The 261,029-nt window shown below is 48.3% G+C and overlaps 4 protein-coding genes, 8 long non-coding RNA genes and 1 pseudogene across 25 annotated transcripts, besides 44 other annotated features; 5 read left to right on the top strand and 8 right to left on the bottom strand.

Annotated features, from left to right (window-relative positions):
• Positions 14,804–15,399: an enhancer, noted in NCBI's record as "H3K27ac-H3K4me1 hESC enhancer chr1:53874144-53874739 (GRCh37/hg19 assembly coordinates)". NCBI's record gives its function as "activates a minimal SCP1, AML or CMV promoter by ChIP-STARR-seq in primed H9 embryonic stem cells {active_cell/tissue: H9 hESC(primed)}" and the evidence as "EXISTENCE:reporter gene assay evidence [ECO:0000049][PMID:30033119]".
• Positions 25,518–26,392: an enhancer, noted in NCBI's record as "H3K27ac-H3K4me1 hESC enhancer chr1:53863151-53864025 (GRCh37/hg19 assembly coordinates)". NCBI's record gives its function as "activates a minimal SCP1, AML or CMV promoter by ChIP-STARR-seq in naive H9 embryonic stem cells {active_cell/tissue: H9 hESC(naive)}" and the evidence as "EXISTENCE:reporter gene assay evidence [ECO:0000049][PMID:30033119]".
• Positions 26,393–27,268: an enhancer, noted in NCBI's record as "H3K27ac-H3K4me1 hESC enhancer chr1:53862275-53863150 (GRCh37/hg19 assembly coordinates)". NCBI's record gives its function as "activates a minimal SCP1, AML or CMV promoter by ChIP-STARR-seq in primed H9 embryonic stem cells {active_cell/tissue: H9 hESC(primed)}" and the evidence as "EXISTENCE:reporter gene assay evidence [ECO:0000049][PMID:30033119]".
• Positions 29,731–30,414: an enhancer, noted in NCBI's record as "H3K27ac-H3K4me1 hESC enhancer chr1:53859129-53859812 (GRCh37/hg19 assembly coordinates)". NCBI's record gives its function as "activates a minimal SCP1, AML or CMV promoter by ChIP-STARR-seq in primed H9 embryonic stem cells {active_cell/tissue: H9 hESC(primed)}" and the evidence as "EXISTENCE:reporter gene assay evidence [ECO:0000049][PMID:30033119]".
• Positions 29,731–30,974: a biological region, named in NCBI's record as "hESC enhancers GRCh37_chr1:53858569-53859069 and GRCh37_chr1:53859129-53859812".
• Positions 30,200–30,494: an enhancer, noted in NCBI's record as "tiled region #1525; HepG2 Activating DNase unmatched - State 12:CtcfO, and K562 Activating non-DNase unmatched - State 12:CtcfO". NCBI's record gives its function as "activates a minimal TATA promoter and a strong SV40 promoter by Sharpr-MPRA in HepG2 and K562 cells {active_cell/tissue: HepG2 | K562}" and the evidence as "EXISTENCE:reporter gene assay evidence [ECO:0000049][PMID:27701403]".
• Positions 30,252–30,361: an enhancer, noted in NCBI's record as "active region_1049". NCBI's record gives its function as "activates an Ori minimal core promoter by ATAC-STARR-seq in GM12878 lymphoblastoid cells {active_cell/tissue: GM12878}" and the evidence as "EXISTENCE:reporter gene assay evidence [ECO:0000049][PMID:35858748]".
• Positions 30,286–30,515: a silencer, noted in NCBI's record as "fragment chr1:53859028-53859257 (GRCh37/hg19 assembly coordinates)". NCBI's record gives its function as "represses an EF-1alpha promoter that drives an FKBP-Casp9 reporter gene in an ReSE screen in K562 erythroleukemia cells {active_cell/tissue: K562}" and the evidence as "EXISTENCE:reporter gene assay evidence [ECO:0000049][PMID:32094911]".
• Positions 30,432–30,491: an enhancer, noted in NCBI's record as "active region_1048". NCBI's record gives its function as "activates an Ori minimal core promoter by ATAC-STARR-seq in GM12878 lymphoblastoid cells {active_cell/tissue: GM12878}" and the evidence as "EXISTENCE:reporter gene assay evidence [ECO:0000049][PMID:35858748]".
• Positions 30,474–30,974: an enhancer, noted in NCBI's record as "H3K4me1 hESC enhancer chr1:53858569-53859069 (GRCh37/hg19 assembly coordinates)". NCBI's record gives its function as "activates a minimal SCP1, AML or CMV promoter by ChIP-STARR-seq in primed H9 embryonic stem cells {active_cell/tissue: H9 hESC(primed)}" and the evidence as "EXISTENCE:reporter gene assay evidence [ECO:0000049][PMID:30033119]".
• On the top strand, positions 55,722–60,017 carry LINC02812 (long intergenic non-protein coding RNA 2812). The gene is made up of 2 exons (XR_001738058.2): positions 55,722–55,865; positions 56,594–60,017. It is a non-coding gene; the product is annotated as a long intergenic non-protein coding RNA 2812 (long non-coding RNA).
• Positions 71,885–72,740: an enhancer, noted in NCBI's record as "NANOG-H3K4me1 hESC enhancer chr1:53816803-53817658 (GRCh37/hg19 assembly coordinates)". NCBI's record gives its function as "activates a minimal SCP1, AML or CMV promoter by ChIP-STARR-seq in naive H9 embryonic stem cells {active_cell/tissue: H9 hESC(naive)}" and the evidence as "EXISTENCE:reporter gene assay evidence [ECO:0000049][PMID:30033119]".
• Positions 77,641–91,641, top strand: LOC105378731 (uncharacterized). Of its 3 annotated transcripts, none has more exons than XR_007066092.1 (5): positions 77,641–77,712; positions 80,886–81,016; positions 83,098–83,145; positions 90,697–91,352; positions 91,550–91,641. It is a non-coding gene; the product is annotated as an uncharacterized LOC105378731 (long non-coding RNA). The 3 variants fall into 3 exon arrangements; XR_007066093.1 differs by lacking the exon at positions 91,550–91,641 and having other exon boundaries at positions 90,697–91,018; positions 91,189–91,370; XR_001738057.2 differs by lacking the exon at positions 91,550–91,641 and having other exon boundaries at positions 90,697–91,370.
• Positions 77,976–78,205: an enhancer, noted in NCBI's record as "active region_1047". NCBI's record gives its function as "activates an Ori minimal core promoter by ATAC-STARR-seq in GM12878 lymphoblastoid cells {active_cell/tissue: GM12878}" and the evidence as "EXISTENCE:reporter gene assay evidence [ECO:0000049][PMID:35858748]".
• Positions 83,813–84,314: an enhancer, noted in NCBI's record as "H3K4me1 hESC enhancer chr1:53805229-53805730 (GRCh37/hg19 assembly coordinates)". NCBI's record gives its function as "activates a minimal SCP1, AML or CMV promoter by ChIP-STARR-seq in primed H9 embryonic stem cells {active_cell/tissue: H9 hESC(primed)}" and the evidence as "EXISTENCE:reporter gene assay evidence [ECO:0000049][PMID:30033119]".
• On the bottom strand, positions 87,362–95,638 carry LRP8-DT (LRP8 divergent transcript). Its single transcript, NR_131923.1, has 3 exons — positions 95,496–95,638; positions 92,620–92,703; positions 87,362–87,701 (listed from the first exon to the last, which is right to left on the bottom strand). It is a non-coding gene; the product is annotated as an LRP8 divergent transcript (long non-coding RNA).
• Positions 95,365–95,594: an enhancer, noted in NCBI's record as "active region_1046". NCBI's record gives its function as "activates an Ori minimal core promoter by ATAC-STARR-seq in GM12878 lymphoblastoid cells {active_cell/tissue: GM12878}" and the evidence as "EXISTENCE:reporter gene assay evidence [ECO:0000049][PMID:35858748]".
• Positions 95,665–95,864: a silencer, noted in NCBI's record as "silent region_909". NCBI's record gives its function as "represses an Ori minimal core promoter by ATAC-STARR-seq in GM12878 lymphoblastoid cells {active_cell/tissue: GM12878}" and the evidence as "EXISTENCE:reporter gene assay evidence [ECO:0000049][PMID:35858748]".
• Positions 95,801–181,507, top strand: LRP8 (LDL receptor related protein 8). 4 transcript variants are annotated; one of them, NM_004631.5, is made up of 19 exons: positions 95,801–96,082; positions 96,879–96,998; positions 134,182–134,304; positions 143,156–143,284; positions 146,793–147,179; positions 148,118–148,240; positions 152,525–152,644; positions 152,718–152,843; positions 157,224–157,398; positions 159,475–159,702; positions 161,307–161,425; positions 161,664–161,803; positions 163,266–163,407; positions 165,400–165,552; positions 166,407–166,631; positions 168,686–168,754; positions 173,009–173,181; positions 174,315–174,491; positions 176,815–181,507. In NM_004631.5, exons 1-19 carry the CDS (start codon positions 95,959–95,961, stop codon positions 176,851–176,853), a joined length of 2,892 nt encoding a protein of 963 aa, NP_004622.2. In that variant the 5' UTR covers positions 95,801–95,958; the 3' UTR covers positions 176,854–181,507. The 4 variants fall into 4 exon arrangements, with proteins under 4 accessions (NP_004622.2, NP_001018064.1, NP_150643.2 ...); NM_001018054.3 differs by lacking the exon at positions 174,315–174,491; NM_033300.4 differs by lacking the exons at positions 146,793–147,179; positions 148,118–148,240.
• Positions 95,935–96,084: a silencer, noted in NCBI's record as "silent region_908". NCBI's record gives its function as "represses an Ori minimal core promoter by ATAC-STARR-seq in GM12878 lymphoblastoid cells {active_cell/tissue: GM12878}" and the evidence as "EXISTENCE:reporter gene assay evidence [ECO:0000049][PMID:35858748]".
• Positions 96,135–96,304: a silencer, noted in NCBI's record as "silent region_907". NCBI's record gives its function as "represses an Ori minimal core promoter by ATAC-STARR-seq in GM12878 lymphoblastoid cells {active_cell/tissue: GM12878}" and the evidence as "EXISTENCE:reporter gene assay evidence [ECO:0000049][PMID:35858748]".
• Positions 96,645–96,754: an enhancer, noted in NCBI's record as "active region_1045". NCBI's record gives its function as "activates an Ori minimal core promoter by ATAC-STARR-seq in GM12878 lymphoblastoid cells {active_cell/tissue: GM12878}" and the evidence as "EXISTENCE:reporter gene assay evidence [ECO:0000049][PMID:35858748]".
• Positions 96,820–97,114: a silencer, noted in NCBI's record as "tiled region #13758; HepG2 Repressive non-DNase unmatched - State 1:Tss, and K562 Repressive non-DNase unmatched - State 1:Tss". NCBI's record gives its function as "represses a minimal TATA promoter and a strong SV40 promoter by Sharpr-MPRA in HepG2 and K562 cells {active_cell/tissue: HepG2 | K562}" and the evidence as "EXISTENCE:reporter gene assay evidence [ECO:0000049][PMID:27701403]".
• Positions 97,135–97,194: a silencer, noted in NCBI's record as "silent region_906". NCBI's record gives its function as "represses an Ori minimal core promoter by ATAC-STARR-seq in GM12878 lymphoblastoid cells {active_cell/tissue: GM12878}" and the evidence as "EXISTENCE:reporter gene assay evidence [ECO:0000049][PMID:35858748]".
• Positions 97,455–97,734: a silencer, noted in NCBI's record as "silent region_905". NCBI's record gives its function as "represses an Ori minimal core promoter by ATAC-STARR-seq in GM12878 lymphoblastoid cells {active_cell/tissue: GM12878}" and the evidence as "EXISTENCE:reporter gene assay evidence [ECO:0000049][PMID:35858748]".
• Positions 97,833–98,588: an enhancer, noted in NCBI's record as "H3K27ac-H3K4me1 hESC enhancer chr1:53790955-53791710 (GRCh37/hg19 assembly coordinates)". NCBI's record gives its function as "activates a minimal SCP1, AML or CMV promoter by ChIP-STARR-seq in primed H9 embryonic stem cells {active_cell/tissue: H9 hESC(primed)}" and the evidence as "EXISTENCE:reporter gene assay evidence [ECO:0000049][PMID:30033119]".
• Positions 103,593–104,278: an enhancer, noted in NCBI's record as "H3K4me1 hESC enhancer chr1:53785265-53785950 (GRCh37/hg19 assembly coordinates)". NCBI's record gives its function as "activates a minimal SCP1, AML or CMV promoter by ChIP-STARR-seq in primed H9 embryonic stem cells {active_cell/tissue: H9 hESC(primed)}" and the evidence as "EXISTENCE:reporter gene assay evidence [ECO:0000049][PMID:30033119]".
• Positions 104,279–104,964: an enhancer, noted in NCBI's record as "H3K4me1 hESC enhancer chr1:53784579-53785264 (GRCh37/hg19 assembly coordinates)". NCBI's record gives its function as "activates a minimal SCP1, AML or CMV promoter by ChIP-STARR-seq in primed H9 embryonic stem cells {active_cell/tissue: H9 hESC(primed)}" and the evidence as "EXISTENCE:reporter gene assay evidence [ECO:0000049][PMID:30033119]".
• Positions 111,461–111,960: an enhancer, noted in NCBI's record as "H3K4me1 hESC enhancer chr1:53777583-53778082 (GRCh37/hg19 assembly coordinates)". NCBI's record gives its function as "activates a minimal SCP1, AML or CMV promoter by ChIP-STARR-seq in naive H9 embryonic stem cells {active_cell/tissue: H9 hESC(naive)}" and the evidence as "EXISTENCE:reporter gene assay evidence [ECO:0000049][PMID:30033119]".
• Positions 113,571–114,070: an enhancer, noted in NCBI's record as "H3K4me1 hESC enhancer chr1:53775473-53775972 (GRCh37/hg19 assembly coordinates)". NCBI's record gives its function as "activates a minimal SCP1, AML or CMV promoter by ChIP-STARR-seq in primed H9 embryonic stem cells {active_cell/tissue: H9 hESC(primed)}" and the evidence as "EXISTENCE:reporter gene assay evidence [ECO:0000049][PMID:30033119]".
• Positions 114,071–114,572: an enhancer, noted in NCBI's record as "H3K4me1 hESC enhancer chr1:53774971-53775472 (GRCh37/hg19 assembly coordinates)". NCBI's record gives its function as "activates a minimal SCP1, AML or CMV promoter by ChIP-STARR-seq in primed H9 embryonic stem cells {active_cell/tissue: H9 hESC(primed)}" and the evidence as "EXISTENCE:reporter gene assay evidence [ECO:0000049][PMID:30033119]".
• On the bottom strand, positions 114,415–133,359 carry LOC105378726 (uncharacterized). Its single transcript, XR_007066090.1, has 6 exons — positions 133,266–133,359; positions 132,849–132,958; positions 123,221–132,739; positions 120,893–120,984; positions 115,959–116,079; positions 114,415–114,473 (listed from the first exon to the last, which is right to left on the bottom strand). It is a non-coding gene; the product is annotated as an uncharacterized LOC105378726 (long non-coding RNA).
• Positions 115,287–116,104: an enhancer, noted in NCBI's record as "H3K4me1 hESC enhancer chr1:53773439-53774256 (GRCh37/hg19 assembly coordinates)". NCBI's record gives its function as "activates a minimal SCP1, AML or CMV promoter by ChIP-STARR-seq in primed H9 embryonic stem cells {active_cell/tissue: H9 hESC(primed)}" and the evidence as "EXISTENCE:reporter gene assay evidence [ECO:0000049][PMID:30033119]".
• Positions 128,238–128,778: an enhancer, noted in NCBI's record as "H3K4me1 hESC enhancer chr1:53760765-53761305 (GRCh37/hg19 assembly coordinates)". NCBI's record gives its function as "activates a minimal SCP1, AML or CMV promoter by ChIP-STARR-seq in primed H9 embryonic stem cells {active_cell/tissue: H9 hESC(primed)}" and the evidence as "EXISTENCE:reporter gene assay evidence [ECO:0000049][PMID:30033119]".
• Positions 128,779–129,320: an enhancer, noted in NCBI's record as "H3K4me1 hESC enhancer chr1:53760223-53760764 (GRCh37/hg19 assembly coordinates)". NCBI's record gives its function as "activates a minimal SCP1, AML or CMV promoter by ChIP-STARR-seq in naive H9 embryonic stem cells {active_cell/tissue: H9 hESC(naive)}" and the evidence as "EXISTENCE:reporter gene assay evidence [ECO:0000049][PMID:30033119]".
• Positions 145,424–145,483: an enhancer, noted in NCBI's record as "active region_1044". NCBI's record gives its function as "activates an Ori minimal core promoter by ATAC-STARR-seq in GM12878 lymphoblastoid cells {active_cell/tissue: GM12878}" and the evidence as "EXISTENCE:reporter gene assay evidence [ECO:0000049][PMID:35858748]".
• Positions 152,395–152,895: an enhancer, noted in NCBI's record as "H3K4me1 hESC enhancer chr1:53736648-53737148 (GRCh37/hg19 assembly coordinates)". NCBI's record gives its function as "activates a minimal SCP1, AML or CMV promoter by ChIP-STARR-seq in primed H9 embryonic stem cells {active_cell/tissue: H9 hESC(primed)}" and the evidence as "EXISTENCE:reporter gene assay evidence [ECO:0000049][PMID:30033119]".
• Positions 153,031–172,979, bottom strand: LOC105378728 (uncharacterized). Of its 3 annotated transcripts, XR_947355.3 has the most exons (6): positions 169,144–172,979; positions 168,616–168,774; positions 167,390–167,743; positions 157,858–158,119; positions 156,714–156,775; positions 153,031–155,946 (listed from the first exon to the last, which is right to left on the bottom strand). It is a non-coding gene; the product is annotated as an uncharacterized LOC105378728 (long non-coding RNA). The 3 variants fall into 3 exon arrangements; XR_007066091.1 differs by lacking the exon at positions 156,714–156,775; XR_947358.3 differs by lacking the exons at positions 153,031–155,946; positions 156,714–156,775; positions 169,144–172,979 and having other exon boundaries at positions 157,992–158,119; positions 167,390–167,520; positions 167,687–167,743; positions 168,616–168,697.
• Positions 169,577–169,794: a silencer, noted in NCBI's record as "fragment chr1:53719749-53719966 (GRCh37/hg19 assembly coordinates)". NCBI's record gives its function as "represses an EF-1alpha promoter that drives an FKBP-Casp9 reporter gene in an ReSE screen in K562 erythroleukemia cells {active_cell/tissue: K562}" and the evidence as "EXISTENCE:reporter gene assay evidence [ECO:0000049][PMID:32094911]".
• Positions 169,984–170,087: a silencer, noted in NCBI's record as "fragment chr1:53719456-53719559 (GRCh37/hg19 assembly coordinates)". NCBI's record gives its function as "represses an EF-1alpha promoter that drives an FKBP-Casp9 reporter gene in an ReSE screen in phorbol 12-myristate 13-acetate-treated (for megakaryocytic differentiation) K562 erythroleukemia cells {active_cell/tissue: K562(+PMA)}" and the evidence as "EXISTENCE:reporter gene assay evidence [ECO:0000049][PMID:32094911]".
• Positions 181,088–185,261, bottom strand: MAGOH-DT (MAGOH divergent transcript). Its single transcript, NR_038953.1, has 3 exons — positions 184,526–185,261; positions 181,926–182,024; positions 181,088–181,433 (listed from the first exon to the last, which is right to left on the bottom strand). It is a non-coding gene; the product is annotated as an MAGOH divergent transcript (long non-coding RNA).
• Positions 185,059–185,700: an enhancer, noted in NCBI's record as "H3K27ac hESC enhancer chr1:53703843-53704484 (GRCh37/hg19 assembly coordinates)". NCBI's record gives its function as "activates a minimal SCP1, AML or CMV promoter by ChIP-STARR-seq in naive H9 embryonic stem cells {active_cell/tissue: H9 hESC(naive)}" and the evidence as "EXISTENCE:reporter gene assay evidence [ECO:0000049][PMID:30033119]".
• Positions 185,342–185,471: an enhancer, noted in NCBI's record as "active region_1043". NCBI's record gives its function as "activates an Ori minimal core promoter by ATAC-STARR-seq in GM12878 lymphoblastoid cells {active_cell/tissue: GM12878}" and the evidence as "EXISTENCE:reporter gene assay evidence [ECO:0000049][PMID:35858748]".
• Positions 185,353–196,971, top strand: MAGOH (mago homolog, exon junction complex subunit). The gene is made up of 5 exons (NM_002370.4): positions 185,353–185,510; positions 188,236–188,294; positions 190,219–190,329; positions 194,917–194,999; positions 196,727–196,971. Exons 1-5 carry the CDS (start codon positions 185,423–185,425, stop codon positions 196,824–196,826), a joined length of 441 nt encoding a protein of 146 aa, NP_002361.1. The 5' UTR covers positions 185,353–185,422; the 3' UTR covers positions 196,827–196,971.
• Positions 185,512–185,571: an enhancer, noted in NCBI's record as "active region_1042". NCBI's record gives its function as "activates an Ori minimal core promoter by ATAC-STARR-seq in GM12878 lymphoblastoid cells {active_cell/tissue: GM12878}" and the evidence as "EXISTENCE:reporter gene assay evidence [ECO:0000049][PMID:35858748]".
• Positions 196,972–199,612: 2,641 nt separating the features above from the next.
• Positions 199,613–203,511, bottom strand: CZIB-DT (CZIB divergent transcript). The gene has a single exon (NR_185918.1). It is a non-coding gene; the product is annotated as a CZIB divergent transcript (long non-coding RNA).
• Positions 202,906–202,965: a silencer, noted in NCBI's record as "silent region_904". NCBI's record gives its function as "represses an Ori minimal core promoter by ATAC-STARR-seq in GM12878 lymphoblastoid cells {active_cell/tissue: GM12878}" and the evidence as "EXISTENCE:reporter gene assay evidence [ECO:0000049][PMID:35858748]".
• Positions 203,096–203,465: a silencer, noted in NCBI's record as "silent region_903". NCBI's record gives its function as "represses an Ori minimal core promoter by ATAC-STARR-seq in GM12878 lymphoblastoid cells {active_cell/tissue: GM12878}" and the evidence as "EXISTENCE:reporter gene assay evidence [ECO:0000049][PMID:35858748]".
• Positions 203,096–203,836: a biological region, named in NCBI's record as "H3K27ac hESC enhancer GRCh37_chr1:53685707-53686208".
• CZIB (CXXC motif containing zinc binding protein) lies at positions 203,237–209,772 on the top strand. 4 transcript variants are annotated; one of them, NM_017887.3, is made up of 8 exons: positions 203,237–203,301; positions 203,527–203,610; positions 204,948–205,004; positions 205,376–205,457; positions 205,668–205,699; positions 207,012–207,089; positions 207,815–207,880; positions 209,135–209,772. In NM_017887.3, the coding sequence occupies exons 1-8, from the start codon at positions 203,296–203,298 to the stop codon at positions 209,210–209,212; spliced, it is 483 nt and encodes a 160-aa protein (NP_060357.1). In that variant the 5' UTR covers positions 203,237–203,295; the 3' UTR covers positions 209,213–209,772. The 4 variants fall into 4 exon arrangements, 3 of the variants coding, with proteins under 3 accessions (NP_060357.1, NP_001291688.1, NP_001291689.1); NM_001304759.2 differs by lacking the exon at positions 204,948–205,004; NM_001304760.2 differs by lacking the exons at positions 203,527–203,610; positions 204,948–205,004.
• Positions 203,335–203,836: an enhancer, noted in NCBI's record as "H3K27ac hESC enhancer chr1:53685707-53686208 (GRCh37/hg19 assembly coordinates)". NCBI's record gives its function as "activates a minimal SCP1, AML or CMV promoter by ChIP-STARR-seq in naive H9 embryonic stem cells {active_cell/tissue: H9 hESC(naive)}" and the evidence as "EXISTENCE:reporter gene assay evidence [ECO:0000049][PMID:30033119]".
• Positions 209,674–227,047, bottom strand: CPT2 (carnitine palmitoyltransferase 2). Of its 2 annotated transcripts, none has more exons than NM_000098.3 (5): positions 226,776–227,047; positions 223,072–223,152; positions 221,442–221,548; positions 212,552–213,856; positions 209,674–210,607 (listed from the first exon to the last, which is right to left on the bottom strand). In NM_000098.3, the coding sequence occupies exons 1-5, from the start codon at positions 226,925–226,927 to the stop codon at positions 210,276–210,278; spliced, it is 1,977 nt and encodes a 658-aa protein (NP_000089.1). In that variant the 5' UTR covers positions 226,928–227,047; the 3' UTR covers positions 209,674–210,275. The 2 variants fall into 2 exon arrangements, with proteins under 2 accessions (NP_000089.1, NP_001317518.1); NM_001330589.2 differs by having other exon boundaries at positions 212,621–213,856.
• Positions 217,528–217,728: a silencer, noted in NCBI's record as "peak232 fragment used in MPRA reporter construct". NCBI's record gives its function as "represses an SCP1 promoter by STARR-seq MPRAs in K562 erythroleukemia cells {active_cell/tissue: K562}" and the evidence as "EXISTENCE:reporter gene assay evidence [ECO:0000049][PMID:32103011]".
• Positions 226,704–227,063: a silencer, noted in NCBI's record as "silent region_902". NCBI's record gives its function as "represses an Ori minimal core promoter by ATAC-STARR-seq in GM12878 lymphoblastoid cells {active_cell/tissue: GM12878}" and the evidence as "EXISTENCE:reporter gene assay evidence [ECO:0000049][PMID:35858748]".
• LOC105378724 (uncharacterized) lies at positions 232,443–243,428 on the bottom strand. 3 transcript variants are annotated; one of them, XR_947347.2, is made up of 3 exons: positions 243,305–243,428; positions 232,675–232,820; positions 232,443–232,579 (listed from the first exon to the last, which is right to left on the bottom strand). It is a non-coding gene; the product is annotated as an uncharacterized LOC105378724 (long non-coding RNA). The 3 variants fall into 3 exon arrangements; XR_947346.2 differs by lacking the exon at positions 243,305–243,428 and adding an exon at positions 241,244–241,329; XR_947348.2 differs by lacking the exon at positions 243,305–243,428 and adding an exon at positions 233,263–233,346.
• Positions 237,000–237,576, bottom strand: CPT2P1 (carnitine palmitoyltransferase 2 pseudogene 1; annotated as a pseudogene).
• Positions 241,738–241,787: an enhancer, noted in NCBI's record as "active region_1041". NCBI's record gives its function as "activates an Ori minimal core promoter by ATAC-STARR-seq in GM12878 lymphoblastoid cells {active_cell/tissue: GM12878}" and the evidence as "EXISTENCE:reporter gene assay evidence [ECO:0000049][PMID:35858748]".
• Positions 243,429–261,029: the final 17,601 nt, after the last annotated feature.

Raw genomic sequence — 261,029 nt, 5'->3', positions numbered from 1 at the left:
AGCAATAATAGTGATTGGCCATATCAGCTGTTTTAACATCAGAATTTCAGATTAGACTTTTAAAATCCTCAAGGCTAGGAAGCCAAGCCAGGGATTTGCCATTAGACTGTGCTTGTGGTACCTGTGTGAATTGGGTGCATTCCTCTTTCTTTGAGGTTCCAAAATAACTTGAGTTTCATAGGCCTGTCAGAAAGTGACATTTTTTACTTAACACAGGTTAGAAACCTTATGAAACCTCATAGACAAGGTACCAGGCCAGTCTTTCCAAGGGGCTTATTATCAGCTCTATAAAGTCAACCTTTGTTTCTCAAAGCAATCTGATCTTACTGGAAAATATGACACTCTGGTCAAAGCCTTAGTAAAATAACCAACCTCTAATGTGCCTGTTACAAAAGAAAACAGATTCATATTGAACTTACACAAATAACTATATTGCCATAAAATAAGAATACTCACATATAGTTTCCAAATTCTGGAGAAATCAGAGAGAAAGATAAATGCTTCAAATCTGCTCACAAAGGTATACTTTACCTGATTGTTGTAAGCTATAAATAGCTCAAAAGAAAAAAAGTTTTCTTGACTCTGGAAAACAAAACATAAAAAGAATCAATAACCAAAAAAAAAAAAAAAAAAAGAACCCAAAATCTCTTTTTGTTTTAAACAAAGAAGTCATAAAAACTATTTCAGTTCTTTATTAGTTTAGTTCTATTTAATGAATTCTTATTCCACTTGATGTTGAGTTAGCAATCTTTTTTTTTTCTTTTTTTTGAGATGGAGTCTTGCTCTGTCACCCAGGGTGGAGTGCAGTGGCACGAGCTCAGCTCACTGCAGCTTCTGCCTCCTGGGTTCAAGAGATTCTCCTGCCTCAGCCTCCCTAGTAGCTGGGATTACAGGCGTCCACCACCACACCTGGCTAATTTTTGTATTTTTAGTAGAGACAGGATTTCACCATGCTGGCCACGTTGCTCTTGAACTCTTGACCTCAGGTGATCCACCCTCCTCAGCCTCCCAAAGCACTGGGATTACAGGTGTGAGCCACCACACCTGGCCTGAGCTAGCAATCGTCATGATCATATCAACCTTTTAATTAGAGGCTTGGAAGTTTTTACCTGGTTCAATAGTATAATCACTAAAGTTGTCAGAAACCTGTATTCAAGAGTACTTGTGAAAGTCTTTTCCATTAATTCCTTGAAGAAGAAGCAAATTTTGGACCATAGCCAACTATAAACCAGTTTTTGAGAAGAGTCAAATTAAAACAATAATTGTCTAGATGACAAAAGTCTAGAATAGCCATGGTTAAAGATATAATTGACAAGGAAATTTGGTTATTTTTGTGGTGTTTAACATAATAATCATAATTATTACTGATAACATATACTAAGACATATAAGAATTTTAGGAGTCTCATACAATTTTGGAACATATATTAAAACACATTTATACAAATATAACCCAAATAAAGTTAAACACTATTTCTTATTTGACAATGCGTCCCATATGATTTTAACATATGAAACAAGTCTAATATGTCTCTCTTAGACTTTCAGGGGCCCTAATATCCAAAAAGTTAGTTTGAGGTCAAAAAGATTGAATTTAGAATATGGAATTTTGATTTTGGAAAGTTAGTCAAATACCAAAGATTTAAAACACTTGTTCAAAATAGGATCATGGGTCACTGGAAAATGATAGTTATTCATTTAGCCAAAGTGATAATTCAGAGATTTCAAAAAGCAAAAACTTTTACTCTTTAATAGAGAGGAGACTCAGTTTCCCAAGCAATCATGAGACCTAATAAAGACACCATGAGGCAAACTGAATCTGTCTTTTCTCTCTCCCCTTTATATCTTTTTTTGCAGTTTACTCGAAGGTAAACAAAAATATTTTTCTATCTCTTATTAATACTACACAAAAATCTTGTTCAAAAGAGAAGACCAAATTCTACCTTTGTATCAGCGTGTTACTAATACTAAAGCCAGCCTTAATAAACCTTGTAAACAAGTCTATCCAATCTCAATCAGTTTTGACCACAAGGTAAGGTTTCCATAAACCTTTTACAACCTCTTACAATTTTCCCATTTTCTCTCTTTCCCCAACTTTCTATATCCGTTCTTTTTATTCCTTCAATTTAAAACAACTTTTTAAAACCTCAAAACTAGACAAAATTACTTTTCCTTTAACAAAAACTACATTCTCATGGCTTTTTATAATCTTTTAAAACAAAAACACAGCTCTTTTCTTCTGTGTCCTCAGCAGAATTGCCCTTAATGCCTCATTCACAGTAACCCATGCATTTCTAGCCTGCACCTCTAAATTCTTCCAGCCTTTACCCATTATTCACTTCCAAAGCCACTTTCACATCTTCAGGTATTTGTTATAGTGACAGCCCCTCTCTGGTACCAATTTCCTGTTTTAGTCTGTTTTGCGCTACTTTAACACAAATACAACAGACTGGGTGATGTATAAACAGTAGAGGTTTATTTGGCTCACAGTTCTGGAGGCTGGGGAGTCCAAGAGCATGGTGGTGCTGTCTGACAGAAGCCTTCATACTGTGTCACTCCATTGAGGAAGGTGGAAGGGCAAGAGAGGGCCAAATTTGCTTTTATAACAAATCCACTCTTGGAATAAAAAACCCACTATAGCAATAATGACATTAATCCATGAGGGCTCTGCCCTCATGACCTAATCACCTCTTAAAGATCCCACCCCTCAACACCGTTGCATTGAGGATTAAGTTTCCAATGCCTAAGCTTTGGGTGACACATTCAAACCATTGCAGGAAGTGATTATTTAATGGACATGAAGTATTTTTCCAGGGTGATAAAAATAGTTTTGAAAGTAGAGAGAGGTAGTGGTGGAAAAACATTCTAAATCTACTAAGTGCTGCTTAATTGTCCACTTTAAAATAGTTACTTGTATGTCACATGAATTTCACCTCCATAAAAATAATCATGAGACACTTTTTCATAGTAGCCCTAAAATAGAAACAACTCAAATGTCTATCAACTAATGAATGGATAAAAATGTTGCTTATCTATACAATGGAATATTTTTGCCATAAAAAGGAATAAATTACTATTTGCCCTAAAAAGAAATAAAGTACATGCTACAACATGGATGACTCTTGAAATCATTAAGTGAAAGAAGCTAAACATAAAAAGCCATATATTGTATGATTCCATTTATATGAAATGTCCAAATTAGGCAACCCATAGAAACTGAAAGTACATTGGTACCAGGGGCTGGAGTGGTGGGTGAAGGTGGGAGGGTGGAATGGGGAGTAACTGCTAATGGATAAAGGGTTTCTTTTGGGTGTGATGAAAGTGTTCTGGAATTAGTGGTGATGGCGCACAATTTTGTGAATATACTAAAAACCACTGAATTGCTCACTTTAAAAGAATGAATTTCGTGGTATATGAATTCTGTTTCAACAAATCTATTATAAAACATTATGGGACTATGAAATGCACCCAAAATATTTCTTTCTAAAAGTAAATCCCTTACCTCAAGCTTCAAATATCAAGTTAAGACCACAGCTGCAGAAGTAAACATTAAATTTCATACAAACAAGTTGAAAACAACATACCATGTTGTAAAGAGTGGAAATTGCCTCTAAGGAATCAATGCTATCTTAGTCTCCCAGTGAAGCAGGGATCACTGATTTTGGAAAATCACAATGTGAAAAGTTGAGCTACCACTAATTTTTCTCTTTATTGTAAAGGAGGAAAGAGGAAATATGTGTATAGCACACAAGAAAATCTCAATTAACCAAAACGTTCAGTAATTGGTGGTTTTATTCAATTAACTGCAAGCTAACTAGAAAAACCCTTTGGGTTCCAATTCTTCATGAATTTTTGTCTGTATGTTTGATTATTTCTTTTTTATAACAAATGTGCTGACTCTGATTACTAATTCAGAGATCTGCAAAGCCTTATGGCCATCAGTTATAAAAATCAGTGCTTGTTATATAGCACCATAGGCACAGAAGGTACAGGGCTTTTGGATGGATGTACACTAACCTTAGACATAAGTGGATAAGGATGTGAGTATGTGCATATGTTTATTCCCCAGTGTTAATTTGTAATCTTGTCATTTGCCTCTTTGATAAAACATAGAGTGATGAAAAAAAAAAAGTCTGGTTACTTTGAGATTATTTATTGAGTATCTACTATATTACCTCTACAGTAATAGAGGTATTACTTCTTACTTCTGTTATACTAGACACTTTCACGTTATCTTATTGTTTTCTTTTTTTGTGTTCCAGTAGGTTGTATTTAAAAAATCAGTGCTTTCATGTAAACTATATGTGGTCCTGTGATACCATGGTGATTCAAAATAGTAGGCTATATCTGTGGAAATTATATTCCTAAATTATATTTGTATATGTCAGTGTATCTATCGTTCTGCCATAAAGAAATAAAACATGTTTTTAGAAAATTCTAGTAAAATTTAGTATTCTGGAAAGTTATTTTGTAGGTTGAAAGAACCCTGCCCCTTCACAAGGCTGGGAATTCACATACACATAATTGTTAGGCTTCAGACATGAATCGGAGCTGCTGACAGGGTGATTGTTGGTTAGTGAGAGGGGAGATGGAAATCTGGCAAAGAACCCCAGTCCTTCCTTCGCCAATAGCTTGTGTGCTCTGGCAGTGGTTGCAGCTTACTCCCTGAGATGAGGATTTGTCACTGTAATCAATGTCTTCGACCTCAAGGTCTCCCTAGCACTCCTTCACCAGGAATATAAAGGTGGTTTTTGTCATGCTAAATCAGTACCATTCGTTTTATCTGTGTTGTGTTTTGGAACTTTTGCTCTTTTAAATCATTACCTACGTTTGATCAGTTTTGTTACTATTTATAGCAGCCACTTACTGTGCCAGATATTGTGCTAAGTACTTTATATACAATGTATGGTTTATTACAACCATCTTATGAAGTTGGTATTTGTATAAGTTAGGGGGTGTGTGTGTGTGTGTGTGTGTGGCTGTAAGCAACAGAAAACCCAATACTCAACAGGTTAAACCATAAAGACATTCATTCTTAACAAGAAACCTGGAGATGGATAGACCAAGTTTGGTTCAATAGATCAGCGTTGTCCCCAGGGACCCGGGCTCTTTCAGGCCTTTGGCTCTGCTGTCTTTAGTGTGTCCGTGATGTTTCTTCTCGTGTTCATAAGACAACTGCCGCAGCACCAGACATCATGTCTCAACGGCGGCATCCAGAGTGGGAAGCAAGGGGGCAAAGGCAAACGGGCTTTCTTTTTTTCTTTCTTTCTTTCTTTTTTTTTTTTAGATGGAGTCTCGCTCTGTTGCCCAGGCTGGAGTGCAGTGGTGTGATCTTGGCTCACTGCAACCTCCCTTCTGAGGTCCAAGCCATTCTCCTGCCTCAGCCTCCCACCACAGGTGCGCACCACCTGTGATTGCAGGTGTGCACCACTACACCCAGCTAATTTTTGTATTTTTAGTAGAGATGGGGTTTCACCATGCTGGCCAGGGTGGTCTCGAACTCCTAACCTCAAGTGATCCATCCGCCTAGGTCTCCCAAAGTGCTGGGATTTCAGGCATGAACCACTGCACCCGGCCCAAATGGGCTTTCTCTTCATGTATCTCTCTTATCAGAGAGGAAAATCTTTCTCAGAAGCTTCTAGCATATTTCCCCTTCAGTCTCATTGCGTGGAATTTGATGACAAGCCTTCCCATAGGTGCTGAACAAAACTAAGATCTGTTGTCACTCATTGAAGGAGATGGAAATGGCTATTAGGTAGGCAACCAGGGTCTGTCTTGCATTATTTTCCCTATTTTACAGGTGAGGAAACTGAGGCTTAGAGAGATTAGTAAGGTCAAACTGGAAGGACAAAACCAAGATTTAAAACAGATCCGTCTGCCTCCAAAGCAGTTTGCTGTCACATTACTTGCTTTAGCCTGGAACTTGCTATAAGGCAGAGTTACTATTAATCACATCAAAAGGAATTTATTACTGAAAGTGTCAGAAAAACTGCTTTTTAACAGTGATTAATACATAATTAGGTCTCAAAGCTAGGAGTCTTTGGACAATGATGGATTCATGAATAACAGGAAACTAGGTGAGAAAAAACACAAAGACAAAGAAGTATCTTAAAAGAAAGTAAATGTTTATAATCTTTTTTGGCAGGCATCTGCAGTCTTTTAATTCTGCCCTTTCTGCCCCCGCTCCCCGCACTTGACTTTCCAGAAATGGCCAATTTCTTTCAAATGCTGTATACTGGAAAAATCCAAAGGACTCATCAGATGAACACATTTCAAAGAGCCACTACCAATTTTTTTTCTTAAGCAAAGCATCAAGCCTCTGATTTGCCGCTGATAAATTCTCTGTAAGTAGCATTATAATTAAGCACACACAAACCATTCTGTGTTTCCAAGAATACAATTGGGCTGGCACTGAATCGGTGATAGCGTGCAGGCACCGGGTGGGAGGGGTCCATTGCATCTCAACTACCATGTACCGTCTTTGTGCCGAGACCAATCCGTCTCTCTCCTTGACACCCTCTGAATCACAGGCCATTGCCCATTCACCCCATGTCTGTCACGGAGCTCTTTTATGGGGCACCTTCACTGAGCCTTGAGACTGTGGCCGTCCTGCTTCTAGGCTCTGGTCAGAGAAAATGCCAGGAAAGCAAAGTGCAACATGACTTCCTCTCTCAGCATGACTTCCTCCCACCTCCTACCAGGCTGGTGGAAAAAAAACCAATGGTGTGAAAGCAAAACTGGGAAAAGAGAGAGGCAGCTCGGGGTGGGGGTGGCAGGGGTGGCAGGAAAGGGCTGAGCGGTCAGTCAGGCTTCCAAACCTGGTTTCACTGCCCTGGCTTACAAGGCTTTGACAAGGTACCTTACCCTGACATGCCTCAGTTTCCTCCTATGTAAATGGGGAACCACAACACCAACCTTGAAGACTAATTGTGAGAATAAGCAATAATTTATGTAAAACACATGGGATATCATAAATGCTCAATATATTATAGCACTTATTATTACCAGCCTCTTAGTAAAAAGTTGACAGTCTGTTAGCACGAAACATTTAGCATGTGTTATTGTTGTGGTTGTTCTTGGATATCTACAGGATATAGTTGCTTTAAGTTTTAATGCATCAAAAAAATCCATAACCCATTTTTGGAAATTCAGCACACAGGAAAGTGAAAAGTAAGTAGCCTGGGAGTGTTGTGTGTATAGAAGTCAACAGTGGCAACCCTATCTCCCCCTGGCTTCTATGCAAACAGTTTCTTTTACAAATGTGTTTTTGGTATGCAAATCACTCTATGCAGATTTCTGTGTGTGCAAAATACAGCATAGAAAAATGGCCTTCTTGCCAAGGAAGACAGGAGATGTTGGCTGCCGTCAAATGAAATAGCAGCAAATTTTAGATTTCTTTTCCTACTGCTCTTTCTAACAATGTATGGGGTGAGCATATTTTTGGCACGTTATACTCAACTATTTTGGCTTTAGATTGTGTGTTCTTGTGATAAAAGTGTGGTTATTGAAGCATGTAACTACTTTTTGAAGCCGTAATCATGTTTAGTGGTGTTTAATTTAGAATTTCACAACAGCGTGCTACCTCAGGTTAGTTCTAAACTCACAGATGGCTTTGCATGTAAGGTTAGGCTGCTAGTGTCTGTGTACTTCCTGCTTTTCTGTAAAGACTCCAGCTTATTAAAGGATTTAATGTCATATTTTGGAACATGTTTTCTCCCTAATTAATGTATGGCTTAGTAAGTGAAAAGAATACATTTAATATTAAAATCCTCCTTTTCTTTTGGTGCACATTGAAAGCTGGCACATAATTCACAAGGAAATATTTTACCATCCAGGCAGAATAAGAATACATCTCTTTTAGGGTATTCCTTGCCATTTCCAATGCCTTTTCCCATTGGTTCTTCTGTGAGCTAATGGAAGGAAGTGAGATACAAACTTTGTCTAAGGTCACTTGTCATAGAAGGCCTGTCGACATCCAGGCCTGGGTTTTTGTTTTCCTCAATCATATGCAAGAAACACAGCACCTGTAAACCAGTGGCCCGAAACCGTGCTTTCTCTCTCTCCTCTTCTTTTTCCCTTTCCACCCAAGCATTTTTTGCTTGTTTTGGGTGTTTCGAACTTGCCAAATGAGCCACTCCTTAATTTTACAAAATCAACGTTTAATTTGAAGGCATTTTTCAAAACAAAGTACACGGCCTGAGAGAGAGTGCCAAGTGCGGCTTACCCTTATCGGACATCACCGATCGCTGGAGAGAGGGTGGAGGAGAGTGTCTCCTCTCGCTCGTTATCTGTTTACTCACTCATGCTGACCTGCATTCATTCACTCGATCCACACCCTGCTTCATAGGTGTCAGACACTGCTCCAGGCCAGGAACACAAGAAGGAAAGTAGACCCAACCATGGAGGAGTTGGCTGTCTCCTGGGAGGCAGATGTGTAGACAAGGCACACTGGCATTGACGCCACAACAGAAGTATGTACCAGGTGTGAAGGGGTGCAAAGGTGGGGTGGTTAACGCCACCACACTTGTAGTCAGGAGACGCTCTGTGGAGGAGTTTCATGTGAGCAGGTGTTCTCCAGATGGGCAGTCATAGGTGGGAAAGGAGCACTGGAGGCTGCGGAGCAGTGAGCACACGGGCACGGTAGCCTGAACCCACACACCATGGGGAGCTTTTTCAGTGGAGAAATTTCTTTGGGCTAAGAACAGAGGTGGGGGAAAGTGTGGGAAATATTCCCAACATGTCCCCGTTTTTATTTCCACTCACTACCCATGGTAGGTCACCCTATGACTGGTCCAAATTATTGCCACATCCGATAACTGGTCTTCTTGCCTCCAGCTTCTTCCTCTCTGACACAGAAGAACATTCCCAAGACCCCTGTGTTGCATTCCCCTCCTGCAGGGGAGCCACTGTGGGCAAAATTAAGTGCCTCACCCCAGAGGCTATGAGGCCTGTCATGGTGTGGTCCCTCCTGGCCACTGGCATGGGTCACTTCCCACGCACTGCCTAAACCTCACACAGCCTTTCAGGTGCCCGGCCCCTCCCCTCCTCTGTCCATGTCCATCCCACTGGCCAGCCCATCTGCCCCTCACTTGATCTTCACTTCAGCCCTTCAGGATTCCACCTGGGCCCCCTTTGTCTGGCTGGGATGGGTTCCATCCCCGTCTGCCAACAGCTATCAGGGAATAAACGAAGGCTTTAGAGTCCCAAGATGTGGGTTCCAATCCTGGCTCAGGCTTTAGACAAGTTTTTGAAACTTAGTTCCCAACAGTGGAAGATGACTGCCTCCCTTGCACAGTTGTCCTAGGATGAGCAGAGCATATTCACATCAGTCTTCAGATGTTGCAGTTGTTATGGTTACTATAATTTAGCCTCTGTGTGAAATTCAGGTCATGGTAACTACCTTTCTAAGGTATGAGGATCATGTATACTGATGGGCATGAAATATTTGTAAACAAAAAGCCCTTGGATAAAGTTTATTATTATTTGTATCTCTATCAGCATATTCATTCATTCATATTTTTTTTAATCCATCCATTCACTCATTTAACATTTACTAAATTCCCAAAAGCTGCTACATGTTAAGCTCAGCAGGGAGGTTAGAAAGATGAGTTTGAGTTTGAAATACCTCAAAAGAGCTCATAGCCTCATGGGGGAATCAGACAGGGAGGCAGTCAAGTCTCAACCCAGGAGCGGAACCCTGCAAAAAGTTGGGAGCTGTGGGATATGGGGGAACCAAGGGCTTAGGGATGAGTTCCAGAAGAACAGCCCTGTACTTGGATCTGGAAGGATGGGGAGGGAAGGGCATGACAGCTGGAGGGAACTGTATTGGTCAGTCAATATGGGCCAGAGGGGTGAGACGGCTTTTGGGAGTCAGGAAACTGCAGCATCAGACTGAGGATCCAAGCTTCTGGGGCTGTGGGTTAGGGGGAAGGAGAGTGGACGTGGGGCGGGATGCACCTGGGAGGCGGTGGCAGGTCAGGAAGGTAGACTGGGCCTGAGGGTGAAGGTTCCAGGTGCCTGTGTGCTCAGGAGGTGGGAGGACCCTGCAGCTCCAGCCAGGCTGCAATCCCTTTGAAGGCAGAGAGGTTCTGAGTCATCTTTCTACTCCCACAACGCTCACAGCACCCTCACCACAGTGCAGTCTGGAGAATCCAGAGGGGAGACATGTGATGGGCAGTTCTGAAGATGAGTAAGCAGAGCCATCCCCAGCTGCCACCCCGGGCTTTGCCTCACTGTACCCCATCACCCACCCCTCATGCCACCAAGGGGTGCAGTGGCCTGTTTTTGCCAGGGAGCTGTACCATCCATATGACAATAATACAAGTCAACAGGATGCTACAGAATTTGACTTTTGGTAAATTTTGCTGCAATGCACTTAGCTACAAAGAAGGGCAGTCCATCTACCAAAATGCTTTTGAAGTGTTCAGGAAATGACTCACTGTAAAGTTTAGGCTTTGAAAACACCTCTGTGGGACAAGGCCGACAAGTGTGTAGGTGTTAAAAGAAACACTAAGTTATTGACTAGAAAATGGGCAATAGGGTATGTGAGGATAAACTGTCAGAGGCTGGGGGTTAATGACCTTTTCTCTTCTTGCATGTGGAGAAATAAGCACTTGGAACAGAAAGGAGCTCTACCCAACTACCCGGAATGCAGGCGGGCCTGGGACTATGTGACTACCACCCTCTAAGTGAGGTTTTGAAAATAAACACTTGAAAGTCTGCCCAGATTGTTGTAATCTTATTAATCTAACAAAGAGACTCAGTGGCTGCCTTAACCAGGGGTTCAGTGTTTACCATGTAATTTGTAACAAGCTGATAAACACACCCTGGCCCCACTTGAAGAAAAATCTCCTGCTCCCTGCAAGGAAAGCAGTTGGCAGAAAAACAGTAATCGAGGATTAGAAACCAAAAAGACCATGCCTTAGGTTCCAGGCCACCTCCCCTGCCCCCTGGACTGCCAGCCCCCTGCCATCTCCAAGTTCAGAGGTGTTGTGTGTGGCTTCTCCTGGTCTCGCTCTCCTAAGATCTGTCAGATGCTCTGGCCCTTCCCAGTGGCCGGACTGTCCATGGACAAGGAGCTCCCTGTGTGGGATTTCTGCCTTGGGGTCTTTCTGCAGGGTCTGGGGCCATTCTCCATTCTGTGGGGGAATTTAGGCCTGTCTTCTGAGCTGACCCTTCTCGCTGGTCTGAGGGCATTCCAGAGGGCAGTGGTATTGGACAGCAGTGTTGAGCATGGCTCTTCTTGGAGCTCTTGGTTGCATTCCACAGGGCAGCCTCTGGTGATGCAGCAGAAACGGGATTTATTGGAAGAGCAGCGGGCAGGAGCCAGGGCGGTTATGCCAAGTTAGCACAGGGACAGTCTACTGATCCCCCACACTGGTCAGCCACCCTTCCCCATGCGGCCACCAGCCCTGCAAGGCATCTCCAAGAAGGGTCCCGGCACCTTTGTCTCGCTCCCTCAGGATCAAAGTCCTAAGCCTCCCCCAGGCCCACCTTCTGCCTCCTTCATGCAGGGTAAGCCCTGCCTCCCACAGGGACCCCCACAGAGGGAAAGACATTTGGATGCTGGGTAAGTTAAGAGATGAAAAATGCCCACTTCACTCCTCTGAATCACCATGCCTAACATTTACTGACTGCTTTGCCATCCTTTAAATGGTATAACTCATTGAGTCCTCACAACAGGCCGAGAAGAAATGGCTGTTTTTACAGATGAGAAACTGCGGCACAGAGAAACTGAGTAACAAGCCCAAGGTCACACGGCTGGGAAATGGCAGAGCTGTGAGCCAAGCTTCACCTTGGGGTTTGAACAGAGGTCCATCTGTTGCCTACAGAGGCTCTGGAAGCTGCTTGTAAACCTGACCTAAATGGGGCTGCCCTTATCTCCAGGTCATCTGTGTCTCTGCTGCTAACTCTTGCCCTGCTTGCGTGCCCTGTTTTGGCTTGAGTCTAGGCCCACTGACTCCCTGACCCATCTCCACCATCCAGGATCTTACTTGCTCCCAGTCACAGCCCTGGCCCTCTCACCCCCTATGTCTGGGCAGGGTCCCTCTTGTATTTCACCCTGGTTCTTGAGAGTGTGTGGCCCACATCAGAAACACACAGAATGCCAAATGCCATGGTTCATTCTAAGTGATACATTCTTCCACGGTAACTGCCCTATCAGGGCGTGCTTCAGGATTTGAGTCACTCAGTGAAAAAGCATACTAACCTTTACAGACCTAAGGTTTGTAGTTTTTTTTTTTTTTTAAAGTGTCATCAATCAGTGATTGTAACATGTACAACAACAGAATTGGACATGTAGGGGTGTTTACTGATTTAAAAAGATTGCCATGCGTGGAATCTGGCACACAGTGGGCACCTGATCGATATTTGCTGCATTAAGGAATGAGAGTCAGGGGCCTGCGACGCCGGTGGTTGCAGCATTTATTGAAGGATTTACGTTCTTTTTTGCTCATGTTATGAACAAAGCCTCATTTTCAGGTTTTTTTTTAAGTCCTTTCATTAATTTATTTCTCCTTTTCTTACCTCCTTTTAGATTATTGATTACCTCCACTTTTTTGTGTGCATGGCCAGATGGCAGAGATGCTGTTACAGAGCGGAGCATCTGCCTGGGGCATGTTTCTGCACAAAAGCAGCATTCTACCAGCGACTGGAAGGTTGTTTAGGGGGCCACCTCTCCCAAGGGTCTAAACCCCATAAAAGCAGTTTCCTGAAAACTTCTCTAAGGTTGCCTCTAATGCTGGAAGTTCCTTGAGGGTAGCTACATGTGCTGGCCCCAAGCCCACCAGCCAGCCTAGGAAAGGACTTTTTTGCTTAGCCTTCATTTTAGTGACACTCCTCCCTGCTCTCCCCCACCAGCCACACACACACACACGCAGCGTGAGAGAATTCTTCATGTTCCACGCCATTACTGAAATCTAAATGTGACTATTTAGACTCAAAATCGACCAGGCGGGAACCGTGTTAGTCAGTTTGTCTTATTCTGCAGAGCCCATATCCCACTGTGAATTCTCAGCAAGACATCATAATTATCCATAATTAGATAAAGTCTGAACATTAAACCCGTCCTTCTAAAAACAAAAACTGGTGGTTTGCAACACACTAGATCTTCTGCAGTCCAAAGTTGCGGCTGGAAGGAAGCTGGCAAACTCCTTAAATGCAATGGTGAATAAAGTTTTTGAAATGACAATGGGCCAATACTTTAAAAATAAATCTGTTTCGAATGAAAAGTAATTTAGGATTTAAGACTCCAGTAGTGATGCAAAAAGGAAGGGAAAGGCCTCAAGACACCTTTTGCTAAGTCGGAGCGATTGAATTCATTCCCACCAGCTTGATCCTTTCCTGAAGGCAGCCAGGGAGTGCGTCCAGTCACCCTCAAACATCTCATCAATCTCCTGCCACAAAAATGAATCAGCATTGCACACAGACCCTCATCCTACAGCCCCTCAGCAAAAGCACCTGCCAGGCTGGGTTAGAAAGGAGTGACACGGCCGGCCACAGATGGAAGTCCCCAAGCTGCAGCACTAGGGGGCCAGCGGGAGGAGCGGAGCAGCCCCCACCGTGAGTGCCTCGTCTCCTCCGGGACCTGTCGGTCTCACATTCCCTCCAGCATAGATCTGTCATATCCTGTTGTCAGCGGCAGAGTGGGTGGGCAGATGTGTGCATGGCCAAACAGCAGAGATGCTGTCACAGAGCGGAGCATCTGCCTGGGGCATGTTTCTGCACAAAAGCAGCATTCTACCAGCGACTGGAAGGTTGTTTAGGGGGCCACCTCTCCCAAGGGTCTAAACCCCATAAAAGCAGTTTCCTGAAAACTTCTCTGAGGTTGCCTCTCATGCTGGAAGTTCCTTGAGGGTAGCTACATGTGCTGGCCCCAAGCCCAACCAGCCTAACACCTGGTACATCAGGGCTGAGTTACGCATCTGGTGCCTGCATTGAAACCTCTGTGGCCCAACTGCAGCAGTGTTTTTCTGCCCCGACAGGACTTATGAGAGTCTCCTGGGGTCCCTGCGTCTCCCTGTTCGGCAAACACAGATCTAGGGTCAGACAGTTGTGGGTTCAGATTCCAGCACGGCCACTCAGGCAAGCTCCCTAGCCTCTCCCCAGCCTGGTGAGAAGGGCAGCGCTCACCTTTAGAGGTGATTATGCAGCACAGAAGCAGCACATGGGAGCACCAGACATGGCAGCCAGCACGCTCCAGGTGTCCTCCTTACTAGATTCTGTTTGTTGGCAGGATCTTTAAAAAGACCAGCCATGTGGCATTTCAGAGACTACAGAGATCAGAAACAGAGACAAGTCACTAGGGAGAGGGGCCTTCCCCGACTCCCAAATGCACGGGGATTTCTCCTTTAGGTGAGCTCTCCAGCGGCCTTCAAACTCCCAGCTGGGACCTGCAGCAGAGCCTATGCCCCATCTTGGGGTTACCTAGTCCACTCCTGGGGTCACCTAGCCTCCTCGTGGGGTCCCCTAGTCCCCTCATAGGGTCACGTAGCCCTCTCGTGGGGTCCTCTAGCCCCCTTGTGGGGTCTCCTAGCCCCCTGTGTGGAGTCCCATAGCCCCCTGCATGGGGTACCCTAGCTCCCTCAGGGGATTCCCTAGCCCCCTCATGAGGTCCCCTAGCTCCCTCGTGGGGTCCCTTAGCCCTCTCATGAGGTCCCCTAGCTCCCTCAGGGGATTCCCTAGCCCCCTGTTTGGGGTCCCCTAGCTCCCTCATGGGGTCACCTAGCCCCCTCATGAGGTCCCCTAGCTCCCTCGTGGGGTCCTTTAGCCCCCTCGTGGGGTTCCCTAGCTCCCTCAGGGGATTCCCTAGCCCCCTCATGAGGTCCCCTAGCTCCCTCGTGGGGTCCCTTAGCCCCCTCATGAGGTCCCCTAGCTCCCTCAGGGTATTCCCTAGCCCCCTGTTTGGGGTCCCCTAGCTTCCTCATGGGCTCACCTAGCCCCCTCATGAGGTCCCCTAGCTCCCTCATGGGGTCCCTTAGCCCCCTCGTGGGGTTCCCTAGCTCCCTCGTGGGGTCCCCTAGCTCCCTCGTGGGGCCACCTAGCCCCCTCGTGGGGTCCCCTAGCCCCCTCATGGGGTCACCTAGCCCCCTTGTGGGGTCCCCTAGCTCCCCCATGGGGTCGCCTAGCTCCCTCGTGGGGTCACCTAGCCCCCTTGTGGGGTCCCTTAGCCCCCTCATGGGGTCCACTAGCTCCCTCGTGGGGTACCCTGGCCCCCTTTTGGGGTCACCTAGCTCCCTAGTGGGGTCCCTTAGCCCCCTCATAGGGTCACCTAGCTCTCAGCAGCACATCAGCCTTGCCCGGGAAGGCAGGTGGGTAGTGCAGGCCAGGGACCTTGCCTCACAGGCCCACTGTTCCACAGTTCCCTGTACAGGGCCCATGCTTAGAGCAGCTCTTTTAGGGTCAGGCTACTGTTGACTGGGAAGCCCCAAAAAGATTGGGCCTGAGTCATCCTGGCACCATAGTTACTGTCTGGAGACTTAAGGGATGAGTCTCATTTGTGACTTTCTTCAGATTCTGCAAAATTTATAGCCTGTGAGTCTGTCCTGCCTCCCACCCTCCTTTCCTCATGGGCCCAGACTCCGCCCCGACACTGCCCCAGTTTTGCCTCTCACCCACCCAGCAAACCCTACCCAGGGACAGTCTGATGGCCTCACCTTCTCCATGCCTACCCAGGCTACTGAGTGCCACTGGGTTCTCAGCACTGCCAGACTGTTCAGAACTGTCATCTCCCTGTTCCACCCAACCTCCATTCAACCCTCACTCCCCTCTCAAACCCCTGCCCACTCCCCTCAGCAAGTGACTTTGGCCCTCACTCCATGGGGACTACAGAGATGCATTCCTCCTCCCCACCTTGCTCTCCCAGCTTCTCTTCTGCACCTACACCATCTCTATCTCCCTCTGTCTTAGTCTGCTTCCATTTCTATGAAGGAATAGTCAAGGCTGGGTGATTTATAAAGAAAAGAGGTTTATTTAACTCATGGTTCCTCAAACTGTACAAGAAGCATGGTGCCAGCATCTGCTTCTGGTGAGAGCTTCAGGGAGCTTCCACTCACAGCAGAAGGTGAAGGGAGCAGGTATCACCTGGTTAGAGAGAAGGAAACAGAGAAGGGATCTTTTAAACAACCAGACCTCCAGGTAAACTCATACAGCGAGCACTCATTCATTACAGCAAGGACACTGCAAAGCGATTCAAGAGGGATCCACTCCGATAACCCAAACTCCTGCCGCCAGGCCCCACCTCCAATACTGGGCATCAAATTTCCACAGGAGATTTGGAGGGGACGGATTTCCAAACTATATCACCTTTCCTGCCAGGCACTGGCAGGGGGTCCAGCCTCAGTCTCCCCATCCTCATCCTCTCTAGCCTTCCCTGGGGAATCTCTACCACTGCTCAGCTGTTTCTCCGCTGTGTTCCCAGGCTAAGCTGCTGGCACCACAAACCACCTTCCTGTGCCGATTTGAGACCTGGGAGTCATCCTTGGTTCCCCCTCCCTCCCCACAGGCTGTCTATTCCCTCTTCTGCACAGGATTCCTTCTCTCTTCCCATGGCCATCCTCACCTTGGTTCAGGCACCCTGCCCCCAGCCTGGCCTCCTCCCCCAGTCCTCCCTCTAGGCTGGATTGCATATCTGTCCAAGGTCAGACAATCATCCTTACCCAAGACCCTCAGGACTCCCCTAGCCTCCTGAGTGGGGTCTGCCCCTGACTTTAGCAGTACACCCATGGCCCTCTGTCATCTGGTCTCCATGACCACTCTGACTTAGGTCCTCCCCACTCTCACCCCTCCAGCTTCCCTCGGCCCTCTCCTAATTCTCTGCCATGAAACATGCAGGTTCCTCTGCCTGGAAGACCTTCCTCCCCTCCAAGCCCCCTCTTCAGCTGACCCACTCCTCTCCATCCTTCCAGACCCGGCTCATGCATCAGCACCTCCTGGGGCTATCCCCAGCCTCTAGGGTTAAGGTTATATAGCCCCTGACAATTCTTCTGTCTAGCCTGGATCACAAGGTGCTATTGTCATCTGTTTACACATCTGTCTTCCACATAGCCAGAGTGTTCCTCCAAGTCAGGAGCTGTGCCCCATTCACCTCTGGGTCCCCTAAGCCTGGCACTTGGTGAGTGGTCAGTGGCTAACTTGTGATGGAACTCAGGCTGTAAGATGTATATCCAATGTCCATACCTCTGGCCTGGCCAGTAAAATAACGTTTCCTGCTCATGCAGAAGGACTGTCTCCAGCTTCATCTTGTCTCCAACTCTGATGGCAGGAGCGTGGACTGCAGGGTCAGATAGTCCCAGGTTCAGGCCCTGACTTGGCCAATTATTAGTGATGGATTTTGGGCAAGACACTCAACCTCTCTGAGCCTTAGTTTCCCCATGTGTAAAATGGAGATGGTAATGCCTACCTCATAAGGTTCTGGTATAAATTAAATGACATGATGCAATGGGACCTGGTAGAGGCCCTGCATGTAGTAGACACATAAAAGTGGGAGCTATCACTCAGGTGGGCTTTTTAGTAACATACAGTAAATTAAATAGAATAGGGCTGGATTACATTAGCTACAGAAACAAGCCAGGTGCAATGGAGTGAGCCCCAAGATAAAAACAAAAAGACCTCAGTCCCACCTCTGTCACCAAACTAATGTCCTCACTGGGGTCCTCACTTTTTAAAAAAGGGATGGGCCAGGCACGGTGGCTCACACCTATAATCCCAACACTTTGGGAGGCCAAGGCAGGAAGATTGCGTGAGCCCAAGAGTTCGAGACCAACCTGGGCAATGTAGTGAGACGCACCTATAGTCCCCAGCTACTCAGGAAGCTGAAGCAGGAGGATCACTTGAGGCTGGGAGGTCTAGGCTGCAGTAAGTCATGATCGTGCCACTGAACTCCAGCCTGGGTGACAGAGAGAGACCCTGTCTCAAATTTTAAAAAAGGGGACAGCTTGGTTAAAATGGTAACCAGGTTAACTCCCAGTCACAAGTCCTCTGATTCTAAGATTCGTTGACTCTACAATTTCATAAACTGCCATATGTAGCCTGAGGCACGACTAAGGTCATTAAGGAGAAATGCTCAGAAAACCTAATTCTATTGAAGGGCAAAAGACTAGCATTAGAAGGCCAGGTTAGGCGATAAGTCCTTACCTGCAACTATTTCCTTCCACAGGAGAATGTGGCTTTCCTCCTGAAGCGTTCAGAGGTAGTAATGCTTAACACAGCTGTTTTGTGAGTCCCAACAATGCTTAACCTTCCCGTAATCACCGTGAATGGCTGGCAAGAGCTTATGCCTGAGAAATGCAGCCTTCTAGACAAAATTTTCAGGGAAATGGAGGCTTTAGACATCACAGTGTTTTCAAATACCATTATTACTGCTCTATAAATATCCCACGCCCACAGTGTATCAGGTGCCACATGGGAAATATTGGATTCAGTTGGAGATTTTCTTAAAAGACACATAACAGTACCATATGCCAGTCATCTTGTATAATATTTATGTACATGCTGCAGAAGCAAAGATTAGCTATGTCAACATGTATAGAAAAATCCCACAAAACAGAGTCCGTGGGATGTGTATTATCTGTACTTATGATCAAAAGCATTTGCTGACTTTCTTCACTACAAGAGCTATTTCACCCATAAACTACAGAAAGGTTAGAGGAGCAGGAATGAATAGAGTAATAACCAGGTGGAAATCATCAGCGATCCCTGCAATCTCCTACTAGTTTAGAGGCTCTGCAGGTGAAGAAAGCAGTTCCAGAACTGTGAACAGCAATTAACCCTTCCATTTACTTTGAATGAATGATATTTAAACACACTTTACTCCTTTTCAACGGTCCTCACCAGCACACCAAAGGGGACATTGCTTGGAGAAAAAATATTTTCTTGGAGACATGCAAGAGGAAAAATTATTTCCACTAGTATGATCCTAAGTGCAAAATTGTTCATGAGCACTGTGCAAGTAACCAGCCAGTTGCTTTAGGTAGATGGGTGGTATGAACTGAATTACGTCCTCCCCACTCATATGTTGAAGCCCTCACTCCCAACGTGATGGTATTTGGAGACGGGGCCTTTGGGAAGTTCTCAGAATTAGATGAGGTCCTTAGCGTAAGGCCCTCACAGTGAGATTGGCGCCCTTATGAGAAGAGACACCAGAGCTCTCTTTCGCTCGCTCTCTCTCACTCTCTCGCTCTGCCAGTGAGGACACAGCAAGAAGGTGGCGGTCCACAATCCATAAGAAAGCCCTCAGCAGAACTCAACCATGCTGGCACCCTGATCTCAAACTCTCAGCCTCCTGAAATGCAAGAAAATAAATGTCTGTTGTTTAAGCCACCCAGTCTATGCTATTTTGTTATGACAGTCTGATCTAATACAATGAGGTTCTTTCCCTCTGAGCTTTCATTGTAGATTGTGACAAGATCAAAATTCAAGATCACATTAAGCAAACAGACACACTAGAGTGGCCGAATCTTGGTAGAGTTTGTAGCTAAGAACTGAAAGGACATGTGACTATCTCTTAGGGCATTAATCCTGAGCTAAAAATATGAAATTGTCCTATTATTTGGAGAACTGAGCTGTACTAAACAGACTAATGCCAGCAAATGGTTTGAAATCCAGTAGCAATATTGTGGAGCCCAGGCAGGTGGAGTGGGGAGAGAAAGAACAACTTAGTTTATTGTGAATTGCATTTCTCTTTACTGTGCAGTTTTATTTTTAATTGCAAAGTGTCTGGTTGAGCAGTTATTACTGAAATTTATTTTTGTAATAAAAGCTCTTCGTTAAATCACAGTTTTATGAACAGTGACTTAAACCAGATTTTGCTGTAATAAATAAGATATTGAAGTGCTTTTAAAATTTGAAAAAGCTCTCTGTGGCTCACCCCAAATGTTAATGTAAATGTTAGGCAGAAATAACAGTGACCTAACGGGATTGTACAAGAACTTGCCAGGTGCTTGTGCTGAGCATGCTGAGGGCTCGTCTGGCCTTACTGGCCTGGTGTTCTGGATTTAATTTGATCCCCAAATAGCTGTGTGGCCTGGGACAGGTCCCTTTCCCTCTCTGGGCTTTAGTTTCCTCATGTGTTAAAAGAAAGCAAAACCAAAAAAGACAAGAAGGCTGAATCTTTCTGCTCTGACATGCTTCTCAGGAATATGGCTCCACTCAAAAGAAGGCAGCTCTGAAAGGTGAACTCCCAGACTGGGCAGAAAATGAAGGGTTAGGGGCAGAAGTGAAGCATGAAAATCCCTTGCCCAGGTGTGGAAGGCCCAGTGTGTCACACTGACACAGGATTCTTCCAGCTGGAAACCTCTGTGGTCAGTGGCACCTCTGCTGGGCTTCACTGGGCTCTGGGCTGGCTGCTGGACTCCCTCCACCCATTCGGTCCAGTGGGCCCCGCTCAGCTCCAGCTACTGACCCAGACCCCACACCCCCGGCTCTGTGCTCTGCCCACAACTGGTCCCAGCTTGCCACCTTGAACAGCTTCCGCCTTGGGGCCAGCATCTAGGCAAGGGGGATACAGTAGTGCCCGAAAACTCTCAGACGTCAGCAACACGGAGTCCCAAGGGATATGGCTTTTACCTGGAGAGTCCGGAGGCCTGAACCCCCAAGAGCTGTTACAGTTCTCTCTCCTTCCCACCCCTGCAGTGCAGTGAATGGTATGGGGGGTTGTTACGAGGGGCATGTAACAGGGGGTATGTTATGGCTCATTTGTGTTACAGCTTGCTTGTTCCTGCCATCTGCATGCTTTGGCAAACAATGGCATGTCACAGCTTATTCAGTCCCTTTGCCCCATTCTGGCCCAGGGCTCCTGGGCTGGCCTGGCCCAGCTGCTGCTTCCATCATGTGGGGAAGCCACCCCAAGCCAGCAGAGTGTTACAGCTCATTTCCCACCCCCGTTCAGTGGGTCCTGGGTTTCTGTCCCATGTCCAAGAAGAGTGAGGGTTATGTAGACAACTAGAGAGTGAGCAAGGTGGAGAAGAGTTTTATTGAGTGACAGAACAGTTCTCAACACTGGAGGGGACCTGAAGTGGGTAGCCCCTACCTGAAGGTGGGTAGTCCCAAGGTGTGGCTGAGTCGGGAGTTTTAATGGGCTCAGAATAGGGGGAGAGCCTCCTGATTGATCCATGGGTGGGCCTGGAAGAAGCACCATTGGATTGACTAAAAGGCATCAAGGAAGTTCTCACTCTGGGTTGTGGACTCTGCCTGGAACTGACAGCCTAGTTTTCAGGCTTTAAGCTGTCTTTGTCTTGAAGGTCAGGTTTCACCGGGGACCCATCCTGTCTGCCTAGGAACCCATCTGTTTCTGGCTGCTATCAACATGATTACCCTTCGTAGAGGCCCAGCTCCAGCCCCCACGTGGTGCTTGTGGCCAGGCATGTCCAAGGGCGTACATGGGAAAGTCCAGGCACAGGCGGAAGGCCCCAGGCCAAGGTACCCACAAGGGAGCCTCACATAGGAGTGGCCTGGGGAAGCAGGACGTTCAGAGGTGCCTCTGCAATGGGAGACTGGGTAAGAACCATGCTCCTGCAAAGGCTGGGCAGGTGCCAGGTGGGGGCTCATGGTTTAGTGTGCTGACTCCCGTCCACCCCATCCTTGAGCCAGCTCCTGGCAGCCAGTGCTGCCAGCCCAAAGGTGCAGGCAGAGGAGTCTCCAGTTGCCTTCCCACCCATCAGGGCTTGGGGTAGATTAGTTTGCTGGGCTGTCATAACGAAATCCCACCATTAAGACTGCGGCTTAAACAACAGACATTATTTTCTCACAATTCTGAAGGCTGGAAGTCTGAGATCAAGGTGTTGGCAGGGTTGGTTTCTTCTGTGGCCCCTCTCCTGGGCTCATACATGACTGTCTTCTTCCCGTGTCTACACATGGGCTTCCCCCTGGGCGTGCCTGTGTCCACATTTCCTCTTTTTATAAAGACACCAGTCATATTGGATTAGGGCCCCTCCTAATAACCTCATTTTAATTTAATTACCTCTTTAAAGACTTTGTCTCTATGTATAGTCACATTCTGAGCTACTGGGTGTTAGGATTTCAACATGTGAGTTTTAGGTGGCCCAGATAAGCCCCTCACAGGGGGCTGTGGATGCACTGATGGGACGTTGAATTCATTTTCTAGGGGGTGCCATAAGAAATCACCACAGACTGGGAGGCTTTCAACAACAGAAATGGATGTTCTCATAGTTCTGGAGGCTGCAAGCCTGAAATCAAGGTGCTGTCAGGGCCACACTCTCGGAAGACTCTAGAAGAGGTTCCTTCCTTGCCTCTTCTAGCTTTTGTCAGTGGCTGGCAGTCCTCAGCATTCCTGGGCTGTAGGCACATGGCTCTTAGTCCCTGCCTCTGTCTTCAAGATGGTGTTCTCCCCTGTCTGTGTACCCCGCACCTTCACGCAGTGTCTTCCTCTGTGTCGTGTCTAAACTTCCCTCTTATTACAAGGTCCACCCTATTCCAGTGTGACCTCACTTAACTTCATTACCTCTGCAAAGACCCGACTCCCAAATAAAGTCACATTCACGGTCACTGGGGGTTGGGACCTCAGCATATCCTTTGGGGGGACCCAATTCAGCCTACAGTGAACCCCTTCTCCTCATGCCACTGCCCCTACACCCTCACAGCTCCTCAGATATCATTATTTTGCTCATGGCTTCAGGAAGTGAGCTAACCAGCTTCCCCGGATTTGCAGCTGTTTTGAATGACTAACATCATTCTCTCTCCCTGCTCCCTCTTCTCTCCCTCTTTGTGTCTCTTTTCTTCTTCTCCTCCTTCCCCTCTCTTGTCCTCCCCCATTTTTGTCTCTCAGCTCTGCCTCTCTCCTCTTCTTTCTTCCTTGCTTCTCCCCTTCCCCTCACCCAGGCTCCTCTCCTGTCTGTCCCTCCGCTCTGAGGTGCCCAGAGGACACCGTGGTTTCTCAGAGGCGACGACCGGGAAGAGTGTTTCTCGGCTGTTAGAAATGTCCTGAGTCTTGGCTTTGCTCTGGTGACCACACCATGGCTTTCTTTCCCAGTAGAGTGGGTCTGTGTTTTTCCAAGCATTTTACAATAGTATTTGGCTTTTCACTCTTTTGAATTCTAACGCTCTGGAATTAATAAAGTTAAAAAACAAAACAAAACACTATTTTCTTCTTCTAAGGAAGGCCCGGCTGAGAGGGGTCAGTTAATTCAGCCTGAGTCTGCCTGCTCTGTGTCTGCTGGTCCTTCTGGTAACAGGAGCCTCCTCCATGTTTTTGCTAGGCTGCTCTTTGCTATCTGGTTGGTCTATTCCGGGCCCAATTTTTGGTTTATCACCCTCTTTGTGGAATATAATGCATAAGTCCTAAATAAACTATTAGCAAACCAAATCTACCAGTGTATTAAAAGAATACTAGGCCATAACCAAGTAGAGCTTATTATAAGAACTCAAGGAAGATTCCAAGAAATGAACCATTGATATAATACCACAGCTGAATCTCAAAATAATTATTCTGCATGACAGAAGCCACACCAAACAAGAGTATATATGAAACTCTAGAAAGTGCAAACTAATCTGTAGTGACCGGAAGCAGATCAATGGTAGCCTGGAGGAGGGGGTGGGGTTTCGGGGTGGGGTGCCAAGGTGGGGCCAAGAGGAAGCTTTGGGGGATGATAGATACGCCCACGCTCTTGATGGTGGTGATGGATTCAGGGAGGGTATGCACATAACCAAACACCAAATCACACGCTGAAAAGATCAAGGAAGTTTACACATGTGTAGGGTCCAGCCCTATGGGGCTTAGCGGGTGCTCTCCCCATGTGCCGAGACGAGAGATGGTAAGAAATAAAGACATAAGACAAAGAGATAAAGAGAAAACAGCTGGGCTCAGGGGACCACTACCACCAAGATGTGGAGACTGGTAGTGGCCCTGAATGACTGGGCGTGCTGATATTTATTGCATACCAGACAAGGGGGCAGGGTAAGGAGAGTAAGTTGTCCAAGTGATTGATAAGGTCAAGCAAGTCACGTGATCATAGGACAGGGGGCCCTTCCCTTTTAGGTAGCCGAAGCAGAGAGGTAAGGCAGCATATGTCAGCGTTTTCTTCTATGCACTCGTAAGAAAAGATCAAAGACTTTAAGACTTTCACTATTTCTTCTACCACTATCTACTAAGAACTTCAAGGAGGAACCAGGAGTATGGGAGGAACATGAAGGTGAATAAGGAGCGTGACCATTGAAGCACAGCACCACAGGGAGGGGTTTAGGCCTCCAGATGACTGCGGGCAGGCCTGGATAATATCCAGCCTTCCACAAGAAGCTGGTGGAGCGGAGTGTTCCCTGACTCGTCCAAGGAAAGGAGACTCCCTTTCATGGTCTGCTAAGTAATGGGTGCCTTTCCAGGCACTGGCATTACCGCTTGACCAAGGAGCCCTCAAGTGGCTCTTATGCAAGCGTGACAGAGGGCTCACCTCTTGCCTTCTAGGTCACTCTCACAATGTCCCTTCAGCACCTGACCCTATACCCGCCGGTTATTCCTTGGTTATATTAGTAACACAACAAAGAGTAATATTAAAAGCTAATGATCAATAATGTTTATACTAATGATTGATAATTGCCCATGATTATCTCTATATCTAATTTGTATTATAACTATTCTTTATTCTAACTATTTTCTTTATTATACTGCAACAGTTTGTGCCTTCAGTCTCTTGCCTCGGCACCCGGGTAATCCTTTGCCCGTACACATGAAGGTGTTGACTAACGTTGCCGAGTGTATACCAAAATACAAAATACTAAAACCGAAAGCCACGCGGCAGATGGGAAGATGCAGCAACGTTTCCTCCATTCTGTCCCACACAGATGTATTCAATGACAGAGGATTCTGGAGTCCAAGGTTCCCCCAGGGTCTCTCTGTGTCTCTGTCCGCCCTTCCCAGTGGTGTAACTGGGCAACTATGTCTTACCTTTGGGCCTGTTGCTGTGAAATAAGGATAGAAAGCCCCACGACTCAGGGCTGTTGCAGGGTGAGAGGTCATAACTGCGAGGTGCTCATGACAATGCAGAGCCTCCGTAGATGGCAACGATGGGAAACTGACGATTACTCCCAGTCCCTGGGACCTTCTGCTGTGGGCGTGACCTAGCAGCTGGGGATCCTGCCTGCAAAGGCACGGCTCCTGCAAGCGTGTTGCAGGAAAAAATGAGATGTCCCCTGGGTGCAGGGACAAGAGTACTTATGAAACTCTTGTCTCAACACAGCACTTTAACAAGGTCTCTTATTCCCGAGTCCAGCTCAAGATCCCTCCTCACCAGCTTTCCAGAAATTGTTTTGCGATGCCCAGAGGAATGAGGCCTTCAACCAAAAGCAAACACCTTTTGACCATTTGAAAAGTGCACTGAATATATATTTTGAAAGCTGGGAGTAACAATAAATATGGTATCATAAAGAATACATTTGAAAGGAAATTCAGATATGCATTTGAAAAGAAAGGAAGCCCCAGTGCTGGCCCAGAACAAAGGAGAGGCAGCACCGAAGGCACAAAACGTTCAGGACATGTTTTGTCAGTGGAGTTTGTAACTTTTAGAATACATGACAAAGCTCTTCGGATTTCCAAGGGGCTGATGTCATCACCAAGTTCCACCATTCCCAGTGGAGGCTGAGACTAGCAATACATGTGAGGAGGCCTCTCAGAGGCTTCCCCTCTGGACTGTGAGGGCTGGAGGCATAGTTAGGCAGTGGATGGGGGAAGTCTTCCAGCATGGCTCAGGAGCACCAGTGTAAGTATTTGCATGATGGCACAGGCCCGACCTTGGATACTGTGGGGCTGCAGGACAAACCCATCTTCATCATCATCACGGCAAGCTCATATTGAGTGCTGACCCTGTGAGAGGCACTGTTTGAAACACTTCCCATCTTTCATATACATCTAATTCTATCCTGACAACAGCCCTATGTGTGTCGGTGCTATTATTGCCCCCCACCTTTTTTTTGTTTGAGACAGAGTCTCACTCTGTCGCCCAGCTGGAGTGCAGTGGTGCAATCTCGGCTCACTGCAACCTCCGCCTCCTGGGTTCAAGTGATTCTTCTGCCTCAGCCCCCCAAGTAGCTGGGACTACAGGCGTGTGCCACCACGCCCAGCTAATTTTTTGTATTTTTAGTAGAGACAGGGTTTCACTGTGTTAGCCAGGCTGGTCTTGAACTCCTACCCTCAGGTGATCCGCCCACCTGAGCCTCCCAAAGTGCTGGGATTACAGGCGTGAGCCACTGCACTGGGCCTTATTGCCCCCCTCTTTTAACCGATGAGAAAACTGAAGCATAGAGAGGGGAAGTAGTTTGCTCAGGGTCATACATGAAGGACTGGGGAGGGGGAAGGGAGTTGAGACGCAGGCAGGATAAATCAATAGAGGGGGCATTCTTGTTCACAGAGCATTAATCTAAACATTGGACTTGAAGGGTATTGGCTCCCTAATCCCTAGAAGGGTACAGGCCTGGGGACGCTCATCCAATGCCTGGGAGTGGGGGAGGTGGGTGCATATCAGGACCATTTAAATAATGTTGAGAAACAGGAGAAAGGGGCAGGGTCCATAACCTCCCGACCAAGTAGAAGGTACGGGGGACTCCTCGGTGTTTCTGCCTAAGGAACATCTGCATGGCCTCACATTTGATGAGGAAACTGAGTCCAAAGGAGCTAAACAACTTGGCCAGGGCCCCATGGTTAGTCCAGAGCTGGCACTTGAACTCAGGTCTTCAGGGAGCTAGCTTTGCCCATAGCTCTTTAAGAACTGTCAGAGTCCCTCTCACTCAGACCCTAGGAACTGGGGCCCTGAGAAGTGAAGGCTCTTGTTGCAGGCACAGCTGGCCAGAGCCACAGCCTCAGCTCTCTGTCTCCCCCGACCCGGCTCCTTTGTCTTATTCATGTGGTTCCTACGCCCCTGAGGCAAAGGCGAGACCCCTGTAGCTGCCTCTTCTGCCTGGCTCAGGAAGGGCAGGCATAATTGAGGAGCATAAATATGGCTTTTGAATGACCCCTTGATACCTGCCCATTGAGAAAAAGAACATCCATACCGGGAAAATTAAACGAATGCACTGCTCAAAAGACTTTGAGTGGAGAAGGCTCCTGATCAGATAGATCTGGGAATGCAGCCAGGAGAAAATCACTTCCATAGCCCTGCTGGGAAGCAGGGACAGTGACCTGGTTCGAGAAACCTTTGGTTAGAGACTGTCCTGACTGTCCCCTCTGGTAGGGGCTCCTGCCACCTCTTTCTCTCCTAGGACCACATTATCCACAGTTGTTTAGGACCTCTGATTGTCCTCCCTTAAAATGAAAGGGGTAGTCCCTCCGCTGGGGGTGGATAAACTGAGTATATCCTTACAACGGGATACAGCTTGGCAATGGAAAGGAGGAAGCTTCCCGCAAGCGCCACAGCAGTGAGGCTCAAAAGCACTGTGCCGAGTGAAAGAAGCCAGCTTGGAAGCTGCATGAGTAATGGTTCCATGTCTATGACATCCTGAAAGAGACAAACCACAGGGATAGAGATGGAGAGACCAGTGTGGCCAGGGTGGGGAGCAGGGGAAGGAATCAACCACAAAGGGCCCTGAGGGGATCTGGGGGTGATGGAGATGCTCTGAATTTTGTGGGGTGATGGAAACACTTTGTCGAAACTTCTCAAACTCTGTTAAGTGAATTTTACTATATGCGAATGATGCCTCAATACAGCTGATTGAAAATTCCTGGGGAAAGAGAAAGGAAGGTGGCAGCCACCGGCTCTGCCACTGTTGCATCCCAGTCCCTGCCTTAATGGTCACGTGGGAAGAGCCCCTTCAGTGTCTTTGGGGGAGGTCCAGTGCCACCTGGCACTCCCACCTTGGTGTGAGGGAATGGCCCAGAGACAGCTCCACCAGGAGAGGCACCTCCAGCCACAGCCCCCGCAGATCAGGTTGGTAGCCGGGTTTCCAGCCTCCGTACAGCAGGCACCCTCCTGGCTGGGTTCTGGAGGACTGCTGCTTCCTTTGTTGCAACCCTCACCAAGACTGAGCTCTCCCTGGGTGCGATCCCTGCGCAGGCACTGGGGACAAGGGCAGAGCACACTCTGGTGGGGTAGCAGAGCCAGCTGCAGACAATTATGACAGGTGAGACAGAGGGAACCGTGCAACTGCAGAAGCCCAAGAAGGGGCTAGCCCGAACCTGATTGGAGGTCAGAGAGGCTTCCTGGAGCTCAGCTGGGACAGGGATGAGGAGGAGTTGGCTATTGAGAGGCAGAGGCTGGCACGAGCCAGGGGAGTTATGAAGCAGCTTGGCCTCAGGGGCCGGGGGTTGGGGGGAGGCTGGGGGAGGGGTGCGGCAATGCGTTCTTCCTGGAGAATTATGTATGTGATGGCTGGTAAGCGCCCTCTTGATCTTGAAGGCTCATGAGTGTTTGACTCTGCACCCTCCTGAGGTAATGGTGGAGCTCCAGGAGCAACATTATCCAATCTTCATTTTAGGAAAATTGCCGTGGCAGCCAGTGGGGCCCAGGAGTTGCCACTTTCTGGGTTTCACATGCTAGCATTTGGGTTTTATTTTTCTTTGTAATATCTCTGGTTCATAAGGTTGTCACCTTTTAATTTTGCCATTAAAAGCAACCACAATTCTCTCCCACTATGTCAAAAATAAAAAATTTAAAAGTGAGGGGGCAGATTTTAATACCCAATGTTGGAAAGAAACTAATCTCAGAATATGGACCTATCTTTAAAACTGAATACATGCAGCTTAATAAATACTGACCATGGAGCCCCCACAGGCCTGAAAAGACTTTCCCAGGTCTTGCTGAAGTCTTCAGACAGGCTGGGATTCCAGGCCTTGGCTGAATCACCCTCACGGACAAGAAACAACCAGAAAGCACCCTAAACCATCTGCAGGGAGAAGGGAGAAGCGGGCAGGGGCTGGAATAGCCAGAGAAGGTTCTAGAACTGTACTGTCTGATAAAGTCACCACTAATCATGTGTGGTTTTGGTTCCTTGAAACATGGCTAGTCTGAATTCAGATGTGCTGTTTATACACTGAATTTCAAATATTTGGTATAAAAAATGTGAGTTATCTTAATAATTTTAATATTGATTATATGTTGAAATGGTAATATTTTGGAAATATTGGGTTAAAAATATTATGGAATTAATTTCACCTGTTTCTTTTCCGTTTTTAAAAATATGACTTGTAACAGATGTAAAATTCCTTATGTGCCTTGAATTTGTGTCTCTCATTACATTTCTGTTGTTCTACAAGGCAGAGCCCAAGCAGTGGTAGAGCGAGGGGCAGGAAGTGGTGCTGCCCTAGCAGCCAGGGGGCACAGCACGGGGGGCAGGGGGTGGAGAAGGGCACATCCAGAGACTGGACTCCATTGATTATGGGGAAGGATTGTTGGTCTTTAGCAGAGAAGCGAGCTGTGATTGGGAACAGGATCTCTCTGTGGCAGCATGCAGGAGATCAAGCCTGGGCAAAGCGGTGGCCAGGAGGCTGGAGTCATGGTCTAGTCGTGGTCTAGCGGGATGCAGCAGTGGCAGAGCCAGTGGCTGCCACCTTCCTTCCAGCCCATGAGGGTCTGGACAAGGTGAGATGGGAAGGATGAGGTTGGAGTGGGCAGAGAAATGGTGAGAAGCTGTAAAAGGCTGACAGTGCCCCACAGGTTTGGGACGGACACATGGATAGACCTCTACCACCTCAAGTCCCTCAGGGTCCAATCCTGAAGCCCAGAAAAAAGTTCAGGGCACCTGGAGGGGTTGCTGCCATGGGGCTGCAGAGTTCCCTATTGTTAGTGAACACACACACACACACACACACACACACACCTGTCCCAGAGCTGCCAGGGCTGAGCTGGCAGGAGAGCTTGCAAGAACTTCTGCCCTCTTCCAGGCTGGTACCACAGTACACCTTCTCTCTGAGCCACGGGACGATTTGCTCCCACATTTGTTTACCTGAGCCACAGCCAACACGTTTAAGACATGCATGGCTTTTACAGGGCACCTGTGCGAGCATCATCTCGAGTGACACACAGAAGCACCTTGCAAATTGTGTTCACCTATTACGATCTGTCGCAGGCTACCTGCGAAGTCAGCAAGCACTTCAACCCTATTTTACAGGGCCAAGCAGCACCTTGAGGAAGTGAAGGGATTTGCCCAGACAGTTCCAGTCATTTTGCGGTGGGCCAAGGCTCCAACCCTTGGAGCCTGATGCCAAGAGGGAGAAGAGAAAATATCTTGGACACATTTCTGTGTACAGCAGCTGGGTGCCGTCAGAGGCTGCAGGACTTGACCTCTCCTCTGGGCTGCCATCTGACCATGCCCCCGAGGAATGCTGGCCAGCATGGAGGTCCCCAGGCCTAAAGAGGCAGGTCTGCGCAGGCTCTCTGAGCCTCTGTCTACCCAGGCAGGCCTGAGCTCTGGGGACGCCGTTTTTGTCTGTGGCCAGCAGGGGGCGCCCCAGGACAAATGACTTTTTCCGGACTCGCCCACAGGGATCACTCAGGAATTGTGTCCTTTATACACTCAGAACCCATGTCCTGCTTTTCCTCTTTCTGCCAAAACCTAGATGGGCACACATCTTCAATAAATTGTGTTCGGACAAGCCCTCTGCACTTGACACCCTTGATCAGGCCCAGTATTTTCAAGAGAAGGCCTTGACAATCCTTATAAATGGGGTTCATGCCCTAGGAGCTTTTTCCGAGATGGCGGGTCCTATTTATCAAGGAAGGGGCACAGGTAATCCTGGGGTTAGGGGATGGGAGATACTGATTGGAAGAGGCTCCCGGGGGACCCCTACAAGCATTCACCAGGGCCATTTCTTTTTCTTTCTTTCTTTCTTTTTTTTTTGAGATGGAGTCTTGATCTGTCGCCCAGGCCCGAGTGCAGTGGCGCGATCTCGGCTCACTGCAATCTCCGCCTTCCGGGTTCACGCCATTCTCCTGCCTCAGCCTCCCGAGTAGCTGGGAACTACAGGCACCCGCCACCACGCCCGGCTAATTTTTTGTATTTTTAGTAGAGACGGGGTTTCACCGTGTTAGCCAGGATGGTCTCGATCTCCTGACCATTTCTTGACACACAATCAACCCATTCCCCCATTAGGCCCCTCACTCTCAGGGGATCTGCGTGGCAGGAGGAGACCTTGGGACCCCCTCCCATAACACTCACAACAAGGCTTTAGCCTCCTAGAGCCCGGGCAGGTTTGGCTCTGACCCAAGGCCAAGTGTGTGTGTAGGTTCATCTTGAAGTCAGCTCCAGGGTCAGCTCAGAACTGCCCTGGCTGGGCAGTGTTGTGTGGGCCCGGAGCAGGCTCTGCACTGGCTGTGTTAGGGTGAGAGAGGGCAGCCTTGCTCGGGGGGGGGCGCTGTGCAGACGAGTGTCTCAGAGCGGAGTTCGGCGATGTGATTAAACATCACGAACAACAGAGTTAATCCCACGCCCAAGAAAGAAGTGATGGCGATTGCGTGGTATAATTGGGCAGAAAAGAAAATGTGTGTGTAAATGACTACAATTAATGCTGCTTTTGCTCAGCAAACCTTTCACAGCTTCCCGTTCTCTGCCGGTGCTTTCCTGTGTAAGGCAGTGTTGGTCATTTCTCCTGACACCAATTTCATAGCCATCCTATGTACCCAAACAGAGACAGGGATTTTCCTGGAGGCACCTTCCTTTCCCTACTTGTAGCCTACATGGTTTATGTGGTGCTGACCCCATGCCAACCTCAGGGGTAAGCACATGGTGCAGACATGCCCCATTAGAGTACTGCATACACTGTGCCCAGTGACTAGTGTAGGGATGACTGTGCAACCCAGTCACAGTCAATGAAATGCAGCTGGATTCTGGTTAGATCTGTAAAAAAAAAAAAAAAAAAAAAAAAAAATCTCTCTCTGCTGGCCTTGATGTGGGAAAAATGAGACCAGCCCATGGAGAGAGTGTGCCAGGGAATTATGTTGATTAAGAAAATGGCAAAGCAGAGGGACCAGGTCCTCTTGACTTTGCTTATCTGCTGGATCCAGCCATGCCCGAAGCGAACCTGAGCCTTTTAGTTATGTGAGCCAATACATTCAATTTTTTGCTTATGCTAATTTGAGTTAGGTTTATGTCACTTGCAACTAAAAATCTCCTATCTGCTGCATACTACATACTACATACTAGGGAGATTTAAGACCAAAGAAAGATGGAAGTGAGAGGGAACCAATCAGATATGAGGGCCTGAACTTGAACAGGTACTAGGGAGAGAGATGTAGCCAGATCCAAGAAGAACTCCGCAGGCATTGTCAGTGGGACTCCCTGAGTGACTGGATTTGTTGGAAGAGGGAGAGAGAGAAGTGAGGATGAGTTAGTGGGGGCAGGGGACAGTCTTCCATTTACAGAGGCAGAGACTATGAGGTGTGGGCATGTGGAAAGACACCAACTTCCACTTGGCAAATATGTAATCTGGGTGCCCCTGGGCATCCTGGCATTTGTCCAGTGGGCCTCTGGCTGTGTGTGTCTGAGGGTCAGAAAGCTCCAGGAGGCCGAGTGTGGTCACTCACACCTATAATCCCAGCATTTTATTATAGGAGGCCAAAGTGGGAAGATTGCTTGAGCCCAGGAGTTCAAGACCAGCCTGGGCAACATGATGAAACCCTGTTTCCACAAAAAATGAAAAAAATTAGCTAGGTGTGGTGGCATATGCCTGTAGCCCCAGCTACTTGGGAGGCTGAGGCACGAAGATTGCTTGAGCCTGGGAGGTGGAGGCTGCAGTGAGCCGTGATCCTGCCACTGCACTCCAGCCTGGTTGACAGAAGGAGACATTGTCTCAAAAAAAAAAAAAAAAAAAAAAAAGAAGGAAAGAAAGGAAAAAACTCTGGGCCTGAGTAAGCTGAGTGGTCAGCAGAGGGGAGCGGCTGAAAGCTTCGAGGGTGGAGATGTTCCCCGGGAGATGGGAGAGTGTGGCAGAGGAGGCGGGCCCATGCGCTGAGGGGCACCTATGTTAAGGGAGAACAAAATGCTGGAAACAGAGAAGAAAAGGGTTTGGAGCTGACCCTCCAGAGAGCCCTGTGGGAGTCACTGCCAGCCCCCTTGTTAACCTGGCTGCCACCAGCCTGGAACGCCCGTCCCTAAGGGCAGAGACTATGTCTGATTCATTCCCCAGGGTATTCCAGCAGCAGCCTGGTGGTAGGCACTCGGTAACTTCTGGGTCCATGAGTGAAGGAAAAGGGAAAGAGCAGAAGGGCTGGTGGACTACAGATTGGAATTTGGCCCAACTTCTTTAAAAAAAAAACAAAACAAAACAAAAAAACACATAGATTGGAACATTAGGAAACCAGGTTGGTGAGTTCCTTGGAGGGGGTGCCTTTGTCTGGTGCCTCTGTGAGGCCTGTCTCCTCCAATTTCAGGGCCAGAGTCCTCCCCACTCCCCTTCTCCTCCTTCTGCTGTCTCAAGTCACAGCCAGGGAGGAGCTGGCAGGAAAACAGGCCACTTGGTTTCATTTCCCTTTTCGAGAGCCTGGTGTTCCCTTAATGTATGTGTCCCCTGGCACCTGGCCCTGGCTCCTCTGCCTCCTCCCGAGGCAATGTCTCCACTCTCAAGGCTTCCAGACGCTTCCCTCTGCTGACCATCATGCTGTCTGCTCAGGCCTGGAGCTCTCTGACCCGCAGACACACACGACCAGTGGCCCACTGGGCAAGCACCAGGATGCCCAGGGGCACCCAGACTGCACAATTGGGATGTGGCAGCTGGTGTCTTTTCACGTTCCTGCTCCTCATACTCTCTGCCTTGGTGGATTACATGATCTTGACCCCCTGGCAGGTCCTTCTCTCTGTCCCCCAAACCCACTCAAATCCAGCTACTCCTCAAGTCCTTTTGAGGCTGCCTGCTAAGTTCTCAGATCTGCCCTTTGTTCTTCCTCAGGGCTTGCTGAGTCCATGCCCTCACACTGGCTGGTTCTGCTCATTCTTACCCATCCTCCTGGCTCCTGCTGTGATCTGAATGTTGGTGTTCCCCCAAAATTCATATGTTGGAACCTAATACCCAATGGGATAATATAAAGAGGTGATTAAGTCATGAGGGTTCCACCCTCATAAATGGGGCTCATGCCCTTAAAAAGATGCTCGGGGCCGGGCGTGGTGGCTCATACCCATAATCCCAGCACTTGGGAGGCCAAGGGTGGATCACTTCCGGCCAGGTGTTTGAGACTAGCCTGGGCAACATGGTGAAACCCCGTCTCTATTAAAGAGACAAAACAGATCCTCAGGGGGCCTTCTTTGCTCCTTCCACCAAATGAAGACACAGCAAGAAGTTGCGGTCCATAAGGAACAGGCGCTCGCCAGACACCAAACCTGCCAGCACCTCAATCTTGGACTTTCCAGCCTTCAGAACTGTGAGCAATACATTGGTATTGTTTATAAATTACCCAGTCTACAGTATTTTGTTATAGCCACCTGAATGGACTAAGACAGCCCCCAAGCTCCCTGACACTGCTGGCGCCTGCTGGGAACCAGACTCACCCACCCCCCTCCCCACCCCTGGGCCACAACTGCTGCCACCATCCACCAGTCTCCTTTGTTATTTCTTCCCCTTCCCCTTTCTCCCACACTTCCCCCCACCCCCAGCCTGGGATCCAGACACTGTCCTTGCCAAATGGGGTGGAGTGAACTCCTTAACATGGCAGGTGGGTACTAGGAGTGCCAGGCTGGACATTGTAGGTGAGGAGAGGCAGATGGCCTCCTGCACACACTGGGAGCTGGTGCACCACACTGACTGTGCTGCCTGGGGGCTGACGCAATGGGACACAAATCCGAGCTGTCCTGGCAGGTGTGTAGTGGTGTCTCCTTGTGGTTCTAATCTGCTGTCTTTTAATGACCCAATGATCCGGGGCATCTTCGATGTGCTCATTTGCCATTCATACATCTTCTCTGGTGAAATGTCTGTTCAAATCTTTTGCTCAGTTTTAAAAATTGAGTTTATAACCTTATTGAGTTGCAAGGGTTCTTTATATAGTCTAAATACAAGTCCTTTGTTGGATATATGCTGTTTTTGTTTACAGCTTTATTGAGATATAATTCACATACCATAAATTTCATCCTTTTAAAATGTAAAATTCAGTGGCTTTTAGTATATTCACAAAGCTGTGCACCGCTCATCATTATGTTGGTATATAATTTGCAAATATTTTCTTCCAGTCTGTGGCTTGCTTTTTCATTTTCTTAACAGATTCTTTTTTTGTTTGTTTGTTTTGTTTCGTTTGTTTTGAGACAAAGTCTCACTCTGTCGCCCAGGCTAGAGTGCAATGGCGCAATCTCGGCTCACTGCAGCCTCCACCTCCTGGGTTCAAGCAATTCTTGTGCCTCAGCCTCCCGAGTAGCTGAGAGTACAGGTGCGCATCATCATGCCGGGCTAATTTTTGTATTTTTAGTAGAAATGGGGTTTTGCCATGTTGGCCAGGCTGGTCTTGAACTTCTGATCTCAAGTGATCCACCTACTTCGGCCTCCCAAAGTGCTGGGATTACAGGAATGAGTCACTGAGCCCAGCCTTAACAGATTATTTTGAAGAATAAGCCTTTATAATGTTGATGAAGTCCAACTTACTGATTTGTTTTCTTTTATAATTTGTAATTTTGTGTTGTATTTAATAAATCTTTCCCACACCCAAGGTCATTAATATTTTCTCCTATGTTTTCCTCTAGAAGTTTTAGAGTTTAGCTTGTTCTCAAGCTGATTTTTACATATAAGGTAACTGTCAAGGTTCATTTTTTGTCATTTGGGTCATACAACTGTCCCAGCACCATTTGCGGAAAAGTGCATCCTTTCACCTTTCTCAAAAATCAGTTGTACGTGTGTAGGTCTTTTACTGCACTTCATTGTGTTTCATTTATTCATTTGTCTATTTTTATACCGGTATCACACTATCTTACTTATTGTGGCCTTATAATAAGTCTTAAAACGAGGTAGTGTGTGTCCTCCAAGTTTGCTCTTTTTCAAAGTTGTTTTGGCTATTCCAGATCCTTTTGCATTTACATATAAATAATTGAAATCAGATTGACAATTTCCACACACATACAAAAAAGCCTGATGGATATAATTAGGATTGCATTGAATCTACAGACCGATTTGAGGATAATTAGCAATAATACAGAGTCTGCTGGTTCATGAACATGAGATATTTCTCTTTTTATTTACATCTTCATTTCTCTCAGCAATGTTTTGTAAATTTTCAATGTTTGGGTCTTGAATTTTTTGACAAATTTATTCATAATATTTCATATTTTGATGAATTGTATAGTCTTACTTTTTTAAATATAAAAATTTAAGTCTTTGTTCCTAGTATACACACAATTTCTGTATTTCTAGTATATAGAAATACAATTGATTTTTGTGTATTGACCTTGTGTCTTTGTTAAACTCCCTATTATTTCTAGTAATTTTTTGTAGGAGCTATAAGATTTTCTACATAGATGATCACATCTTCTGTGACTAAAGAAGTTTTCCTTCTTCCTTTCTAATCTGTAAGCATGTAATTTCTTTTTCTTGCCTTATTGCACTGGCTAGAGCCTTCAGTATAATGTTGAATAGTAATGATAGAGAGAATATCCATGCCTTATTCTTAATTGTAGGAGGAAAGCATTCAATCTTTCACCATTAATGATTAATAATGACACTAGCTGAATAATTTTTGTAGATGCCTTTTATCAGGTTGAGAAAATTTCCTCCCATCCTTAGTTTGCTGAGAACAATTTTTGTTATAAATGGAGACCAGATTGTATAAAAAATATTTTTCATTTATTAAGATGATCATATATTTTTCTTTTTTTAGTCTATTAATATGCTGAATTACACTGATTGGTTTTTAAATATTAAACCAACCTTACACTCCTTACACTCCAAGTGGATAAACTCCACTTGGCCATGATGTATCAACCTTTCAATATATTGTTGGATTCCACTGGATAACATTTGGTTAAGAATTTTGTATCTATGACTATTGTGACAAACCATTCCCTATCTTGTGTGAGTCCAGGCGTCACTCCCGCGCTCCTTTCTGGTGGCTTTTCTGCAGCCTTAGGTAATCTCCTCTCACACAGGCATTGATCAGTGCTCAGCTGAAGGCACAAGGGAGGCCATCTGCAAATTGCCGGAACTTTCTCTGTGGGCAGCTTTCCCTTCTTGGATCCTCTGCCCTCTGAAAGCTAGCGCCATGGCTCCCTGGACTTTCACTCTGTTTCTTCAACTCAGGGAGGGTAGGCTCCACCTTGGTGCCCTCCTGCCCTGCAGCCTCTCCCCAGGCTGGCAGCTGGGCAATCCAACATGCTCGCCTTTGAGTCTCCTCCCTCGGGGGCCACTGTCTGAGCTGCCTGGTCCTCAATGTCTGAAATTCATTGTTTCCTGTATTTTGTCTGGCTTGTTGTTTCATCTGGGAAGGTTAATCTGGCCCCTGCTATTCCATCTTGGGAAGGAGATTACGTTTGTTTTTAGATAGTTGTGATCATCTGGCCATCTAATTTTATATCCTGCTCTTCTCACTCAACATTTTCAAATAAGCATTTTTATGCTTTTTATGCTTTTAAACTTTTCATAGATGTCACTTAGAGGAATGTGAAATGCTCTGTCAAGGCTGGGGCCAAGTGTCATCGATCTTGCTCCATGTCAGGATAGTCCCCCTTCCAGCCAAGTCAAAGGAGGTCGGCCCTCCCCACGCAGGGGCTCTGTCCTCCCTCTCACGCTCTTCCTGTCACTCTCAGACTTCCTCAGCAGAAGACGTTTTGTACCACGCACTTCAATGAGGTGGTGATTAAGGACTGCAGAAGAAGCGTTTTTCAATTTAAACCTATTTTTTTCTTGAATGGAGCAGGTGTCTCAAAGTCACAGTTACAGGAATGAAAGAATCACATTATTCACAATTTGCCTGTAATTAAACTCCTCCACTTTCTGAATGAGGGCCTGTGCCCAAAATCGTAATAACTACAGCTCCCACTTGAGGAGCCCTTACTGTCTTTGTATCAGGCACCATCTTGAGCACTGGAGCCAGACTGTGGTTTGCTCCAGATACTGGTGAACCTCAACAAGGCCTCTCTCTTGAGCCCAGAGCAAGCCAAGTCCTGTTGTTAGCTGCACTCCTGCTCCAACTGAGCTTCCTTTCCTCCAGCTCTGGGAGAGATCTGGAGGAGGCTTGGCGTTAAATGCTTAATCCTCGCAAAAACCCTGTGAGGGACAGATAGGGAAATTAGGGCTCAGAGAGGTGAATTAACTTGATCAAGGGCACACAGCAAGTTGGTGGTGCTGCTGGGATTCTAATCTGGACAGTCTGACTATGCTGGAACCATTTCTTCTAACCACTGGGATTTGCTTGGCTAATAGAAGCCCATTCACCCTTCTCTCTGCAAGAAGCCCAAGGGAGCCGGGTGGCTGAGATAGCCTACAGGTGCCAAGCCCCAAGGAACACTTCAGTCCTGGGACTGACCACGGAGTGTCTGAGCATACTGAAAGCCAAGAGTGACACAGAGGCCACGCTTCCGTCCTGGAGGGAGTGGAGTAGGCCCTCTGCCCAGCACAGGTCTCTCCTGCCCTCAGGCCCACACCCCTGCCCCCAAGTCCCAGTGCCCTTTTCCTGCCCCGACCTCTGAAAGAACCACAAATTCTTTAGTGAGATCAGTCACTGTCCTGCCCACCAACATTGCCAGCATGTTGCATTACAGTATTCTCTTCTGGAATTCTCTGGTTATCATTCTTCTAACTTTACCAATAAGGAAACCAAGACCGGGGAGCGGGGGGTAATTCATCCAAAGAAAGTGATGGAGACAGGATTTGAACTGAGGTCTGCTAAGGATTCTGTTATACTCAGCTGGTGGCAAAGTTATTTTAATTGACTGCAAGTCCTCTTGTCTCTTATCTCATTTGTGAATCTACAAGTACTAACTGAGCAAGTGGAAAACAGAAGGTGCTGTGTCCCTCCTGGGGGTTGTGAAGGATCAAGCAGATAACGGATATTGCATTCTTAATCCAAGGCAGCCCTGACCACACAAATTGATTCTGAAGCTTCCTCTAAACCATGCTGTGGATTAATTACGGTGTGGACCAGTTAGGGTCCTTGGTTAAGGGCCACAAAAGCAGACGTAACCAACTTAAGCAGGGAAAGTGCTTCCAGTTGAAAGGATATTGGTTTGAGCCAAGGGTGGCCAGGCCACTGAGGACTCAGCCACCACTGTACCTTTGAACCAGCCACTTATGGTGGCCCTGCCTGGCAGCCCCGCACCATGGCAGCAAGTCACACAGAAGACTCGGCTCCCTCTGCGAGACTGCCATTGTCACCATCACAAATAACGGCAACAAGTGATCTTTGCAGAACCCTCATGGGGCCCAGGCATGTGCTAAAGGCTTCTTCTGTTTTAACTCATTTTATAGATGAGGGAACTGAGGCATAAAAGGCAAAACAAGTTGGCCAAGATTCCAGCCGGTAAGTGGGAAAGCCAGGATTCCACCCGCTGGCTCATTCTGGAGCCCATGTTCTTAACCTCCACGGTTTACTTTCTTGCCATCACCTCATATGGTCCTTTCTTCCGGAGCCAAGGTCCCAGCATGGTTCCCAGCTGAACCCATGTCCCAGATTTCAGGGAGAAGAGGGGAGACCACTTGTTCTGTTTTGTGTTTTTGTTTTTGAGACAGAGTCTCGTACTGTCACCCAGGCTGGAGTGCAGTGGCACGATCTTGGCTCACTGCAACCTCCACCTCCCAGGTTCAAGCATTTCTCATGCCTCAGCCTCCCGAGTAGCTAGGATTACAGGCATGCACCACCAAGCCCAGCTAATTTTTGTATTTTGTGTACAGATGGGGTTTCACCATGTTGGCCAGGTTGGTCTCGAACTCCTGGCCTCAAGTGATCCGCCTGCCTTGACCTCCCAAAGTGCTGGAATTACAGGTGTGAGCCACTGCACCCGGCCAAAAGGAGAGCACCTGTTCTGCCTCAATTTCTACAGTGGGAGGTATGGCCCTGCATCTCAACTCTTTTGAAATGCCTCCGCAGATGGAAGGGGACTCAGATATTGGGCACTCAATAGCCTCAAGTGCCCCCACAGGACTGAAGTGACCCCTAATCAGGACCATTTGCCAGGTCCAGCCCTCAAAACCTTAGGCTCCCAGTGGGGAATCTCAGATACACAGTCTTTGGGGTCCTTAGCAAATAGGGTCATTCATGGGCTCCAGGGTAGAAGAGCTAACTTGTGGCATGGGCTGGTGATCCTTCATGGGAAAAGCTGGGCTGGGGTCCCCCAAATGCCTGGAGGTCATGTGCATACAGCCTGGGAAGCCACATTTCCCAAGAGGGTGTCGGCAGCCCTTGACCCCAGAGCTGGCATCTCTCACCCCATTTTCCCAAGAGACACAGCAGCTGCTTCCCCATCTCTGGAGGTGCATCTCAAGGAGAGCGAGCCGCTATCTTTGTTTGGCATTTTTCGATGTCAGCAGTAGAGAAGCAAAATCAGCCCAAAGGGCTGTTTAATTGCAATATAAAAAATCATGCTTTTTCAAGGGAAAAAAGGAGAGTTCTCCACCCCATCGGTTTCCAGTGCAATACCGTATCTGCTGATTCTGCCTCATTCAAATCCAAACAAGTACATTCATCATCCCAAAAAGTGCCATTCAAGCGGCTGCTCTCCGCAGGGCCATATTTTGCCTCAAATGTTCCCTAGCTCAATTAAGCCTGGTGCAAGCTACTGAACTCCTAGAGGAGTGGGTGCCAAGGGGGAGAGGCTCCAACAGTGCCTTGGAAAATGCTTTCTTGCTCCTCTCGTTCTCCCACGGTGGAAGAATCATCAGCAGGAGCCCTGGATGAAGTCAGGAGTCCCATCCCAGAAGAATGCCAGCTGTGACCCGGGCATGCCCCTTCCCCTCTTGAGGCCTCAGTTCCCTATCTGTAAAGGCAGAAGCTTGGGCTGGATCAGGGATGGCAAGTAGGTGAAACGTGCACCCCCGTTCTCGCTTCCTTGCTCATGCCAACATCCCTAATTACTCAGGGCTTTATTTACTGAGCCCAGATCCGATCGCAGAATCCTTCTCAACACAGCACTCCAGGCCACCAGCACTTGAGATGAAGTGTGCTACCATCCTGGGCTCCATGTGTCTCCTGGGTTCTTTCGAAGTCACACGCTTGAACCTTGGCAGCAGTGATAACAGCCAACAGACCCTCACTGTGTGCATCCTGTGGGCCAGACAGCATTCTGTGTGCTTTGCCTAAGTGAGTATTTAACACACCCAGCAACCTCATTACTAATGTCTGCACTTTATGGATGAGGCCGAGGTTACACAGATGGTTAGTAGAGGAGTTGGGATTCAGATTCAGGCCGTCTGGCTCCAGATTTGGAGCTCTTAACCCCTCACTAGGGTGGACACAAGTCAATCAACACAAAAACCAGCCTCTGGGCAGCATCAGGGGCTACACCTGGGTCATCTTTATGTCCCCATCACTCTGTACTCAGGCAACGTTTGTTGAATAGCAAATGAATAAATGAATGAGATGAAAATTAGACACTGGGAACAGCACAATCATAATGATATTAATAACTAATGGCTGCTGTTCATTGAGTGCAAACTCTGTGCCAGATGTGACACTGTCTCACTTGGGAGGAGCTCAATAAATATTCGTTGAAAATGACGATCCTAATACTTTCCCTTGGTGTCCCTCCCCAACTCCCACCCCACCTCTGCTCCTGTCTCCTGGCCAAGGACCAACAACCAGGAAGGAAACAGTCCAACCACGCTCAGCAGAGGCTTGTCAATTTTTTTAACTGTGACACACAGAAAGGAATTTGTTTTATACACACACCTTGAAACAACAGTCCCACAAAACAATATTTACCCTTCCTAATTGCAAAGTATTGTGATCAATTTCTAGTCTATCATATCAAAAGAAAACCCTAGTGGTGATGCACTAAGTCGATTTCTGGGTTCAGTAGTGGGTTATGTGATTTGAAAAACATCACGCGAAGGTCAGGCACTAATAAGAGTTGGTATCGAGTGCTTACTACCAACTGTGCAGTTAGTCATCCATTTGACTCATACAATGGCCCGGTAGTTAGGTCATTACTATCCCTATTTTTCAGATGAGGGAATTGAGACCAGAGAGCTTGAGTTACTTAGTGGTCCATTCTCAATCTATCAGTCAACTATTGCAGCAGAACAAACAACTTCAAAATCTCAGTGGTGCAAATCAATAAACATTTTTTTCTCACTCCCAAATTTGTGGGTTGGCTGGAGTAGCTCTGCATTCCATGTCTCTCATCCTCATCCTGAGACCAGCAGGCCATCCAGGACATCTTCTTTCCCCAGCAACAGCAGAGACACAGAACAAGCCTCACAGCAAAGCACATTTCAAGCCCTGCTGCATCACACTTGCCACCCCCAAGTCCCAGGGATGCACTGTTGCACTTTTAATTAAGCAATTTGGGCTCTTCAGAAGAAGAGAAAAGACACAGATCTACGCGTAACAGCACAGCAGCACTACATATTTCATTCTGACTGCTTTTGGAGTACGGAGTCAAATGAAAACAGCATTTAAAAGTCATCCATTCGCTTGAGTCCAGGAGTTTGAGACCAACCTGGGCAACATAGTGAGACCTTGTCTCTACAAAAAAAGTAGCTGGATGTGGTGGGGCATGCCTGTAGTCCCAGCTACTCAGGAGGCTGAGGTGGAAGGGTCACTCGAGCCTGGAAGGTCCAGGCTGCAGTGAGCCAAAATCGTGCCATGACACTCCAGCCCGCGTGACAGAGCAAGACTTTGTCTCTAAACAAACAAACAAACAAAAAATGTCATCCATTTACATACTCTATGGTAAGACTTACAGTTCTTTGTTTCTGTGCTTCCAGTGAACTTATTCCTTTAAGAAGGAGGGAAGGGAAGAAGTAGAAGAGGGAAGGAAGGAAGGAAGGAAGGGAGGGAGGGAGGAAGGGCGAGAGGGAGGGAGGGAGGAAGGAAGGAAAGAAGGAAGGAAGGAAGGAAGGAAGGGGCTGGGGGAGGGAGAGAAAATCCACAGGGTAGATATGTGGGTGAATGGCCTCCCATCTCTGAGCTGAATTTCTTCACCTTTAAAATGATGATACAGATGAATACATTCTTAACATGCCGTTGAATGACAAAATTAGGTTACAGCCCAGCACATAAAGGAGTGCCTCATTTTTGCAGCTTTGTATTTGTATAATATATATGCACGTGCATACATGTTTAGGTGCATAGAGAAGTCTCTGAAAAAGGTTCACCCAAGTCTTACCAGTGATTCCCTCACAGTGGTGGGATCTGGAGTGATTTTTGTTTGCTCTGTGTAATTGCGCTGTTCTGCGTGAATGTTTTTATCAGGAAAATTCATTACGTAGATCATCAGAGAAAGCAACAAGGACAGTCATAGTTTGCTAAACAAAACCAATATCACCAGTGCTGGTGCCCTGTTCCCTGTGCCTTCTGCTGGAGGCAGCCCCCACCCGCAGCCAGCCCTCTTTTGAAGCCTAGGCAAGCTTATCTCCTGGACAGGGTTCAGGCCCCCACACACTCCCTCCACATTCCAGCCTCATGTCCTTGTTCCTCCTGTTCAGCACCCTGACATCTTATCTTTCACATTCCATTTGCCTCCCCATTCCCCAGACGTTTAACAGCATGGGGTCAATCTCCACCACCACCCTGTGAGGCTGCAATGCATTCATCCATCCTTCCACCCATCCATTCGTTCATGCATTTTTCCATATAGTCACCCATCTATCCATCCATTCATCAACATTCACTAGAGCTCACTCTGTGCGTATGTCTGTGCTGGCTGCCAGGGACCCAGAGATAAATCAGATGCCAGCCTTCAGAGTACCCCAGGCTAGCATGCGCACGTACTGGCTTACAGTGGCATGGACAAAATGCTGCAGGAGCACAGAGGAAGACCTTGATTCTCCTGGTCTAACCCCCAGGTTTACAAATAGGGAATATCAATTATCACCTCCATTATACAGACAGGGCACAACAGAGGCCACGATGTCAGAGCTAAAAGGCCCTTGGGGGACTCTATTAGGGACAGCAAGCACATGGTGTGTGTAGCATCACTCCCTGCATCTCAAGACCATGGCAGACATTACTAATCAAACAAGCATCTTTCTCATGAAGCCGAGGCTCCTCTGAATCAATGTCAGTTCTCTGTTCCAGGCAGCCGTACCCGGCAACTGGAGTTGGCATTTGCATCATCAAGTCCAGTCTTGGATGGGGGAGTGGAGACTGACAGGCTCAGAGGCACTGAAGGTCACTGTGAGTTAATCTCCTGAGTTGTTCTCAGAGGGATCTGACCACAGAAGGGTCATGCCAGAATTTACTGTGTGCAGCTCCAACCTGCCTCCCTGCACCTTCAACAGAAGAACTTTTGCTGTCTCTGCCTTCTGCGCCCTAATGGCAAGGGAGGAGGCATGATCCTCAGCTGAAGAAATCCAAGAGGCATTGTGGCAGGTGGCTTTTTGGCGGACCCCATAAATTACCAAGTGGATTAGGAAGGATACATAAGCCGGAAGACGCCAGGCCCACACACAGTAACAGGCCCGGCCTGGACGTATTTCATTTCTGATCACACTGGACCGAGCAAGAATTATGGACAAAGTCCATAAACCTAAGCACTGTGCCTGATAATTTACACTGCCCACTGTCATTTTTAATGCATGGTGTCTGCTTCTCTCCAACCTGGGAACACTAAATCTGGCCACTTGAAGAACCACTTCACGCTACAATATGCCAGGAGTCTTTTTCCAGATTTGGTTCTCATGGATCATCTGCACCCACCAGGAGCCCTGAGTCCCCACCCGTAACCCTGCAGGGGGACTCAACAAGTGGTTGAATCTGGCAGAGCAGGCACTGGACACGTGGCCTGTATGTTACGCATCAAATCTACAAGCACAAGTGCCCAGATCCATACCCCTTCCCTCTAAAGCCCCATCACATTTTAGGCATTAGAAGGAGTTGAGAGACTTTGGAGTCACATGGACTTGGATTCAAGTCCTAATCCTGCCACTTATGAATGGCAGGACTTTGCATGAGGCATTTAAACTCTCTCAGCCTCAGGGCCCTCATTTGTAAATGGGCTACCAGCTCTGCTTCATGGGATCGTTGTGGGAGCCCGTGCTGAGAATATATATGCGACCCGTAACACAGCTCATGGCATCCAGTGGCCCTTAAACACAGCAGTTATTATCATGGGTAGTGTCCAGACACAGGATGATAGACTTGCCTTCTGTGGCCTCAATAAGCCATCCTCAGGCCAAGGTCCATAGAGTCCCCTGCTGAACACAGAGGATAGACTCTGTATGTGGTGGGTGGGTGGATGGATGGGTGGAATGAATAGGTGGAAGGATGTTTGAATAGATCCTATTTATGGCACAGAAAACATCAAGGCAGGGATTTGAGAGGGCTCAAATTTGGTCTCCCTGATGTCAGCCTCAAAGGTAACATTTCCTGCTCCCCTCAGTAACCCATTGCTCATCCACACTAGAGAAGCTAAGAATTTCCTTAAATCCTTCCCAAACCTATTTAGACCCTCAGCAGGCCTACCTAAATCCTGCCTGCCTCCTGCCTTGTTCTGCCACATCCAGTCTGAAACCCTTAACTTGGCACTCAAGGTCACTAGGACCAGGCCCACCCTCGTATCCCCTGAGCTGCACACAGCACGGTGTACTGTTAGGGACAGAGATGGCCCTGAGGAGTGTTGGAAGCAGGGCTCTGGACTCGGCCACTAGAGCCGAGGCACCTGGGGAAGGATGCCCTGACTGCAAGGGGTGCTGGGGACTGGGGACTGAGTGCTGGGTCCTTCCAGGCTGTAGAGCTGCTCAGGGTCTCAGGGTCTAGGCTAGCCCAGCCCGTGGGCAGCATTCCTTCCCAGCAGTTTTTTTTTTTTTTTTTTTTTTTTTTGAGACAAAGTCTCACTCTGTCGCCCAGGCTGGAGTGCAGTGGCATGATCTTGGCTCACTGCAAACTCTGCCTCCCACTTCAAGGAATTCTTCCACTTCAGCCTCCCTGGTAGCTGGGATTACAGGCACGCACCACCACATCTGGCTAATTTTTGTATTTTTAGTAGAGATAGAGGTTTCACCATGTTGGCCAGGTTGGTCTCGAACTGCTGACCTCAGGTGATCCACCTGCCTCGGCTTCTCAAAGTGCTGGGAATGCAGGCATGAGCCACCGCGCCTGGCCCTCCCCAGCTTTAATGGAAGGCTGCACCTTGTCCCACCGTCTGAGCCAGATGCCCAGGGCAGCTCAGGGCAGGGCCTTCTGCGTATCTCCTGTGGTCACTTGACACACAGTGAATTGCTTTTCAAGAACTCAGGCAGGAAGCAGTCCAAGGGGAGCCACTGCCTCATGACGAGTGACATTCGTAAGGTTCGATCTTCATTCTGCACAGGCGGGACTTGGCCTGTCTGGCGTAGGGAACTGGAGGCAGTGGCACACTCTGGGCCACCACAGCACTGTGGTACTGGGCAGGGCGCCGAGCTCCCCGGCCCTGCCAGGCCTCCTGAATGAGGCCAGGTGGGGCTTCACTGGGGAGAGGTGTCAACAGGGATACAGGTGCTAAGGTGCCCTGGAGGAACCAAGTGCCAGCTGCCCGCTGCTATTCTGACACTTAGTTTCTTCCTTTCTAAATGAGTGCAGTGGCCACTCCCACTTTACTGTATTATTCTGAGGATTAAACAGACAAAAGGCATAACAATAATAATGGCTTGTATTGGTCCAGCACTCCACAGTTAACAGAGCCCTTTTCCTTGCCAGGAACACAATTCAGTGAGTACTTCCGGCTCTCCTGTCAACTGCTACCTAAATTTCCACCTGAGATTTACCTGCCTTCATCCTCCGCCTGGATTGCTCCCTCTCGCCCCTTCCCGGAGGGGCAGTGCTTTGTGCCCCAAGGGGAGGCAGCAGCCAGGGCGCTTTCCTGCCGCTCTCCTTCCCATCCTTGCTTGAAGGCAGGTTTAGTGAGGAGCTGAGGAGCGGGGAGGTGCTGGGGGAGGGGGACCGGGGATGCCACAGAGGAAGCCGGCTTTCCCGCCCGGACAAGATAGGAGAAAGGGAGATGTCACACCCCAAAGTGTCTTGTGATACTCCCCACAACCACCCCTAGGTAGATACAGATCAATACCCTCATTTCCAGCAGCGGAGGGGTGGGGTGCTGAGACTCAGAGAGGGCAAGAAGCATATCCCAGCCACAAGGCTAGGAGGTGGCAAAGCGGTGTCCAAATCCATTCTGTCTGGGTCTTGGCTATGTGGCTAGATGGGTGAGTGGGGAGTGGTTGGGTGGGGGACGGTGAATGGATAAGATTTGGAGGGTTCAGGTTAAGCCATAAGTTAATAACAAAACAAAAGATTGAATCAGGCTTCGTCCCTGAAGTCCAGGGCTGCTCCCGGCCCTCTCCATTCTGGGCTCCACGTAGCCTCTGATCAAGGGCAGGGGAGGGTTTTACCTGGGCAGAGTCTCCGGAAAGCCCAGGGTGGAGTATGGGCAGAATAACAGTATAGGAGGTTGACTTCCTTCACCCCTGTCCATGGAAGGGCTCCCCCTCCTCCTGTCCTCACCCTGCTCTCCGTGTCCCTGGAGGTGTGAGGGCACAGCTGGGGCGCCATCTGGCAGCAAAGCTGTAGTGGGAAGTCCTGCCCGGGTGGAATCTGTATTAGCAGGCTCCGAGCCTCTGGAATAGTCACAGCACTACTTCTGTTAGAGCAGAGGAAGGCCGCCTGGTGGGCGGTGGAGGGGGCAAGAGTGTGTGTCCCCTGGGAGTCCTGGAGTGGCCCAACGCAGAACTGTTTCCCTTGCCCGGCCGGCTGCTGGCAGCTGCTCATCATCAAAGGCTCGGGCTCCTCCATTATTCACCAGGGCCCGGGCTCCCACAGCCCCCCCATCCCCCCGCCATTCCACACGCACTTGGGCCCGCTCCTCTCCGGGCTCCTCTTGTCCCTGGAGCTTTGCACATCAAACGCTTCTCTTTCTCTGTGCCTTGTTTCATTTTTAAATATACTCATCTCCTTCCTCATCTCCTAGTCCATCTGCAGGGACAGCTTTTCCTTGCAGTTGCTCAAGCCAGAAACCTTGGGATCATCCTAGAGTTCTCTGTCTCTCCCACCCACACCCATCCACCAAGTCTGGGGGCTCCCACTTCAGATTCCAGTATCCACCACAGCTCCTTCCTAGGCCCCAGCGCCACCCCCAGGCCTGGACCCTCATCCGCTCTGTTCTCCCAGCTTCCGCCCAAGGCCCCGGTAGTCCCCTCTCAGCTCAGTGGCTGCCGGAGTGAGCTGTTCAGACCCGGTTAGATCACGGCTCCCCTGCATGGCCCCCTGCTCACTCCTGACTGTGGCTCTCAGCCAAAACCCACCCCGCCGCCACCGGATGAACTCTGCTCCCATCTCACTGGCCTCCTGGCCGCTCCTGGTACCTGCTAGCATGCTCCCACCTCAGGGCCATCCTGGGGTATTCTACATGGATATCCGCCAGGCCCACCCACCACTCTCTTCAAAACTGCACCCTGCCTCCCAGCGTCACACACCCCATCTCCTTAACATGCTCTCCTTTTTCCTTCACTCGCAGTCAGAGCCTTCTAACAGCTACACAGTTTATTCATGTGCTATGACTGTTGTTCATCGTCCCCTGCTTAAGCTCAACAGGGGCAAAGATTTCTGTTTGTCTTATCCATCTTTGTATCTCAAAGCCTAGCCCAGTGCTTGGCACGTTGTAAGCACTCGATAAATATTTGTTGAATGAGGCAGGGCACAGTGGCTCATGCCTGTAATCCCAGCACTTTGGGAGGCCAAGGTAGGTGGATCACCTGAGGTCAGGAGGTTGAGACCAGCCTGGCCAACACGATGAAACTCCGTCTCTACTAAAAATACAAAAATTAGCTGGGCCTGGTGGTGCATGCCTATAATCCCAGCTACTAGAGAGGCTGAGGCAGGAGAATAGCTTGAACCCAAGAGGCAGAGGTTGCAGTGAGCGGAGATCGTGCCATTGCACTCCAGCCTAGGCGACAGAGCGAGACCTCATTTCAAAAAAAAAAAAATTGTTGAATGAGTAACATAAAGGTTATTAGAAAAGTTCTCACTGTACAAGTAACCCACCATGCTGTAAAATGTAAGGAAAACAGAAAAGAAAGAAGAAAATTAAAATGATTACAGTCCTATCACTTAAACACAGCTTCTCATTAATATTTGGGGATAGTGTCTTCTAGTTCTTTTTATTAAAATTTATATAACAGGTACCATGAATTGCTTGTCTACTGCCTTCCAGACACTATCCTAGGCCATTTCCAAATAGCATCCTATGCTTTTTTTACAATAAGCCATGTGGTAGGTGTTACACCTAGTTTTCAGATGAGGAAACAGAGATCCCTAGAGAGATGATGAAATTTGCTCGAGTTTATTTAAACAGTTGTCTTAACGATTGTGTTAGTACTGGATGTAGCATTTTTTTGTCCTACCTTTTCCACTTAATTATTTGGGGCCGGGCGTGGTGGCTCACATCTGTAATCTGAGCACTTTGGGAGGCCAAGGCAGGTGGATCACTTGAGCCCAGGAGATGGAGACGAGGCTGGGTGACATGGCAAAATCCCATCTCTACAAAAAATACAAAAATTAGCCAGGTGTAGGGGCACACGCCTGTAGTCTGAGCTTACTCGAGAGGCCGAGGCAGGGGGAGGATCACCTGAGTTCGGGAGGTCAAGGCTGCAGTGAGTCGTGATCACACCATTGCACTCCAGCCTGGGCAACAGAGTCAGACCCTGTCTCAAAAAAAATAAAAATAAATATTGGATCATGATAATGTCCTATGTCATTAAAACTGTTTGCAAACGTAATTTCTAATGACTACATGACACCTTTGCGAAGAGGATATACTACCATTTCCTGAACCCATCTCTTATTGTTTAGAATTGTTGATATTCCTAACCCTTTATTATCATAAATAAATGAATATTCTTAAACACAACGCTTTTCCCACATTTCTGATTATTTCCTTCATCCAGATTTCCAGAAAGGAAAGACCCATGGGAGAAGTTGTACAAACTTCCGAAAACTCTCTGCATGCCTCTGCCAGCAATGCGTGTTGTTGACTGCAGTGGACGGGTTCAGATCGTGTGTGCTGGGGTGACGGGGGAAGCATCTAAGGTGTTTTTCCGTGGTGCTTTTGTCCTACTCATGGACTAGATCAGCTCATGTTTCTCCGTGCAAAGCCCTCGTTTGTTATTGAAGCCCCAGCCCTCGGTGTGGCTGCAGCCAATGCCTCTGGCCTGTTGCATTAATATTGCAGGCAGGGCTCCTGAGGACCTAAATATTTGATCAGAGTGTGTGCCAGGCTGCTAGTGAGCTGTATTCAGAGCAAATTAGACTCTCCTCCCCTTTTGCTGCACCCAAGGCGGCATGCTCGGGGCCCAGCCGCCATCAGATGATGTGGTCAGTTGTCTGTGGAAAGCCGATCATGGTGGGAAAGACAGGCTAAAATGATAATGACACATCTTACAGCAGCCCCAAGCTTCTCTCTTTATATTCCACACCTGACAGTGCAACAGCATCCCTGCCATCTGAGTGGGTGGGGAAGGCAGATCCGCAATACCTAGCCCGAGGCCTGGCGCACAGTACGCCGGGCATATTCACCTGTGAGTTTGTGGCTTGTCCCCAGGAACCGGGGATGTTTACTTAATTCATTCGGTTTATCCATGCACCACTGATTAAGCACCTACTGAGGACCAGGCTTCATGCTATTGACTTTGCAGAGATTATTTCAATTGTATTTAGAACAGTGCCTAGCATACTGTAAGTGTTTAAAAAGTGTTAGCTGTTACTATTATAATAAATGCTATCATTTATTTATTAATATTTATAATCTCAATTCTATGAAGAAGGTATGATCATTATTCCCATTTTACAGATGAGGAAAGAGGGGCTCACAAACTTAGCTAAGGAGTCCAGAGGCTGACCACAGTGGACCTAGACAATTCACTTTGGACCTAGAGCTGGACATGAACACTGTGGCCCAGCCTAGGCCCTGGGGCTGCCTGGGACTCTCACCCATCTATGCAGGCTCCTCTGGCCCAGGTCTCAGCCCCTGCTCCTCGTCTGGCCTTGGCCATAGAGAGAGAGAGACGGACAGACAAATGCCTGGGGCCAGTGGGTCTGCCTCACTCTCCCCTGACAGGCGCCATCCTGATGGGAGAAGGCCCCAGTCCTCATGGAGGAGGCCCCACTTCGAGCTGGCATCCAGCCTCTCCCCTTTTCAGGAGCTCCAGGGTCCAGGTGACAAAGGCCTGGAAGGAGAGCAGGAGTCAGTGTGGGGGTGCTGGAGGGATGATATAGTGGAGATGATGGTGACGGAGGGGCCCCTGAGACAGTTGGCTGGCCCTCAGAGACATTGATGCAGAGCTGGCACCCCAAAATGAGGCCGTGTGGAGCAGCCCTGTCCCAGGCCTCAGTGAAAACTGAAGATCTGCCACTCTCCAGCCATGACTCACCTGTCTGCCTGGGGGTACCTCTTCCTTGCTTGGGTAGCCCTGCCTTCTGCAAGAAGTGTCCTGTTCCCCACCATCTCCCAACTCTTTCTGTGACACTAAGGGCTGTCTCATGTCCCACAAATCATTATTATCAGCACTTCTAGCAGTATATTCTGCCAAAATAATCAAGGAGATGGGCAAAGATTTAGTCTCAGTGGCATTCATCATGGTGGTGATGACAACACTGCTACGTCCGCATGGCTGGACCCACTCATGCACACAATCACCCATTCCCTCCCTCATTCATTCATTCAATCCTCACACATGTTAAGAGGAGCAGGGTAGCTCTCCTCTACCTTAAATCCTGCAATGACTTCCCATTGCATTTCGAATGGAAATGCAGCCTTCACCAGGCCAACAGGGCCCTAAGGATCCGTCTCTCCAGTGTCTTTCCTCTTCTGGATGGGCATCTGCAGCTGTGTCTGTCCCACACTCTCCTCCCACATCTTCTACTCCTCTTCAGTCTCAGCTCAGCCTTCCTTGCTGGCCCTGGCTGGTCAGCCTTAGCTGAGATGGCTCCCTATCGGGGGTCACTCTGTCCCATTACTACCGTGTTTCAGTTGCTCCATAAATTATCTCAGTGAATGCTTTTTGTCCACTCAAAATCTCAAAGCCCCATGAGAACAGGGACTTATCTTTTTCCGGGTTCTACTTCGAGTGACCATGTTCGTGCCTGGCATGGTGGAAGGAAAGAAGAGAAGGAGGGCTGGGGGAGCTGGACAGACCCCGTGGGCTCTGGAGTCAGCTCTGCTGCTGAGACCAGGCAGAAGGGCAGGGGAGGACCCTGAGACCCAGGACCCCTGGTGCCCAGGCTGTGGGGGGGGTGTCTTTTTCTCTTTACTCTTCAGGAGAGGAGCAGGACAGGTATTCCCTTGCCCATTTTATGCATGAGCCCAGGAGAAGATGTGGACAGTCCCCGGGATCAGAGGTGCCAGCCCTCTCCCCAGCATTCCCGACACCCGCACCCCCTGCCAGGTGAGGCTGCTGCCCTGCTTGGCATTCCAGCCGCGGCGCCTTCCCTCCCTCGCTTCCCACTGTGCCGGGAGTGGGTTTGTGATAACGTCCGAATAAATTATTGAAGTGACTTTCCCTGAGGCTGAGATGCAACTCCAGGCTGATAACCGTGTGGGGGCTGGGAAGGCTGGGCTCCTGCATCTGCCAGGGCTGCTTCCTCCAGCGCCCCGATGAGCCTGTTAATTATCCGGCTGGGGTGGGGGGCAGCAGGAGCTTCTTGCTCTCAAGGAAACCAAGCCAGGAGGCAAGGCTGGGGTTGCAGGGACCACAGCCGTGGCTGGGCCTCACTCCTGGCTTCTTCATTCATGGTCTCCTCCCTAAGACAGTGGGAGGAACTCCTAGAGCACCCCAAAGTAGGCAGTGCACACTCCAAGGAAATGGGGTGAGGAGCCTCTATATGGGGTGGTGGAGGGAAGGGTGGGGGACCCCCTGTGGGATACGGCAGGGGGAAGCGTGGGGTGGGTGCGAAGTAGAGGACCCCCACGGGGGCAGAGGTTGTTGCCTGAGGAAACAGGTTGCCTGAGGGGCAGAAGTAGAAGCTGGGCCTCCCAACACCTGGCGTGGGTATAGCTGGGGCACAGGCATGCCTGTGGGATGCTGCAGCGCTTCCCCATGACTGGTGGGCAGGGGTTGCAGGCAGGGGCTGCTCCTCCTTGGAGGGTAACGGCACAGTCCCCGGGAGGTGAGGTAAAGCTGACTGCTGCTGGGCAGCGGGCAGGGTTGAGCCACATCCCAGGTGTGTGAGTGGTGCTGTCTGTCCTGCTTTTTCTAAGAATCAGTCTGTCTGAGGTGATGAGAGAGGGGCCCTTCGTCTCAGGTGAAGGCCCAGGGGAGGCCCAGTCACCACCCAGCCCTCCCACTGCCAGCCCCTGGTGCTGGCACGACCCATGGCTCTGAGACCTCAGCCAGGGCCCTGTGAGACCTCAAGTCTCTGGAGGGTCTGGAACTCGGTGGCCATGCCTGCCTGAGGGCCTGCTATTTCAGGGCTCACATGACCCCCACCCCAAGTGAGGGCTGCTGTCTTTTCACTTAGGGGAGCCTCCTTCCTCCTCCCTCCTGAGCTTTCCTCAGAAGGCTGCCGTCACAAGCGTCATTTTCCTAAGGTGGCTTAGAAATCCCAACCAGGAAGGGCAGGGTCTAGCAGAAAACTTCTGCTGGGGGCCCTGCCACAGCCCCCCAAGTCAGGAGAACAGAGCCCCTGCTTCAAAGAGGAAGAGGAGAAATACAGCCCCCCAAAAACAACCCAAATCAATATCCCAAATTCTGTTCCTGCCCCTCTGTAATCATTGGTAGTGGCAGCACTCTTGGAGGATACCAAGACTTATTCTATCTTGTACTAAAGTGGGTGACAGGGTGGCCTGGTGGCTATGAGGGGCAAGGCAGGGCCTAGGGCCTAAGGTCAGGAGTCATGGTGGGAGGGGCATTCTCAGTAGGGAACAGGCACCTGAGCCTTGGGTTTCTTTCTAAAAGTCCCAAGGCAAGTGGGTGGCCAGCTGGTGGGCTGTGTTTTGGGTGTCCTTGAGACATTTATGTTTGGGAACCAGTGTGGGGCAAAGGGCTCAAGCCAGGCAGGTTGGAGACCTGGCTGCCATGTGTCGGCTCTGTGACCTTGGCTGAATGTCCTGGTCTCTCCTGGGATCAAATGATACTCCTGCCCCAGCCTCCCGAGTAGCTAGGACTACAGGAAAGCACCACCACACCCAGCTAATTTTTTGTTATTGTTTATAGAGATGGGGTCTTGCTATGTTGCCCAGGCTGGCCTCAAAGTCCTGGCCTCAAGAGATCCTCTTGTCTTGGTTTCCCAGAGTACTGGGATTACAGGCGTGAGCCACTGCACCCAGCCTGTGGCTTTACCATAAACCACCTGCATGCAGTGAAGCCCAAGCTCTCCTCCTATGGCCTCAGAGCTGTCCAGTCTGGGCTGGTGCCAGACCCTCTAGCGCTCGGCACACAGGAGGTGCTCATGAACCCCAGAGGACCTTGACGTAGAGAGCTGGTGTGGTGGATGCTGCGGTAGCCTAGGAAACGAAGAGGCCAGGGGTGGGGCCCAGCCACAATTGTGGGCCCTTTCTGGGCCTCAGTTGCCTTACTGCCAGTGGGGACCATAGTTGCTGCCCTCTCCACATGCAGAACACAGGTGAAATAATAATGGCTAATCCTCATGAAGTGCTTCCCAGGGGCTCTGTTGTCCCGAGAGTCACCTGTGTATTACCTCATTTAGTCCACATACCAGCCCTGCGGGGTAGACACTGTTACTCCACTTTACAGACAAAGACGCACGGAGGATTAGATAACTTGCCCAGAGACACAGCTGATTGTGGTGAAGGCTGGCTTCAGAGTCACTGCTCGGGCCCTTCACACTGCAGGTGGCAGGCTCAGGAAGGGGTATTTGTGCTCCAGCTTCTTGGGTTGTCAGAACTGGTTCTGGTCACCTCCTAAACACTGGCAGGACTTGCCAGGGCCACAGAGCCTGATGGTGTCTGGGCTTCCTGGACTGGGGAGCTCTGCTTAGCCCCGTCAGAGTGGACCTGAGCAGGCTGAACCCCAGGGCTCAGGCTGTGGGTGGGACTGTGGGAGGAGGAAGAGAGAGGGTCTGCCGCCAGCGGACTGGGCAGCAGGATAGACTGTCAGCAGGCAGCAGCAGCCTTGGCGTCATTCCCAGTCAAGGGCAGAGCTGCGTCCCTAGAGCCGCCTCCCGCCCCTGCCAGGACCCCACAGTTTCTCCTAGGGGTGAAGAGTGGCTGCGGCCCTGGGAGGAATGGCTGAGGCCGATGCCACATGGTGAGCCTAGGCACCCGGGCCCAGCTGGCTCCCAGCCCATCCATTGCTGGGATGGAAAGGGCAGGCAGTTGGAAGGGCAAAAGAAGGAAGCAACATGCCCACAAAGCCTCTGCTGGGCTAATCCTCTTCTAGTCCCCACACGGTACGTTGCGTGGAATGGTTAGGACAGCCTGTTTAACAGAAGGGAAACTGAGGACTGGCAGTGTGGAGGAAATAGACAATTAAAAGCAAAGAGACAGCTGGGCAGGGAGTGTTTGCAGCCCTGGAGGCAGATACAAAGTTGCACCCGGGCTAAAGCCTGAGAGACAGCATTTACTGAGCACCTTTTTTGTGCCTGGCAATGTGCTCTGTTAGCTCCATTTTACAGATAAGCAATCTAAGGTTCAGAAAAGAGGAAGCAGCCAGCCTCGGGCCATGCAGCTGGCTGAGTGAGAGCTCCTAACTTGTACTTTCTCCCCTCCCCGGAAGCTTTGGTTTGTTGGGGGAAGCAGATTCATATCAGACCCAAGGCAACTCAGCTGTGATTGAGATAGACATTGAGTCTTTTGGGAGACAGAAGGGAGGGAGAGTGCCAGTCAAAAGGGTTTCGTGAAGAAGGTTGCATCTGACTGGGACAGTTAGGCCTCTGTGTACCACTTTAAAAGGTAAGACAAGGGGAAAGAGGGCATGGGGAAAAAGGACTTGGGGACAGAGGGCATGGGGGCAGGCAGGTGAGGGCCGTGCTTGGAGAATTGTGAGGGGTCCTGGGAGGCTGGATCACTGGTTGTGGGGAAGGGAGGGAGGCCAGGCAACCCCTGATGGGGTCCCCTGGGGAGATAGCCCTGGGGCTTGGAGCATGGGGATGGGAAGTGACTGGGAGGACGCTGCACAGGGCATGGGGTGTGGGGAAGTGAGTGCCAGGGAGCTGGGTGTGGAGCCAGGCACCTGCCGGGCTTCTGGGTTCCCCCAGCAGCTCTCAGGGACTCAAGCTCTGCATCAGGCACACCTCAGTTTAAGTCCTGGCTCTGCCATTACTAGCTGGGTGGCCTTGGGAAGTTGCTTGTCATCTCTGAGGCTGGCTTTTCCCCTCTGTAAGGGGAAGATAACCATAGAACTCCCTCCAGGGGTGGCTGTGTATGGCAGCTGTCAGCGCTCAGGACATTTCACTTAACCCTTCTGACCTAGGAGTTAGGAGCTATCATCGCCCTCGTTTCGTGAAGGGCTGACCAGCGACTGATCATGGCTACGATGTAAAGGTGCAGACATTTTGACCTCCCATGGGATAATTTAGATGGGCCACATGGGCTCCAGGGATGGCTGAAACTCCGTTGGAGCTGCGTCACTGTTCACCTTCTCTCTACCAAATCCTGCTTCCTCCCTATCTCTTCCCCAGGTGTTGACTTTTCTAGTAAATATCCTCCATGTCAAAGTCTATCTCAAGATCTGTTCCAGGACAACCCCGCCTGCAACAGGGCCCATTTATGTTCCAGCCAGCACGGTGATCCTGAGTCTGGGAGGGTGCCCACAGACTGCTTTTGTGAGCAGCATGCCTTCAGTGGCCAGTCCCCAAGCCCCTCAACTCCATGTGGAGCAAGGACCAACCACCCCATGGAGAAGAGGAACCCGCCTGCAAGGCGAGCCAAGAAGGGACCTTTGGAACCAGCCACACTGGACTCTGTAGGGGGCTGGATGGCTGGCCCCAAAAGGATAGGTCCATGTCCTAAGCCCCAGAACCCGTAAATATTGCCTTATTTGGAAAGAAATTCTTTGTAGATGTCATTAGGGATTTTGAGATGAAGAGATCATCCTGTATTATGCAAGTGGGCCCTCAATCCAATGGCAAGTGTCCTTACAAGAGTAAGGCAGGGCTGGGTGTGGTGTCTCACACCTGTCATCCCAGCACTTTGGGAGGCCAAGGCAGGAGAATAGCTTGAGGCCAGGAGTTCAAGACTGGCCTGGGCAACGTAGTGAGACCCTCCATCTCTACAAAAAAAAAAAAAAAAAACAGAAAAAAACCCCACAAAGAACTAGCCAGACGTGGTGGCACATGCCTATAGTCCTAGCTACTCAGGAGGCTGAAATGGGAGGATGGCTTGAGTCTGGGAGGCAGAGGTTGCAGTGAGCAGTGTTGCGCCACTGCACTACAGCCTGGACAACAGAGCAAGACCCTGTTTCAAAAAGAAAAAAAAGCGGGGGGAGTGAGGCTGAAGGAGAGACACACACCTAGAGAAGAAGGTGATGTAAAGATGCAAAAATAGGGCCAGGCGCAGTGGCTTACGTCTGTAATCCCAGCACTTTGGGAGGCTGAGGTGGGCGGATCATGAGATCAAGAGATCAAGACCATCCTGGTCAACATGGTGAAACCCCCTCTCTACTAAAAATACAAAAATTATCTGGGTGTGGTGGCGGGCGCCTGTAGTCCCAGCTACTCGGGAGGCTGAGGCAGGAGAATTGGTTGAACCCAGGAGGCAGAGGTTGCAGTGAGCCGAGATTGCACCACTGCACTCCAGCCTGGGCAACAGAGTGAGACTCTGTCTCAAAAAAAAAAAAAAAAGAAGAAGTAAAAATGGGAGTGACATGGTTACAGCCAAGGAAGCCGAAGAGGCAAGATGGGAGCCTCCCTCAGAGACTCCAGAGGCAGCACGGCCCTGCCAATGCCTTGTTTCTGCTTCAGGCCTCCAACGCTGGGAGAATAGAGTTCTGCCGCTTTTGAAGCCACTCTGTGAGAATTCCATACAGCAGTCACAGGAAACTAAGATAGCTCCCACACCCAGTTTCCACTTCACAACCTTGAGAAGCTGGGGAAGCCGTTCTGGAGGTGCCAGGGACTGGGCACCGAGCCAGCCTGGGCTGGGGTCAGAGGCAAGAGGAGAGCTCTCTAGAGGAAGCCTTTATCTTGGAGTTTGTTCTTGAGTAGGAAGTGTTCACGGGGCAGGTGGTGGTGGTGGGGCGGCGTGTGCATAATTTTCAACAGCCCAGAGAACTGAATATCATGGGGCTGTCTAGAAATTTTGACTTGCAGATATGGCAGGAATGGGAGGTACCTAGAAGGGAGAGAAGGGAGACATAACTCAACAGGAGGCCAGGGCCCGGTCGCAGAGGCCACTGCGTGCCTGTGGGAGGCTTGCTCTTGATGTGAGATTTTTCTTCTAACTTTGTATTTTAGAACAGATTTAAAGTTTCAGAAACGAATTCCAAGTTTGTATAGAGTTTATGTATACTGTTTCCCCTAATATTAGCATCTTACCTGAGTGTGGGTATATTTGTTACAATTATTGAACCTATGTCAGTCCATGAACTGAACCTATGTCAGTCATGAACTGAAGTCCATAGATGATTCAGATTTCCTTTGTTTTCCCGAACGTCCTTTTCTGGGCCGGGACCCCATCTAGGACCCCACATTGCATTCAGTCGGTGTGTCTCCCTAGGCTCCTCTTGGTTGTGACAGTTTCTCAGACTTTCCTTGTCTTTGATGACCTTGACAGTTTTGAGGAGACTGTCCTTCAATTCGGATTTGTCCCGCGCTTTTCTCACAGTTAGACTGCGGTTGTGGGTTTTGGGGAGGAAGACCACAGAAGCAAAGGGTGATTTTTACGCCATCATAACAAAGGTGTGCCCTGTCACCATGACTTACCTCTGTTACCGTTGAGCTCGGTCACCCGGCTGAGGTAGTGAGACTTCTCCACTGTAACCCTCCCTTTCCACACTGCACTCTTTGGAAGAAGGTCACTATGCACAGCCCACACTTAAGGGTGGAAAGTTATGCTCCAACTTTTTTTTTTTTTTTTTTTTTTTGAGACAGAGTCTCACTCTGTCGCCAGGCTGGAGTGCAATGGCGCGATCTTGGCTCACTGCAAGCTCCGCCTCCTGGGTTCAAGCGATTCTCCTGCCTCAGCCTCCTGAGGAGCGGGGACTATAGGTGCCTCCCACCACGCCCAGCTAATTTTTGTATTTTTAGTAGAGATGAGGTTTCACTATGTTGACCAGGATGGTCTCGATCTCTTGACCTCGTGATCCGCCCGCCTGGGCCTCCCACAGTGCTGGGATTACAGGTGTGAGCCACTGTACCCACCCACTATGCTCCAACTCCTTGAGGTGTGAGGGGTTTTAAGCAGGAAATTTGCATGGTAAGATTATCTTCTTAAAACCCAGTGTTGACAAAATGTGGGGAAGTAGACAGACACCCTTATATTCTGTTGGTGCAAGTGTAGTTTGGAGCAGTGTTTTAGGGGGACAATTTGACACATCCTTCAAATGTTACATGCATATACCCTTTGACCCAGCAAGTCAATCCTGCAGAAATGTCCACCCACAGGCAGAGCGATACCTGGACAGAATTCCAGTGGTGGCACTGTTGGTAGCCAACTAAACTGTGAAAAGAACCGAATGGTCATTTATAGGGCAATGGATGGGAAAACTGGGAGATCTGTATCATGAAATACTAAGTAGCCATCAAAGAGGAGTTAAATCTACAAGTGTGGACATGTGAAGTTCTCCAAGATAGGTTACAAGTGCAAAAGTCGTCACAGGCATATTATATGTGTGATCCGAATCCACTACATGAATAAAAAGAGCTGCACATTGGTATGTGCACATATGGATGGAAGGTGCATAGCGGGACCCACAAGGAACCAGAACTTGGCGGCTCTACGGAAAGGGACCCTGGGAGTAAGGGTGGGGACTGGGGAGGAGGGCATTTCTACTTCTCATTTTATACCTCTCTGTAGTGTTTGACATTTTGCACAATAAGCAAGTATTGCTTTCATGATAAAATGTCTTTAATATTAAAAATATTTCTTTGAAGTTTTGCATTTGAAGAAACCTCCCGTGGGTGCTTGTGAAGGGTGAGGTGGGGGATCCAGGGTGGAGTGGAGAGACCCATTAGGAGCATCCAGGGTGTTTATATGGCACCTGGGACACAGGAGAAGAAGGTGGGTTGGGGAGTTACTTAGGAAGCAGAATCGAGAGGACTGGGTATTTCTTGGTGGGAATGGGGTGGGGGCAGAGGGTGTTTCCCACAGGGCCCTGGCAGGAAGCAGATGGTGCACTCCAGATGGGGAATGGAGAAGAGTAACCAAGGTACTTGTGACTAAAGCCGGGACATGTTAAGGGAAACTAACAAGGGATGGTGCAGCACCTGGGCTGGCCACATGTGGGAGATGTCACCACCCCCAGGCAGAGGGAGGGCAAGGCCGCCGGAACCAGACAGGGTGGCTGTGGGAGAAGGTGCTTGACAGGAGGGACCAGCCTACCCATGGCCTGGAAGTAGGGGGCCTGGAGCAGACACCCCAACCTCACTCCTGCTTCCCCATCTCCTGTTGGAGATGGTACCTCCCGTTGGCCAAACCCAACTGGAAACCACAGAACTTGCCCATGCAAAGCAGCCTCCTGGGTGACAGCCAGGTAGGGAAGAGTAGAGGGGACTCAGTACCCAGAGGGAGGGGTCTAGGTTGATATCCAGATTCCTGGCTTGGGTGCCTGAGGGATGAAGGGTCCCTTGGAGGTGGGGACAGAGGAGAAGCAGGTTTGCGGGAGGGTGAGAGTACCACTGGGGTCTATTTCAGGTGGAGTGGGCTACCTGCTTCACACACAGCCCCGCAATCTGTTGGTGGTGGTGGGGTTGAGATATTGGGCTGCAGCTTGGATCCCAAAAGGCCTAGTTTCCCATGCCAGACCCTTTAACTACGGTGACCCTTTGAGTTCACCCACCCCGCTCAGGCACACAGGCCTCTGTCTGAGTGTAAAATGGGCCCTAGATGGCTTTTGTTGGGGGCACACATCAGAGGCGCTGGGCCTCCCCCAGTTCTTCAGAGTTGTCAGGGTCACTGCTCTGGGACCCACGGACTCGTGGGTGTGTGATCTGGCCCTGTAAGGCAGCCTAGGGACACAGGGTCTCAGGCTGGGTGAAGGAGAATGGAGGGGGTGTCTTATCAAAGCTTACAGGGACTAGCCTCGGGACTGGAGGGCCTTGGGCCACAGCATTATACCCAGGCAGGAGCAGATCTTGAAAGAGCTTGATTTTCTATGAAAGGGTCAGCTGTGAGGGAGGCAGTGGGAGGGGGCACAGTCCCACCACCCTGTAGGGGACTGGAGTTCCTCCAGGATGGCGACCAGCTCCTCAGAGGAATGAAGACCCCAGAACAATGTAAATAGGGTGTTTGCAGGGAGAACAAGGAACCCATTGGCACCATCAGCACATTCCACAGGATTCTATAATCAGATTAGCTCCCAGGAGGGCCCAGGAGGGACGGGACAATGGGGTGGAGCAGAAAAGGGGCCAGGAACCACCTCTGTGCTGAATTTGCCTACTCTTCCCTTCCCTATCCCATTCTAATGCTTTTAAATCTCTCCACCTGATTGCCCCTCACTGATCCTAAGGGGAAGCAGCCTGTGTGAGGAAAGGGACTTGTCTAGGGTCATACGCATTTGTCAAGGACTTACTCCTGACCTCGAATTCTGCCCTTTCTTTGTGGGAGGCTATTTTCCCAGCCCCCTTTGGTGACAGGCTCACCCCCACTCCCTACAACGCTGGTACATAATTTATGAGATCCAGTGTAAAATGAAAATGTAGCGCTCCTTGTTAAAAAATTATCAAGCATTTCAGGATGATGCCTGCAGAGCATTAAACCCTTCCGAATGCAGAGTCTTGTGCAGTTGCACAGATCGCAGGCCCTGGCAGCCGGCCTCGCCCTCAGTGCCGCTTAGTGCTGGCCTCCTCCTTCCTCCACCCCATGGCCCCAGTCACCCCCTAGAACCCAGCACCCCATCTGCCCTGGAAGAAAAGCCCTCCTAGGCTCCAGGTTAGGCCAGGGGCTCCTGGGTGTCCTACAGACCCTGGGTGTCCCTAGATGGCACTGGGAGGCATCATCTCTAGCAGTCTGTGGGCTTCCTGAGGGACTCCCCCAGAGTCTGCAGCACCTGGCACAGGCCTGTGGGTATTTTGTGAGTGACAGAGTGTATGTCTTCTGGCTAGGACATTTAGGGCAGCTTGGAAGCCCCTCCCACTCTGACTCCCTGCGCACAGCCAGGGGAAGCTCCCAGACTCAGCACTTCCTTCTGGGTTCACCCAGGTCCAATCAGGACCCACAGCCAGGCCTTCCCATTCTCTGGTTCCCCACGTGTGGGCGGCAAGCCACCCAGGCGCCAAGGCAAGAGACCGAGGACACGAGCTGTTCCAGTATAATAAAATATAAAACAAGAATAGTTATACCAGATATAGATCTTAGATATGATTATATATGAATATCATTAATCATTAGTTTGTAGCAATTACTCTTTATTCCAATATTATAATAATCCTCGCTCTATAATCATAACCTAGGAAAAACCAGGCCATACGGAGATAGGAGCTGAGGGGACACAGTGAGAAGTGACCAGAAGACAAGAGTGCGAGCCTTCTGTTATGCCCAGACAGGGCCACCAGAAGGGCTCCTTGGTCTAGCGGTGACGCCAGCGTCTGGGAAGACGCCCATTGCCAGGCGGACCGTGGTCTAGCAGTAGCGAAAAGTGTCATGGAACAACACCCGCTACTTAGCAGACCGGGAAAGGGAGTCTCCCTTTCCCCAGGGGAGTTTAGAGAAGACTCTGCTCCTCCACCTCTTGTAGAGGGCCTGACATTAGTCAGGCTCGCCCGCAGTTATCTAGAGGCCTAACCGTCTCCCTGGGATGCTGTGCTTCAGTGGTCACGCTCCTAGTCCACCTTCATGTTCCATCCTGTACACCTGGCTCTGCCTTCTAGATAGCAGTAGTAAATTAGTGAAAGTACTAAAAGTCTCTGATATGCAGAAATAATGGCGTAAGCTGTCTTTCTCTTTGTCTCCTCTCTCTCTCTGCCTCGGCTACCAGGCAGGGAAGGGCCAGCCCCCTGTCCAGTGGACATGTGACCCACGTGACCTTACCTATCATTGGAGATGACTCACACTCTTTACCCTGCCCCTTTTGCTTTGTATCCAATAAATAACAGTGCAGCCAGACATTCGGGGCCACTACCGGTCTCCGCGCATTGGTGGTAGTGGTCCCCGGGGCCCAGCTGTCTTTTCTTTATCTCTGTCTTGTGTCTTTATTTCTACACTCTCTCATCGCCACACACAGGGAGAGACCCACCAACCCTGTGGGGCTGGACCCTACACCCACTCCAGGATGGGATGGCCCCTCCCTTTATTGGAAAAAAAGTGAGGTCTAAGGCAGATTAAGGCGATAAGGGGATTCCGCAGAGAGCAGCTGTAAAGCTCTGTGACAGGGTGAGAATTAGTAGATTAATATCCGGGGCCAGGTTCTGGGCTCTGGGCTCTGGACTCTGGGCCCACATCTTTGCTGATAAGTGTTGGTTCCTGTCCTTCCAGACAGAAGGAGTTGTACTTCTGGAACAGATAATTGACATTATTCCCATTGTACAGATGAGAAACTACAGCTCAGAGAGGTCAAAATGCTTAAAGATGGCTGATGTGCAATTTAAACCTAGTTCTGGCCCAAACTGCCTCCCAGGTCCTTGGGCTGAGTCATGTCCTGCCCCTACCCTCATGGCCCTCACTGTCTAGTCACTGAGATACACACGGAGTGAGACACACAGGGAACTCAGTGGAGGGAGAGGTCTTTGTGGGTAGGGCAGTCATGGGAGACTTCCTGGAGGAGGTAGAGGAGGTAGACAGATGAGCTGTCTTTCAAGGTCAAACGTTATTCTCTTCAGGGTACCTGTTGCAGGTGTGCAGAACAGCCTGAGCAAAGAGGTAGAGGAGGGCTGGACAAGGAGGGTCTGGGATCTCCATACAGGACCTAGGAGTCCAGAGGTCCTGACAGGGGTCCCTGGGTGGACAGCAACCAGGCTGAAGCCCTTGGCCTTTGTCCTCTGGGCCAGGGAGCTCTGGATGGGGGCAGGCTGGACACTCTGGGGCAGCTATACGCAGGAAGGGGCTCTATTCTGGGCTGCAAGAAGCAGAGAGGAGCTCAGCTGCAGGAAGGCCATGGGGTCAAACATGGGGCGGCAGAAGGAGATAATCAAGGATCTGTCTCACATAATTTGTCCTGCTGACTAATTCCTGGCCCAACTTGGTCCAAGGATCTGCAGAAATCTCCGTTCCAGCAGGCAGCCCCCCACTGCACAGGGTGACAGCAGGCCCAGAAGCCCAAGGGTCTGCCATCTCTTGTTTGGGTGCTTACACTACCCAGGTCCCAGGACAGAGTTACAAGAGAGGAAGGCAGTGATGATCAAGCTCCCAGAAACACTCATTTGGCAGATGGAAACACTGAGGCTGGCAATAGGAAAGGACTTACCCCAGCCTATACCCCAGCTAATAGAGGGAGTGGCAGGCTGAGTGCATTGATCTAGGATGGGTCTTTTTGTTCTTTTTGGAAAGAGGAACAAACATCGGTGAGCATGCACATGTCAGGGGCCACTGGGGTAGGCATTATGGTTTGTCTTGAGTGTGTAATATGACATCAAGCTCAGAGAGACTAAATTCCCTGTCCAAGGACACACAGCTAAAAAGTGGGCAGGTGACTTCTTTACCAAGTCTCAGTTTTCTCATCTGTGCAAGGTGGGATCGGGCTGGGAGAGGCTCACAAGGAGCAAAAAAAAGGGCTTGAGAACCTCTCCACACTTGTCCATGAGACTGGCTCCTGGCAACCAGAGTTAGATCTAGAGGCTTGAATGTATAGCAAAAGTAATTCATAGACAGTATTGTGAACTTCTATCAGGAGGAATTAAATGTGAGGTTGTCCTCATTTTGTGATATTAGCTGCTATTTAAGAACATTGACTAGATCCATTTTCCCATTATTTAACTAGGGCTTGCAAAATGAAGATATTCTGATATTTCTTTATCATTTGTTAGCTAAAATATCTCTATCAAGGGAAATTTCTCTTTTTCAACTATTAGTTTACCATGAGGCATAGTCACTGCAGGTGTTCCAGTCTAAACAAGTATGTGATGGGATTAAATTTGCCTTTTCTGAAAGAAAATCTCAAAGGACCAAATAGTGTAATATAAACAAAGAAAATTGTTAAGCAAATTGTTTACAAAGTTGTTTACCTTGTGGTAAACTAATAGTTGATAAAGAGAAATTTCCCTTGATAGAGATATTCTAGGTAACACATGATAAAGGAATATCAGAATATCTTCATTTTGCAAGTCCCCAAAACCACTATACTTTAAAGATTCACAAGTAAATTCTTCAAAGCCTTTTAGAAATAGATATCTCCAATGCTACATAAGTGGTTCCAGAGCATAGAAGAGCTTCCAGTTATTTTTCATGAATGCCATTTAACATTGATAGCAAAATGCAAGAAAGCACAGAATAGAACACAATAAGTCAGCTCACATTAACATTGAGGTTGCAACTATCCTAAGTAAAGAAATAGTTTTAGGAATATACTTTAAAATACAGACACATATTAAGGAAATAGCTTACTGTTGTAACAAACCTTTGGAGTTTATACCAGAAATGCAAGGATGGTTCAATTTTAGAAAATCAACTAATTTAGTTGATTTTACATTACATTACATTACATTACAATCAATAATGTAATATTAATATAAATGTCATGTAAATATAGTACATCAAAAGAGGGGAAAATCATGTTATTTTCCCTATAGATATCAAAAAGGCATTTGATAAAATTCAACATCCATTCCTGATTTTTAAAAACTTCTTGATAAAATAGAAATAGGTGGATATTTCCTTAATGAGACAATATCAAAGCAAATGCCATCCATTTGCATAATGATGAAAAATTTGAAGGATTCCCAACAAATTTGTGAGCAGGACAAGGATGTCCCCTTTCACCAGCCTTAGTTGACATTACTTTGGAGATATCAGCCACTATAATTTCACAAAAAAGAGAGGTATAAGTATTGGAAAGAAATAAAGAGACAAAAGTGCTGTGTTATTTGCATATGATATGATTATACACTTGAAAAACCTTAAAAAACTATTACAAATAAGATGATTTGGTGTGATAAATGGGTAAAAATTAAAATATAAAAATTAATAACTTTCTTATATGACAATGAGTTAGAAAAGATAAAGATTCCATCTATAAAAGTAGCAAAAATTATAAAATATCTTGCAACACATTTAATAGGAAACATGCAAGATCTATATAAAAAAATTTTAATGTTACTGGACACCTAAAACACAATAAGAATAAATAGAAAGAGGTGTCCTATTTTGGAAAGGAAGATAGTATTTTAACAAAATCAGTTCCCTAAATTAATGTATACATTTAGAATGATTCCAATAAAAATGAAAATAGAGTTCTTCCTCAATATATAATGGCTAGAATATGGTAGATATTTAATTTTAGCTTATGTGAAGTTCAAAATAGATATTCCTGATTGGCAGGTTTTTCTCTCTCTGTTTCTTTCTCTCCCTCCCTTTCTCTCTTTACTTCCCCTCTCCTATTCAGATTTCTTTAATCCTGTGTCTCTCTTGTTTTCAACACATGGTTTCCAAGGTGACTGTGCTCATCTGCCTCCAGCTGGTAGAGGAACATGAATGACCAAACATTGAAGGTTTTTAAGGCCAGTCCTAGAAGTGATACACATCACTTCCACTCACATTCCATTGGCTAGAATTCAATCAATCATATGACCACATTTAATTACAAGAAAGGCTAGGATATGTAGTCTATCTGGTTGCTTAAGAAATAGAAGAATTGAGTTGAAGCACTTTTTGTCATGGGAAAATTGACAGATTCTAAAGGTCACATGAAAAACATTCAAGGATAGCTGGGGAACATTATAGATAATTTTATGCAAATTTTGACAACTTAGATGAAATGGACAATTCCTTAAAAATGCAACTCTAGCAAAACTGACAAAAGAAGAAATAGAGAACCCAAATAGTCCTATATCTACTAAAGAAACAAAATTTACAATAAAAACCCTTCCCACAAAGAAAACTCCAGGTCCAGATGGTCTTTGCTGGTGAATTCTATTAAACTTTTAAGGAAGGAAGAAATAATACTAATTCTACACAAACTATTTCAGAAAATAGAGCTTTTAAAAATCAGCAATAAATGCCAGTTTTTGTCATTTATAGAGAAAATAATATGAACACTTCCTAACTCATTTTAGGAGACCAGTATAATCCTGATATCAAAACCCAGTAAAGATACTACAAGAAAAGGAAGTGCAGACAAATATTCCTCATGAATAGAGATGTGAAAACTTGTAACAAAATATTAGTAAATTGAATCCTGCAATATATTAAAGGAATAATACATCATAACCAAGTGAGATTCGTTCCAGAAGTGCAAGATTAGTTTAACATTCAGAAATGAATGTAATTCACCATATTAACAAAATAAAGGAGAAAATTCACGTGATTATTTCTATAGGTGCAGAAAAATCATTTGGCAAAATTCTAAATCTATTCATTATAAAAAAACTGTCAGCAAACTAGAAGTAGATAGTAAATTACTCGAACTGATAAAGGCCATCTACAGCTAACATCATGCTTAATGGTGAAACATTTAATCTTTTTTTCCTAAGTTCAGCAATGAGGCAAGAATGTGTATTTGACGTTGAGTTGGAAGTTTTAGTGCATTAAAGTAAGATAAATAAAAGGGGCCAAGCATGGTGGCTCACACCTGTAATCCCAGCACTTTGGGAGGCCAAGGCAGGAGGATCACTTGAGGCCAGGAGTTCAAGACCAGCCTAGGCAACATAGTGAGACCTTGTTTCTAAACACACACACATACACACACACACACACACACACACACACAGTAGCCTGGCTAATGATAATTAGCTACTCGGATGGCTGAGGGGGGAGGATCACTTGAGCCAAGGAGGTTGAGGTTACAGTGAGCCATGATCATGCCACAGCACTGTAGCTTGGGTGACAGAGAGTGGCAGACCGAGACCCTGCCTCAAAAAAACCAAAATAAAAAACACAAACGTTGGAAAGGAATGAGTTAAAATGTGGAATTTGCAGATGATATATTGTTCAATCAGAAAACTGTGGAATTTATGAAGAATTCCTAGAACTAGTAAATAAATTTAGCAAGTTTGCAGGATATGAGGTGAGTTTATAAAAATCAATTTTATTTCTATATACTAGAAAAAAACAATTGAAATTTTAAAATATCATTTACATTGTCATCAGAAAATATCAAATACTAGAAACAGCAAATAAAATATATGTAAACGTGTCTAAAAATATGGCTAAGAGAAGACTTGATATGGTTAAGATGTCCATTCTCCCCAAAATGACCTATCGATTCAACACAATCCCTATTATAGTAAGAGTAGGCCCTTTTAAAGAAGTAGACAAGTTGATCTGAAAATTTACGTGAGAATTTAAGCATCCAGAATAGCTAAAACAATCTTGAAAATGAAGAACAAGTTTGAAGAACACTGCCTGACTTAACGACTTACTATAAAGCTACAGTAATCAAGACAATGTGATATCAATGTAAGCATATGCAAATAGAACAAAGGAACAGAACGTAAAATTCAGAAATAGATCTCATGTATATGGTTGAGTTTCAACCAAAGGACCAAAACAATTTACCGGGGAAGGAACTTCTTTTTGAACAAATGGTGTTGGAACAACTGTATATCGACATGGGAAAATGTTAAAGTCCTTATCTCACTCCAAACACAAACATTAATTTATATGGATCGTAGAAATAAATGAAAAAGCCATAATCATAAAATTTCTAGGTAAAAAATAGAATGTTTTTGGGACGCTGAGGTAAGCAAAGATTTCTTAGAAGTCAGGACATAAAATAACCATAAAAGAAAACAATTTATAAATTTTGAAATTAGACACTTCTGCCATCAAAAGACATCATTGAAAAAATGACTTTGGGATGCAAAAGCGGTATTATCGCTTGAGCCCGGGAGTGCAAGACCAACCTAAGCAACATAGTGAGACCCCCATCTCTACAAAAAAAAAAAAAAAAATTAGCAGGATGTGGTGGCATGTGTTGGTGGTCTCAGCTACTCTGGAGGCTGAGGTGGGAAGATTGCTTAAGCCCAGGAGGTCAAAGCTGCAGTGAACCATGATTACACCACTGCACTCCAGCCTGGGTGACCCTATCTCAAAAAAAAAAAAAAAAAAAAATAGTGTGCGTGTGTGTGTGTGAGAGAGAGAGAATGAATAGGTGAGTTACAGATTGGTAGAAAATATTCACAAAACATAAATACGTGTATGTCTGTGTGTGTGTGTGTGTGAGACAAAGGACTGGTATCCAGGATATATCAAGTACTCCTACAACTCAATAATTAAAAAGATAAACAACCTAATTTTTAAGTTAGGCCAAAGATTTTCATGGACACTTCACAAAAGTTATGCAAATGGCCAATAGGCAAATGAAGAAATGCTCAACACCATTAGTCATCATGTAAATACAAATTAAACCACAATAAGATACAACCACCCAACCACCAGAATAGTTAAAATTGAAAAGATTGACAACCCCACAAATATAGCAAATGCTGTAGATCAGTTGGAATTCTTATATACTGTTGGCAGGAATAGAAAATGGTACAACCATTTTTTTTAAGTCTGATAGTTTCTTATGTGACATTACTTTGGAGATATTAGCCTCTATAATTTCACAAAAAATAGGGGTATAAGTATTGGGAAGAAATAAAGAGACAAAAGTGCTGTGTTAACACCTACCCTCCACCAAGAGAAATGAAAAAAATAGCAGTTACACCAAGAGAAATGAAAAAATACGTTCACAAAAAGATTTGTATAAGAATGTTCATAACGGCTTTATTCATAGTTGTCCAAAACTGGAAACGGTCCATGTGTCTATTGGTAGGAAACTGGCTAAAGAGACTGGATTATGCATGTAATGAAACATCGTGGAGCAATCAAAAGGAGCAAACTGTTGCTTCACAGAACAACCTGGATGAAATTTTAGAACAAGCCAAACAAATCTGTGATGAAAAACCTCAATTGTTGCCTCTGGGATGATGGGAGTGGAGACTGACCAGGAAGGAGCATGAGGGAATCTTCTGGAATGATGGAAATGTTTTATGTTTTATTTTAAATAGTTACACGTGTATATGATTGCCAACACTTACCAAACCAAACACTTGAAAATCTATGCATTTTTTATATCTAAAATAGACCACAATAAAAACTAAAAGAAGAGCTAGGAAGATAACAAGAAATAAAGAATCCAGAATTAGACACAAACACATATGAGAATGTAGTTTTTCTAATGAGTGGGTAAAAATGGATTATTTAATAATGATATTTAGGTGACTGGAAAAAAGTAGGTTGAGACTGCATATCACTTCTTACACCGACATTAATTTTGAATGGATCAAAGATCGAAAGATAAATAAATGAAACCACGAAAGTACTGAAGCAAACATGTTTCATTCTTTTGTTGTTCTTTGTCCGGAAAGGCGAAGGCCTTTCTCAAAATAATTCAAACCCAGAAGTCGTAAAAAAAAAAAAAAAAAAAAGATAAATATGATCACACTAAAATTAACCACATCTGATTGGGGGGGGGAGGGGAATACCACAAATAAAATGGAAAGAAAATGAATAAACTATTATATAAAGAGAGACCACTCTTTTTTTAAAGATTAATAACCCAAGAAAAAAATGGGCACAGGGCATGGACAGATGGCTCACAGAAAGTATATGCAAATGGCTTCCAAATACATGAAAAGATGTCCCCCTAAATTACAATAAGAGAAGATGCCAATACAAATGACATGAAGTTACAATTTTCCCCAGCTAGATAACACAGATAAAAAATTTTGATAATATCTTATGTTGGTAAGAGTGGAGGGCAGTAAACTCTCTCCTGCCTTGTTAATGGGAATATAAATTGATAACTCTTGGGAGGACATTCTGGCGATATCTATCAAATACAAAATTGCACTCACCCTGTGACCCAGGCATTCAGCTTCCAGGAATTAATTCAACAGATACACTTCCACATGTCCAGAAAGATGAATGACAGAGATATCCATTGCATCCCTGTTCACAGTGGCAAATAATAGCCATCAGGAGGATGCTGGTTAAATAAATGACTGTGTCTTGATATAATGGAATTCCTTGAGATTGCTTGAAGTACACCAGAGCAGTTGAATGTGGTCCCTCAGAACACAGACTCTGGAGCTAGGATGCCTGGCTCCTAACCCCAGCTCTGCCATTTACTGACTGTGTGACCTAGAGCCAGTTCCCTAACCTAATCTCTCTGTGCCTCAGTTTTTGTTATCTCTAAAATGGGACTGGTAAGAATGATAATGATGATAGTATAATAACAGCAGCAACAACAATAATAACAATAATGTCACCTACCTCAAAACTGTGCTGAAAATTAAATAAGCAAATATACACAAAGCATTTAGATCAGTGGTCTATGGTAAGGACCGTGTGTGTAGGCTGCAATTGTTACTGATCTAAAACAATTTCCAAAATATATTAAGTACAAAAAAACAAGATATGGTTTCAGTGATATAAAATTGGAGTCTTCAGGATAGTTCTACATACTTATGCTTGTATAGGCATGAAATATCTCTAGAAGGGTACATTTTAGAACAAGCAAAACAAATCTGTGATGAAAAATCTCAGTTGTTGCCTCTGGGATGATGGGAGTGGAGACTGACCAGGAAGGAGCATGAGGGAATCTTCTGGAATGATGGAAATATTCTCTGTTTTATTTTGAATAGTTACACGTGTATACAGTTGTCAAAACTAAAAACTACAAATTGCATCTGAGGAGTAACCAGCAGTGGGAGACACAGTTCTTACCGAGTAACTTTTATACTTTTACGTATTTTTTTTTACAAAGTATATGTTATCTATTCCAAAATTTTAGTATCAAAAAAGACATACTTTGAAAAGAAAGTCCCTTGTGTTCTGATTATGGTGGTGGTTACATACGTTTGTACATGAGTTAGAATTCATAGGATTGTACATCAAAAGAAAAAAATAAATTTTACTACATAATTTTTTAAAAATTAAAAAAGAGAAAGTCCCTTTGGCCTCAATACATAATACAGCGCAAGCCTGGGGGATGGGACACCAGCAAGGAAGTGACTGCATTTTGTGGAGGAAGAAAGTCTTGGAGCCAGGGAAGGAACCACAGCAGCGGGAACAGAGAGAAGAGGGTTCGGGGCTGTGTGGGGAGGCGCCTGGGCTTGATGCTTCTGTGAAACACACACTGTCTGCCAGGCACTGTCCCTGTGCTCTCTCCTCATCACAACCCCAAGAATGGCAGCTGCAGCCATTCCTAGTCTCTGTGAGGTTCAAATGACTGGCCCGGTGTGTAAGCAGCAGGGCCTCTGAACCAGGCCTGTCTGACTCTAAAACCTGTGCTCTTTTTAGCACAGGAGGTTCCTTTTCCCCCAGTAAATTAGATCCAGGGGAGTCTGGGAAGACTTCACAGAGGAGGCGACATTTGAACTGGAGCCTGGCTGAGTTTATCTAGGACTTCCATCCTGCACAATCCTAAGCAGTGCCATTCACAATGTGTTCTCTGGGACTGGGTCTCCCTGCAGTTGTGCAGTGCACAACCTGCACAGCCATAGGCAGCAACTCTGAGTTCTTCACACAGAGATGGAGGTGTATGAGGAAGATTTTGCTGTATAACAAGTCACCTTCCAAATGCAGTAGTTGCTTTAAAACAATCGGCATTTACAGGCCAGCAGGGCAGTTCTTTTGATCTCAGCAGGATTTGTTCCTCTACCTGAGTCAGCAGGTGGGTCAGCTTAGGGTGATCAAACATCCTGATTTTCCTAGGACTGTCCCAGTGATAGCCCTGAAAGACCCATGTCCCAGGAGAAACCTTAATCCTGGGCAAACTGAGACAATTCGGTGACCCTGGTTGACTAGGGGCTGTCAGGTCTGGGTGGGCCTGGGCTGCGGTGGCTGAGGCCTCCCTCCATGGGGTCTCTCATTCTCCAGCAGCCAAGCCCAGTCATTCTCATGGCAGCAGTGATGGGCCAGGACAGTGAAAAGAAGCATGTAGGGCCTCTTTCTTACAGCTGAGGCTGAGAACTGGCCTGTCATCGCTGCTGCCACATTCCGTTGGTCAAAGCAAATCATAAGGCCAGCCCAGATGGAGGGGTAGGAAAATGGCACCCCACCACCACCCGCTTGATGGAGGAACTGTGAAGTCACACTGCAAGGGTCACAGATATGGGAGGAGGGTGGAGACCTGGGGCCAAGTGTGTAATCAACCTGTCACAGATGGGACATCCTGACTCAGGTGCAACAATAAACACAGTGACATCAACACAACTGCCCAGTGGAACCATAAATGCTTATTGTTTTAAACCAACAGGTGCAACTGGGAGGCAGTTTATTACACAACAAAATCCAATTGACGCACCTTCCCTAACTCATCTGATATATTTGGGGAGTGGCAGGAAGTTCAGTGTGGCTGGAGCATGGTGGGGCTGTCGGAAGGTGAGGAGAGAGAGAGAGAGAGAGAGAGAAGAATGGCTGGGGCCAGGTGTTTTCTCCTAGACCAGCAGGATGAGAATAGGAGAAGGACCATTATTCCTTTACACAGGTGGGAAAGACTGAGGCCCAGAGAGGGCAGTCATGCGCTCAAGACCACACAGCCAGTCAGCACAGTCAGGGATTGGAGCCAGGACTTTCCCTGCTGGGCCAAGGGAGGACATGGGAGGAAGGAGGGGCTTGGAGGTACTTTTGTAATTTCTTTACTCAAGGCCAAGAGGCCATCAGCTATTTGTAAAGAAATGGGGGTGGGGGCTACTGTTAGAGATGGGTGGGTATTGAAATCACTGGAACTCCCCAGGGCACTTGCACTCCTGCAAGCCTGTGTTTATTTCTTTCTTCAATTTGAATGATTTTTTTTCCTTCAAAAATTCCCTGGTGCTCCCTCCGTATTATTAGGTAGCAAATGGATCTGCAGGTGTTTAATGAGGTTGGAAAATAAAGGATCCAGAAGCCTTGACCAGGGTTCTCTTGCCTCCCGGGGAGGCCCCTCAGGCCAGGAACCAGGCCAGGTCTAGGGGAAGGGCCTCCCCGGCAATGTTCTGACCAAACCAGCCCCTGGCAGTCCCACTGACCGGCCACTGGCTTGTAGCAACTTTGGACTAGCCACTTCCCTCCTGAGACCTTGGGCTCCTCCTCTGTAGCTTGATGGGGTAACAAGGTGAGACTCAGTGTGTGTGGTAGGATTAGAGACACCAAGGAGCATCCTGGCATTGCAGGCCGGAGGCCTGGTTTGAGCAAACTGGTGGTGGCCAAACCAACAGGGACCTGTGCAGGGGACATTACTACCCCCAAAGTGGCTTAGAGGAAGTTGGCAGAGTGCGGCACCCCACCAGTGACTGTGAGGAGACAGGAGGGGCTCTGTCCTCTCTTGGAAAGGGCAGACGGTATTCTGTTTGACCAGCAAGCCTACCGCGTGCCCAGGGCTTACACATACCCTACATTGACCCATGGCGGCTTCTCTGCACTCCTAGGGGGAGCCGTCGGCTGCCCCAGAGGACAGATGAGGAAACCAAGGCTTGGGAGGAGAAGCGGCGCATCCTGTGGCACACAGTAGGTGTGACACAAGACAGCTGACTCTGGCTTCCAGGCTCTTCCCACAGATCTGCAGAGCTTCTGCCCTCCCAGCCCCACCTGCCAGGACTAGGTCCTCTCCGCCGGCCCTGCAGCTGCGTTCTCTGCCTCTGCTCTGTGGACTGATGCCTCACACGAGCTCCCTGGCCTCTGGCTTCTGGTGGGTTTGCTCAGCAGGAAGGAGCAGCAGGAGCTCTGGGGGTGGGAAGGAGAGAGAGGCTGGCAGGTTCACTCCCTGGTGCCGTCCCTGCTGAGCCAGTTGTGTTCCTGTACCGAAGGCCACTGGCCCTCTTCCACTGCCTCAGCCCTCACGTGGCTCCAGGACCGCTGCCCGCTTTGCCCTGCGGGTCCAGGGGTAGTAACTGCTCCCCACTGTTGCTGTCTCGGGGAATTTAACCATCCCTTCACCTGTCATTAAACTCACTCTGTCACACCTATGAGAGGGACCCTGGGAGACACCCTGCCCCCACTCCCAAAGAGCTCTGGGCTTTGTCACCCACACTTCCTCCTCTCCCCTCTCCAGCCTCCCCATGCCCTCTCTTGTGAACAGTCCATCAGGGCTGGGAGGAAAGCAGGATGAAACCAGTTCCCAGCGAAGCAGCATTCGCCAGCATTTACTTCATACCTCCCTTTAATCAACTCACTTTTCTCTAAAAGCTTTAAAAAAAAATGAACCTGGGTATTTTTTAAGTAACTATTTAGTTTAGGACAGTTTTAGATACACAGAAATACTGTGAAGGTAGTTCAGAGATCAACTCACTTCTTAAACTTTATTTTAAAAGGAAACGTTTCATTATTTCTACAAATGGAAAACCAGTATGACTTGCCTCAAGTAGACTTTAATCTTAAAAATGAACAGTGAAAACAACACAATGTTATTAAATTTTAAAAATTAAAATAAAGAATTAACAGCCCTATACAAGCCGTAATAAATCTGACATTACAAAAATGCAGTCTGTGCAGAGTTGGCTGGGTGTGTGTGTGTGTGTGTGTGTGTGTGTGTGTGTGTGTGTGTGTGTGTGTGTGTCTAGGAATAAGAGGAGACAATTCAACCCCCTCGCAGTGCTGGGCCATCACCAGGTGCCACGTGGCTATTCTCCATGGCCCATGTTAATGACCCTGCTGAGAGCTCGCCAAAGAATGGGCCAACCATGGCGCAGCCCACATTTATGGAGCACCCGCCTTGTGTGGGCTCCATTCTGACGACTTACATATATTCCCATCACAGCCTCCCAAACACCTGATGGGGTAGTATGTACGTCATTATCTCCACTTTTTAGGTGAAGAAATGGAGGCCGGTTAAGTAACTGGTTCAAGGCCACAGCCAGGAGCCACATCAAGGTAGCTGGACCCCAAAGCCTGCACTTTTACCCACTATGTTCTGCTACCAAGAGCTGGAAAAAGGGGAACTGTCTTTAAATAGGAGTTCAACAGGGGCATCTCCTCAGTTTTATCTCCCCCAACGAACTTTGTACCCTGAAATTTCTCAGTGACACAGAAAAGTTGAAAATGTGCTCCTCCTTCACCTTCTGCCATGATTGTGAGGCCTCCCCAGCCATGTGGAACTGTGAGCCCATTAAACTTTCCTTTATAGGCCGGGCACAGTGGCTCATGCCTGTAATCCCAGCACTTTGGGAGGCTAAGGCGGGCGGATCACTTGAGGTCAGGAGTTCAAGACCACCCTGGCCAATACGGCAAAACCTCCTCTACTAAAAATACACACACAAAAAAAATTAGCTGAGCGTGGTGGCGCATGCCTGTAATCCCAGCTACTCGGCAGGCTAAGGCAGGAGAATCGCTTGAACGCAGGAGGCGGAGGTTGAGTGAGCTGAGATCACACCACTGCACTCCAGCCTGGGCAACAGAGCGAGACTCCGTCTCAAAACAAAAACAAAAACAAAAACAGAAACAAACAACAACAAAAAAAACCTCCTTTCTTTTATAAATTACACAGTCTCCAGTATGTCCTTATAGCAGAGTTAGAATAGACGAATACACTCTCCCTCCCCCAGTTTGCTTCTCCCTTCACCCATTCCCACTGATGGGGAGCAGGCAACACCCTCTTCCTGGCTGGGAGGCCTGGCTGACAAAATCCCGAGCTGGACCAGATAGTGGCAAGTGCCAGCTGGGACACAGCAGTCCCAGGGTCTCTGCCACAGACTCACCATGTCACCTTGGGCCTCACCTTCCATACCTGCAAAATGGGGGCAATGAACTTGCTCTGGGCCCAGGGATAAGGAACGATTCTTGGTCAGGTTGGCACACCCCAGAAACTTCCACAAATAGCAGCTGAACCACCCCATCCCCTAGGGCCTCAGGCACAAATCAGCAGCAGAGAAATACCTCTGGGCCCAGCTAGCCTAAGCACAGGCCGAATCAAGGAGGAGCCAGGCCAGGGCCCCTGCAGCTGCCTACTTCCGAGCTGTCAGCATGATGCATGGGACAAATTAAATCCATAAATAAAAGAAGAGTGGCCTGTGGCATCTTGGCCACAACTGCACTTCTTGGCAAACGTTGGCAGGGGATGGTAGGAGAGCCCCTAAGAAGGCCCAGCCCAGCATCCTCTGTATCCACCTGCCTGCCCTACAGGCCACAGAGCATCTGGTCACCAGGCGTTCACTTGGCCTTGTTCCTGTCTCATGTGCGTTCTCCCTGACCAGCTCCAGACACAGCCACCTGCTGCCTCAGCCCCGGTAGTTCCTGATGTAGGAGAACGGGGTCTGGTGGGAGCCAAAGGGCTTCTGGTAATGAGGGGCTTGGGTCAATAGTCTGGGTTCAAGGCCCAGTCTTGGGGTGAGGGCTGTCCCCTACCCACTCTGCCTGGTACCCAATAGATCAGGAGTGAATTAACTTCCAGCCTCCACTAGGAATCTCTCCTCAGGACCCTCATACCCTGCATAGTAACCACTCCCTTCTCATCCTCCAAGGCCATCATTGGACACCTCCTCCAGGAAGCCCTGCTGGAATGACCCAGATTCAGCCACTTGACTCCCAGGTGCATAGGCTTCTCCCAAAGTGGGAAAGTCCTGGGCTGGGCCCAGCCCACCAAGATCTTCCCTGGCAGACTTGTTTAAAATGCCAGCATCCTCCTTGCCTCAGCAGCCCCAGTCCCCATTCCCTGCTTTAGTTTTTGAGCACAGTCCTTATTGCCATCTATCATGATTTTAATGATTTCTTTATTTTCTGGCTCCCCCCTAGAATGTAAGTTCTCTGAGGGGAGGGTCTTTGTCCTTTCTGCTTGCTTTTGGATCTCTGTGTGTAGAGCAGCACCCATGTACATGGCCTCAAATATTAGACAAAAGACAAAAGGTAGGGTGCACAGCATATGCAAAGGCTCAGAGGTGTGATCGGGCTTGGGAAAGGAGGTGTGATCGGGCTTGGGAAAGAAGGTGTGACAGATGGTGGGCATCCCAGAGCAAGGTCCTCAAGAGGTGAGGCGAAGGGAGGAGAGCAAGGCCCAAACAGAGAAGGATCTGGAATGCCAGGTCAGGGTTACAGGGTGATGAGGGCCATGGGAGGGTGTTAAACATTCATTCCACGGACAGGACACAGACTGCACAGTAGCTTTCTTTCTTCCCTTTTTTGCTTGTTTGTTTGAGTCAGCAACTCGCTCTGTTGCCCAGGCTTGAGTGCAGTAGTGCAATTATAGCTCACTGCAGCCCAGATCTCCCAAACTCAACCTTCAGAGTAGCTAAGACTATGGGCGTGCATCACCATGTCTGGCTAATTTTTTATTTTTAGTAGAGATGAGGTCTCACTATGTTGCCCAGGCTGGTCTCGAAGTCCAAGCAATTCTCCCACCTCGGCCTCTCAAAGTGCTGGGATTACATGCGTGAGCCCCTGTGCCTGGCCATTTGTTTGTTTTTATCAAATTGGTTGCAAACATTTAAAAGATAAAAGATCAAGATATTTTACACAAAAATCTAGATCTATTTTCTTGAAAGCTTTTCTTGAAGAATCAGAAGAGCTGGTCTCACCGGGTCCCTATCCCTGCCAGGCAACCACCCACTGGAGTGGGTCTCACTCCCCAGCCCCTGAAGGCCTGTGGGCTTTCTGCCCCTGAGCAAAACTAGAAGCCCCTAGCCTCTTGTCAGGGTCTCCAGAGCACCTGGCCTAGGCCTGGTCCTTGGACGGATGCTGGATTGATGAATGAATGAGTGGAGAACAGATGAATGCAGCAAAAATGAGAGTAATAATGCCTGCTCCCTGTGTCCCACTTTCCCAAAGAAGCATGGAGGTCCTGGTGTTTTGTAAACTTGAAAGTGCCGGAGCTGAGCGTGGTGGCTCACACCTGTAGCCCCAGCTACTCAAGAAGCTGAAGCAAGGAGATTGCTTGAGCCCAGAGTTTGAATCTAGCCTGAACAACATAGTGAGACCTCATCTCTAAAATAAAACAAAACAAAAACCAACTTGGAAGTCCTGGGAAGAATAATAACAAGAAAATAAACACGTATGTAGCATTTACCAGGTGCCCAGCCCCGTTCATAGCAATTTTCTTCCATTATCTAATTTGTCCCTCCCCAGGGTGCAGGATCTCATCCCATCCTGGGAGCAGTATGCCACTTACAGGGCTGGTGGGATGATTAACTTAATTAATGCAGGTAAAGTGCCTAGAAAAGAGCGTGGCACCCAGCAGGTGCCCAGCAAGTGCTAGTCATTGATACACAAGTCAGGCACTTCCACAAGCAGTGAGCTTGTGTGGTGCCTAGATGAGGCTGCTGAAGCTGGGGAGGTTGAGAGATTCACCCAAGTTCACAGGATGATTGGTAGGGAACAGATGGAGAAATATGTGGCATTGGGGGCCTCCACCAGGGAGCCTGTTCTGGTGAGGGGCTGGGTGAAGGGGCAGATCTCTGGTAGAGCAGAAGGCTGTGGTCACGGGACCATAATTCTGGTCCGGGTTGGGGGTTTGGGCCTCCTCCACTCCCTTCCAGCCCTGCAGTCTGAACCCAGCACCCTCCCTCCTCGCTGACCCATCCAGCAGGCCCTCTCAGTGTAGCAACTCACCTTACAGATGGAGACACCAAGACCCAGAGGAGAGGCAGCCTGGCAGGGGAGAGGCACCTGGGCCTCTGGTCAGACCCTCCATGTTCCAGTCCCGGCCCTGCTCCTTACTGGCCCTGAGACCCTGGCCAAGCTGCTTAACCACACTGGTTCTGGGTCCTCACCTTTTATGACCCGTCAGAAGTGTGTACCCTGCCCCAGGCACCCGGCTCAGAGCCTTGCATGTATCATTCCATTCATTCCTGACAGCAACCTCATTCCATGCATGGGGACTCTGAAACGCAGAGAGGGGAAGCAGCTTTCCCGGGTTCACACAGCTAGGGGTGGATTCAGAGTCAGGATTCAGACCGAGACCTGGGTAAGTCCAAAGCCTGTGTTATTGAAGTGAAGGAAATAATGTGGGCCTCATACAGTCGTTGTGAGAATGTAAGGAAATAATAATACCATAGTAGCTAATGTTTCCATCACTTTTGGTTATTGGAAAAGGTGCTATTATAAGCATTTTTAACATATTACTAGTTTAATCTGCACATCGATACTATTGACGGGCATCAATGCTATTATCATCCCCTGATTATAGATCAGGAAACTGAGGCACAGAGAAACTGAAAGCACAAGTTAGGTGATTTGCCCAAGGTCACAGACAAGTGTGTGGTAGAGTCAGGGTTTAAATCCAAGCCTTCAGCTCCCAAGTCCTTGTTTTTTTTACCCACTACTCATGAGCGCAGAGCACCAGCCTGATGGGGCATGCTGGACCCGAAATCCACATGGGCTCTTCTCCTACCTCCAGCATTATGATGTCAGCAGCAGAGCCAGCAATGAGGATGCAGGACACAGGGATTCCTGTCCCAGACAGCTCCCCATCCACCTCACTCCAGCCCCACCACAGGATCTGGTTGGGTCTGGTTGGGTGCACAGGCCATCACCCCTGGGAAAGAGAAGTATCAGCCCAAGAACGATGTGGGAGCTATGCCATCCATCTCCCTAGAAACCTGGGGCAGGGCTGGTCCAGCTAATGCTGCCTGTTCTCCATCCTCACCAGGGCTGTCCCTTTCTCTCAGTTTCCAGAGCCTAGATCTGGGATCCCACAGCAGGCCCCACGGAAGCCATGACCATACTGAACATACTTTTTGACTTCTCCTGTCCTATATCCCGCCATTCCAGGTCTTCTTAAGTGAGGAGACGTCTCCAGCCTTGCTTCAATACATGCTTTCCAACTTCTGCACCTGTTCCACGGTTCCGTCCGCCTGAAGGCTCTCTCACTCTCCTCCAGAAAGACTTCCATCTCCCTGCAGGTAGGGTTCGTCCTCCCTTTCTCTGAAACTCCATGGCCCCACAGCATCACACACCACTGTGATTGTCTTGTTTGTCTCAAGTCCTAGACTAGGCACCTAGTAATTTTACACAAACCCCTCCAAATGCACAGCAACACACTCAGAAGTATGCAACCACACAGATGTATAGCAAAGCTCTCTTCATCTAGATACACCCAGACACCCCAAGGGCCAATTACACAAAGGCACAGGCACATACACATGACCCTCTAACCAGGACACCCAGATACATGCTAATGGTGACACAAGCAACAAGTTGACATCTGGGAGTTTACACACACACACACACACACACACACACACACACTCATAGCATACTTCCAAGCGCACACAGACTCAGCTACCCATGCAAGACCACATGAAGAAATAGCCCTCTCCACACATGGATATGCACACACATGTACAGTCATGCAGAAACACGCAACACCCCACAGTGGGCTCACACACAGAGGTGCCATCTGGTGTCTGTGCTGGAGTCAGTCCCAGGGTGGGCTGGGCGGGCTATGGCCTGAGGCTGGGAAGGCATCTCCTCCGAGACAGGTTGGGGGTCCCAGGGGCAGGGCCTGGGAAACCAGGCCACCACCCCCCGCCGGAGCTCACTCATGGAGGGGAAGAGAAATGATGTGTCTATTGGGCTCCTGGGGAGTATGGGGTGAGGGGTGGGGAGAGGCTGGTCCTGAGTGGAAGGGGCCTCTTGGCTCCAGTTTTCTTCTTGCCACTTGGGCTTCAGACCATCACCAGCCCAGGAAAGCCCTGTCCCCAGGCCCGGCTGCAGGCCATTGCTCAGGCACTCTTGACAGACTTGTCCCTTATGTAGTAAAAGGCAGCATTTACCAAGCACAGGGCCAGACCCAGGGAGAACTTGCACCCCAGGTGCCTCACAGGTTCACCCTATTCCCAGCCTGCCAATGCTGACACACAGATCACAGTGTGCCTCACTTCAGGGATGTCATCTCCCATGATGCTCTCCATACCTCTGACACCTAGGGATCATTCTGCCCATTTTCAAGAGGCTTAGAGAGGTGAAGGTAATTGCCTGAAGTGACCCAGCCCTCCCGAGGTGTCTCCTCGTCCCTGGGTCCCCAGGCTGGGGCTGAGTGTCCCTCAGTCCTCACCCACTCCCCAGGAAAGCGGCAAGAGCAGGGACAGCCCAGAGTAGGGGAAACAGCAGGATAGATGTTGCTGGACACAGCCCAGTGAGGAGCCATAAACTGTAAGGGCCGGAGATGGTGCATCAGGGACTACACATTCCACTCACTGCACCCACCCAAGCAAGGGCGGGGAAGAGACCTCAGGGCTTTATTTGTAGGTGGGTGTATTAGTCTGTTCTTATGCTGCTATAAATACATACCTGAGACTTGATAATTTATAAAGAAAAAGAGGTTTAATGGACTCACAATTCCACATGGCTGAGGAGGCCTCACAATCATGGCGGAAGATGAAGGAGGAGCAAAGGCACATCTTACATGGTGGCAGGCAAGAAAGCGTGTGTAGGGGAACTGCCCTTTATAAAACCATCAGATCTTGTGAGACTTAGTCACTATCACGAGAACAGCATGGGAAAAACCCACCCCCATGATTCACGTCCCTCCCACAACACCTGATTGTGGGAGCTACAATTCAAGATGAGATTTAGGTGGTGACACAGTCAAACCACATCAGTGGGGTACCTGGAAGTCATGACATTTCATTCATTCATTCATTCATTCAGCACATATTTATTGAGTCACCACCCTAGGAATGGAGGCTGCAGCGGCAGACACATCAGAGGCCTTGCATCTGGGCCTGTCTACTGGTGGGGACACATCCAGCCCTGTTCTGGGGACTGCCGTCTCGAGACTAGTCGCTGCCACCAAACCTTCCTGTCCTTTCTCTGGTTTCTTCTTCCTTGGGTATAGTCTCCTCTGTTTTGGAGGAGAGCAGGTGGTGTCACCCCAGTGACCATGACGGCTCACAGTGATTGAGAGCTTACTATGTGCCAGGCCCCTGTGACTCAGTTAAGCTTCAGTGAGGTAAGTACTTCCATCATCCTCATTTTACAGGGAAACTGGACACATGGAGACATTGAGCCACTGCCCAAAGTTACACAGGTAGGACAAGTGGCAAGGTTGGGATGTGAACCCAGGAAGTCCCATAGCAGCACCTGCACACAAGACCACAGAGCTATTCCTCCCCTACCGGCTCTGCAGTGTGTGTATGGATAGGTGTGGGGGTGGTGGGTGCAGGACAGGGGGAGGAGGCTGTCAGGGAGTGGGTTTCCAGGACGAAGCAGAACAATAAAATGTCTCTGCTGCCTTGTCTCTTTCCGCTTCTCTCTCCCAATTTCACTCTCACCTCACTTGATATGACTCACCTGGCCTGACAGTTCTCCTTGCTTCGCTCTAATGCCTTCAGTGCCTCCTTGCTGCCTTCAGGATACAGTCCAAGACCCTGGGCTTGGCATTCATGGCTCCAGGAGGCACCCTTTCCAGACCCACTTCTGCCAGGCACTGCCCTGTGCTCTGTGCTCTGCTCACAGCAACATGTGAGCTGCGTCCCCCACCGTGCCTCCTTACCCTACTGTCTGCACTTTGTCCTGTCTGCCCGGAGCACTCTTCCCCCCACTTTCCCTACCCAGCTCACTCCCGTCAGACTTCAAAACAGCTCCAGGCAGCCTTCCCTGGGCCCCAGGTTGGGCTAAGCCCTCTCCTCTGCAGTGTCACAGCCTGGTCTGTGCCATAGCCTTGATCCACTGGGTTGTCACGGTTTCCATCTCCAGCTGCCCCCAAGATGGTTCCCCAATATCACCCAGCATGGGGCCTGGCACAGGGGCCCTGGGTGGACCTGGATTGTGGGTGAGGTTTCAGGGCCCCTGGAAGATGGCTCCACAGGCAGTGAGAAGTGGAGGAGAGGACAGAGTGGGGCCCAGGACAGGTGAGGTGTGGGGTCCAGGGCACAGGGAGTCAGAGTGGCCAGAAGGATCTGGGGACTGGGTGCTCCAGGGCTTGGTTCATTGAGGCCCCAAGGACAGTTACCCAGGCTGGTTCACAAGGTTGTTAGGGTCAAACCACAAACATCCCATGAGACTGTGGCCAGGCTGTGGCCCCAGTATTAAAAACTATATCGATTATGGAGGCCAGGTGCGCTGATTTATGTCTATAATCTTAGCGTAATCCTAGCCTTGGGAGGCTGAGGTGGGCAGATCACTTGAGGCCAGGAGTTCGAGATCAGCCTGGGCAACATGGCAAAACCCTGTCTCTACTAAATATACAAAAATTTAGCCAGATGTGGTGGTGGGTGCCTGTAGTCCCAGCTACCTGATAAGCTGAGGCACAAGAATCGCTTGAACCCGGAGGCGGAGGTTGCAGTGAGCTCAGATCGTGCCACTTTACTCTAGCTTGGGCAACAGAGAGAGGCTTGTCTCAAAAAAACAAACAAACAACAACAATGACAACAAAAACAAAAACAAAAAAACAAAAACACCTGTATAGATTATGGAATAATAGATACATACAAAAGAGATGCATGTTGCATTTTATAAGAAATAAGTTGGCCAAAATAATTTATTATCTACATTAGGACCTTTCTGAGAAAGGAAAGGCTTGCACTGAATAATTATGTTGAGACAATAGATGTAAACCAAGATTGTCCTAGAAATACCAAATGTATGGTCATCATTATGAAGCATTTTAATAATGAACACCTTTGAACCCAACTTCAACATGAGAGCATGACCAATGCTGTGGGCTTCCTCCTTGTCCCATTCCCCTGCCTTCCCTATAGAAGTAACTAAGATCTTAAATTCTGTGACTAATTTTCTCATTAAAAACAAAGAAACACACTTTTATCACCTATGTATGAAAACCTAAACAATATCATTTAATTTTCTTTGTTTTGGAGCCTTACAAGTGTCAAATCCTGTTGTATGTAGTCTTCTGCAACAGGCTTTTCTCACTCCGCATTATAATTCTATGATTCCTTCTGTATCCAGCCACAGCTATGTTAGACTCATTGCCACTGCTGTATAGGATTTCATTATATGGTGATGCCACAATTAATTAATTTTACTGTTAAGGACATTAGGGTGGTTTCCATGTTTTTACCATAATAAACAGCACTGCTATGAATATCCTTGCACCTGTCTCTGGGTGCTTGCATGCAAGTGTATCTCCAGGGTTTACACTTAGTAATGAAATCGCAATATTCTAAAGTGGTTGCAGCAATTTACACTGCATTAGGAGCATATAAGGATCCCTGTTGATTCCTGCCTCTCCAATACTTGCCACTATGGGACTTCTTTTCCATGGAAAATCTTCCTGTGGTCTTAATTTACATTTTCCTGATTTCTATAAGGCTGAGAATCTTTTCTTGTGGTTTATTTTTCATTCATATTTTTCTGCTGTGAAATGCTCATTCATATCTTTTGCTCTTTTTTAATTGAGTTGTCTTCTTACCAATTTGTAAGAATTACTTATGTATTCCGGATAGTAATGCTTTGTGCGTTATTTGTGCTGTAATATATTCTCCCAGTATGTGGCTTGTCTTTTCAACAATCAGAAAAAAAAATTAACTTGGACAAAGAAGAGATTAGGCATGGTGAGAAACACTTCAACAGAAACAACAACAAAACATTACTAACATCCTCAAAGAAATAAGAGAAAATATTGCATCCGTGAGAAAAGAACGAGATACTCTAAAAAAAGGAATAGTCAAAGAACAAACAAAAGGCTTTTGGAAATATGATAAGATAAATTTTTGAAAAACAACAAAAAACTGTTGAAGAGTTGAAGAACATTTCCAGAATGAAGAGCAAAATGGGATGAAAAATAGGTGGAAAAAGGATATAAGAAATATAGAGAACTGCTCCAGGAGGGCCAGTATTTGAATAATTAAGGAGTTCCTGAAAGAAAAAATAAAATCATTATAGAGGTACTTCTTTTAAATTTTCTCCAAAATGAAGATGATTAGTTTGTCCGTGAGGACTCACTGGGTACCCAGCACAGTGAATGGAAATCGATTCACTTCAAGACACACTAAGGCTGAGCAGGCATGGTGGTATGAGCCTGTAGTCCTAACTACTCAGGAGGCTGGGGCAGGAGGATCCTTGAGCCCAGGAGGTCAAGGCTGCAGTGAGCGATGATTGTGCCACTGAACTCCAGCCTCGGTGGCGATGGGATCCCTTCTCTTAAAAGAAAAGACCCACTGAGGACACAGCTTCCAGAAAGAGAGAACAGAGTCTCTAGAAAAGATTAGGAAACAGAATGGCCTCAGACTTTTCAGCAGAAACTGGAAGACAATGGAGCAAGCCTTCAAAATTCAGAGGGAAAAATATTTCCAGTTTAGAAATTTATACCTGGTCAAACTATCTGATTAAATGTGAGGCACTTTTAGAAAGGCAAGGTCTTAAGATTTCACCCCAAACACATCCTTTTAGAAAAGTATAGGTATACATGGGGCCAGGCGCAGTGGCTTATGCCTGCAATCCCAGCACTTTGGGAGGCCAAGGCGGTTGGATCACCTGAGGTCAGGAATTTGAGACTAGCCTGGCCAACATGGAGAAACCCCATCTCTACTAGAAATACAAAAATTAGCCAGACATGGTGGCACGTACCTGTAGTCCCAGCTACTTGGGAGGCTGAAGCAGGAGAATTGCTTGAACCTGGGGGGTGGAGGCTGCAGTGAGACGAGGTCACACCACTGCACTCCAGACTGGGCAACAGAGGGAGACTCCGTCTCAAAAAATAAAATAAGATAAATAAATAGGTAAACAAAAAATAAAACAAAAAGAAAGCTATGGGTATATGTTCCCCCAAATAAGGTAGTGAACCCAGAAGGGGAAGACGTGGGATCTAGGAATTGAGGGGTTCGACCCAGGAGAAAAGTGCAGCACAGTCTCCAGGTGACAACCAGGGCAGCTGGCCTTGCCATCAACCAGTCCAGGACTCAGCAGTCAGAAATCCGAAAGGGAATTCTTCAAGAGGAATAAGTTGGTAGAATACAGTAGTCCCCCATTATCCTCAGGGATGTGTTCCAATACCCCCAATGGAACCTGATTGCCGTCAATCAGAACGTTTCTGTCCGTGTCTTGCACCCACAAATTTAATGGCTTTTCCATCATTACTAAGCACTCATCACACACAGGTGTTGTAACTTTTGCAGCTTGAGTTGCAACAGCAAAACTAGCACAAATTTCTTTCCTTCTTCACGATTTCATGAATAGAATCATTCTTACTGTAGATCTTAGCAACCACAGCATACAATTTTGTTTTTTAAATTTTCTTATTAAGTCAAGTACTTTCACCTTTCTACTTAAAGGAAGTACTTTACAGCTTTCCTTTGGCATATCGGAATCACCAGCAACACTCCTCTTGTGCTTTGGAGCCCATAATGAAGTAAAATAAGGATTACTTGAACAGAAGCACTGCGATCCTGCGACAGTTGATCTGGGAACTGAAGCAGCTGCTGAGTGACTGATGGGAGAGTAGTGTCTATAGCGCGGATCCACTGGACAAAGGGATGATTCACATCCCAGGTGGGACGAAGCCGGACAGCACGAGATTTCATCCTGCTACTCAGAATAGCATGCAACTGAAAACTTACACATTGTTTATTTCTGGAATTTTCCATTTAATATCTTTGGACCGTGGTTGACCTCGGGTAAATTAATCTGCGGAAAGTGAAACTTCGGATAAGTGGGGATTACTGTATTGAATGTGGGTGATTGTAGTAAGAGGAGATTTACACAAATGAGGGAGAGTTTAGGGAGGAAAGAGAGATAAATACATAGAAAGCTAAGAAAGAAATAAAGCAATAAAGCAAAAGGTAACAATTATTAATTCCAGGGAAAACACAAAGGCATGCAGGAAAAAAGTATTAATCATGGCACACTACAAATAGCATTTATTGTATTACGATCACATATAAGTATGTTCAGAATATGACACCAAAAGCACAGACAACAAAAGAAAAAACAGATTGAACTACATCAAAATTGAAAAATTCTGTGTATCAAAGGACAGAATCAATAGAGTGAAAAGGCTGCCAATGGGATGGGAGAAAATATTTGCAAACCATATATCTGATAAGGGGTTAATAGCTAAAATATATAAGAATTCCTACAACTCAACAACAAAACACTAAACAACCCAATTGAAAAATGGGCAAAGGAATTTAATAGACATTTCTCCGAAGAAGATATACAAATGGCCAATAAGTACATGAAAAGAGGCTCAGTATCACTAATTATCAAGGAAATGCAAATGAAAACCGCAGTGAGAAAAAAAACCTCACATTCATTAGGATCTGTGTTAAAACAAACAAAGAAACAACAACCACAACAACAAAAGCAGAAAACAACAAGTTTTGGCCAGGACATGGAGAAACTGGAACTCTTACACATTGTTGGTAGGAACGTAAAATGATACAACTGCTGTGGAAAACACTATGGTGGTTCCTCAAAAAATAAAAACTAGAATCACAGTATGATCCAGCAATTCCACTTCTGAGTATATTCAAAAGAACTGAAGGCAAGGACTTGAAGAGATATTTGTACACTCATGTTTATAGCAACATTATACGCAGTAGCTAAAATGTGGAACCAACCCAACTGTCCCTTGATGGATGAATGAAGAAACAAAATGTGGAACAGATATACAATGGAGTATTCCCGATCCTTAAAAAGGAAGGACATTGTGACACGTGCTACAACATGGATGAACCTTGACGATGTTATGCTAAGTGAAATAAGCCACTCACAAAAGGGTAAATATTGCATGAGTGCACTTACCTAAGGTGCCTAGAGTAGTCAAATTCATAAATACAGGAAGTAGAATATGGTTTCTGGGGCTGGCGGGGAGGAAGGAAGGGGATTTCGAGGTGTCTCACGCCCGTACTCCCAGCACTTTAGGAGGCTGAGGCAGGTGGATAGCCTGAGCTCAGGAGCTCAAGACCAACCTGGGCAATATGGCGAAACACTGTCTCTTTAAAAAGACTTAAAAAAAAAAAATTAGCCGGGTGTGGTGGTGTGCATCTGTAGTCCCAGCTACTCAGGAGGCTGAGGTGGGAGGATTGCTTGAGCCTGGGGCTGGTGGAGGGTGGGGGTGGCAGAGGTTGCAGTGAGCTGAGATGGTGCCACTGCACCCCAGCCTGGGTGACAGAGCGAGACCCTGTCTCAACCAATCAATCAATCAATCAGTCAATCAATAAAAACATAAAAAACAATTTAAAAAATAAAAACTAACCCAAAATAAAGGCAAACAGAAAAGTACTGAGTCTGCCCCCGAAAGCCATGTGACTCAGGGGGTGGGCACCCAGGGCCTGAGCCACCTGCAAGTCACCTTGAGGAATGCCTGTCATCATGGGCAGAGTGGTCAGGGCTCCTGCCCTCCATCTGTCCTGGAATAAACAGGGAGCTCAGAGCTGATGGCCCTTAGAGAAAAGAGACACATCTGGGTGCACAGAGGCCCATTGTTTATGTGAATAGCCATACATTTAATTTAATATGTATTGGAAAAATATAATGAGCATATAAAGCCTGTGATTTCATGGAGATTATTGCTTAGGATGAAGCTAAATCTACTAAGTGAAAGGATTTAAGGGGAACCCTGGGATGACAGTAGCAGGTAAGGGGAAATAGAGAAACTCATTCAAGTGGATGAGAATGGCTGCAGTTATGGGATATACTGACCTAGTTCAGCCCCTCAGGTTAGGGATGGACACCCCAGGCCTAGAGAGGGAGAAGGACCCACTCAGTCTCCTACATAAGACAGTGGAGGAGGAGGCAGTTGTGAGCCCACCCTCCTGAAAGCACACAGCCAAGAGGCAAGAAACCGAGGCTGGGTCTGTCCTGCTTTTCTACGAACCCCTGAACCACCTTCATCCTCTCCTTTCCTCTGCAAGATGAAGGGATTGTGCAGCTAATAGCAATAATGCAGCTAATATTAATGGTAACTGCAGATAATTCTTACAGAGTTCTTACTATGTGGCAGAAACAACCACAAAGGCAATAATAATAGCAATGACTTATATAGTGTGTACTTAAGTTCTTAGAAGGGTTTTTAGTACATAGTACACACTATATAAGTGTATACATAGTTGGCTCGCTCTATCCATGGGTTCCGAATCCTGGATTCAATCAACTGCAGATCAGAAATATTCAGGAAAAAATAATTGCATCTGTACTGAACATGTACAGGCTTTTTATCCTGGTCACTATTCCCTAAACAATACATCGTAACAACTATTTACATAGCATTTACATTGTATAGGTATTATAAATAATCTAGAGATGATGTAAAGTATACGGGAGGATGTGTACAGATTATATGCAAATATTGTATCATTTTCTATCAAGCACTTGAGCATCTGAGGATTTTGGTATCTGCAGGAGGTCCTGGAACCAGTCCCCCATGGATACAGAGGGAGGACTGTATTAATTCATCCTCACAAATCCTACGACAGTGTGTGGCAGCCAGCCTCCAAGACAGCCCCCAGACAGACCTCCTGGGAGTCACAATCCTATGTAGTTCCCTTCCACATAGAATAGGGCTGATCTATGTAACCAACAGGATATTGCAGAGATGAGGGAGCGTGACTTCCATGGTCAGGTCATACAAGACATTGTGACTTCATTGCTTTCTCTTTCTTTGATCTGTCTCCCTAAGGAAAGCCAGCTATGTCAATGTGGACACTCGAGCAGTCCTCTGGAGTGAGCCACATGGTGAAAAATGGAGTCCTCCTGCCACCAGCCAAAAGGGACTTGCCAACCTTGTGACTGAGCCGGCCCAGACACTCCAGCCCCAGTTAAACCTTTGGAAGACTGTGGCCTCACCAACATCTTGACTGCAACTTCGTGAGAGACCCAGAGCTAGACCCATGCAACTAAGCTGCTCCCCAATTCCTGGCCCACAGACACTGGGAGAGATAATACATGTTTATTTCTGTTTGAAGCTGCTAAGTTTTGGGTAATTTGTTTTGCAGCAATAGGTAATTGATAGCATTAGGAAACATTAGCTAATGCTAACAATGTTTTGCAGATGAGGGAATTGAGGCATAAAAGTAACTTGCCCCAGGTCACACAGGTAACAAGTCGTTTAAACCATGGCAGTTTGGATCTATGTAAAGTTCAGTAATAAATTAGAATCTCTCTTTTACAGGAATCAGGACACTTTGCCTGCTCAGAGGGAGAGAGGGAAAGAGACAGAGACACAAACACAGAGAGACAGTGACATGGAGAAGTGCGCCGTGGGCTCACAGTACCATGTGAAGGACTGGGGCTGCCCTTCTGTAAAGTGAAGGCAGTGGAGAAGTGAAGTGAAGTGTAAGTGAAGAGGAAAGTGAAGGATGGTAGAGAGCACCCTTGCCCTTGCAGCCTGGCTGTGTTTGGCTTGGGGCTGCTGGTCTCCGACCCTGGCTGGGCTGGTGACACAGCCTAAGGTACCTGGGGGTGGAATCTGGCACCCCTGAGCAGACCCCTCCCTGGCTCTTGTCCCCCTGTGCTGACACTCTCTGTCCCAGGCTCTCTCTGCCTCCAGACCAGAGCTCCTCCAGGGAAAAGGTGGAGTCTTGTTCGTCTGTGTCCCTCACCTAGCATAAGGCCTGCCAGAGCAGGCTGGGCGAGGTGAACACAGAAGGTCCTCTGGCCCTGGTACTGGAGAGGCATCATCACTGGGGACAGAGTGAGAACCAGGATGATGCTGTTTGTTACTGGAGGAGCTCCCATTGGATGGAGGAGCCAACAACGACAGGCCAGTGTGATCAGGGAGATTGGGACACACAGTGCCGTGGGGGCCCAGAGGAGCAGGGAGGATCTCTGTGGAGGAGGCGAGAAGTCTTCCCAGAGGAGGAGGCATTTGAGGTGAGGCCCAAACGGTAAACAGAAGCCAACCCATGCGGGAGTGTTCTAGGCAGAGGGCATGGCCTAGCAGAGGTCACAGCCTGGCAAAGTTCTGAAGCTCCAGTTCCTGGGGGGCAGTGTGAAAGAGTAGGCTGCTGGGGCTCCCATGGCTCTGGAGACCAACATGGGACTTGGGAGTGGCAGGGTGCCATATTGACAGCAGGTGAAATATCACCTACATCTGTCTCATGGGGAATTCATTACATTTTGGGTTGGGTTTGGGAGTTTTCTTTGGAAACTCAGGGTAGGCAGGGTCTGTAAGCTTGAGTCAGCCCAGGATGGAGAGGCAGGGTAGGGGAGAACCAAAGTCACCTGGGTGGCCGAAGCTTTACCAGGACCTCAGTGTCCATTTGGTGTCTTGTGTGTTTCAAGGACTGAGCTTTCTCCCTTTGCCCCTCACAGAAATTAACCAGTTTATGTGCCCTGAAAAATTCCCACTTCCACCCTCTGGGTTCGCATGCTGGCTCAGTCACTTACTAGCTGTGTGACCTCTCTGCTGCTTAGCTTACTCATCTGTAAAATGGGATAAACACAAAACCTGCCTGATGGAGATGTCGTAAGGATCAAAGAGGAAAAAGAATTTAAAACATTTAGAATGGTGCCTGACCCCCAGCAAGTATACAATAAATATTGGCTATTGTTGTTATTTTATGTGGTTTTCTTTTAACTTTTTCAAGTAAATATAACTTACCTCATGCTTGTTATGTGTCAGGCCTTGTATTTATCCTCTGAAGACAAAGATGAGGAAGACATAGTCCTCCTAGGGGTACAAATCCTTCAATAAAGGCAGAAACAAGCATTGGTCAAATGTGCCCTGTGCCAAGAATCCAGGAATGCAGGAGAGCGGGCTCCTGTCCTCCAGCAGCTCACAGAGTGACGAGGGAGACAGTTGCATAAGCAGACTGTGGCAACACAGGGTGGTCAGGGCTGCGGCAAAGGGAAGCCCAGGGACTGCAGGAGCCCGGGGAAGTGGCCCAAAGTGGGTGGAGGCTGAGAGGAGCCAGAAGGACCTCTGCTGAGGGGACTGTTGAGAGACAAGGATTTGCCCACTTTGGCAACTGGCATCCTTCTCCCTTGGGGAGGTCGGGGGATGCCTGGGCTCAGTCTTGATTCTGGGTATTGGAAAGCCATCAGGGTTTTGTGAACAGGGAATTATGTTTGAATAATAGTAACAATAACTAACATTTCTCATGCAGCTACTATATACTGTATGCTGTGCGTACACAATCTCATCTCATATCCTCACCACAATGCTGTGAGGTGAGTACTATCACCTTTCTCATTTTTCACATTTAGAGCCACAGAGATTGAGTTGCCCAAGTTCACATAACTAGAAAGGGAAGGAACAGACTCAGACCCAGGCAGTCTCACCCACAGGCCCATGCTCTCCATTTCTCTCTTTTTTCCTTCCTTCCTTCCTTCCTTCCTTCCTTCCTTTCTTTCTTTTTCTTTCTTTCTTTTTTTTTTTTTGAGACAGAGTCTGGTCCTGTGGCCCAGGCTGGAGTGCAGTGGCGCGATCTCGGCTCACTGCAACCTCCGCCTCCCGGGTTCACGCCATTCTCTTGCCTCAGCTTCCTGAGTAGCTGGGACTACAGGTGCCCGACACCATGCCCGGCTAATTTTTTGTATTTTAGTAGAGACAGGGTTTCACCGTGTTAGCCAGGATGGTCTCAATCTCCTGACCTCATGATCCGCCCGCCTCGGCCTCCCAAAGTGCTGGGATTACAGGTGCGAGCCACCACGCCCGGCCTCTTTTCCTTTCTTTTCTTTTCTTCATCTGCTGCCTCTAGACTTCGGCCCACATACTAATCTTACAGTTGGAATGAACCTCAGAAATTCCTTATCTCTTCCATTTCCCAGATAAGAAAGTGAGACTGGGAGATAGGATTGACTTTCCTAAGACCACAGAGTGGAGGAGGAGGAGGGACTGAGTTGGATAGGTCAGTTTGGGCAGCAAGACGGGCTTCTATCTTTATCCCACAGTCCCAGGCACCATTGTGCTTGACACAGAATCCAAACTCCCAGCTGTGGCCTACAAAGCCCTGGTGATCAGGGCCTTGCCAACTCCCTCCAGCCTCACCTGAGGCACCCACTCCTTCCCTGTCATCAGGCCCCGGCCCACCTTGATTGCCATTCCCTTTGCCAAGAATGCCCTTCCGCCTGATCTTCATGGGTCAGGATCCATCTTGCCATTCAGTGAAATGTCACCTCCTCTGTGAGGCCTTGCCTGATCACCTCTACAGTTACCCCCATTGCTCTCACCTGGGTCTGTTTTGTTTTTTCCATAGAAGTTATGATGACCTGAAATAATCTTTTGTTTTCCTGCTTTTGTGTGTATCTCTTCCAACTAAGACATAACTGCAGGAGAGCAGGGAGGAACCTTATCTGTTTCCACTGTATCCTTGAGCCTTGAAGGGCGTTTGGCACATATAGGTGAAAGGACGCCTGCATTTCGTTGTCTGTGTGCTAATGGTCTGTCTCCCCACAGGTCAGGGACCTCTCCGGGGCTGGCACCATGCCTGATTCACCTTGGTACCCGCAGGCCCAGCACAGGGTTGGCACAGAACAGGGCCTGAAATGCTTGCTGAATGACTGAATGAACAAGGGACAGGAGGGGTGATGATGGCAGGAGCACCGTGCCGGGCTCTCTGGGGATCTAAGTCCCTTTCTGGTGGGGTGGCCACAGATATTGCCGCTGGGCTGCCCTTTGGGGGACTACGGCTCAGGAGGCTGCTGAGGAGACAGGGTGGTTTCCAGGCCAAGGGCTAACAGCACCTGCCCATCCGCGAGGGAGGTGAAGGGGCAAGAGGGGAGGGAGGGTGGACCTAACACTGGCTCTTGGCACCTGCAGGCCGGTTGTTTTGAGTGGCCAATGCCCTGGAATCTCATTCTCTAAAGAAGGTTGTGTGGGTTGGACCCGGCTCACAAGTCTGAGGCTGAAATCGAATCCCAGCTCGCTCTCCGCACCCATTCTCCCCAGTGTGGGTGAGGCGGGCTGCAGCCCTCCAGAGGAAGAGGTGCCTTCTCCTTCCTGCAGAAGACAGCAGGGGCGGACAGCGCGGGCCTAGGTGCGCGGCCCCTAGCGGCAGGGATGGCATCCCTTCCGTGCCCTCCCCTTCCCCCCCGCCCGGCCCGCCCCACAGACCTCGTCTTTCTCCATCACAGCGAGGATTCCTTGTCTTCCCTGCGGGCCCCCCCTGGTTGCCCCTCTGACTAGGGGCCTGGAGCGTACTTAACGACGATGAATAGTCTGTGCACCAGGCCCAATCCACCTGCCTCACGTCCCCATGATCACATGAGCGTGCAACATGCACAGATGCACATGGCACGGAAACCAAACCAGCCACAGGGATTTATAATATCCCAGCCGGAGCCCATGACAGGTGCAGGGGTCCAGCCCTGCGCCCCCAGCTTCTCCCTGCTCATCCACATCTTGGGATCTCACCCCTATCCCTCCCTCCCCCGCCCCACGCGCACACTGCACAGGCCTGTTCGTCCTGTAACATCATTTCCCCTCCCGCCCAGGCTCACTCCTAGACATCCCTCAGCCTCTGATCCGCCTGTCACCTCCTCCAGGAAGCCTCTGCTGCTTCCTCTGGACCTGCTACCTCCGTGGTGAGGGGCTCGCCTGGCCCATCCCTGCGTCTGCAGAGCCCAGCACTCAGGCGAGCCCAGAGCAGGGCCGTGGAGCGCCCGCTGAGAGAAGAGTGGACGAAAGACAGGAGGGAGGAGGGCGAGGAGGCGGCGGCAGGGGGAGCGTGGGGCGGAGGCGGCAGCGGGAGGGAGCGCGCGCGCTGGCGGCGGCCGCCCAGGGCCGGGGCCGCGCGCCCAGCCTGAGCCCGCCCCGCCGCCGAGCGTCACCGAACCTGCTTGAAATGCAGCCGAGGAGCCGGGGCGGGCGGCAGCGGCGGCGGCGGCGGCGGCGGGGGCAGCGGCAACCCCGGCGCCGCGGCAAGGACTCGGAGGGCTGAGACGCGGCGGCGGCGGCGCGGGGAGCGCGGGGCGCGGCGGCCGGAGCCCCGGGCCCGCCATGGGCCTCCCCGAGCCGGGCCCTCTCCGGCTTCTGGCGCTGCTGCTGCTGCTGCTGCTGCTGCTGCTGCTGCAGCTCCAGCATCTTGCGGCGGCAGCGGCTGATCCGCTGCTCGGCGGCCAAGGTGCGTGCAGCCGGTCTCTGACTCGGCTCTGCTCCGCCCTAGCCACCAACAAAGCGCGGCCGGGAGGCCGGAGCGGGGAGGGGTCCAGAACCCGGGGCTATCGGGGGCTCCCGGGCGGACAGGCTCCACGCGAAGCGGCTATTCCTGAATTTGCCCTCGGCCCCCCGCCCCCGCGGGCCTCGGTGTTGAGGGCTCTGCCCTCTGGGCAGCGGATCTTGGGGGAGGGGTGCAGGGGGGCTTGGCCAGCGGGGAACTTTGCCGGAGGGGCGGCCATTCATGGTTCCGGATGAGCTGTGTGATTCTCGCCGTTGGGGTTTATTTGACACGCGCGCTCCGCGGCGGTAATGAGCAGAGCCGGGCGGCTTCTCCGCTTGACAATGCGTTTCCGCAGACCCCTGCGCGCGGCGGAGAGAGAGGGGGCTGCCTGCCAGGGTGATGTGCCTGCGGCTCCCACTGCGCCTGGCGCGCGGGCGCGGGGACTCCCTATGGGCTGTATCTGAGCAGATCTCTGACTATGGGTCGCGTGTGCGGGTGAGTGCGTCTGAATGGAGGGTATACCCAGGTCGTGTGACACTTTAAGTAGGTGCCTGGTCTCGCCGTGCCACCGAGCGGCCCGACATCCACGGAACCCCTGCCATCGTGCCCTCCCTTTGGATGGAGTGTGCCTGAAGCCCCCGGGGTCTCCATAATCGCCCCCTTTCCTCCTCCCCAGCGGGTCCTTCCGGGTGGCCCGGACTGCATGGTGGGGAGTGGGGCCGAGTCCGCTGATCCAGCTCACGCTCCCTCCCCCTCGCAGGGCCGGCCAAGGATTGCGAAAAGGACCAATTCCAGTGCCGGAACGAGCGCTGCATCCCCTCTGTGTGGAGATGCGACGAGGACGATGACTGCTTAGACCACAGCGACGAGGACGACTGCCGTGAGTGGCGGGCCAGGGAGCTCAGACCCGGGGAGAGAAAAGGAACGGTGGGGGGCACCATGCTTGGCGCGCACGTGGCTGCAGCCGCCGCGCTGCCACCTGCGCGGGACTTGCCGCCGGAGCCTGCGACCGGGAAACCGCCTGGGCACCGCCTCCCTCGGGGCCGGGTGGCTCTTAGCGACCCGGAGCGGGCAGGAAAGCTGGCGTGTCCTGGTGGGGCCGGGGCGGAGCCCCGGGCAGTGTGCCGGAGGAGGAAGGCGCACCATGCTGGGGAGACTGAACCGGAGCTGTGGGCGGGGACGCGGCAGTCCCTGCAAAGGTCTAGCTTCCCGAAACACGGCCCTCTCGGACTCTTGCCTCGGCCCCGCGGGACGCGCGCGTGTTTCAAAGTTCCACGCAGCTCCGGGCCGCACTGCGCTCCTTTTCCTGCTCAGTTTTTGTGAATGAATGGGCTCCCCAGGGCCCCTGATTGGCTGGGCGAGGACCACCCCATAGGCCCCCGTGGCCGGAGCGGCCAATCGCGGAGCAGACGGATGTGTAGTATTCGGGTTCCCTGGGCGCGGGGGCACCGCCCTGCCCTGCCCCGGCCCCGCCCCGGCCACACCCCCGCGCATATCCTTAGGGTGGTAGGTGCAGGCGGGGCTCGGGCGCCGCTTTTCTGCCGAGTCACAGTGAAGACCTTTTTGAGCCACCCTGGTTAGCAGACCGCGCTTTCCTGCTAGCCCTGCCCGGCTCTGAGTCATGTGGCACACCAGGAAGGAGGGTACCAGGAGGGAGAGTTTGTTTCCTGGAAGGGGCCCGAGAAGCCCGAGGCCACGCGTGAAACGGCTGCCGGCCGCCTTTGCTGGGCGTGCGCGACTGATTTAGAAGTTTCTTCTCAGAGTGCACAGGGTTTCAGAGTGTCTGCGGGACCGGGAGCTAGTTAGCAGGCAGTTGTCACGGTGGAAGAAATGTAGCTCCGGGAACAGAAAAACAGGGCTCTCCTAGAGACATAGACCCGGGCAGTCATTCATTCATCATTCGGGAGCATCTGCTGCGTGCCAGGCGCTGGGGCGCCCTCCAAGACAGGCCAGCCCTGCCAGCCAGGGAGCACTGACGGGGTCTGAGGGAGGAGGGCGACAGGTGGACAGGCCCACAGCCCCACACTGCACAGGAAGGGTCACGGGACACTTGGACAGGCACCCTCTCTGTTGAATCGTTTTGGTTTTTGACTGTTTGCCAGTCACCCTCCCGTTCACTTTCAGACCTAACCCAAAGTTGGCTTTGTGTCTTGTGCGTGGCAGAACTAGACTGACTGAGTCTATGTCTCTAGCACATCTTTCCCTCCTGCCTCAGTTTCCTCACCTGACCACTTGGGTTCACATAATTCCTGCCCCAGCAACATCATTGGACTGTTTTGAGGACCAGTTCTAGAAGCGAAATTGGAAGTAATGAGACTAATGTGTGCTGACCATTAACTGTGCCAAGCACTGCAGTAAGTACTTATCTTGTATAAACTCCTTTAATCTTCATAACAGTCCTATTTTAGAGATTAAAAAACAAAACAAACAAACCAACAAAAACTGAGGCACTGAACTGTGAAGTTACCTGCTTAGCAGCTACTGAGTTGTTAAGTAGGAGCCTGAACTTAAGCATCTAACTCTAGAGTTCTTAGTCTAATCATGACCCTGGACCATTTCCCAGTGCTGTTGAGGTTATGAAAATGGCTGTGCCTTGGTAAAATATTGCAGTGAGTTTCCTCACTGGGAGTTGTTCTGTGGTCTCCTTAGAGTGGGAGTACTGAGGACGAGGCAAGGAATAGAAACTGCGTGTCTGGGCTGGTTATGCCTTATCTCCCTGGCTCTTTATAACAACTGTCCTTGTGAGGATGGCTGTGAAAAGCAGAAATTTTCTTGTCATTCTACTTTCTAGATAAGGATGCCTCCTCAGAGAAGTTGAGTGACTTATGCAAGGTCACACAGCTCAGGATGACAGAACTTGGTCAGGATCTCTGCCTGCCTCGAGTTCAGGGCACTGTCTGCTGAGGTGGGGAGTGTGGTGCGGAAAGCACCAGGAGTGTGATCTAGGAGCTGGAAAGACGGGCTTTAAATGTTAGGCCTGGTGCGTTTCAGCTCCATGTGAGGCTTTGGACGAGATGGAGGAGTAAAGTAGCTGGGTGCTGAGTGACGCTCAGGTGGGCCAAGAGAGCTCCAATGGCCAAGCTGGGCTCCTGCATGGCTCTGAGATGCATGGGGTAGAGTCATAGGCAGGGAGTTATTAAACAAAAGTGAATGACGTCAAGCTTGGAGTGGAAAGGGTGGCGGCGCTGCTGATAGTACCAAGTAGTAATCACACATGGCTTGGCTTTTCTGAGCTTGTTTCCTCATCTGCCAAACAGGGGCAGCTGTCCCTCCAACGCTGGCTGTGCACATAGACACACAGGGCTGGCAAGAAGGGAACGGATGGATGAGTGTTCCCACCTCCACGGCCTTTAGAAACGGACTCCTGGTAGCCATAAAGGGAAACTGAAGAAACGGAGTGGGGCTTACGTGGCTGTGTTGGGGCCAGGTGCTGGAAAATGTTCTTTCCTCAGCCCTTCCCGCATTCTAGGCCACCTGCCCAGACTGAATTTCTTTGAACTGTTCTCCCTGCAGGAGAGAGAGCTGTTGGCTCGTCCCTGAGGAGCTCTTTATTAAACCTGGGATGGAGGGGTGATAGGTGCTGGGATAACAAAATCTGCTCCTCCCTGAGCAGTCTCCGTGCCTTACCCCTGACCACCCTCTTTGGCACACCACCCTGCAAGAGGGCTTGAGCTGCCCCACCTTTGTACATCTCTGGGCCTGCAAAATGGGGGTTGGAATTTGTAGATAGAGTCTGCGTGAGGCAAAATGAGTCCAAGTTCCCAAAGGGGCCAGAATGCAGCCCCTGAATACCAAGAGGCTGGAAGGAGGGAACTTTTAAGGAAGCCAAGAAAGGCTTCCTGGAGGAGGAGACTGCTGAACTAGGCCTGAAAGATGGTAACTAATAGCATTCCCCCAGAGTTTACCATTTAAAAACAGGTGGTATTGTTCCTATATTATAGAGGACATAGGCTTGGAGAGGTGAAGTGACTCCCCCAAAGTCACAGAGCTCCTCAGGGTTGGAGCTGGAACTCAAACTGAGGCCTTCTAAGTCCCGAGCCTCATCCACAGTGGCTGGGACTTGGCTCTTTGGAGACACAGATGGAGCTTGCGGGATGGAAGAGGGAAAAGCTCCTGGGGCTTTAGTTCTCAGCTCAAAGAACCTTCAAAGTGGAGGAAGGAGCTGGAAGCTAGAGAGCCAGGCCCAAGGAAGCCCAGCCAGGGGAAGTCGGGTGGGATTCCTGGCTGTGGGCCTGGGTCACGTAGGCCAGCTGGCCCCTGGGCCTCAGTTTCCTGTTGCTCCCTAGTGTCTGGGGGCAGAGGCAGAGATTCCGGTCTCTGGCCTGGCCTTTACTCCCAGAGTCACAACAGTAACCATAGCGCCGATGAACGCTGTCTGGGCACTTGCTGTGGACCGGGCATCGTGCTGAGATTGTCCACACATCGCCCCTCGTTCCTCTATTCTATAAAATGGGGCAACACTATGAAGTACCTGAAATAGTCCTATCTCATCGAGGCACAGACGGGTTACGTAACTGGCCCAAGGGTGTAGAACTGCTGGGGTGTGAATGCGGGTGACCAGCTATGGAACTTGTACTGTCTCAAGTACTGGCTGGTGACTTAGGTAGGTCCTTCCCAGGCCTTCATTTCCCTGTCTTGAGATGACATCTTAAGGCTACTCCACCTCGCTTCCTCCTCTAGGAAGTTCTGTGCTTCTCGCGGAAAGGCTGGGTAGACAGGTGGACCAGTTTTGTGCTCACTGACCTCGACTTTGTTCAGGCTTCTTTGGACTCTTTTGTTATCCCAGCACCCATCACCCCTCCATCCCAGGTTTAATAAAGAGTGGCCACAGGGAGGTCTCCCATGGCTGAGAGTTCATTAGCTGGGCAAGGCCAGGCTGCAGGAGTGCTGAGTCTTGCTGGGAAACAGCCTCATAAATAATTAAAGCTCGGCCACAGCTCCCTGCCTGTGCTGTAGCCCGCATCTGGCCCTCAGTGTGCGGCCTGGACGTGTGCTCCTGACACTGGACCCAGCCTCATCTCCTTCGTGGATGGAGCCATCTGACGACAGTGTGGCTCCTTTCTGAACCTCCCCGTCTTCACCTGACCGGGCAACTCCACCATCCAGAGTCCTCCTGGGGCTCCCAACTATCCAGAGAATAAAGTCAGTGTAGACTCCTCTGTATTTGGCCCTCTGTGACCTGCTCCTGTTACCCACTTCCCTGCAACCTCTTCCCGCCTCTTCCTGTGAGCCTGTGACACCAAATTAGCTTCTGCCACACTCTCACCCTCCTGCTGCTTCTCACCTCCAGGCCTTTGTGTGTGCTATTCCTCCTGCCGGACACCCTGCTCCCTCACTGGCTGGATTCATTTTATCATCCTAAGAGATCCGGTGCAGGTGTCACCTCCTCTAGGAAGCCTTCCCTGACACCCCATTGCCTCCAGGCTGAGATACAGGATTTGAGTTACTTAGAGACCCATGTCAAAGTCACAACTCAGACACACCTGGTTTTTACATCCCAGCTGTCGCCTCCTGGATGAATGGTTGTGAGGATGATACTAGGCCCTCCTTTTCGGAGATTAAATGTGAGGATTAAATGAGGTCACATGCCTGGTAAGCAGGAGGTGTTCAGTGAATGGCAGTGGGTGAGGTTGTTCTTGGTGGGAGGGGTTTCACTGAGGTCTCTAGGTACCTGACGTCTGGTCTTTGCAGGCCAACCCGGACCCCTTGCTTCCCCTGCTCCTGTCTGCTTAGCCAGATGTCGAGGTTCCTGCAGCTGGTGCTCGCCTCAGCCAGGGAGTTGCCCAGCCACCGTAGAGGTGACAGAAAGCTGCTTGGAAAGGAGCTGGGGGAAGAAATGAGTCAAACAGGCCTAGGGCCCTAGGAGGGGCAGCGGATGGCTTCCCTCTGGCTGTGTGCTGGTCCTAGAGGCTGGCTTCTGTCCTGTCTGCTCCTTTCCTCTTGGCTGTGCCTGGGGAGGAGAGGAGGGCCTGCATCCCCCATGGCACTGCCCAGCAGGCCCTAGCAGGCCTTGGGAGTGTTTGCTGAAGACTTTCCCTTGGGCCCTCCCAGGTCAGCATTCCCCGGTGTGAGTCCCTTGGGCCTCAGGGATGGTTGGCTTCTTCCTCCCCAGTTGTCTGCTGGTGGCCGACTTGACAACTTTCCTCCTTGGGGAAATGCTGGTAGCAGGTGAAGCCAGAGAGAGAGAGACCCCCAGGGGGCAGTGAGGAGCGAGAGCCCAGAGGGCGGATGGAACAGGCACGCCCTTGAAGGAAGTAAATGCATGCATGCTCTCCCAGCACCAGGTTAGTGGTCTACTCCCAGGCCCATGCTGTCCCAGGGGGCCAGCACTGGGGTCTGTGGGAGGGTGTGGGGTTGTGTCCTTAGGGTTGTGGAGCCAGGCCTTGCAGCCCCAGGCCTAAGTAACGTTGGTAGCACCTGCCCCCCAAATGCCCACACATCCAGATCACCCAGGCTCTGAAGGCCTGGCAGGGATGCCACTTCCTCCAGAGATGCCTTTCTAGACCCCTGTCCTCCAGCCCCTCAGGCCCTGAGCTCCCACAACGTGTCCTTTTTCTTCCCGCAGTTGCAGATCCTTCTCAACATTGTGCACTCCGCCAGCCTTGTGCTGGGCAGTAGGAATTCCAAAGTCGTTTCCTCAAGGGGTAGCTAATAACAGCTATTGGCTGCCTATATCCCATGCCTGGGACCACGTTGGACAATTCACATCCTTTAACTTCACTACTCACAACCCTGGGAGGGCTAGTTTTTCGTTCTCATTTCGAAGATGATGAAACTGAGGCTCAGAAAGGAGACGGAACTTGGCCAATGTCATGACCATTAAGTGGTGGAGCCAGGAGCTGACCCAGGTCTGTCTGGTCTGGAGCCCAGACTCTTCTTAAGCCGTTCCCCGCTGAGCGCTGTCTACCCTGGTGGGGTCAGAGGCTGGTGCTTGGAGGGTGTGGGAGGAAGTAGGGAGCAGCTGCAGGACTCAGCAGTGCCTCCCTGAGCTACCAGTTTCTGACCTGGGGAGTGGGACTGGGGAGGGACCCTGTTCTCTGGAGACCCCGCAGAGCCCTCACATAGGCCTTTTCCAGCTCCCATGGGGATGACATTCCAGTTTTCATAGGCTTCTCTCAGCCTTTGCCTGTTAGATGCTGATTCTTCTTCTGACTGTATGGAAGGGGAAACTGAGAACCTGATGATAGTGATGCACATGACCTCAGGGAGTGTCAGCCCAGGGTCATCTCTTTTACTCTCTGTAGTAACACGGGGCCTGGCTGCCTCCTCGCACCCAGGCTTAGAAAGGTGAAACTAAGGCCCTGATGGTCGAATTGGCTCCATCGTCAGTAGGGCACCATTCTCAGAACTCAGGTGTCCTCAATTCTGGGTGGGACTGGAGTCAGAACTGTATGTGCTTCCCCCTCCCACCCCCACCCTCTTTGTTCCCTGCTGGATCCGGGAACAGGGTGCTCTCAGGCTGAGGGGTGGACACAAGCCTTTTGCAGTACCGAAGGGCTTTGGGCTCCTGACTGGGGACCTCAGGTGCACCACTGGCCCCACTGGGCCCTGCTTGCCCACTTCTGGATTGCCAAGAAGTCATCTAAAATACTCACGTTAACACTAAGAAGAGTTAGGGAGCGAGCTAGTGAGGGGCTTTCTCATGCAAGACCTCCTTCAGCCGGTGCCTTGAGGTATCATGACTGCATTTCGCAGAGGAGAGAACCAAGACTCTGAGAGATGAAGTCACTTGCCCCGGGTGGCCCCGCTGGTCAGTGGCAGGACTGGGCCATGCCTGTCTGGCTGCAGGTCTGAGGCAGCTGAAAGGAGATATGCATTCACACATCCCAGTCACGATGACAGTAAAGTGTGGCTTGCAGGCTGTGCTGGGGCCTCTCTTCCTTTCCAGGCGTCCCTCTTTGCCAGCACCTGCTAGTGGGTGTGCCAACTCCCTCCTGAGCAGCCCAGCCCCTTGGGCGCCCTCCAGCATGAGCTGGGTCCCCCGGCAGCGGTTTTAATTATCAGCCCTGCTCACCCCAGCTCCTCTCACAAGCTGCCATATGTCATAGACTCCAGTAATCACCCCGCAGCCGGAGTGGCAGGGGAGGGGCTGAGGGCCTTCAGGGGAATCCTGCTCAGTCTTGACCGAGTTCCTCACTGACTGTACCCGCTCTGACCTCTTTGTCTCTGGTGGGGCCCAGCCTAGGTACCCACAATGGGAGAGCCGGGCCTAGCTGCTTTGGGGGCATAGAATGCGGCATGCTCTCAGGCGCCATGGAGTGTCCTTGGGAAACTGAGAGTCACCCAGCGAGCCCAGGGCTGTGGGGCTCATGTGGTGCACACAGTTCCCATGACCCCTCATGGCCTCTACACGCCTGCCCCTTGGAACGTGGCATGTGGCAGGACAGACACCCCAAAGCTGTCTGCCAGTCTGTCTAGGAGTCCACGGGAGTGGTCATTTGGCCCCCATCCTCCCCTGGTCACTGGCCTTGAGGTACCACAGGGGACTTCATCCCAGCCACTCTGGAGGGCATCTTAGTTTCCAGCCCTCTCAACCTGCCGTAATCCTTGGATGGCTTTTCCAGTTGGTGCCTCACAGGTGTGCTCCTGGGAGGCAGGCGGTGCAGGAGTTCATTATGATCCCCATTCCTTGATGAGGAAAACGAGGCTCAGAGAGGATAAGAGACTCACCCAGTTATTGGTAGTTCTGGAGCTAAAACTCACTTCAACTGATTTTACTTATTTAGTTTTCCAGGGTAAGTAACTTCTGGTTAGCTGAAAGTAACTTTACACTTGTAATGAAAAACATAGTTAATAAAGAACAGGAAACGAAGGTTGCAGTGAGCCGAGATCACACCACTGCACTCCAGCTTGGACGAAGGTAGTTCTCACCCTTGCTAGTACCACTATGTAAGCAGCATAGCCTTCTAGAGATTTTTCTCTGCATGTGAGCTCTTGGGCATGAACATATGTATTTTTTTTTTTTAACAAAAATGAGGCCATGTTATGCCGGTTGTTTTCACATATGGCTTTCTATGGCAATAACAGTAGTTCACATCCTTGTTTTAAAGGGCTAGATAGTATTGTATTGTGTGGATCTTCCATAATTTAATGACATTTTCTCCCGTTGATAGATGTGTGTTTGGTTGCTTCCATGTTTTTCCCTGCTCTGTGCAATGCTAGGATGGACATCCTTGAACTCCATCCTTGTGCATTTGCTTGGTCCTTTCTTTAAGATAAGTTCTTAGGAAAGGAGCTGCTGAGTGTGTGCATTTTCATCATTGCCGTTCTGCTCTCTAGAGGGGAGAATCTTTCCCATCTCACAACTCTCTCCCTCTATGGCCCCATGGCTCTCCTTTCCAGCGAGGCAGGCAGCTGAAGGACTTCCCTCTTCTCTGAGCACAGGGCCACCTCATTCTGGTCCCATGGGACAAAGCAGCCATATCCAGGCCACAGAAAGCAAAGCCAGGAGAGAGAACAACGAGCGGTGTTCTGGCCCCAAGGGCTTTCACCCCCACCAAAAAAAAAAAAAAGCAGAAGAGTACAAAACTGTTCCTTCATTCTTCTCAGGATATTGGTAGAAGGCATCTCCTCCGCAGCGTTCTAATTCTTCTATCTATGCCCCTAACTTGCTGTGTGACCTTGGGTGAATGGCTCTCCCTCTCTGAACTTCATTTTCCTTTCACTCATTGGTCCTTATTCCACCTGCACTGCCCCCAGCACTTGGAGCAGACTCCTGTGCCTGGAGCTGGGTTCAGGGCTGGAGCTGGCCAGTCCTTGCCTAGGGCAGGGATCTGTGCCTTACTACCTGGTGACAGTGCGGGGAGTATAGCTGGCTTGGTGGGCTGGATTCTGGGCAGGGAAACAGGGCAGCTGGACTCCTTAGCTCCACTTCCAGAGCTCCACCCTGAGGCCCAGGTTCCTTGGGTGACTTTCCCTTCTGCCTTCTTCCTGCACTCACAATTGGGCCGGATGCAGTGCAGTGATGGAGAAAAATGGAGTGAGGCCCACCAGCTTCATGAGACTTTCCGAAAGCGGGAAAATGAGCCCATATTCCGGAGGTGTGCGGGCTGAGGAAAGTACTTTGCCCAGAGCCTGGCCCTGAAAATGAGCGTTTCCCTTCCCTTCCTGAGCCTGTGATTCCTGCACAGGGAATGGCTGAGTAAAAGGAACCGTCCTCAGCTTTCCTCCTCCTCCACCAAGGACACAACAAGAGGGCAGCAGCAAAATAGCAGCAGGAGAGATTTAGGTCAACTGGCCAGTTGGGAGGACTTGGCTGCCTGAGAGAACAGCAGCTCCTCGGGCTGGGAGGGACTGTCGGAGCCATCTCATCCCACCCCATCTGCGCTGGGGCCCCAGGGTGGCTGCTTCCTGAGTGGCCCAGTGGGGCTGGTTAGCCAGCCGGGCCTGCCACGGTAGTTAGCCACGTGGGGCCTTGGTTCCCCAGTGGGTCCAGGCTAACATCAGAGACTTGGCAGCTGATGAGAGGCAGGAAGGTCCCATCAGGCCCAGGTTAAGCTGCCCGACTGAATAGCTGGAGGCCAAGGGTGGGCTTTCCTGGTGGCCTGAATCCAGGGACATTCAAGCCAGCACTCCTCCCCTCCCTCCCTCCCCCACTTCCTGGACCCTGAGCCGCCATCTGCTGCCCTACACTCTCAGAGCCCTTTCTCGGCCATGGGCATGGGCACATGTGCGTGTGCTTGGGGTGTGTGCTTCAGAGGAGGGGCTGTGTACCAGGAGGGAGGTGACTATTCTGGACCCGTGGAGGCTATGGGGCCAAGATGACACTCTTCTCCCATACCCGCTAAGTCTGCCCAAACCAAGCCAGAGCTCCCCGCCTCCCCACCAGGCCGTCGTGGTGGGGAATGATTTGTAGCTGGAGAGGCGCCAGCAGTCTCTCTTCCTGGCCTGCCCCCTGCCACAGCAGCCTCTCCTCCCCAGGCCATGTGTGCTCTGGTCCCACCCGGAGAGGGCTGCTTGTTATAAACAGCAGCCTTCCTCCTCTGCTCCCACCTTGCCGAGTGGCCATTTGGCAGATGCTTGCCCCTCTTGGGGTCTCTGCCCCTTGGGAGTAGGGCATCTCCAGCCCCTCTCAATCCCATTCTGTGGAATTCTTTTGTTTTCCCCTAAGAGTCAGGGATTCACATGGTGGGAGTCTGCCATGGCCAGGCCCCAGGTACAGGGTGCTCCAAGGAGCTGGCCCTGTTCTCTGAGGCCCAGGGCTGGAAGCATGGGGGCAGGGGCTGTGAAATCCAACCCCATGGGGCCCCAACAGGAGACATGGCCTAAACCACACAACTGTTTATTAGCAGAGCCTACATCTACTGGAGGCTTTTTACACCTACTTATTTTTGTGCTGAGCTCTGACGGGGCTGATTTTTTAATACCTATGAGCCAGTGAGAGCAGACTCTACATCAGCTGCCTATGCAACACTCTTTTGTCTCCCTCCCCTCCCCATTCCCAGCCTGCCTCTACTGCCTACTGTAGGGGCCAAGTGGTACATCAGGCCAGCGTGGCCTCTCCAGCAGCAGCCAGACCTGGCTTCCAGCTGCAGCTCTCCCACTTCCTGGTTGGGAGGCCCCGGGGCAAGTCCCTTGAATGGAACCCCAGACTCCCGCTCTGAACAACATGGGTAATAAATAATTCCTGGCCTATGTAAAGTAGCAGAAACCTCCTTGGCCCTCAGTGTGTGAGTTCCATGAGCCAGTCGGTTCTTCTTACACCACTGAATTGGACCAAGCAAACCAGGGCAGAGTGGTCTGGCAGCCCATGTGGCTTGAGCCCCTGTTCTCTCTGCCACCTCCCCCACCATGCCTTGCCCTCCCCTCTGGCCCTTGGTCTCTCCCACCCTTGAAGATCCTGTGCTGATGTCTCCCCTCTGTGACAGAGGCCTGATCCCTTGTTGCTGCTGGCTAACTGACCTACCTGGCTGGCTGCCCTCCAGGCTGTCAGCCTCACCTTGTCCCCAACATGCCATGTGATCTGGGTGTATTCCTGCTCTGGGGCTCTGAGAGACTGAGGATTAGATCAGTGGTTTGTGTCACTTGGGGCAGCTTTTTAAATTCTGCCCCAGCCCCTTCCAGGCCCATTTGGTGCGAAGCCAGCTGGGAGGTGTAGATGTGCAAGTCCCCAGGACGGGCCCCTACCTCATCCAGGAGAGGATCTATCACGACATGGATAACAGCAGGGCCCTACCAGGCCGCCTGGGGTCAAGTCCACACCTCACCACTTCCCAGATGTGGGGCCCTAAGCAAATGACTTCACCTCTCTGAGCACCTGCCTCATCTGGAGGATGGAGCCGCCCCTCAAGGTGGTTGTGGGATTGACAGGTGAGTTAACTTCTGAGGCACACTAAGAGCAGTGCATGGTGCATGCGCAGTGCTCAATTCAAGATTGCCTGGGCTTCTTTTGACCTCCTTCTCTGAACCTCCCTCTCCCATCTGTCCTTCAGGAATCCCCATCCTTACTGGGCTGCTGCACTGCGGGGTGGAGTAGGAGGAGCCAGGGAGCCCCCAGAAAGACTCCTTTATCTCCCTTTCTCCCCTGCCGCTCCAGGCTGTCACTTGCTGGCCCAGTTTAATTAGGGAGAGGCCTTCTAGGGACCTCATTAGGAAATGAGCCCAGAGCCTTAGGGACCTTCAGGAGGGGTGGGGTGCAGAAGGAGATTACATTATGGTTGGCCCTGCCTGGCCCCTGGCTTTGTGCCCTAAATATGCCTAGGAAGTTATGGACACTTGGTCCTTTAGTGGCCAGGACACAGGCCTGTGACATGGTGCATGGTCAGCCAGGGCTGAAGGGACCCATGCTTCTATCTCCTACTCCCCCTGGGCTCTGGCCTCACCTCCCAGATCAGGATGGAGAAGGGTGACAGAGGAGGCTTATCTGGTTCTGCTCCACCCAGCCCAGGTGCCCACTGTCCCCAGCGTGGCTCAGAGCAGGCCCTGGTGAAGGTGTTGAGTGAATGGATGTGTGAGCTGTGGGCAGCATCTTCATTAGGCCAAAGCGGCCTCCCCCTTCCATCCCAGTGCAGGAGTTTCCTCAGCAGCCTAGTGGGGTGGAGGTCAGGGGGTCCAATGCGTCCGGGGACTGGGCGCTCACCCACTGACGAAGCAGCTCCCCGCCCCTGGACTGCTCTTCCTGTTAGAAAACCTGCTCTTCTGTCAATCCCAGATCTGTCTCCTGCAGCTCTCCTGCCCTCTCTGATCCCAGCTCTGTTAATGGGGCCTCTGCTTACAGAGTCTGCCCCCACCTTCACGGCAAGCCTGCCCCATGTCCCTTCCTACCTGCATTCTTGCCACAGCCCCCATGCTTAGGGAAGTCCAGCCTGTGACAGCTGACTTGTGGTGTGGGCTCAGATAAGGACCATCCTCTCTGGGGCCATTGCTGCTTTGGCTCCCCTAGCATGGGGCCTGGTGGCGTGCACATTCGCAGGCTCTATAAATGTTAGCTGCATCCTGTGACTTGCCTCCCAGGGCTTTGAGAAGTGGAGGGTGAGGACAGAAATGCCGTGCCTGGAGGCAAAGGTATCGTTATGGACAGCTTGCTCTCCTGGGTAGCAGGGCAGCAGCGCCCAGATCCTGCAATGACTGTGGCACAGCACATAGCACTGGGGGGCTGTGGCTGAACGTCTTCTGCCTCTTGGACTAGGCCGGAGTGCAGGCATTGCCTGGGCCTTGGGCAGGAACCTGGGAGTCATCACAACCCCTCTCTTCCTTCCCCCAAGGCCTCACCTTGAATAGGGGAAGGAAGAAGGTCCCGACACTCACCCTGCCTACCTGCCAGCCTGGGCCTCCCCCGCCCCTGCCACCCACTGCCATGCCCTTCCTGGATCTCAGCAGCAGCCCCTGCCTAGTTTCTGTTCTGTCCTCCAAACCCATCTTCGCTCTGCAGCTGAGTGCTCTGAGAGATGCAAAGCTACACCCTTTCCTCGCTCAGCTTCTGCAGTGACGCCCACCCCTCATAGGACCAAGTCTTCTTAACTGACATTCAGAGCCCTTCAAGACCAGACATGTACCTGTCTCCTCTCCAGGTCTCACCTGGCACTGACCCCAAGCCCCAGGCGTCTCCTGTCCAGCCACACCTCCAAGAGAAGCCTCAGGCCCTTTTGCATGCAGGCCCCTAGCCTGGAAGGCTCCATCTCTGCTTGTCCGGCCTCACCTGACCTCTGGAGTCACCATTTCCAGGGTGCTTCCTCCCCTAGGTGGGTCAGAGTCTCCTCTGGGCTCTCTCATCCTTGTGTTTCCCCACACTCTATACCATGATGTCCTGATTTAGAGTCTGTGGTTCACAATGCAGTCCACAAGCCTCAGGGGGACAGGGACCTGTGGAGGACGGTGGAGGAAGGAGGGGTGGAGGGTGCCTCTGGGCTCCGAGTGTGCACTGTGCCCCTGACCCCTTGCTAGGTTTCCAGCCCCTCTTGCCGCACATGACTGGGTGTGGTTTTCTGTGAGTCCCTGGGAAGCGCCTGCTGTGGACTGGAGCCTTTGGGTCCCAGCTCCAACATTCACTGAGGGTTTGTTCTGTGCCAGGTGCCCTGCCAGAACCTGGGGAGGATCTACAGATGGGAAAGCAGGCCACGCCCTGGGGGCACCAGCCCCTAACTTAATGTGTGACCTTTTCTGAACCTCAGCTTCCTCTGCTGTGAAGGGGATGAGGACCCAAGACCCTTCCCTGTTACCTTGGGTACATCTATGCTGTGGCTGGGATCAGACATGGCCCCGCATGACCCTGAGGCTGCAGCTAGACCAGAACTTGCCCTCCACTGGGCCTCTGGAACACTGGTCCAAGCTTCACAGGAGCAAGGGGTGAGCAGAGGTTTTGCTCTCTTTTCAGCGAAAACGCCCACTTCATTTGCCCAGCACGTCAGCATTGCCATGTGCTTGCCATGCATAAATTGAACACGGCTCCTCGGCTGCTCAGAACTATCCCAGTTTTAAAACTCAACATCCTGCATCTCAGGAACCCCTTCAGTTGTGAGCAAACTGGGACACTTGACCAGTCTAGCTGAGCCCCCAAGCCCTGGCCACTGCTCTCTCAGGTCCCCAGGAGGTCCTCCCCATCCCTTGTGGAATCTGCTAGCTGGGCACGGCTCACTTAATTAAAAACAAAGAAAAAGGCCAGGCACAGTGGCTCACACCTATAATCCCAGAATTTTCGGGAGGCTGAGATGGGAGGATCACTTAAGGCCGGGAGTTCAAGGCCAGCCTGGGCAACATAGTGAGACTCCGTCTCTCAAAAAAAAAAAAAATTAGCCAGGTGTCATGGTCCATGCCTATAGCTACTTGGGAGGCTGAAGCAGGAGGATTGCTTGAGCCCAGGAGTTTGAGGTTGCAGTGGGCTATAGTCATGCCGCTGCACTCTGGCCTGGGTAAGGAAGCCAGACCCTGTCTCAACCCCTGCCTGCCAAAAGAAAAGACTGATTTCTTCCTCACCTTTTGGGAGAACTCAAGAAAGAAACAGAGGATCTTGGAAGGTCTGGAAGAGCAGGGCCAAACATTCTGAGTAGGGAGCTGTGTGGATAGGGCCAGGAGGCCTGGCCGCTGTTACAGACTGCCTCTAGCCCAGCTGTGTGACCTCCCTCCCTGGCCTGTTTCCCCATCTCTGCCCTGCTCACCTCGTATGACTGTGGTGAGAATCATAACATTCATGGGCCTGCCTGTGTTACCACCGCCATTTCTATTCTTCCAGGCATGTGGCTGTCTGTCTGTGTCCCATGTTGGCCTCACTCCTCCCAAGTGGAGGGCAGCACTGAGATCGTTGTTCTCATGATGAATAGAAAGAAGCTGGAGGCGCTGGCCACGTGCCTTGTATGAGTCTCTGCAGTCGACAAGGCCCTTCCCACATGTTGCCTCCAGGCTCATGGTGGCCCTTGGGAGGTGGGCCAGCAGGAATGACTCCACCCATTGTACAGATGGGGACACTGAGCCCATAGTCCCACAGCATCTGACTCCTTAATGGTGGGGAGAAGGGAAGCCACATGGGTGGCTGGGCTGTGGCCGTGGCGTGTGGTGGTTACGAGTGGGGTCACTGGTTGGCTGGTCCTCTTCCCCTCCCTATGCCCACTCTGTCGATGTCTTCATCAGTAGGGAGAGATGGAGACAGATGGAAGAGAAGGCAGAGACAGAGGAGTAGGGAGAGAGAGATGGGGTGGGCTGGGGAGCACACTGGGGAGGCTGGGGGCAGGGAGGGTCCACGCAGTATCGCTCCTTCCTCTGTGGTTCTCACAGTCTGTCTGCACCGATTCCTGACAGATGGAGGGAGGAGAGAGCTAGTGCCAAGAGGCTGTCACCACAGGCGGGCAGAGTTGGGGGAGGGCGCTTTGTGGCCAGGGCTTGTGTGGGGAGGGGAAGCAGCTGGTGGTCTGGCTGCTGGGCCTCCTTGGAGCCCACACCCCAGGAACTGCCAGGGGACAAGAAAGTGGGCAAAGGGTAAGCCCGCCACCTGCCTGGGACTGGCCGTGCCCATGCCCCTGTCCAGGCAGAGACAGCTACCCCTCCCCGCTCCTCACACCCTGCTGCCAGCAGGGCCCTCCCTGTAAACTATGGATTCCTCCTGCGCACCCCTCACTCGGTGTTGGGGGTGGGCAGGGGCCTGGGGACTGGCCCTGAGCTGTGATGGGGGTGGACCAGGGCAGGGAGGCCCCCGGGATACCGGAGGGCATGGCAGCTCAGAGCAGGCTGGGGTCTGGGTCTTGCATCTGCTGGCTGGAGCTCAGCCCTCACTGTGCTACCCTGGATGTTTCCCAAGCCCCTTTTCATGGCATAGGGCCTCCTGCATTTCCTCCGGGCTCTGAAGCATGTGCAGGGCTGGGCAGGCATGACCCGGGGTCGATTTGGCACCTTTGTCATCTCCTGTGTCTTTATAGTATGGCTTTCTTCAGGCAGGACTGGCTTTCATGCACTCTTTCCCAACCCCCCAGTGCCCATCACAGGGCCCAGCACAGAGGAGGGGCCCATTGTATGCTTGTTGAATGAATGAATGGATCCCCCTGCTTGCATACCTCCTGGGATGGAGGCCTCACTCCTTTATACAACAATTGGTTCCAAGATTTTCAGAAACGAAGTTCTTTCTGGTTCTTCCCGAGAGGCTCCATGGCTCCCAGGCTTGCCACAGGGGCCACACAGACACCCTGGCTGATCCTGCGTCCTCAGAGCAGCGCAGAAAAGACCAGAGACCTCTGAGCCAGCCCAGCTCCTCACAGGCTCCTGCACGGCTGGGTCTCCACTGCACTAACCTCTGGGTTGTCAGTAATCATAGGTGTCACATATGGAGCCCTCACTGTGCCAGGCAGCATCTCATTCCATTCACATCAGCCTGTAAGGCAGGTAGTTCTCATCCCCCATTTACAGAGGAGAAAAATGACTTCCTCCAGGTCACACGGCTTAGCAGGAGACAGAACATCTGAGTCAGGAGGGTGGGAGGTGGGCTGGGGTGGGCTGGAGGAAGACCTCCTGGAGCATGGGATTGTGGCAGGGCTTGGGGATACTGGGGGCTTGGCAGGAGGGGGCAAGGCTGAGGAGGGGCCCAAGGGCTTTTCTGGAGGTGGAATCTGCCCCTGCCCCTGCCCCAGCCCGTCTCTTCCCTCTCCCCATGCTGTCTCCAAATGGATCCCTGACACCAAGACTCCAACTGGGGTAGTCCCAGAGGTGAGACCTGTGAACCTGGGGCCCAGAGCCCTTCCTGTCCCCCTGAAGGCCAGGGTGTGGGTATGCTCCGGGGCAGAGCTCAAGGCCGCTAAACTGACAGGAAAGGTCAGTCCAGTGATCCGAGACGTGCAGGGTTATGGCTGGGGGCGTGGGGACTCCCATCTCTGGTGAAGCGTCGGGGTAGGTGGGTGGGGCTGGGCTTCCTTTCTGCTGCTGCTCAAAGTTGGTTCTGCTCAGAAGCATCCTCCCATTCATATGAATAACGGCGATCACTGATGATAAATGAAGGTGTGCCTGCCCCGTGCCAGGGCTGGGCTGGGTGCCCTGGGGACAGCTGAGAGGAGTCGGAGGTGGAATCCATCCTGAGAGCAGGGGCACAGCTTTCACCACCTTTATCTCATCCCCGGAGCCTGACACAGGCTGGGCCCTCAGGGGGCAGCTTAGTAATGCCTTAGTCATTGAAAAACAGGGACCTGGCCTCTCTGACGAGATGCCCACTGTCCAAGGGTACACTGGTCCACAGCATGGCCCCGCAGCCTGACCTCTCCCCTCACCGTGGCTCTCTGGATCCTTCAAGGGGCTCCTGCCAGTGACTGTAGTGGGTGACTGGAGCCTCTTCCCCCAACGTCACACAGCATGTGGGCTGGATGAGCCACCTCCCCTCTCAGTGTCTTGGTTTCCTCTTCTGCACAGGGGCGTCTTGGCAGGCCCTACCTCAAAGGGCTGTTGGCTGGGAAGATTAAATGAGATGATGAGCCCCACGCACTATCATCAATGACGCTTATGCTTATGGGGAGTGGGGTGGGAAGCACCTCTGCTCTCCATGCATGACTTCATGAATTCTTTTTTTTTAAAGATGGAGTCTCACTCTGTCGCCCAGCCTGGAGTGCAATGGCATGGTCTCGGCTCACTGCAACCTCCGCCTCCTGAGTTCAAGTGATTCTCTTGCCTTAGACTCCCAAGTAGCTGGCATTACAGGCGCCTGCGACCATGCCCAGCTAATTTTTGTATTTTTAGTAGAGATGGAGTTTCATCATGTTGGCCAGACTGGTCTCGAACTCCTGACCTCAGGTGATCTGCCCGTCTCAGCCTCCCAAAGTGCTGGGATTACAGGTGTGAGCCACCGTGCCCGGCCCATGGATCCTTTAACAGCCCTCTGAGGGGGGATCTGTCCTGTCTCTTTACTGATAGAGATGGTGAGGCACAGAGAGGTGGGGAAACACCCAGGGTCACGTAGCATAGGAGTGGCAGCAGCAGGATTTAAAAGCGGGTCTCTTGCACTCCAAGGTCCACGTGTTAGCCAGTGCACCAGGCAAGGGATAAAGGACTTAGTGTGAGAGCTCCTTTGGAATTGGAGTTGCAGAGGCTCTGGCTTCCTGTGCTGATCTCCTGCAAGCCTCCAGCCCCCAGTCACGTCTGTCAGCAGCTCTGAGAGCCCTCCTTGGGCCTCTCACCTCCCACATGAGCAGGGAATCAGCAGGCAAGGTCCGGGCGGTGAGGATGGGGGATTTCCCGACTCACTTGAGATCCGTCACATTAATGTTAATTAAGCCTTGTTAATTCAGCCCTCTGCTTACACATGGCTCCTGACAGCAAATTGCTCATAAGTGAGGCAGTAAATTTATTGCTGCTTTTTCCAAACATTTAGCAGCAAAGACGGTGCCCCAGGAAAGGCAGAGGAGAGACCTGGAGGGCCAGTGATGCTTGGTTCCTGCTAGCCTGAACCCCCCAGGATCCTCATGGCCTAGAGAATAAGGTGGGGCTCCCCAGGAGACCTGGGTGAGAATGAAATTCTGGCCTGCTCGGAGCATACTGCCTGGAGATGCGGTGAGCACTGTCTCAGCACTAACTCTCTGGTAGCTCTGTGCTCTGTGAACATCCCGTTCCCTGCGCTGTCCTCCCACAGTGCCTTGAAGTGTGCCCTGCACAGTAGGGCTCAGCAAAGGTGTGTTTGGATTTGGATGTGCAGCCCCGAGCCCACCTCCATGTCAGGAAAGCCTCGCTGCAGTGCAGTCTGATAGGAGAGCCAGCAGCCTCCGCAGGGACTGAGCGCCCTGCATCCTGAGGTGTGCACCTGGGGCCAGACCACTCCGCCAGGGCTGCTGGGAAGGGGTCTCTCCCTGTCCTGGGTCATAGGAGCACTGTTGGAACCAGGATCAGGCTCAGATTCTGGGCCTGTGACCCCAGCCCCTTGCTAGGCTAGGTATCTACTCACCAGGTGAGGGGGAAGCCTCTCCTGGGTATAGTGGGACACCCTCGTCCTAGGTCCTGCTTCCCGCCTTGGCCTCAGACTGGGTCGTGCCTGGACCAATTGAACAAACCCAGGCTTTGGGTACCTAGAATTTTAAAAAATTAATTAGAGCATTAAATGGCAGCCCTCTGGGAGAATCCCACCATCTGGCTGTCATGGGAGAGGCAAGAAAATCTATGCATATTTGTCTGCAGTGTGTGAGCATCATATGAAGCCAACTGTGCATGTGTGGGTATGCGGTCTGTGTGCTGCAGTGTGTGTCCAGCATGACATGCGTGTCTGAGTATGTTCAGTATGTGGCGCACACCTGAGTGTGCAAGTGGGTGGTGTGTGCCTTGCTGTATGCACGGGTGCCCATCTGCAAGTACATGCGCTGTGTGCATGTGCCTGAGTGTCTGCACGTCTGTCTGAACATACCTCTGTGTGTGGTCCATGCTCAGGCCTGCCTTTTTGGTGCAGTGAGCCAGGCTGAGCTGTGTGCAGATAGGGAAGGGGCTCGTGACTCCTCCTGGCTGAGGTGGTGGGCACAGACAGCTGTGTAGAAGGTGGGACGGGGTAAGTGTGGCAAGTGCACAGCTGGCCTTCAGTGGGTGAGGCAGGGCAGGCATCCTTGCCCTCATTTGACAGATGGGAAAACCCAAAACTGGAGCCTGGGCTCTGGGGCTCCCTGCGTGGTGCTCTTTCTGTTCCAGCGGGCTGCTGCCCTGGCTGGCACCTATGCTTTTGGCATCTTTATGCTGTTAGATTTTCATGGTGGCTCAAAGTGGTTCTGAGAGAGTACCACCCCCCCTACTCAGTATTGCTCAGGGGGCAAGGTCAGGATTCCCACTGCACATCCTGTGTTCTTCCTGTTTCAAGGAGGAGATATCAGGGCTGCTGGAGAATGCTGGGCCTGATAGTCCTCTGACTGCTGTGTGACCTGGGCCCATCCTGTCCCTCTCTGAACCTCAGGGGTGATTGTAAGAACTAAATGAGGAGACATATACAAAGGGCTTCGTAAACCAGGAGATGAGGTGAGGTGATGTAGACAGATGAGGGCCTGGCCCAGAGATGGCATCACAATACGATCAGAGCCAAAGCTGAGGCCCAAGTTCATGTGTCCCAGGGTTTCCTGAGGAGCAGGCCAGGAGGTGGGACCCAGGACAGAGGCAGGTGCCCTCCCAGCCTTGCAGACTCTGAACCTGTCCTCAGAACCATCTGCCTGGTGCCAGCACTCTCCTCCAACTCCAGCCCCAGACACATGGCTCATGGCAGTGAAGTAAAGCAGGAACAGACCCAGGGAGCAGTGGGATCCAACCCCTCAACTGGTGTTGACGCTGAGGCCCAGAGAGGGGGAGTGGCTTACTCAAAGCCACGCAGCAGCTCGGGGGGTAGAGCTGGGACCAAAACCCAGGCCTCCTGGCCCCTGGCTCTGTTCTCCTTGGTACCATACCACTGTCTTTGGCAAGAGAAAGAGGACACAAGAGCTAGTTCACATGCCTGGAGAAAAGGATGTGGGAGTGCCACCCAGCTAGACAGCACTAGAACAGACCAGAGCCCCACTTCCTGCATGAATGGAGGATCTGAAGCAAGGCTTCAATGATTACTGCTTTTCCTAGGTATGCAGAATGCTGGAGGGTAAATAGGGTTTGTGTCCTGGGCTGTACATTCTGTATAGATGGAAAAGCCCCAGGCTTCCAGATTGCCTGCATGCGATGCCTTCAGCACACGCTTCCTCAGTGCCTGCCTCCACCGAGCTGCTAGTCTGGTAGAGAAAGATGGTTGAGTGCCACCAACACAGGATGATGAGGCTGTGGATCAGAAGAGGTCTCTGATCCCACATGGGGTCGTGGAAAGCTTCCCAATAGAATAGAGAAGGGGAGGAGGGTCCTCCACTCCCAACTCCCAGAGAGTGAGGAATGTGTGCGCCTCAGACACCCTGGCCCCCTGGCAGTCTGGGCCTCATAAGAGCTCATGCTTGGGCAGGCTCACCGTTCACCCTGGAGTGGGTGGCTGGGTGCCTTCCAGCTTCCTCCTCAGCGCCTCTCCTGTGCCAGGGCCCATGCACGTGGGTGGAGGAGAGGCCATTCTAGAGGCCCCTGGCTCCCTGTGGGGCTGAGGAGAGACTAGTGTGGGGGCAGGGGTGGAGGTGCAGGGAAGCTGGTGGCCAGACCTCCTGTGACCTCCACTCATTGCCTGTGTGTCCAGGTGGGCCAGTCTCAGCTGCCCCGCTTGGCGTTATAACCATTGTGGTGTTAGCCAGGGACGAGGCTTCTGAAGTAGCCTGCACTGTGAGCCCCGCTGGCTGCCAGGTAATAATTCCACCCGCCTTGACCTTTTTCTCCAAGGAACAGGCCTTCTACTTTATACATGGAGAAAACAAGTCACAGAAGAACCAGGTGGCCCAGGATGACAGAGGCTAGGCCTCCAGATGCCCTTTAAAAATTGCAACAAAAACCTCTTAAGGACTCACTGTGTACAAAGCCTGGTGGTGGGGCTGCCACAGCGGCTGGGATAAAGGGAGGAGGAACTTCGGTCACTGAATATTTTCTGTGTGCCATCCCTTATGTCGGGCACTGATAGACGTGATCTAGCAACCAACTGCCCTCCGAGTCAGGATCTACCACCACATTTTTAAATGAGGAAACATGGGCTCAGAGCGGTCAGGTAGCCTGCCTGAGGTCGCTTAGCTAGTAAGGGACAAAGGCGTGATTTGAGTCCTGCGTTCCTTCACCTGTTTTTGTGGGAGAATGGCCATGTCAGGCAGCAGACTGGGATCTTCCAAACCTTAGTTCTGGGAGGAAGGTTCACTTGCAGGAAAAACCAAGGTGAGTGGAATCATCTTCAGGCAGCCAGCAGTGCTCACTGGGCAGGCTGTTTAAAAGTGGCTTCCTCTTCAAGCTGTAGTGGGACCTGTCTTACTGGGGGAGCCATGCTGGCTCAGAACCCCTAGGCTGATGGGCACCCCTCTGTAAGGGGCTCTGAGAAGTGGCCGGTGTGGCTGAGGTCTGGGCCAGGATGCCAGTGGGCGGTGAGGGTTTGCTGGGCACATGACCCCACACCTTTCCTCTTCTTGCCTCCCACAGCCATGTCTGTCCCCTTCTGCCCAGCTCTGGTTGGAGGTGCTGAGCTGGGGCTTGTGGCCATGAACCATCCCCATACTGCTGGCCCTGGGGCTGGCCTCAGATGGGTGGGTGGTCCCGGCCAGAGCCCTGAACCCCGGCCCTGCCAGAACCAACACCTGGAGACATGGCCACCTCCGAAGGTCTTACCTAACTGCAGGGCGTGCCAGCATCTAGCAGGGTCCCTCACGCACAGTTGGCCTGCTGCTTGATTATTTTGGCTTCCAGCAGCAGAGACCTGAGACTTTCCCGGTAGCATAGGAGTCAGCAGAAGCTTGGCCTTCCCAGAACATGGGACCAGAGGAGGTGTCCTGGACAGGGCCAGGTGAGGGGAGGCTGCTGGTGGCCCCTCACTGAGCCTTTCTGCAGTGGGCCTGGGGACCCCCTCTGCCCTGAGCATTTGCCAAGCAGTCCAGTGGCTGCGCGTGGGCCTGCCTTTCCTCCCCCACTTTGGCATGGCTGTCTCCCAGGAAACGGGGAATTTTCCCTCATTCCCATCATTAGGGTGCCAGGGCAAACAAACAGTCTAATCCAGATGAGCCCTGGGCCACAATCACACTCTCTTTGGGGGTTTTCTCTTCACTTGGAGCAATGTTGAGAAGGCTGGAGTAATTGGTATTCCACCCAGGTTAATAGAACTGCTGCCTCCTCGGTATTATGCCTTAATTTCCTTTATCGCTCAGCAAGTTGGAATTCATCGCCCCTTTCCTTTCTTTTTCCCACCGAAACCTATCACCAGCCTGTCTGCTGGGTAAAGTCATTTCATGGCAGCTCTTGGCTCCTTTCCACTTCCCTGGGAGTCTTTCTGACCGAGCCAAAGAACAAGGAGGGGTGAAAAATCCATTTGTACAAAGTGGGGATCTCCTGTTGAGAGCTTATTTCCCTCCCCGTTCAAGAGGAAGGAACGTGTTCAGCCTCCAGCCAGCACGGCTGACTGAGTCCCCTGTCGCTGAGAGCATTCAAGAGGGCGAATGGCCATATGTCAGCGGTGGGAACAGAGGATTCCAGCACTGGTGGGGGTTGGGGGAAAGGGGCAGGCCTTTGCCACTCCTGGTGCCTGGATTAGATTAGAAGCTTCTAGGGTTTTGTTCTGTTTGTGAGTCTAAGATTTGTGATTTAAAACTGGAAAGATTCTGTGGCTCCTTGGTCCTAACGTTCAACGGAATGAGCCTAAGTACTTGTAAATTGTGTGTTTTACGATTCTCAGATCCTGAGACAGGGAGATTCTGTTCTGTGATTCGAAGACTATCTTATGATTCCTCCAGTCTCTTCAGCGGCAGTTTTGTTCCTGACTGGGTCTTGGGAGGAGTGCAATTGCTTTGCTGAGGTTGCCATGGGAGCGCGAGGCTGCTGTGGCCCCTTTTCTCATGTATGAAATCCAAGGGCTGGGCCACATGGCCCTGGGGCCCAGGTGTGTTCAGCCTGCAGCCCCCTTGGCTCCACCAGAGCCTCCCACAGGCCCTGTGAGGACTGGCTGCTCCCCACCACCTCACTGGACCCAGATGCTTTTCCAGCTAAGCCATGCCCCTTGCCTGTCTGCCCCCGGCCCTCTCCCATTCGAACGGGGAGGCAACCCAGCTCTCCCCAAAGTCCCTGTAGGAAAGCTGGAGCAGTGGGGGAGTGGTGGTGGTAAGAAATAAGCCGCATGATTGACAAGAGCTCTACCTGCTTTTGTGGTGATGTGCAATTTCACCATGAATTTCAACATTACAACCTCTCTTAATTCCCACCCTCTGAGGTGGTTAGCCCCATTTTATTGTTGAGGAAGCTGAGGCTCTGAGAGGTTAAGTCACTCACCTATAATCATACAGGTTGTTCCCAGGCCCTGACTCTGGATCACCTGCTGTAGTACGGCTCTAGGCCGCCTGGGCAGCATGATGAAACTGTCTCTACAACAAAAATCCAAAAAAAAAAAAAAATTAGCTGGGTGTGGTGGTGCACGCCTGCAGTCCCAGCTACTTGGGAAGCTGGGGTGTGAGGATGGCTTGAGCCTGCAAGGTTGAGGCTGCAGTGAGCTGAAATACTACTGCACTCCAGCCTGGCCAACAGGGAAACCCTGTCTCCAAAAAAAAAAAAAAGGCATTGATTGGCCCAAGGTCATATGGCTTGAGGCAGGACCAGAACCCAGGTCATCTCATTCCTAATGCAGTGCAAGCAAAGGAAAAAGCGAGAGGTGGACATTCATCATAGAGTCTATAGCCAAACTGAGGAACAAAAACCCTGGGTGTAACAGCCACAACCCAGAACAAAAGGAGATGGGTCTTGGTTAGACTCCGGGGTGGTGACGTCACTCATCTCCCCTCTCTGGGCCTCAGTGCCCCGGCTGTAAAACAAGGACACCGACCTTGGTGGTCTCCAAGCCCACATCATGTTAGGTTCCGGTCTAACGTGAGCCCGAGGCTGGGAATCTGCTTGTTGGGTGGGGGTTGTGGACCACACGCTTACACCTCCCTGTTGGAACCAATCCTGGGGCGGTTAAAGAGCTTCAGAGAATGGACCCCATTTCCTTCCAAACGCACTGAGAAGCCAGAAGCAGCCTTCTCCATCTGCTTTCAGAATCCACCTTTTCCTTCTGGATCAAACATAGTTCCTCGGGGCAGGCTTCCTCAGCCCCTACTACTGCCAGCCAAAATCACCCCCTTTCTTTGAGGACCAGCTTAAAATGTCTCTCTTCCAGGCAGTGAGCCCTCCCCAGGCCTGCCTCCTCTCCCTCCAGCAGACCTTACTCACAGGCAAGGGAGATGCAGGCTTGGAGACCACCAAGGTCAGTGTCCTTGTTTTACAGCTGAGGCACTGGGGTCCAGAGAGGGGAGATGAGTGACGTCACCACCCCAGAGTCTAACCAAGACGCATCTCCTTTTGTTCTGGGTTGTGGCTGTTACACCTGGGGTTCTCCTTTCCTCAGTTTGGCTATAGACTCTCTGAAGGAAGGTCCACCTCTCACTTTTTCCTTTGCTTGCACAGCATTCGGGATGAAACAACCTGCGTTCTGGTCCTGCCTCAAGCTACATGACCTTGGGACAATCAATGCCTTTTTTTTTTTTTAAGACAGGGTTTCCCTCTGTTGCCCAGGCTGGAGTGCAGTAGCATGATCATGGCTCACTGCAGCCTCAACCTCCCGGGCTCAAGCCAGCCGACCACCCCAGCCTCCCAAGTAGCTGGGACTGCAGATGTGTACCACCATGCCCAGCTAATTTTTTTTGGTATTTTTGTTGTTGTAGAGATGGGGTTTCACCATGTTGTCCAGGCTGGTATTGAACTCCTGGGCTCAAGTAATCTGCCTGCCTTGGCCTCCCAAATTTCTGGCATTACAGGCGTGCGCCACCATGCCTGGCCAGTTCATGCCTTTTAAGGTCTTTGCTTCCTAATCTCTTAAAGTGGGTGGTGGCTTCTGCCTCACACCCACCTCACAGCTGCCCTGAGGAGCCAGGCCGAGGGACTGGGGATGGAGTCTCAAACCTGTCACTCAACTCCATACCCGCTAAGGACCCAGGGCCAGTCTGCTAGATTTCTCTTGGGCTCAGGGAGTATCCCAATCAGACAATTCCCTTGTTCCCCAATGCCCCCATGATCCCCACCTCTGAGCCGAAGGTTCTCAGGAGCCCCTGGCTTCAGGGCCCTTCCACTCTCTCCATTGAGCACCTGCCCTGAGCCACGTGCTCTGCTGTCCGCATCACCCAGCAGCACACCTGTCTCCCCTCCCGGAGCGGGTGCTGACTACACTGGCCCACACCACTCCACCCCACCCCCCACACCTCGAGCACCCTCCTTCTGTCCCTTTCACTCTCACCTTGTGAGGTAACCCAGGCAGGCCTTTGAATGGTACACATGAAAACCTGACTCCTCCAATGTCTAGGTGAGGAGGCTGAGGCACCAGAGGGTAAGGGGCATGTCCAATGTCACCCCAGAGGTCAAGGGCAGCCTGGAGGGGTAGCCAGGGCTCCCGAGGCCCAAACTACTGAGACGGTCTGGAACCCAGGCAGGGCTTTGTGGAACTCCCCAGAGAAGCCCTGTGAAGGGCTTTCTCACACCGAGGGCCCAGCTTTCACTAGGAGACTGGGAAGGGTTTGCATCTCCCTGAGCCCTGCTTTATGACAGTGGCCGAGCCACGTGTCACTGGCTTACTGAGCTGCTGGGATGACTTCTGAGCCTAGTCCGGTCTGGTGGATGGCTCCTGAGGTCTCCCCTGGCCAGTGGGGCCGCAGATCTTCATCTCAGCACTGACGGCCAGGGTGGGCACAGCCTGGAAGGGGCTTCCCGTAGGCACTGCCTGGGTCGGTCTGCCAAAATACAGCAGCAAAATAAGCACCCCATGGAGACTCGAGCTTGCTAACGTCCTACCTTTGGTGTTGTGGGCCCTGGCTGGCCCTGGGCTGGGATCCACTCATTTCTGCTCTGTCAGAGGTGGGGGCATTTGGATGGGGGCATTGTCAGACACCATGAACAGCTGATGCTTGAGCTGGCCATCAGGGGTGGGAGAGTTTTGCCCATGGAGGTGGAAGAAGGGCTTCTGGCCTGGGGGAGCTGCGTGAGCAAAAGCACCTGGTATGAAGGCCAATGGCTTGTCCATAACCATTGAGTGGTTACTGGAGGCAGGTGATGGCCAGGGATGGGCCAGAGCAGTAGCAGGGCAGGTTGAACTGTTCCTGAGTGCCCTGCTAAGGCAGTTGGTCATATTCAAGGGGAGATGGGAAGCCAGCAGGCAAGGAAAGATGGCTCTTTGATTACGGAGAGGACTTTGGTAGGACAGTGACTACTGGCTCTGGATTTGTAGCCCCTGGAGCCACAGGAGTGGACTGTAAGGGACTGGGGACCAAGCCACAGTTCCCTCCCTCTGTCAGCCCACTCTGGGCCTGGTGGTGGGTAAAACCATACCTAAAAAGGAGAGGAACTTAGAGCTTATCTCATCCAACTCACCATGCCATGAAAGAAGAGAGCAAGGCACAGAGAAGGCCAGAGACTTACATCAAGGCCACAGAGCAGAGCCAGGCCCTCCAGGCCAGGAGTGGCAGACGGCCCATTGCTAACTCCATTCTCAGTGAGATATTCTTAACCTCTCTCCAGAAAAGCCAGCAGACTCCCTGCACAGGCCTCAGCGATATCACAGAGTGATACTTTAACCTGCAGACCTTCTGCTGGGCACACAGGTGGGCACAGGTGGGCAGAGGCTCCCTGGATGACCAATGTGAGGCTGGGGGTGGCAGAGAGCTCACACCAGCCTCCTGGGCACAGCCTGCCACACACTCCCTGGTGAGGAGCCCAGAGCCCAGCACAGAGGAGCACTCCAGAGAGGCAGCAGTCCCACACCAGGAGATGGATTTCCCAATAACAGGTGCTGCCCATTTATCACCGGGATGGGCCAGTGAGGCTCCTGCTAGGAAATGCTTCTCCTACCAGCCTAATTGGTGAAAGCATTTGCGTTTTTCACTAGCCAGGGCTGCTTCCTAGTGTGTGCAGTCTCTACCTGGTGGGCAGAGGAGAGGGTGCTGCAGCGACCCACTGCTGACATCAGAGGCCTGAGTGCCCTGCCTGCCTGTGGGTAGCAGCCAGGGACCCGCCACCCCTCCCCACACAGGCAGGGGTCATCACTGAATCATTTGCTCCACACAGGCAGAGGTCATCACTCAATCATTCGCTCCACACAGGCAGGGGTCATCACTCAATCATTCGCTCCACCAGAGGAGTGTCTGCGCCTCGTGGGTTCTTGAATCCCTCGGGCCTGGCCTCCTTGGCCCTGGCTGCAGAGTTCTGCTCTGGGAGCCCTGAGCTTCCCACTTACAGTTAGTGGGGGCCGAGAGCCCAGAGAGGCCTGCCCCTTGTCACACAGCGTGTTGGTGGCAGAGCAGGGCTGGAATGAGATCTAGAACCTTCTCCTCAACTGCAAAAGAAGAAGCGGAAGAGCTGCCCCTCCTTCCCTCAGAGGGCTGGTGGCAAGAACAGGGCCTGGAATGCAGGGGTCCTTGGCAAGCTCCAAGGTCAGCCTGCCCAAGGGAGGCGGAGCTGTGGACCCATCAGCCCCAGGGGGCCTGGCTGGGGTTAGCCAGGAAGGTGCCCTGGTCAGAGGAGGCCACGTTTCCACTGGGGTAGGAGTGGAAGGGGAATGTGAGGCTGGGAGCCTGGCAATGACTCTGGCTGGAGGGCCTAAAGGGTCTCCTGGCCTTGCCTTCTGGCCTCTGGAAGCTTCTACTTTAAGAATGTCATGAGTTTTCTTCTAGCTGTTTCTCTGGAACCCACAATCCCAGTGCCAAAACCCAGGGTGGGGCTGGCTGGAGCCTGGGAGAGGGCAGGAACGTGGTCATCTTCTCAGCGTGCTGCCTGCTCTCAGCAGCACCCCTTGCGTAATGCTTGGTCCCTTTGCAGGCGCCAGCCAGGGACTCCTGCTGATCCCATCCTGCCCACCTCTCCCCCATACCCACCTCCTCCCAGCCCCTCAGCTGTCACTCGTTCAATACCTCCTGCAACCACAAATCACTGGGACAGGAAGACGCCTTTGTCGGTCTGTCCCTCGGAGACGCTCTTCTTCCCTGTGGTGACAGGGAGGCCTACATACCCCAGCAAGGGCTTGGGCCTCCCTTGGTGACAGTGGGGCCAGGGTCCGGCAGTATCTGAGAGCAGCTGGGATGTACTGGGGCCTGGAGGAGGTGCTTGGTTGTGGGAAGCCCCAGATGACCTCTTTGGAAGGACTTGGAACAGCACCAAGATCCACAACCCCTCCGTGTGACGGGGTCACTAATCCAGAAGGTCAGCTGGAGGGGGCCCTTAGAGATGTGTTCACCTGAGGAAACTGAGGCCCAGAATGGGAAGGGGTGACACTCCTTCCACCGCTGGGGGCCCTGCTGCTGCCTCCCATTTTGTCTTTCCTCGGGCCTCCTGATCTTTGCAACCTCATTTTCATGCCTTGGTGTTTTGGGGCAAAGGTGGACCACTTGTTTCATGTTTGGACCACTTGTTTCTTGGGAAATAAATAGATTTATGGTCTTAGGATCTGGCTTGGTTAGAATTGTGTAACTCCTTAGTGGAATGGGTTGGAGGAGAGAACCCAGAAAATTTTGAGGGAAACTCTTCCCGATTTGAAAGCAAAGCCGCCCTCACCAAAAAGTGCTCCTTCCGCTGCAGCCTCTTCATTCCGAATGGGGTGAATCCTTTGGCTGGAGCCCTTCGTGTGTCTCCCTCCTCCTCAGCACCTGCAGCTTCTCAGTCTCCCCAGGTGGGATGGGAAGGTGGGGGAGAGGGCGAATTTAGATGTCGCCTGCTGATGGATGATGGTGGCTTGAGCCCCAGAGCCCGCTGGGCAGTACAAAGCCACGCACCGAGTCCCGCCCACCACACGCGGGTGCTGGCTCCTGCACCCTACTGTCAGGACACTGTGGGAACCGTTCGCCTTCTGGGAACCGCCGAGCCTTGAGTAGTCAGAGACTGTCCGCATGTGGACTTCTGGACTCAGATAAACAGTTCCTTTCAGGGAAGGCATCAGAGGCTGCCATCCGCAGCTTATCGACATCTCCGACTCTGGCGGTAGCTGTCATGGAGTCTTGTCACAGGGGCTTAGGGTGCAAATCAGAGTGTTACAGCCTTAGAACCGTAGGTCCCTAGAGTGTCAGAAGCAGAGCCATGTGGAAGCTGTTTGCAATGTTATAATGGACCCACGGGATCTTTAAACTGAGGGCTTTAGGAACATCACATGTCCAGGGAGGGGTTAGGATTTGAATCCATTGCTGCTGGACCCCAGATCTGCTGGCGATGGAGGATTTGAATCCAGTGCTGCTGGACCCCAGATCTGCTGGCGATGGGCTCTGGGCATCACCCCCACCACCACTTCCAACCGTGCAGCTCCATTTTAATCTGTCTTATATGTTGGGGGTTCACTTGGGAAAAGGGTTCCTCTGCTTAAAAATAGTTTTCCAGGCCCTGTGCTGAGCCCCAGCTCCATGCCAGGACCCGCCACAGCCTGAGAGGGTGGCTCTGGTAGTGGGACGGCCGTCAGGCCAGGGCCCCCGGGTGGGGTGCAGGTTGCTCTGGGCCACGGTCTCCTCCCCCTCTCATTACTGCTCTGTCGTTGCTGCAGCCAGAGAACACTCTGGGTCTGTCATCCTGTTGACTGGGGTGACAGTTTAATAGTAGCTTCCTGGACTGTCATTTAAATCTGCCTGCCAGGTTAGTAGGCCAGGGGCGGGCTGGCACGCCCCCTGCCCCCACCCCGGATCTGCATTCTGCTGGAAGCGGTCGTCTTGGCAACGCTGGGGCATGGCGAGCTCTGTCGAAGGGTAACTGTTGGTGGGAGCAGCCCTTTCATCTCCCCGACCCGGGTACAAGTGGCCCAACTGCCTTAGGGCCAGAGCCAGGCCACCCTGTGCTGGCCCAGGCCTGGGAGAGGAAGTGGGAACATCCAAGTCCCTTCTGTGCACCCAGCTCTCCAAGTTAGGGGCTTTACCTTTGCTCTCAGCCTCTCAACTGCCCTAGGAGGGGAAAGAACCTGCCCCAGCTTGCTGAACAACAATGTTGAGCTGGAATCCACCTTTCTTAGGGGTCGCTGCTCTGCCTTCAGAGAACATTCTCTAGAGCCCAAGACCTGTCCACAGAAACCAGAGATCAGTCAGAGCCTGTAAGGCTGACAGCTCCCTCATCTCCCTGTCCTAGGTGGCTGGGTATCAATTCTCTCTGTTCTTTCCAGGGCCTTTCTCTAGACGTGTCCCTGCTCTGAGGATTGGGGTCTCCAGTGGGGTCCCTGCAGCTTCACTCTGGGCTCCATGCTCTGTGAACACTTTGTTCTATTTTTTATGGCCTAGTGGGGCTGGCCCAGAGACAGACGGCTAAGTACAACTACCAGGCTGCTGTGTCAACACGGGCTAGTCCCTCCCTTCTCTGCACCTCATCTAATCATCTGTAGGATGAGAGGCTTGTGCCCCAGCAGTGTTTTCCTAGGTGTGGTTCATTGGACCACTTGTTTCTTGGGAAATAAACAGATGTGGCATCTGAAAAAGGAGTTCCTTGGTTAAACAAGCTTGGAAGGCTGGAGGAAACCGTCAATCAGATATCTTTACTGCAGTCCTTCCCAGGGCCTTTATAAACCGTGGGCATCATGCATCTCCAAGGGGGAAAATAATAAGTGTCTATCCCAAATATCCTGGTGCATGGCCACCCCTGGGCTCTGTCCTGCCCCCTACCCCTCCCCTCCTCTGCTAAGGGCCGATTTTCTGTCTTGCATGGCCTCACGAAATCCCAAAGGAAGCTCTGGCAGCCTGGAGCCCTGGGTTTTTTTGGCTGCTGGAGAGCAGCCCTGTGTTTAGCAAGAGGCTGGATGGGTCCCTGGGCAAGCTCAAGGAAAGCCAGGCCCCTGTGCTGGGCCTCTGCAGGGCAGCTTTGTGCACAACTTGGTGAACAACTCCACCAGGGTCAATTGTTCCCTGGCCTGGTGGAGCTCCAGGTCCCTTGCCACTTGCCTTGTCCCCAGCCCCTAATGGTCACTCTGCTCGCTCCTCCATGCCCCTAAGCCCCATTATCCTTCCTCCTGGAATGCTCTTCCCTGCTCTCTTCACTCCCACAGCTTGGCTGACTCCTCTTCCTTGAACACAGTGCCCCTCCTCTGGGAAGCCTTCCCTGACCCCTGGGCCAGGTCAGGTGGCCCTCGCCTGGCTTGCTGGCTACAAAGTGGGATTGGGAGTCATTACCTGGGTTCAAGTGCAGCCCTCCCACAGACATGTGCTGTGGCTTTGAGCAGTCACTTCTCACTAGGCCTTGGCTTCCAGGCATGTAACATGGGAGACCCACGTAGGGGGCCTCAAGACCCTGGAGTCCAACACGGCAGGACATTCGGATTGCCAAGAGGAAGCTGCACAGAGCAGTGCCCCTGGGCAGCCCGGACTAATCTTTATTTTGGAGCCTTCTCTCTGCACCGGGGCTCCACGATGCGTGTGGGTGGGGAGCAGCATGGGAAGGATGTATACTGTCTCAGGGAAGGATGTCTCTGGAGGCGGGGGAAGCCAAGAAGTGCTGAGTGATTCTAACAGTTTCACAGGATCACAGACACTGAGTGTGGAGAGGGCCTTAAGACTTAGTCAGCGCCACACCTCCATTTCCTGATGAGGAGGAGGCAAGCTCAGAAGGTTTGACGGATGGGCCCAGTGTTACACACACGGCAGCTGGGGCCAGGGCTGTGACTTCACACACCTCTAACTTGCACCTTTTTGCTTCTCAGTTCATAAAGCCCTGGGGCCATCCTTAGCTTATTTGCTTCTCACAATGACCCTGTGTGTCCCGTGAAGCAGACGAAGAAAGTGCGGCTCACAGGAGTCCTGTAACTTGTGTAAGGTCACATAGCCTACAAGTGGCAGGGCGCAGTTTGATAGACCATGGACTGTCTGGCACTTTCCTTGGCCCGTGTTCTTGTTATAAATAGCATTTCCCACTTCCTTTGTCCTGGATTTCCCACTCTCCCCTACTCTACCCTGGGGTCAGCCCCTCCTCACTGCCCCTAGAATCCCCTAGTCCTTTGTGGCAGCCCATCTGTTGCCATGGCACCAGATTATGATGTCGCAGACCCTGGTTGACTATGTATCACTCCTGGGCTGAGGGACTCACAGAGGTGGGCATTGTCCAAGGGGCAGACTGGCATGGGGGGACATAAATCCCTGGAAACAGGGAGCCATGGCCTTGAGCCCAGCTGGGGAATCACCCTGGGAACCAGAGCCAAGGCCAGCAGAGTAGGGGTCTGGCATGGCTTTCTCTGACAGCCTTAGAATGGCGGCACAGCCCTCATCTCATGGCAGGGCTGATATGGTCTCTTCACGAGGGACTATTGGGCTCATTGCACTGAACGGCCTGACACTGGGTGTTCACCAGGATCCCCCAGAAGAGTCTTTTTGCCTTTTGTCCTTGTGACAAAGCTGCATGGGAAAGCCACATCCCCACTTGCCCAGGTTCACCCCGAGGTGGCTATGCCAGGAGTCAGTCTCCACTCTGACTCCAGATCCTTCCATATGGTCACACTTCCAATGGGGCCCTCCAGCGTGCTTTAGTCTAGTCCCCACCCTGAAAGTGCTGTCCATTAGCAGAGCAAAAGCCGTCCCAGGCCTGGGTTTATTCTGCTGCACACTTCTGGGCACATTCCAGGAGACCTGAGAGATGTTTCAGTACATTTGAGGACTCTCTGGGGTCCTCATTCTTAGCCTGGTAACACTGAGGTGGCTGAGGGTCTGAGTGGAAAGAGATCAAGCTTTGGCAGCTGCCACACACAGTTGAAATCACACTTCTGCCACCTAACACCCTTACCTCTAAGCCTTAATTTCCTCTTCTGTACAATGGGATTAATAACAACAGCTACCAAGATAGCTGTGAGGAGTCACTGGGATATTGGGTGAAAGGTGCCAGGCCAGAGCCAGAGTGGAAAATCTCCAAGCTGGTCCAGCCAGTGAACAAATCTGTTCCCAAAAACACCACCGAATCTGTTGCCAAAAACACCACTCTCCCTGCAGCTGCCATTTCCTGGGCGGGGCTGACCTCAAAGCTGCCCTTTGGGACAGCAGTGGTGTTTTTGGCTGCTCTGGCCTCCTTGCCCAGTGCCTGCCAGGGCTTGGCACATGGAGGAGGACAAGATCACCCCCAGGCTTTCAGAATCCCAGGGAGGGCAGGGTTTTTGGGGGGTATCTGGTTGTCCTGTGCCCAGCAACAGAGCCCCATCATCACCTTCTTCAAGCCTGCCCTGCTGTTTTGGGCACTGTCTGACCACACATCCTTGCCAGACTTGCCTACTTGCTCTTAATTCCCAGAGACTGGGCTGGGCTGATTCTGTGTTCTCAGTGCAGAACGTAGAACAGAAGCAAGGTTCATTGAATGTGGAACTGAAGCTTGCACAGGGCTTTCCCACCTGCTGTAAGGTTTTTCTTCCACATTTGGTACTGCTGAATGTTTGACTGGGGAGCCGTGGTGGAGATGAGCAGGCATCTGACTGTGGGTTCAGACTGTGACCCTGCTCCCCCCAGCTGTGACCTTGGACATGTAACTTAACATCTCTGGGTCTGGATTTCCTCATATGTCAAATGAGTACATAGCAGGCCCCCTGCCATGAGGTTTCTTGGGTAAAAACACCTGGCAGAGACTGGCACAGAGGAAGCACCTAGTGAGTGTTAGAACGAGAAAAAGAGAAAACTAGGATATACGTTTCTTTTTTTGGATGCTGAGCTTCTTGTGGGGGGAAAACCACTGGTGTTCACATTAGGAAATTCCCCAGGTGCTGTGGTTCATATTGGTACTTACTTTAAGATGATTATGGACTATGATTTACCAATAGGTGGTATTCGCATCTATCATTGACGATGACCTCTCAGTGCAGGAAACAGGGAGGGCCTCTCCAGAGCCCTGGGCTGAGAGGCAGGAGAGCTGTTCTTATCCCTGCCATGCTGTATTTCCCTCAGCCAGCCCCTTTCCCTTTCTGGGCCTCAATCTACCCATCTGAAGGTGGACTCTGATTCCTCAGGTTTCTTCTAGTTCTGCACGTACAGAGGCATTCTTCTAAGCAAAGTGTGAAGAAAACTCATCTTAGAATGCAGATGTACTGCAAAGATTCCACTGAGAAGGACAGACATGGAACAGATTCAGAGACACAGTCTCTCTCACCAAATCCTTGCCAGGCTCCCCAGAGGAGGGGGAGCAGGCCTGCAGCCCCAGAAGCACCCAGAGGGCCTGTGGGTAGATTTGAATAAAGGTGGTCCATGGGAGTGGCTTCCCAGGGAGAAGGCAAGCCCCAGAACTGTAAGTATGGAGCAGAGGCTGGGGGGCTGTGCTCGCATTTAGCTCAGTGTCCCGCACTGAGACCTACCCCAAGCTGGATTCTTGCTGAATTTGACAGTCTCTGTGCTGCAGGGACAGGGAAGAAAGCAAACCATGTTGGACTCGCAATCAGTGATGATCTAGAGCAGAGGTCATCAAAATACAGGCCACAGGCCTGGCCTGTCACCAGTTTTTTGTAAATAAAGTTTTATTGAAACATAACCATGCTCACTCATTTATCTAATGTCTCTGACTGCTTCTGCCCCATAGTGGCAGGATTGAGTGGTGTGACCGAGACCATTTGGCCCTCAAAGCCTAAATAGCTACTATCTGGCCCTTCACAGAAAAAGTTTGCCAACCTCTGCCCTAGAAGGACATTCAGGGGATTGTAGGAGCTCAGGAGAGGCTACTGATCAAGACTGGAGGTGATACTTAAGCCCAGTGTGTAATGGAAAGAAGGTGAGAGGTGGGGGAAGGGGCTTTCAGACTAAAGACAGCTTGGGCAAGGTATGATGGTATAAAAAGCATGGAGTATATGAGGACCCACCGGCAGTTGAGGTGGGGCTAGATTGGGAAGTATGAGGAGGGGAAGATGAGGGAGCGGGGCAGGCTGGGGCCACGGGACTTCTAAGCCCCTGGGGAGAGGCCACATCCTAGTGGCCCCTGATGTTAAATCCATCCCAAGCTCATTCCAGGGGAGGACTTTGGTGGTCTGAGCGCCCCAAGGCCTGGGGTAAGTCACTGCTGTGCTGAGGTATCCTCTTTTAGGCTGAAAAGAGACCCCCCTGCCGTCTTCATTTCTGGGCCTCCTGGTCTCGAACTACCACACCTGAAAGCTTATCTCTCACCAGATCACCCTCTCTTTTCCTGATGAAGAAGCTGTAGGCCAGAAAAGGGCCATGATGTGCTTGAGGATACAGAGCAAAATAGCACAGCAGTGTCTCAAATCCAGACCTCCGGACTCCCTGCCCAGTGCTCTCTTCCTCACCTTGTTCTGTAGCGGGTCCTGGATGCTTGGTCCAGCAGGAACAGGGCATGTGTGAGTTCAATGCAGATTTGATGCAGATGAGCCCCCAATAATTCAGAGGCCTAGGGCTGCTACAGAGGGTGCAGGATGTCAGGGGTGGAGCGCTCAAGGCCCCTTCCCGGTCTCCAACACCCCCGCACCCCCACCACCTACTGGGGGTAGCCAGGCAGCCTCAGTTCCCCCATGGAAGTCCTGACAGGGCAACTGCTCTCCCCCGGGCCTGCTAGGTGCGCCCAGTGCTGTGCTGCTGCTTGGGAAGAAGCTGGGGCACCTTATGACATGGGCATCCATCTCTGTTTCCTCTCATTGATCTGGAAACTCTAGTTCCTCGTAGGACAAGACACAGAAGGCAGTAAAGAACCGGGCTGGGGATGGTACCTGCATTCTTATCTCAGCTCCGTAACCAGCTGTGAGCTCTCAGCCTGCTACATCCCCTGTGTGGACACAGAACCCCATTCCTTCAGCTTCTAATTAAGACTCAAACCCTGAAAACAACAGTAGCTGCCACTTCTCCAGCATCTGCCATGTGCCTGAGTCTGCTGCAGGTTCTTCATACATTACGACTTCTTGTTGCTCCTCCTCACCGCCTTTTGTCTTCTTCTCCCTATTATATAGATAAGAAAATGTAGGCTCAGAGATTAAGGAACATCCTCAAGGTCACACAGATAGGAGGAGGAGGAGGAGGAGGAAGTGGGATTGAGATCCCCAGAGCAGTGTGGAGGTCACCCTGCAGGCTGTAGGCACCGGGGGGCAGGGACTGATTTGGGTGTCTTGCCCAGTAGATCCTCTTCCGACTGCTCTGAACACAAAATACGTCATTCATCTTGCCACAAAGGAATCATCTATGTGTAGGATTCATGATCACAAACTCCCCTGGCGCCTGCAGAAGGGACTTTGACTTCCAGTCCAGTTGGGGAAAGTGGGACAGGCAGGTAAAGAGACTGAGAACTGGCTGAAGGAGCTAAGGCAGCTGCTGTAGGGTATCAGGGAAGGCTTCCTGGGGACAGTGGCAGTGGAACTAGACATTGAGGGGAAGCAGGAGTGTGGTGGGGTATGATAAATCTTGTCATGCTTGCTGGGTTTGAGCTCTTGGACTTGGAGGGCAGAGCAGAATGTCACCTGTCTTCACGCAGTGTTCAGATGCCTAAGGAATGAAGAAGCTTGTCTCTCCTGTCCTCTGCCCTTGGTCAGCAAGGCAGTCCATGGCCTGGTTTGCAGACCAAGCACATCCTGGTCGGCCCACCACCCTCCTGACTGCTCCCAGGCTCACCACGCTCTCTTCCTTGCCCTGCAGCCAAGAAGACCTGTGCAGACAGTGACTTCACCTGTGACAACGGCCACTGCATCCACGAACGGTGGAAGTGTGACGGCGAGGAGGAGTGTCCTGATGGCTCCGATGAGTCCGAGGCCACTTGCAGTGAGTCCTGCCCCTCAGTCTGGGTGGGGGTGGGCCTCAGTTTCCTCCTCAGATCTTCCTTGAGAGGCTGTGAGGCTCAGGAGAGGTAACCAGTTGAACATTCTGTGCCACGCACTCAGGGCGCTCCTGGTAAACAGATATATTTAGTTGCTGGTTTCTACTGACCTGTTTCTGGACTTTCTTCACAGCCCTCTTGTAGGTTGGACCCTGTTTCTGTGGCAGCAGGAGCTAGAAACAGCCCTGTCAAGCCCTTCTGCCCAGAAGGAGCCCTAGCGTGTCCTCCAGGCCTCCCTGCTGCTGTTCTTGAGGACCCCGACCATAATTCCAGGAGTGCCAGTGGCAGCTGGTGCTTCTTAAGCCTTTATCGTGTGCTAAGCTCTCTGTGTGCATTAATGCCTTTGATAACCACAGCAGCCTCATGAAGCAGATACTGTCATTTTCTGAGTTTTGTAACGGAGAACACTGAAGCTCAAAGAGGTTGAGTGACTTGCCCAAGGCTACCCAGCCAAGACTTTGAGGCTCTGGCCCGTTCCTCTACCCTGGGTGGGCTGAGCCTAGGAGCTCCTGCCTCCATGGCCAGCTGGGTGGTAGCAGAGGCAGGCAGGGGGAGGTAGAGGCCAGAGCTGAGCCCCAGGCCTGCCCCCTACACTCAGGGCTTTGTCTCTCCATGATTTATTTTCCAGGCCCTAATCCTCAAAGCAAACTTACACCCGGCAGGTCATTCTGTGACATTTGTTAAATTAAAAAGGAGATGAGAAGGGGGCGGGGAAGGACCCAGCAGTCCAGAGGCAGAGCTTCAGCAGCGTGAGCCCGAGACAAAAGGCTCAGGCAAAAGCATGTGGAGGATAGTGGGGCTGGCGGGGACCCAGGAGCCCCTGTTTAGGGGTAACAGTCGTCCCAGAGGCAGAGGTGGGGACAATGGAGACCGGAGTCCCATCTAACGCCGTGGCTGGTGATAACTGGGTTTCCTTGTCTCCTAGCAACAGAGCTACCAGTCTCCACATAAGAGAAAGAGAAAGGGAGAGAGAGAGAACAGAGCAAGAGCGGCCCCCACCCGAGACAAGGAGCCCTCATTTCCTCGTACAGCTGCTCCTGGCCTCCCCAGCCATGCCGCAGGCCCCATCCTTTCCTTACCCACCACGTGGCCAAACTCCATGCCGTCCTGAAGGCTCCCAGGCAGGAGGGAAGCCCAGTGCTTTGTCCTGAGCTTCAGAAGGAACAAAGCCCTGCCACGCCCACTTGTGACTTTCATCCTCTTGGCAACCTAAGGAAGGAGGAGGATCCCCATGTAGAGAGAAAGAAACTGAGGCTGGAGTCAGTTCTCCCCCTTGCCCAAGGCTGCCCAGCTAACAAGAGGCAGAGTCGTGTGCAGCCTGGAGTGTGTGCTTGGGGAGGGTTTGTGGCCACAGGGAGCTTTTCCCTCACTGCAGTCAGCCAGCTCCTCCATCCGTACCTCACTCCAGCAGATACTCCGACAATGGGGGCAGAAAGGGAAGGGAGAGGAGCCTCATCGTGGTTATCAGAGGGGGCTGCCTTGCTACCTGAGGGCTAGGCTCCCCTTCTCCCCCTGCCCCACCCCCACCCCCGTCTCTATCTCTTTGTGTGGATGTCCCTTTTCATCTTCCATTCTGTCCCCTTCGGGGTCCCGCCCACCCCTGCCCTCTTGGGCTGCCTCCCTTCCCTGCTCATCTCCTATCCTCACCCTCCCTCTCACCATCTCTTCTCACTGCCCTACTCATGTGTCCCTCTGTCTTTTTCCCTCTTGCCCATCCCAGCACCTGCTGCCTTCCCATCCCCTGGGCTGGGCAGGGGCCCTCCTGCCTCATTCCTCCTGCCTCCCAGGCCCGCTTTTCACAGTTGAGGGACAACAGGAGGCCCAGAGAAGTTGATAGACTTCCTTCAAAAACACACAGCTTATCCATGGCAGGTCTCCCTTTTATGAAAAAAGGCTCTTCGAGCTCTCTGAGGTTTCATAAGGCGTCTATGGGAGCAGTAGCCAAGGCAGCACCCCAGGAGACAGAAGCCCAGCTCTCCTGTGGGCTCTTCCAGCTACTCACTGTGAAGCCCTGCATATCTTCCCACCTCCCTCTGGGCCCTGATCAGTAACACTCCGGAATTCCAGAATCTTCTCCATTCCTAGATTCCTAAACTCTTAGTATTCTGAGACCCCCTTTCCCCCTTGCTTGTGCTAGCTGGGGTGCAAGAGCCATGATACCCACTTCCTGTGTTACATTGGTCGGTGTAGGCAAGGCGGAAGACTGCCTGGAGGAAGTTGGCTAGAGTGGGAGCTCTGGTCAGGGTCAGGCAGAATTTGGGGCAGCAGGACCTGATAGCAGGCTTGCTCACTGCTTCCCAACTGAATGAGAACCTAGCAGCCAACCTGCTATCCATTTAATTGGTGTTGCCATAGCAACCTCCACGGCCCACCAGGTTCCTGGGGCTATGCCAGCTCCCAGGATGGAGCCCCATTCCCTACCCCTAAAAGAAAGATTATAGGCAGTAAAGTGTAGTGAGTTTGGGATTGGATATAGTTGGGTTCAGGTCTTTTAACCTGTTAGACCTCGGGCAAGCTGCCCAGTCATCCTGAACCTCAGTTTACTCATCTGTAAAATGTGGTAATGGTACCTGCCTTAGAGGGATTGTGAGAATCAAATGAAAGAATGCAAGTATCATCGCTGGAGTAAATGGCAGTGTTATTTGTATTATTATATTTTGGCTGCAAGCCCCCTCTCCCCAACACAACAGTGTGTTAGATATTAAGATGTTAGATTCTTACAGTGTTAAAATAGTGTCAGTGAAGGGAGTTGCATTGAGCGGGAAAGGGATTTGAGAGAAGGTCCCAATTCTTGTGTTTTCCCCGATTATGTTGTCTGTCCCTAGCTGGCTGGGGTTTCTCCCAGCTCTGTTTCCCTCTGGTTCTGTGTTCTGTACCTATCAAATGTAGCCAGGAGTCACAATGGAAAAGCCCAGAACATTTGCCTAATGGCAATAGCATTTCAGCTCTAATTATAGCTCACTTGATTGGGGACGGCTTCTGACCCACCTTCAGGCTTCTGTTGGGAGGGGTGAGGGTGGGGGAGGGGAGGATGGTTCAAGGTGAGTTATAGTTCTGGATGCTATTTATTTGAATATGGAGGCTTTTTCATGCATCTTAGAACCTTTCCACCTGGGAGGGGGGCCTCTCTGATTAACCAGGCTCATCTTGCTATTATAGATCAGAAAATGGAGGCCCAGAGATTTTCTGAGCTCACTCAGTAAGTTAGGGACTGACCCAGCTAGCAGCATTTTGCCTGGCCTTGACTGAAGGAACTTGGTGTAACTCCCCCTTCTGCACCTTGGGTGGCCCCATGCTGTGCTTCCTGTGGATTGAGTGACACTGGCAGTTCTCACCACCGGAGCCTCTGGTCCCTTAGAGCTGGCAGTCCCCATTTGGAGGTTATCTGCCCCTGAAACTCACGTGGGTTGACACTGTAGATGCGTTCCCTCAATGGGCAGCCGCCAAGTACTTTCATTCTTTAACAGACATTGCCCTTTTCGTTAATTTGTGAATTTATGAATTGGAGAAAGTACCAATGGATTTGAATTTCTGGGGCAGGATTCTCTGGGAATTTAAATGCCTTTAAATGCCGTGAGCCACTCCAGGATACAGAGTTTCATGAAAAGCCCCCTTGCCAGCTTTGGAGGGTTCCTGTTGTCTGAGAGACAGTGGGATTCTTCACTCCTGCCTCTCAGAACCTAGGGTACTTGGAGAGCAGGCCAAAGGCATATGGTCCCCTCCGGGGGCATCTGTCACAGAGGGAGTGGCTGTCCTGGGATGGGGTCTGCATCGCGGTGGACCATGTGGACTTATAATGTGCATTCCCCAGTGGTGACAACAGGCACGTCCCCAGCCATTGGCATTTGCACTTCATGAAATAAAACAAGGGCAAGTGTTTTCTGAGCTCCTAGTTTGTTCCAGGCTCTGAGTGTAGGGATTTCCATATGGTTCCCCTTTTAAGCCATCCACCAACCCTAGGAGATTATTCAACCCCATTTTCAGATGAGGGGAGCCAGAGTGCAGAGAGGTTCAGTAGTTGCCTAAGGACCTTAGTTTTAGTAAATGAAACTTGGATCCAGGTCTGTCTGACTCTAAAACCCAGGCTCTTTCTCCTACATCATGCTGCTGGGGGCCCTTGGGCTTCAGTTATCCTGAGAGTGGACATCAGATGGCCATCGTGCAGAACCTGCCCAAAGGCTCAGTGAGTCCCCTTCCTCCAGTGACCTCTCTCTGGGCCAGTGGTGCCAGGGAGACCAACAGGGTCTGCTTGATTCTCTTGTGCAGTGGTTAGGTGCAGTAAGTTAAGCACTGTGTTTGGACCTGGGATGGAAGTCCAGATCTGCCTCTCACCACTAGCCTTTGAACAAACAACTTACTCTTTCTGGGCTTTACTTTCTTCATTCATAAAATGGAGGTAAGAATATCCACTTCATAGGGTGATACCATGTGTCAGTCATTACCCAGACCAACTTCCCAGGACTGTGGAGTAGAGAGGCCTGACCTGGGACCCTGCGAGCCAGGCTCAAGTCCTACCTTTGGGGGAAAGCTACATCACAGGAGAGACAGTGAGGTTCCAGGAGAGACAGGAATTGGAATACCCAACTGCCAGTAGCTGTGTGACCCTAGGCAGGTCCCTTTTGCTCTCTGGGCCTTGGTCTCCTGCCACTCCAAGGGATGTTCATCAGTGTGACCTCTGAGATCTCTCAAGTCCTGGCATTCCAAGAGCCTTGGCTCTTTGAGGGTGGAGGGCTGTTATCAGGCACTGCTGAATCCTTGAGAACCTATAATTAGAGCTGTCTATTTAGGGACACAGCAAATGTCTTATTAATTATAAAGAAAGGAAGCAGACAGATTGTTTAATCATTGTCCTTGCTGAAAGGTTATGCAATTAACTATATAAATATTCATTAAAAGTTCAAGCAGCCGCTTGCTGCACTGGGGTCTGTAGAACCTGGAGGTCCACCCTGGAGGTGGAGCGTACAGCCAAGGGCCCTTTCTGTCACCTGGGCTTTTGTGAGGAGAGTTTGGGGATGGTTCTGGAGCATGCAGGATTTGATGGAAGGGCAAGGCTCTAGTCATAGGAACCCAGGCTCGGTCTCTCGCCTGCTGTGCATCTTTGGGCTAGTTACTTGGTCTCTCTGAGCCTCAGTTTCCTCATCTATAAAATGGAGTGCTTACGTGCAGGACTGCTGCCCTGCTGTAGTGCAGTAAGTGGCCCAGGTATGTAGTAAGTAAGTGGCCCAGGTATGTAGTAAGTAAGTGGCCCGGGTATGTAGTAAGTAAGTGGCCCGGGTATGTAGTAGGTAAGTGGCCCGGGTATGTAGTAGGTAAGTAAGCGGCCCGGGTATGTAGTAGGTAAGTAAGCGGCCCGGGTATGTAGTAGGTAAGTAAGCGGCCCGGGTATGTAGTAGGTAAGTAAGCGGCCCGGGTATGTAGTAGGTAAGTAAGCGGCCCGGGTATGTAGTAGGTAAGTAAGCGGCCCGGGTATGTAGTAGGTAAGTAAGCGGCCCGGGTATGTAGTAGGTAAGTAAGCGGCCCGGGTATGTAGTAGGTAAGTAAGCGGCCCGGGTATGTAGTAGGTAAGTAAGCGGCCCGGGTATGTAGTAGGTAAGTAAGCGGCCCGGGTATGTAGTAGGTAAGTAAGCGGCCCGGGTATGTAGTAGGTAAGTAAGCGGCCCGGGTATGTAGTAGGTAAGTAAGCGGCCCGGGTATGTAGTAGGTAAGTAAGCGGCCCGGGTATGTAGTAGGTAAGTAAGCGGCCCGGGTATGTAGTAGGTAAGGCCCGGGTATGTAGTAAGTAAGTGGCCCGGGTATGTAGTAAGTAAGTAAGTGGCCCGGGTATGTAGTAAGTAAGTGGCCCGGGTATGTAGTAAGTAAGTGGCCCGGGTATGTAGTAAGTAAGTAAGTGGCCCGGGTATGTAGTAAGTAAGTGGCCCGGGTATGTAGTAAGTAAGTGGCCCGGGTATGTAGTAAGTAAGTAAGTGGCCCGGGTATGTAGTAAGTAAGTGGCCCGGGTATGTAGTAAGTAAGTAAGTGGCCCGGGTATGTAGTAAGTAAGTGGCCCGGGTATGTAGTAAGTAAGTGGCCCGGGTATGTAGTAAGTAAGTGGCCCGGGTATGCCACTTATGTGATGACCTTTGTGAATGGCACCCCCGGAATTTGCACTGGCAGCCCGCAAGGCCTGCTTACCTTACAACAGACATTTGTTGCTCACAGTTCTGGAGGGTAGGAAGTCCAAGATCAAGGCACCGGCAGTTTCCGTGTCTGGTGAGGGCCCGTTCCTCATAGACTGCACCTCCTTGCTTCATCCTCACGTGGTGGAAGGGGCAAGGAGGCTCCCCCTGACCTCTTTTGTAAGAGTACTGATCTCATTAAAGAGAGCTGTACTGTTATGGCTTAATCACCTCCTAAAGGCCTCACCTCTTAATGCTATCACATTGAGGATTAAGTTCCAACATGGATTTTCAGGGGATACCAACGTTCAGACCATGGCAGAATGAAATGAAAAAATATAAAATTTTCAGCACAGAGCAGCCTGACACAACTTAGGTGTTCAAAAACTGGGACTCCCCTCCCCCTCCCTTGAGAGGTTCTGTTTCCTGAGGCCTGGCTTAGGGATAAGTAGTTGCTTTGACCTTCCATCCCATTGCTCTCTTAGGGGCTTGCAAGTGTATGGAACATCTGTATCACTTTTATCGTAGTGAATTGAAAAGAGATGAAACATCCCTTGTCTTCTATGCTTGCAGAATGTTAACCAACCCAGGGGTTCCCAAATAGAGGTGCATGGGAATCCCCTGGGTTTTGGTGGGGAGTTACTAAAATGCAGATCCCTAGGCTCTGCCCTAGAAGTCTAGATTCAGTCAGTATGAGCTGAGGCTCAGGAACCTGCACTTTGAGTAGCTCCCTCACCCCCCACCCTTTGATGAGAGGACCCCAGCAAAGCACTGGTCAGCTTCAGCTTCCTGTGTTCCAGTGGGGCCCAGAGGGGAGGTGCTTACCTGGGGTCCTGCAGTGTTGGTGATAGAGGTACCCTGGAAGGACCCCATCTCCCAACTCCCAGTTTCCCTTCACCACCCTGCACTGCAGCCCCAAGGTGGCCTTATATAAAAGGCCTTTGAGGGTTAGTACTTTCCAGAGCTCAACCTGACAGTTATTTGCTCATCCATCCCACAAGTCTGCCAATCCTCGAGCAAGGGAAATTTCTGTGAAATGAATACCAGGAATCCTGTATTCCCAAGGGATTGCCCTGTACTCATGAAATGCATTCCTAGGGATAACGTTGGGGACCTCACTTTCAGGGGCCTAAGATGCTCTTCTCCCATGGCAGTAGTGGTGTCCAGGGACCTTGACTCAGATACCTGCTCCCCTCCCCAACTCATCTGTGCCCTTTTCTGTATCCCTTGTGGTCTCTCATCCCAGCTATAGAAATGGGAAGAGGAGAAACTGGTCTGAGATCAGAGAGCAAAATGGAGGGCGAAGCATGAGTAGCCCACTGCCTCCGGGGAGAAATGGATTGTGCTGAGTCTCCGGCATCAGACACAGCTGACTTTCAGTCAATCCTAACACTGCTCTTTATCAGCTCTGTGACCAGAACTTAGTGCCTACCACCATGTTTGTCACACAGCAGTGCTCAAATACTCAGTGAATAAGCAAAATTCAGAGTCATCTGGTATGTGTGGATAATCATAGTAGGTAACATTTAGTGAGCACTGGGCTGGGTGTTCTTCTAGGTGCTTGCTTTACAGACATTAACTTAGTCATCATAACAATCCTATGAGAGATAGTATTATCCCCACTTTATTGGCACAGAGATAAGGATTGTTGGCCAAGGTCACATAGTCAGTGAGTGATTGAAGTAGGATTTGAACCCAGGCAGCCAGGCTCCAGAGCCCATGTTCTCCGCCTCTATGCTGGAGGCCAGCACATAATCCTCTCACCCTGCTGGCTTATTGTGAAAATTAGATGGAAGTGTCTAGCACCATGCCTGGCACATCCTAGAGACCACGGAGGTCGGGCCTCCTGCACACCCTGGAAGGCTGAAGGGAGCCAACCACGGAGGTCTGAGATGCATCTGCCTTGGCTGAGCCTGTCACATGGGTCCAGCAGAAACTCATGATAAGAGCTGTCCCCAGCCTTGAATAGGGTTCTCATTCTTCCTTCCAAATTGAGATTCAACCCTGGGGCTTCAGGCCCCTGATTGAGTCAGCCTCTGATTGCGGCTGCAGTAATTATAGCTATGCAGTCCCGCTGGGCCCTGCCATGCAGCAGCTGCTCTCAGCAGCAGGATCAGCACCATCACTCGGGGAGGGGGCTTAGAGGCGGGCCGATTGGAGCCGTTGGGGCCTTGGTGAGCCCTCCAAATTTACAGGTTCCAATCATGGAGTCACTGATCTGGAAGGCAAACTGAGGCCCAGCTGGGGCATATCTCACCTAAGGGCACACAGCTGGGAAATGGCAGAGAAGAGTGCAGGGCATGGTGGCTCCATGTTGCCAGAACTTAAAGTGGAGGTTTGGAGGGATGGGAGGTGTGGCCAGGAGGGGCAGGCAGAAGTCAATGGATCAAAGGGACTTGAGGGCCAGGGACCAGGGGGCCATGAAAGATGTTATGTAGAGAAGGGTCAGATTTAGGATTTGAAAATTCCTGGCACAGACAGAGGCTTCTTCTCAGCTGATGAAACTGAGACATGGGCCAGAAGAGCCCTGATGGACTCCTAGGGCCTTGGACCAGATGGCTGGAACAGGGTGGTAGGACTGGTTGGCACCATGCCCTGTGTCCCCCTTGGCTAAGCTATGCATGGACGTCTGTCTCCACAGCCAAGCAGGTGTGTCCTGCAGAGAAGCTGAGCTGTGGACCCACCAGCCACAAGTGTGTACCTGCCTCGTGGCGCTGCGACGGGGAGAAGGACTGCGAGGGTGGAGCGGATGAGGCCGGCTGTGCTACCTGTGAGTCTGGGGTCAGATCTCCAGGGTCTGCCAAGCATGGTCAGGCAGCCTCAGGGAGTGGCAGCCACTTCTGGGGAGGGGGCCCAGTTCCCCGTGGGGCTTGGTGGTGGAGAGGAAAGGATAACGATCAGGACACTAGTAATGGCTAGATTCTATGGAGACATGGTCTTCTTTCATCTTCACAAGCACCTCATGAGCAGCCATTATCATCCCCATTTTATAGGTGAGGAAACTGAGGCTCAGACAAGGGAGGAAAAGTACCCAAGGCTGAGTGATGAAACCAAGATTCAGATTCAGGACTGGACAGCAAAGCCCATGAGCTTTTGTTACCATGTCTGACATCTGCTCATCCATCCCACAAGTCTGCCAATCTTGGAGCAAGGGCAGGGGGACCAGGGAGGGTGCTGCGTGGAGAAATGGCGGTGGTCTGAGCCAGGGCGCCAGCAATGCTGGGGGGAGGGGGACGGATTCCTGAGGTGTCAAGGACGACTGTTGCTGAAATCTCAGATTCAAGCACAGACGTCACAGGGCAGAGAAGACATTCTCAGCAGCCTCGGCAGGGACAGATGGAAGTGGTCACTGGGACAGTTCCACATCACTGAGCTTCAAACACAGGATTATCTCCTTCCCAGGGAGCAGGCCAGCAGGGCCTGGGCCATTGGGGAGCATGGCCAGGCCTCACTTTTTCAATTCGAGGGGCACCTACTGTGTGCCAGGCCTGAAGCCAGGCTCTGAAAGGGACAGTGAGGTGAATCCTACACAGTCTTCCCTCTGGGAACACATGATTAGTGGGGGAGACAGACTGGCTGTCGCTACTAGGCTGTGCGGCTGGGCTGAAATACGGGCGGTCACCCTGGAGGGCTTGCCAGGCACTTGCCCATCACTGCTGCCTACTCCCCTCTGCCAGCCTCTATATTTGCATCCTATCCATCTTTCCTGGCCCAGGGAAAATGCCATCTCCTCCAGAGGTGTCTGAGTCGTCACACTTTAAGATTCTAAGTCTGGAATTTGATGTGTCTGAAGCAGGAAGCATCTGGGTATGGAGGGAGATCCTGGCTGGGAACAGCAGTTTCAAAGTCCCAGTGATGGCACTGGCTCACTTCCTCAGCTGTGATAATTTTGCTGGGACTCACTGGCCAATGAGAATCCTCTTTCCTCTTTACCAAGCCCCATAATCAGATGATTCCTCCAATATGAAGGCCGCTACTGCAAGGGATGGGAGTCTCTCCAACTAGGGCATGTTGGAATAGGAACATTCCCCATTAATTATGGGAGAGAGAGGTGTCAGAAGGTCTTACTGGGCTTCTATGCTATAGCTTCCACCCTCCTAGGCAGAGGAAAGAGTCCTCCCACCCCTCATCTCTCAGAGCTTCTTCCGTTTGTGAGTGCTAGGAGTAGGGTCTCTCGGCCTACGTAGGCCTGAGAATATGGATCTTAAAGTTACTGTTGGCTCCAAAACCTCAGAGAAAACTCAGTATGAAGAAGCACTTCCTTGCCATCCAAGTCTTCAAGTAAAATTAAAAATTAAGGCGGGGCGCGGTGGCTCATGCCTGTAATCCCAGCACTTTGGGAGGCCGAGGCAGGAGGATCACGAGGTCAGGAGATTGAGACCATCCTGGCTAACATGGTGAAACCCCACCTCTACTAAAAATACAAAAAAAAAAAAAAAAATTAGCCGGGCGTGGTGGCTACTCAGGAGGCTGAGGCAGGAGAATCACTGGAACGCAGGAGGTGGGGTTGCAGTGAGCTGAGAGCACACCACTGCTCTCCAGCCTGGGCGACAGAGCGAGACTCCATCTCAAAAAAGAAAATTAAAAAAAAAAAAAAAAAAGCACTTCCCATCAGAACTCCCAGAAAGCAGTGAGTCCACCCTCCCTGCACATGCACAAGTTGGGTGGGGACAGGCAGGAAGGGAGCTCATCTAGGTGTCAGCGTAATATTGAGGGGCAGTGGCAGTGGCAGCATGTGCTTTTTCCACCAATGCCCCAGTGTCTCAAAAGCCCAGGAGGGGAAAAAAATTCAACTGTCAGACACTTGGTAGAGCTGTCAGAAACGCATGACACGAGCTACCTACCTGGTGAAACTGAAGACATCACTCTATTTTATCTTCAATAACAATGAAAATTCACATTTTTCCATCAGAAAGTGAAAACACAGACTCTGGGCGCCCCCACGTGGAAAGATCTGGTGCTGCCACCACCACCTCACCTTTGGCCACAGCCACTGCATCAGTGCCCCACCGGGGCCTACCCCCATCCCGGGGCCAGGTCTTGGCCTGTGTGTGGACGCACAGGAGGGAGGGAAGTGAGGAGGTCACTGCCCTGAAAAACAGCTGGAAAAACTCCAGGAAGGGAGGAGAAAACCAGAAAAGCCAAGAGGAGGAGTCAGAGTAGGAAAGAAAAGCCCCAAATGTGAGTTCTGGTTCTCTTGTTGTCATGGACTGTGTGACCCTGGGCAAGCTGCTCCTCTCTCTGGGCCTCAGTTTCCCCATCTATAAACTGGCAATAGGGCTGGCTGGCCTCTAAGTTCCTCCCGGCCACTGAACTCAGACTAGCCTACCAGAGAGAAGCCCAGAGCCCCAAGCAGAGCCATGACGTGTGTCCTTAATTACTGCACATCCCATAATTATACCTCATACCTGGGCCAGACCAGTTCCATCCACTCCACACCCACTCACTACAGGGAGCTCTGTACCAGGCCCTCAGGACAAAGGAGGGACACCCCCAGGCAGTGTGGATTCTTGGGGCAGATTGAAAAGGACATGAAACTCAGACGCCTGCGCGACTGAGGGGCTCAGAAACGAGGGCAGAGGCAGAGATTTCCCAAGCGGGGAAACGCCAGGGTGTCATGGAAGAGGTGGAATTTGGGCCCTTGGAAGATGAGAGCTCATCATTGCAAAATGTAGTGGTGGGCAAGAAGTAGGTTCCCAGCAGATGGAGCAACTTGAGTAAAGGCTTGGAGGTGGGAGCCTGTGCACTGGGCCCAGCAAATGGTCTAGCATGGCGGGAGCTGCGAACATTCAGGAGTGAGGTGATGGAGCCACAGGACTGACCCAAGAGACGCCTTGGATACCAGGCCAGGGGACTCAGGTGGAACAGTGCAGGTTATGCTATGCATCGCTATGCTATGAGGAGCCAACCCCAGACCCTGGTCCCTGGGAAGGGTCAGTGTCATTTAACAGATCATGTCCTGGGACCATAGCAGGGTCCTTCAAGACAGGCAGTGCTCTAAGGTTTCGGAATCCCCCTCCTAGTCCCACCATGCTCATGCTCATTTACCCAGTGAGGCCTGGGGGGCTCACAAAGGGCAGGTGTGTTGCCAGTCACCTAGCATGTCCGTGTTGGAAGCCCGCCTTCGCTATGCCTAACTGCACGTCCACCATTCAGCCCCCAAAGGGCACTTGTTCTGGCCCCCGGGTGAGGGTCGGAGCCCCTGTAGCCGGACCAGCGGGGCCCCAGGTCGGCCGGGGAGGGGGTCGGCGGGCCGACCGGCTCTCTGTCCCGCGCAGTGTGCGCCCCGCACGAGTTCCAGTGCGGCAACCGCTCGTGCCTGGCCGCCGTGTTCGTGTGCGACGGCGACGACGACTGTGGTGACGGCAGCGATGAGCGCGGCTGTGCAGACCCGGCCTGCGGGCCCCGCGAGTTCCGCTGCGGCGGCGATGGCGGCGGCGCCTGCATCCCGGAGCGCTGGGTCTGCGACCGCCAGTTTGACTGCGAGGACCGCTCGGACGAGGCAGCCGAGCTCTGCGGCCGTCCGGGCCCCGGGGCCACGTCCGCGCCCGCCGCCTGCGCCACCGCCTCCCAGTTCGCCTGCCGCAGCGGCGAGTGCGTGCACCTGGGCTGGCGCTGCGACGGCGACCGCGACTGCAAAGACAAATCGGACGAGGCCGACTGCCGTAAGCCCCCTCCATACCGCCCAGCCCCGCCCAGGGATTGCGGATCCGCTATCCGATCCGGATCCGCCAGGTGCAGGCTTCCTTTCATTGCCTTACCTGAATACATTACCCGGGTTTACTACAGAGGAGACCGAGGCTGGGAGAAGTGAGGTGACTTATTTGAATTCACGCAGCTGCCGGGCTGCGGAGCTCAGGTCTAACTCCAGAAGCCTCCACTGGTATCTGTGTCCCTGCTGTGAGCCCTCCCAGTCGTACTTCCCACCCCCATCCCCCGAACCCCTCCACCCAGAAACCTGGCAGGCTCAGGAGCTCCCCCCATCTCTTTACCCGCTAGGCCTGCTCATTCCTCAAGGCCTGGCCTAGACTCCTCTGACCTTCCCAGCTGGGCTGGGTCCCTCTGCTGGGCAGGTCCCCAGCAGCTTTCTCTTATAGCTCATCTCACACTGATGTCCCCATCTGAGCATTCCTCACCCTTGCTCTGCACCCTGAGCTCCTAGAGGATGAGGAGGCTCTTAGGAGTCTCTGGGCTCCCACCCCCACCTCCACCTCTCCCAGCACAGCACCTGGCACAGGAAGGTTTGCCAAATGGATGAAGTCATTAAGTAATGAGCACCAAGACTCAAAAGAAGGCCGTGTGTCTGTTCTGAGGAGTGGCCCTGGAGAGAGGCAGGGACAGGGAAACAGGAGATCTGGGTTTAGTCCTGAATCTGCCAGCCAGAGTGCTGTGTGACCCTGGGCAAGGCCTTCCCCCTCTCTGAGCTTCAGTCTCCCCATCTGTACACTGAGGTGCCTTGGCCAGGTGTCCTTTGAGGACTCCTGAGTTCAGCCACTGGTTCTGTTTTTGCTGGGGGTGGCTATGGCATGGGGATTGGGGTGGTGGGGAAATTGTCCTAGCACCACACTGACTCTGATCCTCTCCCCTTGCCCTCTCCTGGCAGCACTGGGCACCTGCCGTGGGGACGAGTTCCAGTGTGGGGATGGGACATGTGTCCTTGCAATCAAGCACTGCAACCAGGAGCAGGACTGTCCAGATGGGAGTGATGAAGCTGGCTGCCTACAGGGTGCGTGTGGTCAGGGCACAGAACACATCCTCTGTGAGGATGCCCTAGGCTCTGGTAACTCTCCAGAGGGCAGAGTTGGGAGGAGTTTCCCCTTGGTCCCCAAGATGCATTTTCCCCCAGAGCATCACTTGCCCCTAAATCACCTGGCTCCCTTTCCATGGGGTCCTAGTAGCACCAGAACTGGATTTGTAAGGACTTTGCCAAAGCTGAAAGACACCTAGGGGGACATGACAGAGCACTTGGGAAGTCCAGCCCCCACCACTTGTCCAGGTCCCAGCTGGTGAGTGGCTTCCCTCACTAGTTCCCAGGCTGAGCAGAGGCTGAGTCTTGCTCCCCAGGGAGCCCCTTTAGTTCTCAGATGGTTCTTCTGGTCACCACCTGCCCTCTGCAGGAGCAGGGACCCTCATTCACTAGTCATCTTGGGGAATGGATAACAGGCTGGGCAGTGTAGCAACTTCCCCTATCCGGGGTCCATGGGGCAAAGTCCCCCCAGGAGATGATCAGTCCAGCCTCTAAGGTCTCTCTAGAGCTGCTGCCTGGTCCTCCTAGGACCTGAGTCCTGCAAGATGAGACGCAGATCCCCACAGCCCTGCCCAGCTACATGAGGCTTAGCCTCCTAATCATCCCTGGGATCCTGTCCTGTGAGCAGAGCTTCCTCAGTTCCTGGATTTACCTGTCTGTCCTGGGCCACCCTCCAGGGACCTGTGAGGGACTGGAACTGGAGCTCTGCTTGCCTCCTGTGGGCCCCAGCCCAGCCCTTCTTGTCCAAGGTCTCACAGGCACTGTCCACTCTCTTGTCCGGCCCAACAGAGTCACCCTGTGAGGGTCCCCGCAGATTTCAGTGTAAGAGTGGCAAGCGCGTGGACGGCGGGAAAGTGTGTGATGTGCAGAGGGACTGCCGGGACTGGTCGGATGAGCTTCTGAAAGTGTGGTGCGGTGCCTGTCTACGCCCACTGGCTGGACTCAGTCTCCTACCATCCCCCTCCTGGTATCTAGGCTCAAGGCCCTCCAGTGCCCCCTGCCCTGACACTTTCTGCTCTGACCCTCTCTTTGGATTCATGTGCCGTCCTATGGCTTCACATGGGGCTTTTCGCCCCCAGGCCTCTGGTCTACATCTCTACAAAGTGCTAAGAGCTTGTCCATCCCAGGTACTAAAAAATTATGTTTTCTCTCACAAACTTGGCCTTTCCTCATTCCTTCCCCGTTCAGACCTCTGAGACCTTCTGGAACTTTCTCTCTTCCTCGGTGTTCCTCCCCTGCTGACCCAGCCAAGGCCCTGGGCTCTGAGGTCTTCTAGCCCCTTGCAGAAGACCCAGCAGAGGGAGAAGTGGGCACAGCAGGCAGGCAGCCAGGTGAAGCACATCCCAGGGCCACTGCTCAGGCCATACCTGTGTGGGAGTAAGGCAGGCCTTGCAGCAGGAGGTGGCACCATCCTAAGCCCTGAGGAGTTCGGACCTGATGGGGAGACCAGACTTGGAGGCCAGACTAAAGCGAGACCTGGATGGAAGTGGCTGCCCTGATGTCGGCTACAGCTGTCAGGGTGGGTTCCAGGCTAGAAAGAACAGAGGCTCCAGGCTGTAGGTAGGGTGGGCATCCCAGAGAACATGCTAGAAACCCAGTGTGGACTCCAGGAAGGTTCATGAGTTTTTTTTTGTTTTTTGTTTTTACTGTTCCCAGGTTAGGGCTTGAGGGAGATTTGACAGAGAAGCCCTGGGAGGACAGAGGCTAGGTCAGTCCCTCCCTTTCCTGCCTTCTGGCAGACTGTTTCCCCAGCACCTACCTCCTGGGTGCTTAGAGGAGGTTCATCCTCCTGAGCTTCCCAGGAAGAGCATATTTCCTTCCCCTTTTGAAGATTAAAAAACTGATTGTGAAAGGAAGAGTAGTTGAGTGAAAGTGACTCAGCTTCTACCTGAGCTGGCAGGAGATAGACACTCCCTCTGCCTCCAGGCCCTGCCAAGAGAAGTCCCAGAAGAAGGAACTTGTGGAAAAAGAGACAGGGAAGCCAGAACTACTGAGCCTAGCTCCCCCAACACCCAGATTTGGAGTAGCCAGGGACTACTGTCCTACTAATCCCTCTCTTCTCTCTCGTCGTTTGCATGACACACCAAAGAGGAGTACGTACACACGTGCTTGTGTCTGTGTGTGGCCTCTGTCTCTGTGTTGGTGAGAGGCCGGTGTCTGTATCCATGTCTTCTTCTCTGAGTAAAGCAGGGGAACTGCATTCATGCATCTATGTGTGTGACCCCATGTATGTGTGAATGTATCTATGGAGTCCATGGGACTGTTTGTGCTCTGCACATAAGCTGGTATGTGTGCATGTAGTTGTGGGCATGCTGGTGTGTGCATGTAGGTGTGTGCAGTGACACCACTTCTTCCTTCCATGGAAGGAAGCCGCAAATACTACTCTGGCCTCTCTGCACCACTCTACCCCATCCCCCTCCTCTCCTGGCTCCCCAGCGGAATCACACCCAGGCTAGGTAGAATTAAGAAGGACTGAAGACTTCCCTGCAGGCATTTGGGGAAAGGTTACAGGGACAGACAGGTGCAGACCTGCTCTCCTTTCTCTTCCCCTCACCCACCTGAGCCCTGGAGGACTCTGTGCCTTCCTTCATCAGAAGCCAGTCACTTTGAGTTCTCTCCTTTCCCCTTCCCCCTTTCAGGGCCATCCCACCTACACATGCCACTTCATCAAGTGCTCAGTAAATAGAATTGTTGAGTTGTTGCTAGCTGCAAAAGGAGAGGAAGGAGGCGAGTGGATGCATGATGGGGGCAGTGGGTGAGTGGGAGGACAGATGAATGAACGGTGCTCAGGGAATAACACAGGAAAGGAGAGGTCAGGGAGGGCTCCGAGCGACTGAAAGATTCCTAGAGGTGGGAGCTGCCGTGGCTCAGCCCACCTCCAAGGGTCTGAGGCTTCCCAGGGCTGGGCCTGGCTGAGTCATCCCTGGGTCCCCCAGTCATGGAGTTGCTGTGGTCTTGTTCTTTCAGTTCCGCCAACATTCCTGGGAAACAGGAGGAGGCCCAGGGGTAAAGGGGTTATTCCCTAAGCATGGCTCAGGCTGGAAGTGGGGGCACCCCATAGCTGTGCATGGCCTGGGGTGGGCAGCTCAGACCAGCTATATGCATGGCCATGGCTGGCTCAGCTCAGCACTGCTTGGCTTGGCTGGAGTGGCAGTGCATGAGCCTGGGGGGCAGAGGGGGAGAGGGGCGCGGCACCTCTCCTTGGCTTGTGGAATTAACCTTCTGTGACTCTAAAGCTCAGGAGAGGCTGTAAGAGCATTGGTCCTGGATTCCCTGACCTCCCCTAAGACCCTGCCAGAAGGTAGTGAGGGAGTGGAGGATGGGGAACCAGAACCAGATGACCTCTGGGCATCCCTTCACCTCTTGCAGCAGGTGGTAATCCTGGAACCGGGCCCATGACAAGATAGGAGGAACAGGGACAGGTGCTGAGAGGAGAGGAGTTAAAAAACCCATCATATTAGTTCATGATAGGAGAGAATTGATTTAGCAATGGCTCCATGTTAAAAAAGGCCCAGGAGTCTTAAATAACCACAAGCACATTAGGGGGGGCATCCTGTGTTGTTCAGGTTCCTTCTGGGTGGCAAACTAGCTCTGGGCCCTGTCCAGACAGGGACATGGACAGATGGAGTGAGTCCAGAGAAAGGCACCCAAATGGCAGGAGACCAGATATCAGTGCTTTAAGGGAGCCTGTGCACCCTGGCCAACCCCACACAGCAGAGCTGGGAGCACAAGCAGAAGCCTCAGCAGGCAGTGCTGGTCCACAGTGGAGCCAGCTGCCCCAGGAGGGAAGTGGGCTCCCTGAGGCTGGAGATATTTAAGCAGGGGCATTTTGGAAGGGATTCTTAGGGTATCCTGAGGGTTGGATGTGACACACACAGGACCCTTCAACTCTGAGGTCACGAGGAAGGAGGCGCTGTGAGAAACATGTTTGTGAAAGGAAAGACCTTGGGCCACTGGGGAAGGCCTAGCTGCCTCCAGCTTGGTGGTGGACAGAGCCCCAGCCGGGAGGCCGGGGACCTAAGTTCTGGTTCCACTCTACCCTGTCTCTGTGTCTGGCCTGGAGTAGGAACCTGCCCTCTCTGTGCCGCCTGCTGCCCAGAACACCTGGTAGATGAGGCTGAGGCTCAGTGAGGTTGTGGAGCCCTCCTGCCTCTATGGGAGTCCCACTGCCCTGAGGCTCTGCTTCTGCTCTAGGTCCTACCCCTGCCCTGCCCCCACTCCTCCTGGGCTCCTGGACCTTCAGGAGCCCATGTCCCTCCCCAGGGCTGAACGAGTGTCTGCACAACAATGGCGGCTGCTCACACATCTGCACTGACCTCAAGATTGGCTTTGAATGCACGTGCCCAGCAGGCTTCCAGCTCCTGGACCAGAAGACCTGTGGCGGTGAGACCTTCTCCCACACCCCCAAGCAGAAGCAGATCCTCCTGCTGGTTCTGACTCCTGCTCCTCCCCACAGACATTGATGAGTGCAAGGACCCAGATGCCTGCAGCCAGATCTGTGTCAATTACAAGGGCTATTTTAAGTGTGAGTGCTACCCTGGCTACGAGATGGACCTACTGACCAAGAACTGCAAGGCTGCTGGTATGAACACCCCAAGGGCAGAGGGGCAGCTCTGAAAGGCATACAGGAAGCAGCGTGCTTCCACTTGTGAGGAGTGGGCGTGTACATGTGCGCACACACAAGAAGGCAGGTTGTGTTACTGAGAGGTACGGGAATCCTCGGTCCCTTGTCTAGCTTGGGAGAAAGAATTCAGCCAAGAGACAATTAGTAACATAAGCCGAAGGTTTATTAAGGAGATAAGAGTACAATCTAAGACAGGAGCAGGCTGACCCAGCTGGGAGCAGCAGCAATAGCTGTGTTTCTTTAAAGGGACAGTGCACTCTGAAAGGTGACGCAGAGTGGGGGCAGCCTGCTAAAAGAGAATGAACCAGCGGCAGCCCTAAGAGTTCTGCATTGGGTTTTTTTCTTGAAGTTCCTGTCTCTGTCCTAAATCTCTGCCATTTTCTTTGTCTAGTTTTCCCATTCCTGCTTTAAGTCCCTGCCTGTTCCTCACCTAGTTCCCACCCAGGCTTGTGGGACCTCCCCTTACTATTAGCTTGTGTGCATGCCCAGCTCTGGGCACAAATACTACCTAATGGTGCCATCACTCGTTACCACCACCCTAGGAAGGTTGTATAGCAGTCAAATCTGATTGGGCCTGCATATTTCTTAGGGATTTCCCCTTTGCCCTTCCCCTCCTCCTCAACATGCAGCTAGCTACATTCTGATGGGAGAACTGCAGAGTGAGCAGTTTCTGGGCATCTTAAGGGGCATTCCTTTCTGCAGAGGCATTTCCCCTCCTCTCTGCTCATATCTAGCATGAATGTTTTGGGTGGTCTCTAGGTGTGAGATTTTCTAGACTTCCCTTTTCTCAGGGACTCCCCCTTCTGCTCATGTCCAGCTGTCTGCCTACTCTAGCAGTTGCACACACAGTGCTCAAAAGTGTACATACACATCACACACACAACGCACTGCACACTAACACCCACACAGACACTGTATAGAGCCACCCAATATAGCCCACAGAGATGACACTCATACAACAGAATATGAACCACACAGAGACTACACACACAGCATATGGAGTCCACACAAAGAGCACGACCTGGGCAGACCTACACATTGATCAATTCAGCCAGCAGAATTAATTCATTGTATTCAGTTGTTTATATTGAACACCTAACATTGTAGTAGACACTGGGGATTCAGCAGTAAGCAAAACAGATGCAAATCCCTGTCTGCCCTCAAGGGACTCATATTCTAATGGGTGAGCCAGGCTAGAAATCAGATAAATACATAAAATATAGTGCATGGCAGATGGCGATAAGGGCTAAGGAAAAATAGAAAGTAGAGAATGGGAATAGGGAAGTCCAGGTGAGCAGGGGGTTCTAGTTTTAAATGGAATGGTCAGGGAAGCCCTCACTGAGAAGGTATTTGAGTAAAGAAGGTGAAGGGGGGTGGGTGTGGTGGCTCACGCTTGTAATCCCAACACTTTGGGAGGCCTAGGCAGGAAGATCACTTGAGGCCAGGAGTTCAAGACTAGTCTGGGCAATGTAGTAAGACCCTATATCTAAAAAAAAATTTAAAAACTAGCCAGGTATAGTACCATGCACCTATAGTCCCAAGCTACTCAGGAGACTGAGGCAGGAAGATCCCTTGAGCCTGGGAGTTTGAGGTCACAGTGAGTTATGATGCCACTGCACTCCAGCCTGGGTGACAGAGTGAGACCTTTTCTAAAAAAAAAAATAATAATAATAATAAATAAAAAGGGAGTGAGGGAGGTGAGACAGTAAGCTACCATGCAATTATCTATAGGAACAAGCATTTCAGGCTGAAGAGACAGAAACCGCAAAAGCCCTAATGCAGGAGCATGCCTAGTATGTTCAAGGAATAGCAAGGAAGCTGGTACAGTTGGAGCAAGGAAACTAGGAAGAGATGAAGCCAGAGAGGTGGCTTGGGGCAGCCCAAAGGGCCTTCTAGACCATTGTAAGAGCCAGCTCTGGATTTCACTCTAACTGGGGGGAAACCATTGAGGGCTCTGAGTAGGGAAGGGACATGGTGTGACATTTTATTCTGACTGCAGTATTGAGAACAGACTGTAGAGGACAAGGGAGAAGGCAGGGAAACCACTTAAGAGGTCATTGCAATAATCCAGAAGCGAGGTGATGGTGGCTGAACCCTTATTCCCACATTATTACTGTGGGAATAATGAAAAGTGGACAGACTGCAGATATAGTGCAAAGGCCAGCCAACAGGATTTGCTTATGAATTGAATGTGGAATGTGGAAAAAAAAGTTACAGCAACTGAAAAAATAAGATTGCTACGTATGGGCTTGGGAAAGATGGTGAGGGAAGCAGGTTTGGAGGAATCTTAGGCTGTTTTGGACATGTTATGTTTAAGAAAACTGGTTAGGTATCCAAGTAGAGATATTGAGAAGGCAGCTGGATATATGAGTCTGGAGTTCATATGCAAGTTAAATACAATATACAACAGATAAATTATAACAATACAGCAGCCATAATACTGACATGTAGCCCATAAACCCAAAAACTGTAACACCCAAACTGTACAATATGTAACTCATACATTAGTATATCACATATAACGTGTAACCTGTTCTTGCCCCCATATAGAACACATGTAATACATGACACAGATTATGTACATGCACTGGAGACAACATGCAACTACCCATGCATATACAAAATCCACACACATGAATATTTCAAGTGCAGTTACATAAAATCTCAAATCATAAACACAGGGGGTTCCTGTCACAGTCACAGCTGTCATTTAAGATCACTCCAACATGCCCCTTTAACCTGGCTCCTGCCTTCAGGGAGGTGAAGTGTCATTACTGTCATTTTGGGGTGAGGGAAATCACAGCTTGTCAGTGGCAGAGCTGGCCTGTAACTCAGCTTTCATCCTTGCCCCTTCCTGCACCTTGAGCCCATTCTCCATGCTATTTGTACCACACTTCTGTCTCACTCCCACCCTGCTTTGAATTAGTCTCCATCACTACACACAGGTCACACACCCAGCCCCAGGCCCTACCTGACTCTGTGCTGGTCCCATCCTCCAGGGAGCACATTAGCTTGGCAAAGATGCACAGTGACAGGGACTGGTGGCTGGCAGAAGTGTCAGCTGGAAAACAAGAGAAGGAGGCACAGGGAGCTTGAGGGGCAGGTGTTACTAGGAGCAGCCCCTCAGACAGTGTTGGTGCCTGAGAGTGGCCCAATACATCTAGAAACAGCCTGTGGGAGCTGGTGCTAGGCCCTCAGAGGCCCATGGGACAGTGTCCTCCCATATGGAGTAGCCAGGAAAGTCTAGGTCACTTATTTATCATCTTAAAATCTAACCCTAAATCTAAGAAAAATACAGGTTTTGTGTATACATGAGCAGTTTATGTTGTCTCTACTGCATATATATAATCTGTGTTGTATATCATATATGTCCCATCTCTGCCATTGGCTCAGGATAGAGAACAAACTCACCCAGCTCATAGGACCTTTTGTGATCTGGCCCCTGCCAATCTCTGAAGCTCATCTCTTGCTATGTCCCCAATACTTTCTATCCTGAATCATCTTTTTTTTTTTCCTTTGAGACAGAGTCTCTGTCACTCAGGCTGGAGTGCAGTGGCACAATCATGGCTCACTGCAGCCTTAACCTCCCGGGCTCAAATGATTCTCCCACTTCAGCCTCCTGAGTAGCTGGGACTACAGGCATGTGCCACCATGCCCAGCTAATTTTTTTTTTATTTTTATTTTTAGAGATGGGATTTTGCCATATTACCCAGGCTAGTCTCAAACTCCTGGCCTCAAGCGATGTGCCAGCCTCAGCCTCCTAAAGTGCTGGGATTACAGGTGTGAGCCACTGTGCCTGGCCCCTAGTTATCTTTCTAAGACACTTACTTGCTCAGGTAGTTCCTTCTTGAACCACAGCAGTAGGGCCCAAGCAGAGAAGATGATAGTTGCTGGAAAGAAATACATAGTAGGTGGAAGGGACAACCTGAGCAAAGGCTCTGAGGCAGGAAGCCCATCCATGGCTAGGTAATGGTATCTGGTAGGTGGAATCAAGCTATGTTGGAGAGGCGAGTAATGAGGCTGGACAGGGAACTTGGGGTCACACTGTGGAAGGCTTTCAGTGCAGGCCTAAGGAGAAAATGGGGAGCCATAAAAGATTTTGGAGAAGTTTGTATCTAATAAAAAGAATAAGAATCTTCCTGCTATGCGTGGTGCTCTGCATCTTCTGCTTTCTGTACTCATTATTTCATCTGCTCCTGCAACCTGTAAAGTAGGAATTGTCACTACTATTTTAAGGAAAATGGATGTGTCAGCCAGCAAGCCAGTGGCAGAGTCTTGGTCTCCAGGCTCCCTGCCTCTTGCACTGACTCTTTCTCTTTCAACCTCCCTGCATGACAGCTGGCAAGAGCCCATCCCTAATCTTCACCAACCGGCACGAGGTGCGGAGGATCGACCTGGTGAAGCGGAACTATTCACGCCTCATCCCCATGCTCAAGAATGTCGTGGCACTAGATGTGGAAGTTGCCACCAATCGCATCTACTGGTGTGACCTCTCCTACCGTAAGATCTATAGGTGAGCGGCCATATCCTCTGCAGCAAGGCATGAAGAGTGGGGGTGAGGGGTGGTGACAGGTGAGGAGGGGAGGAGTGGTGTCTGCCTCTAGAGCTCCTCAGGACAGAGTTGGGACTTGGGAAGAGATGCAGGATCACAGTGGATATGGAACTTCTGGGACTTTACTGGGGCTGGAGTAGTCTGAGGGCTCCCTTGGGTTAGCAGCTTTGAGCCCCAAACACCTGGGATTTGTCTGACCTCTGGAGGCCTAATATGGAAGCACAAGACACAGGAACTGTTTGGCCAGGGCAGAAAGGAAGAAATCCTGGCTTTGGGGAGGACTTTCCAAGCAGCTCACATCCCTGTGTGTTGGAACCTGGGGACTTAGACCTGGTCCCTGCCCAGAGGATCCCACTCACAACACAGTGACATCCATTTGTGATGATCATGAGAAAGTACAGAGGAGGCCTCCGAACCCACCTGGGCATCTGATCTGGCATGCCTTCCTGGATGGCATCACCCCAAGGCCAGCTTTTCACTGTCTTTGACGCCACAGTCAGTGGACCTGGTGCTTGGGAAGCTCTTCACACACTGGAGGAGGTTCTCTCCTAGGACTTTCTCAGATGCCAGCACCTGCCCCACTGCATGTCTGGGCCCTCTTCAGGCAGTCATGTCCTTTCTTTGTCCTGAGATCCACTTGGCAGGAATGCCGATGACCAGGCGCTGGGTAGACACTGAGTCACTGATGAAAGAATGATGGGACAGATGGGTGGAAGAGTGGATGGAAGCAAATATAGCAAGTGCTACTCACTGACAACTAGATTCCTGCCTCCCTGCAACATACAGACACTCCGTTCACACACACCCAAAAACATAACTAGAACAATGCCTGTCCAAGAGATGTAACTGAAAGAGGCAGGATTTGGTGACAGACTAGATATGGGGCTGATGGAAGAAATTTACTCCTTCATAGTGAATTTTGGGAGTTTCAGGTTTTTGGCTTGGGAGGTTTCATGAATGGTGGTGCTGTTCTCTGATGTGTGAAGCAGTAGAGGAGGATCAGGGCTCAGGGTTTGGGCCGTCTGGTTGGCCGAGGGGAAGGGAATGGGGATGAACAGTTTTGGACATATTGAGTTCAAGGTGTCCATGGGACATCCAAGGGGAGCTAGTTAGCTTTGCAGTCTGGATCGTAAGAGAGCTGTTGGGATTGGAGACTTAGTTATTGATGGCAGTGGACACTAAGGAACTAATCACCCAGAGAGAGGGCAAGAAGAAGAAAACCTCTGGGGAAACAGCATTTGCTATTTTGCTAATGTTGCCTCCTGAGTGTCTACTGTATTCTTAGCCCTTCTTTCCATTCTCACTGGCACGGTCATTCTTCAGACTCTCTTAATCTCCCACCCAGATGCTGTAACGTCCTCCTAACCAGTTTCCCTGCTTCATTCCCTCTCCTTCCAACCCATCCACTCCATAGATGCCACAGTGAACTAACATGCTTATTGGACTATATCCTCTGGCCTGTCTAGTTATCACTGGGGAGAAATCCTAATTCCTTGGCGTGGTACTCAAAGCCCATCAAGATGGGGTTCCTGCCTACACCTGCTTGCAGTCTGACACCCACATAAGCAGCTCCCCTAAGTATCTCACTGTTCCAGAGCAGACTCACCTCTGGCCATTTGCACAAGCCTTTCTTGTTCCCTAATGGCTTTCTGTCCTGGTGACTTCATGCTCCTGGTGAACTCGTCCTTCAGGACTCAACTATAAAGCCTTCTCCCGCCCTCTCGGATGAGGCAGTCTCCATGCCTCTGCTGCCATAGCCTCTAATGCTTTCCATAATCACATTGTATTATATCTGGCTCACCCTAATGGGCAGAGCTGTGGAGCAGCCCCACCTTAGAAAGCCAGAGACCGTGGCCCATGTAAGTCTGTACCCCTACCCTGGTACCCCAGGGAATGTGTAGAGTGGAAATTATCCACGTTCCTCTAAAAATCTATTGCCATGGCCCAGATGGAAGAGAGGGGAAGGGTGCACAGGTAGCTCCAGATGGGCCCATGGGTGGAACATCTGCCCCATGGTCATCTCTGTTTTCTCTTAAGCGCCTACATGGACAAGGCCAGTGACCCGAAAGAGCAGGAGGTCCTCATTGACGAGCAGTTGCACTCTCCAGAGGGCCTGGCAGTGGACTGGGTCCACAAGCACATCTACTGGACTGACTCGGGCAATAAGACCATCTCAGTGGCCACAGTTGATGGTGGCCGCCGACGCACTCTCTTCAGCCGTAACCTCAGTGAACCCCGGGCCATCGCTGTTGACCCCCTGCGAGGGTGAGTGTCCCAACTGAACTTCCCATTCTCCCACCATAGGTGCTCAGTCCTCTTGTGTCTGTCACAAGGGCTATCTTGAGGGTTCTAGAAAGCTCTGGGCCACTCAGACACAGGCCATGGGGAAGAAAGTCTTGTTAATCCCCAACCAAGGTTCTCTGGGCATTGGTCACCAAAGTTCTCCCTGGACTCTCCCACCCACTCGTTATATCGTAGAATTGGAGTGTCTCAGAGCAGAGTAGGGCTCTAGAGATGGCCTGATAGAAGCTCCTGGGGGAGGAAGCCTTTCTTCAGGCTGCTGTAGGTGAGCATCTGACAGCTGCTCACATACTTCCAAAGACAGGTAGCTCATTACCTCCCATAGGGCCTGTTTCACCGTGGGGCAGCTCTGCTCATTAGAAAGTGGGTCTTTTCCCCTCATAATGCCAAATCTATCTCCCTGCAACTTCCTCCATTGGCCTCTGGAGTTACATAAAACATGTCTATTCCCTGCCCTGTGAGAGAGCCAGCAAGATTTGAGGACCAAGATCACTGGTCTGTTCTGCTTCAGACTGCCTGCCTCCATCCCTACCCCTGTTGCCTATGGTCTCTGGGCCCTCACCACCTAGGTTGCCCTGCTCTGGCCACCCCTCAGTTTTGGGAGTTAGGGATTCTGAACAGAACAGGACTCCCTCTCTCCCTCAGTGTGGATATCTTGAGATGGTTTTTTTAGCGTTATATCATGTTAAGTTTAACAGAATCAACAGCTGCTTCCTACTGCTATTTCCTTGTTAAACAGGGATAAGAAAACCCTCTTCTTCGAGCAAGGGCAGCTGGTGAGGGGAGTACCACATGGGAGGTTATGTGAGGCCTTGGGAAGTGACTGATAGCTGCCATTCACTAAGCATGGGTCAGGTGCTTCCAGCACAGAACTAGGCACTCTGACAGATACGGAGCCTCTCCTCTTACCCTCACTTCATCCCTGTTCTCTGTCTGTTCTCATGCAGACCTTGTGTTGCACCTGCCACATCCTGTCCCTCACATCATAGAGTTACACCCAGCCCAACCCCAATCCACTGCGGATCGTCAGGGTCCCAGGAGGAAACCCACTGCATACTCAAGATAATCAGAGGAGGGTTTAATAAAGGGACTATTTACAAAGGAGTGGGTTAGGTCTAATTTACTACCTTGGATTAGTAACAGTGGGCTGCTACTGGCCCTAGTAGGCCTGAGGAGACAAAAGCAGGGAGGGTTACCTGAGTTAGGAAGCTCATCCACTTTCTCCTCTGAAACCAGAAAAGAGAGGGCTTACTAGGGCCTTCCCCACACTGACACCCTAGGGCTCTAGTTAGTTAGCACTGCCAGAAGTGGGAGAGATGGGGTCACAGGCTATTCAGCTGAGTCTGGGTGCAATCTCGGAGAATAGTTTTCCTCAAGTTCTCAAATGAGGTGAAGGCTAAAGTGCCTGCTAAATCTAAGATTTGATGGTTCAAAAGAACTTTAGAGGTCTTCTCAGTCCCTACTAAACATAAACCACAACTAGTCAATGGGTTATTGAGCTCTTGTGACTCAGACCACCCCGGTCATGTCCCCAGCAAGAAGGCAAATTGGGTTATTTTGTCTTTTAGGTTCATGTATTGGTCTGACTGGGGGGACCAGGCCAAGATTGAGAAATCTGGGCTCAACGGTGTGGACCGGCAAACACTGGTGTCAGACAATATTGAATGGCCCAACGGAATCACCCTGGGTGAGCCCTGCCTTTCCTGGGTTGGGGGCCTATTCTAGTGCCTTGTCCTGATCACTGTCTGGAACTCCATGAGTCTTGTTTCTGGGTCCTCTCATGGTGCCAGTGACTTTGTTTCCTAATGGTTGCCGTAGGCTGGCCTCAGTGTGAGGCCTAGAAATGTGGGCAGGGAGAGGTACAAAGGAACAGAGCTCCAGACTGGGGTCCCAGGTTCATGACCTGATCCTGCTTCCTTCCCAAGATCTGCTGAGCCAGCGCTTGTACTGGGTAGACTCCAAGCTACACCAACTGTCCAGCATTGACTTCAGTGGAGGCAACAGAAAGACGCTGATCTCCTCCACTGACTTCCTGAGCCACCCTTTTGGGATAGCTGTGTTTGAGGTGAGTCCTGTAAGGAGAGGCAAGGGCCCACTAGGAAGCTGAAGCCTAGAAAATGCTTGTTCAAATAGGATGAGTCCCTGAGACTTGTTCAAATGAAAACAGGAACAGGGAAACCAACTGATTTGTTTGTAAACAATCTGTGAGCTGCCTGCACACAAAGGCTCTGCAGCCCACTCTCCACCTGGCAGCCTTTCCCACGCTCTCTTCCCAAGACCCCTCTCCCAGAGCACTTCTCACAGGTGAGCTGCTAGGCATGTATGTTTCCTCTCTGTGCCCTCAGCACCCAGCACTGTAACCCATATACAAAAGGCACCCAGTAAAGGGAGGAAAGGAAGAAGGAACATACATATCCTTAGAATCATTTACTGGAGGAAATGGCCTGAGAGATGCTGTTCAATTCTGCACACTTTTATTGACCTCTGCCAGACCCTGGGGTCATAGAAGTGAATCAGACACTATCCTAGTCTCAAGAAGCTCCCAGCAAAGTGAGGAGCGAAGACCCTCCTGTGCCCTGACCCTAATGACTTTTCTTCTCCGGGAATGAAGAAGCCAGAACCAACCAAGGTCTCACACCTTCACCTCTTCCCGAAAACTAACTCCACCACCAAGGGGAGGGAAAGCAAAGGGATGATGGTCTGTGGTGGGCATTGGCAGGATTTGCTTGCAGCAAAGTTACTCAGCACTGCTCTGAAGTTGTGGGCAAAGCTCCACCTCTAAGTCCAGCCCCTGCTTTAAAGGACAGGTGTGTTGGTACACAAGTGTTTGTGCTTGTTTATATACATGGCATGTACATGTAAAGTATGTGTATGTGCATGGGTAAATATAAATGCATCAGAATAAAAGTGTGCATTCCTCTAAGTGCTGGTGCTTATGTGTGTACATACATATACCAAGATGTATATAGACTGCATATTTAGGGGCAAATGTAGCTTTTTGTGTGTGGATGAACATTTGGGTATGTGTTTAGATCTGTGTATGAGGATGCACAGTTGTACCTGTACGTGTGGATTTGCTGACAGATGCACATCTAGGCTTATATGGACTAACCATGTGGACTCGTGTGGATACCCAGAGGCTACAGGAAGCCCAGCAAGGCATAACCCTCATAGCTCACACATTCCTTCCAATCTTGGTCCCAGGCCCCAGTAATGATAATGCTATAGAGATTTAACCTTGGGTTTCTGCTGGGCTCTAGCAAGCAGGCTTAGTTCAGCATGAATGAGTAATGTTGTGGCTGTCAGTTCAAAGCACAGAATCACTGAATAATCCTCTAAGATAGAAGGGAACAAGGAGACGTGCATCACAGATTAGAGGCTGAGAGCCCCACCGTGAATCCATAGACAGGACAGATCAGGGGAGATTTCAGGGAAGTTCTTGTGACTATGGTTTGGGGCCAACCCCTCAGACTGAGGTCATGGATTTACACTCCAGGCCTCCCATCCTCTGCATCTATACCCCACAGGACAAGGTGTTCTGGACAGACCTGGAGAACGAGGCCATTTTCAGTGCAAATCGGCTCAATGGCCTGGAAATCTCCATCCTGGCTGAGAACCTCAACAACCCACATGACATTGTCATCTTCCATGAGCTGAAGCAGCCAAGAGGTGAGCTGTCTCTGGTCCTAGGTCCCAGGTCCCCTGACTGTGTCACTGTGTCCTCTCCTTTCACCAGGCAGGCTGTGTTCACATTCAGGTCACAACTCAGCAACCCCAGGAATAATAACAACAATCCCTCTTGTTGGTAGAGTACTTTTTCATCATATATTTTGTCTCATTTTACCTCAAGTTCTTTGTGAAATAAGGCTGGGTATAAATGAATACATAACTGTCCTGTTTTTGCCAATCCTACAAAGTGTGGGTATTACTCTTCTAACAGTTGAGGAAACGGAAGCTCAGAGAGGTAAAATAATGTTAGCAGGTGGCAGAACTGAAACCTAAACCCAGGTCTATCTGGTTCCACAGCTGCTTTCACCATGACACACTGCATCTAACTTGCTATTTGTAGCCATTCTGCAGTAGTATAAGCTAATGTATCCGAGGGCCATATAATAAGTCAGCTTATTGGTTGGGAATAGAATCTAGGAATCCTACTACTAGGTTGTCCCCTCCTCTATCACTAGGATACATTAATTCTAACTGTAACTGAAGTGTTGGCTGCCAGGGTGAAAGAGGGAGAGCAAGGGAGTGTAAGGAGCTAAGATTGGTGCCTGATTCTAGACCTAGAAATTTAAATGAGAGACATAGTATGTGGCACAGGGAAAAATAAAAACCGCGGGCTTATGGGCTTTGGAGCCCAGCCGACCTCAATTTAAGTTCTATCTCTAGTCCAGACATGGTGGCTCATGCCTGTAATCCCAACACTGAGAGGCTGAGGCAGGAGGATCCCTTGAGCACAGGAGCTCCAGGCAGCAGTGGGCTATGATTGCATTACTGCACTCCAGCCTGGGCGACAGAGCAAGACCCCTACCTCTTAAAAAAAAAAAAAATTCCTAGAGTATAGGTTTGACGAATTTGTTCTCTTTGAGCCTAGGTGTCTTTATTTGTCAGTCTGGGATGTAACGTCCCCACCTCTCAGAATTGTTGCAAGGATTAAATGAGAGTGTAGGGATAAAACACTAGGTATGGTGCTGGAAAGTACCCAATAAAAGTAGTAGGGAGGCCAGGCATGGTGGCTTATACCTGCAATTCCAGCACTTTGGGAGGCCAACGCAGGAGGATCACTTGAGCCCAGGAGTTTGGGACCAGCCTGGGCAAGAAGGCAAGACTCTATCACTACAAAAACTATAAAAATGACCCTTGTATGGTGGCATGCGCCTATAGTTCCAGCTACTCGGGAGGCCGAGGTGGGAGGATTTCTTAAGCCCAGGAGTTTGAGGCTGCAGTGAGCTATGATTGCACTGCTGCACTTAGTCTAGGCAACAGAGTGAGACCCTGTCTCAAAACATAAAACATAAAAAAAATTGAAAAAGTAGAAGGGCTTCACAATTGCAGAGATGTGGAACCAACCTAAGTGTCCATCAACTAATGAGTGAATAAAGAAAGTGTGGCATATATACACCTTGGAATACTACTCAGCCATAAAAAGGAACAAAATAATGTATTTTGCAGCAACTTGGATGGAGCTGGAAGCCATTATTCTAAGTAAAGTATGATAGTAGTGGAAAACCAAAAACTATATGCTCTCACTTATAAGCAGGAGCTAAGCTATGAGTACACAGGGGCATACAGAGTATAGCTAAGCTATGAGTACACAGGGGCATATAATGGACTTTAGAGACTAAAAATGGAGAAGGTAATAGCGGGGCTAGAGATTTAAAAAAAAAAAAATTACACATTAGGTACAATGTACACTACACTTGGGTTACAGGTGCGCTAAAGTACCAGAATTCACCACTATATAATTCATCCATGTAACAAAAAACGTGTATCCCAAAAGCTTTGGGGGATAAAAAAAGAAAGAAAAAGAAAAAAAATGTGAAAAAAAAAGTATAGGGCAAGCTTTTTGAGCAAGCCAGGTGGGAGAAGCCTCATCCTCAGGAGGCAGGAAGACCTGGCATGTCCTGTCTGTGCCCCAGCTGTCTCCCTCTCTGCCATTAGCTCCAGATGCCTGTGAGCTGAGTGTCCAGCCTAATGGAGGCTGTGAATACCTGTGCCTTCCTGCTCCTCAGATCTCCAGCCACTCTCCCAAGTACACATGTGCCTGTCCTGACACAATGTGGCTGGGTCCAGACATGAAGAGGTGCTACCGAGGTAAGCAGACCTTCCAGGAGGGATGGCCCCTGGCAGTGTCAGACCCTACCCTGCTGAAATCTTCCCTTGGCTTCTGGGACACAGTATGCTGCTGGTTTTCTTCCATCTTCCCTGGTTACTTGTTGCCTTTTGGGGGTTTCTCTTTTTTACCTTCCTTGAATGCTCATGCCCCCAGGATCCTTCCAAAGCTTTTTCTCACTCCCAAGGAAAAAATGCACATATACATAAAACATTTTAAATTCAGTTTCAGGGAGTTTCTGGAACGCTTTAAAAACCTCAAGTTAAGAACCCTTAATCGCCGTGGCTTCAGGTACATGCAGATAACTATATATTTGCCTGTTTCTCACCTAGAACTTAACAAACACTACACAGCAGCCCTTTTGCAATATAATTGGGACTAATAGTTAATACTTCAACCGCATACACAGATTCATGTCCTAATCTTGATGTATAGCCAAGGCCTTTCATTTGAGCCTAAGTCTACTGCATTATTAATGATTTACAGGTTCAATTGTTTAAAGTGGAATAAGAATTTCAATCTATTGGTATAACAATATATGAGTGTAAAATCCTTCTAGATTTATCTGATTTCCCCTCCCTACAGTCTTTTTATTGCTGATCTTACAACTAATTCCACAGCAATGTTTTAATGACTCATCTTTATTGAATCAAAGTGAAGTGCTTAGCATTCAGCTAAAGAAAAGATCATAGCCCACTGGGGAGATTAGGAAAGGCTTCACAGAAGTGGCATTTGAGCTACGCCATGAAGATAAGTTCCTAAGTATATCTCAGAGGCAATACCTTAGGCAACAAAATTATCTGTCCAAGTGACCTCCATGGTATTTCCCCTCCAGCACCTCAATCTACCTCAACTACGACGTTAGCTTCTACCATGACGAGGACAGTACCTGCCACCACAAGAGCCCCCGGGACCACCGTCCACAGATCCACCTACCAGAACCACAGCACAGAGACACCAAGCCTGACAGCTGCAGTCCCAAGCTCAGTTAGTGTCCCCAGGGCTCCCAGCATCAGCCCGTCTACCCTAAGCCCTGCAACCAGCAACCACTCCCAGCACTGTAAGGAAATGAGTTCTGCATTCTTTCATGACATGGGAGGGCTCCTAGGGAAGCCAGGAAGGGGGTATGTGATAAGACAGAACCTACCAGAGCTGAATACTGCATATCTTTGAGGAGGTTACTGCATATCTGAGAGGGAGGTAGAGTACCAGCCTGCGATTTAGGACTCATAGGTGCCCCTACCTTACAGAGGGTCTTGTAGGAAGCTGAGACCCTGTGAGCCTCAGTTGCTTCTCTTACAAAGTGGAAATAACCACCCTTCCACAACCTGCTTCACAAGATTGCCATGATAGACAAAGGTGTAACCGGTATAACTGGAGGTGCTCACGCACACAGCCGTTGCTGACTCTGCGAGGGTGTGTGTGTCTATGTTTCACAAAGTTCTGATGTGTATATGAGGAGGTGTCCCTTGTGTTTGGAAAGCTCTGATCTCAGTTCACAGCAGGTCCCCAGATAGTAATATCTACAACCATGGTCTCCTTATACCTCTTTCCAACCCTGGGATGAAAATAATTAAGTTCACCACTTATTAAATCATTGGGAGCAGTAATTGTCACTGCTAGAAATGTTCTATCTCATTAATCAGCAAATACCTTTTTAATTGAGTTACCTGCCAGAGGGAGTTCATTTAAAAGGATAAACTATCTTTTTAATTTTTTCCCCTACATGGACAGCCCAGAAACCAAGCTGCTTGGCAACATCTTCCTAACTGGTCCTATTTGCCAGCAGAAGCTGGCTTTTTGGAGTGGAGCACTTACTCCGAAGTTTGCAGAGGCAGATGGAGCATGTGTGAATTCCAGTTCCTCTCATCTGAGGGCAGAGCCTCTCACCAGCTTCTCCTCACTGGCTTCCTCATGCTCTAGGTTTTAATATCACTGTCCAGTGTTCGCTGTGGCCCAGAGCAGGGAGGACAGCAGGGAGGACACAGTTAGCTCTGGAAGCAAGCAGTGCAGCTTTTTCTCCCCTTAACTGTTAGATTCTCTTGGAGTAACATGGATAAACAGTCACATTGAGAGAGGATGGGCCTTGGGCCATTGCCGGGACAGTCATCTCACCTGCAGCAAGTGTAGATGATAGCTCCTTTTCACACCACAGGGAGCTGTCAGGAGGATCTAAGGGAAAAATGCTTTCTGAACTATAAAGTGCTTCACAAATGTTACAATGAAGATGGTTATAAGAGTGAGAAAGATGGCATGGCATAGTTTTTCAAAAAGACAGTAAATTTTCCAAGCACTTTTCAGTTTAAAATGTGCTTTTACATATCTTTTTAAAATTTAGACCCTATTCAACAACCCCATCCCACTCTCCACCCTCTTAGAACTAGGCAAAGTTGTGCCAAGCATTTTATATTCATTTTAGATAAATTATTTCATTTAATCCTTACCATATCCCTAGGAGGTAGGTAATATCACCATTTTAAAGATATAAAAGTATAATACCATGTGCTGTATTTATAATATATAATAATTTGCCCAAGGTCACATGGGTAGTGAGTAGTAGAGCTGGGACTTGAACCCAGAAGTCTGACACAGAAGTCTGCGCTTTTGATTCCTCTACACTATACTATGTCCCATTTCAATTACTTATGAAAAATAATCTGATAATGCAGATGGACAGACAGTTCACAAAAAACAATACTGGCAAAGCAACAGATACTGATGGAAAAAGGCAAATGACCTAGTCCATCAGCAACATAAAGACCTAAGTGCTCACTTTGCCATGCACAGCCCCCAGCTTCCTACTACCATGATGCTATGGAAAGGGTATGGGACTTGGGACATGAGTCCTGGGTTCAAGTCCCAGCTCTGCCACTTTTCTGAAACCCCTCAGTTAAGACTCAGTTTCCTTGCCTGTAAAATGGAGATAACCTCTGTCCTGCTTGCCTCACAGGAGTTGTGATAGGATCTGGAAAGACTGAATTATTAGGCAACAGCCAGGATCATCATTTTAGAATGAGGATGAGCAGCAGTTGGGTAGTTCTTACCACTTGAGGCCAGTAGGGGCTTGGACACACAGTGATAGAGCATCATTCTGCAAATGTTTGTGTTTTGCAGATGCAAATGAAGACAGTAAGATGGGCTCAACAGTCACTGCCGCTGTTATCGGGATCATCGTGCCCATAGGTGAGTGTGGCCCCCAGTCACTGAAGAGAAAAGAGAGACCCTGCTTAGGCCTAGGGAAGAGCGCTAGCAGGGTAGAGAACTTGGCCTGCCCTATTGACTTGTTCTGCCCTTGCAGCCTTCCTGCCCACCTCCCAGTCCTGATTTAATTTGGTTTTTTAGCCTAGCACACAAGGCTCTTCAGGACCTGGCCCCAGGTGACCTTCCAGGTACATCCCCCATCTCCCCACCCCTCGATTCACACTCTACACTCCAGCTATGTGAAGTGCGACTGTATGATCCCTAGGAACAGGGCTGGTATCTCTTGCTCACCATTCTCCCCAGCTCCTGGCAATGTCTAGCACATGGTAGGATATCAAGGATTTGTTGAATTAATGAATAGAGCTGCTTACCATTCCTTTAATAGGTCATACTGTCTTGTTTTCTTTCTGTTTGGTTTTCAACAAGTATTTATTAAGCAGCTACTATGTGCCAAACTCTGATAAGGGGAGGAAAGGCAGTTAAAGATGAATAAGACATGGTTCTGTCCTACAAAAGTTTATAGTCTTGTTAGAGAGACCCACATAACACAGATAAGTTCATTACGACCTGGTAGGTCCTAAGGTTAAGCTGCATGCACTGACTTCAGAGACAGTGCTGAGGAAACACTTAACTTGGGCTGGGGGAGGGGGAAGAGGGAAGAGGAGGTTTCCTAACAGAAGTGATATTTGAGCTGGGTCAGCCAAGTGAGGGAGGATCAAGAACAGTCCAAGCAGTGAAGACAGCATGAGTAAAGCCAGGAGTAGGAAATGGCCTGGAAGGGTCAGGGTGGGGTGGGTTTAGAGCTAGAAGGAGATCAGTATGGCCAGAGTATAACACTTTGTTAAGACCTCACAGAGAATCATGGGGGCTGATTCATTCTCTTCCACCCTGATGACCACACGGTATCCTGTACACCCCTCTCTTAGCAGTCTCATCTCGTAGCAGTATCTTTGCATTCTGATTGTCCATTCAGAGCTTTATCTCCCTTACTTGGCTATGAGTACTTCAAGGACAGGAACTTTGTCCTTTTATCCTGGGAATCTTCAGTATGCCGAGTTAGTCAGCAAATGTTTTAAAAACTTCTCCCCTGTGTAAGACACTGACTGTGCCAAGTGCCAAGGATCCAGGGAAGAAAAAAATAAAGACTTTAAGAGCTTTCAGTCTTTAATCAGGCAAAAATAAAGTCCTTTAAGGTAGATGTTAATACATGTCATTATGTGCTATGATAGGGGCATGTTGGATATAGATAGAGACAGAGGAACAATGTAATAGTGGCATGATACTCTTGTGAAGGGATGGTAGAAGGAAAGGTAATTCCAGAGTAAAAGTGGCGCTTCTGGAGAAGACAGCATTTGAATTGGCCTTGAAAGGCTTCACCAGGAAAGATGATGGTGAGGTGATTATTCCAGGATTATTTTGATTGGAGTGGAGAAAGATAAATCTACCCCTTTCTTGCCATCCTTTGCCCTATAGAAAGAGGCAGATATATGCTGTTTTGCTGACATAACTCACTCTGAAATATTCAATATTTTTAATTTCTGCTAATCTGAGGAGTGAAAGATGAGTATTATTTCCCTGACATTTCCCTGTGAGGTAGAGTATATTTTCGTAAGCTTATCAGCCCCTTTACTTATATTTTATCTGTTATGAATCGCCCACTCACAGTCTTTTCTTATTTTTCTATTGGCTATCTTTTTCTTATTTATAGAAATATTTATACATGACAAATATTAAACCTTTAAAATATATGTTACAAATATTTTCTTCCAGTCTGACATTTGGTTTTAAAGTTTGTTTATGGTATCTTTTGCCATGCATAAATATGAAACTTTTAAGTATCAGATTTGTCAATCTTTTAAGATTTCTGGGTTTTGTGTCTTGCTTAAGAAGGCCAGCCTCACTCTAACTTATTAAAATATCTCCTGATGTTTTTCTTTTCTACTTTAAACTTTTTTTTAGTATTAGGATATTAATCTATTTGGAATTTAAATTTTAGAGTATCGTATGAGGTAGAGATTTAACTGTTTTTTTCTCTATATACCTGTCTAGTTTCCCCAAAACCATCATTGAATAATCCATACTTCTCTCCTGACTTGCACGTCATCTTTATTATAAACTACCTCCCATACGTACTTTGATTTGCGTCTAAGCAGTTTATTTTCCTTCACTGATTTATATATTCCTACATACTATTAGCACAACTTCATGATATGTTATGCTCACAACATCTTCTCAGCTATTTTTATTCAGTTTCTCTTCTAGGTGAACTTCAGAATAATCTTATCAATTCTATAAAAATTTTGGTGAAGTTTTTATCAAGATTGTTTTAGATATATGAGTTTATGTGAGGAGAATATACCTTTTTATTATATTAAAGCTTCCCATCCAGAAATGTGGCCTATTTATTTCAGTCTTCTTTTACGTCCCTCAGCAGAATTTTATAGATTACACAGGACTTGCGTATTTCTTCTTAGGTTTTCCTAGGTATTTTATAGCTTTTGATGGGCTATTACGAATGTATTTTTATTCCATTACTTTTTCTTTTTCTTTTTCTTTTTAAGAGACAAGAAGATCTTGCACTCTTGCCCAGGCTGGAGTGCAGTGGTGCGATCACAGTTCACTGCATCCTCGAACTCCTGGGCTCAAGGGATTCTCCTGCCTCAGCATCCCGAGTAGCTGGGACTACAGGCATGCACCACCACACCTGGCTAATTTTTTAAATTAATTTTTTTGTAAAGACCAGGGCTCACCATCTTGCCCGGGCTGGTCTTGAACTCCAGGGTTCAAGCAATCCTCCTGCCTCAGCCTCCCAAAATGTTGGTATTACATATGTGAGCCACTGTGCCTGGCCTCCGTTAAATTTTCTAATTGGTTGTTGCTGATTAAAAAGACGGCTAATGATCTTTTATGTTGATTCTTGATTAACTAAAATTATTTCTGATAGTTTTTCACCAGCTTCTCTTAAGAGTTTCTAAAAATACAAATAGCTGTTAATAACAGTTTGGTTTCCTCCTTTCTCATATGTATTTATTTATTTACTTTTTTTTTTTTTTTTTTGAGACAAGGTCTCACTCTGTTGCCCAGGCTGGAGTGCAGTGGCATGATTGTGGCTCACTGCAGCCTTGACCTCCCAGGCTCAAGCAATCCTCCCACCTCAGCCTTCTGAGTAGCTGGGACTACAGGTGCCCGCCACCATGCCCAACTACTTTGTATTTTTTGTAGAGATGGGTTTTCGCCATGTTGGCCAGGCTGGTCTCGAACTCCTGGCCTCAAGTAATCTGCCTGCCTCAGCCTCCCACAGTGTTGGGATTACAGGCGTGAGCCACCGCACCTGGGCTCCTTTCCCATATTTATACCCTTAAATTTTTTTCTGGCCTTACTGCATAGCTAGATCTCTAAGACAATAAATATTAGCAATGATAACTGCCTTGTTCCTGTCTTTAATGCTTATCAATTATTGTAATCTTACTAAAACAGAAACCCCTTCCATAGCATCCTAGATAGGTGATCATTCAGCCTCCACTGGGATGCTCAGAGTGACTGCTAATCACCTTACAAAGCTACTTGCTCCATTTTTACCCAGCTGTGTTGGAGAGAGCTTCCTCCTTTAATCATTAACATAGTCATTTATTCTAAATCAGAGCTTGTGTTGCCCTCTGTGTCTCCTTCTAGAGATGTTCTTCTTCAGGTGGAGCCTCACCTTTGGAAATAAACACTCTGCCTGGCCCCATCCCACTCTCCACCCCCCAGTTTTGGGAGAGAATCGTTTTCTTAGAGAAATCTAGGGAAGCAGCAGCATTAGGGCAAAGGTGTGGTAAAATTCACTCATTCATTCAGCACATGTTACTAGGCACCTAGTCAGTGCTAGGAACTGGGCGTAGAGAGTTTAAAAACAAAAAAAAGACACAGTCCCTGCCTTGAAAGAGCTATCTAGTTGGGAGTACAGATACATAAAGTAAGATACTGTGTGTGATCTGGGAGCACACATGAGAGAGCAACTGACTCTGCCCACAGTTGGGGAAGACTTCACATTTGAACAGGATCTTGAAGGATGAATAGTTAGTAAAGGAAAGAAGGGATGAGAGATGGGCTTTCAAACAGCAGTAAAAGAACATGCAGAAACAGAGCCTGAGGAGCAAAGGGTAGTAAAAGTGGAGTGGTGACAAGCCTTGTACAGATGTCTGAGCAGTGGGTTGGAGCCTGCTGGAGGTCCAGTGTCCTGTGTCCTTCCTCCAGTGGTGATAGCCCTCCTGTGCATGAGTGGATACCTGATCTGGAGAAACTGGAAGCGGAAGAACACCAAAAGCATGAATTTTGACAACCCAGTCTACAGGAAAACAACAGAAGAAGAAGACGAAGATGAGCTCCATATAGGGAGAACTGCTCAGATTGGCCATGTCTATCCTGCAGTAAGTATTTCTCACTGGGAGAATTCCTACCTTCCGACCATCTTCCCTTCCATCCTTTCTTCCCCTCCCATCCTTTCTTCCTTCCCATCCTTTCTTCCCTCCCTTCCTTCCTTCCGTCCTTCCCTCCCTCCTTTCCTTCCGTCCTTCCCTCCCTCCCTGTCTTTTTTCTTTCCTTCTTTCCTTCCTTTCCTCCCTCCTTCCCTTCCTCCTTCTTTCCTTCCTCAAACATTTATCAAAAACGCACCATGTATCAGGCACTGTTCTAGGCCCTGGGGAACACAGAAATGCTGGGGTAGGTGGTTAAGGTAAAAAGGTATCAGGACCACCTTGTACCTAGAGGCTCTTCCTGGCAGTAAAAAAAGCCAAATGTCTCTCTTTCTGCTCAGTAAATTTTCAGAACCTTTAGCCTGGAAGGGTAACTGTGGCCATTTAATTCAAATGTATTCATTTCAATACTGTATGCCAGTTATGTGCCAAGCACCACATTAGATATCAAGTATTCAAAAGTCAATAAGGAACATGCTTGCTCCCAAGAAGCTGGTAGGGAGTTAGAGATACTAACATACAGTGGTATAATTGTGTGCTGAATGCCGTGGTGGAAGCTCAGGAGTCCCCTCTTCTAGAAAGCTATCTTTGGCTTGCTTTGTTCTCCCACAGTACTCTGGGCCTCTCTACCTCACAGCCCCTGTCACACTGTAGTCCACTTGTCTTTTACTCAGTGGTCTCCTCACTAACCCATAAGATCCTTGAGGGCAGAACTGTCTGATTAATCTGTTTTCCTGATGCCTAGCACGGCATGGCTGACTCCCAACAAATATTTGTTGAACAGATGCCATGGAAACATCAACAAGGGAGCTATTAATTCTGTCTGGGGAATCAGGCAAGGAATGCCTCACAGAGAAGGTGACAGATGGACTATGTCCTTGAAAGATTAATAGCAGTTTTCCCGGGAGAGAAGGAGGGAAATGGCATTCCAGATAGAGGCATGTGCAAAGGCTTGAAGGTACAACACAGCATGGCTTTTTGGGGGAATGAGGACCACAAAGTGGCACAGCAGGTGTCACTGTTATACAGCACAGTCAGGGGGCTGAGTGTGACCTCAGAGGTCATCCACAGTGCCATCCCCCTGTCAGGCAATCAGCAGCTTTGATCGCCCACTGTGGGCAGAGCCCTGTCTTGGGGAGACCAGAGAACCGGAAGACCCAGCCCCTGCCCTCAAGGAGCTTTTTGTCTTGCCGGGGGAACCAAGGTCACAGCTGCACCAACTCCCGAAGAACCCTCTTTCCGAGCTGCCTGTCGTCAAATCCAAGGTAGGGCAGTGCCACTCTAAGTCTGAGGGGCTGGTGAGTGAGGGCATGAACCAAGGCAGGCGCAGCCAATCCTAGAAGGCTTTCTGGTTTGGGAAGGCTGCAAATTGTAAGCTGGGTGTTGGGGCAAAGAAGAAAAATGGGTTAGTCACAGACCAATGAATGGCATGTGGAAGAAAGCAATCAAGTTTGGGGCAGGGCAGACAGAATTGCTGCTGAGGCAAACTGTTCATGAAGGGGAGACATGGGAAATGAGATGGAGCAAATGAGGAGGGTTAGCAGATGGCCTTGAGGATCCTTAACCTCGGCCAGTCCAAAAAAATAGTTGCTTGACCAGTTTTTGAAGATCAGAGGGAGCACAGTGGAAGAAGCACTGAACTTGGAATAAGAAAACTCCCAGTTCCATCCTTCCACTGCCCTGTGATCTCAGTCACTTCTTTCTGCTCACTGTTATTTGTAAAATGAGAATAACAACCCCCATTCTACCTGCCTCCTGAGTTTATAAAGTACAAGTGAGATAGCACGTGTGAGAGCACTTTGTGACTTACAAAGCACTCTGCACATGTAAAGTGACATTATTTCCAGAGAAAGAAATGACTCAGGGGGAGTTACTCCCGATGAGTGTTAAGGACCAAGTAATAAGCTTCTGCCAGTTGCAGAGAAATAAGGAAATCAACATTTAGTGAGCACCTACTGTGTGTCAGACACTGTTCCCAGTGTTTTACATATATTTTCTCATTTAATCTTCATAATAACCTTATCAAGCTGATATTATTCGCCCCATTTTGCAGATGAGGAAACTGAGACTCATAGAAATTGAATAACTTGCCTAAGGTCATAGCCAGGAAGTGGCAGAACCAGAATTCAAACTCCAGTCTGTATATACACAAAAGCCCATGCTCTTTCCTTTATATCGTGAGGTAAATAGCCTTGAAGCTCTGGAAATCAATATTCTCAACAACCTGTCTCTCCTCTGTCCATTTCTCGGATAACTGTACCATCACTACTGGGGCCTATCTTTGGCCTAGAGATCTGTCTTAGAGAGAGTGGGAGGGTAGCTAGACTAGAATAAGATAGTCTTAAATATCTACACTGGTGGAGGATGGCCATTGCATTCATAAAAAAACTACAGATAACCCAAAGATGACTTGAAAGGCAGTAGAGTTACTTTTTATCATATGTAGAATGTCCAGAGATGGGAGATACTAGTCTGATTCTATTTTATGTTGGTTACGTTGACCTAGGATATTCTGGGCCCTATGTGTTGTTAGGTACTATGTTAAACACTCTCTGTGCATTATCTCATTTGATTCCTCAACAACCCTGTGAGGTAGGTCCTGTTACTATTCCCATTTGATAGATGATAAAACTAAGTCTCAGAGAAGTAAAGTGGCTGGCCCAAATTCACATAACTATGAGGAAAAGTACTGAAGCTGGGGAGGGTCTTTCCAAAGGAGGGTATCTGGGAAATGGAAAAGAGGCAAACAAGATTACATCAGGACTAGCTGGGGAAAGTTAGATGTGTACCCTGGAGAAGAAAACACTCAGAATGAACGGAAGGGAATTCAAACACCATCTATAAATTTCAAGGGTTGTCCTATGTAGAACTGTCTCTGAGTCTGAGATGGAATCAGGGAATGTCAGAAGATATAAACAAACAAATTTCACATTAATATAGGAAAGAATTTAAATCTGTTGTCCACAATGGAATAGACTGGTTCAGGGGTTAGTGGGCTCACCTTCCCATGGTCAGCCATTTTTGGCAGACAGGAGTCTAGCATCTACCTAATGACTGGAAAGCAGGGGTGAGGGAGAGAGGGATGGAATTTAATTAACCTGCATTGCCTCCCAACTGTGTTTAATCTGTTGGGAAGGTGCAGTATATTACCTTTCTAAATGTGATTAGCATGCTAGAGACAAGTAACCCCATAGCCTGAAATTTAACATTTGCCAAAGCTAACCCACTGAAATTGACCAAACCTAAAATCCTATAAGGGAGGATTAAGAAAATTTAGATCTGTGCAACTCTTCTTTACAAAGATACAAAACAGAATGATGAAAAAATCTACAGCTTTGGATTCATACAGACCTGGGATCAAATTTTAGTTCAGCCACTTGCTATGTGATCCAGAACAAACCCTACTTAAGCTCATTGAGTTTTGTTTCTCATCTGTAAAATAAATAGGATAAATCCTGTCTCTTAGGATAGTTTGAACATTATGTGAGCTAATACCTGTTAAAGTAACGTAAGTCTGTGATTTGTCAATACTAAATAAATAGTAACTCTTATGGATCTAATGATGAATTCTTTGGTTTGTCTCCCCAGCGAGTGGCATTAAGCCTTGAAGATGATGGACTACCCTGAGGATGGGATCACCCCCTTCGTGCCTCATGGAATTCAGTCCCATGCACTACACTCTGGATGGTGTATGACTGGATGAATGGGTTTCTATATATGGGTCTGTGTGAGTGTATGTGTGTGTGTGATTTTTTTTTTAAATTTATGTTGCGGAAAGGTAACCACAAAGTTATGATGAACTGCAAACATCCAAAGGATGTGAGAGTTTTTCTATGTATAATGTTTTATACACTTTTTAACTGGTTGCACTACCCATGAGGAATTCGTGGAATGGCTACTGCTGACTAACATGATGCACATAACCAAATGGGGGCCAATGGCACAGTACCTTACTCATCATTTAAAAACTATATTTACAGAAGATGTTTGGTTGCTGGGGGGGCTTTTTTAGGTTTTGGGGCATTTGTTTTTTGTAAATAAGATGATTATGCTTTGTGGCTATCCATCAACATAAGTAAAAAAAAAAAAAAAACACTTCAACTCCCTCCCCCATTTAGATTATTTATTAACATATTTTAAAAATCAGATGAGTTCTATAAATAATTTAGAGAAGTGAGAGTATTTATTTTTGGCATGTTTGGCCCACCACACAGACTCTGTGTGTGTATGTGTGTGTTTATATGTGTATGTGTGTGACAGAAAAATCTGTAGAGAAGAGGCACATCTATGGCTACTGTTCAAATACATAAAGATAAATTTATTTTCACACAGTCCACAAGGGGTATATCTTGTAGTTTTCAGAAAAGCCTTTGGAAATCTGGATCAGAAAATAGATACCATGGTTTGTGCAATTATGTAGTAAAAAAGGCAAATCTTTTCACCTCTGGCTATTCCTGAGACCCCAGGAAGTCAGGAAAAGCCTTTCAGCTCACCCATGGCTGCTGTGACTCCTACCAGGGCTTTCTTGGCTTTGGCGAAGGTCAGTGTACAGACATTCCATGGTACCAGAGTGCTCAGAAACTCAAGATAGGATATGCCTCACCCTCAGCTACTCCTTGTTTTAAAGTTCAGCTCTTTGAGTAACTTCTTCAATTTCTTTCAGGACACTTGGGTTGAATTCAGTAAGTTTCCTCTGAAGCACCCTGAAGGGTGCCATCCTTACAGAGCTAAGTGGAGACGTTTCCAGATCAGCCCAAGTTTACTATAGAGACTGGCCCAGGCACTGAATGTCTAGGACATGCTGTGGATGAAGATAAAGATGGTGGAATAGGTTTTATCACATCTCTTATTTCTCTTTTCCCCTTACTCTCTACCATTTCCTTTATGTGGGGAAACATTTTAAGGTAATAAATAGGTTACTTACCATCATATGTTCATATAGATGAAACTAATTTTTGGCTTAAGTCAGAACAACTGGCCAAAATTGAAGTCATATTTGAGGGGGGAAATGGCATACGCAATATTATATTATATTGGATATTTATGTTCACACAGGAATTTGGTTTACTGCTTTGTAAATAAAAGGAAAAACTCCGGGTATATGTATAGATGTTCTTCATTATAGACATCTTCTTTGCTTTTCTTGGCCTTGGGGGAGGAAGGGAGAAGTGCTCTTTTCTACTTGTGGGGTCTCCCATTGGAAACATAATCCTATAGTCCCAGAAGGATTCAGTCCCCAGTGGCTTTCCCATCCAAAGAGAAAGAGTTTGAGTTTCTTAACTCTGCTGTTCTGCCACTTACTCCCACTAGACAACCAGGGACAAGGTGCAACATGGAAGTGTTTGACTTAAGTAGGAGCAGAGGAGCTGCATCTAATCTCATCATACCTGGAACTTGACACACTTAAGCAAATGCCTTCCCATCCCTACCTGCCAGATGCCCCCAACTCAATGAAGTTGGATGTCTCACCAGCTTGATACCCTTTGAATTTTCAGTCAGACATTCTGGAGTTCTAGCATCCTGTACCTAGGACCTTCCTCTGTGTCACTCTTGGCCTCCTAAACTCTAAGAAAATAACTATATTCTGGAGCTTGGGCAGTGTGTTTTGCATAATCCAGCAATCTCCTCATGACATGCATGTGTTGATAGTCCTGAAACATTCATTGAGAGGGTAAATGCAGTTGACCTAGAATGACCAATACCAAACAGAATTTTAAGAACAGGTGGCCAACTCCTATGGAGCTTACTCACATATTACTATTCTTTTAAGAACGGAAAGTAAAATTATTTTTGACTGAAGAAAAATGATGACAGTGAAAAACATGGAAATGTACTCAAAACAAGTGACTTTTTCTGTAACCTTCCAAAGAAACTGAATTTTCCAAGGAATTAAATGATAACAGTGGCTAAGGCATAGTTTCTAAACTTTCAGTAAGATCCTGGCATTCACAGAAAAAAATGATGAATGGGGTCTGGACATACAGCCTGAGATCTCAAAATGACAATGAAATTCACAACTTTTTCTCAGAGACATTCATGTTTCCTGCATATGCTACAACTGCAGTTTGAAAGAGGCAGCAATGGGAGCAACCCTTTACAAGAAACAAATTGTGATATATTCATGTGTTGGACGGCAGTAAATAAGATGAAACCTGAGGAGTCAGATCCACCTTCCCCCATTCATAGAGGCTTTTCAGCCTCATTTTGAGGTACAGTTACATATCTTTTGCCTTTTGCCCCCGTGCATAGCTATCTACAGCCAATCACAGATCACAGAGTCACTGGACTATAGAGCTGGAAGGAAGCTCAGAGACAATGCCAAGGGGGCAGAAAATTTATCAGAAGCCAGTCCCAGTGCGTTTCCTCCATTTCCTTCTGCAGGAAGACTATTTTGGGCTGCCTGAACATTGTATCAAACCTGCTACCTATACTATGGTCTACCTTTCCTCCAGTGGAATTACAAAGGCACTAACTGAAATGCCTTCTAGAAACAGAGAAAACGAAACTGTACTTATTTACTCTTGATACACAGATTATTTATAAAACAGATTGAAGTAACCTGTTAACTGGCAAAAAGAGAATGAGATCGGATTTAAATGTATGGCAGTAAGTCCTATTGATCCCTCCAGTTATCTCAGTATGACTGCAGTATATTCATTCACTAAAACCACTCACTAGATACCAACTACACACCTGGCACTGCAGATGTAAAGGTCAGTCACACATGTTCTGACTTTACAGAGTTCACAGTAGCAGTGGAGGATGATATATGTGGAAACAAAAAAGGCATTGATTCTATTCAGAGCACTGTTAGGGCTCAAAGGAGAGAGGGGTCTTTCCACCTAAGAAATGAGGAATAGGGTCATCATAGAAGTGACCTTAAGTCTTAAAAATTAAGAAGGGGATTCCAAGCTGCTTCAGACAGAGACACATCGAGCTAAAACACAGAGGTATGAAAGAGCACAGGGACTTTAGGAATTGCACAGTTCATTCTAACAGGAACAAAAGGCTCAAGGGGGGCAAGAAATGAGGCTGTATGGAAAGAGATTCAATGTAAGCACTTTATAAAATAGATTAATTTCTGATTCAATGAAGCATTTCTTGATCATTGTGTACAAGGCACTACATGCATCATGGAAAATTCATTAGGATGCATTGCCAGCACTTTGCAGAACTGATATTATTCAGCCTCAAGCTTTCCAGTGGCCAAAGGGAAATGCTGACTGCTTTTCATATATTTGAGTCAAAGATTTTTTATATGGTCAATGAAGACTAATATAAGGGCAGTGGGATTTTCACAGATGCATGCCATGTTGTCGAGAGCCTCTTAGATTTTCTCAACTGTGAGAAAGAAAAACGAAAATGTTGAAGACGTTGAGTCTGGAGAGGGGATACTAATCACTGTCCAGTTGGGCACTGGTGGGAATGGGGAAATGGCACAGGAATGCAAGCCTCTCCACCCTACCCCCCGAACTCCAGCCATACACTCATCGTTTCACAAAATATAAATGAGTTAGCATTAAATGTTTCAGAGTAAATAATTCCTTTTCCCGAAATGCATGAAGATAGAGTAACAGACTTCTCACACTGTATTTTTAGGGTATGGAGAATTTAGAAGGTTAAAGAATTACTGCTTCAATTTTTCAGTTAAAAAAAAATCAGGAAGCTCTGTTCATTCAGGCTATGCACCATGTGCACAGTCAAGAATTAGCAGAAACCCTCTGCATTTACAAACACTTTGTGCTATAAAAAAGTAATTTTTAAAAAGCCACGTGTGTGTGTGTGTATATATATATATATATATATATTTAAAGCCAAGGTTTTGATACTTTTTTACAAAAACTACAAGAGAAAACAAATATACCTGTCCAAACCATATACTTTTAAAAGAGCATTTTTTTTTCCATACAAGCTGTTGTTAATTTGGGGGTAAAGTGCTGATTTGCAAACTTCATCAAATTGTTCCCAAGTGGATTCTCCTTGTTTGTCTCCCCCTACCAACCCCAAAGTTACCATATTTGATGTAAGAATCAGGCATGTTAGAATGTTGTGTCACACTAACTGATTCTGCTCTTTTTGTCTTGTCATTCAAGTTCCGTTAGCTTCTGTACGCGGTGCCCTTTGCAGTCTGGTGTCTCTTCCAGAGGCGAGGGGGCTGAGGATGGGGTGCTGCATCTCACTAGCTATACTGGCATCATCTTGGTAAACTGAAAACCAAATGTGGACATTTGTAAAATCAGTGCACTGTTTCTAGAGAGAGATTAAATTCATTTAAAAAAAATCTTTTAAGTTTTGTTTCATTGTAATACTTTAATGAGGGGGAGTGAACTATTACTGAGTCCCTAATGTGTACCAGTATTCTATATAAATTATCCCAATCTTTGTCAACAATTCGGTGAGATAAATACTATCAATACTATCCACTCCCATTTTATAGATGAGAAAATGGGCAAAGTAACTGCCCAAAGTCACAAGGTTATTTTTAGTGCCCCCAAAGAGCAATTGTACATGTAGCATTCTCTGCCTAAATTTTCCTTCTCTGCCTCCACATGACTAACTCCTATTTGTCCTTGAGTACTCCACTTAGGTAATGCCTCCTCCAGGAAGCCTTCCCTTTTCTCTAAGACTAGGTTAGATAACTCACCTCTGTACTTCGATAACAATTTTTGCCTACTTGCATCCCAATACTTCTGCCTTACCATTCATTCCCATGCCATTGGGGTTGCTTTTGCCAAGGTCATCCAGGACCTCCTCGATTATAAATCTGGTAAACATTTTCAGTCTTGCTCTTCCTTGACCTGGAAGCAGTAGTTAACACTGTTAGCCACTCTTTTCTTGGCATATTCTTATTTTGGCTTCCATGATAACATTTCATGTTTTTTCTCCTATCTCTCTGGCCACATCTTAGTATCCTTTGCCTACCCCTTAAATTATGGTATTCCATCTCAAATCCATCCACTTTTCTATCTCCATTACTTTTTTTTTTTTTTTTTTTTAAGAGACAGGGTCGTACTCTGTTACCCAGGCTGGAGTACAGTGGTAGGATCATAGCTCATTGCAACCTCCGCCTCCTGGGCTCAAGCAATTCTCCTGTCTCAGCCTCCCGAGTAGCTGGGGCTACAGGTGCACGCCACCCTGCCCAGCTAATAGATTACTTAAACTACTTATCTGAATGTCATACTTCTAGTCTTTTCATTTTCCAATCTAACCTACAAGACTGCAGCCAAAGTGTCTTTCTAAAGTACCATAGATGTATCACCACCACTTCTTTCCACTTTCCTGCTTAAAGCTCTTCAACTGCTTTGCTGGCACAAAAATCCAATATTCTTGGGTTTGCCCAAACTCTTTTAATATGGCTTATAAAACCCTTCATGATTTGGCTTCTGCCCTGTCTCCAGCTTCATCACTCACTACTCTATATTCTAATCACACAGTTCTGGGCCTCCGTCTGGAACATTTCCTTCAGGAACATTTCCCTAAGGACCCTGCACTGGATTAGGAGTCACCTCATGTGCTTCCATAGTCCTCTGTGCTTCCTTTATTGGTAATCTTATCCTTACATTGTAATTGCTTGTATGCTCCTTAACTGCCTCCTCTGCAAGCTCTGTGAACAACTGTCTTGCTCAACATTGTATCCTCTCTGCACATGACACTCAGTGGATGCTCAAATAAATGATGCTGAATGCAGGCACTGCAGACACACAGACCATGCTCTTTCAGTTACACCATGTCTCATATCCAGAAACCTGGATTACTTCACAGCCTGACTGGAGTTGTGTGTCCTTTAAATTTCTCAACACTTTTGTTATTTGCCACATCTGAAGATCCCCAGATTCACTTATGATTTTTATAATTTTACTCCTGGAAAATAACCTTGTAGCAATTGCTTAATCCCTCTACATACTTAACTCTAATTACCACCTCAAGATTGTTGTGATGATTCAAAGAACAAGCACAGGTAATCCCATTGACCCTAGGGGCTGACATTTATTAGGTGCTTGATACCTGGTCCCTTTTCTTTTTTTCTCTTTTTTTTTTTTTTTGAGACAGGGTCTTGCTTTGTCACCCAGGCTGGAGTGTAATGGTGTGATCATGGTTCCCTACAGCCTCGACCTCCCAGGCTCAAATTATCCTCCTACCTCAGCCTCCCAAGTAGCTAGGACTACAGGTGTGCACCACCACACCTACCTATTTTTTAAATTTTTTGTAGAGACAGTCTCCTATGTTGCCCAGGCTGGTCTCAAACTCCTGGGCTCAAGTGATCCTCCTGCCTCAGCCTCCCAAAGTGCTGGGACTACAGGTATGAGCCACTGTGTCTAGCCCCCTTCTCGTTTATACAATTCCCTTGTTACCACCCATATCCAGTGTTTTGTAATAAAAATGTCTTATGGTTTTACAGCAATTTAGTTTCCGAGACATTGTTTCTTACAACAGTTCTGCTAGGTGTACATTATTATGCTCATTTTAAAGAGAAGGAAACTGAAGTCTAAAAAGTTGAGTCGGTTCACCTTTGGTTACAATGAGTCATTGTTACACAGGGATTATTTTAACCTGTGTCCAGTGATTTTTCCCCCACCACACCTACTCTACACTCTGCTGCTAATGCTTTTGCAGGGAGAAAAGGACTCCGTGTTAAGACTGAGGGCCGGGCGCGGTGGCTCATGCCTGTAATCCCAGCACTTTGGGAGGCCGAGGCAGACGGATCGCCTGAGGTCGGGAGTTCGAGACCAGCCTGGCCAACATGGTGAAACCCCGTCTCTACTAAAAACAGAAAATTACAAAAATTAGCTGGACATGGTGGCGCATGCCTGTAATCCCAGCTACTTGGGAGGCTAAGGCAGGAGAATCACTTGAACCCAGGAGTTTGAGACCAGCGTGGGCAACATAGGGAGACTTTGCCTCTACAAAAAGTTTAAAAATTAGGTAGGCGAGGTTGCGGTGAACTGAGATCACTCCATTGCACTCCAGCCTGGGCAACAAGAGCGAAACTCCGTCTCAAAAAGAAAAGACTGGGAATAGGAATCAGAGACTGCTGTCCCAACTTACAGAATCGTATACAGTTCTAGCCGCCAGGACCCAAGAATGATGTCATCTCGGCACTGTCTCTAGAACCATTCATTCTTTCTAAGCCTGGAACTTAGATGAGTGAAAGCAGGTTCCTATTACATAATTATGATCTTGATTGCCCTGGGCCTACTCAACTGTAAATTTTTTCCAGAGCCAGAAAGGCTTCACAGAGGACAACTTTACCCTGAAAAGAAAGGACCTCTTTGGTCAGTGGTCCTCAACTCTGACTCACCTGAAAGCTTTACAAAAAGTACCAATGCCCAGGTCCAGCGCTGGAGATTTTAACTGGCTTGGGGTAGAGCCCTGGCATCAGTATTTTTAGAGGCTTCCCAAGTGATTGCAATGTGCAGCCAGGCAGAGAATTACTGCTCGGTAAGTGGGATGACTGGGGAGTGGGAGATCAAATACTCTAACGTCTCCCAGCACCTATTCTAGAGATCAGTGGGGCAGAAAGGTAGAAATAAAAGGTGGAAAGGGATGAAATGGGTAAGTGTGGGTGAATTAGTTCCAGGAAAACGGCAATCTCCACTGTGGATTCAGGGAAGGCGTCACTGAGGAGGGCTTTCTTAACAGTTCAGGTCAGTGGAAGCCAACTTGAGGCACACATCGTGCGCGGCATCCTCCGGGGAGGTCGGGTCATTTCACCCCATTTTACTGCCGAGATGACCTAGGTCCAGAGACGGTAAAGAGCGGTGTACGACTCACACAAGTCGGGGGTCCTGTGAACCGAGGTTGAGCCTGGCGGGCCTTCGGCCCGAGGTCTTTAAGCGAAGTCACCAGACCCGGGGTTCAAAGCCCAGAGGTAGGCAGGCGGCTGGCTCTCCGCCTCAGGCCTGGAGAGAACCCAGGGGTATGAACCTCAACCTCGCTCCCGCGTCCAGCTGGAGGGGCGGAGCTGGCTGGCCCCGCCTCCGGGTTAAACAAAGTTCTTTACAGACTAGGCGTGAGGGGATGTTGCAGTCTTGTTGCCACTTCCGGGCGAAGAGGTTAGCGAGAAGGAACCCCTCCACGCAGCGACGACGGGACCTGACGTCACTTCCGCGCGCCGCCGCAAACGTCAGTGTCGGGCGCAGACGGCGGCAGTGCGGCTTGCTCTTGGAAGTTCAGGCTCGGTTGTCTTTTGGGAGCCATGGAGAGTGACTTTTATCTGCGTTACTACGTGGGGCACAAGGGCAAGTTCGGCCACGAGTTCCTGGAGTTTGAGTTTCGACCGGACGGTAAAAGCAGCCTGCCGCCCGCCGGGAGCGGGGACCAGGCCTGGGGGCCGGCGAGTGGGGAGGCCGAGGGTCGGAAATCTGTGGGGAACTAGAGGAGGGAGGGACTGAGACCTGTGCAGTGCAGATCTTAAAGGAACGCCACTGTGTCTGCTCCACGGGGTCTTTCTATCCATTCAGCAAACGTTGACTGAACGCCCACTGTGTGCCAGGCTCTGTTCCACTCTTTGGGAATACGGCAGCGAAGGTAGACAAACTTCCCCTCTCGTGGAACTTGTGTTTTACTGCCGGGAGAGAGATCATAAACAAAAAGATGATTCCAGATAGCAGTGAGTGGTCAAAAAATAACATGGTAGAATAATTGCTGGATGGGCTGCTTTTAGATAGGTTGGCCATTAGAGAGCTCTCTGTAAAGGGTATATTGCAGCCGAGTCCTAATTAACAAGAAGGGCTCAGCCTTGTGAAGCTCATAAGGAAGACCATTCTACACAAAGGGAATACCAGATGTCAAGGCTGCAGGGCGGGAATGAGCTAGGCGTGTCTCAGGTGGTCAGTGTGGTTGAAGAGTGGTGAGCTGGGAGATAGCAGGAGATGATGTCGGATAGGTAGGTAGGAGCGGCACCTCTTAGGTCTTTATAGACCACGGTAAAAAGTTTGGACTTGGAAGGCCTTTTTTTTTTTTTTTTTTTTGAGACGGCTTTCGCTCTTTTTGCCCAGGCTGGAGTGCAATGGCGCGATCTCGGCTTATTGCAACCTCCGCCTCCCGGGTTCAAGTGATTCTCCTGCCTCAGCCTCCCGAGTAGCTGGAATTATAGGCGCCCACCACCACGCCCGGCTAATTTTGTATTTTTAGTAGAGACGGAGTTTCACCATGTTGGCCAGGCTGGTCTCGAACTCCTGACCTCAGGTGATACGCCCGCCTCGGCGTCCCAAAGTGCTGGGATTACAGGTGTGAGCCACCGCGCCCGGCCGGGCTTGGAAGGTTTTAAGCAGAGAAGAAATGTGATCTCTTCTTGAAAAAGCATTCTGGTTATTGGGTGCGGAATGGGCAAGAGTGGAAACAGGGCTATTGATTAGGAGACTGTTGCAGTTGTCAAGACACGAAAGATGTTGGGGGCCGGGCGCGGTGGCTCAAGCCTGTAATCTCAGCCCTTTGGGAGGCCGAGGTATGCGGATCACTTGAGGTCAGGAGTTCAAGACCAGCCTGGCCAACATGGTGAAACCCCGCCTCTACTAAAAATACAAAAATTAGCCGGGTGTGGTGGCAGACGCCTGTAATCCCAGCTGCTCGGGAGGCTGAGACAGGAGAATCTCTTGAACCTGGGGCGGAGGTTGCAGCAAGCTGAGATAGTGCCACTGTACCCCAGCCTGGGTGACAGAGCAAGACTCTGTCTCAAAAAAAAAAAAAAAAAAAGATACTGGTTGGGACTACAGAGATAGTAGAAATGGAGAGAAAGATTTAGGAAACTGTTGGAGGCAGAACCAACTGGACTTTGATCGTTGATAGGATTTTGTTGGCAGAGGCACTGTGGTGAAGGAAAGAGCAATCAAAGATGACAGAAGACATCCACTAAGTGGGGCACAAAGATGAATCTGACAGGCCTCGACTGTGAGGGAGATAGATTTGTAAGCAGTGATAAAACAGCACATTAGGTGTTGTGGTAAAAAGAAACAGAGGAGGCTCGCAGCAGAGAAGGGTGCACCTAACCAAGCCTGAGGGTCAGAGGAGGCTTCCTACATAAAATGATGGGAGGAGGGGATGTGAGGAATTGGTTAGGAGACGAAGAAGAGTCAAGAAGGCATTTTAGACAGCATGCAAAGAAGCTGAAAACCAAAAAGTGCTTGGGATGTTTCAGGCAGAAACCAAGTAGTTTGACTTCAGCTGTGTGAGAGAAGAATATTGGCAGGAATGAGGCTGGAAAAGCAGGCAGGGGCTTAGCTTAGCTGTATGCCATGTTGAGGAGTTTGGATTTTACCAGGAAGGCAGTGGAAAGCCATTGACTTTATCAAAGTATTAGAGTAACCTAATCTGATAGATCTGTTACCACATCACCTTGTCCACTGTATGGACAGTGAACTGAATGTGAAGAAACTTGAGGCAGAGAGACAGCACAGAGGCTGTTGGAATAAATTCACTGGGCTCATCTCACATGTATGTCTTCTAGTCTACATGTCTTCTATTTCCTTCTGTCTTCTCCTCATCCCCACCATTAATCTGTCAGATGCACACATGGGCAAAGGGTCTTGTGTACCAAATGTGCTCAGTGATAAAAGCAGCAGCTTCTCCATCACAGAAATAGAGTATGGCACAGTCACATGATAATATATGTAAACTGCATCCTACAGTTTTCAAAATGTTTTCACAGCTCATTTGAGCCTCAGGAGGTCCTATGTGTCGGTAAGTTATCAGTTACTAGGCCTGTTTTCAGGACATTCACCTGCAAAAATGTGATTTGACAAAGTCAGAAAAGAGCCTGCCTGTGTTTATACCCCACCTGAGCTGCTTTTTGCAGTAGTTGAGTTTCAGCTGTATATTTGGCTGTTTAAGCCTGAAGTGAAGAACTGAAAAGACTAGTATTGTTGAAATACCTTAAGAGTAAATAATAAATCTGTTAGACACTTTTAGCAAGTTAGATACATTTTGGGCAACTGCTGATGCCTTGGCATGGTATTGATGCTTTATTCATATGTTTTTATTATACGTTGAAATTGTTTTTTGCCCCCACAGGGAAGTTAAGATATGCCAACAACAGCAATTACAAGAATGATGTCATGATCAGAAAAGAGGTATGAGCCTTCTGCCTTCTGAGAGTCCTTCATTTGCTACATTTCAGCTTTTTGTCTTGCATTGTTTTTATTGTTTCTAGTAGTATTGAAAGATAAAGAACAGGGAGAGAGACACATGTCTGTAGACAGCTTCTGGATTATTTCCCAAATCATCTTTTAGTTGGGATTTTTTTATTTTACATTGTGGAATCAATTACTGGTAACCTTTGACATACCTTGGTTTGAACCCTGAGTCTGCTGCTTACTACCCCATGTGACCTTGGGCAAGTTCCTGGCTGAACTTGATAAATCTCTGTTTCTTCACCTGTAAAAACAGGAATAATAAAAGCTACCTCCCACTCCCAAGTGCTGTCATAAAATTAAATATGTTCTATTTAAAGTGCTCTATATTCCCTGTGTACATGGTACACAATGAAGAGCTATTTAATTTACATCTGAGTGGGAAAGGGAGCATGGGAAAGCAGTTGACATCATTGAATGCATGTTAGATGTCAGGCGTGGCATCTTATTTAACCCTGATTGTAAGCCCATGTGATGGGGGAGGGTATTATAGCCCCCTTACAAATAAGAAAATAAAGGCCCAGGTATTAATTATGAGGCTTGTTCTGAGTTACCCCTGCTAGTAAGAGATACAGCAGGAATTCCCAATCCTGCCCCAGTAAAGTTTGTATTCTCCGTTCTGTGATTTCTACTACATCATTAAGGCTTCATCAAAGCTACTCTTTCCTTTTAACCACTTTGCCACCTTTGAAAATGTCTTAGCATATATTTTCATATTGTTATTTTAGCTATTGATTTTATGCTTATTCACACATGTCAATATCCTCACTATTTTTTTACACAGGCATATCTTTTAAAATACATTTTGCTCCTCAGGAGTGTATTACCTAGTTAAGAATAACTGGCCGGGCGCGGTGACTCACACCTGTAATCCCAGCACTTTGGGAGGCCGAGGCGGGCGGATCACGAGGTCAGGAGATCGAGACCATCCTGGCTAATACGGTGAAGCCCTGTCTGTACTGAAAATACAAAAAAATTAGCCAGGCATGGTGGCGGGTGCCTGTAGTCCCAGCTACTTAGGAGGCTGAGGCAGGAGAATGGCATGAACCCAGGAGGCAGAGTTCGCAATGAGCCGAGATCGCACCACTGCACTCCAGCCTGGGCGACAGAGCAAGGCTCCGTTTCAAAAAAAAAAAAAAAAAAGAATAACCAGGGCATGTGGGTGTCGCAGTCTCTTTTTTGCTGCAACAAAATGCCTGAGACTGGGTAATTTGTAAGCAGTAAAAATATATTTCTCACAATTTTGGAGGCTGGAAAGTCCAAGATCAAGGCGCTGGCAAGTTCAGTGTCTAGTGAGGGCCCAGTCTCTGCTTCCACAACTGTGCCTTGTTTTTGCATCCTCCAGAAGGAATGAATGCTGTGTCCTCATATGGTGAAAGAACAAGAAAGGGGCCAGCTAGTTCCCTTAAGCTCTCTCCTAAAGCACTAATCTATCCCTGGGGCCTCTGCCCTCAAGGCCTGATCACCTCCTAAAGGCCCTATCTCTTAACACTGTTGCTTTGGGGATTAATTTCAGTATGATTTTTTTGGAGGAGACAAAAACATTCAAACCATGGCAGGGGGCACTCACAGACCTGTTTTGGGTTTCGTTGTGAGTTGGGTATGTGGGCAGGCAGAAGGGCCATGTGAACAGGATGTACCAGGAGGTAGTAACAGCTAGATAGGGGACTGAGGTGCAGTTACTGGATACTTCTGACCGTGTCCCTCACCTGCATCATGCCGAGGTTGAGCATGAATGTCTTCCCACTTAAGGAGATGCCAGAAATAAGTCTGCAGGAACAGTTATTTTTATCTTCCATCACTATCTGAGTCAAAGCACTGCTTAAGGATACAACATACATTTTGTTTTTTAACTTGCGTTCAGGCTTATGTACATAAAAGCGTGATGGAGGAACTGAAGAGAATAATTGACGACAGTGAAATTACCAAAGAGGATGATGCATTGTGGCCTCCTCCTGACCGAGTGGGCCGGCAGGTGTGTTTTATTGATTATCCTGTAGTGCAGAAATCTTACAAATAAGACCCCCCACACTCCCTCCTCCACTTAAAGCTTTTGTTGCCTATCTCACTTACTAACTACTATGGACAAAGCATTGTGGAGATACAAAGAGAAATAGAACATAATTATTTCAACAATCTAATGAAAGGAAAATCATACAAATAATTCAGTGTATGTATTTAAATTCATGTATATTTATATACATTAATGTATATATTCATTCTGAGCACCATTTTGGTAACTAAAAAATAAAAGCCACTGTCATATTGAACTGAATTAACAGAAAAGGTATTTTCACTCTTGACTGCTACCATCCTAATCCAGACTTCTAATAGATTTCCTTGTTTTTCCTCTTGTTCCATACCATCCATTTTTCCATCCTGAAAGCCAGTGTGATTTATTTATTATTTTTTTTTTGAGTTGGAGTCTCGCTCTGTCGCCCAGGCTGGAGTGCAGTGGCATAATCTCAGCTCACTGTAACCTCTGCCTCCTGGGTTCAAGCGATTCTCCTGCCTCAGCCTCCCGAATAGCTGGGATTACAGGCGTCCTCCACCATGCCCAGCTAATTTTTGTATTTGTAGTAGAGATGGCGTTTCACCATGTTGGCCAGGCTAGTCTCAAACTCCTGACCTCAGGTGATCCGCCTGCCTTACCCTCCCAAAGTGCTGTGGTTACAGGCGTAAGCCGCCGCATCCTACTGGTCTGATCTTTAAAAACGTAAATTTGCTTATGTATTCCACTGATTTAAACTCCAATGGCTTCCCACTGTACTTAAAATTCAAACTCCCACCTTATCTTTTACCGGGCTTCCAATCTGTCATGGTGTTCAAACCTTACTAGCTTCATTTCTGTTCCTCAGACATACCTAGGTGGTTCTTACTTCAGGGCCTTTGCACTTGCCACATTCCGCCTAAAATATTCTTCCTTTAACTTTATACAAGACTGTCTCTATTATTGAGGTCTTCAAAAGTCACTTCCTCAGTGATGTCTTGCCTGTCCATCCAATCTAAGAAGTCGCTTCCCATCATTAAGAAAAAGATCTGTTGTGTTGTCTTTTTGTGTTTTTTTTTCTTTTTGCTTTCAGTTTTATCACAATATGTGTTGTCTTTGTAGCACTTGCTATTGTCTAAAATTGTCTTACTTGCTTTTCAGTGTTTTCCACTGCTGTATCTCTAGTGACTAAAATAGTACCCATGTATAGTAAAAGCTCAATAATAATGTATTTGTTAAATTAATATGAAAACCCATATAAACTCATTCCTAATAATCTCAAAATGATGGACCAACCCTTGAAGAGTTTTTTTTAAAAATCCACCCTCAGTACTTACTAAAGTTAACTTTAATTTATGTTCAAGGGAGCTCAGTAATATCATATATATGTATTTTGCTTTACCACTTATAAAATTTTTATTTCTATTAACTCGTTCTACCATCACAACAATTCTGTAAAGAGGGAAGGGCATATTCCTTTGTACCAGCAATAAGCCATTGGATACTGTAATTAAAATCAATTCCATTAATAATTGCAAGAAGAGTTATAAAGAACTTGGGAATGCATTTAACAAGATGTACAAAACTTGAAAGGGCTTTATAGAAGGACAAAAATATGTATCGTTTTTGTGGATGGCAAGATTCAGTATCATAAAGATGTCAGTTTTCAACAAAGTAATTTATAAATTCACTCTTAATTCAAATAAAAATCGCAGTAGGATTTTTTTCCCTTTAGAATCAAATAGAATGAGCATTAAATTCATGGAAAATCAGAGGCAAGAGTAGCCAAAATAATACTGGAAATTTCTTACAAAGCTGTGGTCATTTGTAGTATGATATTGCCTCGGGAATTGACAGCTAAACCAATGGAACAGAATAGAGAGCCCAGAAACCAACCTATGAATATATGGAAACTTAGAAAAGTGTGCTACAGAGGTGGACTTTCACATTAATGGGAAAAGAACGAATTATTTAACAAATTGTACCAGGACAGCTGACAATGTATTTATGGAATATTTTTAAAATTAGGCCATAGAAATCAAAAATTTTAAACAGAATATAGACTTGTATTATTTCTGGGTAGAGAAGGAGTTTTTAAAACTCCTTAAGGGGTAAGATTGGTAAATTTGACTTCTTTACAACTTAGGTTTGACAAAAGATGGCAAGATAAAGTTGAAAGATAAGCCATAGACTGGAAGAAGTTATCTGCAAAACATAAAACTGGCAAGAGTTCTCCATCCAGAATATATAAAGAATTACAAATTAATAAAAAGACTGTCCCGTGGCAGAATGTGCAAAGGTTATGAATAGATAACTTACAAGATCAAACAAGTGGCTAATATGAAAAGATTTACGGCTTCATTTGTAAAATGAAAGGACAACAGTGAGATACCATTTCAGACCCATTAGAATAAAAACAGAAAAAAATCTGCCGAATTTAAAAAATGATATGAGAAAAGAGTGAGAATAAAATTAGTATAACCGCGTTAGGGAGTAATTTTGTGGCATCTGGCAGCATTTAAAATACTAGGAATTATATGGAGACATATTCACATGTACAAGGAGATGTATAGAAGAATATTCTTGCTACATTGTTTATAGGAATAAAAATTTAAAACTTAAGTTTATTTCAGTAGGGAAATGGAATACCACAAGCATTTAAAACTAATGAGCTAGATCTGTGTAACTCAACATTGATAAATCTCGAAAACAATGTGGAATGAAAAATGTAAAAAGTATGTATAATAAGACCATTTTGTAAAAATTTTAAAGCACACTACCACGTCTAGGCCAGGTGCAGTGACTCATGCCTGCATTCCCAGCACTTTTGTTCTTAATTGGGAGGCCAAGGTGGGAGGATGACTTGAGGCCAGGAGCTCAAGACCAGCCTGAGCACAGTGAGACCTTTTTTTCTACAAAGAAAAAAAAAAAAACCCTAAAAATTAACTGGGCGTGGTGGCGCATACCTGTAGTCCTAGCTATTCGAGAAGCTAAAGGTGCAGTATAGCATGAGCCCAGGAGCTCAGGGTTACAGTGAGCTATGATCCTACTACTATACTTCAGCTTCAGTGACAGAGTGAGATCCTGTATCTAAAAAGAAATAAGTAAAAACATACTACCAAATCTGAAACAAGAGTGGAACAAATCGGGATACAGGAGGGAGAACAGAATGGGAGATGGACATAAACTTTGTAATATTTTACTTCTTTTTTAAAAAAAATCTGACACAAGTATGGCAATAATTTATAAATCTGAGTATTGGAAACATCTCAGTTTTTTCGATTTTCTGATTGAATTATAACAAAAAGGATATATGAATCAAAAAGAAGAAAAAGTAAATAGGCCTCACAAGAATATGAATTCCACAGGGCAGAGATCTTTGGTTTGCTTGGTTTTACTTATCTGTCCAAAGCACTGAGAACAATAGCCAGCACCCAGTAGGCTACACATAGATACTTTTTGAAGGTTATGGTACTCATGTCACTGTTTGGAAATTGAGATCCAACATCATACATGTAGGGAGTGACAAAGTGGGGATCAAACCTAAGGTCTGGAAGTTGCCTAGATAGATTAGATTCTTTGGTTTTTGTTTTTGTTTGTTGTTGTTGGAGACAGGGTCTCACTCTGTTGCCCAAGCTGGAGTACAGTGATGAGATCATGGCTCACTGCAGCCTTGACCTCCTGGGGTGAAGGAATCCTCCCACCTCAGCCTCTCTAGTAGCTGGGACCACGGATGCACACCACCACACCCAGCTAGTTTTCGTATTTTTTGTACAGATGAGGTTTAGCCAAGTTGCCCAGACAGGTCTTAAACTCCTGGGCTCAAGTGATTCTCCTGCATTGGCCTCCCAAACTGCTGGGATTACAGGTATGAGTCACCACACCCAGTCCAATTGTTTGGTATTTTTAAAACATAGGTGTATTCATGTTACTCCACATTGTTGACAATGAAAACTCATACAAAATACTACATAGGCTGGGCGCAGTGGCTTATACCTATAATCCCAGCACTTGAGAGGCTGAGGCAGGCGGATCACCTGAGGTCAGGAGTTCGAGACCAGCCTGGCCAACATGGCGAAACCCTGTCTCTATTAAAAATACAAAAAAATCCATCCTGGCTAACACGGTGAAACCCCGTCTCTACTAAAAATACAAAAAAAATTAGCCGGGCGTGGTGGCGGGCACCTGTAGTCCCAGCCACTCAGGAAGCTGAGGCAGGAGAATCGCTTGAACCTGGGAGGCGGAGGTTGCAGTGAGCCGAGATCATGCCAGTGCACTCCAGCCTGGGCAACAGAGTGAGACTCTGTCTCAGGAAAAAAAAAAAAAAAACCTACATAGATTTTTCCAAATCTGAGAAATGGTAGGGCCTTAAGGGTACAACTTCTTCTAAATATGAGCTGTATTTATCTCTTGTTTCTAGTGCCCAGCACAGTTTAGTGCTCAGAGTGAACTGCCCTTGTTTTTGTGGCCATCTGTAGTCAAGTTTGTGTGATTTGGCAAATGATTAATCCTTCTGTGTGCTTGATGAATAATCCAATTCTACTTGACTTCGATTTTCTAAAATGTTTCTAGGAGCTTGAAATCGTCATTGGAGATGAACACATTTCTTTTACAACATCAAAAATTGGTTCCCTTATTGATGTCAATCAATCCAAGTAAGTGTGCATGATCCTTATATCCAGTTGTGTCTGTTTTGGAGCAGATTGATAAGAAACCTTAACCAAATTGGGACCATTATGGGAAGAGCTGGGGCAAATGCAAAATGCAGGTGGGCAGCTTTGTCCTTCTTGTTAGGGAGGAACCCCAAATTATTTTTGAGGACTTGCTCCTATTACTTTTGGTGTTTCATTCAGCCATTGCTACTGCGAGCTTCTTGTTGACACACACATATAGATTAATGCATAGGAGCAGCCAGAAGAAAAAATGGAATATGCCAAAAAAGTGCTCATGATAAACTGTAGAGTCACCGAGTCTGAATAGCTTTCTCAGTGTGACTGTTGAGACTGGCACATCTTAAAATCTGACTTCAGTGAAACTTGACATTTTTTAGGATCTAAGTTTTATTTTATTATAAATTTATTATTATTATTATTTTGAGATGGAGTCTCCCACTGTCACCCGGACTGGAGTGCAGTGGCGCAATCTCAGCTCACTGCAACCTCTGCCTCCTGAGTTCAAGTGATTCTCCTGCCTCAGCCTCCTGAGTAGCTGGGACTACAGGCACCTGCCACCACACCCGGCTAATTTTTTTGTATTTTTAGTAGAGACAGGGTTTCACCATGTTGGCCAGGCTGGTCTTGAACTCCTGACCTCATGATCCGCCTGCCTCGGCCTCCCAAAGTGCTGGAATTACAGGCGTGAGCCACCGCGCCCAGCCTTAAATTTATTGTTTTTTACAAAAGCATTGGTTTGGTGAAAAGGGATCAAGATTTTAAAATTCATGTTGTCAGTGGGGCAGATTATCAAGTTGAGGCATGAACCTATGTGCTACAAAGAATCCTTAGAATTTGGCAACTTCTTTGGCTCTTACGTTTTGAGGGTTCAGGATTAGGTACGGCTCACTTTTGGCAAATGTTGGGCGTAATTGTCTTCCTTTGGACACTCTTCTTAGCCAGTGATGCCACAGTAATCTTCAACCTCTTGGTCCTGCTTAGTACTACTACTTTTTAAAAAAGTTTTCCTAACTCGGGCCGGGTGTGGTGGCTCACACCTGTAATCCCAGCACTTTGGGAGGCCGAGGCAGGCGGATCACCTGAGGTCGGGAGTTCAAGACCAGCCTAACCAACATGGAGAAACCCCATCTCTACTAAAAATACAAAAAATTAGCCAGGCGTGGTGCATGCCTGTAATCCTAGCTACTCGGGAGGCTGAGGCAGGAGAATCTCTTGAACCTGGGAGGCGGAGGTTACAGTGAGCCAAGATCATGCCATTGCACTCCAGCCTGGGCAACAAGAGCAAAACTCTGTCTCAAAAAACAAAACAAAACAAAACAAAAAAAGTTTTCTAACTCTGAAAGTAATACATGCTCATTGTAGAAAATACAGGAAATGTAGAAAAGTAGAAAGGGGAAAATCATCCACAAGTTTATCAATCAGACAACCATTATTACTATCTTGCAGTATTTCTTTTTAGTCTTTAATGCATTTATTCTATGCATTAATACAATATATACTTTTTAAGAAGCATAAAAAATACAGTTGAGATTAATAATTGTTATTTTAATTATATTTTTTCACTTAATGTAAGCATTTCCCTATATTAAAAACTCAGCATATTTAAATTACCTCATAATATACCGTTTTAATATATAGTCTTTTCCTTTTTAGGGACACTTGATGGGTCAAAGTTTTAATGCCTAAACTTTTTTCCTTTTGTATTTTAGGGATCCAGAAGGCTTACGAGTATTTTATTATCTTGTCCAGGACCTGAAGTGTTTGGTCTTCAGTCTTATTGGATTACACTTCAAGATTAAACCAATCTAGACTGAATATTGGTGTGGACATGGGGGGTGGGTGGGAGTAGAAAATTTTGTGTATATCAGGGCAGTATTTTTTTATGAACTATAAATGATTGTCTTTAATAAATATGTGATAAAATCCAATTTTTATTATTTTATAAAGACCTGAACATGTGAACTCTTCTCAATTACTTTGTAGAACACTAACATTCTATGTGAAGTATTGCCCAAAAATCAAATCTAATCAACTCTCTAGATATACCTATGATTTTATAGGAAATAAGAGAATACAGAAACATGTTTTAAAAATACAGTGGGACTTCAATCAGCCATATTGAGAGGAAATTCCAAGGCAAATGACCTGGTTTCTTCAATAAATTACAAGGGAAACAGATAGAATGGGAGCTTATAAAGGAGACTTAAGAGACACATAACACAATGTTTGGACCCTATTTGGATAATGATTCAAAAAAATGTAAAATTGGGCCAGATGTGGTGGCTCACACCTGTAATCCCAACACTTTGGGAGACCGAGGCAGGCGGGTCACCAAGACCTGCCTGGCTAACATGGTGAAAACCTGTCTACTAGAAATACAAAAATTAGCTGGGCGTGGTGGCATAAGCCTGTAATCCCAGCTACTCAGGAAGCTGAGGCAGGAAAATCGCTTGGACCCTGGAGCAGAGGCTGCAGCGAGCAGAGTTTGTACCACTGCACTTCAGCCTGGGCAACAGCGAGACCCCATGTCAAAAAAAAAAAAAAAGTAAAATTAATACCATTAAGGAAATTTAACACTGGTTTGATGGTTTAGGTATGAAATAGTATGGTGGTTGGAGTTTTTAAAATCACCTTTTATAGATACAAATATTTTAGGTTTTAGTAGGTATTTCAGTGTAGGGGAAAATACTTTGGTTTCTTACATGATAACAGGATAAAATGTTTGGTCTCAGAAAAGTTTTCCATTAATCCATTTTAAAATCAGAATACCAACAGCCATTCAGGACCAAGACCAAGTTGTATAGTGTGGGAATTTGTTCAGCAGGTAGACCTGTAGACAACTTTTTCTTTCTGCTAAATTGCATGGCTTCTTTAAGCACAGTACTGGTTGAACAGATTGCACCTGCTGAAAGGAACCAGGCCTTACTAAGCCTCATTTGAAGGGAAGTGATTAGCCTAAACTCACCCTACTAAAAACAGGCCAGCTTGGGACAAGGTCCCAAGTGTCCTGACTCCTGGACCCATTCTTTTTCCACCACACTCTACTCCTTCAAAGACTATGGGGCAAGTTAAGAACAGCACTGAGATGTCAGGGTTCCTGACTCCAGTGCACCTCCCCCTATAAGAGTACTTGGGGCAATGAAGCAAGTTGGTAGTAAAGTAGACATCAAAAAAAGTCACTCTAAACTTTAAAGAAGTGACGGGACCTCAGGTGATAAAAGAGTCTTTTGTTTTCTGAGGCAAAAAAAACTTTAGTAAAGTATTCTTGGCCGGGTGCAATGGCTCACCCTGTAATCCCAGTACTTTGGGAGTCTGAGGTGGGTGGATCACCTGAGGTCAGGAGTTCGAGACCATCCTGGCCAACCTGGTGAAACCTCATCTGTACTAAAAATAAAAAATTAGTCGACTGTGGTGGCGCACGCCTGTAATCCCAACTACTCGAGAGGCGGAGGCAGGAGAATCGCTCGAACCCAGGAGTTGGAGGTTGCCGTGAGCCGAGATTTCGCCACTGCACTCAAGCCTGGGCGACAAAAGCAAAACTCCATCTCAAAAAATAAAAAATAAAAAGAGACCGGGCATGGTGGCTCACGCCTGTAATCCCAGCACTTTGGGAGGCCGAGGCAGGCGGATCACCTGAGGTCAGGAGTTTGAGACCAGCCTGACCAACATGGAGAAACCCCATCTCTACTAAAAATACAAAATTAGCCTGGCATGGTGGTGCATGCCTGTAATCTCAGCTACTCGAGAGGCTGAGACAGGAGAATCACTTGAATCTGGGAGGCAGAGGTTGCGGTGAGCCGAGATCATGCCATTGCACTCCAGCCTGGGCAACAAGAATGAAACTCCATCTCAAAAAAAAAAAAAAAAAACAAAAGAAAAAAACAGGGTTTGGCTGGTCTCAAACTCCTGTGCTGAAGCCGTCGTCCTACCTCAGCCTCCCAAAGTGCTAGAATTACAGGTGTGAGCCACTGTGCCCAGCCTATCTGTCTGTCTGTCTGTCTGTCTGTCTGTCTATCTATCTATATATATATATATATTTTTTTTTTTTTTTTTTTTTGAGACAGGGTCTTGCCCTGTCACCCAGGCTGGAGTTTAGTGGTGTGATCTTGGCTGATTGCAACCTCCGCCTCCCAGGCTCAAGCGATCCTCCCATCTCAGGCTCCCGAAAAGCTGGGACCATAGGCATATGCCACCATGCCTGGCTAATTTTTTGTATTTTTAGTAGAGATGTGGTTTCACCATGTTGCCCCTGAACTCCTGAGCTCAAGCGATCCACCTGCCTCGGCCTCCCAAAGTGCTGGGATTATGGGCATAAGCCACCGTGCCTGGCCCCTATTTATATCTTATACTGTCTATGTTTTGAAAAGTTATTATTTTTGATAGGTTCATCTTTTAGTCTTGCTACTCAATATATGAGTAGTTTACACACAATTAGTGTTAAAATCTTTTGCATTTGTCTGTGTAGTTACCATTCCCAATGAGTTTTGTGCCGTCAGACGATTTCTCATTGCTTAACATCCTTTTCTTTCAGACTGAAAAACACTCTTTAGCATTTCTTGAAGGAAAGGTCTGGTGTGTTGACAAAATCCCTCAGCTTTTGTTTGTCTAGGAAATCTTTATTTTTCCTTCATGTTTAAAGGACATTTTTGCTGGATATACTATTCTAGGATAAATGTTTTTTTTCTTCAGTACTTTAAATGTCATGCCACTCTCCTGGCCTGTAAGCTTTCCACAGAGAAGCCTGCTGCCAGACCCATTGGAGCTTCTTTGTGTGTTATTTGTTTCTTTTTTCTTGCTGCTTTTAGGATCCTTTCTTTATCTTTGATCTTTGGGAGTCTGATTATTAAATGACATGAGGTAGTCTTATTTGGGTTAAATCTGCTTGGTATTCTATAACTTTCTTGTACTTGAATATTTATATATTTCTCTAGGTTTGGAAAGTTCCGTTATTCTTCCTTTGAATAAACTTTCTATCCTAATTTCTCTCTACCTTCTCTTTAAGGCCAATAACTCTTAGATTTGCCCATTTGTGGCCATTGTCTAGATATTGTAGGCATACTTCATCCTTTTTTGTTATTTTTTCTTTCAATTCTTCTGTGTATTTTCAAACAGCCTGCCTTCAAGCTCACTAATTCTTTCTTCTGCTTGATCAGTTCTCATGTTTAGAGACCCTGGTGCATTCTTTGGTGTATCAGTTGAATTTATCAGCTCCAGAATTTCTATTTAATTTTTAAAATTATTTCCATCTCTTTGTCAAATTTATCTGGCAGGATTCTGAGTTCCTTTTTCCATCTCTTTGTTAAGTTTATCTGGCAGGATTCTGAGTTCCTTCTCTGTGCTATCTTGAATTTCACTGAGCTTTCTCAGTGACAGTGAATTCTCTGAAAGGTCACATATCTCTGTCACTCTGGGATTGGTCACTGGTGCCTTATTTAGTTCATTTGATTAGGTCATGTTTTCTTGGATGGTATTGATGTTTGTGACTGTTGGTCAATGCAGAGCATTGAATAATTAGGTATTTATCATAATTTTCACAGTTTGGGCTTATTTGTACTCATCCTTCTTCAGAAGGCTTTTCCAAGTACTCAAAGGGAAATGAGTGTTGTGATGTAAATATTTGGTCACTGCAGCTGTAACTGCATTAGGGGGCACCCCAAACCCAGCGATGCTGTGACTCTTGTAGACTCAGAGGTACTGCCTTGATGGTCTTGGGTAAGATCCGAGAGAATTCCCTGGATTACCAGGCAGAGTCTCTTGTTATCTTCCCTTACTTTCTCCCAAATAAATGGAGTCTCTCTCTCCATGCTGAGCTGCCTGGAGTTGGGAGAGGAGTGACACAAGCACCCCTGTGGCCACCACTGCTGGAACTGTGCTGTGTCAAACCTGAAGCCAGCACAGTAGTGGGTCTTGCCCAAGGCCCATGGTGACTATTGCCTGGTTATTGCTGATGTTTATTCAAAGCCCAAAGGCTCTTTAGTCAGCAGGTGGTGAATCCAGCCAGGCTTGTGTCTTACCCTTTGGGGTGGCAGGTTCCCTTCTGGCCCAGGGTGGGTTTAGAAATGCTGTCCAGGAGCTAGGGCATGGAGTCCGGGCTTTAGAAACCTACTTGGTGCTTTATTTTACTGTGGCTGAGCTGGTACCCAAGTTGCAAGACCAACTCCTTTTTAACTCTTTCCTCTCTTTTCCTTAAGCAGAAGGAGTCTCTCCCTGTGGCAACCATTACTGGGAAGGCACTGGGTCACACCTGAAGGCAGCACAGTACTGGGCCTCACCCAGTACTGTGGCTATTACAAATGTTTATTCAAGGCCCAACAGCTCTTTAGTCAGCAGGTGATGAATCCTGCCAGGACTGGGTCCTTTCCTTCAAAGCAGCGGGTTCCCTTCTGGCCCATGGTAGCTCTAGAAATATCTGGGAGATAGAGCCTGGCAAGGGGGCTTCGGGACTCTGCGTGGTGTTTTATTCTACTGTGGCTGGGATGGTATCCAAGCTGTAAGACAAAGTCCTCTTTACTTTCCCCTCTCCTTTCCTCTAAGGGAAAGGAGTCTCTCCTGGAGCCGTGAGCTGTGCTGCCTGGGGTTGGGGGACTGGTGACATAAACACTCCTTTGGCTCCCCAACTGGTATCTCACTAGGCTGTGTGCACCCCAAGTCCACGGGCTCTGAGCTCAGCACAGCACCAGGACTTGCCCAGGAATTGCAGTCTTTGTGGCCTAGACTGCCTTTCGAATTTATTTAGGACCCTGAAGCACTTTAGCCAGTGGTGGTGGGGCTCGCCAGAACCTGACCACTGGGATGGATGATTCCCCTCTGGCTAGGGTTTCTCTAAGTGCTTCCTCTGTGGGCACTAGCTGAATTCTGCCCTGAGTTGCTTTCCACTGTGACAGGGCAAAACTCAGTTCCAATGCAAAGTCCCATAAGCACACAGATTCTCTCTCTATGCCAGGCAGCCAGGTGCTGCCAGAGGATGAGGGAGGGGTGGTGGTAGCAATTCAAGACTGTCTTTCCTACCCTCTTCATTGCCTTGTTCCTTTTTTTTTCTTCTTTTATGAGATAGAGTCTCACTCTGTCACCCAGGCTAGAGTGCAATGGCATGATCTCAGCTCACTACAACCTCCACCTCCCGGGTTCAAACAATTCTCCTGCCTTAGCCTCCGGAGTAGCTGGGACTACAGGTGTGCACTGCCATACTCGGCTGATTTTTGTATTTTTAGTAGAGACAGGGTTTCACTATGTTGGCCAGCTAGGTCTCAAACTCCTGACCTCAGGTGGTCTGCCCGCCTCAGCCTCCCAAAGCACTGGGATTACAGGTGTGAGCCACCGCACCCAGCCATTGCCTTATATCTTGATGTGACGTTACAACCAGCTACTGTGATTGCTACCTGAGTTTTGGTTCTCATGAAGGTGCTTTCTTGTGTGGATAGTTGTTCAGTTTGGTGTTCCTGCCAGGGAAGAGGAGGAGGAGGATCACTGGAGGGTTCTATTTGGCTATCTTGCCCCACCTCCTAGAAGAGTCTTGAATGTGCTGTTCCTTTTACCGTTAATCTCCACAGCTCCTGCATGGTCTCAGATGTAGCCTGGACAGGAGGCCAGGTAAAATAAAGTTCAATAAACGTTATGAGAGAAGGATAAGCCAGGTGGGCTCCCAAAAAAGAGCCAGCTGAAGGGGAATGTCCAGTCGCAAGGACCACAGTGAGAAGGATGTGGACACAGGGCAAACTCTGGAGAAGGGCCTAGAAACCAGGTCTCTTGGGTGAAACAGGAAAGGGCAGTTTGAAGAAAGGCATCATCCCCAAATCTGATAAACCAATACATTCTACTTTTTAAAGCGTATTGGTTTATCTTTATTTGGCAGTCTTGGAACTCTTCCTTTTGTAGCTTTTCCCCTGGGCAGAGGGAGCTGACGTGATCTGAGAAGTTCCAGGGCAGGCAGAGTAGTGAAGAGCCTGGAAAGAACTGAGGGTCAGGAACTGTCCTGTTCGCTTAAAGCAGGCACAAAATTGGCGTTCAGTAACTGTCTGTGGCACCACCGAATCCTGGAGTCAGGCTTCCGCTGGCCTGAGCACAGGTTGCTCGCGGACCTGGCTGACCTCCACTGGCCCCAGATCCCCAGATGCGAAAAGCCCAGTGGGCCAGGCGAGCAGCGGCGCGCAGAAGTCCCTGCCCCGCGGCCCGGCCCCGGCCCCGCCCTACTGAGGGTGCGCAGACGGCACCCGCCTTTTACGACGCGCCGGAAAGCAACGGCAAGGGCCGCAGCCAGCACCGGGCGGAGAGGGCTACCATGGGGGTGAGGGGAGGCCGCCCGCCGCGGGGACACGGAGGGGAGGTGGCGAGGGTCTGGGAGGCAACAGCTCGCGCCAGGAGGAGATGAAGCGAGTGGGTGCGCGCTGAAGGAGCAGGAGGCAGAAGGAGTGTCTCCCTGTGGCACCCACGGCTGGGAATGCGGGAGGGTCGGGCAGGCGTGGGGCTGCGCAGGCACGGCTGACGCAGTCGCTCTGGCCCTCCCCCTCAGAAAATCGCGCTGCAACTCAAAGCCACGCTGGAGAACATCACCAACCTCCGGCCCGTGGGCGAGGACTTCCGGTGGTACCTGAAGGTGCGGCCGGGGCGGGGCCCGGGGAGAGGAGGCCCGTCCTGATCTCAGTGCTGAACCGGAGCCTTCTCTCCGGCAGTATGAGAAAATATTTAACCAGGCACATTAAGTGTTCGGGGTTTTCCTAGTTAGAATTTTACGTTTGCTTTCTATTAAAGTGTATTGGTTTATCTCTAATTGGCAGTCTTGGAAAGCTTCATTTTGTAGTTCTTCCCTGTGTTAAATATTTCGTGGTCTGTAAATGGACACTAAACGAAATGCTACTTGAAGGGACGCTTGTGATTATTTAATAAGGTGAATAGTTCGCCTTTCGTTTATTGATTTGGTTTTCTTTATTGTGAAATAGTTTAATTTTGTGCGTAATCCACCCTTCCTTAGCCCTCCCACACTGGTAAAGCTGGTACCCTAGTGGCATGGTCTACAGAGGCCTCCCCTTCCCCAGCAGTTCGAGGCTCTTCACTCTTCCAGATCCCAGAGCTTCTGCTCTGTTTTACTCCTGGTCAAAAATCCCAGCATCCTTCTGTACCTCTCAAAAGCCCTGTTTTTCGGGAAGCTGCCTCCGGACTACTTTTGTTTCCCAGGATTTTGAAGCCTGAATACCAGGGCTTACTTGGGAGAATCTGTTCTTTGGCTTGAAGAAGCGGAATCGAGTGAAGGAGACAGAAAAATAGAGTAACAATAGAGTGATAAGTGCTTATACCAGTGACATACAGGGCCTGTGGGAACATAAAGCTAACCAAGCAGAGTGGGTCGGGGGCCTGCTGAGGCCATTTCTCTTTTTTTTTCTTAATTGACACAGAATTGTACATATTTATGGGGTATATAGTGATGTTCCGATAAATGTAATGTATTGTGATCAGATCAAGGTAGTTAGCATATTCACCTCAAACGTGTATCATTTCTTTGTGTTGGGAGCATTTAATATCCTAGCTATTTGAAACTATATATTATTGTCAGCTATAGTCATCCTACAGTGCTATAGAACACTAGAACTTATTCCTCCCATATAGCTGTAATTTTGTATCTTCTAACAAATCTCTCCATATTCCCCCCCCTCACCTCCGCTGAAACCATTTCTGCACCACAGGTGCCTTGAATCCCCGGCCACACTGAGCACTTCATAGAGGAGGGTGGGCACGCCGGCATAGGAAACAGCCTTACCTATCCTTTGCCCAGAGATAGTTCTAGTTTTGTCCTTGTTGGGGCAGGTGTTAGGGATGAAGTGAGATTGCCATCAAGAAGGTAGATCATGAGCCTGCCCACCTCCCACTGTTCTTACCCTTTCCTTGGTGTCTGTGCAGCAGAGCCAGCTGCTTTACTAACATTCTTTTTCCCCAAAGATGAAATGTGGCAACTGTGGTGAGATTTCGGACAAGTGGCAGTACATCCGGCTGATGGTAACTGTTCCCCGCCCAACCCCCAACATAAACACTCACAAACACACATACACTTCTGGGCAGGGATTTGGGGAAACTGGCCTTCATCTCTCCAGTTCTTTGCTCCCTGCTTTTTGTGGTTTGGGAGGGTAGGTGTCAGTGTGATCAGCACTGGATTCAATAGGCATCTTTGAGGTATGAGGCAGAGTTCAAAATCAAGGGGAAGCCCTTTTTTTATTTTCCTCAGGAAGCCTTCCCAGGAGTCTTGTCCTAGTAAGTTACCCTTTCTGGGTCTTGGTCTCTTTAAGTGGACAATAAATGGTGGGCTCGATCTCCTCAGGACTGTACATCTAATTCATATGTGACTGAAAGTTCTGTTTGCTTTTTGCCAGGACAGTGTGGCACTGAAGGGGGGCCGTGGCAGTGCTTCCATGGTCCAGAAGTGCAAGCTGTGTGCAAGAGAAAATTCCATCGGTAGGTCAGGCTGTGCGTACTGAGTTCTGCCAGGGTGGCCCACAGCTTCCTGGCACCAGGCTGAAAGTAGACTCATGTTACCTGAGGGTGGAGTCAGGCCTAAGATGCCGACACCTGTACAGCGTGATCTTTTTCAGGGCCACATGTGGGCACCTGGCTGGGGCGAGGGTATGGACTCAAGTCAACTTTGTGTTCTCTTTTCTATTTCAGAGATTTTAAGCAGCACCATCAAGCCTTACAATGTAAGTTTGCTGCTGTAGTGGCAGGGATGGTGGGCTTAAATCCTAACTGGAGTTAGTAGGTCTGGGTTCTAGAGTCATGCCTGCATCAGAGTGACCTGCCATAGGACATTCACTCATGAACTTAGTTCTTCTTTGACTCAGTCATTTATCCACTGTACACTGAGTGCTTGGTATATTGCCTCTTGCAGTGCCTTCTTATGAGGGCTGGGCTGTGAGAGCTCAGGGGACCTCTGACACAACCTAGCTGTTCAGTTTGCATCACTGAGAGCACTTGCCTTGTCTTCATTTTAGGGGACTAGCAAGCTTTCTCTGAAACCATGGGTGGGGTAGTCGTTTGGTGCATCCCATCCTTTATATCATCAGTGTTAACAAGTTAGCCCAAAGGTGAGGGAGGGTGTGCTTTGGATCTGTTTGTTTAAAGAAAGCCAGTTATATGTATTCACCTATTCCTTATTTGGTATTTATTTAAAGTATCTTGAGTTGTGCCAAATTCTTGGCTTTGTCCTGAAGTTAAAGAGAAATTAAATGAGGACTCGCCTTCACGTACATAATAATCTAGTGGAAAATACAAAAAACAAGAATCGAACTAGGGCCCTAACAGAGAAGTGCCTTACCAGTGCCAGAGATGTGGTCAGTGTGCAGGAAATTACTTTACAGTGAATGACAGGATGAGACTGAATGTAGGGCATGGCACTTGTGGTCCCTAAGCCCATAGGTCAGGTAGGCATGAATTTCCTGGCCACCTGCCCCCCAAGAGGTGCCCCCTCCACATACATAACCATTTCAAAGGCTATAAGACAGCCCTCTGCCCTTACTGCATGGCAGATGGTCAGCAAAAGGCTATGGTTAAGTGTACTGGGTCTGTTTGGATGATCTAGAGACTTTGGAGCTTAACATTCTTGTTCATATTTTTGGTGTTGATAATTTTATTTACTATTTATTGAGCACTGTGCTGGGCACTTTATATGCATTTCAAAATCTGACAGTAAAATTGTAGAGGTTTCCTCGGCTCTATTTGACAGTTTAGGAATCTTGGGCCCAGAGGGGAAGATAGGCAGAGCTTACCTTACATCCAGGCAGGTTGACCCCAGCATCCACGCTCTTCTGCAGCCTCCATGTCTGCTGTCTACAGAAAGCTTCATAGGGAGCAGGTGCCCAAGGCAGGCTTCCTCTAAGAAGGGGATGAGTTCTTCCTGGGTCTCATACTAGGCCTCCAGGGGCAGTAAGTGCCCATTTGGCAGGAAGGAGAGGGGCCATGGGGTCATCCTGAGAGCTCATTTGGGCCTGCCTCCTCAACACACTTCCTTTCTAGGCTGAAGACAATGAGAACTTCAAGACAATAGTGGAGTTTGAGTGCCGGGGCCTTGAACCAGTTGATTTCCAGCCGCAGGTGTGTGTGTATCTTTCTGGGGAATCTTTGTCTTTGGGGAGGGGATGTATGAAGTGACAGCCAGAACTGTGCTACCTACAGATACCATGGACTAGACATTCTCCTTTCTAGCGGTAGTAATAATTGTCCCTTAAGTGGCTGCTGTATGCTTGGGCACCCATGCCATCATTTTTACATGTTACCACATTTAATTCTTATGGTAACCCTATGAATTTATTCATCCTGTTCTTCAGATGAGGAAGGAACTGAAGAGATTTTGCAACTTGCTCAGGGTCACACAGTAAGCAGTGGAGCTATAGTTTCAACCCAGATCTATCTGACTTGAGCTGGTGCTCATCCCCCTTTATTTGTGCATGTTTCACCTCACAACAAATCTGTGAGGTAGGCAGAAGAGCAAATACTTCATCCCCGTTTTATCAATAACTAAGGTCCAACCTGGGAAATGACATGCCCAGGAGCCTTCAGCAAACCAGGGCTAGTGGAAGGGATTACGCTGCCCCTGCTGCCTTCTGGTCCAAGGCTGTAATTCAGAGAAACCACCACTCTAGTTCTGAGGCAGCTGCCGGGTCCTGGAAGCTCAGCAGTTATTCCAAGACAGGTACTCATACTGCATCTCTGTCCTCCATCCCAGAAGTGTGAGAAGAGCCAGCAGCCTGGCCGGCCCTTACTTATAGCCCAATGCCTTCTTTTGCCAAGACTAACTGGTACCTTCTTGTGCCCTGCAGGCTGGGTTTGCTGCTGAAGGTGTGGAGTCAGGGACAGCCTTCAGTGACATTAATCTGCAGGAGAAGGTATGAGACTTGGGGGCTTTGGGAGGTACTGTAGGGCACCTGGTGGGAATTATTTTTTTGGTGGACAAGGCTCATCAATGGAAAGCCAACTCTGTATTTTTGTGCTTTTTGTTAGTGATTTTGCTGTTGAAATGGCCACAGGTATAGTGCTAAAGTGCTTTCTAATGTTCCTACGTATGAGAAAGCTATGATGCCCCTTACAGAGAGAATACGTGTTAGATAAGCTTTATTCAGGCATGAGCTATAGTGCTGCTGGCTGTGAGTTCATGAATCAACAATATATATTAAATAAGTTATCTTTAAACAGAAACACATAAAGCTAGATTATTGATTGGTTGATGAAAATGTGACCAGAGGCTCATAGGAACCTAACCCTGTATTTCCCCGGGGAGTATTCATTCAGTATTCCCTAATTCAGTGTTTGTGGTGGCTTTACTGCACCTAACTACCATGAAGAACAAGAAATAGTCTGTATTACTGGACATATTACTACCCTGCAGATAGAAAAGCCTTGTGCTCAAGCCTTGAAGGAAGGACAAAAACTTCATTTCATTTGCTCAGCACCTAATAACAGCAGCTAGCATCTACTGAGCTCTTACATGTGCCAGGCACTCACTATGCTGAGTGCTTTTATTTTATTTTATGTATTTTTTGAGACAATCTCACTCTGTCGCCCAGGCTGGAGTGCAGTGGTGCAATGTCAGCTCACTGCAACCTCTGCCTCCTGGGCTCAAGTGATCCTCCTACCTCAGCCTCCCAAGTAGCTGGGATTACAGGCGCCTGCCACCATTCCTGGCTATTTTTTGTATTTTTAGTAGAGACCGGGTTTCACCTTGTTGGCCAGGATGGTCTCGGACCCCTGACCTGAAATGATCCACCTGCCTTGGCCTCCCAAAGTGCTGGGATTACAGGCATGAGCCACCACGCCCGGCTGCTGAGTGCTTTTAAATGTGTTACCTCATTTGATTCTTTCAACATTCAATATGAACTCCATTGTCCTTTTTTTGTTTTTGTTTTTTTTAAATAGAAGACAGGACTCGGAGAAGGGACTCAGAGAAGTTAAGTGATTTGCCCACAGTCATACAACTGAAAGAGCTAGAATTCAGGCCTGAGCTATCTGGCTCTGTTCAGGGTCATACATGTTCATGATTATTTGAGTCAGAGCCTGAGCTGGGCCTTTTAAGTCCCAGTTTTCTGCTCTCCACATGGCTGCATTCTGCGTTGTGAGGCTAACAATGCCATTTTGTTTCCCAGGACTGGACTGACTATGATGAAAAGGCCCAGGAGTCTGTGGGAATCTATGAGGTCACCCACCAGTTTGTGAAGTGCTGATCCCTCTTCCTTCCCAGTTGCCCTTAAGAACTGAGAAAGGACAAAGTACTCTAAGCAGCAGAGCCCACAGAGGCTCGTTCCTTTGACCCTTGTCTCCTGGTGGCTATACGAAACCTTCACAATCTGCATGCTGGACTTTATTACAGCTTCCCAAGCCCCATCAATAAAGCCCCTGTTCACGCTGCACTGGTGCATGAAGGTGAAGTAAGGAGGCAGCTACTCCCTCCACAAATAAGAATTCGTGCAGCAGCAGTTCACTCCTTAGGAAAATGAAGAGTATTTTTAAGGAGATGGTATCTCCCCAGTCAAGGGCAAGTTTACAGAGATGAAACCGCGATCCCACCATCACTCAATGAGCCAGAAGCCAATGGTGACGTACTGTTACCTGAACTTACTGAACTTGCTGTTGGAAAGATCTTTGTGAGGATTAGGAATTAGGTTAAAAGAAATTAAGAACCATCTTCAAGCAAAAATTAAACTTTATTTCTGCTTAAACAATAAATACACCTGAGTTAGTTTTCCAAACCTTTCCTCCTGATTAAATGCCCTTAAAACTTAAATCTCTTGTTATCTTCAGTTGTGATCTAGTCCCAAGTGGAAATTACGTTTAGCTTTAAAACCATGAATTTAAAGCTCAAGCCTGTAGCTGGCTGCCTAGGCAGCTTATGATTAGTTTCACAGAATAGCACCCACTGGCTACACAGGCCCCAGTTTTTTTTTCTTTTTTGTTTTTTTGAGACAGTCTCGCTCTGTCGCCCAGGCCGGAGTGCAGTGGTGTGATCTCAGCTCACTGCAACCTCCACCTCCTGGGTTCAAGCAATTCTGCTTCAACCTCCCAAGTAGCTGGGATTATAGGCACATGCCACCACACCCAGCTAATTTTTGTATTTTTAGTAGAGACAAGGTTTCACCATGTTGGCCAGGTTGGTCTCAAACTCCTGACCTCAAGTGATCCACCCGCCTCAGCCTCTCAAAATGCTGGGATTACAGGCATGAGCCACCATGCCCGGCCTCCCAGTTTTCATGATGAGGAAGTGATGGTAGCTTTTCATCTGCCCAGAAGTTAACTTTTGATGGATTTGCCTTCTAAGGCATCAAACATGTCTTCTAAGGCCTTCTCCACACATTGGAGAAACTCCCGGGCATTGCGGCCTGGGTAGGAAGAGACATTGCAGCCTATCCAGTTGTCATGAACAGCATACCCAACACCAAAGCCATCAGAGACCACAGGGGCAAAGCCCCCAAGGTTCACTGCTGGGCTGCTCAGTGTGCTCGTGGACAGGACATTGTGGTTTATCTGCCCGTATGCAGGGTCCAGGTAGAGCTCAGGCAAGATGATCCCTTTGGCTGCTGCCAGATGCCGCAGAGCAAACAAGTGTCGGTCAAAGCCCTGGCCTGTGAGAAACAAAATGGAAAACCAGAGTCTCAGGATGGAAAAGGACCTCAGGAAAACCTCCCAACTCACCACATGGTAGGAATACCCCTCACAGCATCCTTGAGAGTGGGGGAAGGCTCTACCTCTATGCACACCACCAACTGACTAACCTTCAGAGCAGCTCAAGCTAGATTATTTTAAATTATTTAGGAAATATATTATGTCATGTTACATTTAAAAATAGCTGTCAACAGCTGAGCTAAAAATGAGCCTAAAAGGAAAGCATAATTTTAAAGATGTGAAATCAGTTTAGTCAAAGAGTCAAGACAGTACAGGAAGACAGCTATGGACTCAAAAACTACAATAAAACTAAAAGTCTGATTCAAGTGTAAAAGAGAAGATTGAGTCAGTGGAACAAAATGGAAAGTCTGTTTGACCAGGGTTCGAATCTCAGTCTTACTACTAACTTGCTGTGTAACGGGGCCAGTGGCTTGGTTTTCTCCCTATAAAATGGAGGAAGAGAAGATTAGAATGTCTTGGAGGTCCCTTTCACTTCCAGCACTTCATAGCAACATGAAAGGACAACTATGACCCTCCAGGTCCTTTCCAGGTCTTGAATTTTATCAAAAAAAGGTAATGACGGATGACAATTGAGAAGAGCTTCTGAGATAACCTGTTTACAGAGAGCAGACACATTACAACTGAGGTGAAGCTAGTGGGGCCGTAAGTTTAGAAATCCTAAATTTTCAAAAGTGAGTCTGATAACCAATCAGTAATAGAAAAAGGTTGGGTGCAGTGGTGCATGCCTATAATCCTAGTGCTTTGGGAGGCCAAGGCAGGAGGATTGCTTGAGCCCAGGAGTTTGAGACCACCTTGGGCAATACAGTGGGACCTCATCTCTACAAAAAATTTTAAAAATTAGGCCCGGCATGGTGGCTTACGCCTATAATCCCAGCACTTTGGGAGGGTGAGGCGGGTAGATCATGAGGTCAGGAGTTTGAGACCAACCTGGCCAACATAGTGAAACCCCGTCTCTATTGAAAATATAAAAATTAGCTGGGCATGGTGGCATAAGCCTGTAGTCCCAACTACTCAGGAGGCTGAGGCAGGAGAATCGCTTGAACCCAGGAGGCAGAGGTTGCAGTGAGCTGAGATTGTGCCACTGCACTCCAGCCTGGGCAACAGAGCAAGAGTCCATCTCAAAAAAAAAAAAAAATTAAAATATCAGCTGGGCATGGTGGTGCATGCCTATAGTCCCAGCTATTTGGGAGGCTGAGGCAGGAGGATTGTTTGAGCCAAGGAAGTTGAGGTTGCAGTGAGCCATGATTGCACCACTGTACTCCAGCCTGGGTGACAGAATGAGACCGTGTCTCCAAAAAAAAAAAGGCCAGGTGCGGTGGCTCACGCCTGTATTCCTAGAACTTTGGGAGGCTGAGAGGGATGGATCACCTGAGGTCAGGAGTTCAAGACCAGCCTGGCCAAAATGGCAAAACCCCTTCTTTACTAAAAATGCAAAAACTAGCCAGGTGTAGTGGCGGGTGCCTATTATCCCAGCTACTTGGGAGGCAGAGGCAGGAGAATCACTTGAACCTGGGGGTGGAGGTTGCAGTGAGCCGAGATCACGCCATTGCACTCCAGCCTGGACGGAGGGAAACTCTTGTCTCCAAAAAAAAAAAAAAAAAAGAAAGAAAAAAGAATTAATGCGTCACAGCTGAAAGTGACCTTAAATGAGGACAAAGACACATGCATTTCCCCACCCCTGCTTAGGAGGCAAGAACATTCTGATCCCTAGTGGCTAGTGTGGCTGTTCAGACTGCTAGGGTAGAAAAGAAAAATTTGGGGAGTTGGCGATGGATTAAACCTAGTGAACGGGTAGAAATCAGATTTGGAGTAGAATGATTTAGGCTTGCTTACCCAAGCACTGAGGACAAGACCCAAGGGCATGCTCCCCACCCCTGCCTCACCCATTGCTGCTTCTTTGGTCAGCTGGCCATGGTACTTGGAGCACTCAACCATCATCTGCTGAAGCTCACCAGCACTGTGCCTGGAGGGCTCCCTGACAAAGGCCTCAGAGCACCTCTTTGTATAGACGGAGGCCGGGCGGATGGTCTCAGTGCGGCCGTGCTTGAATGCGGCAGTGCTACAGGACTCGTAGGTGGCCACTGTCTGCCCGTACTGCCGCAGGAAGGCCATCTGGAATGCCAGCTGGGCAACTGCGTCAGGGCTCAGCTTTTGCTTCTTCAGGAATTCTTTGCCTCCTCTCTGAAACTGGACGCAGTCAATAGTGAGGGTTTTCATGGTGGCATCAAACTTTTCCTTAGCAGCTGTGATGCCAGTCTTTAAGGCATCAGTCAGCTCGAAGTTGAGTTTCTGCACCGTGACAGTAGAGTCAGTGGTAGCTGGCTGGCTCTGTGGAGTGACGGCAGGGGTCTGAGTGCTGTCTTTAAATACTTCATTAAAAAATCTGAGCACTGCCACACCATCACCCCAAGAGTGCTCAAAGTGGACGGCAGTAGAGCCATCCTTGGCGATAATGAGGTTAAAGGATTTATCAAACCAGCGGTTTGTGCCATCCCCATGCAGCATATTGTGGGACAAGTGGACAAGGTCCTTAATGGGGAAGTCATCTAGGCAGAGACAGAACACTGCCGAGTCCACTTTCCTCAGGCTCTCCTCATTGCCACTACTCATCAGCTTCTGCCTGAGCTCTGCCCAGATGTCTCGGTTCTCACTGGTCAGGTATGCCAGGGGAAACTCGGGGGCGGGGCTGCTGTCTGAGAGAATGTACTTCAGATGTGCCTGGATTTCCGAGGGGCTCACAATGTTCCCATCTTGATCCAGGACATCAAAGATATAAAAATTTCCTTTCCTTAGGACCAGGAGGTGTCTGGCCTTGTCATCAGTGAAGAGTTCATCCCGACTGGGTTTGGGTAAACGAGTTGAGTTGAAAAGCCGAAAATACTGGGACATATCCAGGGGATACGCATTGACCAGGTAGGCCCCATACCAGGACAGAGAGGAAGGCACAAAGCGTATGAGTCTCTTGAAGGTGATAGTGTCACTTTTTGCAGGGTTCAAGTGGAACACTTCTGGCTCCAGAAGGCCAGCCCGGAGTGTCTTCAGAAACCGGATGGCAGAAACAGTCATGTTGGTTGCCCGGGTGAGCTGGTCATTATACTCAGATTTTGGGTCAGGATTGAAAGCCATAAATGGATTAAAGTTCAGAACAACGGAGTCTCGAGCAGATAGGTACATATCAAACCAGGGTCCTAAAAAATAAAAAGAAAAAAATAACATAAAATGTTAATGCTGTCCCTAAAAATAAAATTTGAAGAAGAAAAAAAATTCAAGCATAGACAAAGGAAATGGCATCAACCTCCAGAGAGAAGAATTCCCTGAATGTTTTTGCTCTGCAATAATTCAAGACATACAAATGGGGTCATACAATATATGGTGTTTTGCATTTAGCTTCTATCACTTACAATAATGTTTTTGTTTTGTTTTTTTGGGACGGAGGCTCGCTCCTGTCGCCCAGGCTGGAGAACAGTGCTGCAATCTCGGCTCACTGCAACCTCCGCCTCCCGGATTGAAGCGATTCTCCTGCCTCAGCCTCCTGAGTAGCTGGGATTACAGGCGTCCTCCACCATGCCCAGATAATTTTTGGATTTTTAGTAGAGACAGGGTTTCACCATGTTGGGCAGGCTGGTCTCAAACTCCTGACCTCAGGTGATCCACCCGCCTCGGCCTCCTAATAATGTTTTTAAGGTTCATCCATGTTGTAGCATTTAAGTTCTTCATTTCTTCTTAGCGCTGAACAATGTTCCATTATATGGATATACTATATTTTGTTTATCCACTCATCAGGTAATGGACATTTGAACTGTTTCCACTCTTTATTATGAATTACATTGCCTTTTTTTTTTTTAAGAGACACAGGATTTCTATCATCCAGGCTGGATTGCAGTGGTATGATCATGGCTCACTGCAGCCTTGAACCCTGGGCTCAAGCGATCCTCCCACCTCAGCCTCCCAAGTAGCTAGGACTACAGATGCACACCACCAGCCTGGCTAATTTTTTTATTTTTGGTAGAGATGGGGTCTTATTATGTTGCTCAGGCTGGTTTCAAGCTCCTGGCCTCAAGTAATCCTCTCACCTCAGCCTCTTAAAGTGCTGGGATTACAGGTGTGAGCCACTGCACCTAGCTATTAAGAATTATGTTGTTATGAACATTCTTATACATGTTTTTGTATGGACATAGCTAGGAGTGGAACTACTATCACATGGTAAGTCTCTGTTTAACCTTTGAGGAACTGCCAGGATGTTTTCCAAAGTGGCTGCACCATTCCCACGAGCTGTCTGTGAGGGTTCCAATTTTTCCACATCCTCAGCAGCACTTGTTACATGTCTTGTGGCGTGGAGATATTCTGGTAGGTGTAAAGTAGTATAGCATTGCAGATTTGGTTTGCATTTTCCTAATGTTTATTAATTGCTTTTTCTTCCTCTTCTGTTTCCTTTCTTGGTTTAAAGGAATAAAATATGGTAACACTCCACTTGCATTCATGCTGGAACAGAATAGTTAATTCCCACCCCATCTCTTTAGGTTTCTCTTGCTTCATCTCCTTTCAGGGGCAACAATCATACTTGATTGCTCCCCGATAAGGGGGGAACGTCTTCATTGTCCTTCTATGTACAGTGTACATTTGTACACTCCCTGTTTAGAAAGTACTAAAAAAGCTATTATAAATATCAGTGCATGGATCACTCAGACTAGCCCTCTGAGTTCCTATAGATGTTTTACCTGTAAAAATTCCAGAAGCAATATTTTATCAGAAAATATGTCAGGGAAAGTTCCTGCTGGGATTAGTAAACATGAATAAACTCTATAAATAAGGACTATCATTCAGGCAAATAATGTTCATATGTATAGCACTGGGAAAAGGATTAATAGATGCAGATTTCTCTGTTACTCATTTGTTGGTCCATCCACTCATTCCATCCCTTGAGAATCAGTGCTGTGCCAGGCCTTGGTCCAGGGGATTTAGAGAGGAATAGGACATGGTCTTTGATTCTGAAAAACTCTGGTGAAGGAGGCAAATAATTAAAACATAACGCAATGCACTAAAATGGTGAGAGAAAAGTACTGGTGGATAAGATATATTTGATGAAAGAAGACATAAATTCATGCCTCTGACCCCCCTTTAGCAAAAGAATTTCAAAGAGACATAAACCAGTCAGGCCAAGAGAATGGGAGACGAGAAAACAAATACTGGAAGCTGGAAAGCACTTATGCAACTGGTAATGACTAAAGCAGACTCAAGAAAGCCAATCCTAAATTGGCAGGAGAGAAAGCCAAGAAATCATATGATTTGCACAGCAGAACCCCCAGAGGGCTCAGTAATTGGCAACCTAGATACATCTGGTTGAAGGACTATTCAATTATATCACCACTACCACAACCTGAGATTCCCTCCTCACTCCTGTAGAAGACTTAAGTTTTACTCTCTGGAGATAATAAAACTGGGGGCTGGGTGCAGTGGCTTATGCTGGTAATCCCAGCAATTTGGGAGGGCGAGGTGGGTGTATCATGAGGTCAGGAGATCAAGACCATCCTGGCTAACATGGTGAAACACCGTCTCCGCTAAAAATACAAAAAATTAGCCAGGTGTCGTGGCACGTGCCTGTAGTCCCAGCTACTCAGAAGGCTGAGGCAGGAGAATCACTTGAACCCAGGAGGCTGAGGTTGCAGTGAGCTGAGATCGCACCACTGCACTCCAGCCTGGGTGACAAAATGAGACTCTGTCTCAAAAAATAAATAAATAAAATAAAACTGGGAGACCTGAATCACAGTTGAGATCTCAAACCTTCTTCCCTTACTTACCCTGCCTTCTACAACACTAGCAACCTTTTGGCAGTTTACTGGAAAAGCCTCCCTAGGGAAGCTAACCCAACTACACTACCATTAGGGGCAACCCAGGGAAGCAGTTTAGCTGGATCACTGTATTAGTCTGTTTTCACACTGCTATAAAGAACTACCTGAGACTGGATAATTTATAAAGAAGAGAAGCTTAACTGACTTAGTTCCGCATGGCTGGGAAGGCCTTAGGAAACTTACAATCATGGTGGAAGGCAAAGGGGAAGCAAGGCACATCTTACACAGCAGCAGGAGAGAGAACAAGCAAGGAGTAGGAACTGCCAAACACTTTTAAACCATCAGATCTCATGAGAACTCACTATCACAAGAAAAGCATGGGGGAAACTACCCCATGATCCAATCACCTCCCACTAGGTCCCTCCCTTGACACTTGGGGATTATTACAATTCAAGATCAGATTTGGTTGGAGACACAGAGCCAAACCACATCATTCTGCCCTGGCCTCTCCCAAATTTCATGTACTTCTAACATTTCAAAACACAACCATGTCTTCCCAACAGTGCCCCAGAGTCTTAACTCATTCCAGCATTAACTCAAAATTACAAGCCAAAGTCTCATCTGAGTAAAGGCAAGTTCCTTCTGCCTATGAGTCTGTAAAATCAAAAACCAATTAGTTATTTTCAAGATACACTGGTGTTACAAGCATTGGGTAAATGCTCCCATTCCAAAAGGGAGAAATTGGCCAAAACAGAGGGGCTACAGGCCCCACGCAAGCCTGAAATCCAGCAGGGCAGCCATTAAATCTTAAAGCTCCAAAATAATCTTTGACTCCATGTCTCACATCCAGGGCATGCTGATGTAAGAAGTGGGCTCCCAAGGCCTTTGGTAGCCCTGCCCCTGTGGCTCTGCAGAGTACAGCCCCATGGTTGCTTTTACAGGCTGGCATTGAATGCCTGTGGCTTTTCCAGGCACATGGTGCAAACTGTCGGTGGATCTACCATTCTGGGGTCTGAAGGGCAGTGGCCCTCTTCTCACAGTTCCACTAGGCTCCCCATTGGGAACTCTGTGTGGGGGCTCTAACCCCATATTTCCCATCTGCATTGCCCTAGTAGAGGATCTCCATGAGGGCTTCACCCCTGCAGCAGACTTCTGCCTGGACATCCAGGTGTTTCCATATAGCCTCTGAAATGTAGGAGGAGGTTGTCTCTTTTTTTTTTTTTTTTTTTTTGAAATGGAGTCTTGCTCTGTCACCCAGACTGGAGTGCAGTGGTGCTATCTTGGCTCACTGCAAGCTCTGCCTCCTGGGTTCACGCTATTCTCCTGCCTCAGCCTCCCCAGCAGCTGGGACACAGGTGCACGCCACCACACCCGGCTAATTTTTTTTGTATTTTTAATACAGACAGGGTTTCACCATGTTAGCCAGGATGGTCTCGATCTCCTGACCTTGTGATCCACCCGCCTTGGCCTCCCAAAGTGCTGGGATTACAGGCGTGAGCCACCGCACCCGGCCGGACGAGGTTTTCAAACCTCAACTCTTGTTTTCTGCACACCTGCATGCCCAACACCATGGGGAAGCCTCCAATGCTTGGGGCTTGCACCCTCTGAAGCAATGGCCAGAGCTGTGCCTTGGCCCCTTTTAGCCATGGCTGGAGCTGGAGTGCCTGGGACACAGGGCACCATGTCCCGAGGCTGCACAGAACAGCAGGGCCCAGGAAACCATTTTTCCCTCTTAGGCCTCTGGGCCTATGCTGGGAGGGGCTACTGTAAAGATCTCTGAAATGCCCTCAAGACATTCTCCCCATTGTCTTGGCTATTAACATTTGGCTTCTCATTACTTATGCAAATTTCTGCAGCTTGTGGCTTGAATTTCTCCCCAGAAAATGGGTTTTTCTTTTCTACTGCATGGTCAGGCTGCAAATTGTCCAAACTTTTATGCTCTGCTTCCCTTTTAAACATAAGTCCCACTTTCACATCATCTCTCTGTGAATGCATATGACCATATGCTTTCAGAAAAAGCCATCTTGAATGCTTTGTTGCTTAGAAGTTTCTTCTGTCAGACACCCTAAATCACCCCTCTCAAGTTCAAAGTTCTGCAGATCTCTAGGACAGGGACAAAATGCCACCAGTCTCTCTGCTAAAGCACAGTAGAGTGACCTTTGCTCCAGTTCCCAATAAGTTCCTCATCTCCATCTGAGACCACCTCAGCCTGGACTTCATTGTCCATATCTCTATCAGCATTTTGGTCAAAACCATTCAACTCTCTAAGAAGTTCCAAACTGTCTGACATCTTCCTGTCTTCTTCTGACCCCTCCAAACTGTTCCAACCTCTGCCTATTAACCAGTTCCAAAGTTGTTTCCACATTTTCAGGTATCTTTGTAGCAATGCCCCCCTCCTGGTACCAGTTTTCTATATTAGTCCATTTTCACACTGCTATAAAGAACCACCTGAGACTGGGTAATTTATAAAGAAAAGAGGTCTAATTGACTGACAGTTCCTTGTGGCTGGGGAGGCCTCAGGAAACTTACAATCACAGCGCAAGGTGAAGGGGAAGCAAGGCACATCTTATGTGGCAGCAGGAGAGAAAGCGAACAAGTGGGGGAACTGCTGAACACTTTTTAACTATCAGAGCTCGTGAGAAACCACTAACTATCATGAGAACAGCATGGGGAAAACTGCCCCCATGATCCAATCACCTCCCTCCAGGTCCCTCCTTCAACACGTGGGGATTACAATTCAAGATGAGATTTGGGTGGGGACATAGAGCCAAACCATATCAATCACATTAGAGCAAAGCCTGTAACTGACAAGCCTCACCCCCATCCACATAGCTTCCAAGAGCTTTTTAATATCTCACTCATATCGAAGACAACACAGGATTATGAAGCATCTGAAGAAAGAAAAGGGCAAAGCAAACAGAAGAAAAGCAACTTGGAGGCAACAGACTATGAAGAGAGAAGAGATCTTAAAAAAAAATTATCAGAGATAAACTATTTTTAAAAAGAACACCATAAGAAGAAAAAAGAGCTTGTGGAAGTAAAAAATAGGAAAGCAGGAGTTTTAAAAACAGGTTGAGAGATTAAAATTAAGTAAGTCTCCCAAGAAAATGTAACAAAAAGAGTAAGAGATGAAAAATGTGAGAGAAAAGAAAATTAGAGGATGAGACCCAGAAATTCTACACCTGAATAATAATAGAGTTCCACAAAGAAAAAACAGAGAAAAAAAATGGAGAGGAAGAAAGCCAAAGAAATAAAACAAGGAAATATCCCAGACCTGAAGGATGAGATTCCAGATTCAAAGGACTCACAGAGTGGCCCAACACATACTAAAACACATTACCTGAAATTTCAAAACACTGGGGACAAAGAGAAAATTCTAAAAAGCTTCCAAAGGCAGAGAGAAGAAGTAGTCAAAAGATTAAGTCTCAGAATAACATTAGATTTACCAACAGCAACACTGGATGCTAAAAGACAATGGAGCAAAGCCTCCAAAATTCTGTGGGAAAATAATTTCAAACCCAGCCAAACAAATTATCAATGAAGTATAAGGGCCATTTTAAAATTTTTGCTTCCCATATTCTGTTTCCAGATAGTACAGGGAATATGTGCTCTGATTTAAAAAAAAAAAAAAAGAAAAAGAAAAAGCCAAGAAATAAGAAAATATGAAAGACAAGAAACACGAGTCCCAACATGAGAGAGAGATGACAGATGCCCCAGCTGATGGTGAAAGAGCACAGGAGAGCAGCTTCACAGTAGGCCAAGAGGTTCACAAATCCAGACTACAGCATGTCGCAAGTTCTGGAAGAAGTTTCGTCAAGAAGACCAAAAGGGATAGAATGTCCAATCTGCTTTCATGTATTGAGAGGAGATTCAGACAGCTTGGGAAGAGTCTGGGGGTAAATTAGTAAGCACATAGAAAACTAAACAAGAGAAAAGATGGAACAATTATTAACTTCAGAGAAAACAAAAAGTTTGTACTGGAAAGGAAAAACAATCCCAATATGCTACATGAGTCAGCTGACAATAGTGTTTCTATGATCATAATAGCATAAAACTAGATACTGAGTTACCCAAAATTACAAATCCCTATGCTGTGAAAATAAGGGGATAGGAAGTATGTGTATACACATCCCACATATGTGGTGGGATGTAAAGTACTGCTGAATTCTAATCTTCTACAGTGAGATGTCAATAGCTAATGACTAAAGCAAAAAAATCAAGATGCAGTAAGGTAAGTATCTAATTTAGAGATACGGGGGTATATAACAAAAGATTTAGGAGCTGAAAGTGAGAAGTGGGAAATAAGATGATGAGGAAGTTGCTGTTTTTCCTAACAAGCCTTATAGAACTGTCTGATTCTTTAAACTATATGCATGTATAACCTTGGTAAATATATAAACTAAATTAAAAGAAGTGCTGTAGGAACAGAGGTGGAAGCAACCAACTCTGAATGGAAAGGAAAAAGGACTGAGAAGGTTTCACAGAAAACCATCCTCCTTGGATCTTAAAAGAAGAATTTGCCAGGCAAAAAAATGGTAGTGGGAACAGCATGGATAAAGGCACAAAAGAATGAAAGACTAAGGGTTCAGGGAGCAATGAGGAGTTTAGCAGGAAGTATGTCAGGGTGGGTGGTGAGAGAAGAGGCTGGAGAGGACAGTTCTGTCTGACAGTGAAGGACCCAGAATGATATAGGACATAGGACTTAATCCTGCATCCTTTTCAGACAGGACCATTGATTAGGTTCTGCCTCAATCCCATCTACAGAGAAGGCTGGCCATCATTCTTGAGCATGGGCTCAAGTCAACACCTCAGTAGAGGAGGAACACACTCAGCCTTAATTTACCTCAGGAAGGGAGGATGAGACGTTACTTCATTTGCTGGTCTCACCAAAAATATCTCTGAGACCAAAACAGGAGAGAATATGCCTTACTTTTCATTATGGAGGGCTCTGGGAGAAATCATACCCACAGCCCAGCCTACCTACCCGAAATGTAGCTTGTATGTTTATTCTGTTTGTCCAGAGCAACCAGCTGCTCATGCAGTTCTTTTCCAATCCCATTTTCAAAACTCTTGCAAAATTGTTCTGTTTTCCTAAAACATTCAAGAAAAGACAAAATCAAACCATGGTAGGGAATACATGATTTTTAGGTTCATGGCGAGGAACTCATAATAGAGTTTTGGGTCCCCAACAGCATAGCCCTAAAACCTGGAATGAGATCAGAAAGTACCTCTAACCAGAACAGGAATCAATCTAAAATTGATAATCTAGACTACCTTCTTAAAATGAATGATTAGGAAAATCAATCAACATCTCACAAAATAATCCATATCCTAGGAGGCAGTTTGGCATGGAGAAAAGGACACAAGCTCTGGAGTCAACAGAAGTTAAGTCTGAATCCTAGCTCTGTTGCTTTTCAAACTGTGTGATCTTGGATAAGTTACTTGATCTGAGTCTCGGTTTCTTGATGTGTAAAATGGATAATAATACCACTTTACAAGATTAAAAATATTTATAAAGCTAAGGATTTAGAATATCCTAAAACATAATACTCAATAACTGGTAGCTATTACCATATCAAGAGAAACTTTAAATGACTAATAACAAATATTTGAAAACAGAGGCCTAGATTATGGATAATTCATCTGCTTCTCCATCACTGTCCAGTGAAGAGTTCTGTGATTCCAACAACAATGCCAGTTACCTGTACAGAAAAATTTCCATTATGGAAAAAGAGTACTACACTAGGCTATAAGAGCTTAATGCAATCCACTTTTTGACAATATTTGATATTATTTTCCAATTCCATGCTGTATTTGCTTCCTAGGACTGCTATAACAAAACACCACAAACTGGGTGGCTGAAAACAACAGAAATTTATTCTCTCACAGTTCTGGAAGCTTTAAGGACAAAATCCAGGTGTCAGTAGGACTATATCTTCTCTGAAGACTGGGGAAGAATCTGTTGCATGGCTTTCTCTTAGATTCTGGTGTTGCCAGCAATCCCTGGCATGCCTTGGCTTGTTGACACAGGCAGAGGACACAATCTCTGCCTGTGTCCTCACACCGCTGTCTCTGTGTCTTCTTACAAGGACACCAGTCATATTTAATTAAGGACCCACAATACTCCAGTAGGACCTCATCTTAACTAATTACATCTGCCACAACCCTAATTCCAAATAAGATCATATACTAAATTTCATGAAAAAGGGCATAAATTTTGGAGGCATGCTATCCAACTCAATAAACATGCTCACGATGCAGACTTCTGGTCTGCCGTATGGTCTCCTCAATGGACCTCCCTTCCAAGGGTACATGCTCTCTATAAATGACCAGGACCAGCGAGCCTCCCAGGTACACCTGCTAAGGGAAAGTACACATTTGGCATTCTGGCTTATAAACTATCTCCTGTTGAGCCTGTTTAGAGGAACTCTCGGGGCTTGGTCAGTCCTTCATGAATGAAAATCTATTTCCTGAACTTGCAGATGTACAACTAGGTTCTGGGTTCCTGGAGACCCAGCCACGTCACAGACATTCCCTGAAGCTTGGTCCACCACTACTTGCCAGCCTGTCTTGAACCACCCCAACTATGCTCACCCAAGGTTCTCAGTGTTTACCTGAACTGGCCATCATTCAAGAGAGGCTTCTGTGCACTGAGGTATCTCCTAATGGTGTCTTCAAGTTTGGGAATAGGCAGCCTGGGGAGAAAGCAGGGTCAGTGTAAGGCTGACAGTATATGGAAGAGGTTAATTAGCTTTACAAGCTAATGAACTGATTACTAGATCATTAATTTCCTCCCCCAAAACCAATAATCAGAAGCGACTGACAAATCAGAATCAATGGGTTTACTAATGCCAAGTATATCAATGGTAACTCTACTTTTAAGTAAAATAACAACTAAATCTTTAAGTAAAATACAAATATAATTATTTTAAATAACAATAATAGATTCAAAATGGGGAAGCAGAAGCTGCCCCAAGAATTCCTGTTTTCTGGTCACAATGATAACACCTGTGCTAACACTGTATTGGCCCTGATTTAATTCTACCCTTAGTTTGAACAACTGCATTTTTCTCCCCTAGGATAAAATGAAAAGGTTCTATTTTTTAAATTTTCTTCTGCATTTTACAACAAATAATTATATAAGAGTGAAACACAGATCTGTCCAAGGGCCAGCCATATATGGGGGCTACAGTCACTAAAAGGTAGGAATCGACCAGTGAGCCATGCCCAGATACCAGGAACGCCATTAGGAAGAACCAAATAGTCCCTGTGCTTAAATAACAGGAACAGCAATTTGCCTACTTATCATTCTGTCTACTAGTGATTCCCAAAGATGGCTATGGTGATGAAGTTACTGGCTTATTGTGAAATGAAAACACATGGACAGTAAAGTGAGGTGTATTTTCTCTTTCAATTCATTGGTTTTATTGAAGGAAATATCCCCTAATAGCAAAACAATCAGAGTTTGTTAGGCTGCCTCTACCAACTCAAAATTAACACTGATATGCAAAATACTGAAATGTATCAGTCATTTAGGAAAACTGAAACATGATACATAAAGCAGTTTAAAAGCCTAATATAAGATATACTGTGGTTCATCAGTTTATTTGTAATGCATGTTTATCCATAATATGACAAAAATAAATCAATTATTTACTGCCATTATGGACTTAGACTGCACTAAGTACCCATTTACAACACTTTAACACCACAGATCCCCTTACATTCACTGACTTACTCAGAAAAATTCCAAATACTATCTCAGCTACCTCATAATTCCAGTTGCCTACATATGTTTAAGATTTAGTTTTATTACAGTAGGAATATTCATGAAAGTTTACCTTCTTCCTTTTAAACAAAATTCTAGATTAGAGACAATGGCAATTTGATTTAAAAAAGTCCTACTTAAAAATTTCTGGAGTGAAGCTGGGCACGGTGGTTCACACCTGTAATCCCAGCACTTTGGGAGGCCGAGGCAGGCAGATTGCTCGAGTCCAGGAGTTCAAGACCAGCCTGGGCAACATGGCGAAACCCTGTCTCTATAAAAGATACAAAAAATCAGCCAGGCATGATGGTGCATGCCTGTGGTCCCAGATGGGAGGCCAAGAGCAGATCACTTGAGGTCAGGAGATTGAGACCAGCCTGGCCAACATGGTGAAACTCCATCTCTACTAAAAATACAAAAATTAGCTGGGTGTGGTGGCACATGCTTGTAATCCCAGCTACTTGGGAGGCTGAGGCGGGAGGATCCTTTGAACCCGGGAGGCAGAAGTTGCAGTGAGCCGAGATAGGGCCACTGCACTCCAGCCTGGGCAACAGAGCGAGACTGTCTCAAAAAAACCAAAATAAAACTGTGGCTCAATGAAGTGAACAGAATTGCCCCAAATTATAGCTAAAGACTTGCAGATCCAGAATCTGCAACTACATTCTACCAGACCTCAAAGTCAGGGCTTTTCACCAAGTGTGACATCAATGAGTGAGTGTGAAAGATTATACATTTTACCAGTCTAGAATCTGAGCGACAGAAGGAATCTCATCTCTCATCTAACTCCCAATTTACAAATAAGGTAATGGAGGTCTGGGGGAGGTTGGTTGCTTAAGGTTATGCGTAGGTGACTAGTGGTACTATTTGAACTGGAGTTTGAATTGGTACCTCCAGATTCCTACAGACTGTGCTATGGATGGGGTTGGAATAAATAATCTTGAATATTCTTTCCAGCTTTCCAATTCTAAAGTGCAGAAAATCCCTCTGATCTTAAACCTGGGTGGGGCCCAGGCCTGCCTGAAAGTCAGTGACCATCTGACTCTGAACTTGGCAAGTGAAGACAGGTTCTGTCAGTCCTCACCTTTCACCCATATACTGGCTCAGCTCATACACACAGGTTGACAGGGTGGAAGCATGTACCAGGCTTATGCCACAGGCACAAAGCCCCTTTTTCTTCCTCCCTCCTGCCACGTGTAGATAATCTCATTTTCATGTCTTAGATGTTTGCACAAAATGTAATTTCACAAGAATCACTCGATCCTCCTGAGAGGGTGAGGGTATGTAGTGATGACGTTGGGTTAAGTGGTCCCAGATGCAGAGAAAAACAACCCAGCAGCTCGGGTGAGGCCTGTGACACAATGTTCCACACATGGGGAAGAAGCCTGGCCTCTAGCTCTTGGAGTGTGGGGAATCCCTGAGGGCAGTTTGGTGAGAAATAAGGTGAGAAGGGTCTTTGAGACAAATTTTGAACTTGGCTCCAGGAACTGAGTTACTCACTCAGTAAGTTAGAAGTTAGTTTAGGTTTGGTTTAGAGGGTGAAGAAAATTTCTAATATTGAAGAAGGAGATCTGGCAACTCAGACGAAAGCGGAGTTCGAAGGCTGGAAGAACTGGAAGCTGGATTTAAGAAAGTACTGGGGGAGGGAAGGGGAAGAGGATTTACTAGGGCTCTTTTCAGAGGGGAAGTCGATTCTGGGTGAAGTGTTTCGAAGGCAGGGTAGCCAGTGGTGAGGAGGAGAAGAGAAATTTGGGTGGACCCTGGATCTGAGTATGATGGAGTGTGGATGGGGTACTGAGGGTGGTGTCTAGAATTCTGTGAGGGTGAGCTGCACTTACAAGGGGTACTGTGGGTGAGGAAGGATATTTTGAGGGGAGGAACCTGTTGAGGAGGGCTTGGAGAGAGTGAAAGGTTTCCGGGTGAACACTGGATTTAGGAGATTAAAGATTTAAAAACATGGGGGAGGGTCAGTTGAGGACAAGGGTGAACACTTCAGGGCTGTGCTTGTGGGGGCTCATGGGGGGTGAAAGAACAGAGTACTGGAGAAATGGGAGGTGGGGCTGAGGGTCCTGAGTGACAGGGGTGAAGGCGGTGCTGGGAGAAGTTAAGGAATGGTAACCATGATGTATTAGGAATCAGCCTACCCATATTCCGGGTAGGAATGTGAGGCAGTCATTAAAGTACTTCAGGAGACACCATAGTCGAGGGATTACAGCGGCGCTGGAAATATGCAGGTCTGGCATTTTTCAGGGAGAAGAGGACTCAGGATAGCTGGCTGGAAGTTAGGTTAAAGGAGAGGGAATCTGAGAAGCGTTCAAGATGGAGAATCTGAGATAGCATCGAGGGGTTCTGGAAGAGAATTTGAGGGTTCTGAGGTTCCTGTGCTAGGAGATTGTGAAAAGTCCCAAGACTTCCAGATTAGGGGCTGTGGCAGCCTCCATGGTAGGGGCTTGGGGGCGGAAACGGGTTCACTAGAGGAGTCATGAGTGACTGCAGTCAGGTTGGGGCCGATCCTGGGACGGCGGCGGGCGGCGGGGACCCGGAGGCCAGGCTCACCTGGGCAGGCTGTCCTGGTAGTGCATGGTGGGCACGATGCTGCGCTGCAGGTACTGGCCGGGCCCGGAGCCGGCGCTGAGGGGCCGACTGGGGGCTCCCGGACCAACCGCGGGGCCCCGGGGCCAGGCGCGCAGCAGCAGGCGGGGCACCATCGTCCCGGGAGCCTGCGGCGGCGAGAACGCGGCAAGTGGGGAGTTCTGGAGTCTAAACACAAGGCCGCCGCCGCCGTTAGCGCCCAAGACACTGCGTCAGGACTCCTGAGGCACTTCTCCGCCCGCAGGCCACTTCCGGCCCCTGTAAGGCCATCGGCTCCGCCCCGGACTGGCTCCTTCCGGGCAGGGGCCGCTCACTGACAGGCCCCGCCCACTAGTAGGCCCCGCCCGGAAGGGGGCCCCAGCCTCCGCGCTGCTCGTCTCCCTTCCCTTCCCTAGGAGGCGGGAAACCGAGCGCCGCAGCCGCTCCTTCCCCTTTTTTGGAGCAAGACAGAAACTGGAGTTGGAAAAAAAAAAGAAAAGCTAAGAAACGTGATTGGAATCTGATAACCCAAAATTTGATCCAGGCTCCATCCTTGCGAGACTGTGGACTAAATTTTAAACCTCTATTTCCTCACCTAAGAAGTAGATAGATCGTAATGATTCAAAGTACCTCCCAAAATTCTAGATATGAGATAAAGATAACATGTTATGCACAGTGCATGGTGCTTAATAGGAAAGCAGTAAACGGTAACGGATGTTACTGTTGTTAGTAATCCGTGCTGAAGGTCATTGACATATAATGACCCTGAACCCTGCACAGCTACTGCCCTGCCAGCTCACCTGAGTGGATGGATATTAGAAAGGATTTGTGCAGGAGTTGGAAACCTGGAGTTTCCCGCTGGCCACCACTTCAGTGCAGAAAGCCCCTTCCGAGCGGAATCCCCTCTGCCTGAACATCCATTCTTGGCTTGAGCATTTCCAAAAACAAGAAGCTCACTGCTAAGAGGAAAGAAACCCTTGTCCTCCGGCTCTAGGAAGTCTTCCGTGTTCAGTCTATTGGAAGAGGCTTCCTGTCACCACAGACCACCTCCAAGATTCCTTCCAACTCCTGACTCTAAGATTCCGCTACTTGAACATAGATCTATCATCCCTCATCCATCACAAAACAGCTGCAGAACAGCCCACCACGCCCCAATCCCTGATCTTAGAAGTAGCTGCAGGATTAAGTAGGCTCTACTCCCATTTTACAGAAGAAGACAGGGAGTTACCAAAAGACACACAATTATGCTGCCTAGCTTGAGGCACAACAGAATTCCATTTTGGGAACAGAACTGCCCTTTAGCCGTTTGGGGCAGCCAAGTACATTCTGTCTGTTCCATAATTGGCTAAGCAGAGCCAGAAGCTGGAGCACACCAGAAAGAGTACTGGATTGGGAGTCAGGAGACCGGACTTTTAGTTTCAGCTCTTTGTTATCTAGTTAGGTGACCTCGGATTGAACAGGAAGATCACTAACCAGCTCTGGCACTCATTCAGTGGTGATCACAAATGCTTAACCCATTTCCCGTTTAGAAAAAAACAGCGCAGCTTGCTGCCAGCTCTTATTTCTTAGGGCAAATGGGAAATGGCTTAAGAACTAAGCATGAAATTCAGAAACACTGAATATCGAATCCTCCTCTCTTGAGGGGAGAAAAGGCCCAACTGGCCCAACTCCAAAACATCGGTGCCATTTGCCTGTAGTGTATAAGGCCAGAGGGAGAATATAAAACTCTTTCTGAAAATGAGCCATCTCCTCTAAATCCTGATCATTTTCAGAGCCTTGATACCCGAGGCAAATATCGAGATCTGTGTAGTGCTAAGGGGATCAGAGGACCAGGAAGAAATAGTGGGCCCAGTAGAAAAGCAGCGGCTCTATTCTAGAGACAGAGGGCCAAAAGATTGAGCCCATCCAATCTAACAGCCAAAAGAGGGACGTGAACACCTTTGGTGAGTGCATGGCCAATGGGAGCAACTCTAAGCCTTTAGGCTGGTGTCCAAGGCCTTCTGAATTCTGACCCCTACCTACTTCTCCAGCTCCCATCATGTCACCCCAAAATACTCTATGCCAGGGGTGTCCAATCTTTTGACTTCCCTGAGCCACACTGGAAGAAGAATTGTCTTGGGCCACACATAAAATACACTAATACTAATGATAGCTAATAAGCAAAAACAAAACAAAATTGTAAAAATATCTCATATTTTAATAAAGTTTACTAATTTGTGTTGGCCTCATTCAAAGCCATCCTGAGCTGTGGGTTGGACAAGCTTGCTCTATGCTGTAGTAACACTGAACCACTTCTCATTCCCATCCTTTTCCTTACTCTGCGACTTATTTATTTATTTATTTTAGCTGTCTCTGCTGCCTGGAATGTTCTTTCCATGCATCTCTGCCTAGTAAACTCTTACTTGTCCTTCAAACCCTATTTCAAAACTCACCTCTTTGAAGTCTTCCTCAATCCTCATCCTTCTTCCTCACTGCAAGAATGAATCCCTCCCACTGTGATTTTACAGCACTTTTTACATTCATTTACAGTTATGTACATGAAACACAACTGTATTAGGGCTTTTAAAATAATCAGCTATTTAATTACCAATTCATCTCTCACAATAAATTTTGAGGTCTTTGGGCAGGGACCTTGTTTCCACTGTGTGTCCACTGTGTCTAGCACAGGCCTACTGTGGGGAGGTGCTTTGCTTCCTTTTCCTGGGGATGGCCCTGGGGTCTGGATCACATTAAGAATAACCATGAGCTGGTAGTCCAAAAAGTCCATATATTGCTGTGTAAGGGTCAAGAAAGTTCCTCTACTTAGAGAAAGATCCTGAAGAATACATTGTTTCTATTGAACTAATCCCCAGAGTTCTGCTCTGTTTTGAATTAACTATGAAAAAGCAGTACATGATGGCCAGGTTAAAGTCATATTCATCTTCAAAATCAAAGTTCTGAAAAACAATGAACTTTAACTGGCTAGCAGTAGAGTTCACATTTCAACAAAAAAGAGGTCCAGTTGGGTAAGTATGACCAAAGAAAACAAATGTGACCACCCAAATATTCAAAGAAATGTCAGGAACTAGTACCTAGAGTTGGCCTGGCAGTCCCAAGTTCTCAGGTTCTATTGGAGCTTACCTGGACTAAACAGTGCTTGAAATGAGGAAATTCATAGGCAAGACCTTGAAAAGCCCTGCCTATTTAATGGGATTTGTTAAAATGAACTCTAACCCTTTTATAAATATTGAGTATGTGAGAAAGTATTTAAATGCAAAAAAGTGAAACCAGAGTATTAAAAAAATGCTCTCTCTGCCCCATAAAGGAACTTTTAAAACATACCTGTGGACACATTAGATATTGTAACTAAACCAATCAATGAGAAATTCATGGTATGTGGGAAAAAAATCTGTTCCTTTTAACTTTACAAGGAATCTGATGTTTCGTTTTTGAAGCATTGCTCAGAACTGCTGGAGAAAAAGAATCGATGTACAGAGCATGAAGAACTTATTGCATGAGGGTCTACGGGGAGTGACAAATACAGTGTACTTTTGAAGGATCCAGAGGACCAAATTTATGCATCTCAAACATGGTCCTGGTCATCTGGGCTGGCAGGTTTCTGGGCTCCTGGTTCCAAGGATGCAATGGAGAATGGGGGTTGGGGAGGAGGTAGAGACTTGACCCATAGCTAACATCTTCTGGGGAAGGGCCCTAGAGCAGGAAGGCCCTTGCCCCTCTCTGGCCCCTCTGGCAATAGATTCCTGACTTCTGTTGCACTCCTGTATGCATTTAGCTCTTCTGAAGTGAGGAAGGCTAAGCTCAACTCCAGCACCCTCCAACTGTCACCATTTTCACTGTGGATTTTTCTTGTGGAGGTAGGCCTCACCCACCTAAAGCCCCAAGCCAGTAGCCAGGTAGAAGAAGGGAGGACAACTTTTAAACTCTAAAATAACAGCCTGGTCCAGCTCCTAGGTGCAATGGGATTATTGTAAAAGACCAGTTTCCAGTGGAAAGTGGAACTTTGCTTCCTCACTGGGTCCTTAGGTTCCAGTTTTCTTTATGCCCCTTTGCCAATTTCATTGAAGGAAAGAACTTTAATGGGGCTGTGTGTGTGTGTGTGTGTGTGTGTGTGTGTGTGTGTGTTCTGGGTTAGTGAAAATGTCACCAAATTCAGCAACATAGAAACCCCAGTCAAAAAAATTTAAGATTGTAGAAGAAATGGACAAATGATGACAAAAGGAGCTGAAATCAAGAGTTTGGTATTTTAGCTAGGCACAGTCCTAGCTACTTGGGAGGCTAAGGCAGGAGGATAGCTTGAGCCCAGGAGGATCCCTCAAATTTGAGGCTGCAGTGAGTGAGCTATGATCATGCTCCTCTAGCCTGGGTGACAGAGTGAGACCCCATCACACACACACACACACACACACACACACACACACACACACACACACACACACACACAGAGATAATACAGGCAGGTGACACGGTTTGGATCATGGGGGCAGATTTCCCCCTTGCTGTTCTCTTGATAGTGAGTGAGTTCTCATGAGATCTGGTTGTTTAAAGTGTGTAGCACCTCCTCCTTCACTCTCTCTCCTTCCTCCTCCAGCCATGTAAGACATGCCTGCTTCCCCTTCATCTTCTGCCGTGATTGTAAGTTTCCTGAGGCCTCCCCAGCCATGCTTCCTGTACAGCCTGTGGAACCATGAGTCAATTAAACCTCTTTTCTTTTCTTTTTTCCTTTCCTTTCTTTTCTTTTCTTCTTTCTTTTTTTCTTTTTCTTTTTCTTTTTCTTTTTTTTCTTTTTTTTTTTTTTTTTTTTGATATGGTCTCACTGTCTTGCCCAGGCTGGAGTGCAGTGGTGGGATCTTGGCTCACTGCAACCTCTGCCTCCCAGGTTCAAGTGATTCTCCTGCCTAAGCCTTCTGAGTAGCTGGGATTGCAGGCGCAGGCCACCACATCTGGCTAATTCTTGTATTTTTAGTAGAGACTGGGTTTCACCATGTTGGCCAGGCTGGTCTCGAACTCCTGACCTCAGGTGATCTGCCCACCTCATCCTCCCAAAGTGCTTTGATTACAGGCATGAGCCACCATGCCTGGCTCTATCTCTTTTCTTTATAAATTACCCAGTCTCAGGTAGTTCTTTATAGCAATGTGAGAATGAGCTAATACAGGGGGATAAGATGATTATTCAGCCTCTTCACATGTGAAAGGGGATGAAAAAGTCTGGCCTCCAGGGACCCTGGCTGTCTGACTGAGATGCCTCTTTCTCCACTCCTGGAAAGGATTCCTTGGAGGAGAAGGGAACCCAGCTGGGGATGAGGACCTGAGCTAAGGTATCTGCTCCTTTTTTTCCCCGTCCCCATCTGTCCTCATGTCCCCTAGCCCATTTGGTCAGGGCCTAACTGATGATGGACTTGTTATTTATTTATTTATTTTTTATTAAGACGGAGTCTTGGTCTGTCACCCAGGCTGGAGTGCAGTGGTGTGATCTCGGCTCACTGCAACCTCTGCCACCCAGGTTCAAGTGATTCTCATGCCTCAGCCTCCCGAGTAGCTGGGACTACAGGTGTGTGCCACCAACCCAGCTAATTTTTTTTTTTTTTTTTGTATTTTTAGTAGAGACAGGATTTACCATGTTGGCCAGGCTGGTCTTGAACTCTTGAGCTCGGGTGATCCGCCTTCCTCGGCCTCCCAAAGTGCTGGGATTACTGGCGTGAGCCATTGTGCCCGGCCTGGACATGTTATTTAAAACAGCAAGAACCTTTCCCCAGCAGTCTGTGGTGCCTTGGTTGAGTTTCTGGATGGTCCTGTTGGCATAGCAGGTGGCATTAGAGTTAGGTGTCAACCTGTACTGAGTATGCAAGCCCAAAGCAATAGGCACCAATGGCAGGAAAGCCCCCACCTTCCAGGTCAGGCTGGCCAGCTCCCTTGTGGTGAGGATTCTGTGATCCATCTGGACATAGGCTGAGATGAAGAAGGCTGTGTAATCAGCACCCTTAAGAGGCAGCTCAGGTCTGCAGAGCAAACAATATCTGTGTAATTCCTGACCTGTGGGTAGAAAGAACAGAAGAAGATGTTGGATCTCAGGGGACTTTCCTCAGGAACCAGCCCCAGACTTCCTTTCCAGAGTGATCTCTCATTTCTCTCCTTCAGGACCCATTTCCTCTAGCCAGGCTGTCTTTTCACTCTCCCTGGAGTATCCCACTCTCTGGCTTCCAAAATTTGGGCATACTTTTCTCATCACCTGGAATACCGTTTCTATCTCCTTCTTGCTTGTACAACTCTTATTTTCCTTTCAAGGCCCACTTCTATCTGCCAATCCCCCAAGCCCTCCCTGACCATTGTGGCTCCCTCGGGAACTGCTCCCTCCTGTCACCTCAGGGCACTTCCCATCAGTCCCCTTCATTTCCCACTCATCTGCATGGCAGTGCCTGAGACATCCTCACATCACAGACTGCATCAGGCCTGAATTCCCGTGGCGGAAGCTCACTTTTTTGTGTATATCTTGTTATCCCCACGTGACGGTGGCCGCTGGGGCTTCTCATACTTTCCCAGCGAGGTACCCCAGCGAGTGAGGAATGGGGAAATGTTCCTTTGGGAGAGTCAAGGGCATAGTCCATATGGCAGTGGTCCCAGACCTTTTTGGCACCAGGGACAATTTTTCCATGGACGGGGGTTGGGGGGTGGGGGTGGTTTTGGGATGAAACTGTTTTGCCTCAGGTCATCAGGCATTAGTTAGATTCTCATAAGGAGCTCGCACCAGCAGGCGGAGCTCAGGAGGTAATGCTGGCTCATGGCTCACCTCCTGCTGTGCGACCCAGATCCTAACACGCCACTGACAGGGGTCTGCAGCCCAGGGGTTGGTGACCCCTGCCATATGGAATGTCTGTGCAGTCACTAATTTTTATCTCTAAAATTGGTGAGGATTTTTTGGTTTTATGTCATAATGTATGTTTGTTTTAACAGAAAAATACTTTTCTTCAGGTTGTATGAGCTTCAATAAGTTATTCCACCTCTCTGCTCTTCAGCTTCCTTATCTGTAAAAGGGAGATGGTAGTCTTCACTTGACAGAATTTATGCTACACCTAATACAGGTCCTGACATCTGAAACACCAGTCACTGTAACTTGTTTTGCACACAGCTAAACCATAAGCAAAGTCTTCCCCATATATATGAGGATATGTGAACGATGCTGCTTGTTGACTGACCCAGCCCATCCAAAACACTCCTCCTTAGCTACCTTCCAGCTGTAGGCGGCTGTGTGAAATGAGATGGACACAGAATTCTACTGGGTGTGGACTCCAGGAAAGCTTTTGTCTTCTCAATAGAGAGTGGCAGAGTTGGCTGGCAAGGCCCGGTTTTCCCCACTTTGCCCTTCTTGCTTCTGCCTACCTGGAGGATGCTTGGAGATGCACTGCCATCTTGCAGCCTTTGGGCCGCAAACCAACATGCCAAAGGTGACAGTGTGAAAAGACAGAGGGGCCTAGAACGCTGACGATTGTGTAAAGGGGCTGCTGCTCTAGCCTACAAGTACCTTCCCCTGCCTTTTTGCCTGTGAGACAAATCATTTGATGTGTATCATCTCTGTCTATGTTATATGTTTAAAACAAAGTTAATAGCCAAACAGATTCCTCACTGATGCACTATCCCCCAAAGTATGAGACATTAAATAACTAAGTTTACACAGAGACAGTCCATGAAACATCAGACGAACAAAAGTGTGGTAAAGGAATCCATTTGTAAGCCATTATCAGTTCTCAAAGAGAGTCACAGTAATCAGAAGGCCAACTTTGAACTTGAGATAATCAGAGACAGTAGTCAGACGACAGACGTAAAAATCAGATTAAACCTTCCCGTTCCTCTGTGAAGCGTGGGTGGAGTTGTTTATTAGCTCTGCAGGGCAGTAGCTTGAGAATATGGCAGGACTAAGATGAGGTGGTCCTTTAAGGATGAGTGAGTTTGGAGCAAACTTGAAGCCTGAGAGGAGCAGCCAGGGGGAAGGCAGAGATTAGAGAGAGGTGGAAATTAATTGATGGAGAAGAGGGAAATGAGGGGAATGAGTGGAGAAAGGGACATGGCTTTGAAACAGAGACAAAGGCAAAGATGGATCAGGATAACTTCCCCTACCCCTGCCAACTGCTCCAATATCTGTACTTCCATTGCTACTTTGCTTTCATAACCTGTCAGCTCTAAGATTTTGTTGGGAAAAGCTGGGAGCCCTTGATGGATTCTTCTCAAAACTGTCTGAAAATTCCAGTGTTGAGACTCTGGCCCCTATTTCCATATCTGGGAATGTCGAGTTAATGGTAACAGAGTTGTTGAACTCAGGGTCCCTTTATTTATTTTAAATGTATGTATTTATTTGTTTGAGAAGGGTTCTCACTCTGTCATGCAGGCTGGAGTGCAGTGGCCCAATCTCAGCACACTGCAACCTCCACCTCCCAGGCTCAAGCAATCCTCCCACCTCAGCCTCCATAGCTTGGATCACAGGTGCGTGCCACCACACCCAGCTAATTTTTTGTATTTTTGGTAGAGACGGGGTTTTGCCATATTGCCCAGGCTGGTCTCAAACTCCTGAGCTCAGGCAATACATCTACTTCAGACTCCCAAAGTGCTGGGATTATAGGGATGAGCCACCACGCCCGGCCTCAGGGTCCCTTTAAGGCCACACCAGTACACCCCACATGCCAACCAGGAGGGGTTACCCCACCCTTCCCAGTGTTCATATAGGATGTCTACCTTATAGGAGGCGGCCCAACACAGCAAAAGGAATGCCTGATGTTGAGTCAGATAAACCAGAATTGCTCACACACTTGTCATGTGACCGTAAATAAGTCAGTTCATTTCTGAGTCTCAGTTTCCTTTATTAGTAAAATTGGACTAATGCTTATGCTAACTCCTTCTCAAGTTTGTTATATGAAAGGAATTTGCAAACTGCTATGTGCACATGGGAATGTTTAAATTATTGCAAGAACCATGTCTTTCAAGTCCTGCCAAATCTACCTCCTTCATATCTGTCTCATTCCTTGACTGGGTTACTATAATAGTTTGTGACCACTTTCCCTGTTTCTAGCCTAGGTCTCCTGTAGCCAATTCTCCATCCTATTGTCAGTATAATATCTCTTAAACACAAACCGGTAATAATAATAATAGTAACATCAAAATTATAATGTTGAGGCTGAATGTTTGTTTTGTGTTTGCTATTTTCCAACATTCAGTCTTCTTAAAATCCTAGCATTCAGGATGAAAGTCAAACTCCTAACTTAGCACCCCTTCATGATCTTCTTCCTAATGTCTTCTCCAGCCTAGTTACTTACCCTTCCCTTGAGTGAACTCAAGTCTTTTCCAGCATGTTATGTTATTTTACGGCTTTTCCTATTGTTCTAACTTGGTTCTATTCCTTCTTTAAACTCAGTCCTACCCTCACCTCCCACAGAGAAGCCTTCCTTGCCTGTGACCAATCAAGATGGCTAAATCACCACACCCACTGTCCTGGGCTCCCATGCAAGGCATCCTCTGCCCAGCATTTAGCATATGCACTGTCATTGCTGGTTTTTTTGTTTGTTCTCCTTGCCAAATTCACTGCCTGGCAGAGAATAGAAGCTCAACAAATATCACTGATTGAATGAATCAGAATTAGCTGGAGAACAGAATTAGAAAGAATACAGGGCCTTAGGCCAGTGGTCTTCAGTCCTGGCTGAACACTAGAGTCATCTGGCTTGCCTATTAAAACTGTAAATGTCTAAGCTCCACCACTGGAAATTCTGATTCAGTAGATGGAGTGCAAGAGCAGAAAGCCCATACTTTATAAATCTCACTAGATCATTTGAATGTGTAGCCTGGGTAAGACCGCTGTTCTAGACCTTTGCTATTCAAAGAGTTCAATGAATTGGAATCACCTGGGAGCTTGTTAGACCTGTAGGATCTCAGACATCATCCTAGACCCGCTGAAACAGAATCCACAGATCAACAAGATCCCCAGCTATTTCTTAGGTACATTAGAGTTTGAGAAACACTTGTCTAGTCCATTGGACTGGTACCTGCCTCATCCTAGCAACTAGCATCTGTCACTTTGTAATTTATAATGCACATTTCAAATAGTAAAAGAAAAGGCAGCTAAAAATTACTAACTGCCCACCCTGTGCTCTTCGCTGTATCTATGTCATTTCATTTAATCCTCACCTTTCCCATAGAATGTGATCTGGGTTGAGTGTTTGGGTCCCTCACACACACATCACTGAGACACAGGCTGACTTTTTTCACTGCCACGTTCCCAAGTCCCCTCTCTTCACTGCCTTGTGTTGCCGTTGCTCACCAGCTTCTCCCTCAGCCTCGCCCATGCATCTCAGTTTTTTATTGTCAGGTAGGACAGGGGACTGTGGGTGGGGCTGTTGCCTAAGAGGATGTACTTCAGAGGAGCCTGGATTTCTGAGGCCTCACAACAGTCCATAAAGCATTGGAAATATAAAAATAGCCCTTCCTCAGCACCAAGAGGTATTGAGTCATTTCATCAGTGTAAAGTTTGTCTTCCTAGAGCTTGGATTGCTGGCTTGTGTTAAAAAGCAGAAGATGGAATCATCCATGGGGAAGATTCTGGGCATGGAGGATCAGTGGGCCACACCAATGTTAGGGCACCACTGAATCAACTTCTAAAAGATGTCAGGGTCAGTCATATGGGGATAGGGATGCAACAGCTCAGATTCCAGACAACCACACCTAACAGGGCTCCAGAAACTCAACAGGAAACAGTTGGGTTGTAGCCCTAGTTGTCATACTCAGCTCTGGGATCCTGATGGAATGCCAACCATACTTCCCTATTAACTATGGTTGAGTTATGGCATCTTAGGTAAGAATCCATTGGAATCTCTGGAAAGGAAGGGCAGTGGAGATGTGTGGGCGGCAAGCTACCCAGGTGCCGAGGCAAGAGACCAAGGGCACAAGCTGTTCCAGTGTAATAAAGAAAATATATACAATAAGAATAGTTATACTAGAAATAGATTATAGATATGATTATATATGAATATTATTAATCATTAGTTTATAGCATTACTCTTTATTCCAATATTATAATAATCTTTGTTCTACAATTATAACCTAGGAAAAACCAGGCCATACAGAGATAGGAGCTGAAGGGACATGGTGAGAAGTGACCAGAAGACAAGTGTGAGCCCTCTGTTATGCCCAGACAGGGCCACTAGAGGGCTCCTTGGTCTAGCGGTAGCGCCAGTGCCTGGGAAGGCACCCGTTACTTAGCAGACCGGGAAAGGAAGTCTCCCTTCCCCGGGGGGAGTTAGAGAAGACTCTGCTCCACCACCTCTTGTGGAAGGCCTGACATTAATCAGGCCCACCCACAGCCATCCAGAGGCCTAAACGTCTCCTTCTGATGCTGTGCTTCAGCGGTCACGCTCCTGGTCCACTTTCATGTTCTGCCCTGTACACTTGGCTCCACCTTCTAGATAGCAGTAGCAGAAATAGTGAAAGTATTAAAGTCTTTGATCTCTCCAAGAAATACATAGAAGAAATAATGACGTAAGCTGTCCTCTCTCTCTCTTCCTCGACTACCAAATAGGGAAAGGCTCCCTATTTGTCCTGTGGCCACGTGACTCGCGCGACCTTACCTATCATTGGAGACGACTCACACTCCTTACCCTGCCCTCTTGCCTTGTATACAATAAATAACAGCACAACCAGGCATTAGGGGCCACTACCGATCTCCGCGCCTTGGTGGTAGTGGTCCCCTGGGCCCAGCTGTCTTTTCTTCTATCTCTGCCTTGTGTCTTTATTTCTACGATCTCTCATCTCCGCACACGAAGAGAAAAACCCACAGGCCATGTAGGGCTGGACCCTACAGAGATGTAGACAGAACAGGAGAAATATGCTCTATCATGGGGCATGGAAGAAATAAATCGCTGTCTTGTCAAGACCAGACCACTGAAACTGCGGCCTTCCCGGAGCTGCTGCTTCGCTTCCAAGCACTCACTCTACACCAGTTGCACAGAGATAAATATGGAACATGGCACAGTCTTCAAATAGCAGGCAGACTCATAAACAATTATATGACAGTGCAATGTATGCGGCAATAGCAGCATGCCCAAGATGCTACCAAAGCACAGAGAAGGAATGCTGCTCCCAACAACCCCCTCAGTTATGCACGCCAGGAACCCGGGAGCCAGCCTAGACTTCTCCCTCACTCCACACACCTCGACAGTCTCCAGGTCCTCTTCATCAGAAATGCCTTTGGACTCGTCTCATCCCATCTTCCAAGGCCCTTGATATCTATTGCTCCATTATCGCTTGTCATCTCTGTCTGGACCTCATGGCTTGCCCCAGTTATGGCCTCATTTTCCATCTTCCCCTTTCAGCCAATTTTCCCCAACAGCTGTTTCTACTTGCTGTCTGCAAACACTCAGTTTCCATTCTCTGTTAAACCTGCTCCCTCAGGCTTGCGCACCCACCACTCCACCAAAACTGCTCCAGTCTTCTACATTGCTAAACCCAGTGATTCTTATCCTCAGCTTACCTGACCTATCAAAATTTGATGCACACCTCCCTCCTTCCAGTGCCTTCCTCCCTTGAACTCCAGGATGCCAAGTCCTTCTGGTTTTCTGCCTACCTCGCTGTCTGCCTCATTTCCATTATCTTTGTTGGTTCTTTCTCATCTCCTTAACTTTCAATGGGCTCTCCTCTGAATGAGGCTTACAGATCCTACTGTCTAACATTGAATTCTTCATGATCCCCTGAAAACTCATTCTTCCCACGGCTTTTCTCTTCTAGGTAAAGAACAACTCCATTTTTCAGTTACTCAGACAAAAAAGTTAAAATCTTCCTTAATTTCTCTCTTTCTCTCCACCCTGTATACAAATCATCTGAAAATTCTGTTTGCTCTACCTTCAAAATATGTCCAGAATCAGATCACTTTTTATTACTTCTACCAGCATAACCTGGTTCATGCCATCACTGTATCTTGTCTAAATGACTGCATTAATAAAAATGGCTACCATATATAGTGCTTACTGTGTGCCAGGCACTTCCCTTGTGCTTTGCATATGTTGATTCATTTACCCTTCACAACCGCTCCATAAGCTAGGTATCATTACACTATTACCCCAGTTTACAAAAGAGGAAACTGAAGGCCAGGGAGGCTGTGTGACTTGCCCAAGGTCACTCAGAGAATAAATAATAGAGTTGGTCTCCCTACTTCCACCCCGGACCCCCATGCAGTCTATTCTCACACAGCAGCCAGAATGATCCAAATGCAACATCAGTTACATTGTGCTCCTTCTTTACTCAAAACCCTGTGATAGCTCTCCATCTTATTCAAGTAAAACTAAGACCTTCAGTGTCTCTAATGTCCTACATCAGGGTTGACAGACTATGGTGTGCAGGCCATTCTGACCCATCACCCATTTTTGTAAGTAAAGTTTTGTTGAAACAGCCATGTTTATTCTTTTACATTTGGTCTGTGGCTGTTTTCACACTACAAGGGCAGAGTTCAGCAGTTGCAAGAGAGACCACGTGGTGCACAAAGTCTGAAATATTATGTTTACTGTCCGGCCCTTTACAGATAAGCTTTGCCAACCCCACCCTACACAGTTTGCCTCCTCCCCTGTCTCTGATGTTGCCCCTGGCCCCCACCCTGCCTGCCTTGATTCTGCTCCAGCCACACTGGCCTCCTTGCTTTCCCAAGATCTCACCAGGAACGCTCTGACCTCAGGCTCTGCCTTTGCTGTTCTCTCTGCCTGGAAGGCTTTCCCTGGGACCTGGAATGCTTTCCTCCCTCACTCCCTTTAGGCCTTTTAATCCTTTTCTCACCAGGGCCTTCGCTGATCCCCTTATCTAAAATTGCAACCCTGCCCACGTTCTCTATCCTCCTTCCCTGCTTTATTTTTTTCCCATTGCTTTTCATATTATCTGAAACACTATATATCATATTATTTATGTGTTTGTTGCCTGTCTCCCCCTAGTAAGGTGTAGGCTCCCAGAGGGCAACAGTCTTTATTTTGTTGTCTTATAGATCTCTAATGCCCAGAACAGTCGCTGGCACAGTGTGGGCATTCAGTATTTGTAGAATTCATGAAGGGATGGGAGACTTCTTCAACAGTCTGCTAACTAGTTCCCCTGTTTGTGGTTTCTTCTCTCTTCTAGTCCAACATCCACCCTGCTACTGGTAATCTGTCTAAACACAGACCTGCCTGTCCTTCAGTGACCTCCACTCCTGCAGGAGAAAGGCTCCTTCTCATGGCACCGTATGGCATTTTCCACCCGGCCCTGACCCTCCTCTCTAGCCCCAGCTCCACCTCCACTCCCCTCTCAAGACTTAAGGAAATAAGATGCAGAGCTGATGACTTGCCCAAGATCACACTACTGGGAAGTGATGGAATAGAATTTGAACCCAGACTGTCTTACTCCCTAGTCCATGAGCCTAACTACCAATCAAAACAACAGCTAAACACCCAACCTTTCACCAATACCTCATGTCCTTCTGTGATGTTATGGCATTCTCTACTCTGCTCTCTGTGCCTGGAATATCGTCCTCCCTTTTCTCTGCTGTCCACTTCCGTGCGTTCCTTTGGAAAACTCTCAAAATCTGACTCACAGGTCACCTCCTCTGGGAGCCTCCCTACACTTTACCTCCTCCTCTAGGCCCTGTCATGTCCAGATGCCCAGCACATGCCCAAATCCCAGCACTCACCACACGGCATGGAGGGGTCCCTATCGGCCCAATTTAAATGATAGGAATTAGAAATCGTGTGACACGCGATACTAATAAAGTCTGACTTGATGCCTACAACTTTGGAATAATGCAACTCTCACCAATTAAATAAAAAGAACTAAGGCTCACGTAATTTCGAAGCTGCCTATCCAAGTCCATTGCAAATAGCGTTTACATTCTTGCCACACGGTGGCGCCACTTTAGCCGGTAAGGTGAAATCCCTGACACGTCCTGTCAGTGATGTCTGAACCGGGGTGTTGTTTGCACACACCAAGTGATTGTGGTGGCTTTTATTCAGGTTTTATACTTTTAAATCTCTTTAAATATCTTGTAATAATGTCATTCATACATTCCATAAGCGGTAGTTCTATGACAGTGCTGAGAAACACTGTGGAAAATCAGTTAGGTTGGAAGGGAGGTTGTATGTTGGATGTGATGAAACCCCATGCCATGCTCTGCTGTTCAATGAGCAGGCAGCCCCCCAAAAAATAAGAGATGATACTGAGAATATAGGAATTATGGTTATAGATTGATGTTTCCCTAGAATATATTTATCTCTTTTTTTTGTCAGGGGAGGGGACGGGGTCTGACTCTGTTACCCAGGCTGGAGTGCTGTGGTGCGATCACGGCTCACTGCAGCCTCGACTTCCCAGGCTCAAGTGACCCTCCCACCTCAGCCTCCTGCGTACCTAGGTCCACAGGCACATGCCACCATGCTGGGCTAATTTTTTAATTTTTTGTAGAGACAAGGTCTCCTTAATTTGCCCAGGCTGGTCTCAAACTTCTGGGCTCAAGCGATCCGCCCACCTCAGCCTCCCAAAGTGCTGGGATTACAGGCATGAGCCATTGTGACCCCGCAGAATGCATTTCCATAAGAAATATTCTTCAGAAGAAACGTGCACTGAATGACGTGCACTTTGACTCCGGCCCTGCATGGTAAAGATTCATTTTTCTTGCTTTCTCAGCCATAAGCTGGGAGATTCCTAATGACTCGGCTACAGTTGAGCTGCTGCTTTGATTAGTGGTTAGGCTAATGGGCTAGGCAATCTGGGTTCAAATTCTAATTCCACCACTCCCCAGTAGTGTGATCTTGGGCAAGTCATCAGCTCTGCATCCTATTTCCTTATGTGTAACATGGCCACAGAACCGCCCTCAGCTCATGGGGTGCTGCGTGAGAGGTAAATGGAGCCAGTCTATGAGGGCTGAGCGCAGCTCTGGGACAGTGTCCCTGCTGGCTGGACATGAACCATGCTTCCCTTCTGCAGCCACATTAACCCAGCTCACAGCTGAGCCAAACTCCCAGACAGGGAAGGTTCCCATCACTTAGAGAATTGTCTCGCCCTCCTCTCTTGCCCTTTCTGACTCGGAGCTAGTGTGCTGACTGTGCTCATCTCAGAAAACCAATATGGTATTCAGCTCCTTGCCAATCCCATTTTGAACTCTGTGGGGAAAGTTTTGGGTTTTTCTGAAATAGTAGGAAAGGCCATTATAGCTCTGGTGGATCAAGGCTGGCAAGAAGTCGGCAAAGCCTTTGGGGACCTGTCTCTCCCGTTTGCCACGTCTACCTCTCCTTCCCTGGGCTGTTACGACCAACTCCTCACATCTCTGGAGACTTCACAAGGACCTGCTGCCTGACACATGGCACCCCGTGAGCCAGACCCAGAGTTCTCTCCTTCCCCCACCCTCAGTCAGAGCTCAGAGAGCGGGGCTCCATGGAGATGCCCTTGCTCCTCCTTCTCGGGAGGCGCTCTTGCCATCTTTGGGGAATAGGATATTTTAGGGACAAGTCAAAGGATGATAAAGGCTGGAAGGAGCTTACAGGGACACTGCTCCTCCCTCTCCTTGGAGTGCCATTGGCTAGTAAGATTTGAGATGGCCCATTTTGAGGGCTGAGGGTGGGAGTTGCTTCTGATTGCAAGACTCTGACCCGGAATCACTAAAGCAGCTGGGCAGGCCTGGAAAAGGGAGAACAGGAATGTATTAGTCAGGCTTCTCCAGAGAAACATAAGCAATAGGATGTGTAGATATGAAGACATTTATTGTAAGGAATTGGCTTACATGACTGTGGAGGCTGGGAAGAACCTCTTCCTGCCATCTGCAAGCTGGAGACCTGGGAAAGTCAGTGGTGTCGTTCAGTCCAAGTCTGAAGGCCTAAGGACCAGGGGAGCCTATGGTCCCAGTCTGAGAGCAGGAGAAGACAAATGTTGCAACTCAGGCATCCAGGCAGAGGACAAACTCAGCCTTCCTCTGCCTGTTTGTTCTATTCAGGCCCCTGACAGATTGGATGGTGCCACCCACCCTGGAGAGGGCTGTCTGCTTTACTCAGCCACCAATTCAAACACCAACATCATCCAGAAGCACCCTCACAGATGCACCCAGAAGTAAGCCAACTATCTGGACACCCCATGACCCAGTCAAGTTGACATGTAAAATTAACCACCCCAAGGAGATTTGCTCCTTAGAGCTTCACCTCTGCCAGGGTTCAGAACCTTTTCACTTTTTTCCCATGGACCCCCTATTCAGAAAGATTTTAGCTACCAAATTGCATTTTTAAAACAATCTCCTAATTTATTTCTCCATTGCACACATGCACATGGGTGAGTGGGTAAACCGAAGAGGAGTGTGAGGGAGGATTGTCAGAGCAGAAGGTGAGACAGGAGGTACCAGCCTTCCACTCTCTTGGATTCAGATGTATTGGTGAGGCAGGATAAGGAAGGTGAGGAGGCCACACTGACTTGTCCCCTGGTGTGAAGCCCCATGGGCTCCTTTCAAAGCAGGCCCCCCTTGTGCATCAGCACCTACCTGTAAGCAGTCCTACAGGCTACCGGCAGACCGCCAGATGGCTACAAGTTCCTGATACCTAGTACCACCTGAGAAAGAGAACAAAAACCCATTGTTCATGATGTGATGCAGCTTCCCCAATCTGTAGCCAATCAGCACTAAAACCCCAAGAAGCTATTAGCTACAAATTCCTGGCTTGTGGGGGTGGACTAAGGACTTCTCCTGGGTCTCATATGAGCAGCTAGGCTCAAGGTTTAACTTAGTGATTTTTCCTCATTTTAATAAACACACCTCTGGGTGATTTTCTACGCTAGTGATAACATGCAATGCATGTGAAAGCATGTAGATGCTGAGTGCATACACCAACCATAGGTCAGCCTTTGCACTTCACCTCACCAGTAGTTCATGCATATGTCTGTACAGCTCTCATAAAGGGAATTCCCTTGGGACACTGGGGGCTGTCTCTGCCTCTGAGCAGCCCACTCTGCCTCTGAGAGTGTACTTTCACTCTGCAATAAACTTCTTTGCCTACTCTTACTTTGGACCCACCCTCAAATTCTTTTGTGCGGTGAAGTCAAGAATCTGAGTCACCCCACCAGCCACACTGGCTTGGGTGATGCTCTGAAAAGGCCCTGGAGACCTAGACAGTTGCCCTTAGCTCAGCCCCTAACTGGCTGTGTGACCTTGAGCAAGTCACTTCTTTCAGCCTCAATTTGGAAGCTGAGGAGGTCTGATAGTGTCTTCTCTGCAGCTTCAGATGAGGGTTCTCCCCTCCCATTGCCATTCTGTCCCATCTGCTATGCTCAAGTTCCTGAGAGACACCCAGTCTTTGTCTCTCCCATGGATCCTTGCACAGCGTCCTGCACAAAGTGGGCACTTGGTACATTATTTGATCAATGAGAGAATGATAAAAGGAGCTTCCATTTCTGCAGCATCTCTCATGGGCCAAGCACTGTGTCAGGAACCTTTATGAATATTATGTCTAATTCTTACAACACCTCAGGATAGACATTTAAAACATTTTCTGCTGCAGGAAACTGAGTTGGTTATACATCTAGGTTAACACTCTACTATTATCACTGATCTTTGCAATGCTCTTCTCTTTTCTTGTTTTACTCTATACCCCCAATATTATGATTTATAATAAGAATTTTTTTTGTTCCTCATCCATGGTTCCTGACACAGAGCTCCTAAAACACTTGTAATCTGCAATGAGAGTGCTAGGTACATCTTTTGTTCTAATATTTTGTCTTTGACCCCAGTTTCTGACACAAAACTCCTAATCTCTTGGAATTTACTGGGTGATAGGAGTGTCTTTGTTCTAATTAGGTGACTTTTTTTTTTCTTTCGAGATGGAGTCTTGCTCTGTTGCCCAGGCTGGAGTGGAGTGGTGTGATCTTGGCTCACTGCAAGCTCCGCCTCCCAGGTTCATGCCATTCTCCTGCCTCAGCCTCCCAAGTAGCAGGGACTACAGGCGTCCGCAACCACGTCTGGCTAATTTTTTTTTTTTTTTTTGTATTTTTTTTAGTAGAGACGGGTTTTCACCATGTTAGCCAGGATGGTCTTGATCTCCTGACCTCATGATCCACCCGCCTTGGCCTCTCAAAGTGCTGGGATTACAGGCGTGAGCCACCATGCCCAGCCTACCCAACACTGTTTTGAAGAATTCTCCATGCTGCTCTGTGTACATCTAGTCCATTGCTTCTGCCTGCTGTCCGGAATTCCACAGGCGCATCCACTGTGGTTGACTTATCCATTCCCTGGTGGTGAAAACCTCCAATATCTCTCCTGTCTGCTACCACAAACACCACCACGACGAATATCCTTCTACACATCACCGTATACGCCTTCTGGGATATAATCCAAGAGCAAGATTGCTGGGTCCAAGGGCATGTACAATGTGGAGATTATGGCCCCAATTTTAGAACTGAAGAAATGATGCTTAGATTACACAAACAGCACTTGGGGATTCATTTCCAGAGTTTCCGCCTCCAGATGCTGTGCTAGTCCCAAGGTGTCAGCCCACCTCAGTGAATAACTAAATCTGGTCCATTCAGTGCAACAATTAATTTCCCTGCTATGTAGACCTCGCATCTCAATAATGAACTGAGATAAACTAAAGGGATTGTCTAGACATCTTGGCATGACTGTGACTTGAGGAACTCTTGCTTCTTTTAATTATTGACACTCTCTCACATGTTTCAGCAGAACACAGTTACAAGCATGCCCCATGTCTATTGTCTTACTCCCCTAACAACCCTATGAGGTAGGAATGATCATCATTTCCATTTTACAGCGAAGGAAACAGAGGTTCAGTATCATTTATTTAGCTGTAAAGTGGCAGGGCTCAGAATCAAATGCAGGCCTCTGAATCCAAGTCTAATGTAATTTCCACCACTCCAGTGCTGGTAGCCCAGGAAAATAAGCCTGTTCCCCATAGCCAGGCACTTGGATGAGATCACAAAAGCTCAGAACTTTGAGCCAGCTGTTTGCAAACCCTGTCTGCAGATGTTTGGCATTCAGCAGGGACAGCCCTGGCCAGGAAAGGGAGACAGCCCAGCTGGCACACAGAAGGGAGAGGGGCATGGTACCAGGGATGGCCCCCTGCACAGGCAGTCCTGGAACTGCAGAGCTCCATGCTGCTGTCAGTGGGTGGCAGCAAGGCGCTGTGGCCTTTTCCAACGATGGGACTACCTGGCTTCTCTCTCCTGGCTCTCGCCCCAGACACTGAGAAACATTAGTGGTGGCAAGAGAGAAACAAATGCCCTCTGCTTTTGAAGTCTTCCCTGGCAAACCCCTCTAGCTGATTTTATTCCGTTCTGTTTAGTTTACACAGCCCAGCATTTTCACAAACACACTTCCATTAGACAAATATTTGCTCTCTACTCTGCGCCAGACAAGTGCTCAGCAACTTGAGATTATGAAATGACTAATTTCACGAGCCATGAGTTACTAAGCAAGATACTTATACCCTGAGCCAATGATGATACGATATGATACGATAGTACCTGCCCCAAAGGTGGTTGCAGGGCGAGCACATGCGCAGCACAGGGCAAATGCTAGAGGAGCAGTATTTGGTAGTATTACTTGATGTAATAAAGGAAGAAAGTAGTAAATAGAAAATATGAAGGAGCACTGGGAAGGGAACAATGAACTAGCTCTGGACAGAGCATGGAGGTGGCAGTAGATACCACTGAGTAGGGAGACGGTATTCAGCTGCAGGATGAGATGTTTCCTGGTGAAGAGGCACAAGGTAGCAAAGGGAAGAACATGCATAAAATAAAGACGTTCCCTCCCTCTGCAAAGAGCCTTCACCAGGGCTTCTTTCCTCCCCTCTGTGGCCAGGACGTGGTTGCACTTAATCCGTTTCCAAGCCTCTCTTTCCCTTAGATTCTGAGCTCTTTGAAACCTGGGACTGCGTGTTCCGCCCTTAGCACAGGGTTGTACACAGTCAGCCCTTATTAGAGATTTTTGGTGAATGAAATACAAGAGGTATAAAGGAGCATGGGCTCTACAAGTAGTGGGGAAGGGTTTGCATGCCTGATGCATAGAGCAAATGCTGGGAACGAGAGGGATGAATGCTGAGAGTTAGACCGTCAACTGTCCCATGCTATTGGCTGGGGATTTCCATGGATGGCTCGGATTAAGGAGTAGCAGTAAGAGAGAGAGTAAATGTGGGAAGTGGGAAGGGTTGGCCACTACACAGATTGATGGGGACGGAAGCTGGAGGAAGAAGTCAAGGATAACACTTTGCTCCATCCTGAACTGGCTTCCTGCTCTTGAATAATTCGCCATGTCTGCCAAGAGGGCACAAACATTCATTCGAATGAGGCCCCACACATTCTGCTGGAATTGATTGGCTCCCATCTTGGCAGGGGAACAGAGCCAACAGGATGTGTACCTATACCTAGAAAAAGAAAGGTCTATTTTAAGGAATTGGCTCATGTGATTGTGGAGGTGCAAGTCCAAAGTCTGCAGGACAGGCCAGCAGCTGGAGACCCAGGGAAGAGCTGCAGATCGAGCCCACAGTCAGCCTGCTGGCATCATTCTTCTTGCTTAGGGGAGGTCAGTCTTTGTTCTTCAGCTTATTAGATGACACTCGCCCACGTCATGGAAGGCAATCTGGTTGACTCAGAATCCACCCATTTAAATGTTAATGTCTTCCAAAAAACACTTTGACAGAAACATCCAGAAAAATGTTAGAATGTTTAACCAAAGATCTAGGCACCATGGCCCAGCCAAGCTGACATATAAAATTAACCATCACAGACAGCACTCTAAGAATTCAGCCATGTCCCTCACACGGACAGTCAGTTCATCTGCAGCTGATCTGCAAGCGTGCTTTCTCTCTCTCTCTCTCTGATATCTCTATACCCCAACAGAGTCACTATAGGGAAAATTCCTGATGTGGGGGTGGTTACTCCCATGCTGTTCTTGTGATAGTGAGTGATTTCTCACGAGATCTAATGGTTTTATAAGGGGCTTTCCCCCCTTGCTTGGCACTTCTTCCTGCCACCCTGTGAAGAAGGTGCCTGCTTCTCCTTTGCCTTCTGCCATGATTGTTAAGTTTCCTGAGGCCTTCCCAGCAATGCAGAACTGAGTCAATTAAAGCTTTTTCCTGGCTGGGCGCTGTGGCTCACGCCTGTAATCCCAGCACTTTGGGAGGCTGAGGCAGGCCGATCACGCGAGAACAGGAATTCAAGACCAGCCTGACCAACATGGTGAAACCCTGTCACTACTAAAAATACAAAAATTAGCCGGGCATGGTGGCATGCACCTGTAATCCCAGCTACTCAGGAGGCTTAGGCAGGAGAATTGCTTGAACCTGGGAGGTGGAGCCGAGATCGTGCCACTGCACTCCAGCCTGGGGGATAGAGCGAGACTCTGCCTCCAAAAAAAAAAAAAAAAAAAAAAAACCCCACCTTTTTCCTTTATAAATTACCAGTCTCAGGTATTTCTTCATAGCAGTGTGAAAACGGACTAACACACCATCTCCAGCCCTGTTTTGCCCACATGAGCCATGCCACCCCATTTATCGTTCTCCTCACATTCCCAGAGTCAGACACATCTGTAAGGCAGCAACTCACGAAAACTCCTGAGAGTATGCAGGGAGCAAATCCTCTCCACTCCTGGGTCCCCTCAAGTTCCAGGGGAACATTAACCTGTGTCTCCTTGGCCAGGGATGGAAGGGCAGGGGCAGGGAGCCGACGGTATTGTTCAAATGGTGTGTTTTGAAGAGAATTAAATACAGAGATTATTTATGAAGGTGTGGGCAGGGTGCGGGGAAACCCATGTCCAGTGCAGTATCCCTGAGCTAGCTAGTAACGTAGGTGCTGTTACCACCCGCAGCCGCCATGACCAGAGCCATAGGACCTTGGCAGAAGGAAGCCCCGGAATAAATACCCACCCTCACTTTCCTCCTGCCTTCTTTGTCCTGTTACTGTTCCCCATGATCTGAATCCAACCAGAGGCACTGGTCAGAGAGGCCCATTGATGTGTTTATAGCTCAACTTCCCGGGGCAGAGAGCCGAGTGGAGAGGGTGAAGAGGGAATGTGGAAGGCGATCCTGAAGCTATCTAGCCAGGCAGGGTAGAGGTCCCTTCACACTCACATCTGGAGCTCTTACTCCTTCTCCAAAACCTCCCACCTGTCTCCAGCTCAGAGCCGAGCATGATGACAGGGGACGGGGAACTTGTTCTGCCTTTTCATTTCCTCCTTGAAATATCTTCTTTCTTATACCTGTAGGCCTAGACCAGGCAGCTTGTCCTTCAGAGCTGAGTATTTGCCATCTGTTTCAAGCTGGCCCATTTCTGGCATCTACCCCTGGGGCAAACGGTGGCCTCCAGGTCAGCCATCTCAAGTGTGTGTGTGTGTGTGTGTGTGTGTGCGCGCGCGCGCGTGCGCGTGCGTGCGTGCTTGTAGGTGAGTGTGTGTTAGAGTGTGTGTGAGTGTGTGTGAGTGATAGTGTGTGTGAGTGTGTGTATATGAGAGAGGAGGAGAGGAGAGGAGAGGGGAAGGGAGGGGAGGGGAGGAGAGGGGAGAGGACAGGGAGGGGAGGGGAGAGGAAGCAGGAGGAGAGGAGAGGGAGGGGAGAGGAGGAGAGGGAGGGGAGAGGAGGAGAGGGAGGGGAGAGGAGGAGAGGGAGGGGAGAGGAGGAGAGGGAGGGGAGGAGAGGAGAGGGAGGGGAGGGGAGAGGGAGGGGAGGGGAGGAGAGGGGAGAGGAGAGGGAGGGGAGGGGAGAGGAAGCAGGGGGAGAGGAGAGGGAGCATTTTGGTAAACTTCTAAAATAACGAATCCCTGAAAATGGTGAATTTTTACTGAATATTTCCTGTGTACCAAGCACAGCACAGCTCCTTTAGTCCTCCCCTATCTCCTTCAGTGATGTTGTGTTTTTCCTAATTTACAGATGAGGAAACTGAGACTTCAAGGGTCCAAATATCTTAGTGTTCTTGAGCCAAAGGTGCTGAGTGAAGGAGACATGGTCCCTGCCCTTGAGGAGCTGGCAGTCTTTCTGGGGAGACAGATGGTGAGCAGGTGAGCAGATGCACGGTGTGGTAAGTGCTGTCACGGATGGGTGAGACACCATTCGGTGCACAGAGGAGGAAGTGATTTTATACCAGGGGTGTGTCCATGAGGACGTCAGAAAAGAGGGGACATTTGTGTTTAGGCTTAAAGTCTTATTTGGGTCACTAGATGGACCTAGAGGGCACTCCAGGCAATGGGAAGAGCGTGCAAAGACACAGACAAAAAAGGGCATGGTGTTCTGGGAAAATGGTGAGAATTCCATTGTGGATGGAGCAAGGGAAAGAGGGAGGAGGGGAGGAAAAGCCGAGGGATGGAGGCAAGGAGAACAGTCTTGGCTTTTATGTTAAAATAAATTCTCATGGCAGAATTCTTGCTGATGTGCAAATTCAAAATTTTATTCAAAACATAGGCTCTGTAGTGATCAACCAAAGACCCACACTGGAAGTGTTAAGTAAATTTCATCTGTTCAGTCTGTCCAAACACAGCTATAAAAAGAGCTAAACAGGGCTTGAAAAGGATGTTTTGAATACTTAAAAAAAAAAAGTGGAGTCAGAAGAGCATTTTGCATTTTCTAGGAAGATTGACTACTCTGTGTTTTAGGAGCAGTGCCTGCCACTATGCATGGTTAACTGAGCTGGAGGACCCTGTGCTTCCCGCACCTCACAGGCGGAGCAGCCTCTCAGGAACCCCTTCCGAGGCTTCCACCTGTGGGCATGCTGCTTTCTCATCACTGCTGCTGCTGACCTTTCTCCCCAGCAACTACCAAAAGCCCTTTTATCCACAGTCTAAACAACCAAGAGAATCAAGGAACCCCACAGAAGGAGGATGAGAGCAGTCTGTACTCAATTTTATGATCAGTAAATAATAAGAAGACAAGCTCCTGCTGGGCACTTAGTTCAACAGCAGCTCCCAGGTTGCATGTAGCCCCACCACCAGCATTGTTCGACTTCTGCATCTTTTGTGTGGCTCGCCCTGTTCTGGGCACTCAAGACATTTCACAACAATATCTGCAAAATTATAACATGTCATCTGCATTTTTAAGATGCATTATGGACCAGGCGTGGTGCTGGGAGTGCTTTGGGAGGCTGAGGTGGGAGGATCACTTGAGGCCAGGCGATCCAGTCAAGCCCAGGCAACAGAAGAAGACCCCATCTCTACAAATTTTTTTTTAAATCAGCTGGGTGTGGTGGCACAAGCCTGCAGTCCCAGCTATTTGGGAGGCTGAGGAAAGATGATCACTTGAGTCCAGGAGTTGGAGGCCACAGTGAGCTAGGATCATGCCACTACACTATAGCATGGATGACAGAGAGAAACTCCTTATTTAAAACAAACAAACTGACAAAACAAAAGGGAAGCATGATGGTGTGCCAGGTAGGGGTCTATTTGAAGGCATTTAGACTGGATTCAGCCAGTCAAGAAGTTCAATTAACCAGAAAATTTCATTTTCCAAAGAATCAGAATAACCAGGAGTTCATTGGAATCTCCCTGAAGGTCCTCCTGGATTTATTCCCACAGACTTACCCTACGAGCTTGGAGCTGCAGCAACATTCTTCACTTCCAGGAGGCGCAGGGACCCCTGGCATCATGGTGCTCTCTGGTCTTCAGGGATGGGGATGTGTGCGGCAGCTCAGGCTTAGGCCTCCTCAGATGCACAGGCTGCTTGTAACAAGGGCCCAGCAATGGGTGCCGGAGGCCGAAACCTGTGCACATTCTTTTGTCTGAAAGTCATAATCAGCCAGGCATGCAAAGATGTTGTTCGTAGGGGATTTATTCCAGCCGTGTATATTAGAGCAAAAAATCAGAAACAAACTAAATTTCCAACCCTCAAGGAATAGTCAACTACATTGTGGAACAGTCAGGTAATGTACTATAAAGCAGCCACTAAAAAAGGCATTGGGAAAATTTAATTATTCATCTGAAAAGATGTTCATAATAGATTAAGTTAAAAAGCAGTATATACAATAGCTAGAACATAGACACAATCCAAATGTCCATTGACAGGTGAATGGGTAAGCAAAATGTGATCTATACATACAGTGGAATATTATTCAGACTTAAAAAGGAAGGAAATTCTTTTGTTTTTTTAGACAAGGTCTTATTCTGTCACCCAGGATAGAGTGCAGTGGTGTGATCTTGGCTCACTGCAGCCTCAGCCTCCCAGGCTCAAGTTATTCTCCCACCTCAGTCTCCTAAATAGCTGAGACCACAAGTGTGCCACCACACCCAGCTAATTTTTGTGGGCTTTGTAGAGATGGGGTTTCAGCATGTTGCCCAGGCTGGTCTCAAACTCTTGGACTCAAGGGATCCTCCTACCTTGGCCTTCCGAAGTGGTAGAATTAACAGAAGTGAACCACCATGCCTGGACTCTTTTTTTTTTTTTTTTTAATTAAGAGACAGGTTCTCACTCTGTCACCCAAGCTGGGGTGCAGTGGCGCGATCATAATTCTCTGCAGCCTAAAAGGAAGGAAATCCTGATATATGCTACCGCATGGGCGAACGTTGAGGACATTGTGCTAAGTGAAATATGTCAGCCACATAAGGACAAATATTTTATGATTCTACTTATATGAAGTACGTAGAGTGGTGGCATTCAGAGAAAGTAGAATGATGGTTGCCAGGGGCTGGGAGGAGGGAAAATGGGGAGTTATTGTTTAATAGATGCAGAGTTTCCATTGGAGAATATTTTTAAAGTTCTGGGCCGGGCACGGTGGCTCACACCTGTAATCCCAGCACTTTGGGAGGCTGAGGTAGGTGGATCACTTGAGGTCAGGAGTTCGAAACCAGCCTGGCCAACATGGTGAAACCCCATCTCTACTAAAAATACAAAAATTAACCAGCCGTGGTGGTGCACACCTGTAATCCCAGCTGCTTGGGAGGCTGAGGCAGGACAATCGCTTGAACCAGGGAGGTGGAGGTTGCAGTGGGCCAAGATTGTGCCATTGCACTCCAGCCTGGGCAACAAAGTGAGACTTTGTCTCAAAAGAAAATACAAAAATAAAAAAATAAAAATAAAGTTCTGGAGATGGATGATGGTGATCGTTGCATAACAATTTGAATGCACTCAGTGCCACAGAACTGCATGCTTAAAAATGGATAAAATTGTAAATTGTAAATTTTATGAGAAAGTATTTTTTTTTAATTTCACAATGTATTTTTTTTCTTTGAGACGAAGTCTCGCTCTCTTGCCCAGGCTGGAGTGCAATGAATGGCATGATCTCGGCTCACTGCAACCTCCGCCTCCCGGGTTCAAGTGATTCTCCTGCCTTAGCCTCCTGAGTAGCTGGAATTACAGGCATGCACCACAACACCCCACTAATTTTTGTATTTTTTAGTAGAGACGGGGTTTCACCATGTTGGCCAGGCTGGTTTCGAACTCCTGACCTCAGGTGATTCAACTGCTGCGGCCCCCCAAACTGCTGGGATTACAGGTGTGAGCCACCACGCCTGGCCCACAATGAATTTTTTAAATTGGCAATGATTGTATATATTTACAGGGTACAATGGAATTTTTTGATATATGTATACATTACAGAATAATTAAATCAACCTAATTAAAATATCCATCATGTCACATATTTGCATGTGTGTAGTGTGATTTGATTTTTTATTTTGATTTTTATTAGTGATGGGTACACTAGAATCCCAATCCCCACCATATTGAGCTTTGCCAAAATATTGAACATTGCACACAATAGGGAATTTGTCAGCCCACCCCCACTTTGTAGTTCCTGCTGTCTGTTTTCTCCACCTGTATGTCCATGTGTACCCATTGTTATCTCCCATGTATAACTGAGAACATGGAATATTTGACTTTCTGCTTGTCAGTTAGGTGTAGGGAAAAGAAAGAGAGATCAGACTGTTACTGTGTCTATGTAGAAAGGAAAGACATAAGAGACTCCATTTTGAAAAAGACCTGTATTTTAAACAATTGCTTTGCTGAGATGTTAATTTGTAGCTTTGCCCCAGCCACTTTGCCCCAACCTGGAGCTCACAAAAACACGTGTTGTATGAAATCAAGGTTTAAGGGATCTAGGGCTGTGCAGGATGTGCCTTGTTAACAAAATGTTTACAAGCAATATGCTTGGTAAAAGTCATCGCCGTTCTCTAGTCTCAATAAACCAGGGGAACAGTGCACTGCGGAAAGCCGCAGGGACCTCTGCCCTTGAAAGTGGGGTATTGTCCAAGGTTTCTCCCCATGTGATAGTCTGAAATATGGCCTCATGGGATGAGAAAGACCTGACTGTCCCCCAGCCCGACACCCGTAAAGGGTCTGTGCTGAGATGAATTAATAAAAGAGGAAAGCCTCTTGCAGTTGAGATAGAGGAAGGCCACTGTCTCCTGCCTGCCCCTGGGAACTGAATGTCTTGGTATAAAACCCGATTGTACATTTGTTCAATTCTGACATGAGAGAAAAACCGCCCTATGGTGGGAGGCGAGACATGTTTGCAGCAATGCTGCCTTGTTATTCTTTACTCCACTGAGATGTTTGGGTGGAGAGAAACATAAATCTGGCCTACGTGCACGTCCAATCATAGTACCTTCCCTTGAACTTAATGATGACATAGATTCTATTGCTCACGTGTTTGTTGCTGACTTTCTCCTTATTATCACCCTGCCCTCCTACTACATTCCTTTTTACTGAAATAATGAAGATAATAATCAATAAAAACTGAGGGAACTCAGAGACCGGTGCCGGTGCAGGTCCTTGGTATGCTGAGCGCCGGTCCCTTGGGCCCACTGTTGTTTCTCTGTACTTTGTCTCTGTGTCTTCTTTCTTTTCTAAGTCTCTTATCCCACCTGACTAGAAATACCCACAGGTGTGGAGGGGCAGGCCACCCCTTCACTTAGGATAATGGCCTCCAGTTCCATCCATGTTGCTACAAAGGACATGATTTCATTCTTTTCATGCTGCATAGTATTCCACGGTGTATGTGTACTATATTTTCTTTATCCAGTCAACCACTGGTAGACACTTGGGTTGGTTCCATGATTTTGCTAATTTTCTGTAATGTATATTTTACCACAACAGAAAAGAAAAAAACCAATATGTATGTTTCTGCAAAACAAAAAATTTAGACATAGAAAAATATTTGGGAATATAAACTAAAAAGTTATTTCTCAGGGTTGGATTACGGGGAATTTTCTTTTTTTTTTTCTGAGATGGAGTTTTGTTCTTGTTGCCCAGGCTGGAGTGCAATGGTGCAATCTCAGCTCACCACAACCTCCACCTCCCGGGTTCAAGTGATTCTCCTGCCTCAGCCTCCTGAGTAGCTGGGATTACAGGCATGCACCACCACGCCCAGCTAATTTTTTGTATTTTTAGTAGAAATGGGGTTTTGCTGTGTTGGCCAGCCTGGTCTCAAATTCCTGACCTCAGGCAGTCCACCTGCCTTTGCCTTCCACAGTGCTGGGATTACAGGTGTGAGCCACCGCACCTGGCCTATGGGGTATTTACATTTTTCTTAGTTTTTGACAATGAACATGTATTACTTGCAGCATTCACTTTCTTCATTGAAGGAGATAGGGCAAGATAGGCACAAACTGACTCGGCCTGTCCCCTAATGGGCAGTGGTTGGAAGGAAGAGTGCAGCACCACCTGCATGTGTCAAAACAATCTTCATTACTGGGCAGATACTGATTATCCCTGATGGGACCCCACCTGCCTGGACAGAGAGCCCACACCCATTCTTCCACCTTCACTCATGTGGACACTCAGACAACAGCAAGTCCATGGAGAACCACAGAAGCTGTGAAGTTTCCAGATCTCTCATGAGTCTCACTACTGCCTTGCGCTTTTTCTATCCATTCTCTCCCTTATTCACCTGGACAACATTAGTTCATCGAAACTCAGCCCAGCTGACACCTCCCCCGGGAAGACTTCCCTTACCCTCCGAGCTATGTCTAGAGTCCCGAGCTGTCTCTGTGCAGTACATATCCCACAGACTGAGCTCCTGGAGGCAGGGCCAGAGCTCAGCAGCTGTGCAGCCTCGGTGCCCAGCCCAACGCCCAGCCCAGGCAGGAGCTCGGGTTGGCTGAACTGAACAGAAACTATCTTGTTCCTGAGATGTAGCTAGTTTCTTGATAGAGGTCATCCAGTGCTAGCAGCTCAGTTTCCAACTCCATTTTGAGAATTATGGCCAATAATTTGTTTTCCTAAAGCAAAAAGGAGGTGAATCATAAATCCGAGTGGTTTTTGTTTGGCGGACTTTTTCTTTCTTTCTTTTTTTGTCCTTTTTGAGACAGGGTCTTGCTCTGTCACCCAGGCCAGAGTGCAGTGGTACAATCACAGCTCACTGCAGCCTTGACTTCCCTTATTCAATGTTTAGCCTTTAATGCAAATATCACAAGTGGGTCATTGATTATTTTTAAGGGGAAAGGTAACTTTTTGGCAAGCGACTCATGTCCACACACACCCCATATTTGAATTTCATTTGTCAGTGATTCTTACCTGGACTTGAGCTGCTCAAGAGCTGGGAGCCCACCCACTGCATGCCACGTAGTAGGTCTTCGCCCGTGTGCCAATCATTAGAGACACTGGAGCCCTGAAAGCTGCCGATGTTGCCCTGTTGCCATTGGCTTTCACTCTTTCTTGTGCTCTTGCCACATGCCAGGCATTGTTGCAGGTGCTGAGGAGGCAGCAGGGAACAAATCCTACAAAACACGAGCCCACCCCTCCCACCAAACAACACTTACAAACTCTTACCAGAAGCTGGGCCCCATAGACTCACCCATTTTAAAGAAGAGAAAGAGAGAAAGGAAGGAAAGCCTGCACTGCAGGACTCTGGAACAAGTGTGGATTAGGACCCAGAAGTCTTCAGTTTATTTTGAGCTTTCTGGCTGTGTGACTTTGGGAAATCTACTTGACCTGTCACTACCTCAATTTCCTTATTCATAAAATAGGAATAATGACAATATCTGATAAGATTGAGAGAATTAAATTAAACATGTAAAGTGCTTAGAATAATGCCTGGCACATGGTAAACAGCCAGTACAAATTACTATTTATTGCGGTTGCTGTTATTACTAACCCAGAGTAGGTCCTGTAACATCTCAGCTTTAGTTTCTTCTCCTGTAAAGGGAACAATACTAACACCTCCCTCATAGGTAAAAGTCTAATGAGATGAAGCAGGTGAAAGCACTTTATCAACTGGGGTTATAAACTAGGTACTCACAGCCTCCAGCAGCAAGCCACTCAGGGAATCCAGGGAGATAAGGGGTAGGAGGCAGAAGGTGTCCAGGAGTCATGGGGTTTGGGATCAGGAACAAGCAGCTGACTCTCAGCTCCAGCAGTTGTGGTCATGCAGATGTTTCCAATGAAGCCACAAATCCAGATTTTTATGTAAGATCCCTAGTTTTTAAATGTTGGCAATTAAGCCAAGTTTTTGTAAGTCACTTTGAGTGCCAATCAATACAAAGGTGCCGCCAATTCGTGACCTGTTATAAACTTTTACAACTATTACTTAATAAACCAAGGGGGTAAACTACGAACGTAGCTGATGCAATAACTCAACTGAAAAGCCGAAAAATAACTAACATTTCATTCTCCCAGTGGCCCTAAGAGACAGGCATTAGCATCCCCATTTTACAGATGAGGAAACTGACCAGAGATGGAAGGTCACAGAATTGCTGAATGGCCAATGGGGCTGGATGCTGTGACTCTGTGACTCCCTAACCCAGTCTTTTTTCACTCTGACTATGCAGCATGATTGCAGCACAGTGTCCTGAGCCCTCAGGCCCCACAACTTCACTGCAGAACTAAAATGCAGGGGAGCCAGCATCCAGACTCATTGTCCTGCCCTGCTCCACAGCGGGAAAAACCTACATGAAGACCATTAACCGCAACACCAATTTATTTTATTTTTTTGAGACAAGGTCTTGCTCTGTCACCCAGGTTGGAGTGCAGTGGCACAATTACAACTCACCACAGGCTTGACCTCCTGGGCTCAAGAGATCCTCCTGCCTCAGCCTTCCAGGAAGCTGGGACTACAGATGTGCACCACCATGCCCAGCTAATTTTTTGATTTTTTGTAGGGATGGGGTCTCACTGTGTTACCTAGGCTGGTCTTAAACTTCTGAGCTCAAGCAATCCCCCTACCTCAACCTTGCAAAGTGCTGGGATTACAAGCATCAGCCACCATGTCTGCTGTGGGTTTTTGTGTTCCATCATTCAACATCTGAATTGCTCCTTGCCTAAAAGAGCTGCTAGGCCATTAAGGTGTCTTTTCAGCAAGGCTTCCAGATCTGTAGGCAACTGAAAGAGAAAAGAGAGGGAAAGGATGTTAGGGTCTCCAGATCAAAAAGAGCCTCAGAACCAGCCCCCAAAGCAATGTACAAAAATGCAGCAGGGTCTATATACTAATATACTCACTTTATATGCACAATCCAAACCATAAGTCTCTACATAGCTGTGGTTTAGACCAGGGGCTCCCATCACCCTCAACTCAATGCGGGGCCCCACCCCCAAACAATTCACTCAGAACTGGGGATTTGATGGGGATATGGGTATGTTTTAAAAGCTCTCCAGTGACTTACCAAGATCACTGATCTACTGAAGACTAAGAGAATTCATTCATTCCCTTTATTCATTCAACAGCCCTTCCTTCCTTCCTTCCTTCCCTCCCTCCCTCCCTCCTTTCTTTCTTTTTCTTTCTCTCTTTCTTTTCTTTCTTTCTTTCCTTCTCTCTCTCTCTTTCTTTCTCTCTTTCTCTCTTTCTTTCTTTCTTCGGAGATGGAGTCTTGCTCTGTCACTGAAACTGGAGTGCAGTGGCGCGTTCTCGGCTCACTGCAACCTCTGCCTCCCGGGTTCAAGAGATTCCTCTGCCTCAGTCTCCTGAGTAGCTGGGACTACAGGCATACACCACCATGCCAAGCTAATTTTTGTATTTTTAGTAGAGAAAAATACGTGTTGGCCAGGCTGGTCTCGAATTCATGACCTCAAGTGATTCACCCACCTCAGCCTCCCAAAGATTACAGGCGTGAGCCACCACACCTGGCCAAACAGCTATTTCTTGAGTACCTACTACGTGGCAGGCACAATATTAGTGTTGGAAATAGAGGGAAATAGAAGACAATGTCCTTACCCTATTCTAGTTGGGAGAGAAAGTAAAAAAAAAAATAGCATAATTTTAGGTACAATATTAATTGTTGTAAAGAAAAACAAAACAAGCTAAGAAAGTAGGGAGTGACTGAGGAGCAGCTTCTTTTATTGAACATTTTAAACGTTTTTTGAATTAAGCTTATTTTTGAGTAGGTAATAGATTTGCAAGTTTTTAAAAAATCAAAATAGAAAAGATGTACCCTGAGAAGACCTGCTCCAGCCTCTAACTCCATTCCATTTTCTGGCCCAAACTTGGTTCCCTGACTGGCAGCGTCAGCACCCCTGGGAACTTGTTAGAAATGCACATTTTTAGGCAGGGCACGGTGGTTCACGCCCGCAATCCCAGAGCTTTGGGAGGCCAAAGCGGAAGGATTTCTTGAGCCCAGGAGTATGAGCCTGCATTGGGCTAGGATTGCGCCACTGCACTCCAGCCTAGGTGACACAGCAAGATGACACAGCAAGATCCTGTCTCAAAAAATAAAATAAAATAAAATAAAGAAAGAAAGAAAAAAGAAAAAAAAGCAAAAGGAGAAAAAGAAAAGAAATGCAGGTTTTGTGGCTCCACTCCGCACCCACTGAATCAGAAGCTGTAGGAGCGGGAGCCAGTGGTTTGCATTTTAACAAACCCTCCCTGTGATGCTAATCCACGCTGAAGTTTGAGAACCGCTGCTCTCTGTTAATAAACACACATTCCTCTTAGTTTCTAATGTGTCTTTCCAATGTCTCTTTCATAAATACTGGTAACACAGGTGTTTATTCTTGTTTTCTCTTTTCTTACACAATTACTAATCTGCACCATAGTTTTATTACTTAATGTATGCTAGAGATCTTTCCATTTAGGTACAAAGTTTATTATTTTCTATACATCCCTATGAAGTCATCGTGTGGATGTATCACAGACTAACCAATTCCCACTGAATGATCGTAGGTTATTTCCATCTTTTGCTGTTACTATTTGCTATTATGGCAGTTGCTAACCTTGCACATGTGTCATTTCGTGCTTGTGCATATCAGAGGATGAATTCCTAGATGTGAGATGCAGGATCAAAGGGTAAATAAACTTGGAAATGTCATAGATGTTGTCAAATTGCTGCTCCTTAAGGATTCCCATCTACAATGAATGAGAGCATTTTGCTTCACC

The sequence above is a fragment of the Homo sapiens genome, chromosome 1 (genome assembly GCF_000001405.40).
Source record: "Homo sapiens chromosome 1, GRCh38.p14 Primary Assembly".
Lineage (NCBI taxonomy): Eukaryota > Metazoa > Chordata > Mammalia > Primates > Hominidae > Homo > Homo sapiens.
This window is presented reverse-complemented; position numbering and strand designations above follow the sequence as displayed.

What these genes read in the sequence shown, in the direction of transcription:
- LRP8 (NM_004631.5), top strand. Translation starts at nt 95,959, where the DNA reads ATGGGCCTCCCCGAGCCGGGCCCTCTCCGGCTTCTGGCGCTGCTGCTG. An exon ending in CAAGAACTGCAAGGCTGCTG is followed by an intron (nt 152,844 to 157,223) that starts GTATGAACACCC and finishes CCTGCATGACAG; the next exon opens with CTGGCAAGAGCCCATCCCTA. An exon ending in CAGCAACCACTCCCAGCACT is followed by an intron (nt 166,632 to 168,685) that starts GTAAGGAAATGA and finishes TGTGTTTTGCAG; the next exon opens with ATGCAAATGAAGACAGTAAG.
- CPT2 (NM_000098.3), bottom strand. Translation starts at nt 226,927, where the DNA reads ATGGTGCCCCGCCTGCTGCTGCGCGCCTGGCCCCGGGGCCCCGCGGTT. An exon ending in TACCAGGACAGCCTGCCCAG is followed by an intron (nt 223,153 to 226,775) that starts GTGAGCCTGGCC and finishes CTTTCTCCCCAG; the next exon opens with GCTGCCTATTCCCAAACTTG. An exon ending in GACCAAAGAAGCAGCAATGG is followed by an intron (nt 210,608 to 212,551) that starts GTGAGGCAGGGG and finishes TGTTTCTCACAG; the next exon opens with GCCAGGGCTTTGACCGACAC.
- CZIB (NM_017887.3), top strand. An exon ending in GGCAGTACATCCGGCTGATG is followed by an intron (nt 205,005 to 205,375) that starts GTAACTGTTCCC and finishes GCTTTTTGCCAG; the next exon opens with GACAGTGTGGCACTGAAGGG. An exon ending in GCACCATCAAGCCTTACAAT is followed by an intron (nt 205,700 to 207,011) that starts GTAAGTTTGCTG and finishes CTTCCTTTCTAG; the next exon opens with GCTGAAGACAATGAGAACTT.
- MAGOH (NM_002370.4), top strand. Translation starts at nt 185,423, where the DNA reads ATGGAGAGTGACTTTTATCTGCGTTACTACGTGGGGCACAAGGGCAAG. An exon ending in GTTTGAGTTTCGACCGGACG is followed by an intron (nt 185,511 to 188,235) that starts GTAAAAGCAGCC and finishes TTGCCCCCACAG; the next exon opens with GGAAGTTAAGATATGCCAAC. An exon ending in CTGACCGAGTGGGCCGGCAG is followed by an intron (nt 190,330 to 194,916) that starts GTGTGTTTTATT and finishes AAATGTTTCTAG; the next exon opens with GAGCTTGAAATCGTCATTGG.